The following is a 288,358-nucleotide window of genomic DNA, read 5'->3' as shown; positions in this document are numbered from 1 at the left end:
CACCTTTAAATTGGATTCAAAACTCACCTCTTCAGACTTGCCTATTCTTGACCATAAGCATCACACACCGCCCCTTTTAACTCTAATGTGTTTTATTGGCTGTCTATTACTTGCTTGTTTTACTCTTGTTTTACTCATCGTTTATTGTTGTGTCCTACTCATATGTAGGCGCTTCGAAACACAATGTATTATAATTATTATACTTTACTATACTAGTAATCGTAACTAATTACTGTTTTTCAATAACGCGCCCAAAACTGAGTTACAACCAATGCCAAGACCAAATGTATGCCTATGTATGAATGAAAACACAATAGTTCGGTCGCACACTACAAATTAGTGGTCAAGTCCAGTCATGTTTATCTGTATAGCCCTTAATCACAAAGATAGCAACAGTATAGTCTCCCAAAAAATATTCCTCCTCAAAATAAAGGCCAGATTTGGCCATGTTAAGGAGAGTTTCTCTTTACCGTCAAGTAAAAATACAGAACACAATGTTATGTACCACATACACTGTCATGGACTCTTGTTGCGTGATGTAAAGTTCCCATGCAAGCGGGAAGTCCTGCAAGCACTTCTCACTCCTGTGTTGTAAATGATGTACATTAGTGCGTGCAAGGCTCCAGTGACAGCGGTTGTGTTTCAGTGGTGCTCTCAGACGAGACCAGACATGGACTCGGTGTCATGCCACCGAGAGGCTGCCAAGTGACCTGTGTGTGTGCTTGTCCACGAGACAGAAGTGTATTAGAGGTTCCCCTTGACTGCTTCCTAATGCGCGTGCTGGTAACCAAGGGTGCTTTTGCTGGCGGTCAATGAGAGGAAGGCTGGTGTTTGATTGGCGCGTGCCGCCGAGATCTGCTCCTTCCTCTCAGTGTACGCATCACTTCTTCTCACCCTGCCCTGAGCTACTGCCTCGCCATCTCACAGTCGCTCTTGCACGATCTCCTACTCCTCCCTCTCCTTTTTTTCTCCCCAAATCCTGTCATGCTTTCCTTCTTATGTTTGCTTTTGCCTTCCACGCCTCCTTCTTTTTCTGTCTTTACCTTTTAGTTCCACTTTGGTGAGGCTTTCTCCACAGCCGACTTGCATTTGTATCTCCGCAATGTCCCTCCCAATTATCACAAGGCCACTTTGGATTTAACAGCTTGACGGCCACTTCATCATCCTCGGTGAAGAATCCTGTCACCCTTTGCTTTGGAAACGACTCCCCTTTTTTCCCAAATTTCTTTGGCTGCCAAGAGTCCTGTGTGTGTATATTAACCCCCTTCTTTTTCTTCTGTTACTCCTCCTCAGCGGTTCTCCCTGAAGACAGACGAGAAGCACCCAGGCAGAATGTACACCCCCCCACCCTCTCTCCTCGGTCATCATACTGCACTGTTACAAAATTGTTTCACAACAGCCTTTGCTTATCAACACTTGTCTGTTTAAAAGACTGCATTTGCAGGGGACTTGCTTTATTCTGTATGGTTCTTGTTGGTGTCTGAGTGCATTATGTTGATTTGGGGTGATCACAACATTTTAGTGACAACATTGTACTTGCATCTCCTTTGTCATTCGGTTTTATTTTCTCCACTTGTGCTTGTCAAATCATCGCATTTGAAATTCGATTTAGTCTGTTCCATGTCTTGTTGTCATTTGTTTGCATTTGAAGTCGCATTAATTTTTAAAAGTAATTTGTTTAACTTCATACTAAAATCGAGCACAAGAATGGAATTTTGCCAATTCAGAGATCCTACAATCTCAATTCAGAGATGGAAAAAGGGACCCAACTTCAGTGATTAGCGTCAATCTGACTTGATGGCAACAGAGACCATGAGTGGCAAAATTTACTTTTGTAGATTTTAAACAGACATTTGTTTTTATATTTATATATAGTTACTGTACAATTGATAGGTTTATAGTTTAATAGACACTCAAAATAAGGAAAGACAACATCAATGAATTTTGAACTTGCAAGAACTGGAGAGGACTGCACAAAAATTTCAATCTGTTCCGAGCCCTTTCTTTTTATTATATCTCCGAGGTTAAGAAAACAAAACAGAAGTCTCTTTTTGATTTTACCCTTACCCTGCATAACACGACTCAAGGCCCCCATTGCTTCCAACCTCCTCCAGATTTCCTCTCTACTCTCGCTCCCATTTCCAGACTCCTTCAACATCCTGCAGCGCGTCGGCAACAATCCGCCACTCGTGTGCCCTTTATTTTTACTTGGTCTTGAGTGTTTCTTTCCTTCCTCTCACGTGTAGTGTCACATATTAGCTCATGTATATGGTAATGACCTCCCTGCATCCTTACTTTGCCCATGGCCCTGTCACATCATATTCAGCAGTGTTTTAGAGCCAGTAGATGACTTGAGACACAGAAGAATAGGCAAACAAAAGCAAACACGCTTTGAATTAAAACGTGTAAGTGGGAAGCTGTTTGTGGTTCATTATTCCATCACCTCTGGTCATTATCTCAATAATAAACAACAATATGAGTTTTGATGGAATAATTGTAATTTTTTCCTTATCTTAGTTTACTAGTGGTCACATTTTATATCCCCATCTTACATTTAATGTACATGTACTAATGGATTTTATTGATTTATTCTGCACATTTCTCTTTTTAATATTGGACACCTGCAAAGGAGATGACATAAGATGCCAGCTCCCTATTTTGACTGATATTTCTCACTGTTATTCGTTATTTCGACTATTATGCACTGTTTACCTCTTTACTGCTATCGGCCAATGATGTAGCTGTTCTTTTATTTCCACACGCTTCGGTGTGGATCTGCTTTTTAAAACATAGGAAGTATAACAAAAAGAAAGGGACAAGGGGAGCGCCTTTAGAACAGGTTGAAAATCTTTTTCTGAGGGTTTTGAACAGTCATTATTATTCTGCCGTGAGGCTCATTTTATTAAAAAAATACACATTTTCAACCTACAAGTATTTAAAAACAAGGTAAATATAAATGATAATTCATGCATGTTTTTGCTAATTACTAAATTCCATATTATTTTGTAAATGATTCACATTTTATTACCAATAGGAGGCATTGAATACACACTGTGCCTTTAAGTGTAGCCCTAGCTTATCTTACACTAATTTATTACCGATTGATTAATTCAAATTTATATTTTCATGTGTATTCTTGATGTGTTTCTAGATCTTATTTTGTGTAGGAAATGAAAAAAATTAGATACGACAATAATAGAAGATTTATATACAAACCTTTTTGTGAAAAAACTCAATTTTGCCCAACTTTACTCAGACCCTAACTCCGACAGCCCTCAAGTAAATTGAGTTTGAGATGCCTGGTGTACTATAAAGAATGTAGTTCTGTTTTTACCTTTGGACATTTGTTATTTTGACTATTGTTGCTTACTGTTGTTTATAGTTTTGACTATAATGCGCTGTTTACATTATTGTCACAATTGTTCAAAATTGATGCTATTTTAGGACAGTTCTGCTTTTTGTTACACAGGAGATTTCATACATAGAAAGAGCTCGTGGAAGGACTGTTGGAACAGATTAGGATATTTGCATCATGATGGTTTTTGACCAGTCCTCTCCAGTAATCCTTGCAAGCTTGCAATTCATTAATGTCTTTCCTCCTTGGTTTTGCTGTCTGCTAAACTATAAACGTATCATGTACTCACTGATCATACTACAACATTTCACCCATACAATTACGATAACCATTTTAGAGTGATTGTCACAGCATTTGCATCATCACACTGAGAACCGTTTCAGATATATTGCATTATCTATAAAGGAAAGAAGTATTTACACAATAATATACACATTTAATTTTACCTCAAATTTCCTTGTTTCACCCCGCTCACTAAAAGCACAATTCATCTGATGTGCAACTGTGTGCAATAATTATTTTTATTCTAGAATGAAAGGACAGATTTACTGGATAAAAACAATATAAAGCTACGCTGCACAGTCTATATTTATCCCTCCAATTCTCTGCTAATTAGCCTGTTTGTGGAGACAGTGGCCTGAAATGGCTATGGCTGATTCTCTCATGGATACGGTCGATTCGTTCCACCGTTATTGTTAGAAACATTGCTGCTTCACAAACAATTCAAGTGTGAACATTTGAAAAATATTTCTGTGCAATACTTCCCACACGATGCTGCAGATGAGAAAAATCCATAACAACTGCTGAATAATGTACACAGACTATCCATAAGGAATACATAATGACTTGAGGTCTACCTATGTTGAGGTTTTTACAGGATCTTGAGCTTTTTACCTACTACACTTACACAATATTATGTAAAAATTGCGATTCACAGATGCAAGTGTCTGATCTCTCGATCAAATATTCACGAGATCAACATTCGCACACAGCAATCCTGAATAAACAACATTGCACTTGAACTGTCTACATCCTTCTTTTTTAAGATTCAGTCCATCACTAATTCATAAGGAGAAACAGAACAAAACTCTTGGTCCATAATGATACCAAAAAGGTTACTGTGTTTTGCTTTGAATATATTACCAAATAAACAATTACCGGGTACACTATACAAAATTCAATGTTCCTCACTTCTCAACATCGCACAAAAATATTTACATTATTCAATGCTTTTTAAACTGTTATATTCTAAAAATATCTTACCTTACAGGGCGTAACAGACAATAACAGGGTGGACAATTGTTGTTTCTGATTCGGAAATGTTATGATTTTCATGATAGTTCAGCATTTTGGCCAATTTGGAGTGACTGGGAATTAATGTAATACAGTATCACAGACCACATTAACATTAAATAAATATCATAACACTTTCACATGAAGCATCATTAGCTGTTCAATTAATTAGCCGTTTGTTCAGGCATGTGACTACCATAATTCTTGTTGCGTCCATTCCACTCTTGCCATCATTTTCTGTACTTTTATGTTTTTGCTTGATGTTTCTCTGTTTATTTCATATTTTATTTTACGTTGACCTTACTTTATTTGCCAGGAAAAGAAAAGAAAAACATCATAAATGACATACCCTTATAATGTATTTTCCAGTCTATACGTCTGGTATAAGTGGCACCAATAATGCATCATTAAAAGGAAAAAACATGTCCCATTCAGAGTATAGGTATCATTTTGGGAAAAGTTATTTCATGAGGTTTATCATGAATACATACGTGTCATCCTTAAAGGTAATTAAAAATACAAATAAAATAGAGTACACAGTGAACTAATGTTACGCGTATGTACATAAGTTAAACACGCCCGAATATGTCAGTTCCGACGTAACAAATTAGGATTTATTCGGATAACTCTAGCATAAAGAACATGCTTACGAAACTCTTAGTTTTACTCCAAATCACAAAATCCAATGAAATATTCGTCACTTTTACCGGTAAATAACTCCTCCAACTCGGGAGGAAGACAATAAGCCGCTTCGTTTACTCTTTCCTCTTTGAGAAAGTTGCTAACACTAAATATTTCTACAGATATGGAATCACCCGTCCACAAGAACCAGGTATTGATGGATTTTATATTCAAATATATCTTTGGTATCATCAGTCCAGAGAGGTATGGCACTGTGCCTGGTTTTAGTTTTGCATTTAATTGTAATGGTTGCGTGCTAGAATCACATCTTTATCTTCCCTCAACAAAAATATTTTACTCACCAAAAACAAGACTTTCTTCAAGAAGTAATCTACAGTTTAAAAAAAACAGTTCCTGGTGTATGACAAAATAATTAATCAAGATCACATCTCAGGGGGGCGGCAGCACAGCAGCGCAGTGTTTAGCGCGCGTGCGGAAAAGTTCTGAGGTCATGAGATCAAACCCCCTGTGTGGAGTTTGCATGTTCTCCCATGCATGCGTGGGTTTCCTCCGGTCACTCCTGTTTCCTCCCACATTCCAAAAACATGCATGTCAGGTCAATTGGCCGGTCCAAATTGTCCCTAGGTATGAATGAGCAAGCGAGTTGTCTGTCCCTGTGTGCCTTGCGATTGGTTGGCAACCAGTTCAGGGTGTCCTCTGCCCACTGCCCAAAGATAGCTGGGATGGGCTCCAGTACCCCCGCGACCCTTCTGAGGATAAGTGGTGCAGATAATGGATGGATGGATCTCAGGGGGCCGTTGAAGGCCTTATCCCAGGCCTGATGCGGCCCACAGGCCTTGACTTTGAAATTACGGGTCTTTACTCTTAGACAATCCTTGTGTGGCTGGCTGTGTTCTGGCAGTTTTGGTAGCATCTTTGCTTTTCTTGAAGGTGATACTGAATGCTTATTGTGCTTCTTTTCAGATACAGATTTTGTCATTAAGCAGACCCGGGTATTGTCCTCATGAAATTTGAATCGTTGCAATTTACCTAGGTAAGCTAAACTTAAGTATTGGGTTGGCGAGTATGGAAAGCCATTGCGGTCAAATATGTTCAAGGAGATAACTTGTGTAAAGAGTCAGCCTTTCCAGTTCAATTAAGCTGATTAAGACATTCTTGTTGACAGCCATAGTAAAACCCAAACTACTGTCTCTTACTTTCAGAGACATGCACTTGTCTATCCCCCCAAATAGGTTGGAAAGGCCCCAACTGTAATTACAGGTAACCAATACAAAAAAATGTTTCTTCCAACCTTTCTACACAAACCCTTAAACTCTAATACTCAAAGATTACCTTACCTATTTCTAAGCCATAGGGGCATTCTGATTTTGAAATTCCACTCTGAATAAAGTTAGACACTGTGAAGAGAAACTTAACTACAGCAATGTCTGATTGGCTTATTGACCCCCTTCACGGTATTCAGTCATGACTAAGGTTCTTGAGATGGCGGTAATGGATGAGATGCTGATGAGATGATAGCCTTATGCCTATCATTGATATGTATAAGTGTTCTGTGATAATGACAGGATCCTAATGTAACAAACCACACTAGCCGGTGACAGACATTTGCCTGAATAGAGTCTTAAGGTGACTTTAAACCCATAGATATAAAACGTGATCTCAAAAATGGCTTCTGTTTCTGTGTATGTGTGAGCACGTTTTGTGTGTTTTCAGGAAGTGACGCTGAGAGGTAAGCCATCTGTCAGCAGATTAATCCCGCCTGTGCTTAGAGATATTACCGGCTGGCTTATCGCCGTGGCAACGAGCCTTCAATCCCTGTCCAGCACATCCACCATGTGACCCTGCGGGGTAGGATGTGTCGGCGTAGGACCCGCCACTCACACAAATGCACTAGAGCAAGGTCAATGTAATACCGTACAAACGGTACAGTCATGTAAACATTGTGAAGTAAACATGACCAACACATACAGTGGGCTACATTTTAGTGTCATAGCGTAAAATGATCGATTTTGCTTAAAAGTTTTAGCATTAGTTGAAGAGTTTTGGGCTGTTAGGTTTACTTTTTATTGAACGGACATAAACATTTTTAAAAACGTCAATTTGAGAGACATTTGTATCCACATATTAACACACGTATGAACACATGCAGAGGCATGCACAGACTTCAAGGTGGTCTTGGAGCTTCTGTCCACGGCCCTCCCTACCTCTCAAAGTGTACCGTTTTGAATTTGAAAAAAATTGTATGGTTATGTAAGTCGTTGATTATTGACAGGTTATTTTTTTTAAAGTTGCAACTTAACCCTGAGGCAAAATGTTTGTATTACTATAACACTTTGTTGTAATATTGATGTGTGTCACTGCATATACAGTCATAATTGTGTGGGATGTACAGTTATATATTTTTCATTCTTTAAATCATCAAATCAATATTTTAATCAAGGTAATAATTTAGTGGTCAATACGCACCTTATTATTATCATCGATAAGTTTGAATTTGGTTATTCACTTACTAACTTTATCTTAATTTATCAATTCCATTTATTATACTGTCTCTACAATGTTACCAGTGGTGAATTATTTAGTGTTGGGAGGGAGGGTGGAGTCCACCTGCAGGATTTGTCTGGACATAGGACTGGTGTGAAGCTGGGATTTGGGGAATTTTCACTGACTTATATTTTGTTTTTGTCCCCCCGTGGTATACTGTATATATATATATATATATATATATATATATATATATATATATATATATATATATATATATATATATATATATATATATATATATATATATATATATATATATATATATATATATTTATATATATATGTATATGAATAAATATTCTCTTTCATTTGTTTTTATCATTTTTATTGACATAAAAACCTCAATGGAAATGCTGAGCTTGTTTTAACCATAGCATGGCCCAACCTGGATGTTAAGCCAACATGCGGAGATAGAAAAAGTCTGCTCTCTTACATTTATCATAGTTTAAGAAAAAATAAATTAGTAATGCACTGTCCATTCTAGACAATTACAGCTGATTGTAAAGTTACATCGAGCCAAAAGCTAGAAAACCAAGATTTTTTAGTTTTTCAATGCATTTTATCAAATTTATCGTTTAAAAAAGGGCCAAAATATATTTATTTGCTTTAATCTTGAGCGTTTCAAAACCCATTAGACAAAATGGTCATTCTCCTAACATAAATAAAATGAAATATAACATGTTTGTGTCTGCAAGTATATTTATTGAAAAAATGTGTACAGGTATTTTTCCCCCATGTATTGCCAAGGTATCGGATTTCAATGATTGTTTTCCGCTCCTAATTTGGTCACTCTGCCAAATATTTTAACCCAATGCGCCTCGCGATTTAAAAAGTTTGCATTACACATACATCCATTTTTTTTTAAACACTGACATACATCATGTTGTTGTTTTTTTAAAGGAACAGCACCAACCATATTGTAACATTCAAGGTTTAATTCAGTCTTTACACACAGAACATCAGTCAGAAATGTACAGTAAACCTTTAAGGTTCTTTAGGTACAGCACACCTTAGAATCTACAGTTCAAGGGATTTTTTTACCAACACCTCAAAGAATGTGTTTTGAATGTTTGAGTCATAGTCACAGTTTTCTTGAACCCTTTTATGTTTTGGAGGCTACATGTGTCACACAGACTTCACATTTCAAGGGCAGAATTTGTTTCGTTAATTCATTTATTCAGTTAAATATTGATGACCAGTGGGATGCCAAATATTGGCTAAATATACAGTTTTCACACTCTTCACTGTCAGAAAGCCACTAGTAGTGTGCACGCATGCATAGTTATGAGACAATAGTGGTCCGACTTGGGGTGTGAAGCTTGGTCCCGACATTGGAAAGACTCTAGGTCACTATCAAGCTCATGATCCTGACTGAGTGTGCCACAGTGTACTCAATCAAATCCCACTCACTGTAATTAGATCAGGTAATCTCTATTGTTACTCTAATTAATGAGTGACCAGCCAGAGCAGAAATAGATCTCCAGTTGAGACTCCAGTGCAGTGTGTTTAATTGTGTTTGCTCCTTTAAAATATTCATGATAATATATAGCTTAAGAGTTTATATGAAAATGATTGGTCTCAGCGCTCCAAAGTTGATTATATTTTCTCAAACTATGGCTTCATTAAGTTTGTATCAAAGTGTAAATCCCCTAGCGGAGCTCATGGTCCGATAATCCTCATGACTGGCAATACAATTCCTGAATTTGTCCCTAGCCACCAATCCATCAACTCATCATCATTTATTTTTGTCATATACAATTTGGTAGAAAAGGTTCTAAAAATGAAGGGAGTACTGAAATCGAACATCTTTCTCTGCATCTTTGTGGGGAGGACTCGAATGTGAGGGCTAAAAAAAAGGAGTGAGGTATGGCTTCAAAAATTTCTTGATCTTGGAAAAAAATGAGCTTCTTGGTGGACAAACGCTCTTAAGGTTCTTTTGGCAGTGCTATTGGGAATAACGTAAAGGGAGAGGAGCTACGTTTTAACGCTAAATTCCTGAGGTATCTGATTGTTAGTTGGTGTGTTATAAAACTGCTGGACAGTTTGTTGAGTTGGTTATTTGTAACAGTCAAGGGAAAGAACTCAATTTTGCACTTGTAACTAGGAAAAACAATGACTATTTTAATGTCTTTATTTTAATGAAGTTTAACTGCAGTAGCACCAGAAGATTATAAAACATCAATCTTCATTAATTTTTCCAGACTCCAAAGTACAAGATGGTAAAATTTGTTGTATTCGTACAAAACTTTTTTGTTGTTGTTGCAAAAGAGCACAACTACTCTTTTTCCTGAGTCGGTTGGACTAAAAAATGTTTTGTTTCAGCAAAAATGTAATCAATTTTAATTAATTGCAAGTATTAAAATTGTGTGGTCATTGTGCTGTCATTGCAACCCTGGAATGTTTTTGTTTAGTTTGCATGTTTTGCATGTTTTACTGGACTTTTTTAAACATCAAATCTTGTATACAAGGTGTCCACAAAGTCTGGGTGCATTGGAAATTTTCCAATTGTATTTATCAGATACATTTGGAAAAGCGCATCAAATTATTAAAATTTAGTACTGTGAACCTTCATTTATCGCAGGTTCCAAATTGAACCCGTAATAGGCAAAATAATTGGTTTACAGTTTTTAAACGATTAAATACTTTATCATACATTGATACAAAATAACAAATAAATTTTACAGGCCCATTGTATAATATACCAGTAAATATGTCTTTATTTACTAAACTCCTACTCTCTTGGGGGCTGTTTAGCCAATCAGAATGCAGAAAACCATTCATGATGAAAAAAGCGAGACCATGGAAGGTGAACCTCACTGTAGAGGGATCATTGTAAATTAGATTTGCACTGAGTACCTAGACTTTATAGACACCTCGTACTATTTTTTGGATAGTATATAAAACTAAAAGGTTGGATGTGGTGGGGTAATAAAAATATTTTGGATGTTTGTTGAACTACAATCACTGAGTTGTTATTGTGTCTGTACTTGCTGAACACCTTGGTCATTTATATACACACTTGGCATTGAGACAGAACAGCTTCCTAAAAAAATTGAAAAGTTATAGTGGAAGAAACAGAAACATGCTTAATCTATTCATAACACATGCAGTGTAAAAAAATTGCATATCACTTTGGCAAGGGAGGCAATAGAACAAATTTTCTTCTGGTGTTTTAGGGTCTCTACTGTTTTTTTTTATATCTCTTTTGATCTTTAAGTTACTGCACAAAAAGAGCAACAGACAACAACCAAAACCCACGTGTAAAAAAAAAGAAGCAAACGAAAACCAAAAGAAAACAAGTGCATCATTTCACATTGACTCATAGAAAAAGTAGACCGTGGAGAGTAGTTGAATGTCGGAAGAAGTTTGCCCGCTTTGAATACGGGTAGACCATGGATTGCTCGTGCAACAGTCTTCTGCATAAACTAAGCGCACATTTTTCCCATATGTCCTTGCACATCCACACAATGATAGCAAGTCAGGCAGCGGCGTGTAAGCTAAACGTGTGCATCTTCTAAAAATAAGTCGAACCTCAGCTTTGTTGTGATGATAAGAGCAGTTCAGGGCACCAACTGCAGAAGGAGCTGCAGATAGTACAGAACATTGACATGGCTTTAGGGCTCAAGGTCAGTGATAAGCCTTTTTCTACAAGAGCAAGCCAAGACTCAACGTCTATTATTAGCTATTCTGGAGTGTCGTGTCAGCGTAACTGCCCGGCACATTCAGTGGAACACATCAATCCAAATGAGGAGCATCCAAGATGCTAGGAAGAGTCTAAAGCTGGGGATAATCACCTGGAAGAATCAGAGAGATTATGACAGTGGGAGTGAGCAGAGAAGAGAGATTTTATGGGGATTTTGTCTGCTTCATCCTTTGTTTTTGGTGCCCCAGGACTAACTACAGCTTGTGCTTGTTAACATGAGAAGACCCTGTTGTGTTATGACACAGATTTCAACCGCTAATAGGAAGATGGGTGTTGACTTTATTGTTAGGGTCTCATAAAACTTGTGATCCAGTGAAAGCTACTGCTGGTTGATAACGAGTAATGAAATGTACGTTTAAACCATCATGGATAGGGCTACAACGATAAGTTAATGTCGACAAAAAAATCGATAACAGAAATAAACAATGAATTCCATTTTCGACTATTGTCGCCAGACATGTCTTTCCAAGTGAGGCATCTTACATGCTTATTATCTCTGCTGAAGGTAGCTCAGTATTAAGCGGTAACATAGAGAACTGACGCCATCAAGATCAAGTATGCGTACCAGAGATCCTAAAGTTTGGGAGCTTTTCAGCCTGGATACGGACAATGAAAAGACTTCTTGCAAAGTTTGCGAAGCAAACCTTGCTTATCATGGCAGTACCTCGGTAAAGCATGAACATTTTAGGAGAACAGTTGGACAATTAAACGAAACGAAGTCTGACTTGCGTCAGTAAGATTTAAGTCACTTTCATGCCAATATGGTTTTGATGACATGCATTGCACATTTTATACGCCTATAATGTATTTTGTTATAAAATAGAGGTTGAGTTTTATGCCAGACTGTGCCTATTTGAAAGGAAACACATGCAGTCCAAAGAACAAACGTCAGTTGTTAAAATGTTAAAAATGAAAGACGTCAGTTGCTAAAACTGTTTGATTTCAAACGGTTGAGAATCATTTAGTAATTTTGTTTTAGACTTTCCAGTTGACCACTGAATGTACGATATCAAATGCACATCATATTCTTTTATTTACTGTTCTACCTCTGCTAATAAGCCTGTTGTTTATTTACATGGAGAAAACATGTTTGCTTGATTTTGATTCATCATTTATTTGCCTCTCCGTAAAAAATGAACAGAGATTTACAGATATATGGTTTCGGACCCACACACGAAAACCAGCCTATTCTTAGAAATAAACCATGTTGTCAACACATAATTTTTTTATTGTTATCTCAGCCCGAAGCAAAAACCTACATAGGTAATGTATATTTGGTTAGCTTACCACTGTAGCTCTCATCCAAGCTATTTTTTCTATTAATCCCCCTGTACATTTAAATAAATCATCATACTTTACACAAGAAAGGCCAATGAAACAAACTAATTACTGTCTGAATACAACAGACGTTCTACATTATTTTTAGATGTGATATATAATTTATGTTATACTGTACAGTATTACACTGATTACATTTTCATGTCCTTGTGTAAAGTTTAGTGATTCATAAACTATATTATATTGTGCAAGCCTGCAATAAATGACCCAGTTGTAGTTTTTTGTCTGTTTTGGGGTCTTGCAAGATATGATATTTGTTTTTGCCCTTAGTGTCAGTGAATGAATGTGCCCATATTCTTTTTGAAAAATAGTTCTGAGTACTTTATATTAAAAAGGTACAAATGCTCTGAGATGCTTTGTTGACAAGAAAAATATCTTGGAAAATCAGTTCTGCTTACTTTAGTGGGTGCGTGGGTATTTGGTTGGATCCCTTAACCACTAGGGCCGTAGGGGCACCATTTCCTGTAATGGTTGTGTCTTGGGCAAGTACAGCCTGGTGCGGAAATCCCTCTCCAGGCCAACAAATGTTTCTACCCAGTCTCGAACTAAGGACATTTCGCGAGTTAGACGAATGTGATAACCACTGCACTCCGCTCTTTAAAAGTTCGCAAGGGTATCGTTAATTTACATAATTTTTTTCAATCTTCGTCAAAAAATAGCTCCCACAAAATATTCTACAAGGCGCATGACAGCATCATTCATTCATTCTAAATAATTTCATTGGATAAGACACTCGGGTAAAAAAGGTGAGGAAATAACCCAAATGATTTAGTAATGTTTCCATAACATAAACATAATGCTCTTGGCTCTAGTTTTAGAAAATTCTCCATGTGCTCCTATCCTTAATTTAACTTTAGGGAAACAGTTGTTGCGTCAAAGTTCTAATATAGAGTTGCACCACGTTAAGCTCGACACATAGGCTGCAGTTCCAGAGGTGACAGTCGAGAAGATAAGAGTGTACTTTTTACCATTGTGTAGCTAATAATGCAAATAAAACAATGTACATGTTCAAATCATTGTTGGCATTCCATGTTCCATTATGTAAAAAGAAGCACAAGGCAGTAAAAAAAAGCAACATAAGTAATGTTAGACCACTACTACAAAATCTTGGCTCACTTTAGTTCCGGTTCTGTGTTTTGATTTTTTTGCCCTAATGATTGAGGAATGTTGGGGCTTTGCATTGGAGACCTCGTCAAAACTAACGCATTCCAACCAATTTCTATCGGGTAGAAATTTAGAATCAAATACAAAACTGCATCGGTAGATTCCTCTTTGGCTTTTTAACAAAATGTTTCTCTAAAAAACATTCAGCCTCATCGGGGCGGCAGTAGCTCAGGAGGTAGAGCGATCGTTTTAGGATTAAGGGATCCCAGTTCGAATCCCGGCTTGTCCGTGTTACATGCCAAAGTGTCCTTGGGTAAAACACTTAACCCCCAATACCCCCAATAAGCAGGTTAGCGCCTTACATGGCTGCACAGATCACGGCCGCTATTGGGAAATGTGAAGCACAATGTAAAGCGCTTTGGGAAGTCATTGACTTGAAAAGCGCTATATAAATGCAGATCATTTCATTTCATTTCATTAGGCTGAAGGCTAACTTAGTCATATTTAGTGAAAAACAAGAAGACATTAGATACTTCTTAAACAAATTGTATACGAGAAGGGAAAACGAATCTGCATCCAGTAATTTCAAAAAAGTTAGTGATGCAATGATGCTTTCTCTGTGGCCTATCTGGCTTTTTTTTAAATCCGGTGCACCGGACCAAAAGTTTAAAACTACCATTACAAAAAAAAAAATTGTTCCTTTTGCTTCCATTCTTTTCCTCGATGTCCGTTTGTGTCCCCCGTCCATCAAAATATATTTTTCACAAAACATTGACGTGTACTGGGATAATATTCAAATAATGTATTTCTTTAAAAAATCTGCATTTTTTTTTTAATATATTTGTTTTATTTATTAAGATATTTATACATTTCCATGCAGACTTTTACATATTAAGTCTTTTAACTCAATTTATTTTATTTCTATTTTTAACTTTTTCAAAACCATTTTGATCAAAGGTCTATTATGGTAATAAACAGATACACAATGAATATAGTATGTATATGCAGAAGTTTTCATGTATATTTATCGATGAATAAGAATGAGAAAAATTGGATATATTTTTTTCTAATGCATGCCTAGCTATGTGATTGGGAAACTCAAATCAATGATTTCTTCTCTCTTGGCCATGCCCATCAGCCAATTTTTTAACCATGTTAGCCCAACCCTGCTAACAATAATAATAACAAATGGTAGTGTCCAAAGTATTTAATTGGAATAAAAAAAAAAACTGTAGCTAAGATATGGCATAGTTTTTCTTTCATAATTTGTAAATTTTCAATCAAGTCTCCTGTGCTGTTGTTGCATTCAAGGTAAACGTGAAGTCTAAATTTTCCCTCTTTACCGAGGAAAAAAAATATCGTATTCCCAAGCTGTGGCTTTGGGCCAAAAACAACAAAATCTTCAACATGAAATTACTTAATGATTGAACAACTATGGAGAAACAAATTATTAATGGCAAAGCGTTGATTACACCATTTTAATTGACTTTGATTCATACTTAATTATTTCTTACTTTGGTTTAATTATTTGATATAGGTTAGCATAGTAAAATGTGATTTTGAAAGGCTAAACTACAGAAAACCGTACATCCAAATCGTCCATTATTGTTGTTTACATTTCACTGTTAAACTGTGAAAATGTATTTGGGATAGATCTGATTCCCACATAACTCATATCAAGTGTTAACTTTGAAACAGTTTTTGAAATAGATGCTTTGCCAAAGTGTTTGTTTCTGGACTAAAATCAGTAAAGATGTATTTGGGTCATCTTTTTTCACCACCTGATGTCCTAAAAGCTGAAGTCAAAGAGATACTAAGCACAGTCGGTCTTAGTACAACAGATATTGGATTTTAATTGTTAACTGTGCGCCTATCCTGTGTCACCTTTTATTTAATTTCTAGTTCTCAATTCCCCTATGCTTTGGTGGCCGTAAACTACTGGTTGATAAGATTATTCTGCTTGTTTATGTTTTTGATATTGGACAGCTGCAAATGAGATTGCCTAGGATGCCAGGATTGTTAATTGTTTTAACTGCTATGCACCATTTAAATCAGGGTCACGATTGGCCAATGATGCAGCTGTTCTTAGATCTTCTGACCTTTTGGGGTATATCTGCAGTTTGTAACGTAAGAGATTTAATAAAAAGAAAGGTCTCAGGGGAGGACTTTTAGAACAGATTGGAACTCTCTTATCTTGGGAATTTGTGTACATTCCTCTCTTGTTCTCATTGCAAATTCAAAATTCATTGATGTCTTTTTTTCCTTATTTTCATCGTCTACTAAACTATAAACTTATTAATGGATCAAAGAGACACAGATCGTAGCACACAACACTGGAAGATTGAGCCAAGATTTCAAATGCAGAGACTTTTGCACAAATCCACCATGTTGCCACATATACAGTTACTCTTAATGCAAATTCCTCCAGTCTACCACTCTCCAACTTATCTTCATAAATCAAGGTGCAACACTTTTAAATTATTTTTTTTTCTATACCATCATCGCGCTCTTTTACTAGTCTCTTACATTGCATACATGCTGAAATCCGCTCGGGAGATCATCACACAAGAAAAACAAACTTAGACAATCTTGATCATTTGACAACATTGCATCATGTAAACATGCCTTTTTCACACGGCCTAAGTTGCTTAAAGCTGTGCAGCTGAATTCAAACAAGCAAATCAAGGCTCTCTCTGGAAAATGAAAAAATCTTATTTAAAGGTTTCAATGATAATAAAAAATTTAAATCAGGTGCACATCTTCAAAAACACCGAACAGTAAGCATGCTTCCCTCTCAGTTCTTTATCAGTTTAAAAAAAATGTTCAAAAAACAAAACGAAAAAATACAAATCTGTTTTTTGGAGAGAAAAAAAATCACAAATAACTCTTCCATAAAGATAAATAAATCTATTTGGATATACTCTAAATGGATAAATATCACTCATATACTCTATTCATCTTTTTAATGATAAATGGATCTTCACAATGATGGCACCTTTGCATTCTAAAAAGAAAATGATAGCAAATTGTGATCTTTTTAAAAGATTTCAAGTCCCCGGCTGTCCTTCTCTTTCTCCTGCTCATCTTTCTGTATGGGATCTTGATTTCGGTTTGTGCTTCAGGTGAAACAAAGGTTTAGACGCCGAGCTAAGTGTTGGTTAGTTCATCTCCAAAATCGACGTAGAAGGAGAGCCAGCAAGAGCTAACTACTGTCATTCGGCCCACCTTTCGTCCCCCCGGCTTCACATAGCTGCCAACTCTGTTATATGAGCAAGCGAGAGAAAACATGTTCATGGTACTAGCCATGTTTGTGTAAAGATAATGTATTGCCAAGAGACAAAACATAAACGCCATTATTCTTCTTTTCTTGGCTTTGGCTTGGACGGTGGGGTGATGGTGATCAGAAGCAGCTCCTTCTCGGTCGGCTTCACTTTCAGCCGCAAGGGAAGCGAATGAGCAATGCCTCCCCCAACCCCCTTGAATGTTTTGCCAGAGTGTCCCCCCTATCGAAAACCCCCTCTGACAGGTCTTCCGTTCCTTCTTTTTCTGCATTTGCTACTCATCCTTCCAGACCGGTCCCCTCTTTTTTTAATGGAGCTGACATAGGCCAGAAAAGCACCATGGGACCATCAAAAGACTGCCATCATCCCCCTCCGGTATCCCTAAATAACACAAAACAGCCCCGTTTGCTTGTTCCTCATCCAGCCCTGCGAGGATTTGTCTCTCCCTGTTAGGAGAGACAAGTGAGTTGAGTAGTTGGTAGTAAAAAAAAAATAGGAATAAAATAAATTGGGTTAAAAACAAAGCGGCAGTTAGAATCTCTCTTAGAATTAGATTTATTCGAGTTTTTGTCTCAGATTTTGGAATAGACTCTCAAAGTAATGCTCGGTCGGCAAGTCATTGGGTTTGACCCCCGCGGTGACTTCAGTGTACTCAAATCATCACCAGGTTCATCCTCTCACTCGCACATCCGACCCACTCCTCTTCATCATCAGACGTAGGCAGACTCACTGGACTGTGTCCGCCCCAGGTTGGGTGGTTGGGACAGATGCGCCATGTCTTTCTTCCTGATCTCACAAATGGATTTCCTGCGGGCCTGGACGCCCCTGATGGCCGCCTTAATCTTGCGCCAGCCCAGATGGTTGAGCTCGGCTAGGTTTAGAACCACGCAAATGCCGCTCACCGCAAACATGAAGACCAAAAAGACTGTTTTTTCTGTGGGCCGGGACACGTAACACTCCACCTCCTTTAGACATGGGTAGCGGTCGCATTCGAAGATCCCTGGGACGCTGAAACCGTAGAGGAAGTACTGGCCCGCCAAAAACCCGATCTCCAGCGCGTTCCGGAACACGACTTGGATGATATAAAAACGCGATATTCCTTCCTGTCGACGGACTTTCGAGCTCTTCCCATGCGTGAGGCCTCGCGGGGCGTTGGGGATCTCTTTGACTTCTAGGCAGTCGGGTTCTTCCTTACCGCCACCGCCGCCGTCGCCTCCATGCTGGACCAAAATCCCATTAATGTTTCGGAGCTTTCGGGCCCCGTCCCTTCCGCCATAGTCCCGTTCCATTATGGGATAGAGAAAAGAGTAGCGTCTGTCCCTCTGTTTAGCTGACTGGTGGACAGAGTATGTGATGAAGCAGAGGCTGGGCGTGCAGACTAGTATTATCTGGAAGACCCAGTAACGAATGTGGGAAATGGGAAAAGCCTTGTCATAGCACGCCTGGTTGCAGCCCGGTTGCAGTGTGTTGCAGATGAACATGGTCTGCTCATCTTCGTATACAGTCTCCCCAACGATAGCCACGATCAGGATGCGAAAGATCACCACCACTGTCAGCAGGATCCTAGGAAACATAAATATGAAACAAGATGAACAAACTATGAACAAAGGACTGTTTTTTTCTTTATCGGACAATTAACTGTCTGGATCAGTGTTTGCCTATTAGGAGCGTATCAATTCACTATACATTGTATGAACGGTTAAAACACGCAAGATAAGTGTATCTTTTCATGCTGCTTAAATCACACACCCAGGCTTGTCAGCATCCAAAACATACTCATTCTCGGGGACTGGACGTTCCCTTTAATGTCCCTGGTCAGGTACCAACACAGGCATACTAGTTCAGCATATTGGCGCTTACAAATATATCCGCAGGGAGACTAGGGACGAGAAAATATTTGAGATATTGCATTCCAGTTAGCATTACAGTTTTCCAGTCTTTTTTTTTTGGAGAGGGGGGTGGTGTTTCATAACATTAAATCAAATTCCAGTCTATAGGTGTTACTGCATATAAGCTCCATCCTTTATACTTTTAAAGAAAAACACATGTACTAAAGACATAAGATATAGCAGTCTATAATTTTCAGGTGCCCTCATTGTAACCAAAGATACTTGCAAGTTTGCAAAAAACGATGGTTTACAGAAATGGATTTTACGGTTTAAAATACAGACCTCTACTTTCCTCCAAAACGGCGACTGTAACATGGCAATTGCACATCTGCAACAGGACAGCAACATCACTAATAAGGCACTGAAAGCAGCGTTGTAAAAAAACCCAGTTTGAGGTTTCATTATGTAGCACCCATTGTTAGTCAATTTATTTTTGGTGATCCATTTGTAGCTGGCATGTTTCTGTTATGTTTTTCAGGACCAATGTTGGTCAATGGTGAACAAATGATATTCCTTATTGTGTGTGTGTGTGTTTGATCATGTAAGTGCCTACTTTAAAGTATTATTAGTAATTGTAAATAGTACAGGGTTCTACTCGTTTAGTTAATGTTGCTTGGTCTAACACCCTGCTGGATCCACAAATTGGTTGCATAGTTCTATAGTTCGAAACCTTGCAAAAAGTAGCAGCAGGAAAATCTTCAATGACTCCACATTTTAAACCTTATTTTAGTCTAAATTGGCATTATTTTGCTTTTCTAGTTGTAGAAAGTAAAAACTCAACAACATTTCAGTGTAGATTGAGTCAGGGCAATATATTTGCTAAAAAAAAGCCATACCACACCTATACAAATGTGGCTGCAAAAATTGGACACACAACATATATTAAATTGGCTTTATGCGTATACACTTTTGAGATTGATTTAATGAAATCAATGGAGTAAGGTAATTTCCCCGCAAACACAACTTTTCTGTTTTAATAAAGTAAAGTGGCTGAATGGAAATGAAATGTACTTGTGATGAAACCATCACATAATGACACACAGATCATTTTGGAAGGTTAGAATCCAAGAATGTCCATATTATGAAAGACAATCAGATTTATTACGAAGGCAAAAAAAAAAGATGAGCAACTTTTAACAAACATTTATCATTGTATACTTAGCTGCCACCACTGGCAGAATTGATACTTCTTTCATTGTGATTTTAGATTTACTTACAAGATTTGTGCTATGGTAACCATTAGTCAACTAGTTTGCACAATGTGTTAGGGGAGGTAACTAACGTCATAAGTCTGTTAAAAGGGAATAGATGATTGCATAAAAATAGGAGTGGGCGCATATATCCAAATATTGATATCATTGATACTAAGCAAGTAATTGGATAGGATCTATACTATTATCCTAGGATCGATACTCTACTTCTCCACCAAATTCCTCTTCTCTTTCTGGATCTTGCAGCCCTTCTTTCTCTCTCCCATTGTCCCTGGCCGCTCATAAGTTGAAGCCTCAGTTTATAAGTGACAGGCACACTTTTAACACCTCTCTCTACCTGGCTTGCTGCTGCATCCTGCCTGCCAGCCAGAACAGAGGGCCAAATGTAAGTGTCCCCCCCTGCCAGAAGCTAAAAATGACAGAGCGCAGAATGGTGTGGACTTTTTTTCAACTACAGAAAATGACAACAACAGGTGTCATTTGTATGGGTAAGTGTTCTACTACTGTGACAACACCACCAATTTACATAAGCACATGAAAAAGGCCGGGAACAAATTGTAAGCATGTTACTGTTCCTGAACAAAACATGTAAATCCATTAACACTATTGCAATGGGGCCAATAAAAATTTGACACTTTATTTGCATTACTGACTTTATTTTTAAAAAAATATTCTTGCTTATGTTAGTTCTGTAGATAACAATGATATACAATATTTGTAATTTCTTTCCATCGCTAAATTTTTTTAGATTGACCCTCTTGGCTTTTGTTCTGAAAGACTTGTAATAGAAATAGTTCAATTGTTTTAATACTTTAAATGTTTGAAATGTAGTTATTTAAAAAAAAGCGAAATTTCCAGTTCAAAAATATTTGTGCTATGTTTATTGTAGTTATATAATAACTCAATTATTCAATGATCTGTATCAGATCGCTATCGATCAATACTATGATGTATTTACTTGTATCGGATCCATACCAAAATTCTCATGATCACGCACCCCTGTTTAAAAAAAATCCCTGAATAATATCTATTAATTCATAATATCTAAAATAGCAGTGTGAAAAGTATGTCAACTTCAGTCGCTCTGCAGGGGAAGGCACTGGACTGCAGCCAACAAAGATCTTGATTGACTTGTGACCTACTCTCCAACCGCGTTGTCCAAACAATTTAGACGCAAAGTGACTTGGAAAAAATGGTTCATGCGTATTAAAAAAAAAACTGAAAAACAAAACTAATAGTGAAGGTCAGGCAATCAGAAATGCAAACCAAGGAGTTTTGTCCCTCGTCACCATTCAAGAGCAAACTCACAGAAGTAGAGAAAATGGAAAACTCAGAGTTCATGCTCAAGAGAGACACACCTTCACGTCCTGGGCGCTATTCATGCTGACAACAACCGGGGGAGAAAAAAAAAATCAATTCAACACTTGGCTGAGGAATGCCACAAAATGTCCATGCATGGGCAAACCCATGACTCACTTATGCTTTCGTTTTTCATTTTCTCTGTTTTGTTTTCAGTGCAGCTGTGCATACGTATGATGTATAACAGTGCCAAAGTAAACAGAATAAAACAAAGGGCGTGTCCAATATTCAAAAAACTGTGTTATATAAACTTTAGTCGAGTAATGTTATCGTGGTTGTTATTCAAACCTGTATTTATTTATGGCAGTGGTCCCCAATCACCGGGCGGTGGACCGTAATGGACCGTGGATCGTTTGGTACCGGGCCGCACTGGAAGAACAATAAGTTCCATTATTTTTTGCTTTTTATTGTTTTACTGACACAGCTACGGTCACACTGAACATGATCAGGGGGCTTCAGACGATGCGTTAGAGTCAACTGCAGCCCACTACCCACTAGATCAGGGGTGGGCAAACTTTTTGAGTCGCGGGCCGTATTTATTTAAAACATTTGGCAATGGAGCTGGGCCAAGAATCAAAAAAATAATTGCTTGATTGATTGACCGATTGACCGATTGACCGATTGATCGATGGACCGATGGACCAATGGACCGACGGAACGATGGATGGATGGATCGATCGATTGATTGATTCAATTTTACAGTCCCTCTAAAAAAGATAATGCAGGCATATCCATTTTTTCTCACATGCATTTACTATGTATAAATATACATGACAACCTCCAAATGTACATGTTAGGTTTCATTATATATTTGTTTGCATGTTGATTCATTTTGTAAAATTGGTTTCTAAACACTCAGAATAACCACAACATTTATTGATGTGCATTAAAGAATTAAAAAAAAGCTCAAGTTGGCTCAGAAGTGTTTTTTTTTAAAAGAAATTAAAATGTGCGAAAGATAGACCTTTTTTGTTTGCATGGTTTTTTTAATGTTTTTTTTTTTTTATTTGTTTGGGGGGTGGACATTAACTGATGGAGCTAACGTTTAAATTCTGTTCCTTCATCCGTTCACCTGAGTTGCTAAAATTGGTGAGTGGGATTCGCCGCATTGTTAATCTGTCTTTCTACGCGCATCAGATGGTGACTCGGAGCACAAGTACGTGGTTGTATGAAATTAGAAACACATTCTAAAATTGTCGTCCTTCTCATCGCTTTTACTCTTTAAGAAACAACTTTCCTTTGTTGTTTTCTTCCTCCTTTCAGCCTACTGTTATTTTTTTAGATCCAGGATGAAGAGAACGACACTTCGGCAGCAATCTTTTTTAATGTCACTGCTTGCATGTGAACCTTGGCTCTCCTTGTCTACACAAACACATTCTTATATATTTATATATACAGACGCTCCCCTACTTAGTTTCATTTGACTTATGAAAAACGGTAGATACGAACATTTTTTGGGGATGCCGATAATTATGCGGACATTGCTATAGGCAGGGTTGGGGAGGGTTACTTTAACTGGATTACTTTCAATTACTTTTGCATTACTCCAATACCAAATATGCTAATAAAAGACAAAAGAAACTAAAATAAAATTATGACTCACAACACGTGGTAAGCTTTCTCTCCTGGCTTTGATCTCTTTGATCTCCGACAAAACTAACATAAAATGCGACAGAGACAAAATGAAAATAAATCCAAACAGTTTGCCAACATCATTTTTGCCGTTCCATGTATTCCGTTACTCCCCAAGCCTGCACAAAATTTAGTAATTTTATTCATATTTAGTTTATATATATATATATATATATATATATATATATATATATATATATATATATATATATATATATATATATATATATATATATATATATATATATATATATATATATATATATATATATATATATAGTGCAATACAAAACAAGGGCTAAAAAACTGAATGAAAAAATAGCATCTACTTACACCCAAAGTGACCAAAACGAACTATTTGACTTTTCATATTTTGCCTATGCTTTTTTTTTTAGGTTTTTTTGGGTACCTGTAGCAGCAGAATAACGGACAAATGTGAGGCATTTTGTGAAATAAATGCTTATTCCTCACCCACAAGTATTTAAAAAAACATGGGCTCATGTGAAGGTTCATGTATTTTAGCTCATTTAAATAAACTTAGTTTTTTAAAATGAATTACATTTTTTAAATCAACTCTCCCTTCAACATTTTGGGGGTTTTGACCCGTTTAAGTACGAATTTAGGCAAAGGGCCCGCCCACTGAATTTAAGACTGGGCCAGATAACAGTTGGATGGAATTTATTCGGGTGAAGGAAAATCTACCAATCACAGCGGGTTTGCCAGTCTTGTGTGGCACAGATGTGGATTCACAGGGCGGAGATAATCCTTTTCGGCGCGTGAGGGCACGCACTTGACATGCGCCTCTCATCAAAAACCACAGGCCACTGACGACCTCTAAAGAGAAAAAAATACAATTTTGTTTTATCTTTTTACCTGTGATGAACTGCCAAGTCCTAGAGTAAAGGGGGCTGCAAAAAAAAAAAAGACATTTGGGGGGGTGGGGGTGGGGATCTCTTTAATTGTAGCTTATCACAAGCAACACAACATCATCTCGCCCAGTGCTTCGCATCCATTATGCTGGGGGTGGGCGGATCTAAATAAGTACTTGGTTCTGATATCATTGTTCCGGGATTAATTCTCTGCTTCTCCACCATTTTCCCTCAAAATGCCGCTTCTCAATGTAGATAGCGCAGCCTTTCTCCTCCTCACCCAGCCACTCATTAAGTTCATGCCTGACTGACATGCACACTTTTAGTACCTCTCCCTACCTGGCCTGCTGCTGCATCCTACCAGCCAGGCAAAAGAGAGGGCATAATCACTTTGCCCCCCCTACCAGAAGCTAGAATTAATAGAGGTAAGCAGAATGCGCAGCGCAGTGTGGAATTTCTTTCAACTGCAGAAAAGGAAAATTCCAGGTGTCATTTGTAATCTAAAGTGATCTGCTACTATGGCAACACCACAAGTTATAATAAACACGTGAAAAAAACTCACCCTGTGCGGTAATCAAAAATATAAACATGTTACTATTCCTGCACTAAAACCTGTAAGTCCGTTGTCACTATGGCAACAGAACACCAACAACAACCGCCTCACCCGCAAAGCCACCAGGATTGCAGGTGACCCCACCCACTCATCTCACAGCCTCTTTAATCTGCTGCTGTCAGGGAAAAGACTGCAATCCGTCAGAGCAAGAACCAGCAGGTCCTAACTGTTAAATGTAAATTGTGATTCAAGCAATGAGATTATTTCTAAATGAATGTTATAATAATGTAAGACACAATAATGAGTTTGAATGATTGATAAAAGAGGCTTCCAAACTTATTTTGGGGACATCTCTCTTATAAAACTGTTATCCTTTTCTTTTCTTTTCAGGTGATCTGTTCCGTTTGTGATGTGATGTTTGTTACTACGTTATTGAAAATAAAAAATATTTTGGAAAATAAAATAAATGAAAATAAAGATTCAGTTACTTGGCTGATCACTGAAACAAAGCAGGGATACTGAACAATGGTATGCTTTTTTGAAAACATAAAATTACGCAATTTCCTGCGGCACATTAGTGTGCCCCGGCACACTGGGTGAAAATCTGTAACGGTTGCCATGGCGCCCAATTGGCCCCACCCGTGTGGCGCCAGCTACGGCTTGACAGAGTGGCTTTCTGTCTTTTTATGCTCAGTGCTCTCATTTTTCCTTGGTCAGTCCATCAACGAACCTCTGCCCCACAAGACGTGGGTTCTGACTCGGTCCTGTTGTCCTGTTGGTATTTCCTGTCCCTTATTGTTCCCGTTTTTTCTGTCCAGTTAAATATCGGTTTCCAGTTTCGTTCCCGTCTATTTTTGTTTTGTTTATTATTCTCTCCAGTTTTCGTTCCCGTCTAGTTTGTCCTGTTTATTTCGATATCCTGTTTAATTATCATTCCTGTCTGTTCTGTCCTGTCCGGTATCGACCCCATCTGGCTGATATCTGCTCGGTCAATTGGAATAGATCTCGTCGGTCTCTGGCTTCCTGTCTTTCAATGCCAGACTGCTGCCTTACGTGCATGACTCCCCATTTCACGTAAAATAAAAGGCTTGTGTAAGAACGTTATGCGGTTGGGTCCTGATCCTGTTCCGGTTCTTGACAAAAATCACTGATCTACACCAGTGTTTCTCAACTGGTGGGTCGGGACATAAAAGTGGGTCGAGGGCCTTTGCCATGGCAAAATAATACTAAAAAAGACAAAAAAATAACTGAGGGTCATTTCAACTCCCAAACAGTAGATGGTAATAATTCCCTGCAAATGCAAGTGGACACCTACCACACCACATGAAAAGACTGATCATTTTTTTTACGCATGTTGAGCATTGCGAAATGATTTAACCCAAAAAGAATTATTGCCCATTTTAGGTACTATTTTACATGTTCAAGATTGTTTTCCAAAATGCAATTAAAATAATTTAAAAAATTCTTAACATTATCAAATTATTTTCCAAAGTGTCACATTTTTTAAAGAATTTACAAACTTTATACCAGTGTTTCTCAACTGGTGGGTCGGGACCCAATACTGAGTCACAGACCTGTTTTTAGTGGGTCACGGACAAAATAATGCTAGGAAGAAGAAAAACGGAGGGTTAATTACACTAATTAACAGTAGAAGGCGATAATGCCCTGCTCGAGCTCTTCTTCGTGTTCAGTTAGAGGGGGACCACATTTTATTTGATTGTGATTTTGTCTGTTTTATTCCCCCTTTCGGCCCAAAATAATAGGTCCCAAAAAAGTTAGTTATAAGGGGTCGGAAAAGTCAAAAACTGACAGCAAATATTGAATCCAAACGATTGCAAAATACGAAAATGGTGTATGAGAGTCTGCCGTAGAAGCACCGCTTGAAAATAAAGTAAATGTTTGAAATATTTTATATTTTTTGCCTTTTACCAGTATATTAATCTCTATTAGCTGCACAATTAAATAATTATTAATGTTCAGGTACACGCCTCATTATATTTGGAATTTCTTTCATTATGTGGCTATCTTAAAGCAGTTTTAGGGGGTAGCTTACTGGACTGTCTCAGAAAATTAGAATATTGTGATAAAGTTCTTTATTTTCTGTAATGCAATTAAAAAAACAAAAATGTCATACATTCTGGATTCATTACACATCAACTGAACTATTTCAAGCCTTTTATTATTTTAATATCGCTGAATTTGGCTTACAGCTTAAGAAAACTCAAAAATCCTATCTCAAAATATTAGAATATCATGAAAAAGTATACAAGTAGGCTATTTAGCTAATCACCTGAATCATCTAATTAACTCGAAACACCTTGCGAGGTTTCCTGAGCCTTAAAAACACTCAGCTTGGTTCAGTAAACTAAATCACAAGTATGGGAAGGACTGCTGATCTGACTGCTGTCCAGAGGACCATCATTGATACCCTCCATCAGGAGGGTAAGACACAAAAAGAAATTTCTCAAAGAGCAGGCTGTTCACAGAGTGCAGTTTCAAAGCATATCCACAAAAAGTCTGTTGGAAGGGAAAAATGTGGCCAGAAACGCTGCACAACCAAGAGAGATGACCGCAGCCTTAACAGAATTGTGAAGAAGAGCCGCTTCCAGAATTTGGGGGAGCTTCAAAGACAGTGGGCTGAAGCTGGAGTCCAGGTATCAAAAGCCACAGTTCACAGACGTGTCCGGGAAATGGGCTACAATAGCCGTATTCCCATGGTCAAGCCACTTCCGAACTCAAGACAACGGAAGAAGCGTCTGACTTGGGCTATGGAGAAGAAGCACTGGACAGTTGCAGAGTGGTCCAAAGTCCTCTTTTCAGACGAAAGCAAGTTTTGCATTTCATTTGGAAGTCAAGGCGCCAGAGTCTGGAGAAAGGCTGGAGAGGAGCAAAATCCAAGTTGCTTGAAATCCAGTGTGAAGTTCCCACAGTCTGCAATGGTTTGGGGAGCCAGGTCAGCTGCTGGTGTTGGTCCACTGTGTTTCATCAAGTCCAGAGTAAATGCAACTGTGTACCAAGAGATTTTAGAGCACTACATGCTTCCATCTGCTGAAAAGCTCTATGGAGATGAGGATTTCATTTTCCAGCATGATCTGGCACCTGCCCACAGTGCCAAAACCACCAGTAACTGGTGCACTGACCATGGCATCACTGTCCTTGATTGGCCTGCTAATTCCCCTGACCTGAACCCCATCGAGAATTTGTGGGGTATAGTTAAGAAGAAGATGAAAGACACCAGACCTGCAAATGCAAATGAGCTGAAGGCCGCTATCGAAGCATCCTGGGCATCAATAACACCTCAGCAATGCCACAGGCTGATTGCCTCCATGCCACGCCGGATTGATGCAGTAATCCGTGCAAAAGGATTCCCAACCAAGTACTGAGTGCATCAATGGACATTTTCAAATGTTTGATTTAGTTTTGCTGTTATAAAATTATTTTTTTTACTTGGTCTGAGGAAGTATTCTAATATTTTGAGATAGGATTTTTGAGTTTTTTTCAGCTGTAAGCCAAAATCAGCAATATTCAAATAATAAAAGGCTTGAAATAGTTCAGTTGATGTGTAATGAATCCAGAATGTATGACATTTTTGTTTTTTTAATTGCATTACAGAAAATAAAGAACTTTATCACAATATTCTAATTTTCTGAGACAGTCCAGTATAAGTGATGACGGCTTATATGTGAGTACATACAGTACTTGTAGTCATTTGGGTTTTTCTGGGCATTCATTTTTTGGGAAAAAACTATCCCTGCTTTACAGTGCACAATCCTTTCAGTGGATACATTTGAGAAGTTGATTTTTTTAGGGGGTCGCTGCTGGTCATTAAGGTAGGATAGTGGGTCCTAAAGTCAGACCAGTGGAGAACCAGTGGTTTAAACTCGCAAGTTTCAAGGAGAAGAGGAACTTCAAATTGTGTTTGGAATCAGTTCAAGACTTAAAAAAAAACACTGTAGCAACCAAGCCCAGGAAAAAAAACTAGGGAGGCTAAGACATCTTCTCCTTAAATTAAATGTAAAACCTGCCAGTGCCCGGCCAGTATGTGAAAGATTGAGAGGGCGGGGGGCGAGTAAGGAAACCGGCAACGGAAGAAAATCTCATCACAGAGAATGAATTATATAATAGTTTCAACACGCAAACCCACTGCATGTAATCTGTGACTGGGCCAAGGGGGAGGATTCTTGCATTAGCGTTTTTTTTATTGTTAATGCCATCAAACAGCTTTAGATTATCATAACCCGTGCAGTAAAACCCTCGCCTCCCTTGTCACCCCTTTTGTCCGAATCAACAGTTTCACCTACGCTTCAGATCAATCCTAATTGCAGTGGCGGGCTGTGCATTTCTCCCCTAGGCCTTCATATCGAGTCTGAATTAGTGATGTGCCATTCGTGAACGAACCGACAATTGGAAGTGAAATTTCTTATTGTATTTGTGACAACACAGGTGGGGGAAAGGTGATTTGGCCCAACCCAGGCCCCCGCTTCACACCCCTTTCTTTGAGCCCCAACACAATTTACTCGGGGAGGTGTGTTTTGCCGAAACGTCCTAACCTCTCGAGATATCCTACATTTGGCGAAACCTATTTTAAAGCAGTGAAAAAGTCATATTGGACTAAGAATAAGAAGTACTCACCACTATGAACTAAGTGTATCCCTTTGAAAGGATGTACGATAGGTAGAACAAAACTTGCACATTTCCTGGAAAATTGCTATGAGCCTTGTGCACATGAACACTGGGCATTGGTAGGAACTCTTTTTTTTAAACTGTACAAACAGAAAGGAGGATGAACAATGACAGTTGGATAATTACCAAAAATAAAAAGTCAATGAGAAAGAAACCCGGCCACATCCGAACATAATGATTGACATTTTAGATCTGACCTGACCAGAAATTTAGGTCAGGCTTAGTTTAAGATCTCAACTCTAGGCTGAAAGTGGCGGACAAAACCTATTTCCGCTTGCAAAAGGCTTGCTCGCTTCGGAGTTATCCGACCTTTACTATTAGATAACGAAAAATATACTGTATTTCCTTGTGCAGCTTGGTCCCTTCAACAGCTGTTGGCGCAATCACTTTGGAGGGTCACTGCGCCCGGTGACGTAACCCTACCCCAACAAGAGCGCGCTCAGTAGCCAACTTGAAGTATGATGGGCCAAACGAACAGCTTTCTCTCTGATTGATACTAGTACAAGGATTTCTTGGGAAGGCCTCTAAGTAAATTTCTAGGCCGAGCAACAACTAATGGCTGAAATGTGATTGGTTAAAATGCTTAAATGTGAAAGCACACAACTAGAAACAGCGCAAGCAGGGGAGAAGCAGCGAAAGTATTAATGAACAAAATATAATTATCATCACATGCCTCAGATATTTTTTCAGGCCAGCACAGAAGGCCTTGCAGGCCCTGACGGCCCACCCCTGCCTCAATGATACTCAGAGCACAAACTATGGAAATTTGAAAAATTCATTCCATTCTTGCTCTGACCCAAAAATAATCAAGAAATGGTCACGCTTCAGCTCCTGGCAAAGGCGCTTTTGGTCACATTTGTATTCATATTAGCATGTTTGAGCACGCTCGCACCCTCCACTCGCTCCCAGCAGATGCTGTTTGTTGTTCTCTTTGAATAATATTGTGCATGTGTAACCACACAAGCGTTGGGGATTATGCAAAAATGTTACACCAACACATGTGAACCAAGTGTCAAAATTTGGGCTTCTGAATTGCTATCTATCTATCTACCTTGGTCATATCCCTCAAGAGGGGTGACCGACAAACACAAACAATAACAAAAGAAAATAAAAAAGGGAAAAAAGAAATTGCTACTAAATTGTTACTTTGTATAATTTTTTCTTATAGGATCAATCCTATCATATGCAGAAATTAATGTGTATGTACTGTAAACAAAACCTACAAATATATGCTATTTAAATGAATGAACACAAATCCAAATCACATTTTAACTACCGTATTTTCCGCACTATAGGGCGCACCGGGTTATAGGGCGCACCCCCAAAAAATAGTTTTTGGTCCTATATCTTCCATAGATAAGGCGCACCGGATTATAAGGCGCTACAATGGGAACGTGGACAAAACAGTCAGATGATTCAGTCAAACTGATTACCCCCTTAACATTCCCAAAACTTGCAAAGAAGCAAATACGTGTCGTAGACACGTGCGGAGGCGGTGTCCGTACGATGTCACTCAAATGCATCATTTCAAATATCATTTGGAAGGTTAAAGTCTTGGGATTCAAGAAATGCCAACCATTCCTTAGTTTCTATTTTCTTTTTCGCTCGCAACTTTACTGTGCATATGACAATAAACACTTGGAATTGAGTTTAATTCACTCAACTCATCACAGCAACATCAAGATCGTTCTAAAACAAGATACCGGGAAAATATAAAGCCGCATAGCTCACCTAAGTTCTCACGTTCAATAATGATACGCAATCATGGTCTTCTTACAACCGTGAGTGTAGTAAATCCAGGAGAGTAAAATATTTACAAATACAGACTAATGAAACATGTTTCTTTATGGCGTAGTTTGGCAAGCTTGCTATTCAGTCATCTTTTTCGGCCAATTGCAGGGTTTGTTTTGGGCCTCTAGCCTATCCGAGGCTCCGAGTAACTTCAGCCAATAGCGATCGATTTAACTGATGATTGACACATCTTTTTTGGTCAATTGCAGGGTTTGTTTTGGCCCTCTAGCCTATCTGAGGCTCCGAATAACTTCAGCCAATAGCGATCGATTTAACTGATGATTGACACATCTTTTTCGGCCAATTGCAGGGTTTGTTTTGGGCCTCTAGCCTACCCGAGGCTCCGAATAACTTCAGCCAATGACGATCAATTTAACCGATGATTGACACATCTTTTTCGGCCAATTGCAGGTAGCGATTTAATTTTGAGCCATATATAAGGCGCACTGTATTATAAGGCGCATGGTCAGCTTTTGAAAAAAATTAAGACTTTTAAGTGCGCCTTATAGTGCGGAAAATATGGTAAATATAAGACATGTTTTTTTTTAATTTGTGTATTTTTAATTATTCTGTAGTTTATATACTTCTGTATTTAATTTGTCATGTATTTTTTATCTTGATGTGTCGTGTATTTCGTTGTGTATTAGTCCTGTATTTTGTTGTGCATACTGTAATATATTTTGTTGTATATTTTGTCATGTAATTTGTTATACAGTATATCGTGTCGTGTATATTGTTGTATAGTTTATCATATATTCTATTGCGGGGGTCTGGAACCTTTTTTGACCCAAGTGGTCATAATCGCAAAATTTTTGGATTTTTTCTTGAGAGAGAAACACACTATCTATTTTAAGCCAAATTCGGTAAAAACCCGTTCTCCAGACAGAGGCTAATGTTTGAGCGTGTTTTGTTTCTCTGTGTGACGCTAGATGATTTATTTAGAAAATTTATGAAATAATAATGCCAGATCCTGTGTCCTGTATCAACAAATATACAACTTTAAACTTGTTTCCTCCCATTGTTAAAGCTCATTGTTACTTTATTTTTTTGGAAGTAGTGGTTTCAAAACAAAGTGCAAGCAGAGGTCTTTTGTAAATATGTCACAAAAAAACTGCAAACAAAAACTTTATGGATGAGTTTCCCTTCAGCGCAGTGGGCGTGTGCAAGAGAGAGGGGAGCGGGCTGTGTGTGAATAGCTCCACCCACCCCTAACGCTCACCCAATCAAATTAGTCTGTGTGTTTGACCAGAGTTTGTGGGTAGTTCCAGTTTGTTGTGTGGGATTTTATCATAGTGTATCAACAGTGAAAATACATTATTTAATGAGCTTCAATATGAAGGATTCTGTAGCAATATACAGCCAAAATGGAATCTGTTGGTGTGACACCTTGACTGTAAACTGAAGGCAAAATTGGGGACCAAACTGTTTTTTTCTATTCAAATACAAAAGGTGCACTCAACCAAGTATAACAATGAGCTTAACAAAACTCTACAGTAAAATTTGCGATCGAGCCATAATGTACTAATGAAAAGAGCCATATGTGGCTCGCGAGCCACGAATTCCCAACTCTATTTTGTACACTGTCATCTATATTGTTATGTATTTTGTCGTGTACAGTATTTTGTGTTCTATTTAGTCATGTGTCTCTTTGATTCTGTAGTGTATTCTGTCATGTATTTTGTCACACTAAAAAGGTTTTTCATTACAAAATAAATATTGAAAAAATCCATGAAAAATTAAATGATAGAATGCGTTTATGTCATATATGTAGGTAACATGGGATTTATCTATTTTTGAAACTATGGAGGACCAATCCTTTTCCAATACTAATCCAAATTGCATGACAAAATACACGACAAAATAAGATAAAACCAAAATAAATAAATAACAAAATAAGTGTCAAAATGCATAAAACATCTAAATACATTTGTTTGTTTATATGGCAAAATAAATACTAAAATAAATAAATAGCAAAATAACAACATGTATAAATATAGGAATATGTTTATTTATTTACAGTATATGGCATATTTTTGTGGGTATTCTTTTATTTATTCATTTATATAATTCAAACATATTTATAAATCCCGATTTGCGTGCTTGTGTAAGGCGTGTGTGTTTTTGTGTGTGTGTGTTTGTATATGGATTATAGGCTCCGAAACGGCTGAACCGAATTTCGTAAAACTTTACACAGTTGTAGTTTAGGCGATTGGGAGTGTTTATAGTTACATTTGGTGTCAAGTCATCCCGAATAAATACCAAAAAAACTCCATAAACATCTGCGTTTGTGTTGAATCTGCTCTGGTCATACTGGCACTTCCTAGTGGTTCCGTGGCGTATCTTCAACAAACCATGGCCCCAACAACCTTGCCCTTGTAAAATTCCTGGGAAAGCCAAGCCTGTATTCTGTATTCTTGTTTTTTATATATGGCAGCATCGGTCCTCCGTGGTCTCCAAAGTCAATGTGCACATGTATTATGAATTTTAAAAATAAGGTTTATTCAGGGTTGGGTAGGGTTACTTTAACTGGATTACTTTCAATTACTTTTGGATTACTCCAATACCAAATATGCTAATAAAAGACAAAAGAAACTAAATATGAATACAATTATGACTCACAACACGTGGTAAGCTTTCTCTCCTGGCTTTGATCTCTTTGATCTCCGGTAAAACTAACATAAAATGCGACAGAAACAAAATGAAAATAAATCCAAACAGCTTGCCAACATCGTTTTTGCCGTTCCATGTATTCCGTTACTCCCCAAGCCTGCACAAAATTTAGTAATTTTATTCATATTTAGTTTCTCTTGTCTTTTATTAGCATATTTGGTATTGGAGTAATCCAAAAGTAATTGAAAGTAATCCAGTTAAAGTAACCCTACCCAACCCTGGGTTTATTTTTTTGTAGACAACTCCATACGTAAGTGCTGAACAGTGAAAGTCATTTACAATAGCAATGAGAAGCAACAGCAGGATACATCAAGTCATTGACAATGCTAGACTGAGGAGATGAAAGGCAGACGAGCAACTGAGGTTCCTTACCCAGAAACCTCATTGTAACCCCCACCTCTCTCTTTTCCCCTTAGCATCCTCTCCCTGCTCAACTTCCTTCTGCTAGTTACTACGGCAACAGGCAAAGAGTAGAACAGAGGGAGGCGGGTTCGGGCCAACCAGCAAAGTCAACTAAAACAGCACGTTTTTTTTTAACAAGGTTCTACTGGACCGGCCAATGCAGCTGCTCTTCGGCGATCTGAAGGATGCTTTGAAGATCGGAAGGGAAAAATAATCCGTGTTGCCCTCATTTCTTTCATGCATAATTTATTTGGAAAGCTTGATGGAAAGTTAATGATGAGACAATTTGAAAATAATGGTGTCTTTTTTCAAGATAATTTGACAGAAGTGTCGAAATAAGCAAGGTGGATGTGATCATATATATATATATATATATATATATATATATATATATATATATATATATATATACACAGTATATTTTTTTTCTGGAAGCAGCACTTCTTTATAATGCCGAGCTCTTTAATCGTAATGGGGAATTTGTTAAACCTTTTCAAGCTCATGTCTTTAAAGGGACATTGGCAAATAACATCCATCCATTATCTGCACCGCTTATGCTCAGTGGGGTCGCAGGGGTCCTGGAGCCCATCCCAGTTATCTTCGGGTAGTGGGCAGGGGATGCCCTGCGCCGGTTGCCAGCCAGTCGCACACAGAGACGCTCATTCACACCTAGGGACAATTTGGACCGGCCAATTAACATGATATACATGTTTTTGAAACTTTGCAGGAGACGAAGTGCCCAGAAGAAACCCACGCAAGCACAGGGAGAACATGCAATCTTTGCACAGGAAGGCAGGTAGCTGGATTTGGACCCAGGACTTCTAAACTGTTCGCTGTACGCGCTGTCCACTCTGCTGCCGTGCCGCGGGAAACAAAATGGAACCTGACAATATTCAAACCAGAAACATAGACCAAAATGGAAATTCAAGGAACAAAGTAAAAACAAAGGGGTCACAAAATAAATAACGTCCTAACAAACAAAATAAAACCTGACAACATCCAAACAAGAAGCAAAAACACACGCTGTGAAATTAATATGCATTTTTTAAATGATCGAATTTAAAGAAATCTGCATTAATTCTTCCTACCGTTAGCCTCACCCAGAGCTAACTGACATAATTGTCTGCCATTGTCTTGCCGCTACACGTAGTGCAAAAAAACCCGAAAAACTTTGCAAACAATGTCCAAAAACCGGAAAAAAAAAACACTGTAGTTTGGTCACTTTGAGTCTCCGTAATTTGTATTTTTCCTTGTGCTTTTTAGCAAGCATTTTTGGTTGAACAACATGATTCAGTGACATCTGGTGGTCAAAAATTAGACAGTGTTCCTTTAACCTTCATCATCTGCTCACACTCTCTCTGCCTTTTCCCTGCTAGGCTCCTTCGTCCATCTCTACTCATAATTAGATGTTTTTCCTGCTCTGCTCTTGTGTTAACTTCATCATACAGAATCGCAAACCACCTTTCTGTAGTCACACGTTTAATTTAAGGTTCCATCGGTTAGTTTCTTGTTTACTTAGCGGACAACTAAAGAGCAGTGAGTTCCTTGGTTTTGAGGCAGCTATAATGAGATTTAGTAGAAATTTGACACAAAAAAAGGTTGAAAACATATTTTTGAAAAAATGTTTGATGCACTACTTTAGTTTAAATGCAGCATTTTGCTTATCATTGTGTGGTAACATATATCAAGCAGAAAATTCTATATTTTTTGGCCACTTGACAAAAAAAAAGACCAAAATGTCATCACAATGTATGAGGGCACATAAGATGAGTAATAACAAATGACTTGTATTTGAGATTTGGTCGTGTGACCTGTGCAAGCTGAGCCTTTAAGCCCCGCGTATATAAAGTGCCATTAGAGAGACGTTAGCGAAATGCCGTTAGCAAGATGCCGTTAGCAAGATGCCGTTAGCAAGATGCCGTTAGCAAGATGCCCTTAGCGATGAGCGCTATTGACAGACGGCGCTATCTCACACACATGAGACGCCAATTTTCAGAGATGGTTCAAGTCGTTTTTCATGGCCAAATTCAAGCACTTTTTGAAGACTTTCAAAGCCAATTTTTAAATTTCTCCTTTATATCAGAAGAAGAAATCCAATGGGAATCAACCCATAGTCCTGTGGTTTGAGGTCACTGAGTGCCACCTTTAGGAAAAAGAACCAGAAAAATTGAACATTAAACCAGCAGCTATCATTCACTGGATGGGGCGTAGAAAAATAAATTGAGTTTCTGTGGGCCATTGCACGAGTGTTTGGTCCATGTTGTATCAAAATTTCTTTATCTTTTTCTTACTGACAGAACTCAAATACATCAAACTGTCAAGGAAGGAAAGTCAATTATGAAATAGTGATAAGTAAGGCATGTCAGCGTCATTTTTAAGCAGAGTTGTTTTATTTTTTAATGCGTGGTCTATCAAGTTAGACTGTTAAAAAACATGGCAGATATTTGGAGCATTCACAAGTGCATCACCCAAAAAAGCGTTTTCAAGGAATTCATGCGTCCATGAACCCTGTGGTATGAAAGCATCATTCATAATATAAAGAATAAAAACCGAAAAAATTAAAAAACAATAAAATCTTTATTTTCCTCCTGGCCAATTTATTTTTTAACCTTATGCGGCTCGTCACTCAAAAAGTTTACCCACCCCTGATTAGGATGTCATTTGGATCCATAGTATGGATCCAGTGTATGCATCTGATTCAAAGTAATACATTTCAAAAATTGAAATCAAAGTACAGCTTCTCTCATTATTTTCCTAGCTGCGGTTTATCAATAGCTCATAGTTCACAGCAGGTCATATGGCATCAGGCTAGATCCAAGCCCATACACGCAAACACACACATAAGCCCACAGGGATGTTCCAGGGCTTGAGGCCAGTGACAGAAGGAGAGAGGTGGCTGCACTCTCTCCTGCTATCCCGCAAGACCACTTTCTTCCTTTCATGCACAAACACATGCACTCACACACAGAGAGGAATAGAGTTCATTGAAATCAGAGATTGAATATTCATCCGTTACGAGTTAACTGGTTCACTCACATGTGCACTCAAACACAAATACTTTTTAATCACAGAAAAACAAACTCTCCCAGATGTTGCGGGGCGTCGCAAAGCCGATTGTGTCCGACATTGCCAGGTTGACCCAATCCCCTCAGAGAAGGATAAAACTAAATTCCATACCGACCAGGAACACTTATTTCAGCATTACTCTGTCTGGGATCCTAAACGTGCGCTCACGTTAATTAAAATGGGGCTCTGATCCAGAAGGATTTGATTCTCTCAGCTGACTGGATGCAAAATAAACACCTGTTGGACTTTGGACTTGGATTTTGTGCATTATTGCGTTTGTAACTTCCATAGCGAGGAACAGCATTGCATTAAACTAACATTTGAAATAATGCAGGACATTGACTTATGGAGACATTACCATTTAAGGCAATGACTCTAATGTACTTGATAAGTTTGTGATTTTGTAGACACTTAAAATGAGGAGAGAAGACATCAATACATTTTGAATTTACAATGAGAACAGGAGAAGCCTATTAACCACCCTTACAATTCCAAATTCCAAATCTGTTTATTCCCCTCTGAACCTAGTTAGTTAGTCAGTCAGTCAGTCAGTCAGTCAGTCAGTCAGTCAGTCAGTCAGTCAGTCAGTTAGTTAGTTAGTTAGTTAGTTAGTTAGTTAGTTAGTTAGTTAGTTAGGTAGTTAGGTATTTAGTTAGTTAGTTAGTTAGTTAGCTATCAAACCCTTTTTAAACCGTGTCTCCTTACTTCGGCCACTGCCTGGGACGTCTTGGCCCAAAAAAATTGGCTATGACATTTTTAAATCGAATCAACCTCCACAGTAGAATATGTTCCAAATGCATCGACACATGGTTAACTCCAAAATCCAACACAAGTCCGTGATTTCAGCATGTCAGGTTAATTGGCCGGTCTGAATTGTCCCTAGGTCTGAATGAGCGAGTGCTTGTACTGGCAAACAGGTCAGGGTGTCCCCTGCCCACTACCCGAAGATAGCTGGGATGGGCTCCAGCACCCCCGCAACCCTACTGAGGATAAGCGGTGCGGATAATGGATGGATGGAAGGATGGAAGTTTATATTTTTGTTGACACTCAAAATAAGGAGAGAAGACATCAATGAATTTTGATTTTACAATGAGAACAAGAGCCTATTAACCACCCTTACAATTCCAAATTCCAAATCTGCCCCCCCTGAAACCGAATTAGTTAGTTAGTTAGTTAGTTAGTTAGTTAGTTAGTTAGTTAGTTAGTTAGTTAGTTAGTTGGTTAGTTAGTAGTTATCTATCTATCAAACCATTTTTAAACCGTCTCTCCTTACTTCGGCCACTGCCTGGGATGTCCTGGCCCCAAAAATTGGCTATGACATTTTTTAATAGAATCAACCTGCACAATAGAATATGTGCCAAATGCACATGCTTAACTCCAAAATCTTTAACCAACACAAGTCTGTTAAAAATTTTATGTAGGAGTGTTGATCATTTTCCAGGCACATAAAGTGGTGTTTTAAAGCAAATTTGGTTTGTGGATTTATATGTTTTCTTCCGAACACTTGTTTAAAAAATGTTCAATTGGAAGATTATTTTAACGCAACACTTTGTTATATTTGACAACTACACGTTGCTGTATTGTGTAGTGCAACCAAAACCAAGTGCTCCAAATCACTAAGAAGAATATAAGCTACAGAAACTCAAAGTGACCAACTCAGGCCAATTTCATTCTCATTATTTTGCCTAGCCTCACACGATGTTTTTTCGTTTTTGGGGGTGCCCGTTGCACCAAAGCAGTGGACAATCATGTCAGCTCCCTCTAGTTGTGACTCTGTTTATTTAAAATAAATACATATACATACATTACATACATACAAATACATACATACATTAAATACTTAATATGCACATTTGTATGATAGTCATGTATATTTCTTTATGATTCAAATCACTATTGGTTTTTAGGTTATTTATTTTTTTCCAACCAATAGAAGACGCTAAACAGTACACAATGTACCTTAAAGATATTTTTTATATCAGGACTATTTTCTAGTTTGTAGTCAAATTAAAAAAAAAAAACAATTGGGCAAAATGAATTTAAATGAGCGTGTGTGGGTCGCAGCCCCACGGTGCGGAGGTTCGGGGTTCATGTCCAGCTACCGCAGCCTCCCCGCATGTAGTCTGCATGTTCACCCCCTGCCTGCGTGGGTTTCCTCGGGGCACTCTGGTTTCCTCCCAAATTTCCAAAAACATGCACATCACGTTGATTGGCCGGTCCAAATTGTCCCTAAGTGTGAATGAGCGAGTGAGTTGTCCATCTCTGTGTGCCCTGCGACTGTCTGGCAACCGGCGCAGGGCATCCCCTGCCCACTACCCGAAGATAGCTTGGATGGGCTCCCCGCGACACTACTGAGGATAATCGGTGCAGAAAATGGAAAGATGGATAACTGAAATGATGCATAGCAATAGTAGTGCGCATTTCAGTTATTATCTTTTACGATAGAGAGACAAATGGTACTTGAAATGAGAAACATTCTGATATGGGAAATCTCTTTTCTTCTTTTAGGGATGATTGCTCGCATTTTTACTTATAAATCTAAAAAAAAAATGTAAGATCAGGAAAATACTTTAGTTCTTAAAATAAGAAATATATTTTACCTGCCACTGCCTTTCTTTATGATTATATTACACATTTTTTGATGAAAACGATTTTTTTTAAAAAGGGAGAGTAAGGTAAAAAAAACATAAGAGAAGAAAAAGCTAATATTAAGTCACTTTATTCTGCCAATTTGGCGGTATTTCAAAACAGTGTGATGGTTGATATTAAATTCTGTAACAATTAATAAAGATATCAAAGGTATCGACAAAGGTAGATTACATATTACAGGAGTATGTGTTAAATGACTTAATGCCGATGAACTGATGTTGTCATTGTGATGAATGGATTGCTGAGTAAACGTGAAAAGGTCTTGGTTTTTCAGTCACACTGTACACCGGGGAAGATAAAAATGGTTGCCGTTCCTTTGGAAAAGATTAAAGAATGAACCCATGCTAAAAATAGAAATGTTGCCTCCCAAAATAGACTCCTTAAAATATACTTTCGAGAGCTCATTCAAAATAGATCAATTTCATATGCGGCGAGCACGGGAAGCGACTGTCGTCATGGAAACCCAAAAGCCATTGGCTTTTGAGTTTGAGGTTTTGCTCGTAGGGGTAAGAATGAATAAGAAGAAGCAGAAAGAGCAGCAGGAACAAGAACGAGAGCAAAAGCCTGGGAGGCAAACTGATGGGTGGGGGTGTTGCGAGTTGGAGGCTTGATGGAGGAAAACACAGATAGAATGAAATGATGGGCGTAATCCAGATTAAATTGTGGGTTTTGGACAATCCTGAATAAGGAGTGTTGCGTCCATGCCAAGTCCCCTACCCAGCATATCCTCTCCTGTGCCAAGCTTCAACCCAAATCAACTCTGGCACATGCAGGGAGCCTCCATCACACATAAAAACAAATATCCTCATCTACCAGCAGCTTTAAACACCAAACGATCAAAATCGGCATTGACTGAACAGAAATGTAAGCACAAAAATAGGTTTAGTAAATGAATTATTTTTTTAAGAAAATGTTTCATTCTGGATTCTGATTGGCTAAAACAGACAGAAAATATGTTTTCTAATTCGTATAATCGCATTACATTTCTGGGAGCTCATGAAAAGAAACAGACCATATATAGTTAGTTCATCAGTGTAAATCGAAGGTGGGCAAACTACGGCCCAGAGGCGTTTTAATCCAGCTCGCCAAGCAAAAATGGGAAACTATAATGACAATACTGCATTTGTTTGTGTATAAGGCACACTTGTGTTTAAGGCGCACCCCTAATTATTAATTAAAAGTGGGTATGTGTATATGTTTCACTTTTTCTAAGTTCAAACTAAGCAAAGTGGCAAATGTTGAATATGTGCAGCCTTGATTGAAATCCCTTATTGATAACGTATACTATGAAAACAATACAGCTTGGTGGCTTTGCGGGTAGGGCGCCCGCCCCGAGACTGGGAGGTTGCTGGTTCTAGCCTCAGCAACCTTAGACTTATAACATTGGTACCCGTTCCCTCCCTGCTTGGCGCTCGGAATTAGGGGTTGGAATTGGGGGTTTGGTCACCTAGTGATTCCCAAGACATCAGTTGGGTTCAAATTGACCCATGAGAATCTCATGGTAAGAATGTGGATAACATTAAAGCTGAAACTGAAACTGAAACTAAAATATAAAATTAACAATGTACTATTTATTTAAAGTCCAATTCATCATCAGATACACAACAGACTTGTTTCCCTTTTGCATTTTTTGTCTTTATTTATGTCTTTCAGGACAACTTTCTGTGACTCCACTCTCTAACATTAATCTCTGCTAAAAATAGTGTAATTTTGAGATAAAATGTATGACTGTATGTCATCTGTATTACTAATGGTCTGGTGGGTAGGTTTCAGCAATATCACCAGCACGACCAGGGTTTGGTTCTCATAGCATCCAATGTTTTGCGATTGTGGTCAGCAATGATTTTCGATTGCCCAATGATCACACACGTTGCCAGAACTTTTTCTTTGTAAATTTGTATTTTCTGACTGTATTTTTCTCGTCCTGTTTGATATCTGACTCCAGTCCCCAGTGTCTGGTATCAATCCCGTCTGTCTCGTCCTGTCTGATATCTGACTCCAGTCTCCAGTATCGGGTAGCGATCAGGTCTATCTCGTCCTGTTTGATATCTGACTCCGGTCTCCAGTGTCTGGTATCGATCCCATCTGTCTCGTCCCGTCCGATATCTTGCGCCAGTCTCCAGTATCCGGTATCGATCCCGTCTGCCTCGTCCTGTCTGATATCTTGCGCCAGTCTCCAGTATCCGGTATCGATCCCGTCTGTCTCATCCTGTCTGATATCTTACTCCAGTCTGCAGTATCTGGTATCGATCCTGTCTGTCCCGTCCTGTCTCGATCCCGTCCTTCCGGTGTCTGCTTGTGTATCTGGTATCAATCCTAGCTGTCCCGTCCTGTCCGGTATCGACCCCGTCTGTCAGGTATCTGCTCATGTACCTTTTATCGATCCTGTCTGTCACGTCCTGTCCGGTATAGACCCCGTCTTTTTCCAACCTGTGAGTATTTCAGAAATCCACTGTTCTCAAATATATTTTCTACACAAAATTAAAATAAAATAAAAAATAAAAAATGTATATAAAAATCAATCAGTCAGTGATAAATGAATCCGTAATCTTTCATAGTAAGCCAGGGGCATCAAACCTTAATACTGGGAGTCGCAATTGGCCCGGGGGCCCCAAGTTTGAGACTCTTAGTGTAGTCTGGTGGTCAGAAACCTGCAGCTCTAGAGCCTCATGTGGCTCTTTAGCTCCGTCCTGGTGGCTCCCTAGAGCATTTTCAAAAATGCTTGAAACGGAAAAAGAAGAGGGAAGGAAATATATATTTTCACATCTGGTTCAAGGACAAACACAGATCAAAGGCTCGTTTTTCAAGGGTCTAAACACGTTTAGAATAAATATAAGATGAGTGATTTCTACGTATGAATCACTTTTTTGGTTTAATTTTAAAAGGCGTTTTTTTTTTTTTGCAGCTTACTGACTTCTTAGTTTTCTGTATTTTAAGCTTTACTGGCTCTTTCAGGATTTTGGGTTGCTAACCCCTGGTCTAAAGTGACCAAAACTTTACAGCCTTTACAGCCTTTTTACGGACTTTGGGGTATCCATAGTAACAAGATGGCAGTCAATTATGTCACATCCTATGTAAAATAAATTGTAATTTCTTAAACTGTAAGTATTTTAAAAATGCTTGATATGCAGCTTATTACTCAAACGAATATTATTTTGTTTTGTTTTTAATAAATGAAGTTTTTTTTACCATGGAGAGGTGCTAATAATACTCAATATACCTTTAATGAGTAGAACCTGTCCAATTATCAACATTCAACTACAAAGTTTTGCAGATAAACCCAAACTTCTGAAAGCCAAAATAACAAAATCTGTTTCTCAATTGCACAGTGCCAAAGCGCTCTCCCTAATTGGCTCGAAGTGCGAATGGAACATATTGCCCGGAGTCAAACACACTCCCGCAACTCCGCTGCCTAATTGAGGAGAACTTGCAAACGGGATTTTGTGCGTGAGAGAGAAGGGAGAGTGTGTCATGGTGTGAAAGCACTCTGTGAGTGTGTTTGTGTATGAGAGAGAGACTGGGAGAGCAAAAGAGAGCATATCTTTTTTTGCCCCATAGTAATGAGTAAATATAGTAACAACGCTCCTACTTACGTGCATGACAACAACATTTGTATATTTGGATGCCATCTGCCACTTGGGTGTGTTTGTCTGTGTGTGAGAGTGAGAGACAAATAGAGAGGGCGAATGACGCAAGGGGTGATTCAGAAGGTTGGTCCCGGCTGACTTGCTGTATCTGTTTTGGCAGGGTGTAAGGTGTTCAGGGTGCACGCCACATTTCTTATTCATGTGGACTCCATCACACTGCAAGGATGACACTGACTCTGAAGACACACAGGCCAGTAAACTTAAGCACACACGAGCATGCTACTGTAGTGGAAAGGACGAGCTTGGTAGGTTTTGGGGATAATAGACCCGTGTGCGGGAAGCAGGAACTGGGCCTCAAAAAGAGGAATGGTATTTAAAAACCAAACGAGGTATAAAGTGACAAACAAATAAGGGTTAACAAAAAAGCAAGATGTCCAAACAAAACAAAACTTGACAAAGTGCAAACCAGAAACAAAGACCAAAACTGAAAAAGGAAAATATAAGGGACAAAGTAACAAACTAACAAGTGGGCACTGAACCACTAAAAAAATGTCCAAAGAAACCATAAACAAAAGAAAACAGACCTGGCAAGACATTGGAATGAAAATGACCCGACGACATCTACTGTCCAAAATATCCTTTTAATGGGTGAGGATAATTGGGGATACGTGTGTGAATATTGTACACACGTAGGCCCAGTTTCATACCCGCTCGATACACCATGGTGGAAGGAGGCACACTGGACCTTAACGTAACCTCCCCCTTAAGGACGGATACCAGACGGCCCAAAAGGAAAAATAAATTACGAAGGGTACAGCAACAATGGCCTGAAAGTCCTTGCCCCTTGCCGCAGAAAAAAGAAAAGCAGGCGCGACACAGGGGCTTTCTCCTTACAGTCAAGACAAGAAAACAGGCGCGGCCGAGGGGCAGGAAACCCAAAGTCGCCGCCGGGACAGGGATTTAGAAACCTATCCATGGGTCCTTCTGTGGTCGGGTCATTTTCATTCCACCGCCTCACGGGGTCCTTTTTTTTTTGTTTCTGGTTGCTTGTTTGGATATTTTTGTTAGTGGTTTATTGCCCTCTTGCATTTTCCATTTCAGTTTTGGTTTATGTTGCAGGTTTTGTTTTGTTTGGAGATTTCATTGTTTTGTGAACCCTTGTTTGTTTGTCGCTTTGTACCTTCTTTGATCTTTAAGATGAAAAGAAGATGATGGGGAATAAGAATGTGAAAAATAAGTTATAAGTTGCCGATGCAAAACTTGAAGACAAAACTAAACTACACTAATTGGAAGAAGCCATGCCTACTGTTCACCCCAACATGTAGAAAAAGAGTCAACCAGACATCAACAATTAGATGCAATTTTGGTTAAGACAAGCCATTTTCAACGAGAAAATAATTGTGTAAACCACAGTAAATAGATGCAGAGTTTTCAAACTCAGCCTGACCTCATCATTCTCTGACGCCAATGATTTGGAAATTGGCCCCGTCTTGCCTTTTAGAGGTAACAGTAAAGCGGGAAAGAAAATGCACCGACGTAAATATTCTAGCACAAATATACAATGGTTGCTTATCAACATAACAAAAATGTTTACATACTCTGTCGGGAAAATGAAGAGTAATCTACACAAGTTTAAAATGTCATTTCAGACTAATTAAGCCCCATTATCAACTTGATCACAAACATCCTTCATCTTATCAGGCCAGAAGACAACTTAAATTGTTTTTCATGATGGAGTGCTCTATTGATTTACGCTCAGGTCAGCACCCAAAGTCTTCATCTTGATAAGTACCAATACTTGAAGTCATCAAGCATCTTAAACCTAATATCACCAAGCCCCGGACAAATTCCATCAAAGAACCCTGACTTTCCGGTTTGTGGTTTGCTTTTAAAACATTTAAGAGAGCAAAATCCACAGTTCTACAGGAGTGGCATGCACTAGCTTGACACAGAGGACCTAGATACTCTCAAGGCCTAGGGTGGCAGTCACAATTTTAAAAAGGTAGAATCTACAACATCAGAGCTACAAATACAGTAGTTTACATTACTATACCAGTTTATAGCAAATTAAAAAAAACACATTTTGCATGAAAACTACACAAATCCCCCAAAAATGATCAAGAAATGTCTGTTTTTGTATTAAAGATGTTGAATGTTACTAATATTAAATATTATATATCCATACCAATTTGTACAATGCATGCATTGATGATCGCTAGTTCTTAGTTTGCATTTAACATTGTCCAAGAACCACTTACAAAAGCGTCTCAAATTCCTTTTACTTTAGGGCCGCATTATTTAGGGTCCCATTCTCCACAAGATAAAAGCTTTTCGGTATTCTCTGTTTTATTTCATTTTTTTAGATACAAAATAAGATCTCGAAATTAAAACAAAAAACTCTATTAAGAATCACTATAAAAACAGTTATAATTAAATAATAATAAACATACTATGAAATGAAATGATCTGCATTTATATAGCGCTTTTCAAGTCAATGACTTTCCAACTTTACAATGTGCTCCACATTTCCCAATAGCGGCCTTGCAGCCATGTAAGGCGCTAACCTGCTTATTGGGGGTATTAGGGGTTCAGTGTCTTACCCAAGGACACTTTGACATGTAACACGGACGAGCCGGGATTCGAACTGGGGTCCCTTGATCCCAAGACGAGCGCTCTACCTCCTGAGCTACTGCCGCCCCATATACTAATATAATGTATAACTATAGGGAACATAAAAAAGACTTAAAAAACCCAATACAGCGTGTGAGTATAAAAATCTAATTAGTGAGAACTCATGTACGTTCTCTCTTCCTCTCTCTCTGTCTTTCTCTCTGTCTTTATTTCCCTCTCCGTCTCTCTCTGTCTGTCTCTTCCTCTCTCGCAGTCTCTGTCTATTTCGCTCCGTCTCGTGCTTTTAATGGGATCGGCCAGCCAAGTAATCAGACTTTCAAATACCGCATTTAAAGCACACTGCAGATAGAACTCTCTTTTTGCGAGCTAATCTTCTGTTTTCATCCTGCATGCATTGTAATTGTGACTGCCTTTGTGAGTGAATAGTTCCTCATTTTAAACCCCACCTAGCTAATTTGCATAGGATAGGATTCATATCCAGCTCATGTGGGCCACACTAACATCAAACTTTCATTTTAAGGCAGGAGCCTCAAACTGTCGTCAGATGGCTTGTGGGCCACGAGTTTGAGACCCCTGACTTACAACCTTAATGTGGCACTCTCAAATGCTGCTAGAATGTTTTATTTACTAAATCTTTTTTGTTTCTGGAATATGATTTCCAATATGCATCAGCTCTGTGACACAAATCTCTAAGTTACGCGAGAAATCCAAAACACTAGGGGAAACAACACAGCACTAAATCTACATTACTACTAGATCAACAACTGTGGTGTTACTTGAATGAGACATATGCAGGTGAATCAACTTTCTGGACGTTTTGCCCCTTTAAAATGGTTGAATCCTTAATAAAAACACATTAGTGTTTTGCTCCAATCAGTATATTTTTTCTATTCCAACCTGCAACCCCTCCCATCTTGTGAAAATGCCTGGGTGCATACGTTTTTACATAAAACAGTAAGTTTTTTTTTTTTCACCCATGCTCATTGTACAGTTCGAGGATCAGCAACAAGGGGCTCAGGAGCCACAGGTGGCTCTTTGGCGCTCCCTAGTGGCTCACTGGTGCTTTCTCAAAAATCTTTGATGATGGAAAATGAAATGGTTTCTATAGGAGGCAAACATGACACAAACATTCTTAATGTTTTCCAATAAATAGAGATATATAAATTCTATATAGACAGTGTGTGTTGCCTTCCTTATAAGGCTTATGAAAATCTTTTTACTTTTGGCGGCTCCAAAGATATGGTTGTATTTTGGGTTTCTTTTTTGTCCAATATGGCTCTTTCAACATTTTGGATTGTCAACCCATGGTATAGTGGATACAATTGGCATTTATCAGATAAAACTCATATTAAAAACTTTATAAAAGTACTTAGATATTATACCTCTGAAACATAACAGGGGGGAAAACATTTGGATGCCAGAACTTTTTCTTTGGAAATTGGTATTTTCTGACTGTATTTTTAGTCTTTTATTTTACTCCAGAGCACCTACTCTTTGAGCACTGATCCAAGAAAATGATCAAGGGGGCACTTGGCAACAGTTTCTAAGATTATCAGCTAATGAGATTATGCAGTCAGGTACCTAATGTCCAGGCAACCGTTAAGCCGCATTTTATTTGAACCTCTTGGAGCAGCCGATTTATTTTGAGGTATTGTTTTGACAGAAATTTGAAAACTATTTTTCTCCAAAACATCCTATGGTTATTTTTGCGTTTGATTGAGCGTGAGTGTTATTTGAACAAGGTGCTAATGCTTAACCTGTAAGCCTGGCTGAGTCACCATCACGGAGAACGCTTTGCCTGTAAGGCAAACGTTGACCACATGCTTCTATCTGTATTTGTTTTCTACCTAAAAACACTCATTTCATCCCTTCTATGATACCTAAAACAAGAGAGGTTTTTTAAGCATAGTATGAGCTGCATCTAGATCAGGAGTTAGCAAACTTTCTTAGTTGCTAGCCGAATTGAGCTTAAATTTTTGGCAGTGGGGCCTGGTCAAGACAAAACAGGAAATTAATGACAAACATCGGCAATAAACTAGGAAAAAAAGATAATGCTGCATATTTCAAATACACATATCTCTATTTTTTTGGACATTTTCTGTAGAGATGTTTCAGTTGAAAAAAAATTCGATTTGTGCAAAAAAAAAAAAAAATAAGATACGTCTTTTAGAATCAGCCCCGATGTCCATTTATGATTAAATAAATATTCAAATATATACATGTACATGGTATATTTCAGTTTTGTTTTTTTTATAAATAGACCAAGTCATTGGTGTAATATTTAGCTAATTATTGTTTTGTTTTTTTATAAACTTTTTTCAGGATTCTGATTGGTGGAAACAGCCAGAAAATATAATTTTGTCTCATGGTGCAATCACCTTACATTTTTGGGGGCTCATGACCAAATATAGTTCATTGATGTAGATCATCGAAGGGACACTGTATAATATTCGACCACTTGACCCTGGTGCAGCACGGCCGCTGAGTGGTTAGCGCGTCTGCGGCACAGTTCTGAGGTCCTGAGATCGAACCTTCCTGTGTGGAGTTTGCATGTTCTCCCCGTGCTTGCGTGGGTTTACTTCCGGGCACTCCGTTTTCCTCCCACATTCCAAAAACATGCATTTCAGGTTAATTGGCCGGTCCAAATTGTCGCTAGATGTAATTGAGTGAGTGAGTTGTTTGTCTCTGGGTGGTGGCAACCAGTTCAGGGTTTCCCCTGCTCACTGCTCGCAGACAGCTGGGATGGGCTCCAGCACCCCCGCGACCCTACTGAGGATAAGCGGTACAAATAATGGATGGAACGATAGATGACCCTGTCTTGTGTAGTGCAGCCAAAAATGAGTGCAACAGAGTACGACGAAGATCACAAACTACGGCGACTCAAATTGACTGAAAAGCATCATATTTCGTTTTTTTTTTTGTTCAATCCCTTCACAAGATTTTTTTTTTTCTCGGCACTCTTAGCAGCAAGTAGGCGGACAATCACGTGAGCTACCCTTTAGATGAGCCTTATGTCAAGTTTCTTGACCCATCAGTATTTAAAAATTGCCTGTTTATGTGATAGGCAATGTATTGTTGCTTATTTTTCAAAACAATATTCTTTATTGTTTTGAAATTTGGCCTTGAGCACAGAACAAATTATTACTTCATTAAAAATATGGGGAGACACTCTACGGCACTATTTCTCAACTGCTGGGTCAGGACCCAAAAGTGAGTCGAGGACAAGTTTTCAGTGGGTCGCAGGTTTTTCCTTGGCGAAATAATGTTGGAAAAAGAACCGAGGGTCAATTACACTTCCTAAAAGTATATGGCGAGTAACACCCGTGCGATCTGTTCTGTTAATCAGCATAATTGAGAGGGACCACATCACATTTTTGTGTGATTTGGTTGATTTTATTTCTTTTTCTGCCCATGAAAATTGGTCCCAAGAAAGTTAGTGGTAAGGGAAGGAAAAGTGGAAAACAGTGAGAACTACCATTGAGTCAAAGAAGGAAACAATTGCGAAACACAAAAATTGTGTCTGCTATTGAAGCGCTTCTGGAACGTACAATAAATGGTTTAAAAATGTTAGATTTCTAGTTTCTCAACAGTATATCAATCGTTATTAACTATATAGTTAAATAATTATTGATGTTAAGGTACACATTTTATTAATGTTTAGAAAAAACTTTATTACGTGGTTATAATAAAGTAGTTTTAGGGGGTCGTCTATATGCAATGTAGGCTTTTAGGCGAGTATATACGGTACTTGAAGTCGTTTTGGTAAATTTTGTAAGGGGCTTTCCACCAACAACAACGACGACGACCAGATGATAAAGGTTCTGTATTTGAGTCAGATCAGCAGGCTTCTACTGCCACTGGTAACCATGGGAATCAGTTGTATCTGTTTTATGTGAGAGAGCAATACCCAACCAAAAAAAAACCCCTTTGGAAAGAGATTGGCGCAGCCAGGCTGTACTTGCCTAAGACACACCGAAGGAAGTCATGCACCGACCATTTTTGTATGGCCGGCTGGATTAAAAAGCCTGCCAGGCCGTATGCTGCCCGCGGGATGCAGATTGCCCACCCCTCTTCTAGCTCCCCATCAGTGATTCATAATCTCCCTGTAGAGCATGTTAGGTCATTTTAATAACCAGCTTCTTACATCCTCCCAGTAAAGGCAGTGACATTACACCCAAGGGCTCCCAGGGGGTTATTACATATGGAAGCAGGACGTGTGGAAGCACAAACAGTCAGGGATGAGATGAATGAAAGTGAAGGTCTCACGTGGCCCTGCTAGAAGTCTCACTTTTTTAACAATCACTCACGGGAATTGGACACGAGCGAAGCGATAGCGCAGCCTAGTTCTGGTGTCGTGCCATTCCTTTCCTTTTTTTTCCCCTTCTCAGCTCACGTTTGCCAGATCAGCTTCCCAGCGCACAAACATAATCATCCATCACCTCCACGGGGGTCGCGAACGCTCGGAAGGGATTTGCCAAACAAAAGCATGTCATGATTTAAAGGTCACGTGATGACGGGGCCATCAACAAACACGCATGGACGGAAGAGCTCATAAATACCGCTTGCTGATTAATATTGGTGTAGGTCGGTGGACCGTGTTGAAGGACGGGATGTGGCGTAAACATGCACGTGCCGAGGCCGTGCACGCATGCTTTCCTGGATGGGTTCTTTTACCTGATTGACTAAGCCCGATTCATTCATTCATGGAGACCAGTGTTTTTCAACCAGTATGCCTGAGTACACTAGTGTGCCAGGAGACCTTGTCTAAACATATCTTTGCAAAAGAGAATCATGCCATTGTTTTAGTATGGTTGGTTTATTCAGATGTGTAAATGTAACATTCATCCATATCCAGTGGCAAGCTGTGCATTTCACACCTAGGCCATGGGCTCCTGTCTGAGTTAGTGATGTGCGTATCGCAAATAAACTGGCTCTCCTACTATATGTGTGAGGACTCGTCTAGAGGAGGGGGGATTCAGGCCGATCCTGGCCGAAAATTCGGATCGGGTCGGGCTTTGGCTCGGGCTTAAGATTTTAACTTTAGGCGGAAAGTGGCGGACATAACCTTTTGCCGCTTGAGAAAAGCTTGATCGCTTAGGTGTTGTCCGACCTTTTCCCAATAAATCAACAGAACAATAAATTTCCTTGTGCAGCTAGGTTTCTTCAAGTTTAACGGCTGTTGTCGAAACCGCTTTGGTGGATCACCGCCCCTTAGCTAATCACAGTTTGTGAAACCGGTGACATTACCCCAGGCCCACTAGCAGATGCTCAGAGGCCAAATCAGAATATGATTGACTAAACCAACAGCTTTTCATGAAGACTGATATACGGCCTTCAGGGTTTTATGTGGAGGCCACAGGGTAGATTTCTAAACCTAGCAACCACTAATGGCTGAAATGTGATTGGTTAAATGCTCAAATATGAAAACACACATCTGGAAGCAGTGCAGCCAGTAAGTAGTGTAAGGAAGCTGACAGACATTTTGGAATTATTTAAGTGATAATGGATAAAAATAAAATTAAGATCACATGATTTTGATATTGTTTGGGCCAGCAGAGAAGGCCTTGCAGAACTGGATGTCCTATCACTGTCCATATCAATAGGTGGCAGCAGATAGGTGTGGACAATATTAGGAATTTGGGTATTGATTAAATAGGGGGGAAGCGTCGACAGATACTGAACTGATAGGACACTTGGAAGTGTTATGATCATCAAACAATTGAACCTCACCTATCTTGAGTTAGTTTATAATTACGATAAAATCAGTGCAAATATTCTAAGCACTTCAAATATTCTATTTTTGATTTATTAACTTCCAAAAAAACTTTAACAGTATAAAAATAAATGTAAATATTTCAACTACAACTGTTTCCAAAAAATAGTCAAGAGAGTTGAACCCAAAAATCAGAAAAGTAACAAAAATACCTTAATAAAGTCGTTCAGAATTGACACTATGAACTAAAAACTTGAAACAGAAAATGAAATATGCAGTACTAATTTTAATTTAGCTCAGAGGCAGACAAAAGTAAACATAGGCTAACTGTTAATTTTATATACTTGATTCTAGCGCTAGCAAGCAAAGCTACCCTTGGACTTGTGTTGGCAGTTTTAGCTGCACTGCCTTGATAACATTGTCAACAAGACAACTAAAACAACTTCCATTGCACACAAATTCAATTTCAAAAACAGTAATGCAAATAAAAAGTTAACACGGTTGGATTGAATTAGAAAGTTATAATGTACTGTATCTATGACCTTACGACAACATTGTTAAAGTTGTTAAAATGGGAAAGCAGGATCGAGCCCAAGACAATAGTATTGATCTGATCCAAGTACTCACTAAATATCAATAGTATCAATATTTGGATTGATAAGCCAACCCTCAGCAGCAGACGACTTTTCAAAATGTCTTTGATATCCTAATTATCTGCTCATAAACTAATACAGTATATTTAAAAATGGATTTTCTATGAAGCCCTTTAACCCTCCTGTTGTCTTCATTTTGAAGGACATGTTTGTACTTTTTTATACCGCTTACATAAAAAGGTGAATATAAAAAACACGTATTATTGCACTGCAAAAAATAATATAATATATCAAATAACATCAGGTCCAAATTGTCCCTAGGTGTGAATGAGCGAGCGAGTTGTCTGTCCCTGTGTGCCCTGCGATTGGCTGGCAACCAGTTCAGGGTGTCCCCTGCCCACTGCCCGATGATTGCTGGGATGGGCTCCAGCAACCCCGCGACCCTATTGAGGATAAGCGGTGCAACTAATGAGATGAGATGAGATGAGATGAGAAGATCAAAATGTTGCACGTTAAAGGCGATTAAAAGTGAGTGAACCGAGTGATCGTGAAACATATTATGCAATGCCTAATTTTAACATACGTGTCGAGTTTTGATTTGTTCATTTACAACTTATCTACCATAATAAATTATGGTATTATTATTATTGTTGGATACTATTCATATGTACAACTTTGGATCTATTTCATGGAAAATCAAGTGAAAGCTTTGCCTACTTTCACATTTAATGAAGAAAATCCCAAAAGGCTTAAGATCAAGGAAAATAAAGCCAAGCACTAATACCTGCTAAGTGAATATATTATATTGCTTGAGCTTCTTAAAGTTTTAAATATTCACTTAGCATTTCTTTTGAAGTGACCTGCAGTCTAGGGGATTAGTTGAAGCACAGCCTCACCAATCATTGTATAAATGTAAAATTAAACTATACGAAATTATTATATTCAATCAGTGTTATAGTTATATTTTTAATTTCAAATTTTGGGAATTTTCCTTTTTTAAAACTGCTAAAATTCCGCATTAAATCAAAAATTTCATCAGGGTAATTACTATGTAACATATTACTGTGCTGTGTGTCAGGAGATGAAGAGTTAGGCTTGCAATTCTCTCGCCTAATCGCAGAGGGCGATAGTGAGACTAATTTGGAGCTCACCTCGGTCCGAAACAATCAAATTAGTGATAGTATTAGCAAGCTAGCAGCAAGCCAAGCCATGACATATTTTATTCTTGTCAAATGAATTTTTTTTTTTTAAATGGAGGATTATCATCTATTGATGTTTTATTCAGAAGGAGCAGGGCATAGTTAAGGTAAAACAATAAAACATTTTTTTCCCTATCGTACAGTTTGTGCAGTAATCCCTTGCTGTATCACGGTTTACTTTTCACAGTTGTGATACTTCACGGATTTTCACCGGACATTGTGTTCTACAGCAAACAACACACAGCAAATGCTATCTTGGGGCAGTTTGCAGAGGGCTGTTCTGTGTGTGTGTGTGTGTGTGTGTGTGTGTGTGTGTGTGTGTGTGTGTGTGTGTGTGTGTGTGTGTGTGTGTGTGTGTGTGTGTGTGTGTGTGTGTGTGTGTGTGTGTGTGTGTGTGTGTGGGTGGGTGTGGGTGTGGGTGGGCGTGACTAATGTATGCTGTCATTTTAACAGCATGGCTGGCACACAAGTCAATGGCTGAGTCCCATTCTTCGCACTTTCACTCGCTATGTGCCCTAGTCACTCGGTTTGCGCGTTCACGTGAAAATGGGGTGTGTCCCGATACTCTCAAGACCGAGGCAGAAGTGCCCTCAAACCATGTCGTAACCACTTCAAGACCGAGGGGGCTCTCGACCTCACTTGGCGGCGAAGTGACTACCCAGAAGGCTTTACGAATTCTCAATATCAACAAACATGCCCGAAAAGGAACCGCACAAATGTAAGTAGTTTTCCACAACCACGCATGTATTTGCAACAAAATGTATTGAGATATCTTAGTTAGACGTAAATGCAATAGAAAATCGTATTTTTGCGTTAAAACACGAACATTGCAAAATCGCTACTTTACGAAGTGCACTAATCTACCAAGGGAGCTGGCAAAAAAAAATCTTCACGCTACAAACTGTAAAGTAGGATAACTGCAGAAAATCACGGTTCAGCCCATCCCTGTTTTTATCTTAAACGAGTCGTGCTTTTACATTTACATGGCCAGTCGCTAAAGGAGCATAGTCAGAATACCGTTCTGGACATAGCGCTTGTTTACTGCACACAATTTCGGGTGTCGTGTTTTATTTACAATATGATTCTTTCATGTGAGATCAGAATGCATTAGTTTTCATCATGCATTATGAGTAATGTCTCCGAATTTCTCGTGGAAATACAGTTGAAACAAACTACTATCACATAGTCCACTGCCTTCTCTGTAAACACATATTAAGTAAACTAATTACCTTCTCAAAATGTTGTCCAAATGTGGAGACAATTCTAAAGCATATGTGATGCTGGCCAATAGAAGGTTCATACAGCCATAAGAATAACATGTCATTTTTTTGTATCTATTCACTATCAAATAATTATCCAGAACACATCCTATAACTTCCTGTCTCATATCAACTTGTTGAGCATCCTATACACAGTTGTTTTTGTACAATACATAATAATAATAATAATAATAATAATAATAATACATCAGCATTAAGTAATTCTTGTTTTTTCCACCCAACCTAAAGGCCACTGTAGAACGTCCCGTGGAAGAGCTGGTCACCATCACAGCTACCACGCCATCCACACCACCGGGCACGTCGTTGGCACCTTCTAATCCGGCGCCAAACCCCAAATCACCCAGAAAAAAAAAGGAAGCACGATACACTCCTTGACTTTTTGAAAGCGGAGTCTGCCGAAACGAGGAAAAGGCTCGAAGAAACTGTGGCCAAAACTGAGCGGTTCCCGTCCTTTTTGGGAAGCTCGTGGACAAATTTCCAGAACAGTGACATCTCTGCAATGTTTCCCTTTGTTTTATAAAAGGAATTTTTTTTATTATTATTAAGAACTCAATGAAGTTCCAGTTTGTGTTTCCAGCTTTATGGAAGTATTGGTATATTTTTGTTAAAATTTGTGACACATTATTTATTTACTATTATGTATTTTGGCCCAATGTGAGTTTGTTTTTCTGAAAGTAAACTATTATTTAAGCTGGAGTGATTTGTAGTTGTTTTCTGTCCAACAGTCACATAGTTCACACACAGTATCTCACATCATTATGAAATAAACCACCAAGGTGTTACTCAAAATGAAGATGTTTATTGAATAGTAATGCAGAAAAGCACATAATGCAAATGTGGGTCTGACTTCCAGAGCCTAAAATATGTCTTTTGGGCAATTTATTCCATATTAACTGTGGACAATTCTTTGTACGGTGGACCTGGGAACCCTGAAGACCCGTGACACCACACGGTAGGACAGAGCGTGGACCAGCCAGTACACGTAGATCAAGACCTCCAGCCATGGCCCTGTTCCCTCTTTAGCAGCTCCTGCAGGGCCCACATAACCTTCTTGCTCAACCTTAAGTCCTGAATGAGTTCTGACTCCACATCCAACCATGGGAACATTCCTGTCCAACCTGTCCACGCTTATGGGACAGCCACTCTGGAACACAATAGATAACAAATCAATTTAGACATAAATGTGGGCATAGAAAAGAAAAAGACCGCTTTAACTGTGATGTAAGCATCATGAAAAAATGTTGAAATTACCTTTTTATATTCAATGACAACTCTTTTGAATTAAATTCCTTATGAACTAAGGTTTTTGGGTCGTACAGGGAAGTTTGGTGACGATATTATGTCAGCTAAAGGGTCAGGTGGACTGTTCTTGTGTTTGTTTACGTTTCGTCGTGTCACAGATTCAAGACCCCTACAATATGTCATAAAATGGCATTAAGATACTAATAAGTAGATTGCCATTTATGTCTACACAAACTAGGGTATTATGTGAACGTGCATTGTATGTTAACTTTTACTGTATTTGACCGAACGGGTCATTTTTTTTAATGAGTGTACGTACCTTGTAAAGATGAATCAGCACTACATAGCGCCGAAGCTGTCTTCAGTATAGCACATTTCTCCTCCGTTGATTGGAGACACGGAAAAGATGAAGAGCTTTCAGGCAATCGGTAATAACACAGCAGTAGCGGGCATTTTTAACGTTGCACGAACTCTCCAACTGACACACTACAGGTTGAGACTCGAGTTGTTTACATGTGACGTAGACCAATACGTCACTGAGGTCTACAGCCAATTATTATTACCGCCATCTCCTGGACAGGGGTGGAACCTTGCAAGTCTTGTCCAAACCATCTCCACTATGCACTCCACTCGCGGAGGGCACTCCTCTATCGAGGGACCTCACTGGAGGGTCCTCAGGGCCGAGTGAGAGAAATGGGATTGGGCCAATGAGTCCCCCCAAAACAAACTGCAAAGCACGGTGACAGCTAGTATTTTAGCGGCTTGTTACATTGAAAAGAAATTCATCACCTAAATCAGACCCTGAGGAAAGTCAGAAAAGCTCGTTATCGTTAAGAGATTGTCATCGGGTCTTGGAAGAGACATAAAGCAAAAGCAGGGCTGCAGGTCCGGCTGACTGCAGTGGCTACGTAACAAATCTCACAAATTGCGGAACTTGTATCTCACTATCGCCAGATCCATTATCTATGAAACAGATGACCCAGAGCTACAACTCGTGGGAAACTACAACATTTGTGACAGTTGTATTTCAATCATCACAGAGACATGGCTCAATCCAAGGATCCCTGATGCTAGCGTGCAACCAGCCAGTTGCTTTCTACAGTTTCTTACAGTGAAAAGAGAAGCCCTCCAATTTTGTTGTACGATTGCATAACACCATTAAAGACCTTTCTTTCAACTGCAATAAGGTGTTCTGTGTTCTGTTTTTATTTGTAGATCTATACTTGTCGTATATTTTATATGGTATCTAGCAACAAAAACAGAATGCTTAAACTTCACAGGTTTTGACTATTTGTGAAACACAACCCCCGCGAAAAACATGGGATTACTGTATATTGCTTTTTTTACTGCCAATCAAATGAGGAATTCGATTAGTTTTATTGTTTGTAAATCTGACTGTGCCTCACCAGAAACAAACCTCACCACATGACACATCAGCAATTTGTGATGAAAGCATCAAAACCTTAACACTATTTCATGAAGCAGCCCACGATCTGTCAAGTTCCACTTCCTATTCCATTTCCATTACTGTAGATCGATATATGTTGGGTGAGGAGACACAATTGTACATGGACCAGAAGCAGCCCACAAGAGACTTGGAAATTGTGGACGCTATCCTACAGAGATATCATGAGTGGTGTGTTGAAAAGCGGTTTGCTGGCAAAAGCTTTTCCTCAGTGGGAATGGCGTCCCACAGGGTTGTCACGTGGGTGTCAATTTACACGTGAACTGCAGCCAGTAATGGCAGAAATAAATCACAGGGGACAGGTGAATACACAAGAGCTCACACTCTCCCACAGAAAGCTATTTAAGCATTAGTAAAAGACATTAAAACCTGTTGTTTTACACAGTGGGGCCCAAGTTGTACACTCTTGATCAGAAAATGGTCTCCTTATGTTTCTCCTTATGGCTCATCATCTCCTTGTGTAAACTTGGCACCCTCGGCCTTAGAGCAAACTATGGCCCGTGGGCCACATGAGGCTTGTCAGGCTTTTTAATACGGCCCACCGAATGAAAATAGTAAAACTATCATGACAATGTACATAATAGTAAATGATTTTTGCCCCCATTGTCTCATTGTGTGTCAACTACAAAATATTAACACAGAAATATAACAAAAGAATAACTAAAATACTACAAAACTAAAAATAGAATTTAAAAAAAAACAGGGCCATATTAAATTACTTTGCTTCAATTCTCAAAAGAATAAAGAAACAAGACAGAAATACTACAAAAATACGACTACAGCCATACAATAATACAAAATCACTACTACGGAAATACTACTACATTAGTAGTACAAAAATCCTACCGCAGAAATACTACTACAAAAATACAAAATAATACAACTACAGTAATACTACGAGAGGTAGGGTTAAAATAAGCATAGTCAATCACTAAAACCAGACTGATCATGTCTTTCTCATGCCAGTCAAATTTCCCAGAAAATCACAATGACCCATCACTGGTGAGCTATTTTCAGAAGCAGTCCGCGGGCTTCTCTGGCGCTCCTATGGGGCTGCCTGCTGGAGACCCCTGCACCACACTGTACAGTGACATTTAGTGGTCAAATAATACATACTGTCCTTTTAACGTGTTTGTAGGGGGAAATAACAAAAGATAACATTTGAAAAGGCAATTACATACTATTTTTTTAAACATTTTTCTAGGAAAATACGAAAATTCATATTTTGAATCAGCAACATTTTCTCCTAGTCGTACGATTTTGCAGTGTAAATAGAAATTTATTTCTGATACATTACCATTAATTTTCAGCGCTCTGCTGGCTAAAAATGAATCTTCTAGGCCAGGGGTGTCAAATTCGATTGCACAGAGGGCCAAAACTCAAACAACATTTATTAAATACACTAAAACTTGATCCCCACGACCCTGCTGGGGATAAGCGGTGCAGATAATGGATGTTCAATATGGGAGTAAAGACTAAAACTTGATTAAAAAAAAATCATAATAATATCATATGAATAACAAACTAAGAGCAATAATTTTTCCAGAGCACGCAAACTGAAAACACTTTGCTGTCTATAAAAATATATTCTGTAAAACCTAAAAAAAATCAAACTAAAGTGAAAAATAATGGAAATATAAATGCAATTTGTGCTTTACACCAAAAATATGTGTTTTTCACATAAATATGATTTCAAAACAAAGAGGATAGTTATTCCAGAATAAACAAACTTAAACATTAAAAAAACTTTTCTCTCCATTGAATGTCTCCTGTCAAAACTATACAAATTCAAAATGTGGTAAAAAAATGGAAGTATGAATAAAATTTGTTCTTATCACTTTGGGATTTTGTGTATCCTTCTTTAATGCCTCAAACATTTCTGTATCTTCTGCTCTGCGTTCAGTTTTTTCAGCCTCTGATGTTTTGTCTTGTAGTGCCGTTTTTCATTACATTTCTAAATTACGGCCACGATAGCTACACAAAGAAGACACCTGAGTTTACCGGCAATGTCATTTAACATGTTTTCAGGCCTCTACTCAGTTCTGAAGCGCTCTGTTTTTCGAATCAACTTTTTGCTCGGCCTGTGTGAGGGTTTAGCATCCGCTGATCCACAACAACAGAAAAGTCACCCTGTTTTTCTCCATTTAGCCTTCCATTACATCGTGATAGATAAAAGTTCGTCCCTGGGCGTTACGTTTTCGCCTCCTGACACTAAAGACTCACCATTATTGCACTTGTCTGACTTTTTTTTCAACTGGCGGACATGTTGTTTGTCAGTTGATCGTTTTAAAAGTGGCTGCGCTCGTCAGGCTACAGCTACTTTGCACTAATACGATCCCAAAACTGTTTGTAAACACCCAATGTAAATATCTTCTGCCTCTACAAGCCCACACTTTCTTTTGTAAATATTGTGTCAATTATCTTTTATCTTTTATTTTTTTACTCACAGTAAAATGTGAACTGGAGTGCCACGTCCAATTTCGTTGTCACATTATGTTCAGCCCATTTTGTAACAATGGTAATAAAGGTATATTCTATTCGATTCTATTCTAGCTAACTTGATTGATGCAGGAACATTTCCAGGGAGGTCTAGTAGCAGCAGCAGAAGCGCTGCATTGTGGGATTTGTAGTTTAAGAGTTATCAGCGCTTCATAGAACCAGGCCATTATAGTAGATGTATACAAAATGATTTCACTGGGCGGATATAATTGTACGTCGGGCCTGATGAGGCCCACGGGCTGTGAGTTTGACACTTATGTTCTAGGCTCACTCGAAGGTTTTTTATAATAATAGAAAAACAAAACAATAGCGTTTTCATGACGTCAGTCTTTGCTATTTAAAGTTCCACTCTTCACGGCAACCTAGCAGATGTCTGGGCAACAAAAATAAACGGCAGGAGATTACGTGAGGATTTTTGCCTCTGGATGTTCCGGGCTCCCCGCTGAGGTCACGACACTCAGCAGCATCTCGTGACGAGACAGTCCTTTTGGCTTCTTCCCAACGCCCTGCAGACAGCCGCCATGTGTCTGTGTGCTCGTCTGCACAAACAACTTCCTTGGTTCCTTTTTCACCTTGCCTGTTTCTTCATCAGCTGTTTTCTAACTCGGTTAGACCGCGCAAACTTTATCTCGACTTTGTTTGATTTTCTGTCAACTTCTGGACCTACAGGGCCTCTGCAAGAGCCATTTGACAAACTTTTTGTCGTTCGAAAATCTCGAAGCACATCGATCAGAAATAAGTAGTTTCATGGGGGCTTTTTCTGATGTTTTTTAGAACTTCAATTATACTATTACCTATATTTACAGTTTAAAGGTTTTCTTATCATTTGTGGTCCCCGTGTCTAAAGACGTAATATATGTTAGTAATTGTGATTAATGTTTTTTAAATTGGACTATATGTTTTACCTGTTTTTTAATCATTACATTATTTTTTGTATCTGGTTAATCTAGAAATATAAATTAATTGGGAAAAATACATAAAAAGAATATGTAAAAAGAGCAAAATGAGCTGTGTAGCAATTATTTTACCACCTTCTAAACTTTAATAATAATAATAATAATAATAATAATCATAATAATAATAATAATAATAATTCAAGTCAGCCAAATTATGAGCACAATTTTTACTTTATTAGGATTACTCGATTTTCATTTTTTATTTTTGTTATCTTTTCATTCTATATTTTATTTTTTTGCAGTGCAATAATAAACTGCTTCACTATACAAAATGAGTTATAGAATATGATGGTCCACCGTTCATGGATCCCTTCACCACCTGGGTCAAAAAGGCAGGACTTCCTGTGGTGTATCTTGGGCAAGTAGTCTGGCGGCGCTCATCCCTGTCCAGAACGATATTTTTTGGGATAGTGGTTTGCTTACCCAAATGAAACCGATAGTGCTGGTTTCCATAGTTATCAGATCATAAATCACTAGGGGAAAACTATTTTGTCACTATACGTATTACATCACTTGTGGCCTTCATATTCTTTTATATACTTGATTTTACCTGCCATTAGTTTCCTTATAACAATAATTTAAGCTTAACAAAAACAACAAAAAATGATAATAAACGCATATATTTCTGTTATGGGATATAAGAGTTATTTTTAGTAAAATGCGGAAAAAAACATCCCAAATCAGCAAATATTTATCATAACTATTATACATATTATCCATCTCATTTTGACAAAAATAATGATTGAATCATAAAATCATAAAAATGATCTCAAATAATTACTTTATAATATCAACAATAATTTTCTGATTTGAATGACCTGTGCTCTCTGCATATTTTGCTAATCTTAACTATTATTTAAATATGCTACACTGTTGTAGCTCAGATAGTTAGTGTCACAGTTGCCATAGCGCCCAATTAGCCCCGCCCGTGTGGCGCCAGCAGCTGCTCGTTGACAGATTGGATTTCCTTCTATTTAAGCTCAGTGCTCTCACTCACCAGTCAACCATCAATGAACCTCTGCCCCGCAAGATGTGGGTTTTGACTCTGTCCGGTTTCCTGCCTGTGTTTCCTGTCCGGTTTCGTTCCTGTCTGTTTTTGTCGTGTTTATTATTATCTCCAGTTTTCATTCCCGTCTAGTTTGTCCTGTTTGATTTTGAAATCCTGTTTTGATATCAATTCTGTCTGTCCCGTCCTGTCCGGTATCGACCCTATCTGTCCGATATATAAATGAAATGAAATGAAATGAAATGAAATGATATCTGCTTGGGCAATTGATATCGATCTCGTCGGCCTCTGGCTTCCTGTCATTCCACGCCAGACTGCTGCCTAACGTGCATGACTCCCCATTTCCCGTAAAACAAAAGGGTTGTGTGAGAAACGTCACGCATTTGGGTCCTGATCCTGTCCCGGTTCATGACATGTTAGTATAAAAATATGTATATAAAATAGCGATCTATTGGTATGGTTGAATTTTAGTTACTTAGCTGATCACTGGAAGAAAAACAGCGATACGCACTGAACATCGGCATGCTTTTTTGCAAAGATGAAATTCGGAAAATTTCCTTCAGTATTCTGGTTGAAAAACAATGCCCTACGTCTTGTTTACCTCATAAAATGCCTTGCGTGTATTCATTCAATAAACCAATCTTTGCGCTAAACTCAATGAGTCAGTACGCTTTAGGTAGACGCTAATTCAAACTGCTAATTCATACACGCTAATAATGAACGCATGCCGCACCAGAATTTCCATTTTTCAAACATGTCCCAAGAAAACCCCCAAGTCAGGAATACCCAAAGTCCCTGACTAGTTGTAAAACGATGTTTTATAGTACTGAGCTTATGTGCCTGAGAGGCTCAAGCTCTCATAAATAATTTCCCTTGATGAGGCCAACAAGCTTGCTTTTTTTTAAAGTAAAGTACAAGACATCGCAGCGTGTAGACGAATACATAAATCATAGCCTCCATGACCTTACTCAAGTGACTTGTTTTTATTTATATTTAGGAATGACATAATCATGACTGGGAGAGGGGGACGACCAAGAGTGTCCATGTAGGGAGTCTGAAAATAGGAGAACGTGAATGAACGGAAAGGCGAGATGTCCTCGCGCTGCCCGGCTAACGGCCATAGCAAAAGCCTCTGCGTGGGCTAATAGTGTCTCTCCTGTTTGCCTAAATCTTCCATCATGTCACTCAAGGGGATTAAAGAAGCTAAAATCCCCTCACCCCCACCACCAAGCCACTGCCAGCAGCCCCTCTGGACCAGCAATCACTTAAGGGAAAGAAGGACTCGATTCCTGCTACGGACAGCAACAAGTACACGCGATGTTATGAGAATGGGAAAGAAAATGCGTGAAGTGATTTGTTTTTGATGTAGAGGCGTCTGTATTTTCAAAATTGAAAACCAGGACATGACAAATCTGCTCGCCAGCTAATAATATTTAGCTAACTGATATCATCATACCTGTCAATCAGTGTTGGGAGTAACAGTTTACAGAGCATTGTAATGAGGGCCATAACGCAAAAATGCAATTTTGGAAAAATTGTCCCTAAGTACCAAAACGTAAAAATACGTAAAGGCTTTGGCTCTTCTTATCAGGAGGGAACAGGCCTCTGGGAATGATTTCAATAGGATAAATCAACCAATAAATGGCAGGAATGACTTTGATCAGGTCTTTGTCCACACATCGAGGAGCCTCTACTCCTCTATCCAGCAATTGACCAAAATCGTTTGATCACGTCACAGGAAACATCGGGCGCTCAAAGGTTCTGGTAAAGCTCATGCATCGTTTATGCAGGCAAAGTGCCCTTGTGTTGATGGAAAGCATTGATTAGATATTGGAGGTACCACAAATGCCCCCAAAAAACATGAAAGTAAAAGTTTTGCTTGAAATGCAAAAGCTGTTTTCTTGGAATCGAGTATTTTCAAGAAAATTAGAAATGTTCAACTGTTGTTTTGTAAATATTGGTAAAAGCTAGAAACCTTTTTTTCCCCAATGAAAGATGAGGGTTAATGCTCTCTTTTTATATGTCCTATTCCTATATAGCTCCATAACAAAACCTTCTGTATGCCTTTAAAAATGAGAAAAAAAGGCAAAAATTATCTTCCCGTTTGAAAGAAACGTCAATTAAAAAAAAATTGTAACTCAAATGTTGTTACAGAATGGTGCGTTACTCCAGTACTTAGCAAAAACAGTTAGTGAATGAGTTAATAACACAATTGTAACGCAAACGATGTTACAACAATGAGTTTCCTCCCTTAGAGATAGGGTGAGAAGCTCGCTGCTTTTCCGCATTGAGAAGAGCCAGTTGAGATGGCTCGGGCATCTGATAAGGATGCCTCCTGGACACCTCCCGAGGGAGGTGTTCCGGGCATGTCCCACCGGCAGCAGGCCCCGGGGATGACCTAGATCAGGGGTCGGGAACCTATGGCTCGCGAGCCATATATGGCTCTTTCTATGAGTACCTATGGCTCAGAGACCAATTTGATTGCATGCAAAATTTCTCCATCTTGTTCAAAACCGGGTACGTCTATGCTATTCAGGTACACGTAAAGCCAAACCAAAGCTAAATGCAAAGGAAACACTTCGCAGTATATATAGGGCACGTTTTTCACTACAATTTACAGTCAAGGTGTCACACAAAAAAAGGGGGAAAAAAAACTCGTTTTGGCTGTACAACGCTAAAGAATCCTTTATTTAAAAGTTCACTATATAATCTGTGTTCAGTGTTCAGATACTTTATGATGAATCCACAGAACTGTAAATACGCCAAAACACCGGAAGACAACTTAGTCATTTGATTGAGTGAGTGGGAGGGATGGGTGGAGCTATGCAAAAAGTACAAGCATTCCCTCCCATCTCTCGCCAAAGGTAAGCACATAAGGCTCCCTATTCTCAGAATGTTGTGACGTTTTCACAAAATAAATGCTTGCATCTGGTTTTGAAACCAATATGTATGAAAAAAAGGGTCAAAAGGAGTTTAACCGATCTTGAGTAATTGCAAGAAAGAGACAAGTTTAAAGTGGTCTGTTTGTTGAATTTGGGACAGGGGCTCTGGCATTATTCTCTTTTCATAATTTTTATCAAATCATCAAAAATAAATGTGCTGAAGACTAAGCTTTTGTCTGGGGCGCGGGTTTAGCAATTTAGTAAATTTGTCTCATAATATATGGTGTGGCTCTTTCCCAAAATAAAATTAATATTTTTTGCTTTTATGGCTCTTTGAGTCAAAAAGGTTCCCGACCCCTGACCTAGATCATGCTGGAGAGACTATGTTTCTGGGCTGGCTTGGGACACCTAACGGTGAGCTGGATGAAGTGGTTGGGGATAGGGAGGTCTGGGCTACCCCTGCTGAGGCTGCTGCCCCACCCCGGATAAGCGAAAGGAATTGGATGGATGGAAGTTGTTACAACATGGTGCGTTACGCCGCTTCATATCAAAAACAGTTCATGAATTTCAAAGCCATCTAATTGTTACCTGTTCATCTCTTGCTTTGGACGGAATAAGGAACACTTACTCCGCCAGTATCACATTGCTAACCATGTTGTCTAAATGAAGTTGGCATATTTATGTGGCCGTAAAACGTACAACTCAATACAGTTACAGTGGCACCGTTTCAGGCTAAATTATTTATCCCTACTGATATTCTCCCTACCATATATACTCACATCAAAGCTGTATTTACACCTATAAATAAAACACTGAATTCCAGGGGTCAGTCTAAATGCACAAGTTTGGTTGTGTGTCAACAGTAGTAAAAGGTAGGCAGCGCGTGGGGAGTGGGACATGGATTAAACAGGAACGACAAACCAACTCAATCAATGGGGCAAATGTAAGCACAGAATTTACTGTAAAGTGCTGTGAATAATGGTCTTTTTATTTGTAAAATTAATTTTGCACGACACCATGCCTGGGGAAAAACCCACCTTGGACAGTACTCATGTTCGAGCGGTTTGAAGCCCGGGGACAAAATGGATATGGAGTTTCTCGGCTAAGCGTTCAATTGCAAGGTCTCGAAATTCTCATCTCATCTCATTAGCCAAACCGCTTATCCTCAGTAGGGTCACGGGGGTGCTGGAGCCCATCCCAGCAATCATCGGGCAGTGGGCAGGGGACACCCTGAACTGGTTGCCAGCCAATCGCAGGGCACACGGGGACAGACAGCTCACTCGCCAATTTGGACCGGCCAATTCACCTGAAATGCATGTTTTTGGAATGTGGGAGGAAACCGGAGTGCCTGGAGGAAACCCACGCAAGCACGGGGAGAACATACAAACTCCGCACAGGAAGTCTGGAGCTGGATTTGAACCCACGCAGGAGGTTCCCAAGACATGAACTGTGCCGCACATGCGCTAACCACCGCGCCGCCGTGCTGCCCGGTCTCGAAATTGATTCTTTAAATATACGGCTACTTATAATAAGCAAGACTGAATTTACTTAAGTGAATGGCACTAATTATTAAAGGGAACAATTGATGTTGGGGAAAAAACATTTGAAAAATAGTTTTGCATGTATCTCCATTCATTCCAATGACTAAAGTTATTATTATTTATTTTTTTCTACCGGAACAATTTAAGGAGCTGCTAAATCGAAAAGAAAGATACCGTTCATTCAGTGCCCTTAACGGCTACGGACGTCAAAATTCTATTTCAACTCAGCTGGCTATGTAATTAGGTTACAGTTAATAGTTACCTATTTGCTGACACCCAAAAGTAGTGCGTTACTCTGTAAGTAACTATTTAGTTACAAATTACCGTATATATTCATAAAAAAGCCGACCCCCAAAAAAGTCCTTTAAAATAGCCACATAATAAAATGATTTAAAGAAAACGTGAACACCAACCTGTGGAAGCAATAAAGCCTTCATATTTCTCAGCTTGTCCAATATTGAGACCTTGAACATTTAGCCGAGACTGCATACCCACTTTTTCTTTTGTTTTCAAACCATTGCAAAATTTCCTTATCCATGTCAGGGTACTGTCTGAGACATTTTCATTTTTCCTTCAGGTATGAAGGAATCGTAAAAATCATTTTACAAATAAAAAGACTAAATTCCAGCCATTTTTTAGCGTAAATTCTGTACCTATGCCTCATTGTTTTGTTGTTCCTGTCATGTTCCTCCCGACGTGCTGTCTACCATTTGCTACTGGTGACAGACAACTAAATATGCACTTATAAAGTGACCCCCTGCTTTCAGTATTTTATTTTATAGTTGTAAATACGAGCTTTTAGTCATCATCCTTCCGATCTCCTCTTTCTTCCACTTAGTCGCTTTACTTCCACATCCTCTCACATTTAGTGACCCTATAACTAGGGTTTGCGAAACCTTTCGGTCTCCCGCCCCCCGTTCTTTGCCTTGCTGTCTCTTAGGGAGTAGAGATAGAGAGGAGAGGATCCTCAGTCCCCTCGCTCCCTCCACTTTAGTTGCCTCTTACGACACTCAGCGGACCATGGTGGGAGAATTCTCTTACCTCTCACAAGGAGAGGACCCCTCATGTGTGTGTTTTTTTTTGCTATTTTTTCCCTTTTATTTTCTTTATTATTGTATGTGTTTGTCTTGCTGTCGGTCACCCATCTTGATGGATATGACCAAGATAGATAGATAGATAGAAATACGACCTACCTGTGAGTATATACAGTAGTGAGGATATTGAAATATCAGTAGGGCGAAATTACCCGCCCTCATATTCTCTGCTTGAGACTGAGCCACCGTAACTGTATTCAGATGTATTTTTCAGGTAAGTATTAACACGCACACCCTTTCAAGGATGTTGAAAACAGTGTTGTGTCGCTGGTGGAATGAAGAACACTTCGAGGCAAAGTTTGATTTGTTAAAGTTCTTGAAACATTGTAATTCATAGAAAGTAACGGAGTAACGCTCCATGTTGGATGTTGTGTTACAATAATAGTAATTCCGTTCCAAGAACACGTTCCTTTTTAATGCATTACCCCCAACATTGGTTATGACTGAGGTAAACTGAAGCAAATCAACAGAAAGAAAGCTACAAACAGTCCTGTTAATCTTAAAAGTGTTGCTATGCATTCGTGCAGACCCACCTCCCTATCATCGTCGAGTGCTGCTGCACGGCCGCCTCCAAGAGGCGCTCCAGAATGGTCCATTCTCCCATGGTTGCGCTTTGGAGGCATCCACCAGAGAAAGGCTGATAAGGCGGACCTCCACCAAGCTTTCAGGCAGGTGTCGGTCTTTTGGTCCGTTCTTCAAGTCCACCCAATTGCTCAGCTCTGCATAAACACAACAACTCATTCACAAAACGTCTCATTGGATATACACCGTTCGAAAGGGTTCCCTTACCTCCTGTCCGGAAAGGTCCTCACACCTGTTTGCAACCAGCTCAGCGCTAGTCCCCAGATGATTTTTAAGAAGCGGCAGCGATTAGAGCATAGGATCCATCTCGTCTGTGCTTGTCCTCCACACACCAGCCCGGGGTCAAGTCCATACTCTTGTATGAAATAAAACAGAGGTACTTCTCCCTCCTGTCCTCCTCATTTTCTTCTCCTGTCAGCAGAGCTGGAGCAAGTCCTCCGCTCGCTCCTGGTTGTGGTTCCGTAGCGTTAAAGGCAAGAACCACAACCATGCAAGAGTCCTTCGGTCGATTCCGAGCTCCTCACTTTCCTCCTCGACCACCTATGAAGAGCTTTCTCGTGCTCACCTCATCTTCTTTTCTTTCTCACTTGCACCTGGCTGTTTTTCGCTCCCACTCGCTTTCTCGCTCTCAGAGCTCGTAGGAAGCCAGACCGAGCGTGTGTCTAGAGGATTACAGAGAGGATTCATCTCTGTGCTCCTCCCCCTCCTCTCGCTCACTCCTCATCACTGTATTTATCCTCCAAGCTAGCCCCTCAACCCCAAACGTGCACACAATCACGCTCATGTATTGTATATGTATACAGTATCTCATTGAGCTCCTTCACCGAATTACACCCAAATCATTTTTTTGCTTCTGGCATGTTCTGAACACCTTGGCTCAGTGTATCACGCATCGCTTGACGGCAATCCTCGCTCACTTGCTTGCTGTTTATTCATTTCCACAGCAAGGCTTTGCAAGGATATGAGGCGGGATCAAGGGAAGTGTGTGACACATAGAAAACGTGTTGGAATGAGTGAGTAACTGACTGAATGTTTGCACTCATAAAGATTTCGGAGGAATATTTGGGAAATATGGAGGACCAATCCTGCCATATGTAGAAATACATGTATAGATAAATAGATACTTACAAATATCCATCCATCCATTATCTGCACCGCTTATCCTCAGTAGGGTCCCAGGGGGTGCTGACTTCTGGCAGTGGGCAGGGGACACCCTGAACTGGTTGCCAGCCAGTCGCAGGGCACACAGAGACACACAACTCACCTACTCATTCAAACCTAGGGACAATTTGGACTAGCCAATTAAACTTACATGCATGTTTTGGAATGTGGGAGGAAACCAAAGTGCCCAGAGGAAACCCACGCCCGCACGGGGATAACATACAAACTCCACAATGAGAGGCTGCGGTGGCTTGACTTGAACCCTGAACCTCTGCACTGTGGGGCTGTGCACCAACCACTCATCCGCCGAGCTGCCCTATTTACAAATATGTGCATTTATTTATGCATTTGTCATTTATTTTGTCATTTATTCATCACAGTGATTAGTATTTTGTTGTGTATTTTGTCATATTTTTTGTTGGGTATTTTGCCGACACAAAGTGTTATTCAAATGATGAGTTGCCGCAGCTTTGCACCCATTGGTTGATGAGTAATGAACACATTGGCTATAGGTGAATAGCTTTTCTAGTTCGACCTGTTCCCTCATTTGAGTAACATTTTGTTGACATATAATACACGACATACTACATAAGAAAATAAGTGACAAAATACCTGACAAAACGAAAAAATGCACGAGAAATACACAACAAAATGAATACCAAAATAAATACATAACAAAAATGCATAAATATATGAATACATTGCATTTATGTCATCAATTTAGGTGTTATGTGATCAATTGATGTGTTTGTTTATTTATATGGCATACACTTGTGGATATTTTTTTGATTTATACAATTATTTATACATTTTCCAGGATTGGTCCTCCATTGGAAAAGACTTTCTTAGTGTCACGACCAGAACGGAAACAGGACCCAAGTGCGTTACGTTTCTCACAAGTTTTATTAAAGGAAAGACGAAGGGATGCGCCCAGGATCCGGTGTTCGCTAGGCGCGGGAAGCAAGTCGCTCTCGTACTCGTGGTCGGGGTCAGTAACGGGTCGTAAGCCGGGACGGGAGAGCAGACGTGGTCGGGTTCAAAAACGGGTCCTAAGTCGGAACTGGAGAGCAGACGTCTGCCCCATTTTTCACAACTTGAAACACAATAACGACTCATCGCAAAAAAAAAAAAAACATTGTTCCAAAGTATCAAGGATTGATAATCAGTTTATATAACAGAACAACACTTTAAAATTAAGCTTATTATAAATATTCTTATACCATCCATTGCATGGATATGACATTGCCGTTTTCCATCTGCCATCAGTATGTATCTGTATTGACTCATCTTCTTCATTCATGCAATGTTTGCATTGCGTCGTCTGCTACAAGCCACGTGAACTCCTCTTTCCACGATGCTTTTAATGTATGTTTACGTTTTGTAGCGCCATAAATTCTTCTTTTGAATCTTTCTTCTAGGGCTGAGGTTTTGGCTTGATTTCTAACCACTTATCCATTTTTCTTGTTTTCTCTGTGCGTCTACTTTTGAAAATGATATGCAAATGCGCGAGCTTATAACACTCGTAAAAATGTCCGGAAGCACGAAGTTTTTCGATGCGTGCTTCTGATCGGCTGCCGAGTATACCTTAACTTATGAGTTGAGTCTCTGCGTGCCCCTTTTGAATAAAAGCATCAGTTTATGGGTAATCCTCCATTATAAAATAAAAGTTCATGCAACGAGAAAAATAAATACTGGATGGCTTGACTTGCCGTTAGCTTTCTAATTCAATCATTAATTAGGGGCTGAGGGGTTCAGAATCAGAATCCTTTGTCTCGGCTAATGTCCTCTGCTGTGAGGCAAGAGAATTGCGTGCCTCACTCTGCATCTGCTTTGCACAGTAAAACGTTACGAACTGATTAAATTCCTAATATTCGTAATAATGCATGAAAAATGTCTTATTTTGAAAAGTAAAATCCTAAAATTGTGAAGTTAAATGAGAAAGAACTGAACAAATATGAAAACGTAATATATAATTAATTTTATAAATATTCAACGACAGGTGAGGCACAGCCTCACATCCCTCCCCTGACTGCACGTTGCTGCTTTTATAATAGGAAATGTTATCACTCAGTCTCTCAAAGGCAAATGAGGCAGACAAAATAATTCACTGAATGGATGCAAAACAGTTACAAAAGGCCCACAATTATAAGCAGTGTGACGAATAGAGATATCAAATCCGTGTGTGGCTATTGCATATTCTTTGTGCAGAGTTTGAGTAGTGAGCTTGTTTCTGGTGTGCTTTTGACTATTTGGAAACTACGGTGTCATTGTTAGTAATCAAGATAACCATTTGAATGGACAGTTTAAAACAGGCATGTCAAACATATGTCCCACCATAAATTTCAGAGTATGTCAAAAAAAAGAAGCGAGTCTTTAGTGCATTTCTATCAAAAGATGTTTTTTTAAATAAATGCAAACCAAGTATTCTCCTGGGCCACCAGAGTTCAGTGTTGAGTTTGTATTGGATGGTGAATTGGTTCAGGTGTACAGTAAAACTGCATTCACTGAACTGTTGAAGGTAGAGTGTATAATATTTGAACTCTGGGTGTCATGTATTGAGTAGAGCAACCAAAAACGAGTGCTAAAAAGCACAGTCAGAATGCAAATTATGGAAACTCAAAGTGTAAAGCCTTTCACAAAGAAAAGAAAAAGGGAAAAAAGAAAGAAAGAAGCAGGGTAAAAAAAGGAAAAAGGAAGAAAGAAAAGTGAAAACGGGGAGAAAAAACAGACAGAAATAGAAAGAAAAATCTAGAAGAAAAAATAAAAGAACAAAGGAAAAAGGTAGAAAAAGGACAAGTAAAGGGGGAAAGGCAAAAAGGGGAAAAAGAAAGCAAAGAACAGGAGAAAAAGAAAAGCAACCAAATGAAAAATAATGAAAAATATGAAGAATGAAACAACGAAGAATAAATAGGAAGAGGAAAAAAGACAGGCAAAAATGAAAGAAAAGAAGATAAAATATAGAAAAAAGGGATAAGCCATAAAAAGGAACATTGTAACAAGATGGCCAACAAAGGTGTCATCTCCCTTTAGATATATGCAAATATCTGGACCCATGAGTATTAAATAATGCACGCTTAAATTGTAGATCATGTATTTTTACTTTTTAAACTATATCAATCCGTGTTGGGATTTTTTTTGTAATGAGTTTTTTTTTACCACTAGGGGGTGCTCAATACTACTCACAGTCCTTTTAAAATAAACACAAAATAAACACATTTAATGCCAAACATGAAAGTCTATTTCCCCATTGTTTGTGAATAAAAGTGTTGTGTTTAGATAATATCCTTTGTAATTATAATACGTAAATACTGAAAAACAAAGCAACAAATTTGGAGTTGACCGTCTTCCGTCCCACCTCAGAGCAGAAAGTCTGGATTCAGCCCCACAACCAAACTGAGTTTGACATCCTTGGTTTAAAACATTACAGCGAGAACAACTCGACATAAGATGGTTTTAAGATGGCTTGAGAATGAGAATGTCAAGTTGTCCCTGACCTAAGCTGGATCCCTCTCACATCCGGATCGAGTCAACGCGCCTCGTTGGCCAGAGGAAATGAAAAGAAAGGTCATCTTATTTGGTGATGATCACTGAGACTACTCAAAGTCAATATCCTAAAACATATATTCCGGCAATAAACGTTTTCCTGTATGAAGACAAAATAAGGTGGGTGGAAGAGAAGGTAAACCGCAGAGCGGCCCAAGGCATGAGCGAGCTCAACGGCCCTTCCAACCACTAGGGGGCCCCCAAGAGTGGTTCACTTTTTTGGTACCAGCAATGTCCCTGTTGTCACTTTTCACAGAACAAAAATACTACACAATAACTACAAAACTAAATATTAAATATAGTGCTTAAAAACAGTGACCTCATCATTTATTTTAATTTCCTTCTGAAAATACAAAAAATATATAGACTACAAAAATACTACTACCATAGCACTATATTTCAAAAAACTACTACAGATTTACTCGAAAAATACTGCAAAAAGACAACTACAGTAATGTTACAAAAATACTAAAGAAATATGACGAAATACTAGTACGTAAATATAGGAGTTCCACAAAAATACTACTAAAATACTGTTTTGGAAAGACATCAATTATACTCCTACTAAAATAATAATAAAAAATACCTACACATAACAGTATAATATAAAAAACTACCAGAGGAAATATTACAAGAAAAATACTACTACAAGATGAATACAACACTAATTGCAATTTACACCTATAGCGATACTACAAAAATTCTATTACGGAAATATCACAAAAATAAAACTACAGGAACACTGAAAAATACTACAGAAATACTCACATATACAATAAACATTCTAATATGGAAATACTACCAAATACAACAGAGATATTACAGAAAAACTGAAAAAAATACAATAATACTCCAAAAATACTAATCATAAAAACTACTGTAGTAATACAAAAATCCTACAAAAATACTAGATACACAGAAAAAATCTACTTGCGAAATACAACAAAATTACTTCAGAATTACTAAAAAAATAAGACTGCAGAAATACTACATGAAAATAACTTCCAAAATCCTACAAAATAGTACAAAATAAAACGACAGTAACACTACAAAAAACTACTGAACAATCAAAATATAACTTCAGAAATACTACAAAAAACCTGACGGTAATACTTAAAAATTAAATAACAAATGAAGAGCTTAAAACAGGGACCTAATATATTATTTCGCTCCAATTGTGGTCATTTCAAAACCAATTTGATGAAACTAATCTTTAAAAAGAAGTATCACATGCGGCCCCAACTACAGATAGTTGCCCACCTCTGGAGTAGAACAAGGAATGAGTTCTAGTAGGTATGCAAATGAAAATATGGGGCCCCAAATCTGATTTTTCTTATGGCCTCATGAAGGCTTGGGCCCTGGTAAAACACAACCAATTTAAGTGCCATCTGCTTCAGTCTGGCATGAGTAAAAAAAAAACACACATTCTTCCCTAATGATCAAACACTTCTGTAAGGTGTTGAGACATTCAGATCGTTTTTTAATTATTATTATTATTATTATGACTTTCTAAATCTTCATTTCGGTTTTGCTTTTATCACAAGCTGGTTTGGGGAACATAGCAATGGCAGAATCGATTGGTTGGCAACGCTTTGTCCCATACTAAAGCGGAATGTCTGCTGCAAAATAAGGGACAGTGTTTATTATTAAACCACTATTAGGTATGGCTCAGAGGCATGGAGTTAGAGTAAATGATAGGTTACAAATCTTTTAAATGAGAAGCGTAGGATGTGTAGAGTGACACAACTGGTTAGGTTAAGGCTAGGGAAGTAAGGAGAAGAACTTGTGTGGTGAGAGAGCGTGTTGTTCTGAGATGGTTTGGACATATGGGAAGAATGGATAGAGTTGTAGTTCAGAAGTGGTGGGAAAGAGAATGAAAGAAAAGCCGGAGTATGGTTGGATAGATCAGGTGAAACGTGCTCTGGATGTGAGGTCGGTGGATTCAATGGATGCAAGAGTGTGTGCAAGGGATAGATGTAAATGAAGGATAGTTAAGAATGACCGATTTTGACGCATATGATGTAGAGGGGGTAAACCACTGTATGCTGTTGGGCCTTTCTGTTGACCCCTAGGGCATCATGTTAATCTGTTAATAAACAACGGGGTAGACTGCTGGAAGTGTGAATTTCCCTTCGGGGATGAATAAAGTATCTATCTATGAAGGGTCGCATGGCACAGCAACTCACCCCTAATTGTGCTGTGGGGCTTAAAGTTTGGTGTCAGGTTGAGAAGAGCGAAGGGGTATGATATTTGGTGAAAGTGAATGTATTGATAGCCAACACCCACTGGGGGGATAGCAACATCTAAATTTCATATGTCTTTATATTTGTATGTAAATGAGTTTCTTCACAGGGGTTTTGAAACGCTCAGTTAAAGCAAAATAATATTTTAGGTCCTTCCTGGGCACGGTTTAGTAATGATTGATAGTCAGTGTTTTAACCTGGGGATTTTGATGAATTCATATTCCACAGATTACAGGAATGCCAGTTTAAATACTCCATGTCACAGGTGTCAAACAGGCGGCCTGCAAGCCAGATCAGGCCCGCTAGGGGATTGAATCCGGCCCGCAAGACAACACTCAGAGAAGCGCAAGAGAAAAACAAGCTGCAGGTTGAAATATGTCAACTTGATGTTGCCAAAGCCAGGTGCCTCTCACAAAGACACTGTACTTGTATTTCTCTTTTCCACTCCTTTTCTCCCACTGTCTCTTTCACTCTGTCTTTTTCTCTTTCTTTGTTGCTCTTTGTCTTTTTCTCTGTCTTTTAACCTCTTTTGCTCTAACTTCCTTTTTATTTTCTCGCTTCATACCCTTCACGCTTTTTCTCTTTTCTCTCCTTCTGTCTATTTCTCTTTGGATTTCTTTCTTCCGCTCCCTTTCTTTCCCCCTCTCACGACTTCTCTTTTTATCTTTTGTTTCTCACGCTCTCTCCCTCTTTGTCCCACCCTCCCTCTTTCTCTTATTTCTTTCCCTTTCCCAGCCCCGACAGAATGTTTGTTCAATCATGTGGCCCCAGAGTTAAAATGAGTTTGACACCCCTGCTCTATGTGCACATGCATACGAAATAGTTAGCATGAAATAAGAGCAATATTCCTTCCTTGAAGGCCTTCAGGATACACATCTTCGTTACCTGTATATTCAGATAGGCTCGTGCAGTCACCTCTAAGGACGGTAGGAAATTTATTTCTGAGAGAGAATATAATTTTCACTGCTTCACTCTGAGGAAAAAAATGCATTTGTGACTTTTTGCCTGCGCCGCAAGCAGAATCAGTTCTTCTGGGAGGAGAGGTGGTATCAAGAGTCACGTTTTTACTGGTCTTTACTTAATAACTCGGGACACTAATGAAAAACTGACTAATTTACAAGGTACAGGGAACTAAAGGGTTTTAACTTGAAAGTTACTTTTGGGCACCTAAAAATCAAGCATTTTGCTGCTTATAAGAAAAAGTATTTTGTGTCTATAGGACTCAAAAGAAAAAGTCACACAAAAACTACAAATACTTGTTTATTCGAAAACTGCTACAAAAAGAGCAATGTGTTATCCGAACAAAACTGCTGCACAATTCCAGAGCACAACTGGGATATCTGTCAGGGTGTTTGATTTGTTTATGCCAATAAATGTAGCATCATTCAAAACCATTCTCTGATCAGTAGAACAATAAAACGCCCTTTGTCGCTTGATCAGAAACAGATGTACCTTCCCAAACACAAATAATAAAGGCTTTTCTGGCTTCAATTAAAACTTGAATTTCACTTGGTCATAACATTAAATATACAGATGGGTCCATCGTATGGTATGTGTGGCTTTAGCCGGCTTCCACTCTTCTGGGGCACTGCGGTATTAAGTGATTCCTCTAAAAGCTCTCTTCTCCACATACTTCACCTTGTACCGCCTCTTCAATCTAAAGGGGGAAAGGAGACGGTCATTTAAGGCAACAGTCGTTTTGAAAAAGCTCCCCGTGACCCAAGCATGAAATATTAGGTCGAAACAGAAAAGATTCTTACTTGGTTCGCTCTCTGGGTTCAATGAGGTTCCTCTTTTGCAGACTCTTAAAGCGGTCTTTGAGGATGCTGCCCTCTGGCTGCAGCAGAACAGATTTACAACAAGTCAAAAATACCATCAGGATAAATTGCAGGGCATTTTCAATGTTCTAATAACCCATTAGTGGGATTGTTTCCAACTTTCTCATATTTCAAGAAGTTAGACACCATTTAATTCCTACGAATGTGTCACTGTTCGAGTGATATACAGCCTTTTGGGGGACTGGAAGTCAGTAATAGACAAGCTTTGACATGAAACCAGTACCTTTAGTTGACGTAGGGAACCGGTGAGCTCATTACTTAGTTTGAGTTCAAGATCCTGAGGCTCAAACCTGAAAACCAAAAAAAGGACGTAAATGACTCTTCCAAAATGACATTTTTTTTTCTGCACTGTGAGGTAACCATGAATTGGCCAGAAATTTAAAAGTGCGCTTTACAACCCGGTGTGCCTTAAACAGCGCAGAAAATGGTGGATACAATTGGAAATGCATGCAGTACATTAATAATCATTGTTGCCTGGCCCGTATCACAATACAATGAATCAAATGGGAATCAAACCAAGGTCCTAGCGGTGAGGGCGCCGACACTTTAGCACTGGACCACTAACGGTACAGAAGACAAATGAAGAGGCATTAGAGATTATCCATCACATTATTTTTACTCACAGAGCCAGAAACAGTAACTTGCATTGTACATTTTGGTCCGACAGTCTCTCAAGTCTATTTTGTGCGTCAATAACAATGCGAAAGACTGACCTAACAGAATGCAGGACAAAATGCACTGTGCAAATAATGTTTTTCATATGTCATCTGTACTGCTGGTGGTCTAGTAGCAAATTGACAAAGCCCTCACTGCCATTACCCTGGTTCAATTCCTGCTGCACATGAAATTTGAATCAATGGCACTTTTGAGTGATTGCTCACTGCACTATTATATGAGGTAAGTTTATAGAGAGCCCAATGATTATGAACAAAAAACACCGTAGGTCTTACTGTAGTCTTAAATTAATGTGCCCTATAACCCAGTGCGCCTTATAGAGTGGAAAATGCGGTAAAATTAAAAGCAATTAAAACTGAGTGGACCACAATGAGTGCCAGAATTCTTCCACTCTTTGTGAGATAACTGACAATTTGCCAGGAGCCCGATAAAGCTGCTTGAGACAGAATTCAACGGATGTCGTGTAATACAACCACTGGTCCGTGACATCCCACAAAGCTTTTAAAATTTTGAGGGAAATGCGATAACCATGTTGAGCACATACTTGAGTTTGCCAAGGCGTTTGGGTAGAGCTTTCTCCTTTTCTATCCTGGCCTTCCGTTTTTTGAGCTTTGCAGCTTTCTTCTTCTCCTGTCGTTTAATGGCAGCTTTGATAGAGCGAAGCTGGAAGAGTTGCTGGCGTTTGATGTTATGTTCCTTCTCATCCAGCTGCTGTCGCACCTGTTGGAACAAAAGATGGACACACGTCAACCTGAATTATTTGCAGGTTTTCACAACAATGTGATATTTTTTTTGCCGTAACATTCTAAGCACCTTGATTTTTTCGGCCTTTTCTTTTTTCCTTTGTCTCTCAGTCTTCTTCTCTGGCACTGCGATGGCTCCTCCCACACCACCCTGTTCTTCTTCTTCTTCTTTAGGAGGCTCTTCTACTTCTTCATCTTCTTCCACCAGGCCTTGGACTTGCTCCTGAAAGACTGTTTCCTGCAAACACAAGCGCAATCACAATCCAGGCTTGCCAAAACGGAGTGACAATCAAGCTAGAAGGACGGAGTACCTCAGTTGCTCGATCAGCTTTTTTGAAAGCAAGCTGTCTCTTGATTTTATCCTTCACCTTGTGTTTCTCAACCTCCACATCATGGGCTTTTTGCAATAAAGCCTGCATTTGAAATGGAAACACACGAGAGCACGTCAAACACACATTTGACTCTTGCATCGAAAATCGAAACTTTTTTTAACCTCTTAGTTCGTATGAGTCAAATAAACTGCCCGCAGCCCATTACAGGCCCGCCGACAGATTTAATCAATTAAAATCTTCGAGGTGGGATATTTGGCCACTAGATGTGGCTCCACTCTGTGGTGCAAGCGAAAATAAGTGTAACAAAGCACAATAAAGAATACTAACTACGGAGACTCAAAAGTGATCATAACCCACCATTTAACCTATTTTTTTGCCCAGGTAAAGCTAATGTTATGCAAAATACAAATTACTAGACCTACGGAGTTTTGAAAAAAGAGCACCTTTATAAGTATGTTTATTATTCAAATCATCTTGTTTTTATAATGAGTTTAATTTTGGACCACTAGGAGGCACTAAATATGCAATGAAACTTGCCCTGAGCCTCTTGTTTGATGTGGATTAAATTTGCGCATTCAAAAAATTTTTGAATTTTAATCCCTAAACCCCATCCAACACCATTTTTAAGTTAGTTTCATTGATTAAAAATACTGAGCATTTTTCCCACAAATAATAACACATTTAATTGTTTAACGCAAAGCTTTAAATTCAAGGCTTGTGCAAAAAAAAAAAAAAAAAACTGTTGTGCGGTTTCTTTCAGTTCTTAAATCCCTACCTTAGATTTCGCAAGTTTTGAAATTGGCGGTTGATAAAATGAAATATGATTCGATTGCTACCTCCCACAGTCCTAGTTTAACACAATTTATTACTTGCACTAGACTTCAATAGCAGTCTGTAAGTGCCTTATGTCAATTTAAAACTGAGTGATATACAATAATAGCTGCCCTTGCACAAATCCTCAGATCCCAAGATACCATTCAAACAACAGTTTTTTTTGAGCTCCTTTACTCTCTTCACATTTCCAAAAGGAAATACTGGGAGCGCAAGAATGAGATCATCACCAGACACACAACTTTCTGAGTTGCACCAGTACCAATTGAAAGTATCCTTTAGTACACATGAGAATATCAAATATTTCTCAACCGATGCCTCTTCACGGTTTCTTCATTTTCCTCATGCTGAGGTTTTGAGTTTTTCCCTGCCCTCGGGTAGGTTTTAAATTTGGAGAGTGTTGAAATAATAGTCTGTACAGCCCTTTGAGACTCCTTGCGATTAAGGGCTATGCAAACAAACATTACTTGAGTACAAATGTTACTTTCACATGCAATTTACCAATCAGATTTAACGAAAATAATATTTATTCTAGTGATTAGGCAGTAGAAAGTGAATTTACCTGATGTGAGAAAAAGTCTGGATTGTAGGAACCTCCAGGAGCTATCACCTCCACTGCAGGTAGGACAGATGGCTTCTCATTTAACACTTCAGGCCGCTACCGCAATATACATCAAATCGAGTTGAATTAAGTAAATACTGAAAATAAGGCAGCACACTGAGATCAAGTTCTCTTTACGGTTTCTGACCTTGACCCGCGTTTTGCCAGTTTGCTGAAGGTACCATGGATCAGCTGTACTCGGGGCTGCTCAAAAAGAAAAGATGAAGGTCACTACTTGATGACTTACAGTAAGTAAGATCACAGTACCTTTTATCTCTCACTGTAAGGGTGGAATGAATTATATTGCAAAAACAGCTAACGCGGTGTACAGATTTAAAAGAATAAAGAAATATCAGTCAGAAGATAACTTTCTATAACTCTGGTGTTAAATGGTTTGATAACCAGATTACAGAGGAAACAATTGAACTATGGCTTAGCCCTGCCCTTACTTACTCAAACATTCAACATTTTGGTGAAGAGCGCTATGTTGTCATGGACTTTTTGGACTCTCTGGACAAATTTCAACATATTACTACCTATTGTTTTCATTTATTGATGTTCACTATGTTTTGTGTACTGTTACCAATGCTAGATCTATTGCACCATGGTCATCCTGAAAGGGGGATTTCCACTTGTGAGGTCACTTAAGGTTTCTTATTTTCCTCGTGCCGAGGTCTTGAGATTTTCCTTGCCCGCGTTTTGGTTTAAGATCAGGGGATGGCGTAAATTCAACCTGTGCAGTCCTTAAAGACATCTTGTGATTAAGGGCTATACAAATAAATGTGACTTGACATGGCAAGTGTCACAGTGGGATAAATTTCACTGAAGGAAATGTATGCTTTTTGGGGCCTGTAAGATCACATAGCATCTCAAAGTCACCAAAAGGGCCTGAACAATACATTGGAGAATTATATTAATGATTTCACTGTTGAAAAGGTTGATGAAAAGCTTCTGGACGAAATCACATTGTAACCGTGATAAACCTCATCTCACCGTCATCACCATTTTAAACTACAAGAGGATCAGCATCGTTTATGCACTAGAGGGTAAGAATTGTGATTTACCTTCAACAAATTAACCCAACTTGACGTGACTAGTAAAATAGGTTTCGGTATTGCTACCAACTTCTATTAATCTAAACATGGCTTAAAGCTCCATGTTAGCCTAGCTATATTTTTTCATACAGGTATAATTACCAAAGTACAAAAACGAGCACATAACAGACCATTGAACTCCCAGTAAACAAAGATGTCCTGTTAAACACAGAAATTGTCATTAATTTCCATACAGATGGAACGAAACAAATTCAGATTTTTTCAAATACAACAAATGACATTTCGTCCTGAAATGCTTAATTTCCCTGTATGGATGGAACCATAATAAATTCCAAATCGCATTAAATTGAAATCCAACTTTACAAAACAGATTTTTTTACCCTATTGAAAAAATTAAAAACACTTACGCTCTTTTTCCCAGATGTCGTAATATTCTCTACTTGGATTGTTGTTGGGCTCTGCCTTTTTAGCCTGTGTGTTTGACGTTTGTATGTTGAGCACCTTTCTCTTCTTCTGCGGTACCATCCCTTTGCCTGCCAGATGCTCAACTCTCTTGGCATGATTACGAAGTTTCTTTGCATTTGGCTGTTGGTGAGAAAGCACACTGGAGAAGCAAACATAGGGGAGATTATTGCGTGGGGAAAACAAACAAAAAAAATTGCGAGCAAGCACATTAAGTTTACATTTATGTGATATTAAAAGCTGACATCAAATCCTCAGATCCCAAGTAACCGTTTACACAACAGTTTCCTGAGCTCCTATAGGTTATCTTCACATTTCCAAAAAGGAAATACTGGGAGCGCAAGGATGAAATCATCACTGGACAATGAGTAAAACCATATCAAGGTTTTAGAATAATGCATGTACTACATTATATAAAACATTGTTGGAAATATTAAAGACAGCTGGAAATTACATGTTTTAATATTTGAGAAAAAGAAATTGACACATCAGTTGAGTAAAAATTAATAAATGATGCATACTAACTCTTTGATTGGAGGGACAAGTGAGTTATGCTGGAGAATCAGGTCTATCCTGAGAGGACGTTGGAACTTCCTTTTCCTCTCTTTGCCCTGCTCCTGATCAGATGCTGTTAAGATATACATTCAATTCAGTTAAAGATTCAGCCTTGTAAAGATTTGGGGAAAAAAAAAAAGTACCGTAATTTCCGCACTGTAAGGCGCACCTAAAAGCCTTTATTTTTTTCAAAAGCTGACCATGCGCCTTATAATACAGTGCGCCTTATTTATGGATCAATATTAATTCGCAAAGTCTTGCAACTAACTTGCAGCCGTCGACTAGATTTTCCCCCGAACGCCAAGTAGTCCGCGGTGTATGCTGGGATTTATTTACCGGCGTTTCATTGGCTAACCAATGTGTCAATCATCATTTGAATGGATCACTATTGGCTAAAGTTATTCGGAGGTCAAGGGGAGGATCCTTTTTATCATTTACAGGCTGGCATTGGCTTGAACGGCAAAACAAAGCCTGCAATTGGCCAAAAAAGACGTGTCAATCATCAGTTGAATCGATCACTATTGGCTAAAGTTATTCGGAGGTCAAGGGGCGGATCCTTTTTATCATTTACAGGCTGGCATTGGCTTGAACGGCAAAACAAAGCCTGCAATTGGCCAAAAAAGACGTGTCAATCATCAGTTGAATCGATCACTATTGGCTAAAGTTATTCGGAGGTCAAGGGGCGGATCCTTTTTATCATTTACAGGCTGGCATTGGCTTAAACGGCAAAACAAAGCCTGCAATTGGCCGAAAAAGATGAATGCGTATAGCACGTGGCTGACGCCATACAGAAAGCATTTTTTTACTATTTTGTATTTGTAAATATTTTATTCTCCTGGATTTACTAAACTCACGGATATAAGAGGACCACGGCTGCACATTATTATGAACACAACGACTTCGGTGAGCTACTCCGGCTATATATAGTATCCCTGTATCTTGTTTCAGACTGAACTCGATGTTTCTGTGATAAGCGGTGCAGATAATGGATGGAATGGAGTCTATTTTTAAAATAAACTTAATTCCAAGTGTTTATTGTCATACCTAATTGGTATAATGGCGGCGCCCTCTGTTGGCTGCGGCTGCATCGACTCGCTACAACGGGTCAGGTGTATCGACATTTCGTTCTGTGTACATTGTTACAAAGAATGACAATACAAAGGAAATTATTATTATTATTATTATTATATATACAGTAAAGTTGCGAGCGAAAAAAAAAATAGAAACTAAGGAATGGTTGGCATTTCTTGAATTTCAAGACTTTAACCTTCCGAATGATGGAACGATGCATTTGAGTGACATCGTACGGACACCGCATCCGCACGTGTTCTCGACACGTCTTTGCAAGCTTTCAGAATGTTAAGGGGGTAATAAGTTTGACTGAACTATCTGACTGTTTTGTCGACGTTCCCATTGTAGGGCCTTATAATCCGCTGCGTCTTATGTATGTCAAAAATAAGACCAAAAACTATTTTTTCGGGGTGCGCCCTATAACCCGGTGCGCCTTATAGTGCGGAAAATACGGTACACATTATATAGTTTTAGGGACAGTGTATTCCTTAACGCTTGCTAGTGGTAACGAAAAAAAAAAAATCGTTATTCATTAAAAAACAATATAGATTTAAGCAGGGTTCATTCACCTTGTTCATGATCAAATCCAAGCACTCTTAAAGGACTTTCAAAGACATTTTTTCAATGTCTCCAGTACAAATAAATAAGAAATCCTGTGTGAATCATGTATTTTTAAGAACCACAAATATACCTGTAATTCAAATACTTGTTTTCTAATCTTGCATGTGCATTTACGAAGACATGATTTATAGATTTAAAGTTCCGTATTTTCCGGATTATAAGTCGCAGTTTGGCCTGGGTGTGCGGCTTGTACTCCGGAGAGACCCACCTGTCAAATTATTGACACTTTATTACCGGGTATATCATTTCACATGTTAGTTTCACACTAAACGGCAAGGGGGCGCTCTAGGTCTGTGTTGATCATTTCAACCTAGCCCCCTTGTGCCAAAAAGGCAGTTGTGAAACACAGCTGAGCAACAATATTAAGAACTTCACCCATATGTAAAGTATTTTTCAATAATTGAAAACAATGGAGTGTAGGTATTTCAAAGGAATTTAAGTAAACAACAGTTAACATAATGAGTAAAAATACACAATCAAAAAAACAAGCATTTTCTAAAATACTTGTAGGTCGAGAAATATGTATTTTGCATACCATGAGTCTAAAGGAGCAGACACAATTGTCAGTATCTTGCTACTAAGGGTACCCCAAAAATATATAAAAGGCCAAGTAAAACAAAGAATAAAATGGTGCGTTTTGGTCCCACAGTCTCAGTAGTTTGTATTTTTCTTTGTGCTTTTTAGCACTCATTTGAGATGCACTACACCAGGGGTCGGGAACCTATGGCTCGCGAGCCATATATGGCTCTTTCTATGAGTATCTGTGGCTCAGAGACCAATTTGATTGCATGCAAAATTTCTCCATCTTGTTCAAAACCGGAGTTGTCCATCCTATTCAGGTACACGTAAAGCCAAACCAAAGCTAAATTTAAAGGTAACACTTCGCAGTATATATAGGGCACGTTTTTCACTACAATTTACAGTCAAGGTGTCACACAAAAAAGGGGGAAAAAAAACTCGTTTTGGCTGTACAACGCTAAATAATCCTTTATTTAAAAGTTCACTATATAATCTGTGTTCGGTGTTCAGATACTTTATGATGAATCCACAGAACTGTAAATACGCCAAAACACCGGAAGAGAACTTAGTCATTTGATTGGGTGAGTGGGAGGGATGGGTGGAGCTATGCAAAAAGTACAAGCATTCCCTCCCATCTCTCGCCAAAGGTAAGCACATAAGGCTCCCTATTCTCAGAATGTTGTGACGTTTTTACAAAATAAATGCTTGCATCTGGTTTTGAAACCAATATGTATGAAAAAAAGGGTCAAAAGAAGTTTAACCGATCTTGAGTAATTGCAAGAAAGAGACAAGTTTAAAGTGGTATGTTTGTTGAATTTGGGACAGGGGCTCTGGCATTATTCTCTTTTCATAATTTTTATCAAATCATCAAAAATAAATGTGCTGAAGACTAAGCTTTTGTCTGGGGCGCCGGTTTAGCAATTTAGTAAATTTGTCTCATAATATATGGTGTGGCTCTTTCCCAAAATAAAATTAATATTTTTTGCTTTTATGGCTCTTTGAGTCAAAAAGCTTCCCGACCCCTGCACTACATGTTGCAGCAACATTTAGTGGTGAAATAATACGCGCTGGGCAGCATGGCGGAGCAGTGGTTAGCGCGGGTGCAGCAGTTCCGAGGTCGTGAGATCAAACCTTCTGTGTGGAGTTTGCATGTTCTCCCCGTGCTTGTGTGTGTTTCCTCCGGGCACTCCAGTTCCCTCCCACATTCCAAAAACATGCATATCAGGTTAATTGGCCGGTTCAAATTGTCCCTAGTTTTATAACTAGTGTGAATGAGTGATTGTCTGTCCCTGTGTGCCCTGCGATTGGCTGGCAATCAGTTCAGGGTGTTCCCTGCCTACTGCCCGAAGATAGCTGGGATGGGCTCCAGCACCCCCGCGACCCTACTGAGGATAAGCGGTGCAGATAATGGATCGATGGATGGATAATACACGCTGTCCCTTAACAGCTAAAAATTAAGACACGACTCAAATTTAGTTAACCATAATAATTTCTAGTTTACCTTTGATATTAACTTTTTGTGGCTGCCCAACATCCAGAACGAATAGACTGTCATCAGGCTTGTCGGCTAGGAGACCACTGAAATAAATAACAAAAATAACTATTCAGCTTAACATTTTGACAACACGCATGCAGGAGTAAATAACAACGAATCAAAGGCTTCGTTGTGCTGTTGTTTTTTGAGTTTTCTTCAGAACAATTCACTCAAGAAACACAAGCAACTTACCCGGTGGTCCTCTCCTGATGCCTAATGTCTTCTAAAAAATCTTCGACGTCTCTAACGTCACTGTGTTTGTTCCAGTTCTTTTTCTTATTTTTGTTGAACCGCTGTCTCCGACTACCAATTCCGCCAGTAGAGTCGGACTTTAAACCTAAAAAGCCTGGCTGCGATGCGGCCACGCGTTTGGCCTTCCTAGCAGCCGCCATGTTGGGTTTGAAAGGAAATTAAACTCGATTCTTCTTCTTTTGAGAACTACAGTTTATAGTGCACTTTAGCGCCACCTTTAGGAAAATGTATAAGGACTACACCGCCTTTATTTAGTGACGGGAATCATGGCTTTTTAGAGAATTGGAACGTTCGACTCGGCTCACAAAGCTCCCAACGGGTCTTCAGATTTGTTTTGTTGCTTTAATCAAATCAAGTCATGTTTATTCGTATAGCCATTGACGACAAGAAGTCTCAAAGGGCTGTGCAGGACGCAGATGACTATTACACCATCCCCTGATCTTACGTGGGCAAGGAAAAACTCAAAATCGTCAGCATGAGGAAAATGAAAAAACATTGAGAATGGACTGCAAATGAGGTAATCCATCCATCCATTATCTGCACAGTTTATCCTCAGTAGGGTCACGGGGGGTGCTGGAGCCCATCCCAGCTATCTTCGGGCAGTGGGCAGGGGACACCCTGAATGGTTGCCAGCCAGTCGCAGGGAGGTAATCCATATATGTAATTAATTATTATGTAACATTATAAAGAAATTACTTAAAAGTGTGCATCCGCGGTGAGGGGGGAATAAAGAAAAATGAATGAATGAGAAACAAAAGAAGTATGTAAAAAGTAGGAAGCTAGAGAAAAAAATAGATGAAGAAAAAAATAAAAGAAAATGGGAAAGGAGAAAAAAGGAGGAAAAAGGGAGTAATGGGTGAGGAAAAAAGAAACAAAAAAGAAAAAGTAAAAAAAAAGTGGAAAGAGAGAAAGAAGGAGAATAAAGGCATATTAAAATCAGCTGAGAAAAATAACCGAAAGAAGATAAAAAGGTAAAGACGAATAAAAGGGAGAGAAGAAAAAGGTAAATAAATGAATAAATAAAAAAGCTAGGAATAAAAGAAACAAAATATGAAAAAAAGAAAAAGGGGGAAAAATGAAAGCAAGAAAAAGCTAAGGAGAGGGATAAAAAAAGACACATTTGGATGGTCGTTTTATTCGTTGGCCTGTACTGTATAACCAATATAACATGCACAAATTGAATTAAAAATTCAAACATCTATTATACCACTGAATCATAAGCATTTTATTTTTCTCTAAAGTGAGATTTTAACAAATGTGAAAACTAAAAATATTTATACAAAGCAATTTTAAAGTCAAGCAACTCAGAATCTCATAAAGAACACAAAAAGATAAACTAAAGATATTCACTTTATTGTGTCACAAATAAACTCAGAAATACAAGAATGAAATACACTTTAAAAAATACTGAAGGACATTACCCCTGAGAAACTGCAAATATAAATTCAAATATTAAAATATCCACACACAAAAAAAAAAGACTAAAAACCAATTTCAACTTTTTATATGCTCAATAATTTCAAAGTCAGCAACACGGAATCCATGAGGAAATGCATATTGACCAATCATAAGAGGAAAAGGAGTCTCGCATGGGACCGGCTCCTGATAAGGGGAGCTGGCTTATAAAGCCGTTTTGTTCGCGAACGACACATCACTTTTGCAATAAATTGTTACCCCTGTATTGTTTTGTTGTCTTGTACGGTACTGTGTAAACGTCTCTGCCGTTAGCAATTGTTAATGAACAAAGTTCTGTCATATTATTCCTCTCGACAAAATAAGAAATCGTAATTTCCCGCAAGGAGGTAACTTGCAAAAACTAAAGTTTTTAATTGATAACTGTCAAAATATTTAAATGCAGTATGGTGTATCACAGTATAAATCATCACATATAATGCGTTTACCTGGATTATTTTTTCCACGGAAAAAAACGAAACTTTAAAACCATACTTTATAAAGTTAACCAAAATACAAATTTTATTAAACTAATACCATGTCGTTATATTATTTTTATGGCGTGTTGGTTTGATTTTTATTCTGATCAAGTTTGGACATGTTCTCCCCAAATGCATCATGGGAAACGTGCCTAGGAAAGCGCTGCTATATTCTTTTTCCTTTTTCCCCTCCCTTCATTTTGAAGCGAGAACAACGCGAAAGAGACTCAAGAAATTAAATCCAAATCCAAAGCTATATTTTCTCGATAAAATTTCACAGGTAAGTGTCGCGTTTTAGTTAATCATCCATCTATCATTCCCAGCAGTTCGGTATTGCAGGAATAAGGTTATTCCGTCGATTTATGTTTAACAACATCAAACGCAGAGCGGTCGAGCCTTTATCTGCGTCTGCGAGTCTTGCTTTCCGATCAGGCGATTTTTGTCTCGAAGTGTGCTTCACTTGAGGGGGGCGGTTGACAAAATAATGTGCACCTAGTGAAGCCTTGACATCTCTACTGTCGTCTTTGATAATAATACTCCACATTCGTGCTACTGGTTTGAAGCAAAACGAATGTTTTTTTCCTCCACCATTGCGATCACCAGAGTGAATTTTCCTTCCCGTTTAGGTTCTTCATGCTAGTAGCCAGCCATTATATGCGGTGGCGTTGCATTGTCAATACTAGACAGCCTGTGCGGGCGGTGTCACTTTGGTTTATGCTAAAATGGCTCATTTTGAATGGGGGAAAATACGCTAGTGCCACGTTGAGATTATCAGTATATCAAAACAAACGCACCTTCAACTGTGCGCAGAGGGAGGGGCTTCGGCTACTCTGTTGCAATTGGGGGACAGATTCATAACAATTCTAAAGCTCTCTCGTGATTGGGCGTCTCGGTTGTCATTTATGACGTAGACATTTCTGTTTCGATCCTGTCGAAGCGGCGAAAAAACAATCCTGAAGCGCACAAATTAAATCTGAAAAAGAATCAATAAAAACGTATATTTATGTTGCTTTACACCATTACCAACGCTAACCGTTTTATTTTTACATTTTTTAATCCCCATAACATTACTTTTATTCCTGTCAACCTCAACCAATTAAGTTAAATTGTCTATGTTGTTACCAACGTTAGGAAAAATTGTATTGACCCAGTTTAGACACAAATCAGAGTAAACATATAATAAAGTTTTTAATGCGAAAATAAGATAAGAATGTCAGAATAAATAGGCAAAAATGTTTACAACGTAAATAATTGCATTTGCCTTTATTAAGCGATAATAAACATTACAAACACAACGCGGAACCTATTAACAATCGAGACAGACTATGTGGCATAAAAACAATTTTTTTCTGAATTGTTTTTGTTTGTTTAAAATATTGTTTTTTTCGGCAACTTCATCTTCACCAACACTGCCACTTTACGTTTTCGATAACCCCTTTTTTAATCTACCCCTTTTTTCATTTAAACAACTACAACAAAATCTTGGACTAGTATTTTATTTTACAGCTGCTGTATTTTGAAGTGAGACCACGTTTTTTGTGCGTAAATAAATCACTCCGATGATCGCATTCGATTTCTGTTATGGTAAAAGTTTTTTACTAGTTATAAACATGCACATGTTTTTTTTTTTTTTTTTTTACAATAGTCTGGAGACTAATTTAGTTTTGGGCATAAAATAGAGTGTGTGATTGTAATCAATGGCTTTTTAATGTCAAAATGTAGCCATGTATGTATTGTTGCTTTACACCATTACTAAAGTTTCTATGTATATATTTAATTTCTAAATCTGTTATTTTGACAACAGAGAATACTATAGAATTGTCTTTATTGTCTTGATAACAACGTGAACTTTGTCTGCAACAAGATTAGACATGGTACCACTCTAAGATAAAAAAATAATACATAAAAGAGAAAAATAAGTCAAGTCATTTTTATTTGTATAGCCCTTAATCACAAAGAGTCTCAAATGGCTGCACAGGTTATTACACAGACTATTTTTAAGACTATTATTACATCATCCCCTGATCTGGAACCAACATGAGGGCAAGGAAAAACTCAAAAACCTCAACATGAGGAAAATGAAGAAACCTTGAGAAGGGACCGCACATGTGGCACCCCCCTTTCAGGATTACCAGACAGCAAAGGATGTTAAGATAAGATAAAAAATGTTAGGATAAAAGTTTTTTTTAAAGGTAATGCTTAGAGACTGGCCCAAGTTTTACAAGTGCATAATATCAATAGACAATTACTTTTTTCCCTTGTGGCACATTAACTTTTGGGGTGCGTTGTTTAGAGTGTCCTTAAAAAGTTGAGTTATATATTAGATAGATAGATAGATAGATACTTTGTTCATCCCCGAAGGGAAATTCACATTTCCAGCAGCGTCCCTGAGCTGAGAACAAAATAACACGGGAGCTGCTGGAGTGGCTGCCATTCGTGACGGCGCCGGAAGAAAAGATTCAATTTGAATCATGTACAAACAAACAATTGAATCATGTACAAACAAACAAACAAACAAAATATTCATGTTTCAATAAGTGGAGTGTTAATAAAATGAGGGGAAAATAATTTCTGATACTGATATAACCAGGTAAAACTAATTTTAAGTTACCTGTCCAAATGAATGTTGTGCCATCTCACCTTTCCCACTCTCTCTCCTGCAGTTGACTTGCTGCTGCTCGCTCCTGAAACTAATACTTACCTCTTTGTGTATTGTGCAGTCCCTTATGTGTTAACAATGCTTCACTGAGTTCAAAGAGCCCTAATGGTTTATATTCCACTTTGCCTATCTGCTTTAATCTTACTTTTATCAGAGCTGTTCGGGGCAGAACACATTAGGTAGGAGAAATGGGGGGACAAGGAACCCTGGAGAGAGACGACATTCTTGTTTTTTATTTGTAAGTCTAGCATGAAAATGGGGAAAAAATAAGTCTTTCTTTAAGCATAGTCCAAAGCCCAACGACAAAAATAAAGAACAGTTTGTCCGAGCGTGTTTAGGAATTGCACGTACTTGCACTTGCATCATGAACTAGCTGACAAAGGCCAGGAGATGGCGCGGGGATTAACGAGGTTCCAAATTTCGTTCAGCTCCTTTAATTTACTCTGTGTTCTCTCAGCTTTGATCCACAGAGAAAATGGCCCGTACCAAGCAAACTGCCCGTAAATCCACTGGAGGTAAAGCTCCACGCAAGCAGCTTGCCACAAAGGCTGCCCGCAAGAGCGCCCCTTCGACTGGAGGTGTGAAGAAGCCCCATCGCTACAGGTAAGGACCTACTGACTATTTCAGAAAAAATGCTTTAGAGGTATAAATGGACCACATAAGGTTGTTTTATGTACCGGTTTAACCTGTCTTGTACAGGCCTGGAACTGTGGCTCTTCGTGAGATCCGTCGTTACCAGAAGTCAACAGAGCTGCTGATCCGCAAGCTGCCCTTCCAGCGTTTGGTGAGAGAAATTGCCCAAGACTTCAAGACAGATCTGCGTTTCCAGAGTGCGGCCATTGGCGCTTTGCAGGTCTGATTCATCCCGGTTAGGTTTGGTATCTTTTCAATGGAGTGATGGCATTTATCTAATATTTCTTCTTTCATAGGAGGCCAGTGAAGCCTACTTGGTGGGTCTGTTTGAGGACACCAACTTGTGTGCTATCCATGCCAAGCGTGTCACCATCATGCCCAAAGACATCCAACTGGCACGTCGCATCCGTGGGGAGCGTGCTTAATTTTTTTCCCTCTTTCTCATGAATTACTCTTCACTTGTCCCATCACTATCCTTTCCTTTTCCCAACATACATAGTAGTATGGTTTGAGGTCCTTTATATATCATGACTGTGATAACCGTAAATGTGTGATCTTTGTGTTGGTTGGTGCTACAAGTAGAAGAGTTCCCTTAGATATATATTCATACAAGTATGTACTATTACACTCATTTAAGCTTTTGCTATTACTATGGTGTTTTTGCTAAGCCTGAAGTAGTGTGTAATCTGAAATTAGCATAGTATTTAGCGTGAGCCCAATTTGCATTTTTCATGCGGGCACATTCAATTGTTTTGGGTCTAATTATTTTCATTTTCAGGGGTGTTATTTTACAACGGACACAAGTTCTATTTTTAAAAACATTGGTGTTTAATATTGTATCAGAAGCCAAATGCTTTATCGTGGTTGTCAATTTCAAATGCGATTGAAATGACTGCATGGTTTGACACTTCTATGTGGCATATATGTAGCAAATCTAAGTTGATTTTTTTTCCCCCCACCACATTATGTCCATGCAATATTATGATTTGTTTCTCTCTCAGGTCTATAAACAATTTTTTTCTACTGTTTTATTTTTATTTGTGTTTTTGGTCATTTTGAAGGCTAAAATATTTGTACTCAAATTCACATAAACATGAATAAAACTAATTGTGGTTAAGTGTGTCGATGTTGTCATTTTTACCAGACAAAAATAAAATTGACACAATTAAAGTTGTCTTTTGGTCTGATAATAGCGTAGTGAACATTGAAATGAGATCAGACATGTCACTCCGGGATAAACGTGTAAAAATGGCAAAATAGGATGAAAAAGCCAAACTATTGGTGAAGTTCTAAGTGGATCAAAACATTAGTTTAATGACATTTAGCAGCAACATAATTTCAAACTAATCCATTGCCCTGCGACTGGCTGGCAACCAGTTCAGGGTGTACCCAACCCACTGCCCGAATATAGCTGGGATGGGCTCCAGCACCCCCGCCACCCTACTGAGGATAAGCGGTGCAGATAATCGATGTATAATTTCAAAATAAGTAAAAAACTACATAAGTACCAGTTTTTCCTCAACTCCTAGGCAAGATATTTGGTGTATATATATATATATATATATATGTGTTGTAAAATTGAAATATGTCTTGAATATATGCTTTCTTCATTCATAACGTCTTTATGTAGTCGTGATTATGTAACTTCAGTTGTTTTTTACCCATGAAATAATCTTCTTGGAATACACAATGAAAGACAGGAAACATCAATTTTAGCTCATAAAATATATAAAGCAGCACATTCCTGAGATCATACTAAGTCCAGCCTTTGTCTGGTTTTCCTCATTAAGGGTTAAGCAGTTAAGAGTAAAAATACCCCAAAGATGCTGAGGCGTTCATCAGAAGAATAGTGGTCAATTCAACTGTATGTTTAAATTATATAAGATTTTCAATCAAGTTATGGATTGCCCTTTTTGTATAAAAATTGTAAAAAATGTCACTCTTCTCACCTGTGAATTGCTAAAGGCATTATCTGTAAGTCTATTTACCGGTATGCCCAGAATACATTGTACAGTAAAAACTTCGAAGAAAATTGCTCGTCTGGTTTTAGCCTCTATTTAAAAAAAAAAAAAAATGCCGCCCGGTAACCGGAGCCAACGGACATGCTGAGTAGAAAGCCATTCTTCAACACAAGATAATCAATTTTCATTCTTGTGTACTTATTTAGGGTTGTGATGCCTTTTTGTATTATTTTGGAGGTCTTTGATATCTCAAGATAATAAAAAAATGCAACTTGAAAATGCTGTTTTGTTGTTGTATTACGTTTGGGAATGGTTGATTAATCTTAAGAAATGTCATGTGATAAATATGAAGAAAATACAATGCATATTAAGTTTTGTTGATTCTTCTTTAAAATATAATATGCATGTGTAGTAATTTAATCCTAAAATTGTACTTCGTTAATATAGAATGTTTGCAAAAGATCTTTCAATTACTTTTGTGACAAAATATTTATCATGTCACGCTGTCAGTGCTATCACTTTTCCTCCCCTTACAACTTAATTTATTACCGGAAATCACACACATGCAGGCAAAAGTTAAAAATGGGACATGTTACTAAACAGCGAGTGTTGTGATATCAAACAAATTGAAGCGGGTATATTCAAACATGTTTGGACTTGTCTGGGGAAAAAAAGTGAGAAGAAAGCAAAAACGAAACCAACAAAAAATGACTACCACACTATTGCATTTCGGGACACTTGATTGATGCGGCGGCCATTTTACCCGCCGGACGCTATACCTCTCATTGTGGATAGTACGAAGAAGAAAATAGACAAGCGAGGTTTTCTCACCACTTCGGTTCACTTTTTCTCAAGGTAATGCGGAACCCAAGCGCGGTTTGAATGTCAGTTAACTTTTAAGTCTTTTAAGTGTAACTTCCTCAATTTCTGTTTGTATTTTACGGGGATAAACGCTCGGTTTAGTCGCGTATGAAGAGAACACGCCGCGGTGGAGACGACGACAGTGAAGTCGCCGTTGTTCTACAGCCGCTCAGACCTGGCTAAATTCTCTTCCGAATTGTGTCTCGCTTCTACTCGGCTCTGCACTGATAACGCGACTGTTAGGGTCTCCTTTACACATTTTTAAAATCCTCAGAATGTCTTCTGTGTAATGCTAGAATCGTTCTACAATCTGGAACAGCTGTACTTAGTTAATTCGGAGTTGTTTACATGCTACTCCATTCGACTTAGTCTTCTTCCCGCTTGTGCATCAACCCGCCGCCATCATCAGGGCAAGAAGGCGGGCCCACCAACATTGGAAACAAGCGTAAATCCCGCCTACTTATCCAGAGGTTCTTGCTTATTGGCTAATATATTATATTTACTATTATCTTTGGGTTTTAGTCCAATAGAATTAATATTCGTCTTTGATTGACGTCTCCTTCTTTTATGACGTTTTCGTGTGTCTTTTCGAGGGAAAATTGTGACGGTTCAAATGCGCTGTCCAACTTTTGTGGTAGACACAATGCAGTAGCTTGTTAAAAGTGTCGATAAAAATTGTTCAAACCTCATATTGTTATAATATGATATAATGAAATTGTGAATGTGTTTAATTGCTGTTAAAAGTGTCAATAAAATTGTTCAAACCAAAAAACATATATGAGGTACGAACAAATAATGCTAACGCTCCATTACGGTGATCGTGTGACCTTTTCAACTTTATAGAGCATAGTTACCTGTCAACCTCGGCCAATTGCCCCCCTTATTAATGATTGCAGGCCCCCTTATTAAGCTATAATGGTAAATGGTCTGCATTTATACCGCGCTTTTCAAGTCAATGAAGACCTCCCAAAGCGCTTTACAATGTGCTTCACACTTACCCATTCACACTCACACATCAATAATAATATACTTTACAAACAAACAAAACAATATATCTATTTACTAGGGGTGGGACGATATGCGTGGTCACGATTGAATTGTATTAAGATACTAAGGTGCCGATTCGATGTATTTCACGATTCTGGATCATTTCGATTCTACATGTGTTGCGATTCAGTATAATTAATGATTGCTCTGTGATCCATCTAGGGTCCACTGACATGCTGCTGGGGGTCGTTTGGGTGGGTTAATGTTGATATTGGGGTGGTCATGTTTGTTGTGTTATCGCAGTAGAATGCGGGTCTGCGACAAAGTTTGCGGACAGTTTTGATCATGATCGTTGTCACAGTATATTCAACCCATGTTGTAACAATGACAATAAAGGTATATTTCATTCTATTCTATGTCTAGCTTCGTCTTCCCGGGAACTCTTAAAAGACCAAAAAGGCGCTGGCCTTAGTTTACGTTGTTAGCCTTCTTCCTACATTTTCTACTTCTGTTTTCTTAACGGCATTTTTACGTATTCGATATATCATCACAAAAAATGATTACGTGGAGAGACGTTGATTTTAAAAAGTGCTAAAGGTGAAATTACGCTATATACATGATTCGATTTTTTTTTTTTCCGTCCCGCCCCTACACATACCTGTGAGGATTTCACAAAGCACGTCTGTTCTACAGATGGTTTTACTTTGTAATATAATTTGTCACAATTTAGTTTAACAACAAAAACAGATGTCAGATTATTAGTTCCCATTGTATTTCTTGTACTTTTCTCACATGGCTGAAACAACAATATTAGAAATCTATGAGGACGTTGTCGTCTGCTACCAGTGACTGAGACAATCTGGATTAGAGCCAAATTAGGAATGAGCAAAACATTTATCCGTATAAAAATGGTATAAGGCGTACACAATTAGAAATGATCGAAAACGTATAAAATAAGGGGAAAACGTCTGAGAAAATAAAAAGAATAATTGAGTCATATAGAGTCCTGTATGAGAAATAGAATTAATCACGCACTAAAGGCAAGTCAAGCAAAAATCAGTTACTAAAGTTAATTACATATCACCGTCAGCGTTTTTTAGAATATTTGTTTTGCATTTTGAGATGGAGAAGGGAATGTACTACCATTTATTTCTTCTCACTCCTTTTCAAGCAGAATGTGGACTTAATTACAAACTTGATTTTGTTGTTTTCAGTATGTTGGTCTGAATATTACTTTAATAAACATAATTAAATATGAAACTCAGAAACGTTAGGGAAGCAGGGTGAGATAAACACTTTTCCTTTATCATAGTATGATTATGTATTATCCACCCAAAAGAATGTGTATTAAAACGTTTTCATGTTCTTGAAGCAACCTAAGTAGCAATGGCCCGTACCAAGCAGACTGCTCGTAAGTCTACTGGAGGAAAGGCTCCACGTAAGCAGCTGGCAACCAAAGCAGCCAGGAAGAGTGCCCCTTCCACCGGAGGTGTGAAGAAACCCCATCGCTACAGGTGCACTTTTTCTTCTTATTTTTTTTTTATATATATAAATTGCATGTTAGTTCATAGGTTCACTTGAAAGCACAAACATTCTGCTTGATTGTTTAATCAGATTAGATAATACAATTTTGTATTGAATTGCATTAAAACTGTAAATATTACATTATCATTTTTGATGGACTGGTGATTAGTTTACTTTATGTCCAATGCTCCTTCCATACATTTACATTTTACTGAATGTATTTGTAGGCCTGGAACCGTAGCTCTGCGTGAGATCCGTCGTTACCAGAAGTCCACTGAGCTCCTGATCCGTAAGCTTCCCTTCCAGCGCTTGGTGAGAGAAATTGCCCAGGACTTCAAGACAGATCTCCGATTCCAGAGTGCAGCCATTGGCGCACTGCAGGTTATGTGTCATTCTCATTAGAGTCCGTGTTTTCTCATTTTGGTGATGTAATTTCGCTAAAATTGACCCTTTGTCTTTCATCATAGGAGGCCAGTGAGGCATACCTGGTGGGTCTGTTTGAGGACACCAACCTGTGTGCTATCCATGCCAAGCGTGTCACCATTATGCCCAAAGACATCCAACTGGCACGTCGCATCCGTGGGGAGCGCGCTTAATGATTATGTTTGTCTTTCTACTTTTCACTGTCTGTTTATCCATCCCTCACTCATTCCCTGACCCACACCCCTTTCTCCTGTGTTAATAGTATGTAGGGAAAACTGTTTTTATTATCAAAAGTGTAGTCTTGTTTTTTTTCTTAGTACTCTCAGCAAAAAAATTTGACGGTACCCCTTTTTTGTGCATGTATCAATTCTTTGGTGATGAGGTTACCTAATGAACACTCACGGACTACACACCCTTTTAGAACAAGAACACGATTATATAGAAAACTTGCAGTCACGCAGTGCAAATCTGTTGCGGGACTGGGCTATGTGTTCTGGCTCTTTTTCCCAGCAGGGTGCTAAAAGATCCTCTTTGAGCTACACACCAACCTCAGCTTGCAGGTGTGTGGAGATCTAAAACGGGTTTCGCCTCGATTATCTGTATGCGTTTGTATGAGTGGTATTGTTCATCACTAAAGAGATGTCTATAGTTCATCATCTCTGAAAACACATTTTCAAATACTGCCAGTCGTTGATTTTTGTTTTCGTGTTCTTTCCCCTCCAAAAAGTTTTTTGACTAAAGTGCTGATAAATATCTGGGTTTTAGCAAACCTAAAACAAATGTATAGTTCATCATCTGTTTGAAACGCTATCTCTACAAAAAATTGACTTCAACTTCCTCTATTTTTCTTTAATGTTTGTAATCATGCCTCAGAAAATCATCCATGCTAATAATTGGATATCGTGGTCTCTTTTACTCAAAATAATTTTAGAAGGTTTTTATTATTCCAAAAAAACACGCTCAAACAGGGGAATTATTTTTAAACAATGTGAAAGGTGCTGTTTCTTCAAATCTGGATCAGGGTTTTCTCTACCTGTGATTTTGTTTCCCCCCCTCTTACTTGTTCATTTGTCATGGTAACCTTGTTATCCTGCCACATTTATTTCTTTTATTGAAACATTAGTAATGATGTTTGAATAAGCAATGTTTGTAATCTCTAAATTTGTCACATATATGCTGGTAATAAATGTTTCTCTCTATTCACTTGGTTTAACATTGTTGGCCGTGCAGTAGTGAAGCGTACCACTAGATGTCAGTAAATACTTGTGGAGCACATACTTCCCACTTCCTAGTGGGCATAGACGTTTCAAGGCCAATCTGGAGCCCTCGACTTTGAACGTGAACAGTCAAGGCTACCAACTGGTACCAAACACCATTGTCCTTTTCAAATGGCAAGACACGGGGAACATACTTAGCCAAATTAGATGAACACAATTGTTATTGTAGAAGCGGTCGAACAACGTATCCAACATTTGAAAAATGATGAAGAGGAGGTAAATAAGAAAAATATCTGCCTGCGGACAAAGTGCTGGGCTCCAACGGATGAAACTGTAAAAGACTTGGCCTGTATGTACTGAATGTGACCCTTAGGGCCACGTTTTAACCGGTGTAGTGTCTGTAAAAGAGTCCATAAAACAGGTTTGATTATGAGACTGATAACAGTTGCACTCAATCAAGAAGTAGGACTTAGAAATGTGATCCACATCTGAATGTTGTTTTTTAGGGGGGGAACTTTATTAACCGGAAAATACAAATGAAGGATAAAGAGTTAACAATGCCAAATCTGAGGGGAGCTGTGTTCATTGGTACCTTGGAACCAGATAAGCACAGACAGGAAAAAAATATCTCTGGTAAAAAAAAGTCTCACGTTAGGTTGCCAGTTCCTCAAATCATAGGTACCAAACTCATGGCTGGGGGGGAAATGTGGCCCACAAGAGCTTAAAATGTTTTTGCATCTAAAATGTATGGGAGAAATTTGTGCTTCAACTAAAAACTAAATTACCGTACCTACAATTTCTGTTGAGTATGATATACCCGGAAAGGGACGTGTCAGTGCAACTACACGGTGTTTTCACATATCTGCCAAAGAGTGGAATTGAGGAATTAATATCCATCCATCCACTGCTTATCCTCAATAGGGTCGCGGGGGTGCTGGAGCCCATCCCAGCTATCTTCGGGCAGTGTGCAAGGGACACCCTGACCTGGTTGCCAGCCAGTCGCAGGGCACACAGGGACAGACAATTCGCTCGCTCATTCACATCTAGGGACAATTTGGACCGGCCAATTAACATAACATGCATGTTTTTGGAATGTGGGAGGAAACCGGTGTGCCCGGAGGAAACCCACACAAGCACGGGGAGAACATGCAAACTCCACACAGGAGGTTCGATCTCATGACCTCAGAACTGTGCTGCACACGCGCTAACCACTGCCCCGCCGTGCTGCTTGAGGAATTAATCTTATTCTTCTTTATCATCTAAATTGATTTTTTATTGACTTATTTGTTTGAGATTTTGTTTTCAGTTCATATATAAAATTAAGTATTTTTTTTTTCCTTTTTATTGATTTATCATGTTTTTGTGTTTTTAAATATATTTTTTTCTTCGTTTTTATTCAATTATTTTTTTTCTTGACTTATTTTATTTTGATTTTTCACAGTTTTTACATTTTTAAACATTTATTTGGAATTTTGCTACATTTTCTCAAGTCATGCAGCTTCTTCTTTTCAATAAAACTGTAACGTTTGTGACTTAAATATGTCATAAATTCAGAATAATTTAACATGAAGGCGTTTTTATTGTTTTGACATACCATTCAATGACAGGTTATTACAATTCGAAGTGACATGAGGCCCATCGACGCCAGCCATTGCTCTGATGTGGCCCTCTGTGAAAATGAGCTTGGCACCTTTGCCCTAACCCAGTGTTTTTCAACCAGTGTGCTGGGGCAAACTACTGTGCTGTGAGACCTTGTCTAGTGTGCCACTGGAATTTGCCCAAGTTTATCTTTCCAAAAAATCAGGCCATTATTCAGTATTTTTGCTATCTTCCGACGAAGAACTGTAATAGTCATCCATATCAGTAGGTGGCAGTAGATTTTTATATACTTTTTATATAATAATCTGCTCATGAGGTAGCACAGTACATTTAATAACTTAATTTGTTTAACAAAGCGATTTAAGCTTGCATTGTAAAATAATAAAAAACGTAAATAAAGCACATAATTCTTTTTTATTTTAAGTATTGTTTTCTTTTTTTATATGCTAATTATCTGCTTATAAGGTAGTACAGTGAAATATTTGACATCGCTTCATTTTTAAACATTTTTGACGGACGGTGTGCCTCGGAACGTTTTTATAAATAAAAGTGTACTTTGATTCAAAAAGGGTGGAAAAACACTCCTCTAACCCATTATTTAGTGTGAAAAAATTTTATTAATACCCCCTTACAATTTTGCACTTTTTGACATGCATACAAGCAAAAATATAGTGCACATATTGCAGATTAATGCACTAATAATGTTTCAAGGGAAACATGTTTTGTCAATGTACATTATATTTATTTCATGTGTTGACACATCCCCTTCAGCGTTGTTTCGCGTCATCATTCTACTTTATTGATTAAAAGAGATAAAATTATGTAGTCGGCCATTTTCATTACAATGAAAGTCTCTGAGGCCTCGGTTATACCCATAGCAATGAAATACAACGAAACAAACATTCTAATCAAACAACATACTTTAATCCGGTTGTTTTGACTGGCCATCACTGCACGTATAAATTGCACGCATGTGCGCACCAAAGTATAACTCCAAACATAACCATTGACCCTGACCAATGTGAGTCCTCCTTTTGTTTTATAGCGCCCTCTAGAGGCGGGGAAAAACGCAAATCGATTTATATGATGGGCAAAAACACATTTACGTCACAAACATTTGCACAGTTCAGCTCCATTCTGCAAATACAGCAACCTTTAATAGTGAATTTTTGCACTGTCAGAATGATTAAAACTTGAATATGAGCATTTTTGTCATGGATTCACTGAACATCAGCACTGTAACGAGTCCAGTCCGAAATTGCTGGTGGAAATGGAGTAAAACAAGTAAAATAATCGTCTCTTAGAGTAAAATGATGTTGTTCACGGATAGATCATTTTGCATAGTTTGAACTAGAAGTCATCTCAAAGGATTTCTTAATAAAATTGTGTTGTCCAAGTTGAATGAATAAAACTTTATTTCGAACATGATTAAAACAAAACAAGTAAAAAAACAAAAACGTTAAGGTATATGTCTGAGGAATAGGAAGAAGCATATGCTTATTGAATCCTACCCCCAGATTTCCCTAATAGTTGTGTCTTACAGCTAAATCTCTTGTGCCCACGTTTGATCTACCATCGTCTAAATCTCAGGTGTCAAACAGGCCCGCTAAGGGATTGAATCCGGCCCGCGAGACAACACTCAGAGAAGCACAAGAGAAAAACAAGCTGCAGGTTGAAATATGTCAACTTGATGTTGCCAAAGCCAGGTGCCTCTCACAAAGACACTGTACTTGTATTTGTTTATCTCTCTCTTTTCTACTCTTTTTCTCCCACTCTCTATGTCTTTCTTTTTTTCTTCCTTTGTTCCTCTTGGTCTCTCTCTCTCTCCCTCTGTCTTTTTAACTTCTTTTGCCCTAACTTCCTTTTTTCCTTTTCTCTCTTTTCTCTTTCTCTTTTCCTACCCTTCACACTTTTTTTCCCTCTTTTCTCTCCTTCTGTCTTTCTATTTCTCTTTGGTTTTCTTTCTTCCTATCCATTTCTTTCTGCCTCTCTCACAACTTCTCTTTTTATCTCTTTTGTTTCTCCCTCTCTCTCCCTCTTTCTCTTTCTTTGTACTGCCCTCTCTCCTTTTCCCTCCCTCTTTCTCTTATTTGTTTATCTCTCTTTTTCTTTCTCTTTAATCTACTAGTCCGCCCCCCGACAGAATGTTTGTTCTATCGTGTGGCCCCCGAGTTAAAATGAGTTTGACACCCCTGGTCTAAATTAAGGGGCCTTGTGTATTTTATCGCCTCCTAGTGGTTAAAAAAACGTTGTTGGTTAAAGAAAACAATTTTGATTTAAATATAGAAGCACAAATTCACGAACTATCATGTAAACACGTATTTAAAAAAAAACTCATTGGTTGGAAATGTGCATTTGGACAGGTAACTTAAAATTAGTTTTACCTGGTTATATCAGTATCAGAAATTATTTTCCCCCCATTTTATTAACACTCCACTTATTGAAACATAAATATTTTGTTTGTTTCTTGTACATGATTCAATTGTTTGTTTGTTTGTACATGATTCAAATTGAATCGTTTCTCCGGCGCCGTCACGAATGGCAGCCACTCCAGCAGCTCCCGTGTTATTTTCGATTGTTCTCAGTTATTTTCGATTGTTCTCAGCTTAGGGATGCTGCTGGAAAAGTGAATTTCCCTTCGGGGATGAATAAAGTATCTATCTATCTATCTATCTATCTATCTATCTATCTATCTATCTATCTATCTATTTATTTTATATAACATGAGCCTCACCTAGAGGAAGTTAACATAATTGTCCGCTATATTGCTGGTATAGGTAGCCAAAAACCAAAATACATACCTGTCAACCTGTGCGGTTTTGCCTCACAAAGTACGTTTTTTTATGCATTTTAAGACGAGTACGACATACAAGGAAATCTGTATGGAAAAACGCAAATTTGTCAATGATGGGTACCATCCGGTATACACCGACTATCACGAAACAGCAAATCAATCAAGTCAAACGAGTTCACCGCGGTAGCCTCTATCTCGGTATCGTTTTTTCCGTTGCAAACGAAGCGAGCAGTTTGATACTACTGTGCGCATGCGTCTGCCGCCTGGGGATTTCCCATTATGCATCACTCCGAAAAAATAAATAAATGGTGTACGATTATTTAGTATTTTGTACTTGAAAATACGACAGTTTGTACGGGCATTGAACCGTGGAGGTTGACAGGTATGAAAATACCTCACTAAAGGCAGGGGGGGATGAAAATTAAAATGTTGCTTTTGGTCACTTTGAGTCTCCATAATTTGTATTCTTTCTTGTGCTTGGTAGCACTCTTTTTCGGTTGTAGTACACACACAATGGAATCTAGTGGTCAAATAATACATTCTGTCCCTTTAAGCATGGCATTCTTTCTAATTTGAAGTAGGACATGTAGCGAATTGAGGTTGTTGGGTGATGTATTTGCGTAGTTCTGATATTAATCATATAATTGACAGAATGTAGCCATACGGCCAAATCGTTGGTGTCTAACATACAGCCCGCGGGATTGGGCCTGCCAACGAATTTATTCCAGGCCGCGATACTGTGCTGAGAGAAGCACAAGGAAAAAACGGACAGCTTCAAGTAAAACAATGATCAGCAGTACGAAATATGTTCACTGGTTGTAGCCAAAGCTAGGTGCCACTCCCAAAGCAAACCACAACTGTAGCTGTATTTGCTGACTACCATTGACCAATCATAGAATATTTGAGGGAACACAATCTGATGTTATCTAGACTAATTTATAAATCCTGATGTGCGTTTGTGTGTTTTTGTATGTGACTTATAGGCTTCGAAACAGCTGAATCGATTTTCGTGAAAATTTACACAGTAGTAATTTAGGCCAAGGGGAGTGTTTTTAGCTAAGTTTCGTGTCAGGGCAACCCCAATAGATACCAACAAAATTGATAAACATCTGCGTTCGTCCACAACAGGTTCTCAACTGGCATGATGTCATACTGCTCTTTGACACCCCCTAGTGGCTCAGTGGCGATTTTTCAACATACAGCCGCCCCAACAGCCTCGCTCAAGTAGAATGCCCGGCAACACCAAGCACGTCAACGTCTAGACAGGCAACGGCGGGCCATTGTGCTTATTTTACATAAAATAGAAGTCACAGACACGCTGACAATGATTGAGCACTCACTTATGCCGCGTGGATGTCTCTCTTACTGCAAAATGTGCTAATAAACTGCACTTTTATCCCCAGTGATCAGAAATGATCAGTTAGTCAAGTCAAGTCATTTTTATTTGTATAGCCCTTAATCACAAAGAGTCTCAAAGGGCTGCACAGGTTATTAAACAGACTATTTTTCAGACTATTATTACATCATCCCCTGATCTGAAACGAACATGAGGGCAAGGAAAAACTCAAAAACCTCAACATGAGGTAAATGAAGAAACCTTGAGAAGGGACCGCACATGTAGCATCCCCCTTTCAGGATTACCAGACAGCAAAGGATGTTGCAATCACAAATGATACAGAGATATTGTCCACGAAAAGTATAGGTTATGCATATGCTATAGAGTAGAAGTGTGTTTTAAGCTTAGATTTAAACAGTTCCACTGAGTTTGCCTATCGGATCTCAATACCTGGATTAAAAATATAAAATTAAAATATAGCACCTGAGTGTCTTTGCAGACGTATGATGAAACTTTAGCTCCTTTCTTTAATAGATGTGAAATCTCATGGCAAAGTTCTCAAATTTAGGTCAACTGTTTATTAATAAATAAATGAAAAAACGAAAAATACTTTTTTTGCATTTAAATTAGTGTTAGTTTGTTATTTTTTATAAATTTCAAGTTTACTTGTGTTTCCCTGAGGTAAATAAAATAGCGGAAATTATTTCAATTTTTTTTTTGCTTTTTGTTTATAAAATGCACAGTTGCTAAACACAACAAGAAATTAGATCTTAGTAATGGAAAAATACACAATTAATCATTTTACATTTGACTCCTACATCCTTGACTCATAATCATAATTTAAGTACGAGTCTCTAAAAGATCTCTAGCCCTACCACTCGGGCAGACGTTTTACTGCATTAATTTTCTAGTCCAGCCCCCATGAGAGTAGTTTTTCTATTATGTGGCTCCTGAGCTTAAATAGGTTTGGCAACCTTGTTCTAAATGCTGGACATTCACCACCATTCAAAGGTTTGTGGTCTCTTAGAAATGTCCTTGTTTTTGAAAGAAAATCTAACTTTTTTTAATGAAGTTAACATGAAAGTAATATTTTGTACCCATACATTGTTAATGTGGTAATTTACTATTTTAGCTTCAAATGTCTGGTTTAAATGCATTATCTACAGGGGAGTATAGAGCCCCATTTCCACCAAACAGCACTCTAGTGTTCCAATAGTACATTGTGTTTGCTAATTACGATAGAAAGCAAATGGGTGATTAGAAAAGCCTTGTGCAATGAATTTAGCACAGCTGAAAACAATTTAGCTGGTAAAAAAGCTATAAATTTACCTTTCTTTGAGCAAGTCAAGTATCTGGAGCGTCACATTTGTGGGTGTGATTTAACATTCAGAATAGTGAAAAGGTAAAACTCAACAGTTTATTCTTGTCCTTGGAATTGAAGTCTATTGCATGCAAGGGATCGCGAGATCTCCTACAACAGTGTGTACTACTCCCTTGCCAGAACAGCACAAACAGACTATAAGAAGGGAATTACATTAGAGTCTCTAGTTTGAGAAAAAGACACCTTACAAGTCATGGAAAATACTAAATTGTCTTGGTGAGATCACTATTTTGAACGGTAGGGTATATATATCTCATTTTTATGAAATTATTGGTCTGTGTGTGTGCTTGTTTGTGCATGTGAGTGCAGTATAGTGCATGCACATGTACACACATGTTCACCTTCGCCAAGGTCTGCATGGTGGCCCTCCATCTGTGGCACTCAGGGGATTACAGCCAATCTGTCTGTCTGCTGCTCAAAGTGCTGACCATCAGAGCAGCACCAGATTATCGCAGCGCTCAGATTGGTAGACGGGTTGGAGTACGGTTGGTGGGGGTAGTAGGGGGGATGCTTGTAGTTCCGTGTTCGTGTTGTGAGACGGACGGATGCTGAGGAAGATGCATGATGAGTGGGGTGGTAATGAGGGGGCGGGTTGAGAGATTAGTACACAACTGGTACACAAAGAGGGAGGGGGCATGGTGTAATGGGGTACAAAGTAGGGGGTGGCTTGATTTTTCTGGGGTGGACAAGCAAACCAGATGTACAGTACAGTGTGTGTCTATTTTTCAATGCCAGCATAAATAATTACAAATTCGCCTCAGACATATCCAAGTATTAGACTGCTAAAAGTACATTTCCCCAATGGCAGAACGTTTCTTGTTTTAAGAAAAATTGTTCTTATTTTAAAGGTATAGTCCAGCGTTTGAGGTGTCTTTAAAAAGTTTAAAGTAGAAGAGTAAAGGCCCACATTAAACCACACCACCTACATTGGATATTACCGAATCATACTGCAATATGTATTCTGTGTAGCACTATTTAGTTACTCTATATAACACGCTACAGTGGGCATTTGCACGTCACACTGGGTATTTGTATATTGTATTCTTTTGGCTTTATTATTGTACTGTTCTCAGCTCAGGGATGCTGCTGGAAATGTGAATTTCCCTTCGGGGATGAATAAAGTATCTATCTATCTATCTATCTATCTATCTATCTATCTATCTATCTATCTATCTATCTATCTATCTATCTATCTATCTATCTATCTAGAATACTTTTTCTATCAAACACGTGTTAACAATACCCAACTGAGTTCATGTGGTCTATATACAATGAAAATACAGAGAAGAAAATAAGCATTTGAACACCCTGCTATATTGCTATTCCTCCCACTTAGAAATCATGGAGAGGTCTGCAATTGTCATTGTAGGTGCATGTCCACTGTGAGATAAACTAAAAAGAAAAATCCAGCTAGACTTTATGCGCACCATCGCAGTGTTATGTTAGTGTAGCATGAAAATGCAAAATGTAAGAAAAGTCCTGCTTCAAGTATAGTCCAAACGCCAATCCAAACCCCCGAAGATGAAAAAAAGAAGAGTATGTTCAAGTGTGTATAAGTAATACACGAAGTTGATGAATGAGGTGCGATCATGACTTTAAGCCAGGAGATGGCATCATGGGAATTGTGAAATATTTAGTGCGTTCTACTGGTACAAAAAAACTTTCATTCAGTAGCAAAAACATTGATTTGGATACGAGGAAAAAATATATGAACTATCATATCAATGGCAATTTTTATAAAAATCATTTGTTGAGAAATTTGTATTTCTTTTACACAGTGGAATCCCAACCAAGAGGTCGCCACCGTGTTTGTCTGGGATCTTGTGCTCCGTGGCACTGTTTTCGCATTAAACAATATGATACCTCATGGTAATACCTCAATATCTCATGGTCAAATATTATCCACCGGGGCTTTAAAATACTTTACCTTTTTTTTCAAACAGAAAAGCGTCCTTAAAACAAGAAAAAATACCCTATGACGGTAGATTATTTTGCTCACTTTAACTGGACACTGTGTAATATTTGACCACTAGGTGTCCCTGTATTGTATAGTGCAACCGAAAGGGAGTTTCCCCCTGGGTGTCACTGTATTGTATAGTGCAACCGAAAGGGAGTTTCCCCCTGGCCATTAGACTGTTAAATGGTGAATCAAACACATAGTAAATCTAACTGCTGCTAATCTGTACATCTGTTGGTTTTGTTTGACTTTTTGCACTACTGGCAGTTCTTTATAGCTAGCCACTCCTTGCACATCTGTTTCTCTGCACTATTGTACTTACAGCGTTATTGTTACAGTGTTATTGTTACTGTTTACCTGACTTGTTTACCTGACTGCCCTTTTTGCACATCTGGTTAGCTGCTCCTCTTGCACTATTTGCGCTACTGTAAAATACTATACATAGCCATAATTATTAGTATATTATTAGTACTCAATACTCCAACTCAATACAACATTTTATTTATATCTGTACATTCAAGGAAACTGTGCGGGTCAGATGTATCGACATTTCGTTCTGTATACACGTGTACTAGAATGACAATAAAGTAGATCAGAATCTGAATCTGAATCTGAGTGTTACTAAGCACAAGGAAGAAAATGACCAAACCTCACCGTTTTTGTTTAATGTTATTTTTTTGACCAGCCTTTTGTGAGGTTTTTGTTTTTTGCGGGGTACCTGTAGCAGCAAGATGCCAGGCAATCATATCAACCCCATTAGGTGAGGCTTCTGCCATGTAAGACAAATGCTAATTTCTCAGTCTACAAATATTTTTAAAAAAGGCATTTTTATATGATACAAGACAAGTTTGTTTGATTTAAGTATAAATTCTTGACTAGAAAAGTAAGTTATTTAATTCTACTGTTTTTTTCCACCTATATCTGAAAAAATAACAATACTACTGGTACTTAAATTTAGGAAAATCTACTAAATGTTAGCTAAATAAGACAAGTTTTTCTCACTTAATTATACATCTCCTTTTTTCCTGAAAAAGTAAGATAACATGTCTTAAAATAAGAAAATAAATCCCTACATTTTCTACCAGTAAGGTAACATTCTAAATGTATGTCAACTCCCTTTAGTTGAGGTCCATTCTACATTAAAAAAAGCTTATTTCTCAACCTTTGTAAAAAGGCATGATTATATGTTAGTTCATGTATTTTTGCTTCTTATTTAAGTGAATATAGCTTTTTCGTTGAATTATTTTTGGACCACGATGAGGTGCTAAATAACAAACATATTACCTTTGAAGAAGAAAGACAATATACCATCAACCAAATATGAAATATCTGTATATCTTATCTCATCTCATTAGCTGCACCGCTTATCCTCAGTAGGGTCGCGGGGGTGCTGGAGCCCATCCCAGCAATCATCGGGCAGTGGGCAGGGGACACCCTGAACTGGTTGCCAGCCAATCGCAGAATATCTGTATATATTATGTATAAATATTTTCATTTTACTGGAAAAAACAGATATATAGCAATTTAAAAAACCTACATCACCAAATCAAGTAGACCAAAATACTAAAATATAAAAAATGAAGTTGATATAAAAAAGTGGATTTCAATATCTATCTATTTATCTATCTATCTATCTGTCTGTCTGTCTATCTGTCTATCTGTCTATCTGTCTATCTGTCTATCTGTCTATCTGTCTATCTATCTGTCTATCTACTTCCACAATCATAACCATATTTTGCGCAAAAATCAGGCTATATATGTCCTTAAAGGGACACTGTAATATCTGACCACTAGATGTCACTGTATTGTTTAGTGCAACTGAAAATGAGTGCCACAAAGCACAAGGAAGAATACAAAACTACAGACACTCAAAGTGAGCAAACCGTACCATTTTTCTTGTAATACCTTTCACAAGGTTTTAGGTTTTATGGGAAACCTGTAGCAGAAAGATGACAGACAATCTTGTAAGCTCCATTTGGGTGAGGCTCATGTTTGGTAAAATAAATACACATTTCTCAAACTATGGATATTCAAAAATATACACATTTATATGGTAGTTAATGTTTTTTGCTTATTATTTAAAACAATATTGTTTTTTTAATGCTATCACCAGGAGATGCTGAATAATACACAGTGTCCCATAACAACTGTGGGCATGATCTGGAGGAAGTGCAGGTATTTGTGAGAGGAGCAGGAGGGAGCAGCAGGGGGTTAACTTGATTCGAACTACATGAAGGTCCACGGAGATTATTGTCGTGTAGTAAATTACAAAGAGAGCACGAATGGGGGGTCCTTGGGGGCATGAGACAGAAGGGCCCGGGGGGCTCTTTAGGGATTAACAGTTGTCATCATAGCACAAACTGGTAGCATGCCAGGATTTTGAGTGACACACTCATTAGCGTGACACAATTCTAGACAATGGAAGTTTATTTTAAAACAAAATTTGATGGAGGATGTATTTCTTTTGCTAATTTACCCCCTTATTGCTAAGGTCTCTCCTGGGTACTGATAAAATATTCTGACTATGTTTGGGGTGGTTAAAAAAACATGTTTCCAGGCTATACACTCATGAAATAAACATTTTTGTTTTTACTTGTTTGCTGTGTTCTGTGTAAACTAGACATATATAGTCAGATTTATCAAAACCAATAATGTAGAGCATATACTGGTATACAGCGAGTGCCTATACATTTAATCCAGAATGAAAAAAACATGTTTTGGTCGAAATCCTTTCTTGCCTGGCATTGACAGCACTGCTCAGTCATTAACAAAAGAAAAGTAGTTTTATGTGCTTTGCATGTAATCCAACAAATGAAACAAAGATGAACGAACAACATAAGAATAAAATCTGCTATAGTACTGAAGCCTTTTCCTATTACTCGGCAGAAATCACATTATACATAGAAGATATATTTCATTCAGCGCTTTTTCATTCTGTACCTCTTTTTCGGCACTGGCAAGAAGATTTAACATACACTATAAATTGTTTACTTTCTGTGTCATATACTAAATCCAATGGCAGCACTTCAAATTCGAATCATATGTTATATAGTATATGTATAATCTCAGAGTAAATGTTGGTTGGTTGGTTGGATCCCTTAAGCCACAGGTGTCAAACAGGCGGCCCGCGGGCCGGATCAGGCTCGCTAAGGGATTGAATCCGGCCCGCGAGACAACACTCAGAGAAGCGCAAGGGAAAAACAAGCTGCAGGTTGAAATATGTCAACTTGATGTTGCCAAAGCCAGGTGCCTCCAACAAAGACACTGTACTTGTATTTATTTCTCTTTCTCTTTCTCTCTCTCTCTCTCTCTCTCTCTCTCCACCCCTTTTCTCCCACTCTGTCTCTGTCTCTTTCTCTCTTTGTGTCTTTTATCTTCTTTTGCTCTAACTTCCTTTTTTCCTTTTCTCTCTTTCTCTCTTCATACCCTTCGCACTTTCTTTTGTCTTTTTTCTCCTTCCGTCTTTCTATTTCTCTTTGGATTTCTTTCTTCCTCTCCCTTTCTTTTCCCCCTCTCTCACGACTTTTTAGCTTTTGTTTCTTTCACTCTCTCCCTCTCTCTTTTTCTTTCTTTGTCCCACCCTCTCTCTTCTTTTCCCTCCCTCTTTCTCTTATTTCTTTCTCTCTCTTTTTCTTTCTCTTTAATCTACTAGTCCGGCCCTCGAAAGAATGTTTGTTCTATGGTGTGGCCCCCGAGTTCAAATGAGTTGGACACCCCTGCCTTAAGCACTTGAGTAGGGGCACCATTTCCTGTGGTGTGTCTTGGGCAAGTACAGCCTGGTGGCGTCCATCCCTCTCCTGACAGAGGGCTGTCATGAACCGGAACAGGTGGAGAACCCAAATTGCTGACGTTTTTCACACAAGCTTTTATTTTGCGGGAAATGGGGCAGTCATGCACGTTAACCCAAACTCCAGTGATTCGGCGATCGTTGGGCGGAAGACGTAAGGCAGCAGTCTGGCGTGGAATGACAGTTAGCCTGAGGCCGACAAGATTGATAAGCAGATATCGGACAGATGGAGCGATACTTGACAGGAAAAACAGGCAGGGAACCGGACAGAGTCAAAACCCACGTCTTGCAGGGCAGAGGTTCGTTGACAGACTGACAAAGGGTGAGTGAGAGCACTGAGCTTAAATAGAAGGGAAGCCAATCTGTCAACGAGCCGCAGTTAGCTCCACATGGGCCGGGACAATTGGGCGCCATGGCAACCATGACAAGGGCAGCCCTGGCGGAGTCCAGTTGCCACTGGAAACAAATCAGACTTACTGCTAGCAATGTGGACCAAACTCTTGCACCGGGCATTCAGGGACCGCACAGCCAGGCTAAGACTGTGCGGTAACCTATAGTCCCCCCACAGGGCTTCCCGAGGAACACGATCGAATGCCTTCTCCAAGACCACAAAACACATGTAGACTGAATGGGCAAACTCCCATGCACCCTCGAGGACCCTGCACCCTGCAGAGTGTGTAGAGCTGGTCCACTGTTCCACTGCCTGGACAAAAATCACACAGCTCCTCTTGAATCTGAGATTCAACTTACTGACGGACCCTCCTCTCCAGTACACTCATAAATATACGATATACAAACGAATCAAGACCTAAATAAATTAGGTAATACCGAAATATATGACATAAGCGCAATTTATGTATTTATTCATGCATTTTGTCATTTATTTTGTCGTTTATTTATTTATTTTTCATTGATTTTGTCTTTTATTTATTTTGTCGTGTATTCTGTTGGGTACTTTGTTTTGTATTTTGTCATTTTTTTCCTCATTTATTTTGTTATGCATTTTGTTGTGTATGCTACCGCAACAAAATGTTACTCAAATGGGAGGGATCAGGGACGTTACCAGGGGGAGCAGGGGGCGGATTGCCCACCCACAGACTCACTACATGGCTCTTCAGATTGTTTTTGTATGTCTAATCCATTTATTACAAATTATGATGCAACATCCTGCACAAAATCACTTAAAAAGGGGAAAACTAAAGCAAAAAAGAAAAAAGACAACAGTTCTAAAGGAAACAAAAGATGAAAAAATGAATAGGAAAAAATAAAAGAGTAAAAGTATAAAAATAAACAAAAAAACAATAAAAATGGAAAATAAAGAACAATAAATAAACACAGGAAAAGGATGTGAAAAGCTAAGAAAAAGTCAAGAAAAACAAGAAGAAAAACAAAAATGATTAAAAAGATGAAAAAACGGAAGAAATAGGGGTCCTTGTAATCAGTATATTACCAATGATAATGTAAAACTATGCAAAAAATGAATACTTTTTTCAAATATATTATTCTACTAAATTATAACAGCATTCATTTTTCATTCATTTTAAACTTCAAACCTATTTACCAACACAACAAAAGGTCAAATTAAAAATATCAACTGTTCAGTGGGGCAGCACGGCGGGGCAGTGGTTAGGGCATGTGCGGCACAGTTCTGAGGTCGTGGGAACCTCCTGGGTGGGTTCAAATCCAGCTACCAGCCTTACTGTGCGGAGTTTGTATGTTCTCCCCGTGCTTGCGTGGGTTTCCTCCGGGCACTCCGGTTTCCTCCCACATTCCAAAGACATGCATTTCAGGTGAATTGGCCGGTCCAAATTGTCCTTAGGTGTGACTGAGCAAGTGAGTTGTCTGTCCCCGTGTGCCCTGCGATTAGCTGGCAACCAGTTCAGGGTATCCCCCTTTACAAAACTGCCCGATGATTGTTGGGATGGGCTCCAGCACCCCCGCGACCCTACTGAGGATAAGCGGTGCAGCTGATGAGATGAGAACTGTTCAGTGCAACAGCAAATAAACTATAAAGTACAATAGTAAACAACATAGATTAGTGTATTGACAAATATAAAAAAAGGAACAAAACCATATTAACACGTTCAATACTCAACAAATGTTAAGTCAACAACACAGAATCCAATGGAAAATTGCATAATGACCAATCACAAAAGGCCAAAAAGTGTCTTGAATGCTGCCTACTGTTTTAAAAATGAAGCTATTGTTGTAGGTGCTTATGGTTATGTTTAACGTGCATCAATGGTCTGCGTAGATCTTTTGGGGGGTAATAAGAGTTGTGCCCCCTATGGCACAAAGACAATACAAGGAAAATCAAAATGCAGTTTTGAAATGTTGATTTTATTTATTAAGGCACGAAAAAAAAAATCAAAACCTATCTAGCCCTATGAGAAAAAGTAATTGCCCCTGAACCTAATAGCGAATTGGGCCACCTTTGGCACCAATAACAGAAATCTAACCTTTACAAAAATTGATATGAGTCTTTCAGAATGCTGTGGTGAAATTTTGGCCCACTCTTCTTTGCAAAATTGTTTCAAATCTGCCTTATTGAAGGATTTTCTACCATGAACTGCCCGTTTAAAGTCACACCACAGCATCTCAATTGTGTTTAACGTGCATCAATACTATGCGTAGATCTTTTGGGGGGAATAAGAGTTGTCTCCCCCATGCCACAAAGAAAAACCCAAGGAAAATCAAAATGCAGTGTCGAAATGTTGATTTCATTTATTAAGGCACAAAAAAAAATAAAAATCAAAACCTATCTGGCCTTATGTAAAAGGAAATTGCCGCTGAACCTTATAGCGAGTTGCACCTGCCTTGGCAGCAATAACAGAAATCAAACCTTTACAATAATTGGTAATGAGTCTTTCACAATGCTGTGGTGAAATTTTGGCCCACTCTTCTTTGCAAAATGGTTTAAATCCGGCTCATTGAAGGATTTTCTACCATGAACTGCCTGGTTTAAGATCAGGTAATTGTGTAATTTTGTAACTGTAATCCTGTGCAGTCCTTTGAGACATTTTTGTGATTAAGGGCTATATAAATAAATTTGACTTGACTTGACTTGACTTAAAGTCACACCACATCATCTCGATTGGATTTAAATCTGGACTTTGACTTGGCCACTACAGAACCATCATTTTGTTTTGTCTTTTGAGCAAATCAGAGATGGACTTCCTGGTGTGTTTCAGATCGATGTTCCGCTGCATTATCCAAGAGAGCTTGAGTTTGAGGGCATGCACTGATGGCCGGATGTTTTCCTTCGGGATCTTCTAATGAATACCAAAATTCTTTATTTTGTCAACCACAAGAAGCTGTTCTGGTCCTGAGGCAGCAAAGCAACCCAAGAAAATCCCGCTGCCACCACCATGCTTCACTGATTGCATCATGTTGTTTTGGTCAAATACTGTGCCATTTTTGTAACGGGCTGCACACCTTCCAAAAAGTTTTGACTCATCAGTCCACAGAATGCTTCTTCAAAAGTCTTAAGGATAATCAAGATGCTTTTTGGGACACATTTTGTGTTCTTTTGTAAAAGCAGTGGCTTTCACTTGGGAACCTGCAAAGTACCTTTAACATAGAGCCAGATAGGCCTACATTTTTTTTGGTGCCTTAATAAATGGAATCTGCATTTCAAAACTGCACTTATTGTTTCATTAGCTTGTCTCTGTGATATACTTGAAGGGCTTGATGATCTGAAGCCTTTGTGAGGGGTATATATGCAAAAACACAGAAATCAAGAGTGAGGCAAATACTTTTCCAAGGCACTATATTTGTAGGTGTTTTTATTCATTCATACATTTATTTCTACATATGGCAGGATTGGTAGTCCTTACCAAACAAAGCCGTTGTGTTGTTGAGAGTTAACACTCTGCAGACTTTGACAGCCTCTGAATCACACAAATGAAACAAACATGTTGACTTGTTTTCACGTCGTGTTTGTTTGTGCTCGAGCGTGTTTATGAACCAGCGAGAGTGCAAATGCAATGAAGGTACCCGCTTGCCCCCACCCCCTCACCCTCTCAGCCATCCCATCAGTTTGAGATTGGTCTCTGGCTCCAGCTCTGAGGATTATAGCATGTTTCCCCAGTTTCTGCACTGTTCCCCTCTTTCCTTATTCCGTTTCTCCCACTTTTTTTCCCCTATCACATGATCCGTTACATCACGGGATTGGGGTCAGGACTGGATTAGGGCGAGCTACACAAGCGAGAGAGGCATCGCTGGAATTATTGAAAGTGAGGGAGGAAATGCATGTGTGCTTCTGTTTGCGCATGTTTGTGTGTGTAGTAGGAGGTGTACAGCGTTCAGATGGTCCAGGGATGAAGAGAACGAGATGATGGGAGTAGAGACAAAGAAAGGAAGACTCATTGGAAGTGTGTGTGTTGGTTTACTCTAAATGGATGCTTGAACAATAACCCTTGCAAAAGGTTACATCTGGTTCTAGAAATCCAACACAATGTCCATTCGAGGAAATCAGATTGTTTCTGTCCTTGGTTAAAATTTATGGAGGAAAACCAAGAAAAAAAGTCCAGAATGCAGGGCACTAAATTAAATGTGATTACAGCGAAGTTTTCAAATAAAGTACCTTCTGTGCTTCTCACGTTTTAGAGAGAAATAATCTATCTGAAAAAAAATACTTTTCAAACCTGTTGACCCTGAGTTCTTGTCTCTTCTCACACAGTTGGCGGCTCTGATACAATGTGATTGGTCGGTTTTATTTATTTTTATTTATTTTTATTTATCTATTTATTCAGCCAGTATAAACCATAAACATGATATATACAGGAAATCATTTGACATGCGAATCACTCGACATGACGCGTCTTCTTCGATCGGCGCTGGGTTTTTAGACCCAACTGCTGTGTTGGGAGTCATTAGGTGACCAAACCCCCCCAATTCCAACCCTTAATGCTAAGCGCCAGGCAGGGAAGCAATGAGTACCAATGTTGCAAGTCTTAGGTATGACTCGGCCGAGGCTTGAACCAGCGACCTCCCGTTTCGGAGCGGGTCCTACCATCTAGGCTACCGAGCTGGTTCGTGTCACATGAGAGTCTGTTTAGCCCAGTGGGTGCTTACCCTGTTGGAGCTACTTGACCTCCGCGGCAGAGGCTCCACCGAACCCCTAGGGTTCGATCAAGCTCAGGTTAAGCCCTTAATGTCCCGCCGGCCCTTCAGCCAAAATTGGCAAACAAAGTCAGGTCTTCAGCATGTCATCAGTCACTAAAATATGTCATGCCGCATATCATTGGAATGCTTAAACTCTTAAGATTTCAAGATATTAATTAAAAAAAAAAAATAATCACAGAAACATCACAATCAATCTAAAACAAGATACCCGAAGACTACAAAGATCACCTGGGAGTCTGCTCAGGATGCGATTACCTGCAAATATGGTGTGGTTACATTCACGAAGGTCCAGGGAATCTAGCCATGGTAAATATTTACAACACACACAATAATGCAGATGGATGAGTTTAAAAAAATCCCCCTAAGGGCATTCCTGCATTGTTTGAAAAATAAGAGCTGCTCGTGTCCAAATAGCCACTTTTGGAAACGCGTAGACCAACCCTTAGAAAAATGTGCACAATATAATACAATGTTTCGTTTTTCAGATTGCGATCAAATTTGACAATGTACCGGGTAAGGCTTAAAGCTATTGTCTCACCTGTTATCCAGCTAAGATGCCCATGCCACAGTCTTTTGCAGGCATTAGATTGTAAAAATTAAAATAAAAATCAGGCGAGAATAAAATCCTATTTCTGTGTGTTCCAGCTCAGTGATAGTGGCCCTTGCAGTGATTATTTCAATGTGGGACAAAACTTCAGAGTGTTACCTTTCAAAAGAAACTTAAACCGTCCATCTTCTCCAAACGGTTCAAAACAGCATTGAATATACTTTGGGTATGTCTTGGACTGGAATTTTGGGCGAATTTTTATAAGAACGGTAAGGTGTTAAGAACCACTGGTCTTGGCCATTGCCTAGAACAAAGACTGGCACTACACAGTCAGTTCAATTGTGTAATTATTCATTGATAATAGGAAAAAGTTGATCATTGTTAGTGTTTTAAAAAATGATAATCCAGATTGTTGCCTGTAATAACCTATTTTCTTCATTGTTTGGTTCAGGCCAAGTCACATTTACTTGGATAGACCTCAATTACAAAGCATGGGGGCTTCCCAGCAATCCCTGATCAGAAACCTAAGAAAGCAAGATTTTCTATCTCTGAGTTTAATTCTTAGCAGTTGCTCCTCGTCTCTCCAAATCTGGTTCCTGTCATACTGGTTCCCTGATCCCGGCCAGCCCACTCCCTGCCTCACACTGCCAGCACTGAATAAACTTCGTAAAACTGCTTCTGTCTCATGTCTCTCCATTCAGGGTCCAGCCATTAAGAAAAAGTAACATTGATAACATCATATGTTATTTACCACTAGGAGGCAGTGATTAATACACCTTGTCTATTTAATGAAGTTCAAGTTTTTCTCTGTTCCTGTCCCCTTTCAGTCAGACTTGGGATTTCACTTCCTTGTTCTTTCAGTCAGCTAGTGAGATTTTGTATAATTTGACCTTCTGGAAATAAGTCCACTTTTTCACATAGTATTTTTCACGACCGGAACAAGCAGTGGACCCAAATGCGTTACGTTTCAAACAATGCTTTATTGAGGGATCGGGCAAGTCAGGGCAAGAGGAAAAAGGCAGCAATCTGGTGCTCGCTGGGCAGGAGGAGCAGGAAGCCCTCGCGAATGAAGCGTGGTCGGGGATCGGAAGCAAGTCGGACAGCCGGGACAGGAGAACGGAGCGTGGTCGGAGATCGTAACAAGTTGGGCAGCCGGGACAGGTGAATAGAGAGTGGTCGGAGATCGGAACAAGTTGGGTAGTTGGGACAGGAGAACAAAGCGTGGTCAGAGAACGGAACAGGAAACAGGGGACAGAATCAGGCAGGATAAATAATAATAATAATAATAATTTCCTTTGTATTGTCATTCTTTGTAACAATGTACACAGAACGAAATGTCGATACACCTGACCCGTTGTAGCGGGTCGATGCAGCCGCAGCCAGAGGGCGCCGCCATTACACCAATTAGGTATGTCTCGGTCGAGGCGCGAACCAGCGACCTCCCAGTCTCAAAGCGGGCACACTACCATCTAGGCTACTGAGCTGGTATAAGAAACAGGTCCGGAACAGCACGGGAGCCAGAGTCAAAAAGTGCTTGCTTTGCTTGTCCTGAGGTTTGCTGACGGAACGAAAATGACGTGCTTAAAAAGGAGGAGGGCTTGTTAGGGAACGAGTGGCAGCTTGGGCTGAAAGAGTGGCAATTAGTGGGCAATTAACAAACCGTGACAGTATTTTTCCTAAAGACAAGCAGAGTTTACTGCAGAGTTTGGTAGCAGGATTTGTTAACCAGCAATATGGTGTTGTAATTATCCAGTAGTTATGGTCCATCTCTCCTCCTTTCTTTCTCTTTTTCTAAGAAGCTCAGTGCTTCTAAAATGTGATTATTTCTCGTATTTTCTACTCCCACTAAACTCTTGCAGTCAGGAAATAGTAGAGGTGGAAGAAAGCTGTGGCAGTATGATTCTCCAATACTACATCCCTATCAAGTGGGCATTCTGGAAAAAAAAAGAAAGAAGATAATAATTTAAGGGGCTGGGGTGGTGGGTCCGGCAAGCATCAGGTCTTTAGGTCTTTCGGCCGATCCATGTTCCTTCACCAAAGTCAAGAGTTTCACCCAGATTAGTGACTAGATTCAGAAATTGAAAGAGAATTGAGATTGAGATTAACACAGGCAGAGTAGAAATAATAGAAATGATTGCGGTGGGGCTGACGCTGCAGAATTTTGGTAGGTGCTGGTTTGGTGGAAGACCCTTCGGATATAGAGCTGTTGACCAAGACGTGACAGGGGCAAACCTGTCAAATTTAATTCCCTTTAAAAAACAGTAGATTATCAGGGGCCCTACCTAGAGAAAGCAGATATAACTGCTGGCCATCTTGCTGTTTCGGATAAATACCCCCCCTTCCTCGAGAAAGGTCGGCTAAAAGAATGACTAGAAAAATTGTGCCGTTTGGTCACAATGAGTCTGTGTAGTTTGTATTACTCCTTGTGCTTTTAACACTCATGTTATGTTCAAATACTCAAATACTCAACACAGTGACACCTACTGGTCAAATAATACTCACTGTCCCTTCAATAAACGCAAATTAACTCACTTAAGAGGGGAAACAGGTCCACACAGTTGTTCCCAACTGTTTTCAAACTGGCTGGAGCGCACGATTGTTCCGGAATTCTCACAGATAGATCATTTGAACAAACATGACACTGACTGTGTTTTTAGTAAGAAATTGACATCTGAAAAAGGTCAAAATCTCCAAAAAGTTGATTCACCTAGATATGTCTTCTCAAATGCCTAAGATAAATATGCTCAACTCCAAAATATGACAATACAGTTTTCAACATAGAGTTCACTGGGTCTAGTGTCTTCACAGTACTTACAATATCCTAATCCTGCCGATTAATTGAGACGTGTACGGAGAAAGTTGTACATATTGACGATGAAATGAATGACAAGTGTGATGACAAGAATTGCAAAAGAATGATGGCAAAGAAGGGGCTGAGGAAGCAGTAGACAGTAATCCTGTCTAATTCACTTAGGGTTGCGCTGAGGGTGCAGGACACTAAGAGGATTTGGGACATTCTCTAAATTAGATCAGCAAGAATAACAAATTGTGAGGAGAGGTGGGGCAGAGGGCTTGAGGGGGCACGACGCGAGAGGTGGTATGACCCGACCGATGGGCATAAGGGGACAACTGGTGCCCTAAGCGAGGGGAGGAATTGTGGAGAGCAAGACGAGATTTTAGGATTTTCCTGATCAAGATAGAATCAAAAGAAAGATTCAAGCAAAATCGAATAAATGTTTTGCAAAGCCATCCGTGCACAGTGGTCAATCAGTGTCATAGTTAATAAGTAATCCAAACATTCAATCCTGATTTTTACTATTACTGTTATAACCTAGGTGTTAAATTGTAATCTGCAGCAAAGCCCCGGGCATAAGGGGATGCAGAGGGTGACAGTCGCTGGTTGATCCATTCATAGTGTAATGCTGATCCTGTTTGCCCTGCTAGCTTCCGATCGTTCAAACCGACTTATGCTACTGTAGGTATGATTTAGCGGCATTACTGCACGATTACAAATCTTCTTTAATGACTTATGCTTTTGATTATGATTAGCAACAGACATCAAAGTCACCCGGGAGTTAAAGCGTCAGTATTTCAGCTCTTGTTGAATGATGTTTATGTCAAGCTAATTTTTTCATTTGTAATTCCAAATAATACATAAATATTGTGAAATCAAATACTATTTATGGTTCATTTTACTATGAATACAATAGGACATTTTTGTCTTTGGAATTTTTCATTAATGACTTTAATGCTATGGGTATTTACTAAACCACATGTACACACACGCGTGTTCTGCCTCATGCTTGGCGCGTGTACGTCTGCATTGGGATTAGGAATCGATTAAGATGAAATTGGACTGCAGGCCAACAGGAGGTAGAAAATGGCAGGCATTGAGAGGAAGGAGGGGCTGGTCAGCTTTTTTAGCCTGCGGCATGATTACTGTGGGCCTTCAGAGCAGACTGCCCACCAGCTTGTTTCTGGAGGATTAGTGCTCGGGAAAGAAATGAATCATATTTCTAAGTCCAGAGTGTAGCCGTGTCTGTGTCTCCACACTCCCCTGTCCATATGCTGCCACCAGGAGATTATAGGAACCTCAGAGTGTATCCTTCCATCCATCCATCTATCCATCACGTATTGCGTGTGGACCTAAATGCAGGGAAGCCAGAACCGAGGCAGGTGTGCTCAAAAAGCGTATTAAAAAAAAATCGATGCAAAGCAACAAAAAAATCAAGTGTCTACAAAACAACAAAATGTGCAAACCAAACCTTTAATAATAGTGGATGACATCAGAAATGACAAGGATATGGCAACCAAGATGACAATGGCAATGACCCGACACAGTGTGCTGTTCAAGCAGTCAATATAAAGTCTTGGGATAATTAGTAACAGGTGTGGGGAGTTGGGGCACAAGTGTGTCCAATTCCACAGCCGGTTGGTGGTGGTGTGCCATACCCTGACCCTCTATCTATCTATCTATCTATACATCCATCTATCTATCGATCTAACTCTCTGTCTATCTATGTTTCTCTCCGTCTGTCCGTCTGTTCCTTTCTCCCTCCGTCTGTCTGCCAATTTCTCCCTCCGTCTGTCTGCCAATTCGTCTCTCTTTCTATTTACATCTATATCATCTCGCTATATGGCTTTCTGTTAAGCTATGTAAGTATCAATCTGTCTGTTACTCTGTATTTGCGAGTGTGATTCCATCGCAAATTTGTGAAAAACTATCGTTACAGTTCAACCTGAACCTCATGAGAGCATTTTAACTTTATGCATTTCCAAATATTTTTTTAATCAAAATTTAATTTGCCTTTTTGGCTTTGCGCAACTCACATTCTCAATGAAAAATTAATTAAAACACACTAATGAAATATAAACTGTTACTTTTTTGCATACTACTGATTTTTGACTAAACCTCCTCTATACAATATGTTCTCATCATAGAAAAGTTATAAAAATAACCCAAGGTAGACACAAAGTTTAGACAAGTTTTTTTAATATTTCAGAAACATAAAAGCTATCTCGCATGGTAATGGTGTAGAGAAGTCAAACAAACAAAACATAGAAGTCAAATAAAGAATACAAAATAATAATCGTGATTTATGTCAGAAAAATAAAGTAAACATGAAATATGCTAAAGACAAAAGCAGAGTTAAATACATTTAGAAGCATAAACAGCATTGTTCCTAAAACTGCTAATTTTATCCGATGAAACCCTGAGTGTGGAAAAAAAGAGACCAGAAAAAAAAAGGCAGTTTTCTAAGGTTTAAAAATGAAAGTTTCACATTAACATTTTTGCTGTTCCAGCGTTAAATATATACAAAAAGTCACCAGAAGCATTTTGGTAGTGGCCGTTGAATCTAAAGAAATAATAACACTGAAGTTGATAGCAGTCCTTAGACTGGTAATGACTTTAGAAAGATTACTACTTTTTCAACTTTGACAATTCTACAAAAGTGTAAAGAAACAACAATATTTATGTCTAATACAAAAAGATACATAAAATACATTAACTATTGATACCCATTCGGTTTTTACATGTTGGATAAACGGATTGAGCGCGTCCTTTGAGCCGGTGCTTCGGCTTAGCCTTTACCTGAGGCAGTCATTTTGTCCACCACTTGTTTCTCACCAATAAAAACAATAAATCCTTTTATAGATTAAAGCCCGAGTGGTTTGACTCTGCCAACTTCCTGCGAATAGAAGCACAGGAGAAGGAGTGCCGATCGCCACAATGCGCCCATTGTTGCCCAAGAGTTGATCCTATTAAACCAACAAAGCACCACTCGATCTAATGATTACAAGCATGCTCAGAGGCACCAGGTTTGTACTGCAGTCACTTCAGGGGCCCCGTCAACCCTCTTGACATGGCTGAAGAGGGTCGGTATCAAAGAAGGCTAACTGGGGGGGAAGATCATCTTTGAGGGCCTTTTGATCGCCACCTACCAAAGGGTCCTGATAGGAAAGCTGATCCGGATGATGGGAAGCAGACCCATTTGAAGAAATAACAAGTAACCGTTTTTTTTTTCAAGTATCATAGCTGAAATTATTTTGTAACGGATGGTTTGGAATTGAGCCCAGCGTTAATAGAAAATAAAAAAGGATTCCTGCTAGATTTCTATGTCGCCCTGTCAAATCAACCTTATCCATTTGCATTGGCGTGCACAGACATAGGAGAGGGCAAATGCTCAGAGGACAAAAAAGATTGCTTTATCGCATTTTATTTTGAAAATTCAAATGTAAAAATAGGTAGGAAATTTTAATAAGCACACAAGTTGACTTCGATTTGACGTTTATTCGCAGAATTCTCTAAACAAGTTTTTCAACATTTTACACATGTGGTCGACCACAAAAAGTACATTGGGAGTCTATGCTACAATACTTTTCCCACTTTGTTTCTAAAACAAAATTTGTTCCTAGGTACAATAGTTTAGAAAGGACAGCATGTCGGAATTTTAAACACAAGACTGGGAAATTTCGACTCCATTTTTTTACATGTTATTCTTTCAAGCAAACAAAATACAATAACAAAGAAAGGACACGTTTTGCACGTTTGTGCAACTATTCTAAAAAAAATCTGTCAATCATTATTGACTTTAGAAAACTTAAATACTTGTTTTTTAAAAAGGGCACTTTTTGATAGGGCCTAGAGCAGGGGTCTCCAACCTGTTTGAAGCTGAGAGAAACATTTTGTTCCTAATTAGTGCAAAAGGCTACCAGTTTGATATGCATTTTTAGATTAACATGTTATTACTATGTTATTAGTGCGTTATTACCAGGTTGTCATTATTAGTGGGCAAACCACTATTACAGCATGTCAGTAAGAAATCACATTTCCTAGAAAAAAACAATAACCAATCATATATTTTCAGAACCAGTCTACAGTCTACTCAGGTGGTCTTAGGGGGCTACCAGGTGCTTGCAGGCACCACGTCGGAGACCCCTGGCCTAGAGGGAGTAGCTCTAGCACCACCTTGTGTCTAACTGAGCACGCCACTTTTTATTTAGTGTCTTCAAACAACAGTGACTGTAATTCCAGATTTTTCCCCTTTGCCTATCGCTACCCACGCCATGCAATTTACAAGACCTGGAACTTCCAGGAGCTCTGGTCTTTGTAGTCCAGACAGTCTGTGGCATTGAAATTGAGCTTCCAGGCACCTTGGTCCTTATAGTCCAGACAATCGACAGCTCCGAAGCCAAGGGAAGCGGCCGTGTAGCCTTGGGAGGAGAGCGAGGCTGGGGACTGACTGAGGGGGCCCCCCATGGAGGAAGCAGTGATGGGGCTTAGGGCACCCCCTGTACCAGACAGCTGCGGGTGCATGGGTGATAAATAGGAGCTGCAGTCCAGGCCGGTGAAGTAAGAGGAGGAGCCACCATAGCTTTGACTGTAGGCTGGGGCCTGGCTGTAGGTCATGGGGTAGGCGCTGGCGCGTTGCATGCAAGGGGTGGTGGAAGCTGAAAGGGGATCGGGCAGGGGGGAGATGGAGGCTGGGCTCCAAATGGAAACAGTGGCGCTTGCAGAACTGGGGTTGGGGGTGATGGCGGTTCCTGGGGGAGGTGGCGGAGGACTGTAGGGCCCATTGGCGGGATTGGCGCCGGCATCGGCATTGGCATCCCGGACTGGAGAGGCCTTCTTCTTCGGGGGCCGAGGTTTAGACTGCCCTGTGCTCTGCTGCTGCTGTTGGCGGCACTTGGCACGGCGGTTCTTGAACCATACCTGAATGTCAGGAAAGCCACATTATTATTTGAGCATTCAAATCAAATTGATCATCAAAATTTTCTTTTGAATTTTTTTGTTCTTTTGGTCGGTCATTTAATACTTTCTGAGTTTTGTATATTTTCAAAGGTGCCGTATGGAATTTGGATCTTTAATACTCGCTGATGCCCTGTTTTGGTTAGTGTCATCATTGCAGCCTCTGTCAAGCTCATTGTTGTGCATGCAAGTACGTGCATTTCAATGACGCACTGAAATAAACTCTTCTTTTTTCATCGTTCTTGGGGTTTGGGTTGGCAATTGGACTGTATTGGAAACAGGTCTTTTCTTACTTTCTTTTTTTCATTATACACTAACAAAAAACTGCAGTGACGAGCATAAAGACATGCTCATAATTCTTTGACCCTGGCCCCTTTCCTGCTACCTAATGTGTACTGTGGCCTGATCAGCTCTGCTAAAAGTCAGATAAAAGCAGATATGCGCACTGAAATAAAACAACATTAGGGCTCTTCAAACTCATTTAGGCTATGTTAACACATACTTAATAAAGATAATATTTTACTTATCACTTTTTAACATCCCTTTAAACAACACACCCCTCTTAAATCTTTATCATTTTGCCATTATTTATTGTTCTTTTTACTTAACTGTAGAGCAATATTCATTCTTTTAAAGGATGTTTTAAAACAACAATGAATACTCTGCTACAAATTGTGAAGGCAAAAAGTCCTGAATGTTCCATACATTCTATTATATAAAATTATTTTCATGCATTTTGAGGAAACAGAAATGAAAGTATGCACACATGAACTATAATTAAATTGATTAATTAAATCCACTTTTTGTTTCATTGTATCAAAGAAAGATATTCATGGGATATTTGCAGAAATGTCACTGCTGTTCTGTGTTCACATTTTTACCCAAGAAATACAAGCCTTGTATAATATTTTCCGTGGTATTTGTGATAAAGTTCATAGAGCAAAAATATAATTTGGGTTCTATTTTGGACTAGTTATGAATGTTGTTTTTCTAATTTCATTTGTCTTAACCTTCTTACATATTATTTGAGAAAACTAATTTAAGATTTTAGTTTCTACAAAAATAAGAAAAAACTGGTATTTAATATTTTAGTACAACTGTTAAACATTAGGAAGAGTTCTATAATTATTTTAGTACTAAATATTTACTAAGTCTAAAATAATTGCAAATTAATTCTATATTATTCGTATTATTTTATTATTATTATTATTATTTTTATTAATATTGGGTTAAATGAAGTGTATTTTTTTAGTTAAAAGAAGTTTTAAAATTATAGTTGTTTTTAATATGAGAAAACATTTTCTTTTAATTATTAAAGTAAGGAACATAACACATAAAACAAACAAATATATCTGTAGAAAATAAGGACTTTTTACGGAAAGATTATTTGCCTTGATTTCATATTTGATTTTTCTCATCAGGCATCTTCCAACATGGATCACATAACAAAATTAACAAAATACCACTGATTATTTCACTTTTTTTTTAAATATTTTGACTGGAGTTTTTGTAGTGTTCTATGGCTTTATTTGCGCAATTAGATAATAACTTATATAATATGTGCAGACAATCATCTTTACAAAGTGGTACCTCAACTTATTGATTCAAAATGGTTGATGGATAATTAATGATATCATATTTGTTTAATTGGTTTTCGTTACCAAGAGAAAAAAAATGGAGAAGTAAACCATAACTGTCAATTCGATAGAAAGATGATTAGCCGAATAAGTTTTGAAAAAAAAACTGATTTAAAAAAACTATTGATGATGTGTCATCTTTACCTGGACTCTAGACTCGGGCAAGTTGATCTTGAGGGCGACTTCTTCTCTCATGAAGATGTCCGGGTAGCGCGTTTTGGCAAAAAGAGCTTCCAGGATGTCCAGTTGTGCACGCGTGAAGGTGGTGCGTTCACGGCGCTGCTTACGTGGGGTGCCTATAAGCGTGGAAATAAGTAAGAAAACATCAGCCTCACCGTGGGTTTCAGTTGCATACCTGTAAACTTATACTGTCCTGCTGTATTTTAGACGTTTTTTTATCGTTTCAAATTGTGTACGCCGTGTAATAATGTTTTACTGCTTCGTATAAGCTAAATATACTAAAAGTGGAGAAAGAACTAAGATATATATATATATAAATATATATATATATAACATATTTCCACAAAAACAGGTTTATTTTTATTCTACATCGAATGTGTCAAACTCATGGCCCCGGGGGGATAATGTGCCCCCCAAATGCTTAAAATGTGTCAAAATGGTCAAAAGAGTCCTTTAACATTGACCACTAACTGCCGCAAGATGCCAGTATCCTTATATCAATAGGTAGAATTGAGAAATAAATGATCCTAAAAAGAACATTAAGTTGATTTGTTATATTTAGTTTATAAAATAAACTACCGTTTAAATATTTGGGCTTGTTTAGACATTTCCCTTCTTTGACAAAGGCAAAAGTTGAAGGATACATTTTTTAAACGAAAATAATTACTTCCAACCCCCTCTTGAATTAACTTTGCATTCATTTTGCAAATACTTTGATTATAATAAAAAAAATAAGTGTGACTTTTCATAGAAAACACTAAGTTTCCTGGGTGACCCAAACCTTTTGAACGGTGGTGTAAAGGCCTGTATGCTGTGCTGTTTTTTAAATGAAAATTGAATAAATAATACATTTTACATGAAGAAGAACATTTATTTCACTTGCCATTCGTTTACATTTAGTAACGTTTAGAAGTTGCATCAGGCCCTTTAGGCAGAGCTATTACGCTGATTTGGCCCTGGGTGAAAATGAGTTTTGACACCTGTGAGTAAATAAATGCTGCCTTGTGTTTATAAGGTTTATTATCACTTAACAAAGAGAATCGCAATAAGGAGAGCAATTGGCTGAGCTTGGCTAGTATGAAATTGAATCCTGTGTCTCACTTTATTTTTATTGTTGTTATTGTTATGACGTATTTTGATTTCATTCTTCGATCTATATTTGTTGATACGTTTTTAAACTAAATGAACAAAAAAATCGTGTTTTAAAAGATAACACGTGTGATGAACGAAACAGGGTGAAAAGCAAACATTATATTCGTCAAGAATGAAAATCTCGTCCCGATTTTTCGATACTGTGGGGCCCACCTGGCATGGAGCTTGCCTTCTGTCATCTATTTATCACAGATGACAGATGTTGCAAAGCATGGCTGGCACTAAACCAAATACAAAGACGGTCCCTCATGGAATATAGGTTACTTTTTAAATGCGACAGATTGCGCTATGATTTAACGTTAAATCCTTGTGAGAACAAACAAGCTTCCATTCATACACTTTTGTGAATAATTTGGTCTTTAATCCATCTAACTTTATAGGTCAAGAAAAGACACACAGTAAAAACAGTTCGTGCGTTCCAGTCAATTTTTCCGCATTTTCGGACGGTCATAACAAGAATTATTATTATTTGTAGGGTTTACTTACTGGGGTATCCAACGGCGGTGGTGTGCAGCAGATCCATGCCCGGGCCGGACAGAGTTAACCCGTTGACGGCGTAATGGGGTTGCTTAATGTAGGACATCATGCCTCCTGTTGGCTTTAAAGCGCTCCCTCACTTGGTCCTCTTCCCCTCACGACACCGACCTCCTCCTCTGCACCTCCTCCTCTTTCTGTTTTCCTCTCCTCTCTCTCTTTCTCTCTCTCTCTCTCTCTCTTTCTCTTTCACTCACTCTGGTATCCCGTTTTATGGTTATTTCTTCCTTTTCACCCTCCTCCACTGTATCCCCTTCACAATGCCAATCCACCTGTTGCTATACTTTAAGACGCCCCTCAAGAGCGACAAAAAGCCACAAGCGAGCACCTCACTAATATAGGACAATAAAATTGTATTAATTTTACAACCTGATGAGTGTTTCGTCCAGGACAAAGCAGAGTACAACTAGAAGATACTTTCCCCCAAAAAAATGAAGTCCCAAAGGAGCGCTCGGTTTTGTGCTCTGTGGTGATGTGCGGAGGTTGCAGGCTGCAGAAGATGCGCTTGGGAGCGGAGTGGACAAGTGAGGGGAGAGAAGAAGTGGTTGGCTAATTAGAACTTACTCAAGTAGACACCCACATCCGCCTACAACTCTCCACTCCCTCCCCATTCTCTCTCTTCTCTCTCTCTACCTCCCTCTCTCTCTTTCATGCATGGTTGGTATATATTTGTTTGTGGGTTTTTTGCGCGCAGCACAAAAACAACATCAACCACTAACTACCAAATGGAAACAATAACATATTTCCACAAAAACAGATGGAAAATACAATTACATTGAACATAAACCTGTCCCCAAAGAGGCTAGACTGAAACAGAAGCTTTTAACTGCCCTCACCCATTATTTATTTTTCTTCTTGAAAGTCATATTCAGAATCGAAACAAAAAGTCTGATTCGTGCCCCACAAAAAGAGAAAAAAGGGGGGAAATTGTATAACCATCATTTTAATGACGTTTATTAGTTTTTTTTTACCTATGCATTAATTCTTCGTTTACTTCAAGTTCAATGGCGGTTGGTACATCATTTCGGTGCATTGCCGCCCCTTTACACACATTAATCAGTGAAAAAATGTTTTGTACATTAATATTTTTATACTGCATTTCGGTTATACAAAAATATTTTGATTTGATTTTAAACCTGCTATTATGCCGCTAGTGACTCTTATACATATAATACCCAAAGACAATCTTGATATTAATCTTCTTGGATATTTATCGGAAATACGTACGATAAATTAATATAAATAATACGAATTTTCCTTAAAACTTTTATACACACACTGTAGTTTATTATTGAATACATGCAATTTTAATTCACATTAGATTTTGTTTTAAGTAACCCATTAAAATATATATTTTTTCTCTACAAATTGTTCTCAAATAGACCAACGCATACTGCCCTATAAGACGGTCCTATTCACTTGGCAACGTTTGTTTTTTTAAATGATTTTTTTTCCCCTAATGGATTATTTTTATCAAAGACTGTGCATAACTCATCTTAATTCAAAGGACAATTTTAAAAAAACAACGCAGAAAGATAGTCAGTAAAAGTTAAGTACAATAAACTAAATAAGTAAATGTATGTATGTAATTCAATACGAAGTAATAAACGAAGGAAAAATACAAAATATAGCTTTGTAATGATTTTATAAAATTCGTTCATATGTTACACGAAAGTACTGTATTGTCTATGGAAATAAGGGGTTGACTCCAGCTGATTGTAGAGGGGTACAACCTGCAGGCAAGTCGGATTAAAGGCAGCACAAAAGAGCACTTGTTTCAGGATTCAATCCGCTTTGGAAACTCATGCGACATAAAAGGTCCCACTGAACCCATGAACAACAAAAAAACACTGATAATAATTATGAAAACAATAATAATTATAACGGAAAAGGCAACATTCCATCCAGCCATTATCTGCAACGCTTATCTCTATATTAATAGATCACATTTTACTTGAAATGTTTTCATTGAGTGTACAAGAGCCTTATTTACTCTTTCTTTATTTATTCTGATCAAATAATATTTGCTTTAATATAATTTAGTTACACCTTACTAAAAGAAAAACCATGACTAGAGTTTGCCTGTATTTAGTTAGTTAGTTTAATAGGTTCTATTTTTGATTTTAATATAAAGCACATTTTAAGAGTATAGTTTTGATCATGGATGGACTTTCTAAGCAAAGGAATCATAGTCAACGCAATTATAAAACTGTAGAATTGTGTTTTTCTGTGTTGTTTTTAATTTTTTTCTCCTTTATATATGTATATGGGCGGGGGGGGGGCACTCATACTTTACATAAAAAGGAGCAAAATGTTTACCAATATTAAGAGTTTTAATGATCTTCTGATTGTGTGAAAACGTTGTGGGCCAAATGTATTGTTTTACTTCAGATTGAAATATTTTTTTCTACCCGTAAATTTGCACTCGTAAAAGTAGAATTTAACTACAATGAAAATAAAATTGACAATTACGGTTTCTTTCTGCTTTAATTTGTATGTTTCGGAGTCATATATTCCAAGAAAAATATCCTCCCAAAATAGTTTGAACCAATTCTCAATCTTTTCGGCTATAAATGAAAGATTTCAGAGCAGATTTTTTCTTCACCAAGGGACAGTTGCAAAATAAATGCCTTACAATTTCAAGGTCAGCAGAACAAAATGTATAATAACTTTCCTACAAATTTTTGCGACATGCACGTCGGAGATGTACATCCTGAATCATTTTAAAAGGAAGTTTCTCACACCGTTACCGAATCTCTCCACGCCATTTCCCTGAATCCAAAAGCCGATTCTCTTTGCTTGTTAATTGAATCGGCTTTCTTATAGTTTAAAATCCACGCGTGCACGCGCGCACCCACACATACATAGACATGAAAGACAAACACGCCAGCCCATGTAACTGCAGCCCAAAGTGTATAAGGGGTTTATCTAGCTGTGTAAAGCCAAAGCAGAGATATAAAGACACACTCGGAGCTGCAGGCAGAAATTCAAGCGCTCGTTTCAATGTCCTCAAATGTGACGTGAAAAATGTCTTCACCTGCTCAATGAGGTGAGTGTATTTCGTAGACGGGCCTGTGAATGCTCCGTGGGAGTGCGAGAGCGCGCGCGTGCACGTGAGGCTTGTGGTTTGCGCACTGTCTACTGTCATGATGCTTATTTTTATTACTTTTTATGAGGTTCCATTTCCTTGCAACAGCTAAGACTAAACGAGTAAACAAAAAATAGAATAAGATAGAGGAAAATGAAGAGGGCCTGAAGGCCCACGCTTTGTGCGCGCGCAGCTGCAGCGTGCACCCGCTTTACCACGTAACAGCCGAGAAAAAAAACGAGTTGACTTTGGGGCTGCAACTAACGACTATTTTAATAATCGAGAAGGCACCAACTAGTCGAATAATCTGATGATTATTTGTATTTTTCTTGAATTTTGCATCAATTTTATGTAATTGTGTGTTATATGATAATAAACACAAGAAAAATGGGTACAATGAAAAATGTTTTTTTTTTATTCAATATATTCCAAATTGTTACGAAAATAGGCACTCTGCCCAGTCAGCAGAGACATAAACCATTGATAAACATCTGCCCATTTTCTTAGGGAAGGGCAAATGGATAACAAATTAAAATAAATTAAACGTTTTTTAACCCTATAAACCAAGAAGAGGCACATTTGCAGCAGTAGAACAGTAAACAAAACAAATAGGATATCCATTTTTGAAGTACTGTAATCCCTTGCTGGATCGCGGTTTATTTATCACGGTTTTGCTAGTTTGCGAATTTTCATCTTGCATTGCGTTCTGCATTTTGTTTGGCCAAGAAAAGTAAGATTCTTTATACCGCCAACAAAACTAAACACTAAACTGGCTATGGAGTCATATGCGGGTCTTTGGCCATGTCACTTTTAAAAAAACGTTTGATAATGGAAAAACATGTGGGTTTTTTTGTCGGATAAGCCCAGAAGGTGAATTTAGAGTTTTAATGCATCCACATGATAGCGGCAAAGTGTCATGTGAAGTAAAGTGGATAGTTTCCTGAATCCATACAGTTGTGCATTAAAAAAAGGATTTATTTTTTTACTTTATAATTTGACAGAGTACAAGTTATCAGTTAAAAGAAACATTAGAGGAATAAAGGTTTGTACTTTACGGGTTTCAACTATCGAGGGAAGTTTTTGTACCAACCCCCGTGAACTCTACGTTTAGGGGTCAACCCTAAAGTATGTAACAAAAGTGCTTGATGCGGTTTTCAAACTGCATCCATTTAATTTCCAATATGTTTGTCAGGCATAACTCTCAATTTATCATTTATAGTGAAATACGGGGATAAAAAATGTACAATGCAATATAATCAAAACCATATTGGCTTGAACGCTACTTGAATTTTGCCGATATAAGTCACTTTCCGTCTTTTTCAACTATCTGACGTGATACCTAAATATTCTTGAATCACCCATCTACCGCCATGATACGCAATGTCAGCTTTGCAAACTTTGCAACATGTTAAGGTCTGGTACGCCCCCTTCCACCAGAGGGCGCCCATCGTGTTTGAAAATGGGCAAAGCTGTGTCCAATTATCGTAACGCTTTAAAGGGACATTTTGAGTAGCACATGCGGTCGGGTCATTTTTACTTCAACTGTCATTGCGACATCAGATTTGTTTATTTTGTTTCCTGTTTCTGGTTTGGACATTTTGTTAGTTGTTTGTGCCCACTTGTATTTTTTGGGTAATTGGGTTATTTAATTTTCACTGCCATGCCAGGTTTGCTTTTCTTTTTTTTGGGTGTCATGTGTGCCCACTTGTAAGTTTGTTACTTTGTTCCTTGTATGTATCCAAATCCGGTGTTGTTCTTTCTTTGTTTGGACTTTGTCAGGGATGGTTTTGTTTAGATATATTGATGTTTTATGAACCCTTGTTTGTCACTTTGTACCTCATTTTGGTTGAAATGGCATCCCTGCCTCTGTATATTTCATCCTATATGAGTCCACCCCTAAAATCTAACGTGTAGTTTTTTTATTGGCTGTGTGTAGATGAAAGTTCTCCCAAACTTCAGAAGTTTTGGTATTCGCAGTTGACGTCGACGCCGCCATTTCTGTGTTCATGTTACCACTCCAGACGGAGACGCTAGTCTCAGCTGAGATTATATTCATGTAGAGATGCCTTTTTATGATGACATCTCTCTTATCATTTTTTGTCATCAATGTAACTAATTGTTGCAGCCCTATTTGATACAAACATTAACCTATCCTATCTTTTTTATACTTCTAACGTTCGTATTGTGATGGGAATTGGCTAACTGTTAGCGCTGGGTCAATTTTTGAGCTGGGGTCAGTCCTGACCACCAAAATGAAAGAGGTATCGGTCAATATTGTGAATAGTACATGGTAACAAACATGATATGCCTCCATAACTATAAATTCCTATTGTGAAATGATATAATGGCCCTTGAGACACATGTCTCTTATTTTTAAGAAGAAAATGAGATTGTTCAACCTCAGTATGCTAATGTGAAATCCATAAATAATTCCCGGTACTTTCTGAATAATGAAAAATCAATATTAGAATATCATTTTTAAAAAGAAGTTGAACATATAAAGTTTTATTGTAATTACATTGATTGTGTCGGAGTCAAATTTGACCCTTATAGATTTTTTTTTAGAAAGAAAGAGCCTTTGTTCTTTAGAAAACAACTTTAAGTATATTTACACTTTACAGTAATTGGTGCAATTTCCGATTGTGGATTTTTCAAAAACAGTGAACCTTTGTTTATCACGGTTACGCTCCAAATAGGTGAAATCCATTAACAAGAAACTTTAATTACAAAAATAAAAATGAAATACTTTCAAGGACAAACCTTTTTTAAAGGCCCAGGCATCCCCTCAACAAACAAAAGTTCTGTATAGTGTGCCTGTAAAAAATGTATTTATTTGTTACCAATATAGCTTAAGGGCTGTTTAGCCAATCAGAATGCAGTATTTCTTCAATATATTCTTGTATTTAACATAAGCAAAATTGTCCTATCCAGATAGTATATCATTTTTCTCTTTAAGAAATACTTTCTACCCAAAAAACAAGTGCGTTGAACAAGACAATTCTACTTTGGCAAGATGTTTTTGCAGAATTTGAAAATTGTTATATTTGACCACTAGATGTTGCTGTATTGTGTAGTGCAACCGAAAACTTGTGGTACCAAGCACGTGGAAAAATGAAAAACTATGGAGGCTCAATGAGACTAAACGGCACCATTTTTTCTCATTTTTTTTCCCAGCTTTTCACAAAGTTTTATTTTTAGGGGGGTACACTCAGCACCAAAATGGTGGATAATCATGTCAGCTCCCTCTAGGTGAGCCTCATCTTCTGTAAAAAAAAAACACAAGTTCAAGGTTTCTTCATTTTCCTCATGTTGAGGTTTTTGAGTTTTTCCTTGCCCTCATGTAGGTTTTAGATCAGGGCATAGTGTAATAATAGTCTGTGGTTTGCACTAATACGTTGTCTGTGCAGCCTTTTGAGATTCCTTGTGATTAAAGGCTATACAAATAAACATGACTTGACTTAAACCCGAAATAAAATGCAGGTTCATGTATTTTTGCTTATTTGGTTATTATTCATATCAATGCGTATTTTAAAAAGAATTGAAAATTTCACCATTGGGAGGCGCTAAATTGTATAGAGTACAAATTCCAGTATTTTTCTTAAAAAACAAGTTAAATATCTATAAAATAGAATATTGACACACAAAACCAGCTAGATTTCTTGCCAATTGGATAAGAATTGCAAATAAATCTCAGCTAAATAAAAGGTAGAACCAATATGATCCTAGTCTCTCCCTCAATTTAGCTTCAAGGTTTGACTTTATTCCTATATCAAAACAATTGCGAAATTGTTTGTGCGCTATTTTGTCGAGTCTGACTTTGTGAGTATAGTTTAGAAGCACTAGGACCCGGAGCGCAAACAAATTAAGGACAGCCTCGGCGTAAGAGGCTTAGTGCATCTAATCTATACTTACACACACACCGACACAAACGCACACAGACACACAAAGGCACACCGAGTGAGTATTTCATAAACATCCCATTTTCCTCCAAGCACGCATACACGTCCCTGCAGAGGCCCGCCATTGTATTTTCATTTGCTTTTCATTTTCCCTCAACTCTTTCATTGCCCTGCTTGACCCGCTCGTCCCTTCCACGTTGATGGAGAACATTTGCCCATATGTTGGACTATTTTTTTCTCATGCAATTTCATTAGCTGGTGCAAAACAACCTGCCCTTCAGTCAACTACAGCATGGTTTAGCAACCTGACGCATACTTTTTGTTTAATTGAAAAATCTCGAAGCACACCTTCTGTTAAAACATTAATTTTCTTCTTGCTTAAGTATAAAAGCAGGGGTTGCTAACCTTTTTCAAGCTTAGAGCTACTTTTTTGTTGAATTGCTACCAGTTTGGTGTGTATTTCTAAAACAACATGTTATTAATCTGTTTTTACCATGTATTTTTATTATATTATATTATATTATATTATATTAAATTATATTATATTATATTATATTATATTATATTATATTATATTATATTATATTATATTATATTATATTATATTATATTATATTATATTATATCATATTATATTATATTATATTATATTATATTATATTATATTATATTATATTATATTATATTATACAGTATTATATTATCTACCACCTCAGTAGCCTAGATGGTAGTGTGCCCGCTTTGAGACTGGGAGGTCGCTGGTTCGCGCCTCGACCGAGACATACCTAATTGGTATAATGGCGGCGCCCTCTGGCTGCGGCTGCATCGACTCGCTACAACGGGTCAGGTGTATCGACATTTCGTTCTGTGTACATTGTTACAAAGAATGACAATACAAAGGAAATTATTATTATTATTATTATTATATTATATTATATTATATTATATTATATTATATTATATTATATTATATTATATTATATTATATTATATACCAGCTCAGTAGCCTAGATGGTAGTGTGCCCGCTTTGAGACTGGGAGGTCGCTGGTTCGCGCCTCGACCGAGACATACCTAATTGGTATAATGGCGGCGCCCTCTGGCTGCGGCTGCATCGACTCGCTACAACGGGTCAGGTGTATCGACATTTCGTTCTGTGTACATTGTTACAAAGAATGACAATACAAAGGAAATTATTATTATTATTATTATATTATATTATATTATATTATATTATATTATATTATATTATATTATATTATATTATATTATATTATATTATATTATATTATATTATATTATATTATATTATATTATATTATATTATATTATATTATATTATATTATATTATATTATTCATTCATTCATTCATTCATTATCTGCACCGCTTATCTTCAGTAGGGTCGCGGAGGTGCTGGAGCCCATCCCAGCTATCTTTGGGCAGTGGGCAGGGGACACCCTGAACTGGTTGCCAGCCAATCGCAGGGCTATATTATATTATATCATATACTATATTATATATCATATTGTATATTATATTATATTCTCAATCGGGCCCCAGTGCTATGGAATGATCTTCCCCCTGAGATTCGATCTGCAACCTCAGTGGAACTGTTTAAATCTAGGCTTAAAACACACTTCTATTCTATAGCGTATGAATAACCAATATTCTTTGTTGACAATAGCTGCGTATTATTTGTTATTGCAACATCCGTTGCAGCCTGGTCATCCTGGAAGGTTAGTCCATTTTACTCATGTTGAGGTTCTTGAGTTTTTTCTTCCCTTCATGTAGGTTTTAGATCAGGGGATGGTGTAATAATAATCTGTGGTTTGCAATAATCTGTGGTCTGTGCAGCCCTTTAAGGCTCCTTGTGATTAAGGCTGTCACAAATAAACATGACTTGACTTGACTATTTATTAGATGTAAGAATAGGCTCATGCAACCACTAAACAGCATGCCAGTCAGATATCAAATTTCTTAGACAATTATAATGATTCATTATATATCTTAAGAACAAGTCAGCAGGCTATGCTACTCAAGCGGTCATTAGGGGCTAGCTGGTTGGAGACTCAAGATATAAAGGTGTTCTTGTCAATTGTGTTCACTGTGCCTCAGGAGGTAATACAATTCACAGTATTTATTTTGGTACTTAATCTTGTCGTAGGATTTTATGATATTTTAACCTGTTTTAGTATATCTCTTAATTTTGTTTTTCCACACAGTAATAATACTAGTTTTATTTTAACATTCTGTAGATATGGACCATATGTTCACCGAGGTAGTATTAAAAGTTAATTGTTAGTTTGATATCGTTTATATTAAAGTAGTCAGTTATAGTTAATTTAACACTACCCCAGAAAAAATATATGGCCCTTATCTACATGCGTGTTAATCCCATTTTGGGTTCTATTCATGTTGTAGCTGATTCTGCTTTACTAGGACCTTGTTGCCAAATATGTGGACATATTTTTTTTTTAATTTACAACATTTAAAAAGGCTTTTCGTTTTTATATTTGTCAAAGTCCAATAAGCCCAAACAGCAAAGCGAAACAAAGAATACACATCGAACAAGAGCTCAGGTCTCAAAAAGTTCAGAATGTGATTTTAATGTGTAGAAAAACAGGCAAAATATGACTTAAGAGAACAAAAACATTTTTTTGTTTTACCTGTTCAGCCTTTTTTGTGGGGGAGTAAAATAATAAAAGCATAAAAATCTGAAAAATTGCATGCAATACTTTTACATTATCTGATTATTTACAATATTTTTCGCGGTGCAATGTTAAATAGCTTCTTGAAAAAAAGTTATTACATACATTTCTTAGTTCTACCTCATGAGCAGATAATTAGTGTATGAAAATGGAAATAAAGTTATCTAATGCCACCTACTGATATGGATGATGTTACCAGGCTGATCACTGGAAGAGAGGCAAGATTCTGAAGAACTCATGAATATACATATTTACATTGGCTCTGTGGATACACAGTCTCTTCATTATCATCATCATCATCATCATCATCATCATCATCATCATCATCATCATCACTCCTTCCACCATTTTATTTTTACCATTATCATGATTATCATCGCAGTCTCCATACATTTTCAGCATATTATATAACTAGAGTACCTGTTATGGTAACATAGTTCTCTTGGGTGCTCATGGTGAAACTGACTGCTATCTGGTGTGTGTTGTCTGTCATACAAGTATCTTTAGACCTGCTACCTTAGGGGGTCCGCCCCAAGCCCCAAGCTTGTACTCTAACTTCAATTTTGCTTGTCGCGTCGAGCAAATACTTACCGAAATGCCAGACTATAATCTGCACCTGACTATAAACCGCACACAAGACATTTGTCACGGAATATGGTTGGAGTGGTTGAGCTAATGGAGAAAGCCTTGGGAAGAGAAGCTTGTCGTATTGGCGATTAAATGTCTTGAGCAGGAATCGAAAACGAAACAGCAATGTAAAGTGGGAGCCCTGAGTATTTAGGGTAAAGGTTGGCTAATTGCATGATTGGGAGCACCAGGGCAGAGGAATTGTGAGCAGGACTGGAAAATTGGGTAATCCTGCCATCTCTTGGAGAAGGTGAGGGACTGCAGGCTCTGAACCATGCCAACCTTTGTTGAAACGTGATATGTTTACAAAGAAAGATGGTGCACAGATAGAGTTTTCAAAGTTTTAATAACTAACAGTGGCTCAGGAGGTAGAGCGCTCATCTTGGGATCAAGAGATTGCAGTTCGAATCCCGGCTCGAATCCCTTGTTACATGTTCGAAGTGTCCTTGGGTAAGACACTGAACCCCTAATACCCCCAATATGCAGGTTAGCGCCTTACATGGCTGCACGGCCGCTATTGGGAAAATGTGAAGCACACTGTAAAGCGTTTTGGGAAGTCTTGACTTGGAAAGCGCTATATAAATGCAGATCATTTCATTTCATTTCATTTCATAAAAACAAACACACACGAGATGTAGCAACACGAAAAACATAGCAACAGTGCTAACAGAGCTGTTCAAAAAACACACACTAGTAAAAATCACCAAGCTGCAGCACACACGATTGACAAAAAAAAACGCAGTTGCTTGATGAGAGTCAATTTATGCCATTTTTATTAATATACAAAACACGTTACCGTACGTTAAACTTTGTTGTCTGTGGTGCTTATTGGCAGTTGTAACATGCGTCTTCCTCGACACCACCTGTATCACTCTCACCTTGGCGGACGTTAAAAAAATGCATACAGTAGCGGCCACAGGGTTGAAATTGTGTGACAGTTTATAGTCCAGAAATTACGGTAAGTTTTCAACAACTCGATATGTAGCCTACACTGTAAAATCATTTGGGCCGATAAACTAAAAAAAGTCATAAATATGAATTAACCTAACTTCAAACAAAACTTTTGGTTAACACGATAAGTTAAAGGGGCACTGTGTAATATTTGACCACTATATGTCGCTGTAGTGTGTAGGGCAACCAAAAATGGATGCTGCAGAGCAGAAGGAAGAATGCAAACCACAGAGACTTGCAGGGTTTTGGTGGTTACAAAAGGTTCATTTATATGATAGCCCATGTATCTTTGATAATTATTCATATCAAACTTTTTGTTTTTTAATGACTGAAGTATTTTTACCACTAGGCGGCGCTAAATAATACACTCTGTCCATGTAAGCTATTTTTTGTCCTAAAAAATATCCTTAAAAGTATCATTTATCTCTTAAATTGTTTTGCCAATCTGGTAAATTTTAGTTTTTTTGCAGTGGAAAATCAGTTTACACTACATTGGCAGACAGTTTTGCCTATTAACAGTATAGTTTTATCTTGTTACTCTAAATGGATAAGATAATATATCCTAAAATCTATCAAAAGGATATTTTCCATGGTAGATTATTTTGTTCCTATAAAGCATTTTTCTAATCCAAGTAGAATTTATTTTCTTTAGCTAAGCAAATATAATCTACCATCTGCTAGACAGTGGTTTTCAAACAGTGTGCTAAGGCACACTAGTGTGCCGTTTCAGCTTGTCTAGTGTGCAGCAGGAAATTGCTTCAATTTGTCTTTTTATTGTTCAGTATATTTGACTTCTTCAATTGATCAACTAGGTAACTAACATTCATCCATATCAAAAAGCAGATTACTTTTTAATTATTTTTGTATACTAATTATCTGTTCATGAGGTCATACAGGGAATTATATTTTATACATATTTTGTTTCAATAAATTGTTTAAGATTACAAAGCAAAATAATAGAAAGATAGATCAAAATAAAAATCTTGCACAGAATTTTGCTGATATTAATTATTTTTATTATTTCATTGAAATAAAAAGCAGGTTAGAACGACAGATAATTCTTGCTCATTTTAAACAATATTTTTTTGTTAGAAGAAATATTATAAAACAGGTAAAACCGGAAAAATGTATACTAATAGATATTCATATATTTCATGCACACCTTATCTGTGTATTATTTCATATTGCAACATTGATTGCGGGGCGGCAGTAGCTCAGGAGGTAGAGCGATCGTTTTAGGATTAAGGGATCCCAGTTCGAATCCCGGCTTGTCCGTGTTACATGCCGAAGTGTCCTTGGGTAAGACACTGAAACCCCAATACCCCCAATAAGCAGGTTAGCGCCTTACATGGCTGCACAGATCACGGCCGCTATTGGGAAATGTGAAGCACAATGTAAAGCGCTTTGGGAAGTCATTGACTTGAAAAGCGCTATATAAATGCAGATCATTTCATTTCAGATCATTTCATTGCTACCAGGTCATCCTGGAAGGGCGATTACCTCATGTGCGGTCCCTTCTCAAGCTTTCTTCATTTTCATCATGTTGAGGTTTTTGAGTTTTTCCTGTCCCTCATGTAGGTTTTAGATCAGGGGATGGTGTAATAATAGTCTGTACTTTGCTTTAATCTGTAGTCTGTGCAGCCCTTTGAGACTACTTGTCATAAAGGGCTATACAAATTAACATGACTTGACGTGACCTGCCATAATTATAGCAAGATTATTGACCAAAATTAATCACTCGTATTAGAACCTGAGCCACAAATAAGTCTTCAAAAAAAAAAAAAAAAACACAAAAATTATTTTTTTAAAGAAAAAAAAAAAAAAACTAAACTTGTGCCGATAATTCATTTTCAAACATTTTCAACAGACAGTGTGTCTCAACATTTTTAAAATAGTCCCTTGTTTCAAAAAGGGTTGGGAACAACTGTGCTAGACAATATATTTTTGATTATTTTAAGCCTAGTTTCTCTCATTTTACATGAGACGCAAAACGGTAATATCTAAAAATATGAAAAATCATGCTTGAAATGAGTGCAATTTTGAATTAAAAATGCCGCTGTGTTGTGTACTGCAACCGAAAACATGTGCTACTAAGCACGAGGAAAAATACAAACTACAGAGACCCAAGGTCACCGAACTGCAGAATTTTCTTCTCATGTTTGTGTAAGGTTTTTGGATACCCGTAGCAGCAAGCTGGCGGACAATTACGTCAGTGACCACTGGGTGAAGCTCAATAACGTAAAATACATGCAAATTTCTCTGCACTATTTAAAAAATGCATGTTTGCGAATGTATTTTTGCTTGTAATCTCAATCAATACTGTTTTTTTATTAAATTAAGTTTTTAACTACTAGGAGGCACTCAATAATACACACTGTCCCTTTAAAATGTTCTTACTTTGCAGTGTAGAAACATGAAACTGCCCTATAACTTTACTGCCATCCACATCAGTGAAGTCAGTCAGGCCGAATGAGCTCAAAGAAGCGATTGAAGCAAACCTTTCACACTCTTTCCCAGCTGTTACCTTTCCAAATGGCGTAGTTCGATACACACACTGTCCTTTTCATATTTGTCTGCGTATCGGCCGTGTGATTATAGAGCGTGTGTGAGATAGTCACACGCTCGCACATAAACACACGCACACACGCATGCACAGAGTTCAGCCGATTTATCATAATATGCTTTATCTGAAAAGTAAGTATCTTACCTCGGGATAAAGGGAGGAAAGAGGGGTTTGTGGCCAGATTGACAGAGGAAGGGTGGATGGAGAGAATGGAGCACCGGCCGAGCGTGCTGCCGAGCAGAGCGGGACATGAACTTTTTGGGGCCCCCCGATTGATAACTTCTTATAAGGTAAGTGCTGTGGTAGTCTGTGAATGAGAGGGGAGGGCCGGTGCTGCAATGAAACGGTTACTCCGGTTAGTAGTTGTGCATTTATACGTTTGTGGTTTTGGAGGATTTTTAGAAGTTGCAATGATGACTGAAAGAAAAAGAGGTAAAAGAAAAGATGAGGTAGGAAGGAAAGTTTCTAGGATGGTCGAACATGGAATAAGGGCGAGGGATGAGGAAGGGGATTTATGGGAGGGGCATCAGTGGTATGATAATGGTGCCTTTGTTATTACTGCAATGTACCGTATTTTCCAGACTATGAAACACACCTAAAACCCCCAATATGCCCAGAAATGTTAAATATTATAACCCAGTGCTAATAATATACCTCAAAATACAGCAGATACAATTAGAATTGCTTACAGATTACATAAATTTGCATTAACATGCAAGGTTTGTAGCAATTACTGTGCAATGATTGGTCAAATTGTTTGACTTCGCTGTCCTAAATTGCAAATAAGTGTTTGCATTGCATTTCTATCCCAAGTAATAATGTTGAGAAAACCTTCACTTTACCACTAATCACCCATTCGTTCTAATGACACACGACAAGGCATTACAGCTTATCTCATTATCACACTATTTTTACTCACGGTGCATTGAACACAGATTTGCATAGTTCATTCTTATAGGTTAAACAGTCTCTCCATTTCTTCACGAACAAATGTTAGAGCATGGAGAACATAGAAAGTCTTATACCATACACGCTCTTTTACGTACATATACATATTAAACTGAGAATTGATTGACGCACAGGTGAAGTAGAATGCACTATGCAAAGTAAAATTAGTGTGATAACGGGATAAGCTTTAATGCTATTTCTAATGTCATATGTACAACTGGTGGTCTGGTGGTGAAGTGTTGGCCCTCTCGCTGCTACTACTTTGGTTTGATTCTCATTGCAAACAATGTTTTGTGGTTTCACTCAGCCGAACACACTAATGCATCGCATTCACTTTTTGGGGGAGTGAGGAAAAAGAGGTAATATCATTTGATTATTTTTGTTTATATATTTTTCTCTGCATATTTTGATCTTTTAAGTTGTTTGAAACTTGTCATTACAGCAAATTTTCTGTCCATACTCTGGCCTTGTTTTGTGTTCTGTGCGTGCTTGCGTGGACAAATTTGATGACTTGGTAGAGCAGGCTGCATATTTCAGTGGTAGAAGGTTCAACTTCTATGCCAAAGCATTATCAAATTAATTTTTTGTTGTTGTTGTTACAAAGTCACAGCCCGTTTGCTGGTTTCTTTTTGTAAGGAGGATTTTTGGGTGAAGGAGTAAGGATTGCATTGTGTACTATTATTAATATGGTGTAGGGGTACTGAGTCGTTTTAAATCAATACTCATTTTTACATTGAACGAGCATTTTTATGTTTTTTGGGGGGGTATTAATTTGTTCTGTCTTGTAATTCTGAACTTTAGAGACCAGAAACCATGGTAATTCTACTTAAAGAAGAATCATTCCTTGCATAATACAGTTTTTCTCTGGTTTGGTTATGTTTTTAATTCATCATATTATTCGCTTATATTGAAAAGAATTGTCTTTATTATCATTGATGACAACATAGTGAACATTGTTTGCGATGAGATTAGAAATGGCACTCCAGGGTAAACAGGTCAGAAAGACTTAAAAGATAAAAATGAGATAAAGAAATAAATTGAGAGGTATAAAACATAAGAAGACATAAGTGGACATTGTGCAATATTTAGCACCTCCTAGTGGTGATGACAACTTCTTTCACTGAGAAAAAAAAAAACAATATAATAATAATAATAATAATAATAATTTCCTTTGTATTGTCATTCTGTGTAACAATGTACACAGAACGAAATGTCGATACACCTGACCCGTTGTAGCGAGCCGATGCAGCCGCAGCCAACAGAGGGCGCCGCCATTTTACCAATGTTATAAGTCTTTGGTATGACTCGGCCGAGGCGCGAACCAGCGACCTCCCAGTCTCAAATTGATTTGAATGATCAGCAAAATAGGTTAACTACATTCATGTCTAAACCACTCCTAGGTCAAAAAAATCTGTATTTATATTACATAACATGAGTCTCACCTAGTGAGGCATGGCATCAGCGGCATAGTTCTGAGGTCATGCGATCAAATCCAGCTACCAGCCCTCCTGTGCGGAGTTTGCATGTTCTCCCCGTGCTAGCGTAGGTTTCCTCCGGGCACTCCGGTTTCTTCCCACATCCCAAAAACATGCATGACAGGGTAATTGTCCTAAGATGTGAATGAGCAAGTGAGTTGAATGGCTGGCAACCAGTTTAGGGTGTCCCCTGCCCACTGCCCGAAGATAGCGGGGATGGACTCCAGCACCCCCGCAACCTGAGGATAAGCGGTGTAGATAATGGATGGATGGAAGGAGTCTTACCTACAGGGAGCTGGTATGACTGCTTGCATCTTGCTAAAATAACCTGGTGACGATGATGTAAACAGAGCATAATAGTCAAAACAACAACCAATAGTGAGGCATCACAGTCAAAATAACAACGTAGCATTTTATTCGGTCTCCTTTGCTGGTGCTCAATATTAAAAACAAATAAACGTACCACTGGACTGAAAATGAGAAGAAAAATTGTCCAGTTTGTTCACTTTGAGTCTATAGTTTGTAATATTCCTTATGCTTTGTAGTACTCATTTTTGATTGGACAACACAATGCAGCGACATTAGGTGGTTAAATATTACACAGTGTCTCTTTATATAAGAAACTATATACTTAAAATTTCTGTCAGTATGATAAAATTGTGTTGTTGTTTTTTTTTTTTTTTTGCAGTTTGTATTGAATAAAACAATCTAATTTCTGCCAGTATACATTTTCTTAATCGAGGAACATGATAGATAAAAAATAAATAGAAAAAATGTATACTTCAAACTATCAAAAGTCTCTCTCGATGGGGAAAGAATTTATTTTTTGCAGCGTCAAGTGACTACTAATTATAATTACTGTCCCTTTGAAAATGTGTATTCATTTATTCTGGTGACTGATTTCAGTTTCAGTTCATTTATTTTAAGAAAATCTAAAGTACTAACATGTTTTCAGTTCCCTCTTAGATTTCCAGAAAGGACAAAAAAGTATTGAAGCGTATTTAAATAAATGCTGGTGCTGGAACCAAAACCAAAATGTTGATATTGTGACAACCCTCGGAAAAGCATCAGCATGTATCACAAACGGTCTTTTTTCTATAAGTCTTCAAATTGCAGATTTATGGGAGATTTCTGTTAATCGTAGAAGCGCATGGTCAAAAGAGATAAAGGTCGGCGTGAGCTTGCTTTTTTGCAAGTGTGCGGGTGTTTTTTGTGTGCTCTGTGCAAGTGTATAGTCGCGTGTGTGTGTGTGTGTGTGTGCGTGTGTGTGTGTGTGTGTGTGTACGGTGTGCACATAGTCATAAGTGCGTAATTCCATGTAGAAGGATTAGCAAGTCCAAGCCAAGCACAAAGGAATGTTCTGAGTGAACTATACAGTAAATTAATGGCGTGCACAGAATTTATCGGGCCGCAAGTGCTCTAAGAAGGGGCAGCTGCTATCGTCCACACAGCACAATTTTAAATAGAAGTGGGAAATTAACATATAAATCAACCATTTTAATATGTGCTCATGTAGAATGCAATTTGACATTCATTTCCTAAAATTCTCTATAAAAAATTATTTTATACAGAGCAGGTTAAGAGTGGAAGAAAAATTATGCTTTGGAAATGGAGTTAAAGGTACAAATTTTGTAGTTTTCCTATTTTGATTCTCCAACAAACCTTTTTCCCAAATCCAACAGTTGATGGTGTATTTTTCCATATCCCCCAAACACCTGGAAATATGAACTCCCTATTGCAGGTGATTTTATTTGATGTAAACAAGAAATGCACAAAGTAGTTATCTCTTCTAAAATATATTTTCACTCCTTATTGACACAAATAAACTCTATGAAATGTTCAGGAAAAACCTCCACTCTGAAGTTTCCCAAAAGGGAACTCTTTTCTTTTTTTTTTAGGACAGGAGCTTTTGCACCACACAGTGTCCATCTGTGCATGCCACTGGTATGTACAGCATGCATGTTGCAGGTTTATGACTAAATCTGTAGTATGCACTGCAGAAATATAAATGATTTGCTAAGTTACAGTATTTTTTCGGGTTGTTTTAAAATACTGTATGTTTTACTTTATAAAAACATTTTACAAGAATAACACGCTCAGAATACGTAAAATTCTCGTGAATATATAATGGGAAATACTTTTGGTCATTTTAAGAAATATTTACTATTCTGCCATTTGCTAGCTAATGGTTTACACACCGCCAGTTTTCCAAAACGTTTTTTTTCCTCAAGTACAGGACCTCTTGCACCATGCAGTGTTCATCTGTGCATGCCACTGGTATGTACAGCTCGCATGTTGCAGGTTACTGGATAAATCTGCAGTATATACTGCAAACAATATGATTTGCTTTTTTTAAGAATATTTGTAATTGATTTTAATTTTTTTCTTCATGAGAAGTTTTTATCAAAAAAACAAGCTCAGAATACATAAAATCTACATATACAGCAGATGGTAGGTAGTTATGGTTATTTTAAGAAATTATTTCTGTCAAGATATGAAAAAAAAAACCTAAATGAGCAAAATATTCTACCGCATGTCAGATCATGGTTTAAACCCCTCCACTCTGAATTTCTCAAAAGAGAACTTTTTTTTAAGCACAGGAGATCTCGCACTACCCAGTGTCTATCTGTGCACGCCACTGATATGTACAACTTGCATGTTGCACGTTTATGGATAAATCTACACTGAAAACAATTATTTGCTTAATTTAAGAATATTAATTCTATACTCAAATGTATTTTTTTTTACTTTGTAGGAACATTTTATAAAAAGAGCACAGCTGGTATATATAATTTTGGTCATTTTTAGGAAATATTTTTTTCCAAATATGAGCAAAGTAATCTACCATATACTACATACGATCATTTGTTCTTATTTTATTTAAAAAAATAATCTAATTTCTGTAGAAAAAAAATAAAATATATATTGTCTATATGTAAACAATCATCAACATTTTGTGGAAATAGAATACTTGTCATTTTAAGAATTTAATTTTCTATCAAGGCCCGAAAAAATAAAAGGAAAATATTCCACCACATGCTAGATAAAATAAATCCAGTTATTTAAATAATATTTTTCTAATTCTTCTAGAAAAACAGGTTAAAATGTCTGCAACAATTCCAGAAAATGGAATATGATTTCATTTTTTTGCAGTGAATGAGTTAGATGTATTGGTCGACTTACAAAAAGAGGTGTGTTTTTAAGAAATATAAATTATGTTTTTATCTTAGTATAATTCTGATATTTTTTATGAATATTAATCAGAGCATGTACACGGAATGTATGTCTGGACCCGAATACACATGTTTATTATGTTCCCATGAGTGTGAACGCAGCATTTTGATCAATTTCGCAGACAGGACGCATGTGCGTGTCCTGCTGCCTGCTTGGGGTTGACAGACCTTTAATCCATAGCAGACAGCAGCAGGTGGGGTCGATGCGTCTCTTTGCGTGTGTCTTTGTGTGTGTCTTTGTGTGTGTTTGTGAACAATTTTTAGTCCCCTCCCCCAATCAGAGTCTGAGGCATTAGCAGGCGACACCTGTTCTCGACTTCATACTCATGCACTTGTGATAAGGATGAGTAATTGAGCGTCTCTTTAATGTAATTATTGCAAATAATTACATTAGTATGGCAGTAGGTGCTGAAAAGGGACCTGCTAGACATCAGACTGAGTGTTACTTGGGCAATATTATCCTACAAGAAAAAACTGTTAAAATTATGTCAATAATAATATACAATTGGCGATGTGTCGATTTAATTACAATATTTGATTTTTAAATGTATATTTTACAATATGTTGTGAATTGTTGCATAGAAATTAAATACTGTACTATTCTACAAGGGGGTGGGCAAACCTTTTGAGGCAGTGGCATCGGGTTCAAACATTTGGCGGAAGGGACAAAAAAAAGAAAATTGATTATTTTTGTTTGTATCTAAAGCTGCGGTCTCAAATCTAAAACCTGGATATATAAGGGAAAAATATAATAGACTTGTCCATTTTTTTTCATTTAGTGATTGTGATCCAAAAAAACGCATATCTATTATTTATGTCTTTCAATTTTGCTTTTAGTCATTGTAAACATTCTATTCAAGCAAAATCAATGGAGGTAGACCTTGAAATAACAGCAGTAACAATATGCATTTATGAGTAAATATACAAGCATGTATCGGTATGTGTATGTAATCATTTTCATTTGTCTATAAATAGAGCATTTATTCAAATAAGTTTTGAAACCCTCAGACTTAAAGCAAAGTCAGAGTTTATGTTCCTTGTTTAGCTCAAAATCTGATAACATGCATTTAAAATGCAATAGGACTAGCTCAGAAGTTTTTTTACTAAATATCTTGATAAATATAATAAACACATGATGTAAAAAAATTGGAAGTACAGAAACATGTCACCTAAACAATCAGCAACATAGAATGTTGCCTTGTATTGAGCACAATAAACATTAGTGCTTCATGAAAACTATATTTAAAATGGGTGCAAGTCTTGTCCCCAGTTTCCCTTTATACCTCATAAAGGGAAACTGGGGACAAGACTTGCACCAAACCAACACATCTTTACTAGTAGTACCTTTTTGGGACCATTTTACATATATTATCCTTTTGAAACGTTTTCGGGTGTGGCCCCCAGGCTGTAATTTGTCCATATTTGTCTTACAATGTTATTAATGTAGGCATACACGAACATAAACATCGGTGCACACATTAGCATTTATGGAATTGTTGGTTGGGCTACTATTGGAAATACATGCAAGTATACGTGGGTGCCGAATGTTGAAGCATGGCTCCCCCTTAGCATGGACCTGCATCTCCACCTGCACCCCCACCAGCCCATATGGCAGTAGACAGCAGTAGTAATCATGGAAGTGGAGCAACAGGCCTTGAGCTTCACTAATCCCCAGCCTCACTCCGACACGTGCCACACACACATACGCACACGCCGCATATACACACGGCAGACAGAGCGCCACACACATGCAAACACAATACAGTACAAACTATGTTCATCTTATTATTTGCATGACTATGCACATGCATAAAAGAGCTGCTGAACTGGCCACAGAACTGGTGCCTGCTGGATTATGATTGTGTTAAGAATACCGTGACACACACTCACAGCCATGAAACCATTCTTTGGACTGTTTGACTTGAGCGCTATGTAAAATTCAGTCCAATTACAATTTACCATTTGACCCCAAGTTGAGCCAAGATGCTTTTTGTCGACATAAGCAATGACGTGCATATGATATAGAAATTAAGATTATGAATTTTAATCAAAGCATGAAAAAAATCAATAACTGCAATACTTTGGCAAAAGCACCATGCCCACCCATGGCATTCTGTCTCACACACACACAAAGAGTCAAACACAAACTCGGTGCAACAACACGTACTCACAAAACCCTTTAACTGTGACGCAAAGGGAGACAGGGCCACAATGGCGCCCTTATTGTTAATTGGCCGTTTAATCCCGAGGAATGCGTCTGATTAGTACCCGCCGGTGGGTCGGGATCTTGCTCAACACTCACAATCACTTGACAATGGACGGGCTGTAAGGGAGCTCTGAGAGCTATGCTCTCTCACACACACACACAGACACATGGCTGCAACCACCACACAAGCGCAGGTAAAATAATCCACGAGGAAACATCATTAAAGTCATATCCAAAACATTGTTTACCACAGCATGGAAGGTTGAATTGTTTACTTTTTTCTTTTTAATATATAATCATAAAGGATTGTGCATATAGATGGTTTCTAATCATGTGTTCTGCATCCGGGCAACCCGAGTGGTGGCTACCATGTTGGAAGGGTATGTTTATGTTTGTATTGTTGTTTCATAAAGCGAACTTTCCAGGCTAAGTATTCACAATACATTTTCACAAATTGTCGTGTTTTTGAACTTCCATGTTTTGTTTCTCTTTCTCTTGAATTATGCTCTTGTCTGAAACGGAATGAAATGAAAGGATCTGCATTTATATAGCGCTTTTCAAGTCAAGACTTCCCAAAGCGCTTTACAGTGTGCTTCACATTTCCCAATAGCGGCCGTGCAGCCATGTAAGGCGCTAACCTGCTTATTGGGGGCATTAGGGGTTCAGTGTCTTGCCCAAGGACACTTTGACATGTAACACGGAGGGGCCGGGATTCGAACTGTGATCTCTTGATCCCAAGACGAGCGCTCTACCTCCTGAGCTGCCCCATTATCATTTCACAAACAGTACAAGGCAGATGGTTTGTTGCTTGTCGAATAAAAGTTTACAAAAAAGTTAGAAACAAGTCAAATAAAAGTTTTATGCTCTATAATTACATTATGTTAATTAGCATTTCTAATTTTACCTTATGTGGAGAAAATAAGAGTAAAGTATGGATCGTTGGTAGCTACCCTCAGGAAGAGACCAAGTGCTGTTAATGTTATAGCTGGCACTTGGCAGCAAAAATGAAGGTCTAGCCTGACAAGTTACATTGAGTTACAGGTTTGCCAATTGTTTATTCTAAAATTGCTTTGTGTTTGCCCTGAGAGGTAACTATAGCAGGGAGACCAAAAAAAAAAACGTACACCTTCCACTTTCATTTGATTAGCCCAGAATAAAACATTGTAGACTCATGGTAACATCTTCCACATGTATTGGACCCATCCAGTATGGCCGGCTGTCTACATATGGGTATGCGCCTGACGTCTCATGAGAGCTATCTGTTTTGCATATTTCATAAATGAATTGGCTCTTGCTCAGAGTAATCACAATGAAGGAAGGATGGATGGATGGATGGATGGATGGATGGATGGATGGATGGGTGGATGGATGGATGGATGGATGGATGGATGGATGGATGGATGGATGGATAGATGGATGGGTGGATGGATGGATGGATAGATAGATAGATGGATAGATAGATAATAGATGGTTGGACGGATGCATGGATTGATGGATGGATGGATGGATGGATGGATGGATGGATGGATGGATGGATGGATGGATGGATGGATGGATGGATGGATGGATGGATGGATGGATGGATGGATGGATGGATGGATGGATGGATGGATGGATGGATGGATGGATGGATGGATGGACAGATAGATGCATAGATAGATGGAGAGATAGATGGATGGACGGATGGATGGATGGATGGATGGATGGATGGATGGATGGATGGATGGATGGATGGATGGATGGATGGATGGGTGGATGGATGGATGGATGGATGGATGGATGGATGGATGGATGGACAGACAGGTAGATGCATAGACAGACAGATAGATGCATAGATGGATAGATGGATGGATGGATAGATGGATAAATGGATAGATGAATGGATGGATAGATGGACATGTGGCTATATGGATAGATGGTTGAATGGATGGATGAAAGGTTGGATGGATGGCATAAGTAAAATCAGTGTTTTACAGAATTTTAAAAACGTTATTGAACCAAGGTTAAAATTATTAATGAAAGATTTTTTTTTAAATTCATAAAAAGAATAATTGCAAAAATAGTGGAAGTCCACCCAACTGATTACCCAACATTATTAAGTAGGGGCAGTAATGCACCAAAGAGAGGAAGAATTCCTCTTTCTCAAGTTTAGCAGCAGTTGGCACAATGATTTTTGTACATTACTGTCAGTAAACTTGAAAAAGTAGAAGAAGAATATTCTTCTTTAAGTTTAACTGTGGTTGGCACCCCTATTTTGACCATGTGCCATAGGTTCACGAAAATAAAGTACATAAACTTTACATCTGTCTGAAATATTACGAAATATTGTTTTTTATTCATCATATAAACACTTAGAAATGTATGCCATTGCCTTGTTAATCCTTCAACATGGATGGGGATGGTTAAGACATGCAACAGTCATGTCAGCCATTGTGTGAGACTCCTGTTGACAACTAAATCGCAGAACAGGAATAGATACGGAACAGTATTATTTTACTATATGTTGTAATTTAAAGCTCAAAAAAACTATTTAGACAATTTCTTAATGAACTTACAACCATTTATAGATTTGTATTACATTTTGAAAGCAATAAGGTTCTGATAAACGAAAAACAGTAGCCGTTAGGGGCATTTTATGTTCGTATGAGTTAAAAAGCAATATCCACAAGTTTTTTGTAATTTCTTAGGGCAGCCATGTTGATATTCCAAGTGTTATCGACATCAAAATAACTCAGGTCCAAGCCAATGACCTATCATAGCTCTGCTACGTAAAGTAAGTGAACCCCGATTGTTGGTCAGCTAAAGCTTTGAGCAACACTCAAAATGGCCACCTTAAAGATGAATAAAAACTGTTAGATTTAATCCCTAACGCAAAATTTTAAAAACACAAAATCAATCAAAATTCCGTTTTGGACGAGTAGCGGACCATTAAACACCATTGATAAATCATTTCGATTGACTTCCACTTTGAATACATATCTGACAATTAAAGGATAAAAGGAAAAAGCACGGTTGAAAGCAGTCACGACACAGAAAATAACGGAGGTCACAGGTGACAAAGGGCTACGTGTGTGTGTTTTTTCTGCATGTGTGTTCCTTCGGAGGTCCCGGGCAGGCCGCATCACTGCTGACACACTGCTGCGGGCAAATCCAGCTTAGTGTGTCTAAAACGGGCCTTCCAAATCTGCCGCAGGGCCCCTAATGCTGGTGCTGCTGTCAGCCTCAATCACTCACACACATCTAATCCCCACGCCGTGACCCAACACACAAACATAGAGCTGCGTGCACAAACCACACGTACACTTGAGTGCCCGACGTTTCAGGCCTATTCAGCACCAGTACCGGGCAGTACCAGCCAGGGGGTCAACGTTTGATACTGGGAAGAGGAAGGAAAGAGTTGCTGGGGGATGTGGAACAATTTCAAGGGATCATTGTGGGTAGGGTTGTATAAATAATCAAACAGTGGGTCTAGCATAGAGCAAAAGCTCCATCCTGAATTGATTTGAATTACCTTTATTGTCATTGATAAAAACGTAATAAACATTGTTTTTTGAGGATGAACATGTAATCAAGACTTATAAGAGAAACATGTAAAACTAAGGATATCAGTATAAATTGGCAAAAATATTTACAAGGTAGTGCTTGGACACAGGCCTGAGTTGTAAATGCATCGTTACAATAGCGTAATTAAAACTAGATCAATGGTATTTAGCACCCCCCAATAAAATCCCAAATAAGTCGATAAATAAGCCTTAACTACCCATTTTTAAATATATATTGGTTATAGTTTTGTGTGCATCCTGAATTATTTTGTTTGTATCAAGACAAATATTTGCTGAATCAACTTTCCATCTATGAGGCTGACTATTATGAACTTGATTTGCAAGGAGCTGGTCTCATCAAGGGTGTTACTATAATATCTCGTTTTTCGCAGTAAATGGGAACCAGAACACCCCCCCCCCACTACGATATGCAAAAATTGCAAAATCCCACGTGAAAAAAATTGACGTCAAAGAAAACGTACATACTTGGAAATATAGCACGGTAAAAACTGTACAGTGCTAATAATATGCTATATACAGTAAGTACCATATTTTTCGGGCTATAAGGCGCACTGGAATATAAGGTAAACCCCCCAAAAGAATATTTTAAGATATTAAAAAAAAAAAATCAAATATAAGGCGCACCGGACTATGAGGCGCATTAAATTAAAACTACTGTGAAAGCTAGGGCGGCATCAAAACAAACATCATAAAATGTAACTTATTTTAATTGAACATATCCATCCATCCATTATCAGCACCGCTTATCCTCAGTAGGGTCGCGGCGGTGCTGGAGGCCCATCCCAGCTATCTTCGGGCAGTGGGCAGGGGACACCCTGAACTGGTTGCCAGCCAGTCGCAGGGCACACAGGGACAGACAATTCACTCGCTCATCCACACTTAGAGACAATTTGGACCGGCGAATTACCTGACATGCATGTTTTTGGATTGTGGGAGGAAACCCACGCAAGCACAGGGAGAACATGCAAATTCCACACAGGAGATTTGATCTCAAGGCCTCAAAACTGTGCCGCACACGTACTAACCACTGTTCCACCGTGCTGCCCTTAATTGAACATAATTATTATGAAATCTTGAATTACCACAAAAATGAACGGATTTGTTCATAATTATGCATTTTCAATTTTATGTTCCATTCCTTTTTGGTCTATAAGGTGCACTTTCGACTCTCTGGTAAATTTTAGGGTTTTGGGAGCAACTTTTATTTCAGAAAATTAGCAAAATTCATTGTCTTTATTGTCGTTGATCACAAAGTAGTGAACATTGTTTGCAATGAGATGAGACATGGCACTCCAGCATAAATATGTAACAAGCAATTCAAAAATAAAATAAGATAAAAGAATGTCAGGATAAATAAATGAAAATATTTACAAAGTAATGCTTGCAGAGTGGTATAAGTTGTAATAACCCTCCGAAAAAAAGGGCAATAACCTTAAGCAGCACCAAAAATTCCCAAACAAGTTTGTCATGATTACCGATATGCGTCGCCTGTGCCCGCTCCTTTGGCGCCAACTGCCTCGGACTCTGAATGGCTCTGTGTCCCTATTTAAACCCACTCCTATCTGTCCCCTTTTGTCAGTCTGTCTGCGAACCTCAGTTAACACTAGGCAAGCCTTTTTTCGACCCTGACACCCACCTGTTTTTTGTTCCCGTCTGTCCCCCGGCTTCGGCCCGTTTCTTGATCCTGACCACGTCTACTCTCCCGTCCTGGCTTTCGACCTCTTTTTGTCTCTGACAATGTTTACTCTCCTTTCCTGGCTTCCGACCCGCTTCCGACCCCAACCACGTTTTTCTTCTATATAACTGGATATCATACTATATATATATATATATATATATATATATATATATATATATATATATATATATATATGTATATACATATATATATATATATGTATATATATATATATATATATATATATATATGTATATATATATATATATATATATATATATATATATATATACAGTATATATATATATATATATATATATATGTATAGATATTGATATAGATATACTGTATATTTCCTCAGTATTTTTTTTTCTTTCACTGAGATTAAATCTCTTGTAGAGAGGGATGGGCACTACCAGGCTGTACTTGCTCAGGAAACGCCACAGGAAATGGTGCCCCTAAGACCATAGCAGTTAATGATCCAACCAACCACCCTACCAACAACCAATGTTTATTAACTGTGCATTAGAAAAAAGACATGGGGCGGAACGGAGGCTGATTGGTTATAGCGTCTGCGTGGCACAGTTCTGAGGTCATGGGATCAAATCCAGCTACCAGCATTCCTTTGTGAAGTTTGCATGTTCTCCCTGTGCTTACGTGGGTTTCCTCTGGGCTCTCTGGTTTCCTCTCACATTCCAAAAACATGCATGTCAGGTTAACTTTTCCGAAATGTCCCTAAGTGTGAATGAGCGAGTGAATGGTTGTATGCCTCTGTGGGCCCTGCGACTGGCTGGCAACCGGTTCAGGGTGCCCCCTGCCCTCTGCCCGAAGATGGCTGGATAGAATTGGGGATGAAAGGCGTACTTTAGTAAAAAACGTTGCATTTGAGAGATCCACATGTGAGTGACTACCTATTGCCTTAAACATTGATTTGTAATTTCAGTTTTGAGTAAAATAACATTGGGACGGGTGTTTCCTCAAAAGGTTCTCTGGTTGATAAACAGTTATCAGCAAATACAGCTATAGGGGTTGGCTTGCTAAAGGAGTGGCGCCTGTCTTTGGCGACAGCTAATGGACATATTTAAAACTGGAGGTCATTGTTTGACGTAATGCAGCTATTGCGGCTCACGGGCCATATGTTTAGGTAAACTACTGAAGTGTTTCAGGGAATTTAGCTGTAGAACAGATATTCCATTTAGGAGTAAGTATTTTGGGCATTTTCAAATATTCAGTAACATCTAATAAGGCATTTTGAAACAGCATGGTTGTTAAATGGTTAGCATGACTACCTTACAGTTTAGAATTCCAAGTTTTAGTTCCGTGCTCCATCTTTCCTGAGTGAACTTTGCGCTGATTGGGAGATTCTATTGGATATTCTCGTAACTGTCTTCGTTCTCAGAATTAGTTCACTTTGTCTTACATTATTATCAAGTAAATTATCAAATCAGTATTATAAAAATGCAGTAAATCACTTGATATAGATCTATGGCATTATCTTGGATACAATTGCAGACTTTAGAAAATTTTAGAGCTTTACTGCTTCACTGCTTCCAATAAAATACTTAATTTTTTAAAGTATTTAGTTATTTAAGGTATTTTTTATTTCTTCCCATGCTCCTTTAACATTCGGGTTGTAAGACATGGCAAGTAAAACAATCCCCTGAGTTGAGGAGTTTGGTTGAGATATTTATTATATTTATATTCCGGGCATGTGAGTACAGAACAAGCCTACATGCTTTCACAAAATGCACGATCCAAATGGCTGACAAACACTTATATACCAAACGGGCGGTCTATGACAAAAAGAAACATTAGTGGTTAATGGAAAAGACACTGCTGGACACCAGCCCTTTATCGAGACTGGGACTGGCAGGTGACTTGTAACTGCAAACAAAAAACATTTCGTGAAAAACAGGCAAAGATATTCAGGATAAGTGGTGTGAAAAAAGTATTTGCCCCCCTCCTGATTTCTGTTTTTTTTTTTGCACATTTATAACTCATAAAGGTTTCTGATCATCAAACCAATTTTAATATCACACATGGACAACCTGAGAAAATACAAAATGCTGTTTGGAAATGTTGATTCCATTTATCAAGACACACACACAAAAATAACCTATCTGGCCCTCTGTGAAAAAAATAATTGCCCATAAATCTCACAGTGAGTTGGGCCAATGAGTTTTTTACAACACTGTGAAGGAATTTTGGCCCATTCTCCCTTGCATTTAAAAACATTAAAAACTGCCATATTGGACTGCCAATTTAAGGTAACATCAAAATCATCTCAATTGGATTTATGTCTGGACTTTGATACGCCACTCCAAAACATTTTTTTTGTTTCGTTTTCTTCAGCCTTTCAGCGGCGGACTTGCTGGTGTGTTTCGGATTGTTGTCCTAATGCATGATCCAAGAGCGCTTAAGTTTGGGGGCACAAACGAATTAATGGACGATCTCCTCTCAGGATCTTCTGGTCCCGAGGATAATCAAGATGCTTTTTGGCAAATATGAGACGACTCTGTGTTCCTTTCTGACAGCAGTGTTTTTTTTGCCTGGAAACTCTCCAATGGATGCCATTTTTGGCCTTTGTCTTTCTTATAGTGGAGTCGTGAACATGGACCTTTGATGGGCTGCTTTGCTGCCTCAGGACCAGGATAAATTGCTGTTGTTGACAGAACAATTAATTCTGGTGTTTACTTGAAGATCCTGGAGGAGAATGTCAGGTCATCATTTCGTGCTCTCAAACAAAGTGCTCGTGGATCATGAGCAGGACAATGATCAAAAACACACCAGCAAGTCCACCTCTTAATTGTTCCCCACGCCCCTAGAAAATGTACACAAAATATCATTTTATATTATATATTCTTTCAGGCCTTTTCTCCAAGTAAATGGATTCCAAAGCGACTGTTGCATCCTTCCATCTTCTCTTCAATTTACTTATTTTATTTTAATAATTTTGCTCTGGGCTGTTTTAGTGCTGTGTGAGCATGCTTTTATATATTTATTTATATATATTGAATTTGGGTCAAAATCACAGTTTTTTTTCAACTCGATTAAGTAATAAATTATTTCAAATGTTTATTATTTTGTACATATTTGTAAATTCTTTTTTTTCTACTCCACAGGTTTGTCTCCTGCCCGCAGAGCCATATGAGAATGTAAAGACCACGGACAGCAGCAGTCTTCAAATCATTTCAGCCTTTTAAAATCCCTACTATTCAAGCTTTTCGGCTAGGAAATACCTTGTGCAGAATACAAAACCGAGCTAAGTTTGAATGCAGTACATTTCATGAAAACGTCTTACCACATGCGCCTGCAAGCATGAAGTAGAATCAGTGACTTAAAGCATCGCCGACTTGTAGCTTTAAGGAGGTTAGCAGCTCACTGCTCTCACTTTCTTGGTGCCTCAGACTTCTCAGCCTAAATCCCCGTTGTGTCTAAAGAGAGGATCCAACGACGTCATTTGCAAGAGTAGATCTAACTTAAGAGCTAAACTTATACATGTACTGAGTGGCATTTAGTGGGGTAAATGCTCAGAGGCTACAAATATGGCACTATTGTCTTTACACACATTGCCTTTATGATCTGTACATTTATAAATAAAGAATATACACAAAAATATGCAGTTAAAGTTTTTTTTTGTAAAAATTTTAAAGCATTTTTATTCAAATTACATACAATTGGAGTTCATTCTACAAAAAATATCAAGGTTTTCCCTATCAAAGCTCTGAAATGCCCACCCACACGGAGGTTTTATTATCGCTGGTGACAAGGAGGGCGGACCAAAAGACTGTACTCCCTAAATTCATTAAATACTTGGACTGGGCAACCAGGGAGGGTAAAATACTGGACACTACGTACAGCAATCTCAATAAACCCCCCAAGGAGGAAAATGTTAAATCAATCATTGACAATTCTAATTGTAAATTCTAACTCCAAGTTGCAATACTTGAGAAAAGACAGCTAGTGCCATTCATTTTGAACCTTAGTACATTTTATCCAACTCTAGGAAATTCAAACTTTGTTGTGTTTCCTTTTCGGACCTCCCTTTTATAATAGTAATCCAAAACATGGAAATTCTGCACAAATACTTAAATACAACATATCTAAACTCTCATTTTTTACCTCTGTATACATAAGTATGATTATAATGATAATAATAAATATAATACTGATCTCTTTCTAAAATGATCCTGACATGCTTTTTATATTATTTTCTTTTTTAAAGTACGTTTTTATCCTGGAGTCCAATGTCTAATCTTGTTGTAAATAATTTTCTCTAGGATTTTATCAATGACAATAAAGACAATTGTAATTCCAAAAGAGCACTATGTTTTAGAGAGGGCGGTTAGGCAGGAGTTGAGGCACCTCTTATTGTCTAGCCACACCCTTGTATTTGCCTTTGCATGTTAGTATAAAACCAATGATGTGTCCAATTACTACTATTATTACCCTTTTTTGTGATTTTTAAGTAAATTCCTTTGATACTTTGGCACTTTTTCAAGAGTTCGGTGAGATTTTTAATGACACAAAATATGCACACAACCCGTAATATGGTGCTTATGACAGCTCGATGTACAGTGAAGAAAATAGGTATTTGAGCACCCTGTTATTTTGCTATTTCTCCCACTTAAAAATCATGGAGAGGTCTGAAATCTTCATCTTACGTGCATGTCTACTGTGAGAGAGATAAACTAAAAAGAAAAATCCAGAAATCACAATGCATAATTTTTTAACAATTAATTTATTTGATACAGCTTTAAATACGTATTTGAACATCTGTGTATTATCTAGAATTCTGACCTTGAAAGACCTGTTAGTCCGCCCATTCGAAGTCCACCTGCACGCCATGTATCATCCTGAATCAGACACACCTGTATGAAGTCCTTAGTTGCATAAAGACACCTGTCCACCCAATACAATCAGTAAGACTTGAGCCTATAAAATGGCAAAGACCAAAGAGCTGTCCAAAGACACCAGAGACAAAGTTGCCCACCTCCACAAGGCTGGAAAGGGCTACGGAGCAATTGCCAAGCAGCTTGGTGAAAAAGGGTCCACTGTTGGAGCAATCATTAGAAAATGGAAGAAGCTTAACATGACGGTCAATCTCAATCGGCGTGGAGTCCCATGCAAGATATCACCTCGTGGGGTATCAATGATTCTAAGAAAGGTGAGGAATCAGCCTGTAACTACGAGACAGGAGTTGGTTAATGACCTGAAAAGAGCTGGGACCACCATTTCCAATGTTACTGTAGCTAAGATGTCATGGTTTGAAATCATGCAATGCAGGAAAGGTTCCCCTACTTAAACCAGCACATGTTAAGGCCCATATTAAGTTTGCATACGACCATTTGGATGATACAGAGGAGTCATGGGAGAAGGTTTTGTGGTCAGATGGGACCATAATAGAACCATTAGGTCATAACTCCCCTAAGTGTGTTTGGAGGAAGAAGAATGAGGAGTACGATCCGAAGAACACCATCCCTACTGTGAAGCATGGGGGTGGTAGCATTATGCTTTGGGGGTGATTTTCTGCACATGGGAGAAGACGAGTCCAGTGCATCAAAGAGAGGATGACTGGGGCCGTGTATTGAGATTTTGGGGAACAACCTCCTTCCCTCAGTCAGAGCATTGAAGATGGGTCGAGGCTGGGTCTTTCAACACGACAACAACCTGAAACACACAGCAAGGAAAACCAAGGAGTGGTTCTGTAAGAAGCCTATCAAGCTTCTAGCATGGCCCAGCCCGTCTCCAGACCTAAACCCAAACGAAAATCACTGGAGGGAGCTCAAACTCTGTGTTTCTCAGGGACAGCCCAGAAACCTGATTGATCTAGGGAAGATCTGTGTGGAGAAGTGTGCCAAGATCCCTCCTGCAGTGTGTGCAAACCTGGTGAAAAACTACTGGAAACGTTTGATCTCTGTAATAGTAAACAAAGGCTAACGTACCAAATATTAACACTGTCCTTAAAAAAATCATTCATTGTGATTTCTGGATTTTTCTTTTTAGTTTATCTCTCTCACAGTGGACATGCACCTATGATGAAAACTTCAGGCCTCTCCGTGATTTCTAAGTGAGAGAAATAGCAAAATAGCAGGTTGTTCAAATAGTTATTTTCTTCACTGTTTGCGTGAGTTCGAAGAAATAGATAAAGAATGTGTGTATAGTAAAACAAATTTTGAGACATAATTATCTCCATTCTGCCTTCGCAAATACTGATGATCCTTATGTTGTTCATTTGATTCAACTTTTATTGTGCCAGATGGGTAAAACACTGCTCATTAACGTTTTGCTTTCTGTTGTATTTTGTAAGTGCCACTTTTATGAATGAATTACTGTAAAGTAAATCATTTAATGTATCTTACAATAAAGAATTGATTGATATGTTTCTGTGTTGTAATATGAAAAGGGGGAATGATAAGTAACGTATATTTCAGTCACTCCGGAGATTAAGTCACACAACCCAAATAATTCCTAGGTAAGAAGGAAAACTGTATAAAAGTCACACCGGAGTATAGGTCGCATTTTTGGGGGAAATGTATTTGATAAAACCCAACACCCAAAACATATATGTCACCTTGAAAGGCAATTCAAATAAAAGAGAGCAACCCACCAAATAAATTCGTACAGCATATGAGCGTTACATAATTAACATGCCTGTTAATTTCAGTAACGACTTAACATACTAGGAGTTGTTCTGATAACTCTAGAATAAATATCACGCTTACCAAACTATTGTTTTCATTCCAAATCATGAAACCCAATGAAATTTTCATCCTAGGTGTCACTGTCACGGTTAACAATCCGGGCTCTTCAGCCTTCCACTTCTACTTCACGTACGCATTCCACTATTGAGTTGCATATTTCACTATTTGCAGCTTGTAATCTGCAGAAGACTATTTTGTTTTTAGTGTCATTCTTGTTGGGTTGTTTTTATAAGTAATCGCTGACGTGCCAAAAATGTCGCCCAGCGTTAAATAGCGCCCCCTTTCATACATCACTTACGCAAAGATCATTAAAATGACTCACTTTTTGGGGGGAAATGTAATAGAACCGTAATGCACAGAGTATTTCCACTTTGTTTAGAAATATTTTTGGGCAAGTTGAAAATGTTGACTTTGGCCAAACGACGCCTTATCTTCAGAACATTTGTGTCTGGTAAGAAAAGTTGGGTATTTTCAACTAGCTCAAAAGGGATTTCTATACAAGATGCACATTTTCTGTGTTTTACTATTCTTTTACATTTCCCCCAAAATGAGATACAAAGTAATTTTAGTGATGTATACTGGGGGGAGGGAAATATTTCACGTGGGAGGACATTACCAGCTCAGTAGCCTAGATGGTAAGGAGCCCGCTTTGAGACTGGGAGGTCGGTGGTTCGCGCCCCGGCCGAGTCATTCCTAAGACTTAAAAAGTGGTCGGCGGCGCCCTCTGTTGGCTGCGGCTGCATCGGCTCGCTACAACGGGTCAGGTGCAATCGACATTTCGTTCTGTGTACATTGTTACACAGAATGACAATACAAGGATATTATTATTATTATTATTATTTTTCAGCATATCACGGCAGGGTTGAAATGATCAAAACAGGCCTAGAGCCCCCTCTTGTGGTTTAGTGTGAAAATAACACGTGAAATGAAATACTCTGTAATTAAGTGTTAATAGTTTCACATATACCAGTATGTCTCACCGGAGTAAAAATCGCATCACAGGCCAAACTACAAATAAAGAAATAACTGATTTATAATCGGGAGAATGCAGTAAATCATTTAGTCGGTCTTTACTATCAGACACCTGAAAAGAAGTTTGCTGAGGATTCCAGATCTGTTAGGTAATTTTTCTATTATCATTGCACACAGTTGTTTTGACTGTTATTTCACACTAGAGTTTGTTTGTTTTTTTATTATGTGCTGTGTACACCATTTTCACTGTTGGCCAATCATGTGTCTGTTCTTTGATTCCCACTTTTCTTATGGATGATCTGGTTTTTGTTACTTTGAAGATATAATAAAAAGTAAGGGCTCAGGGGAGGGCATTTAAAACAGGTTGGACTTTCTTATTTGAAGGCTTCTCTCCCTGTTCTCCTTGCGATTTCAAAATCTATTGAAATATTCTCTCCTTGTTTTAAATGTCTATCAAAGTTTAAACTTAACAAGAACAAAAGCAGAGACTGTTTGAAATCTAATTTCTGTAAAGCTCGGAGAGTGCTCTGTTCATCTTCGTACAGAAATAGTGTTGATGGTCCACATTAATTGAGAAGGACAGTAATCCATAACCCCGAATCCTGACGGGTCACTGTGGAAAATGAAGAGAGGACATGCACACGGGCACACATAATAGGTCATGTTCCGGCTAACACTCACCCACACACACCGCCATAGGTGTAATTGCTTTGGGAGGCAAAATAGATCTGCTTTTTGGCACTGAGTAATTGGATTGAACGGTGTGTTATACCTGGGCCTTTCTAACTGAAGAAAAAGCATACAAACCCCAACTTACTCTGATATTAAAACATATATACTGTATAAAGTGATACATACATAAATATAAATACCAAAGTCTGTCATAGAAAGACACAGATATAGTTACAATAAAAATGTTTCTCTCAATTAAACTTTATCCGTGCAAAACTTAAAAATGACTGTTACTATGTACAATTTGCGGTGCATTTTTTGGGGTAAAATCTGTCATACTTTAAAGGCTGGGCAAATAAAAAAAAGATAATAAATCTAAGTAGCAAGGTAAATACAAAAACATATATAAAAGTGATTTTAGAATCAATAAATAGAAGAAAAATAAGTCTGCATAGATTAACAGCACAAGAGAATCCTTAGGCTCATGTTGTACCAAAGAATAAAGATACTGTTTATAGAGTGTGTATTTATAGGGAGTTTACAGCGGTGACATGGGGGAGCCAAAATCCATACAACTACCGCCACCTGATGGTCATATATCGTATCTACAGTAAATCTGGACACGAATACGTAATGGTACAAACTGGTTTATACTTGCAGGAAGTCCATAGTTGAATAAATAATAATGGCAAACAAACTTTGGGACTCCCTGGGAAATATTTTTTACTTGAATAAAAAAATAAGGGGATTTTTTTTTTAATATTTATTTAGCACCCATTGTTATTTGTCCAAAATGTGGGCATTTCTAGTAGTAGTCAGTCAAGTAAAACTTATTTGTATAGCCCTTCGTCACAAGAAGTGTCAAAGGGCTGTACAGACTACAGACTATTACAGACAGCAGACTATTATCAAACCATCCCTTGATCTAAAACCAATATGAGGACAAGGAAAAACTAAAAACATCAGGGTTGGAAAATATGTATCTATTTTGGTGTGTTTATTGTAAAAAAAAAAAAAAAATCCAATATCATAAAGCAACAAATCTGTTTCAGTGGCACTGTCTGTTGTTCAATAAAGGAAGCTTTGTCGGCACTAAAATCAAGTCATGTTTATTTGTGACGCCCTTAATCACAAGGAGTCTCAAACGGCTGCACAGAGCACAGACTATTGCATACGATTGACTATTATTACACCATCCCCTGATCTAAAACCTACATGAGGGAAAGGAAAAAAGTGACAGATTTAAATAATAAACCTGTCACGGGGCGTGGTGGCGTGGAAGGTGACCGGACCAGAACGGAGGCAGGAGGCATGAGGGGAGAACTCAAATGCGTTGACGATCCATAGGTTTTATTTAATAAAATAAAAGTCGCCCAATACTCCGAGGCAAAACAGAACAATACAGAGTTCCTCCGGCACGAACTCAACAGGACAAGGCATAACAGACTAAAACAGGACAAGGCATAACAGACCGGGATTGTGAATAATGAGTAGTAATGAACCAGCACCCGCCAAACCCAAAATCCAGCCTTAAATAGCAGAACAGCAATCAGCTGATCTGCTTCAGCTTGAGTTCGGGGGCGTGGCATACTGGTCGTCATGGCGACCGTGACAGAGCCCCCCTCTTAAGGGACAGCTCCCGAGGTCCCAAAAAAGAAAAAATTACTACCTCGCGCCCCGGAATGTTGACGATCGCGATTGGGGCAACCCTGCTCCCTCCTCCGAACACGCAGGAACGGGAGAGGCAGGCGCCATCTGCGTCGGGCGGATCGGAATCTGCGCTCGGCAGGGGGGGTCTGGTGGCCAACTGGACAGGGGATGACAGACAGGCAGAACCGACGAGAACAGGACAGATAAACAGGACAGGCAAAAACAGGACAGATAAACAGGACAGGCAAAAACAGGACAGATAAACAGGACAGGCAAAATCAAAACAGACAAGACATGAGGGAGTCAAAATCAGAACCGGCAAAACAGGAGCAGCGGAGTCGGACTGGCACGCAGGCAGCGGAGTCGGACTGGCACGCAGGCAGCGGAGTCGGACCGGCACGCAGGGGAGTCGGACCGGCACGCAGGGGAGACTGAATAGCAGGCAGTCGGCACGGGAGTCGGGCAGGCAGGCATCAGAGTCGGAGTCGGCCCGACGGGCAGCGGAGTCGGAGTCGGCCCGACGGGCAGCGGAGTCGGAGTCGGCCCGACGGGCAGCGGAGTCGGAGTCGGACTTGCACGCAGGGGAGAGGGAATAGCAGGCAATCGGCACGGGAGTCGGGCAGGCAGGCGTCAATTCTTCCTGGGACCCCATTCGAGGCACAGCAAGGGCCACGACGGGCGGGGCCGTGGTTCGAACGGGCAGGGAAGGCCAACTCAGTAGGCGCCTGCCAAACTGCGCTTTCCAGCTCTCCCCAAGTCGCGCTGGGATCGTTCGCCTAGTTCAATTGTTGGCTGGTTCATTCTGTCACGGGGCGTGGTGGCGTGGAAGGTGACCGGACCAGAACGGAGGCAGGAGGCATGAAGGGAGAACTCAAATGCGTTGACGATCCATAGGTTTTATTTAATAAAATAAAAGTCGCCCAATACTCCGAGGCAAAACAGAACAATACAGAGTTCCTCCGGCACGAACTCAACAGGACAAGGCATAACAGACTAAAACAGGACAAGGCATAACAGACCGGGATTGTGAATAATGAGTAGTAATGAACCAGCACCCGCCAAACCCAAAATCCAGCCTTAAATAGCAGAACAGCAATCAGCTGATCTGCTTCAGCTTGAGTTCGGGGGCGTGGCATACTGGTCGTCATGGCGACCGTGACAGAGCCCCCCTCTTAAGGGACAGCTCCCGAGGTCCCAAAAAAGAAAAAATTACTACCTCGCGCCCCGGAATGTTGACGATCGCGATTGGGGCAACCCTGCTCCCTCCTCCGAACACGCAGGAACGGGAGAGGCAGGCGCCATCTGCGTCGGGCGGATCGGAATCGGCGCTCGGCAGGGGGGGTCTGGTGGCCAACTGGACAGGGGATGACAGACAGGCAGAACCGACGAGAACAGGACAGATAAACAGGACAGGCAAAAACAGGACAGATAAACAGGACAGGCAAAAACAGGACAGATAAACAGGACAGGCAAAAACAGGACAGATAAACAGGACAGGCAAAAACAAAACAGACAAGACATGAGGGAGTCAAAATCAGAACCGGCAAAACAGGAGCAGCGGAGTCGGACTGGCACGCAGGCAGCGGAGTCGGACTGGCACGCAGGCAGCGGAGTCGGACTGGCACGCAGGCAGCGGAGTCGGACCGGCACGCAGGGGAGTCGGACCGGCACGCAGGGGAGACTGAATAGCAGGCAGTCGGCACGGGAGTCGGGCAGGCAGGCATCAGAGTCGGAGTCGGCCCGACGGGCAGCGGAGTCGGAGTCGGCCCGACGGGCAGCGGAGTCGGAGTCGGCCCGACGGGCAGCGGAGTCGGAGTCGGACTTGCACGCAGGGGAGAGGGAATAGCAGGCAATCGGCACGGGAGTCGGGCAGGCAGGCGTCAATTCTTCCTGGGACCCCATTCGAGGCACAGCAAGGGCCACGACGGGCGGGGCCGTGGTTCGAACGGGCAGGGAAGGCCAACTCAGTAGGCGCCTGCCAAACTGCGCTTTCCAGCTCTCCCCAAGTCGCGCTGGGATCGTTCGCTTAGTTCAATTGTTGGCTGGTTCATTCTGTCACGGGGCGTGGTGGCGTGGAAGGTGACCGGACCAGAACGGAGGCAGGAGGCATGAAGGGAGAACTCAAATGCGTTGACGATCCATAGGTTTTATTTAATAAAATAAAAGTCGCCCAATACTCCGAGGCAAAACAGAACAATACAGAGTTCCTCCGGCACGAACTCAACAGGACAAGGCATAACAGACTAAAACAGGACAAGGCATAACAGACCGGGATTGTGAATAATGAGTAGTAATGAACCAGCACCCGCCAAACCCAAAATCCAGCCTTAAATAGCAGAACAGCAATCAGCTGATCTGCTTCAGCTTGAGTTCGGGGGCGTGGCATACTGGTCGTCATGGCGACCGTGACAAAACCAAAGTCAGATACAGTCAAAAGTGCCCACTTGTAGGTAGAAAAATTGAGACATGCATGAAAGGTACCTTTATTAACACACAGTGCATCCGGAAAGTATTCACAGCGCTTCACATTTTCCACATTTTGTTATGTTACAGCTTCATTCCAAATTCTATTAATTTAATCTCTTATCTCAAAATTCTACACAAAATCCTCCATTATGACAATGTGAAAAAGTTTTTTTTTAAACTTTTTTTGAATTTATTAAAAATAGAAAACTTTGTTGATCCACCTTTGGCAGCAAATACAGCCTCAAGTCTTTTTGAATATGATCCCACAAGTTTAGCACACTTATCTTTAGGCAGTTTTGCCCACTCTTCTTTGCAATAAGTCTCAAGCTCAATCAGGTTGGATGGGAGACGTTTGTGCACAGCCATTTTCAGATCTCTCCAGAGATGTTCGATCGGATTCAAGTCTGGACTCTGGCTGGGCCACTCCAGGACATTCACGGAGTGGTTCTGAAGCCAATCTTTTGAGATCTTGGCTGTGTGCTTTGGGTCGTCCTGCTGAAAAATGAACCTTCGCCCCAGCCTGAGGTCAAGAGCGCTCTGGAGCAGGTTTTCATCCAGGATATCTCTATATATTGCTGCATTCATTTTTCCTTCTATCCTGATTAGTCTGCCAGTTCCTGCTGCTGAAAAACATCCCCACAGCATGATGCTGCCACCACCATGCTTCACTGTAGGGATGGTATTGGCCTGGTGATGAGCGGTGCCTGGTTTCCTCCAAACATGGTGCCTGGCATTCACACCAAAGAGTTCAATCTTTGTCTCATCAGACCAGAGAATTTTGTTTCTCATGGTCTGAGAGTCATTCAGGTGGTTTTTGGCAAATTTCAGACGGGCTTCCATGTTCCTTTTACTAAGGAGTGGCTTTTGTCTGGCCACTCTACCATACAGGCCTGATTGGTGGATTGCTGCTGATGGTTGTCCTTCTGGAAGGCTCTCCTCTCTCCACAGAGGAACGCTGGAGCTCTGACAGAGTGACCATCGGGTTCTTGGTCACCTCCCTGACTAAGGTCCTTCTTCCCCGATCGCTCAGTTTAGAAGACCGGCCAGCTCTGGGAAGAGTCCTGGTGGTTCCAAATGTCTTCCATTTACGGATAATGGAGGCCACTGTGCTCATTGGGACTTTCAAAGCAGCAGAAATTTTTCTGTATCCTTCCCCAGATTTGTGCCTCAAGACAATCCTGTCCCGCAGGTCTACAGACAGTTCTTTTGACTTCATGCTTGGTGTTTGTGCTCTGACATGCACACTCAACTGTGGGACCTTATATAGACAGGTGTGTGCCTTTCCAAATCATGTCCAGACAACTGAATTTACTGCAGGTGGACTCCAATTAAGCTGTAGAAAGATCTCAAGGATGATCAGTGGAAAAAAGATGCACCTGAGCTCAATTTTGAGCTTCATGGCAAAGGCATTCACTTATGTAAATGTAATTTCTTAGTTTTCTATTTTTAATAAATTCAAAAAAAGTAAAAAAAAAAAAAAGTTTTCACATTGTCATAACGGAGTAATTTGTGTAGAATTTTGAGATAAGAGATTAAATTAATACAATTTGGAATGAGGCTGTAACATAACAAAATGTGGAAAAAGTGAAGCGCTGTGAATACTTTCCGGATGCACTGTAGAATAACTGATTTGGCTTATTTTACAAAAACAATGGATAAATAGAGTAGGGAAAACTGCTTTTGTAATCTAAAGTGTATACAATCTTGCCAATTCAGTGTAAGGTTTGGGGCTGCGTGCTACCTTGAAGGCGGAACTCCCGGGAAGAGGAAGAATGCGTACACTGGTACACTTTTTCTTCCTTACTCATCCTGGAAATAATAATACATACAGTGGCTTGTGAAAATATTTGCCCCCCTTGAACTTTGTGACCTTTTGCCACATTTCAGACTTCACACAGGTGGATTCCATTCAACAACGTTAGTCATTTAGATCAATATTGAATCATTTAGCTCACTGAACTTTTGGACAATTTTGCTGCACTAAAAGTAAAGGGGCTAAATAATTTTGCACACCCACTTTTTGTTTTTTATTTGTTAAAAAAGTTTAAAATAGCCAATAAAGTGTGTTCCACCTCATGATTGTGTCCCACTTGTTGATTCTGCACAAGAAATAAGAGTTTTATATCTCATCTCATCTCATTAGCTGTACCGCTTATCCTTATTAGGGTCGCGGGGGGGCTGGAGCCCATCCCAGCCATCTCCGGGCAGTGGGCAGGGCACACCCTGAACTGGTTGCCAGCCCATCGCAGGGCACACGGTGACAGACAACTCACTCGCTCAGTCACACTTAGGGACAATTTGGACCGGCCAATTCACCTGAAATGCATGTCTTTGGAATGTGGGAGGAAACCGGAATGCCCGGAGGAAACCCATGCAAGCACGGGGAGAACATGCAAACTCCGCACAGTATGGCCGGTAGCTGGATTTGAACCCACGCAGGAGGTTCCCACAACCTCAGAACTGTGCCGCACACGCGCTAACCACTGCGCCCCTGGGCTGCCCGAGTTTTATGTCTTTATGTTTGAAGTCTGAAATGTGGCAAAAGGTCACAGAGTTCAAGGGGGTCAAATAGTTTTGCAAGCCACTGTATTTCTACAGTTGGTTGCAGTAGTCATTGTTGATGTGAAAATTATCAATTTAAAGTACTCAGTGGTCATTTCATTTCCCTTGCATAAAGAGACGTTGGTGTACGGATCCCAACCCAGCCTTCGTTATCACCACATCACCACAAGATGAGTGCGCATTGTTGACCCAAAACAGCAGGGGGAGCAGTTCGAATTTGAATGGAGTGCAAGAACAATTGCATGTTGAGTTGCGTGTTTAAAGTCGCAATTTACAAAACCAACATCCCCAGCTGGGTGCACAAATTGCAATTTTAAGGAACACAAACTTTATTCAGGTGCCGGGGTGGTTAGCACACAGCCCCACGGTGCAGAGGTTTAGGGTTTAAGTCCAGCTACCTCAGCCTCCCCATGTGGAGTTTACATGTTCTACCTGTGCCTGCAAAACATAAGAATGACTGACAGAGCAGAAGTCATCATTGAGAGTGTCCGCGTTTGTGGGGCCTATTTCATATCTGGTAAGTTTTCGTGGTTATCTGGTTTAGATTTATTTACTATGTGTAATGCCCAAGCCTGGTAAAGGTAAGTAGTCGGGGAAATGCTAAATGTCTGCTACCGTTGCCAACTTCATTATCAAATTAAGGTAAGACAAATAAATGTTTTTTCAACATCACAGTATATATATATATATATATATATATATATATATATATATATATATATATATATATAACTATATAACTTTATATATTATATTTTATATTATATATTTTATAGGAATAACTTTCCTGTGTGGAGTTTGCATGTTCTCTCCGTGCTTGCGTGGGTTTCCTCCAGGCACTCCTATTTCCTCCCACATTCCAAAGACATGCATGTCAGGTTGACTGGCTGGCAACCAGTTCAGGGTGTCCCCTGCCCATTGCCCGAAGATAGCTGGGATGGGCTCCAGCACCCCCGCAACCCTGCTGAGGATAAGTGGTGCAGATAATTGATGGATGGAAAAGACTAATGAAGTACTTTACTACATTACTTCAGCTTTTTTATGAGCATATGTAGGACCCTTACGCTTTATCTACATTTATATTACTAAACTATTGTAGCATCTATGCTGTTAGGCAGAGGGAAGACAAGCTACTGGACTAGTTCTAAGTTTGATGAGTGGTAAAAAGAAAAGAGGAGTCCTTTGGCCAGGATGATTTCGCCCAGGGAAAATTCTTTGATTCCTTGGAGAATTGGAAATCGTGTTGATCCAAGTGGCGATCCACCCCAGACCAAGAATAAAAAAAAAATATGTTTCATCGTAGAGCTCCACATTAAGTATCTGATTCATCTTAGAGCTTCACATCAAGGTCTCAGTAGGATTTGGATTATTTATTGTATCTTGACTTTGGAATACCCATGGATTTGGGATTCCCTGTATTTGATTTGTGTTGTGAATCTTTTGACGTTCATTTTAATTGTCATTGAAATTTGAAGTGTATGGGACTATGGGACTTTAAATCATGACACAAAAACAGATTCAGGTTGATTCTAAATCATCATCAGTGCGAATACTTGTAAATTTAGCGACGAATAGTTGGTTATCAACCGAAATTTAACTCAAAGAGAAATACCCTTAATGACAGTGTTGGTAAACCAAATTTAGGATTTCTTATCACACCTAAAACCAAGTAAGAATGTTATTTTACTACAGGTTATGTTAAATGTTGTCTGTTGTCTTATCCATCGTTTATTAAATTGCCTGGCTTTTGTTCAGACTAATTTGACTCTTGTGTTGCCTCAATTAATTTGACCACTCATCAAACTTAGAACTCCAATATATTTTCTCTCTAACAGCATAGCATTTTCTGTCCATTTCAAACTCAACTGTAAACAGTCCTGGTATTGGAATAAGAGTAAAGAAAACATATGTGAACCCCACTTTGAAGTATGAGTCAGACTTCTTATCCTCAACCAGGGTTGGGTAGGGTTACTTTAACTTGATTACTTTCAATTACTTTTGGATTACTCCAATACCAAATATGCTAATAAAAGACAAAAGAAACTAAATATGAATACAATTATGACTCACAACACATGGTAAGCTTTCTCTCCTGGCTTTGATCTCCTTGATCTCTGGCAAAACTAACATAAAATGCGACAGAAACAAAATGAAAATAAATCCAAAGAGCTTGCCGACATCATTTTTGCCGTTCCATGTATTCCGTTACTCCCCAAGCCTGCACAAAATTTAGTAATTGTATTCATATTTAGTTTCTTTTGTCTTTTATTAGCATATTTGGTATTGGATTAATCCAAAAGTAATTGAAAGTAATCAAGTTAAAGTAACCCTACCCAACCCTGTCCTCAACCACAGATTTGTATAGTAGTGCCTGTCATTAACCATTTTGCTAATCATAAGCAGTGAGGCTATTAAACAGGTAAACTGAGTTGCACTCTCGTTTTGTCATTCTGATGCTTTTGTTTGGAGATACTGTGGTGTGGGTGGGTGGTTGTTGGGACTGGTGGAGTGTGGAGGTTGGACCAGAGGGTTGGCATAACATTCGTCTTTGAGTGTCTTCTGTCGGTGGGTCTCAAGAAGAGCCAGCCAAATGTCGCGCCGCAAGGTGGGATTCTGCATCAGTGATAAGAAACGCAGGAGGATGAATCTGGACTCTTTTGCAGAGCTCTGTGCGTAAGTTACATGACTTTTGTCATCTTATTACCTTATGCAAATCAAGGTTTTGAGAGTGGATCCACTTAGAACAGGGCCCTTACAGCAATAATGCGTGTCATTAATAAAAAGTTCTAAAAACATTCCACTTTGAAAGCATGTTCAATAATAAAGCTAAAAATAAATCAATTGCCTATGTTCGTCCAGGGATCATGGAGTGGAGGTGGTGGAGGTAATTGTTTTTGTCTAAAGCAAATACTTTCTCAACTTGAAGATTTGTGTTCTGGTATGTGTGAATTTGTTTTCTTGCATCTAATCTGAAACGCACGTATACCGGTTTGCAGTGCAGTGTGTAAAGTTTAATGCTTGTCTTCAATGCATGGCCATGGGTGTCATTTACAGATGTCCGCATTTTTAGTAATCCGTGTCACTGCCACCTGCAGCCACCTCTTCCTATAAGCTTTTTTTAAGTTTTCCTTGAGAGGCTTTGTGACTGTGGTGCACAGTAAGGACTAATGTTTTCTTTTTCTCCGTTAGATTGATCTTACTCAACCACTTGAGCCCCAAGGACCCTTCGACGTTATTGTTCACAAACTGTCTGACGTCATCGTAAAGGCGGAACATGACATCCACTCAAAGCAGCTCCTGGTCAACTTCCAGGTGGAGCTAAAATGTCATCATTTCATACTCTGCTCCTAATCTTGTGTACTTCTCCATTAGCTTCGATGTTCTCTGGTTGATTAATGAGAGTCAGCAAATACAGCTACAAGTGTGTGCTTTGCGAGTGGCATCTGTCTTTGGCGACATCCATTGGACATATTTAAAATTGCAAGTCATTTATGCGAGGCAGCCACATTTTCTCTAGTGTTATTGTCAGCATTGTTCCGGGGGCTACCTAAAATGAAGTGGCAGGCCACATTGGGCCCACAGACCTTTAGTTTGACAGCTAACTAGGGCTGCAAGAAACAACTATTGAAACGATTCGTTGAATAATTGGATCGTCAATATGTTTTTCTTAAATTAAGTTTGAAGTTGATCTAACCATGTCGTAGATGATTACAAACACAAGTAAGAACTAAACAAATAAACATGACGTGACAAGAAAAATTGGTACAATAAAATGAATACAAATCTTATTGAAGGTCAGTAGTGACATAAATACATAAAGCCTTTGTTCTTTATTTTAGGGACACATGTGCAATTCAATAGATCCTAGGAAAAGACCAACTAATAACAGAAACACATAGTTATTTTGAACGGTGTTGGCCTTCATAATCAAGTGCCCACATATTGTTTTCAAATTAAAAAATGTCCGACTTCTTAGTTTTAGAAGTGCTTTAACTGTTGAGTTCAGGCTGCTTTAAAGGGACAGCATGTATTATTTAACGCTTTCTAGTGGATTCTCGAACATTGTTTGGTATCTGTTGATACTGACTGGAATCCAATATCTAATCACCATGTGGCCTTTAACTTCAACAAGTTTGCCGGTTCCTGCACTGGCCACACAGGCCCACAGCATGATGGAACCGCCACCAAATTTCACGGTGGGTAGCAATTGTTTGTCTTGGAATGCTGTGTTCTTCTACACCCATGCATACTGCCCATGGTTATGTACAACTAACTCAATTGAAGCTAGCTTATCCAAAATGTGCTTTGGCATTCCTCAAGCAGACTCATGAAACAAAATTTGCATTATTTGGAAATAACAAGGAATGGAGAAGCTCAGCTCGAATGCAACCTAAGTACAGGAAATGCTCAACAGGAACTTATATGCCAGCCCAATGACATGGTAGGCATCTGTGAGGTAGTTATATTGTGAGAGGACCTGTTTTTTTTCTTTTTCATTTTTTTCCCCAAGCTTCTTTTTCTACTTTTTCTAGCTTTTTTTTTAACTTTCATTTTTTCTTCTTTTCCTTCCTTTTTCTCATTGTCCTTGTATTTTTTGAGTCTGAAAGCCTCTTACTGCTTTTTAGTTCTTACATTATTGTTTCTTCTTTTTTCTTTTAGTGCCTTTGTTTTATTTTTTTCATCTGTTGTTTCTTTTTTGTTGTTGCCTTTCTTTTTTTATAAGCTTTATTTGTTCCCCCAAAGTAATTTTGTGCATAACGTTAATAAGTCCTAGTATATCATCATAGTAACATCAAAGCGGCTGCCTTTTCCAGCAGCTGCCCAACTGTTTTATTGTCTGCTCCTATCTTCGGTGTTTTTTCTTCCCGTTTTGACAACTACACTATGGATTACTTATATATCCTATGGACATGGGTTTTAACGCACAAGAAATGCGTGTATTTCAACTCCTTGCCCTGAGGAATTCTCGTGCCGGCGTGATGAAGGGGCCCATGGTGGAAGAAAAGCCGAAGCTAGCGAAGCGGCTAGCGGCGTTATAAGTCTTCGGTACCATCCGTAATCATGGTAAATGCGAACTCACGACCAAATAGGATCATCGAGTGCTTTTTGAAAACATCGAAGCGCACAGGGAGCGCAGTTGCTGTGTTTTGCGGAAACGTGGCTCACGTTTAGCATTCCGGACGCTAACGTGTAGCCACCCGGAGCCACCTGGAGAAATCCGGCTTCAACGTCGCTAAACAGAGACATGAAAGCCGGGGGGAATCGGAGAGGAGGCGGACTTGCTAACACGAGGTGGTGTATCCCTGGATTCTCACAAAGAAAAGATTTCCATCTGCCGCAGGAATGTCGAACTTTTGGACTGGCGTGACGTCATCCACTCCGCTACAAGCACCCTCGGGCATCATGTTAATCTGTTAATAAACAACGGGGTAGACTGCTGGAAGTGTGAATTTCCCTACGGGGATGAATAAAGTATATATCTATCTATCATATCTATCTATATGGATAGAAGCAACAAAAACAATTTCAAAAGGCATTTAGAAGCTGAAAGAGTCCGCTCTTTTTAGCGAGCCAGGGCAAAAGAGCCGCTTTTAGAAAATAGAGATGTGTATTCCCATCACTACGAGCTTATTTAAGTGGAAGGCATTTAACTGCTAAATTCTGAAAACACGTAGCACGGTATCACAGCCTGGGACACATACACGATAGGCAAAACGTGCAAGATGAGTGAAATTAATGATGAGTCCTTGTTTTAGTGTGTTTCTTTTCTTACTTTTTTCGTCTCCACCTAGCACCTTTTCCTCCCTCCGTCATACCTGCCTCAAATAATTCGCGCTGTTGTGTTCATTTTACCGCGAGAGAAATGAAGAGTGGTGGTGGGCCAAACCAACTTCAAATTTGGGAGGGGAGAATTTCACCAGATGTTAAAACTCACCTCATCTGTTGCGCTGAATGTGGACTTAAAGGTGGTTAGAGAATGAATGCACGCGTAGGTTCACTTAGTGCAAGTGACAGATACATGTTCAAATTATTTTTCTCCACCTTCACATGTGCTAGGTCTTTAGGGAATCTCTCGTTCTTCTCGATTGGCTACTCCGGCATTGAGTACCACTATATTTGGATTTTTGCATCACTATATCAATAATTGTGCCGGACATTATTTTAAGAATCTGTGCCGATTGTGAAGGGCCTAATCATTGCAAAGTATTAAGTCTTGGTTGAATATCAATTAAAATAGTTTCAACTCTCGATAGCTTACCTGGGGGTATACGACTTGGCGTGGAAAGCTGAGGGGCTGGAGCCCTAGCACAACTTAGTGCTTCTCTGTGTACATACTTGATTTCAGTGGAAAATAATTATCAAGCTAGCTCTTATTTAGTTTGTTAGGTGTGATTGAAAAATGTGTCTGTGTGCTGTGTTCCAGAGCTATGTGTCACTTCACAGTAGAACTGTTGTTCTGGATCCTTTACCCGCTATGACTCAAATTCTAGACCGGTTTGCCTCGTACAGAATCATGAGAAAACTGCACAATTCACTCAGAGGTCAGATACGATTCTGTTTAAGTACATTATACACCATGTTGTCCTTGAGAAACCTTCTTGTTTTTGCTTGTCAGACTGGCACGTTTGCAGTCCTCCTTACTTTGAGGTCCACAATTCAAGTGACATGCCTTCTCTTGAGGAGAAGGTGATGGCTCAGAACCTGAGCTTCCCTCTGGGTCAGTTTTCTACCTCAGCATTATTTGATGGCTTTAAAATCAGAGGTAAAATTTGTTCTACCATTGGACAGTTTGTAAAACCAGAGTGGCACATGGTTCTCTCTCCCATGAGGTGAGTGCAAGTCCAGTTGCCTTTGTTGATTGCTAACCTTTTGAATGTTCTCAGAAATTGTGCATCATTGTTTAATGGATGGATAGATGTCGCTGATCTTCAATGCAGAGAGTCTGGTGGAGATCCATCCTCCATGCGTGTTGCAGAGTTTTGTCAACCACGGAGCTGTCCTGCACAAGGTCTTTGTCATCGGGGAAAGACACTTCTGTGTGGAAAGGCCCTCACTCAAGAACTTCCCAAGTGGACCGTGTGGTAAGTCAAAAACCTCCCGTCCAAATTAACTTTTCCATTCCACAGCTGTTTGTTCTCGTTGCATACTCATTTGTGGTTTCTATTTGCCCACAGACAGGAAGACTATCTTCTTTAACAGCCAGCAAGTGTCCAAACCAGAGTCAAGCTCTGATCTCACAGCGGTGAGTTTTAGTTCCTTGCAAAAGTATTCTGCCCCTTGATCTTTTAAACCTTTTGCCACATTTCAAGCTTCAAACAAAGATACCTTACATTTTGTCAAGGATGGACAACAATAGGGACACAATCGTTTATTGTATTGCATTTGAATTTATTTTATTAGTTTTTATATATACTTTTTCTACAAATCTGAAAACTGAACTGTTTTGCTATGCAATATCATTTGGCCTCTTAAGTTTCAGTTTAAGATATCGGGATGACCCAATGTTGTCCTAAACGACTGATGATAACAAATAGAATCCACTAAGTTTCCCTATAAATCAGGGTCCCCGCAAATCTTTGAAAAGTCTTAAAAGGCATTGAATTCATTATTCTAAAAAAAAGACCTTAATTAGCATTGGAATGTCTTGCAATTTCCATCCATTGCCAAAAGACATAAAAATGTAAACACAAATATTGTCAGAACCAGAACATACGGTAGACCCAAACGCGTAACAGTTCACACAAAGCTTTATTGCGAAAGCGGAGAAGTCAGGTGCGGGAAAATAAACGGCAGCGATTTGGCGATCGCTGGGCACGAGAAACCCACGAGATCAGAGCGTGGTCGGAGGGCGGAAACGAGTCGAGCAGCCGGGACGGGAGATCGGAGCGTGGTCATTCGACAGAAACAAGTCAGGCAGCCGGAACGGGAGATTGGAGCTTGGTCGGTGGGCAGAAACAAGTCGGGGAGCCGGGATGGGAGATCAAAGCGTGGTCAAGTAAGATACAGGATAGGACGGGACAGACGAGAGCCTGAATCAAAAAGTGCTTGCCTTGCATGTGCAGAGGTTGGCTGACGGACTGACCAGGAGTAAATGAGAGTGTTTAGTTTAAATAGGAGGTGAACCAATCAGGAAACAAACAGCAGATGGAGCCAAACGAGCGAGCACAGGTAAGGGCAATGAGCAAAAGATGACAAATATTTAGTAATAATTATCGATTTTCCTCATCCAAGTATGTTTTTCTAAGCATGTTTGTTTGATACTACACCCAAAATTCGTCATGAATATCACAGTGTAATGGAGCAAAAAGTCATTTTTGTGCTTCATGATTAAAACGCTTCATGAATGTAGCAGAAGAGATTTTTCGAATCAGTTATTATCTGCCAGTTTTGACAAACGATCAATAAAGTACTGTAAGCAATTGTTTTTGTTATGCTTGTTTCAGTTGTGTGTTTTGTTTTGTTTTTGCTGACTTGGCCCAAAATTTGATTTCAAAAGGCATGAAAAAAGTCTTAAAAAGTTTTGAATTTAACTTGCCTTAAGCTGTAGGAACCCTGTAAATGCACATGCTCTGTGATAGTCTCACAGTTCTGTTCAAAGACTTAAGAAGACACCAGGCATGTCCGAGATACTGTTGTGGAGAAGAATAAAGTTGGATTCAAAAATATTTCCCTAACTTTTAACATTTCAAGGAACATTAAGCAAGAAATCATATTGAAATGTAAAAAGTATCAGACAAATGCAAATCTACAAAGACGTTTGGCCATCCTGTAAACCTTGAGAGCAGTACACTCTAATGTGCAGTTAAGATGCTTTATAAAGAATATATTGTTTTATGGGGTAAGTTCACAAGAGGACTCAGGTGATAAAATTGGCATGAAGGTCGCCAATAGGCTTGTGCTGGCTAAAATGCAAAACGATGGCTTAACATTTCATCAACAAATACAACTTATTTATGAACTTGTCGAATTCCATTGGAGACCACGCGTTTAAAACACATTTGAAGCTATGTGCTAATTACTGTCATGATTGTTTTGTCACTTCTCCAATCTTGTCGGATCACTTAATGATTCATTATATTTTCGAGTGCGTTCACTTTAATAAAGGTCTTAAATTTCACATAAAAACTAAAGTAAAAAAGAAACTTTAATGGTACTATCCATCCGATCTGCAGAAGCCAAGCTCTACAGGATGGTGTATTTCCAACAATGTTTTATGTGCTTTGAATGCCCCATCGTTTGAGGAACAATGGAGATTGCAGCAAAAAGGAAAACATATTTTTAAAGGGACTCTGTGTAAAATCTGACCACTAGATGAAGTCTTGAATGCAACCAAAAACGAGTGCAACAAAGCACAAAAAAGAATAAAAATCATTGAAACTCAAAGTGATAAAACTACATATGTTTTCTTATGATTTATAGTGTTAGCTCATGAAACTTCCAGTATTCAATCCCATTTGTTATACATTCAGTATAAATACATCCCTGGACAAATCAGAAGTCTCAATGTCTTTCATCATTCAAACCGCATTGCGACTGTTGCAAGGTGACGAGTCTTTGGGTCGCCGTATCAGCAAGACAATCTTGATGAGGGTCATGTTATATAAAATAAATATACATTACTCAACATACAACTTTTTTTTTAATGCATGGTTCATGCATTTTTGCTTATTTTTTCCCATGCATTATCTGCACCGCTTATCCTCAGTGTGGTCACAGGGGTGCTGGAGCCCATCCCAGCTACCTTCAGGCAGTGGGCAGGGGACACCCTGAAATGGTTTCCAGCCAGTTGCAAGGCACACAGAAACAGAAAACTCACTTGCTCATTCACACCTAGGGACAATTTGGACCGGTCATTTAACCTAACAAGCATGTTTTTGGAATATCGGAAACCAGAGTGCCCGGAGGAAACCCACGCAAGCACGGGGAGAACATGCACACTCTGCACAGGAATGCTGGTATGATTTGAACCCATGACCTCTGAACTGTGCCGCGAAAGCAGTAACCACTCAGCTCATGTTATATAAAAATATATAACTTTCTCAACATAATTTAACTATTTTTTTAAATGCTGTTTTATATGATGGTTCATACATTTTTGCTTATTCAAATCAACACTGGGCAGCACGGCGGCGCAGTGGTTAGCGCGTGTGCGGCACAGTTCTAAGGTCTTGGGAACCTCCTGTGTGGGTTCAAATCCAGCTACCAGCCTACCTGTGCGGAGTTTGTATGTTCTCCCCGTTCTTGCGTGGGTTTCCTCCGGGCACTCTGGTTTCCTCCCACATTCCAAAGACATTTCAGGTGGATTGGCCGGTCCAAATTGTCCCTAGGTGTGAATGAGCGAGCGAGTTGTTTGTCCCTGTGTTCCCTGCGATTAGCTGGCAACCAGTTCAGGGTGTCCTCTGCCTACTGCCCGATGATTGCTGGTATGGGCTCCAGCACCCCCGCGACCCTACTGAGGATAAGCGGTGCAGCTGATGAGATGAGATGAAATCAACACTGTTTTATTTTGTTAATATATGGAGGGAGGGACTGAAGTTGGAGACCCCAAGCAACACTTTTACACCTCGGATGCCTTTTTTCTAGTCTTGGGTATTTTTAAGCAAGAGTGGCAGTTACGAATTTGGCAACTGGATTTGTACCATCACTGAGATCGTGCAATGTCTAAAAATGTCCTCCTCCCCTCAAGCTGGATGAGCAAGAACCCAGCTTGCCTCCTCCCAGCACAGAGGCCCTGGCCGCCCTGGTCAAAGAACTGCGAGTGCAGCTCGGCATGGCCCTCTTCGGCGTTGACGTCATCATCAACATACAAACGTACACCATCACGGTCATCGACATTAACGTCTTTCCAGGTGAGCAGTGTCGTTTTCGAGACCTGACCAGTTGATCTAAAGCGGTGGTTTTCAACAGGTCAGACTGTTCACCATTCCCCCCTAATTAAAAGTCGAGACTCAAATCAAGAAAATGATTTCCACTTCTCAAATTTATTGAATGAAAAGGATTGTGCCGTTTGAACCAGAGATAGTAGAATACATTCATGCTTTTCAAAAAAACAAATCTAACAGCAAAACCAAAACAATTAACAACAATTAATTATGTTCTCTTTAACAGGGTTGGGTAGGGTTACTTTAACTGGATTACTTCCAATTACTTTTGGATTACTCCAATACCAAGTATGCTAATAAAAGACAAAAGAAACTAAATATGAATAAAATTACTAAATTTTTTGCAGGCTTGGAGAGTAACGGAATACATGGAACGGCAAAAATGATGTTGGCAAGCTGTTTGGATTTATTTTCATTTTGTTTCTGTCGCATTTTATGTTAGTTTTGCCGGAGATCAAAGAGATCAAAGCCAGGAGAGAAAGCTTACAACGTGTTGTGAGTCATAATTTTATTCATATTTAGTTTATTTTGTCTTTTATGAGCATATTTGGTATTGGAGTAATCCAAAAGTAATTGAAAGTAATCCAGTTAAAGTAACCCTACCCAACCCTGCCGGCGCCATCCCTTCTGCTCCCTCGGTCTGTTTCTCCTTTGCGCCAGTTTCCTCGACAAGTCTCCCTTTCTTGACCATATTCTATTGAAGTGTTTTTCTTTGATGCACATTACAAATTATCCCCTTTCTGTCGTTTTCCTAGTAGGTATTACATTAGTGTGTAATGGTTTTTGGCAGAGCTACTTTTCTTGCTGCCTTCTACCACATGGCCGGAAGTCTTCTTTTGATAAAGGGCTCTACAAATAATCATAACTTGATTTGTGCAACTGAAAACGATCACTACAAAGCACAAAAAGAATACAAACTACCGAGACTCACTGTGACCAAACTGCCATATTGTGCACTGCATTTTTTTGTCTTTCACAAGGTTTTTGGGGGTACCCTTCGCATTAAGGGTACAAGACTATGTGTAGTTCTGGCCTACCCCGGTCATCTCCACTTTTCCTACCAATTTAACAAGAGATCATATCACATTTTGACGAGAATTACGTAAATGCATCAAATCTTATCGTATGTACAGCAAAATATTTCATCCACAAACGAAATATTAAAAGTGTAAATCTGTTTTTCAGAATTTTGTCAGTGAATTTGTTTGATGAACACAGGGATTTATAATATACTTAAGAATCTCCCCCTGGTATTGTTTTAAACATGTCCTTATTTTTATTTATTTATTTTTTATCTGTATATCGACAACACCTTATGTTCTCTTGAAAATGTTGACTTCTTATTATTTTTTTTTACTTTTCCATACCAACTTTGTAATTGTCATGTTCAAAATTTTTTGGGAAAAAAAAACAACAACAAAAACTTAATATGGCGGACAATCAAAAAGAAAGAAAAGAAGAAATCAAGAAAACTGAAAAAAAGCAAGGAAAAAAAGAAATTAAAGGCGAAAAAAAAAGAAAACGAGAAGCCAGAAAAAGTAAAAGAAAAAAAAAAGGTTTTGTGGGACCTGTGGCAGCAGGAAGGCCAACATTCATGTTGAGTCAAATAAATACAAAATTGCTCCCAAAAATTCACATTTATGTGATAGTTTATATATTTTTACTTATTATTCAAATCAATATTGGTTTGTTTTTCTAATGAATTAGGTATTTTTTTAACCCATAGGAGACTCTAAATAATAAAAGAATGAATAAATAATGTCCCTTTAATGAAATCCAAAACGCTTTATTTATTTATTCATTCATTTACTATTCTTGCATTACAGTCACTTTCAACTGTGTTTTATCTTGTATTTATTTCATTGCCTTAACTCATTTTGAGTTAATCTCGTATTTTTATTTAATATTCGTTATATTATTTCAAGTATACATGTAAATAGTTTTTTTTACTACGCTGGCAACTGTGTGGAAAGCAAAGTAAGAATTTCATTGTGCAGGGAATCGTGTTTCTTTACTGTGCATATGACAATAAACACTTTGAATTTAATTTAGTGTCTTAGTCTTCTATATCATGAAATTAAAAAAAGACAAATCTAGTATCTGTATCTTGCTCAACATATATAAACAAACCTGTATGTTCCAAAATGAGGGGTTTCAACTGGCATTTGCATCGAATCATCGCCATCTACTGTCAAGGAGTCCAAATGACCCTCTGTCATTTTTTTCTCTTCTTTGCATCAAAATGGCTGAAAAGGAGTCTGCCAACCTCCCGATCCAACAGTTGAGAAACACTGGTCTAAAGTATTATTTTCTCTTGCCAGGTTACGAAGGCGTGCCTCAGTTCTTCTCCTCGTTGCTCAGTCACATCGAGTCCGTGTTGGATAAACAAGCGGCTTCTGAGGCAAATCAGGAAAAAGGGCCGGAGCGCGCCATATAAGCAACAATTCTTTCATGTGTGGAAAAAAAAACTTGTAGTCAAAACTATATTGTCCTTAAAGGGACACTGTGTAATATTTGATCACAAGATGTCACTGTACCGTCTAGTGCAACTCTGTTCCAAAGCACAAGAAAGATTGTAAAAACGCACCAATTTCTTATTTATTCCCAGCCTTTCATGAGGTTTTTTTTTTTTTTTAGGTATCCTTAGCATCAAAATGGCAGACAATCTTGTCAGCGCCCTCTAGGCGAGACTTATGTTATGACCAATACAATTCTCAACCTCTATGTTTATATGATGGTTCAAGTATTTTTGCTCATACCTAAGACTTATACATTGGTAAAATGGCGGCGCCCTCTGTTGGCTGCATCGGCTCGCTACAACGGGTCAGGTGTATCGACATTTCGTTCTGTGTACATTGTTACAAAGAATGACAATACAAAGGAAATTATTATTATTATTATTATTATTATTATTATTCAAACGAATATTGATTTTTTTTAAATTAACCACTAGGAGGCACTAGATAACACCCAATCTCCCTTTAAGTTAGGGGTGGGAAAACTACTAGAGAAACCCTACAAAATTACAATAAAACTAAATATCAAATTAAGTGCTTAAAACAGGGACCGAATATATTATTTTGCTTTCATTCTAAAAAGACAAAATACATAATCCAACAAAAATACTACAACAGTAATACTATAATAAACAATACTTATTATTCTATATTACACGAGAAACAATACAAAAATATCAAGACAGTAGGAATGTAATAAAAAAATACTAAAGCAATATTACAATGGAAATACTACAAAAATACAACTACGGTAATATTACCAACATTCTACATATATTACTGAAAAATCTGTGGAAATACTACAAAAATTTAAAAATAAATTTTAAAAAACTACAGCAATATTACAAAACTTAATATTGAATTTTGTGCTTAAAACAGGGACCTAATATATTATTTTACTTTCATTCTAAAAAGACAAAATACATAATAAATACCAAAAAATACTACTACAGTCATATTATAAAAAACAATACTGATTCTTCTAGATTACACCAGTGATACTACAAAAATACTGCAATATAAATACTTCCTACAGAAACACTGCCAAAATATCACAACATTAATAATGTAATAAAAATACTACTAAAGAAATACTAAGAAAAAAAAAGATAAATATTACGACAGAAATACTATAAAAATACATCTACATTAATAATACCAACATTCTTCATATATACGACAAGAATTCTATGGAAATACTGCAAAAAGACTACAAAATTACTATAGAAATAAAAAAATACAACTACAGTAATCATACAAAACTAAATACTAAATTCAGTGTTTAATATATTATTTTTCTTTAATTGTGAGTGTATCAAAATCATTGTAAATAAACAAATTCATTTGAGAAAATATCGATACCTCTTAATATTTTATCACATGTCTGCATGTATATTTATTCATAAGTGAAAAAAAAATTGATGGCTCTCTGGGATCAGCCATTAACTTTGAACCCAATGCGGACCCCGACTCCGAATACTTTCCCACCATTGCTTTAGGTCGTTCCAATCACAACACAATTGAGTTTCCATGACTTTTATTGATGAGTATCATAGAAGATGTTGCAGGCACAAAATACAGCACTCTATGCTTATCAATTTTACAAATATTTGTGGGGGCTATTTGTGTAATGTCTTCCTCCCCAGATACAGTATACCCTTACTCAAAATCACCGATTGATATAATAAAACCCCGCTGTACGGTAACACTTTATTATTTGTGAAATTAAAAATCATGTCTGGAATGAATTATACGAATAATTGTGTGTGTGTTCAATCATTAAGTCCCGACTACAGGGAAAAAAATCACAATCAATAAATGAGTATTGCATACTACATGTGCACTTTAAAGTCGTATTAAAATACCTGCTGTATTGGCTAAATTATTCATGATTCATTATTGCATTTATGTGTGCCGCAGTGTATCTTTTATTATTGCAGTTAACTGAGTCTCTTAGTAACCCTGTTAGATTTGTACCTTGTGCAATTTGACGCAGTGTCCTCCTGGGGGCGCTTTCGCCTTTTACTTTGTATGACCTTGGCGCAATGTTATTTACACAAGCACAGAGAAATCGAATGTAATGTAACAAACACCAGCGAGCGATTACAAACGGCTATTTTCAGCGTTAGCAAAAGACAAGAAAATTGCTTGAGTGTCTTCCTCAGCCCTGCCTAGTCCTTGGCTTGTTAAGAGTGCAAAACTGTCTGAACCTCAAGTGACACCTTGTAAGCTCTACGTACATCGATTCTGAAAATCCTGCCGTGTGTAGAAATAGATGTATAGATACCTACAGATATATCAATCATTTAAACGATCAAAATTGCTCTGTATAGCACGTTTCAGGCAACAAATTATGACTTAAAGTGCTGTATGAAAACATAAAATCTATGTTTATGTTCCTGCTCGGAGCATTCACTCTGAAAACGCTGCTCTATTAATGATCCCAAGAGCCAAGAAGAAATCCGCAGGTTCGAGAGTGTTCTCCATTCGGGGTCAGGTACTGAGGAATTCTCTGCTCTCTGAGATCCTATCTGCAACCTCATTGGAAGTGTTTAAATCTAGGCACAAAACACACTTATATTCAATAGCTTATGAGTGATGTTGACCTCAGGAAGCTGTCAATACGTCACGTTGTTGATGTTTATGTATTATCCGTTGATGCACTTGCAACATCACTTCCAACCTGATTATCCTGGAAGAGGGATTACCTCATGTGGGGTACCTTCTCAAGGTTTCCCCATTTTCCTCATGCTGAGGTTTTTGAGTTTTTCCTTGCCCTCATGTAGGTTTCAGATCAGAGGATGTTGTAATGGTAGTCTGTAGAGCCCTTTGAGACGTCTTATGATTAAGGGCTATACAAATAAACATGGCTTAACTTGAATTTTCCTCTTTATCCCCACCCTACAATCCGGATTGCCAACTACGCACACACACAATGGTTAGATCAAACAAAAACGAGCTAAATAATAATACATAATAATATTAATTTTGACGTTCTGTGCCTTCAAGAGAGGACTCAATGGCACAGCTAATGCACAAAAGACATGTACACTATAGTAAAGAACGCATAAATAAGTCATGAAATTACTTAAATAGGACAGAAATGTAACTATTTATGCATTTCCTTATTTGATATGTCATATATTTCGTTGTGAATTGATTGTGAATGTTTTCATGTATTTTGTCACAACAAAATGCTATTCAAATGAAAGGGCGGGTCAAATACGAGGAGCTTTTCACCTATTGGGCGATCAGAACTTATTCGTTAATCACTGATCAACCAATAGGTGAAAAGCTCATGTATCTAGGCCGCCTCTGTCATGATGACTGATTTGGATCACCTGTGCCCGCTCGATTGGCGCCAGCCGCTGCGGGCTACCTGAATGGTTCCCTGTCCTTTTTAAGCCCAGTCCTGTCACTCTCCAAGTGTCAGTCCGTCAGCGAACCTGTGTTTCTACAAGGCAAACATTTTGACCCTAACTCCCACCTGTCCTGTTTTTGCACCCGTTTTTGCACCCGTCTGTTCCTGATCTCCCCGTTTGTCTCTGGCTATGACCTGTTTTTGACCCCGACCACGTTTTCTCTCCCCGTCCCGGCTTACGACACGTTTTTTTCGTCCTTGACACCGCCATCTCCCGCTTCGGAAGATCCACTTCCGTATTCGGATCACGATCCGATTGTGTGAGCGGCTTGTTCCCCCATCCAGCGGGCATTGCCCTTCCTCTTTCTATCAATAAACTTGTGAGAAACGTTACGCGATTGGGTCTACCCTTTGTTCTGAAAATGACAGCCTCTTCATTGGAATAACATTCAGTTGCGATGAAATACACGACAAAATACATGACAAGCAAAAAGAAATAAAAAATAAGAAAATGCATAAAAAAACGAATACATTTTTATTTTGGTCACATATTTAGGTACCAGGCGATTTATCTATGTACTCATTTAATCGTATGGCATAGTTTTGTCGGTATTTAAGTATGCATTTATTTCTACACATGGCAGGATTGGGACCCCATTTGTTCGTGTCACCCTCCTTCGTCGCAACAGTCTTAATTTTAACAGTACGCGAGCCTAATAAAACAAACCTTATTTCTTACCTTGAGTAGCGATATCAGTGATACGTAACAGTCATAACAATTTACATACGGCTATCGATTGCACAAGAGCGATATTGATACACACAAATTGCTTATAGAAAAGGAGTGACGTCTGAGACAAGAGCAAAGTATGTGCGTTTGATTTGATGTCGCTACAGGGGTCCCCAACATGGTGATCGGTTCCGAAATGCGTCGCAGTGAGTCATGGTGATTTTCTGGGAAATTTCCAAATGTAAACGATAGAATAGATCGAGAGAAAGTGGTTTATATTGGTTTTCTAAATGATATATGAAAACCTTATGTTCAACTCTTTCTTTACATACATGATCCGTTCTTAAAGGGACAGTGTGTATGATTTGATATTTGGCTGTCACTGTATTGTATAGTACAACCAAAAACGAGTGCTGAAAAGCACTGTGAAAAATACAAACTACAGTCTCAAAGCATCCAAAAACGCGCATTTTAAATTTTTATATATTTTTACCCAGCTTTTTTTTTAGTTTTTTTGGTTACCCGTAGCAGCAAGATGGACGGCAATTATGTCAGCTCCCTTTAGGTGAGGCTCATGTTATGTAAAATAAATGCTAGTTTCTTGACCTGCGAGTATATTAGAAAGGCATCTTTACATGTTAGTTCATGTATTTTTGCTCATCATTTAAATCAATATTGATTTTTTTTCAAGAATGATATCAACTTTTTCTTACCACAAGGAGGCGCTAAATAGAACACACAGTCCCTTGAACTTGAACAATTTCTCTACATCCATGATGACTTCTCAAAGTGACAGTGTGCATTATTTGACCACTCAATGACGCTGTATTGTGTAGTGCGACAGAAAACGAGTGCTAAAAAGCACAAGGAAGAGTAAACACTCAAATCTATCAAACCGCACTCTTTTACTTCTCTTTTTTTGCCAAGCTCTATGCGAGTTTTTTGGGGTACCCTTAGCAGCAAGATGGTGGACAAATCTGTTAGCTAAATGCGAATGTCTTGGCCTACAAGCATTTGAAAAAAAAAATTATGAGTGAAGTTTTTTACCACTAGAAAGTGCTTAATGATACACACTGTCCCGCTAACAATCACTAAATACAAATTTTGAGAATTAACCAATCATATATGGAATCACCAAGGGTTCCATTTTCGAGAAAAATGTGTTTGAGGTTGAAAAGACATATTTTAACTCCATTCCTAATAATTACAACATAGTAATAACAAAACAATAACACAATAACATTATAACAACATAGCAGTTGCCATTTCAGAAATGCAATTCGATCTTGTTGCACTTTTTACTAATTGGTGACAAAGACGTCGCTCTTAGCTTCACAAAAGTTGGTGACCCCAGCACTCGGGAGAAATATAAACAAATGGTGAATGCCTGCATTGGTGGCAGGTAGCAACTTTTTCCACCTGTCCGCAACAATTTGTTGAATCCGCTAAGCATGAAATCTCTGAAACTAAAATGATCATTGCTTTGACAGATAGGGGGAGAAAAGATGGAACGCATCAGGATAAAAAATGGAGAACAACCAATGCTGTAAGTAGCAGAATGTGTGAGTGTGAGCAAACCCGAAAGGTGACTGCAAGTGTGTTTTAGTGTGGGTGTTCATCCTCTCCGCAGCGCTCTCAGCTCTGCCGCAACTTCACGTAACTGGGATTCGATCTCCAGTAGCTCCTGCAGACGAGAGGGAGAGGGGAATCGAAACCAGATTATGCAGACAGCAGCGTTAGGTTTCATCTGAGGTTGCTCACTTGGAGTGGAAATATTGAAAGTACACTAGACTTTCTTATGACAGTGTACACTGCAGTGCTTTTAAAATATTTTTTAAACCTCAATTTTAATTGTGTGTTTTTTTTTTACATTCAAAAAACAAAACACAAAAAAGGTACAAACAACCACAAAAAAAAAAACAAAAAAAAAACATTTCAGTGTTGGGGAATATCTATCATTCTCAAGTCATTATTGAAAGTCTCTATTGTTCGCAAGTTGGTGCTGGTTTCAACAGCATTACCACTAGTGCTGTAAGTGGCAACGAGTTATGCTAATGGTTAATGCTAACAAGTCATAATACCGGCTAAATGCTAACTGCTTCATGCTAATAGTTTATGCTAACGGCTACAAGCCATCAGTTAAATGCTAACAAATTATCCTAACAGCTACATGCTAAAAAATTATGCTAATGGTTACACGCTAACAAATTATGCTAACGGCTACGCGCTAACAAATAATGTCAACAGCTACATGCTAACAATTACATTCTAAAAAAAAGTATGCTCAATACTAACAAGTCAGCTAACTGCTACATGCTAACAAGATATGCTATCGTCTAAATCAATGGTTCCCAAACTTTTGCAAGCTGGCTCTCCAGTGTATTATTTCTTTGTGCCTTTGCGAACTTTTTTCATACGACGTCAAGGGCGCAAATGCTGCTTTGACGGGGGGGGGGGGTTTGGGGTTTTTTAAGGGTTATTGTTCTATCTTCGTTATTCATTATCCATTATCCATTATCGGTCAGTTCATAATACGCTACAAAGCCTAGGAGCCGGGACACTTACTCTCAGCCAAAAGGCCAAGCTAAGGTCCTAGCCCTAAAGCCTTGCTGCGGAAGTTTGTTTACCTCTCAGTCCACTTGTAGATGCACCTTCTTCATCTTTTACTTGTAATCCTTTTTACATGTCGTGATAATTTTTAAGGTGCTGGTACAAATTACTTGTGGTTCCACTAGACCTAGCAACTACGCGAAAGTAAATTCTGCAATGGGCGTTTTCTTCTGTCGGCCATGACACTCAATGAACTCACACGGTGTATGTGGCATAGTGTGGTGCTTGCAAACTTTGAATCACAATTATCTGCTTGTGCTATTCTTAAAACTTGCCTCTGATTGGTCGGCGCTTTTAAAACTCGAACAGTAACAATGGTGGTTGGCCAAAACTCCACCACTCACTACAGAACCTCGAAAAAAACCGCAGTGCTTTGTGGTTTCACAACCGCACTACGTTCAATCTTCTGACTTCGGACTGCCGCCCCCCTACCGCCCCCCCCTACCGTCTTCTACTTCCTCACCGCCCCCCAGATCTTTCCACCGCCCCCACTTTGGGAACCACTGGTCTAAATGGTAATGGGTAAATGCTAACAAGTCATGCTAATGGCTAAAACATAAATGCTTCAGGCTAACAAATTATGCTAATGGCTACATGTTAAGGTGTCATGCTAACACATAATAAGTCATCCACATATTAGCATCTACCATTCTCCCTCGACTAAATTTCAAATAGAACAGTGACCCACTTGGGGCACTCTTGGAAACTTCCCTGGGTACCATGGAGACCCATTGAAATGCATGGGCCCCATGCATTTTGGATGGGCCCATTTATTTTTAATGGGCACATTTAAAATGTTATTGCACAGTGTAACAACGGTGTTATTAGTATGTTATTACTAGAACCAAGTTAAAAATCACAGATACATCTGAAAGAGTTTAAATTATTTATGCTAACAGTTACATGCTAACAACTTGATGCTACCGGTTTAGGCCAACATCTTCCAGATCCAGCACCAACTCTCACAATTGCATCGGGAATTGTCTAGTTCTCTCTATAGTCTATCTATTGTTCCCATTTATCCATGAATTGGGTCTCCTATATTCTTATTTGAAATTTGGTCCTCTCCATTACAAATATTTGTTCCACGGTGCACTTGGTGGGGAGATCTTGAGTGTGCTACTTTTTGCTAGCTGTTAACTGTTAGAAGAATTTTTACCAGTTATTCTTTTTTTTTCAGCAATATTTCCTTTGTTAGATTCCCCAAATAGAGCACCTTGAATGTTTGGGGTATCCCATATCCCACAATTTTCTTTAAAACAAACAATAATTTGTTACAGTAATGTAGAATTATTTGACAAAGTCAAAATGTATGCATGTGCTCCAGTGTAGCTCTCCACATGCTCTCCAGCGTGGTTGTTAAACTTCCAAATAATCTTTTCTAATTTTGGGGGTAATGAAAATACAACCACGTTCTTCTAGTTGAATTCCCTCAGAATCCTGGGGCTAGTGGATGTGTTTTTCAAATATTCCCCCTTCTGTGGCCCGTTATTTTTTAATCCAACTCATTTTACCATTTTCTATTAATATAGCGTGATGAATGCCCATCAAAACATGCCATCAAGCATTCATAAATATTCGATCTTTCAAAAATGTTGATGACCAGATGACGGGTCACCGATTTCATCTCTTTGTCATAATATTCCTTAAATCGAAGGTACGAAAATAATCACTTATCTTTCAATTTCACAAATGTATCATCTTGCCATTTCTAATTATTTTACATATCACTGTTATGCCTTTGCACGCTCAAGGTTGACGAAGTCAAACCAACTCAGAATTCTTGCCTCCCTTTCCAAATTATTTTGGGCAAGGTTCTACTCAATAAAACAAGAAGAAAAACAATCAAAAGGGAGACATACCTCATCTTCATCATCATCCAAGTCACCTTTGTCATCATCTTCATCCTCTCTGACGTATTCATCTTCATCTTCTTCCTCGTCGCCGCGCGTATCGTCCTGCTCCTCCTCTCGGTCCTTCATCCTCTCTGTCTCAAATTGGCGAGTTGCCTCATCGCTAGCTTTCTCCATCACTCTCTTCTGCTGAGCTTCCTTCACGTCTTCACCCCCCGCATCATTGCTGCCTCCCCTGCCATCGTCTCCCTCGTGCTCGCTTCCACGCAATTTCTGTTCTCGTGCCTCGTCCTGGACTCTTTGCATCTTCTCCACCAGCTCATCCAGCTCTTCTTGCTTCTTCTTCCTGGCCATCTCCTCTTCAGGTTTGTTCTGGCTTGTCAGCTCCTTCAACTCCTTCTCCACTTTTTCTTTCTCCTCACTTAGTTCAAAGTCGTCCTTGTTCTGCTGCTGAGCTTCCTCTTTGTCCTCGGTCATCTTCTGCTTGGTGTCGTCCTCCTCCTGAGCACTTTGCCGGCTTTTGGGGCTCCCGCTTTCTTTCTTCTCGTAACGCTTTTTCTTCAAGTCCCTCAGAAGCTCCTTGAGTTCCTCGTCGTTCGTCTTCTCTTTTTCCTTCTTGCTGATCTCTTCGGCCAGTAGCTCTTCAAGCTCCTTAGCTCTCTCCTCTTCATCGTGGATCCCTGTATCGTCTACCTTTGGCTCGTCTCTCTCCGTCTTTTTAGCGTCATCTTGCTCGGCAGTATTGGCTTGATCCTCTTCATCCCTGGACTTCAAAATGGCCTCCTCGTCAGCCTGAGTGTACTCATATCGCGCTCTCTCTGCAAAGAGTAGTATCAACATACAGTATCTAAATTGAATTATCAAATACATTGTCACCTCTACGAGATATTCCATTTCCGAGAAATTCCAGATACGAGATGTCTTTAGAGCAAAAATCTGGCTCAACATAGGAGAGATAATTCAAGTTATATAAAACAATAATTTTAGGACGCTATCACTAAAGACTGCTAACCACCAGCATCGTCCCAGTTAGCATGAGAATTTCCCATTATACAGCCCTGATGTAGTACTCTTTTTTTTTTATTGTGCTCTTTCGTGGTCCATAACTCCTCCTACAGCAGACTTGTGAGCTGCAGACTTCCTCTATGGTAAGGGTTAATAATCAATTCGCATTTTATTCCGTTAATATCATCTTATAGTGTATATGTTGTTACTGTATTATTATGTTCCATTACTATTTTACTGTGTTTGAAGTGATCAGAAAGATGTGTTTTATAGCTATTTAAGGTTTTGGGAGACATGGTGGATGACTCTTTAGCATGTCTGCCTCACAGTTCTGAGTTTCCGGTTCAATTTCAGTTACCGGCCTCCCTTTGTGGAGTTTGCATGTTCTCCCTGTGCCAGAGTGGGATTTCTTCAGAAATACTGGTTTCATTCCACCTCCCAAAAACCTGGCAGGTCAATTGGCGAATCTGAATTGTCCCTAGGAATGAGTGTGTAAAGAATGGTTGTCTGACTCTGTGTGCCTGGAGATTGGCTGTGGACAAGTCCCGGGTAGCCCTCTCCCATTACCTGAAGTCAGCTGGGATGGGCTCCTATACCCCTGCGACCCTCAAGTGTTTGGAAGATGAATGGATTGATGGAATAAATGTAAATTCTCATAGCTTGTAACATCACGAGCCATTTAACTTAATGTTGACAGCGTCATTATAGCATATAAGACAGAGAAAGTAAAAAACACAAGTGTCATAATAATCAGTGCCTACCTTCATCAGCCAGCCTCTGCAGCTCCCCGAGCAAACCCTGATGTCTTTGGACGTCATCAAGTTCCGCTGCAAAAAAATGAAACACTCCACATTTATGCCCGGACAGAAAAAACATCAGCACACAAACAGCATCACCCCAAACCTGAGGTGGGTAGAAACAATTTACATTTAATCAGTTACATTTACTTGAGTAAAAAAAAGTTTTAGGATATTTTGTATATTTAGAAGTTTGTTTTAATCACTATCCTTTTTACTTTTACTTGAGTAAATTTGTGAAGAAGAAACTGTACTCTTACTCCACTACATAAGGCTCCATTGAGCGCATTACCTAAATCCCATCCACCTATTGTGGAAAAAAACTTTTTTTGATGAACTAAAACCTTTGTGAGTGCATCTGTCTGTCCTTGCTTAGGTGCATTTATTTTGTCAGAGACCTCCGCCACCTCTGTCGTTTCTTTTATCTAGATTTGACCAGTGACTCGTGCTTTTCGGGGTTCTTTCGTAACCAGTTGGATGAGCCGCCGTCACACTCTTGGAGTAATCTGAGTTGGTCGACCACTCCCGGGAAGGTTTTCCACTCTTCCCAGTTTTCTCCAGTTGTGGATAATGGCTCTGACAGTGGTTTGCTGGAGCCCTACAGGCTTTGTGACCTTTGTGACTAGTATATTTTAATCCTGTTTTTTTCTAATTCTCTGCAGAATATCCTAGGATAATGGCATGTTTATTGTGTTGTGGAGATTTTGTAGCCCACTTCGCTTTGTCCTACTGATTAAATTTAAGTGATTTCTTGATTCGACAGATGTGGTGGCAATCAATTTTGGGTGTGCTGGGTGGAATTGAACTGAGCTCAGATTTAACAAGGGGGTAGGGCAATTACTTTTTCATATAAGGCCAGGTACTTTTTTGTGTGTGTCTTAACAAATTGAATCAGCATTTCAAAACTGAATTTTGTATTTCCTTGGGTTGTCTTTGTGTGATATTATCATTGGTTTGCTTATCTGAAACCTTTGTAAGAAAAACATAGAAATTAGGAATGGGGCAGATTTTTTCGATGATGTTGTAGATGCATATTTTGATGTATTAATTCTATTTCAGGTGTTACCTGCAAGCTGAGGGCCACACCCATCTTGTGACCCATCTCCATTCAGCGTTTCTTGAATAATACATTCAACCTTGAGACAAAACAAAACAAGAATTGTCAGAGGACATATTTAATATTCAGGACGTATACTGCACCCTACAAAAGCATTGGAACAACAAAATAGAAGCGTTTGTTATGTTTGTATATGGGAGTTTCTCCTTTCACTCTATGATACAGGTTCTATTGGGTTATTATATCAATATTGACTCAGCCATTCTAAGACCTTCCACGATTCCGTCCCATAAATTGTGTTAGTAATGTGATAACAGGTCATAGTCTCGTCACATGATAATGCTGTTTAAAGTAGCCTTGATATACAGTATTTTATGTAAACAGCAATTTTATTCACTTATGTATGAATCAATCTGCTAACATTCAAGTTATGTGAGTGGTACTGAACTTTTTGGGTGAAAAATGTAAAGTGAGCATTTATTTCAAGCTAGTACACTTTCACCAGCACATCGTTTTGTTTTTTTAAATTACTAATATTGCAAAATGATAATTTTGAATACTTTGCATCCTGTGATCTATTTTTCTTATCCTAAAATGGAAGTCACGCCAAAGTATTATTTAACAACAATATATTGAAGGGGCCATAGCTAGTGTAAACACAACATTTCGATTACCGTTAAGATTGTGTTTGTAGAACAGGAGTAAAATGAACACTGTAATATTTGACCACTAAGTGTTGCTATAGTGTGTAAGGAAACAAACTACGGAAACTCGAAGCGACCAAATGATGACATTTTGCTTGCCCAGCCTTGTCTAACTTCTAAAGCACGCACGCTTAAAGGTTTCTGGCTCTTAGGGTATCCGTAGCAGCAAGATGGCGTGAATTCATATCAGCTTCCATTATATGAGGCTCAAGTTATATAAAGTAAAATAGAGCTGCAACAACTAATTGATAAGATAGATTGGTTAAAAGCGTTGGAAACGAGTAGTTTCATCGATTTGTTGTGTCGCGCAATTTATGAGTCGCTCAGCACATCTGTCAGTGATGTCACACTCGAGTCGGCGAGCATAACAACCAGAGTGCAATTTTTTTAAAGGCTACAGTAAATTCAACTCGTGAAACATGACGGACATGGAGAAAACAGTGTGACCGAAGTTTGCAAAAGTGTGGGAGCACTCCACACTTCAAAACACAAAAAAAGTGCATCACTTGCAAACTTTATGGCATGGGACCCCCAATGTGGTGAGGCAGCAATCAAAACCAAAACATGGAGTCACTGACGAAGATGAAGGGAGCTCAGTAGCAGGGTAAGCCACGATATCATTTGTTTTCATTTGTTTGTTATTTGAGTTTTTAAGTGTTTGTCTCTGGTAGCTAACTTATGTTAGCTTTTGATTGTTAGCTGATTGATGACGCGTGCATGTGTGTAAGATACTTTTTATTTCAGTTGAATCATCTCAAACAGCGTTTACCTGTGTTTAAAAAAAAATAAAACTTCACTTTCACACAATGTTGGGAAGGTTGAGCATAAAGTTTTAAATTTCAGGTAAAGTCCGAGTGACTAAGTGAGGAAACGTAACGTAACGTCTCTGGTTTGCCTGTTAGCTTATTAAAGATTGCGTGTGTGTGTGTGTGTGTGTGTGTGTGTGTGTGTGTGTGTGTGTGTGTGAGTGAGATACTTTTTATTTCAGTTAAATGAAAGAATAAAGTTTATTTGGGCACAGCACGAAAAACAGTATCAGTAAATTATTTGCACCAAACACACACACAAAAATTAGCTGAACAATACAATATTAACATAAACATGTGCCCAAAGGGAGTAGGCTGAAGCCGAGGCTTTTAGGTACCCATTCTTATAATCTTAAGCAGTGTTTGATTGTGCTTTATATAAAAAAAAAAAGCTCAACTTGCACACAACATTGTTAATAAGACTCGACATCAAGGCCGAGTCCCATTCTTCGCACTTTCACTCGCTATGTGCCCTAGTCACTCGGTTTGCGCGTTCACGTGAAAATGGAGTGTGTCCCGATACTCTCAAGTCCGAGGCAGAAGTGACCTCAAACCATGTCGTAACCACTTCAAGACCGAGGGGGCTCCCTACCTCACTTGGCGGCGAAGTGACTACCCAGAAGGCTTTGCGAATTCTCAATATCAACAAACATGCCCGGAAAGGAACCGCACAAATGTAAGTAGTTTTCCACAACCACGCATGTATTTGCAACAAAATGTATTGAGATATCTTAGTTGGACGTAAATGCAATAGAAAATCGTATTTTCGCGTTAAAACATGAACATTGCAAAATCGCTACTTTACGAAGTGCACAAATCTACCAAGGGAGCTGCCAAAAAATAATCTTCACGCTACAAACTCTAAAGTAGGATAACTGCAGAAAATCACGGTTCAGCCCATCCCTGTTTGTATCTTAAACGAGTCGTGCTTTTACATGTACATGGCCAGTCGCTAAAGGAGCATAGTCAGAATAACGTTCTGGACATACGCGCTTGTTTACTGCACACAATTTCGGGTGTCGTGTTTTATTTACAATATGATTATTTCATGTGAGATCAGAATGCATTAGTTTTCATCATGCATTATGAGTAATGTCTCCGAATTTCACGTGGAAATACAGTTGAAACAAATTACTATCACACAGTCCACTGCCTTCTCTGTAAACACATATTAAGTAAACTAATTACCTTTTCAAAATGTTGTCCAAATGTGGAGACAATTCTAAAGCATATGTGATGCTGGCCAATAGAAGGCTCTTACAGCCATAAGAATAACATGTCAATTTTGTGTATCTATTCACTATCAAATAATTATCCAGAACACATCCTATAATTTCTCACATCAACTTGTTGAGCATCCTATACACAGTTGTTTTTGTGCAATACACAAGCATTAAGTAATTCTTGTTTTTTCCACCCAACCTAAAGGCCAATGTAGAACGTCCCGTGGAAGAGCTGGCCACCATCACAGCTACCACGCCATCCACACCGACGGGCACGTCGTTGGCATCTTCTAATCCGGCGCCAAACCCCAAATCACCCAGAAAAAAAAGGAAGCACGATACACTCCTTGACTTTTTGAAAGCGGAGTCTGCCGGAGTGAGGAAAAGGCTCGAGGAAACTGTGGCCAAAACTGAGCGGTTCCCGTCCTTTTTGGGAAGCTCGTGGACAAATTTCCAGAACAGTGACATCCCTGCAATGTTTCCCTTTGTTTTATAAAAGGAAAATATTTTATTTTATTAAGAACTCAATGAAGTTCCAGTTTGTGTTTTCCAGCTTTATGGAAGTATTGGTATATTTTTGTTACAATTTGTGACATATTATTTATTTACTATTATGTATTTCGGCCCAATGTGATTTTGTTTTTCTGAAAGTAAACTATTATTTAAACTGGAGTGATTTGTAGTTGTTTTCTGTCCAACAGTCACATAGTTCACACACAGTATCTCACATCATTATGAAATAAACCACCAAGGTGTTACTCAAAATAAAGATGTTTATTGAATAGTAATGCAGAAAAGCACGGAATGCAAATGTGGGTCTGACTTCCAAAGCCTAAAACATGGCTTTTGGGCAATTTATTCCATATTAACTGTGGACAATTCTGTGTATCGTGGACCTGGGAACCCTGAAGACCCGTGACACCACACGGTAGGACAGACCGTGGGCCAGCCAGTATAGGCCCTCCAGCCATGGCCCTGTTCCCTCTTTAGCAGCTCCTGCAGGGCCCACATGACCTTCTTGCTCAACCTTAAGTCCTGAATGAGTTTTGACTTCACATCGAACCATAAGCACAGGATGGGAACATTCCTGTCCAACCTGTCCACGCTTATGGGACAGCCACTCTGGAACACAATAGATAACAGACAATTTAGACATAAATGTGGGCATAGATGATGTAAGCATCATGAAAACATGTTGAAATGAGCTTTTTTATATCCAATGACAACTCTTTTGAATTAAATTCCTTATGAACCAAGGTTTTTGGGTCGTACAGGGAAGTTTGGTGACGATATTATGTCAGCTTAAGGGTCAGGTGGACTGTTCTTGTGTTTGTTTACTTTTCATCATGTCACACACTAAAGACCCCTACTATATGTCATAAAATGGCATTAAGATACTAATAAGTAGATTGCCATTTATGTCTACACAAACATAAGGTATTATGTGAACGTGCATTGTATGTTAACTTTTACTGTATTTGACCGAACGGGTCATTTTTTTAATGAGTGTACGTACCTTGTAAAGATGAATCAGCACTACATAGCGCCGAAGCTGTCTTCAGTATAGCACATTTCTCCTCCGTTTATTGGAGACACGGAAAAGATGATGAGCTTTCAGGCAATCGGTAATAACACAGCAGTAGCGGGCATTTTTAACATTGCACGAACTCTCCAACTGACACACTACAAGTTGAGACTCGAGTTGTTTACATGTGACGTAGACCAATACGTCACTGAGGTCTACAGCCAATTAATATTACCGCCATCTCCTGGACAGGGGTGGAACCTTGCAAGTCTTGTCCAAGCCATCTCCGCTTTGCACTTCACTCGCGGAGGGCACTCCTCTTCGAGGGACCTCACTGGAGGGTCCTCAGGGCCGAGTGAGAGAAATGGGATTGGGCCCAAGTTTTACTTTTCCGGCAAAGTCTGATTAATTGTTGTGGCCTTGTAAAATGTGCCATAACAATACTCTTACTATAATTTCTCACCTCATTAGTAAACAGCAAACAGTGACAAGCTTCATGATGAGAAAGAGACATCACGCATACTAAGGCAAGCAGCTGTCATCACTGAGAGCATCCTCAACATGAATGTTATTGACATCCCCACAAATTTTTGCATTGCAATGCAAAGTTCTCAAACAAGTAAGAGTAAGTGAGCAAGGGTGATAGTGGTTACTTTTTGCTTGTTAATGTTACTGAGTTTTCACATTTGCATTTATTTCTTGTTTCAAAAGCTCATGTCCCTTAAACAACAAAGATTCTTTTATTGCACCTTATAAAATAGTAGAGATTTGAAGGTGTACAGCATACATTTGTATGTATTTTGTTTCTTATTTTACACTTATTTTTCATTGTTTGATATTGTATTCTGTTATATTCTGTTTTGTGCACTTTATCTTATTTGTCAAAAATTATTAATATTTGAATATAGAAGAGGAAAATAATGTGTTTTTTGCATTTGATTCATTAAATAGCCGAGAAAAATAATCATCAGATTAACAGATTATTAAAGTAATCGTTGGTTGTTAGCCCTAAAATAAATACACATTGCTCACCCTTTGAGTATTTAAAAAAAGTAACATATGTATTTGGTCGTGATAACTTTATTCTGTTTATACTATTGGACACATGCAAAGGAGATTGCATTAGATGCCAGTTTTTTATTTGGACTATTATGCACCATTTAGATAATTGTCACTGTCGGTCAATAACGTTGCTGTTCTTTGATATGCACACCCTTTAGGGCCATTTGCTTTTTGTGATATAGGATATTTCATATTATGAAAAGGCTCAGTAGAGGGATGTTAGAACAGGTTGGAATTTATTATCTGAAGGTTAGGTCCTCTCCTGTTCTCCTTGCAAGTTCAAAATCCTTTGATGTTTGGCTCCTTATTTTGAGGTCCAACTGAACTATAAACTTATTAGATATTCATGCATTATTGCTTATTTTTCAAATCACAATTTTTGTTGAATGAAAAGGTTTTTTTTTACGTCTAGAAGGCGCTTAATGATACACAATGTCCCTTTAAGAAGCAAAGGTTTTATTATTCCCTAGGAGAGGCCATTTTGAGAATTGGGTTGACCTCTGATTTAAAGCTTTTTTTCAAACAGTGAATTTCAATACTGACCTTGCTGTCAACTGTAATTTTGGATGGACTATATCACAGAAGATAAAAAAAAAAATTAGCATACACATTCCTGACCTTTGCATCATTGAGGGGTGAAGTTACTGGCCGACATCCAACTGGGGGGAAAAAGAAAACAATTGTAAACCATAAATGCAATTTTTAATCACCATATTAAACCGATAGAGAAAAACAAAAACAAGCATCATTGTATACAGTCCCAGAGAGGGAGAGTTGTTATCAACTAAGCTCTGTTCCCTTGGTGAAGTGACAGAGCAAAGAAGCTTACGTCTCTGGCGAGCACACACAAGCACACGAATGCACACAACCACACGTTGCACACCACCACACAAATAAACACAACCACGCTTATGCACACACGAGTCCCCAAAGCACAAGCCTACAGGTAGTTTTCCGTCCGTGGCTAAATCTGTCTCAAATCCTTTACTGCTATTATATCATTAAAAGTAACCTAAGCAGGGCAGCACTAACCAACAAAGAAGACATGCTTGGACATTGTTTTTTCCAAACATATATGGCTCAAAATTTAAACATACGGGTGGATCTACTAATCAATATGTAAAGATAAATTTGGCCAAAAAGCATTGGAAGTGAACCATTGCAGGCAACACATATTCAATAAACCCCAGTACAGGGGTACCTCTAAATGTTTCCACATACAACAGATTCAGGTTTAAAAGTACCTGAACGGTAAACTATTGCCTCTAGTTACAAAAGCGTCTCAGGATACAAAGTTAAAAATACAGTTCAGTGCTACCATTCGCTTCCAGAGTTGTACCTAGAAACCCGGTATGTATGCGTGAATCCCAACATGCCCTTTGTGTTCCCTTCCCGGAATGTTCTTCGTGTCCCCTTCCCGCTCAGTAAACAGTCTAGTGTAAGGTACCGCGACAGAGAGCTATAATTCACAATGGACCAGACGAAAGACAGAAAAGTGGACAAGGCGAAGAGAAGAGGAAAAGGCTTTGTCTGGTCATCGAAAAAAAAGCAAGAGACAATATTAAAGGTATAAAAACGCACAACGTTGTGTGGGAGGAGTTTAGAAACGACAAGGAGGAGGATTCAGCCATAATTCCATCCACCCCAATTAACGACATTTTGGCAAGATTCCATTAAGTCTCAGAATCGGGGGAAAGAAATCAAAAAATATGTTGACAGGTCGGACTATCACTCATTTTGATGACGTCTGCCTTGCACATTTTCCACAGATTGTCAAAAGCCGGCCAAAGCAGACATCTTTGCATCAGTTTTTTCAAGAAATGCGAGGCAAAAACTCACAGCCGAGGACCCGTAAAGAAAGAGGCCAGTTAAAAGATAAATAAATGTGTTTGTATCATTACCTTTAGGCTTTGTGCAGTAATCTTAGTTTAACATGTATTTGTTTCATGTTTTGATGCTCTTTTAAGATTCATTAATCATACTTTTACGGGGCTTGGAACAGATTAGTGCATTTACATTCAAAAGGTGTCCCTACTTACAAATGTTTCAGGTTAGGAAGCTACTCCCAGAACGGATTAAATTTGTAAGTAGCGGTACCACTGCACTTAAATTATAACCAATTCATTCCCCTACAATTTCATCAAGTTCCAGGCAAAATGTCATGATTACCGATGTGAATCACCTAAGCCCGCTCATTTGGCGCCAACCACTGCGGTTTCTGATTGGCTCCCTGTCCCTATTTAAACTCAGTCCTTTCACTCTCCTGTTGATACAAGGCAAGACTTTTTTGACCCTGACTCCCGCCTGTCCCGTTTTTGCTCCCGTTTGTCTCCGGCTACGACCTGTTTTGATCCTGTCCACATCTGCTCCCTCGTCCCGGCTTACGGCCCATTTTTGATCCCGACTACGTCTACTCTCCCGTCCTGGCTTACGACTCCGTCCCTGACACCGCCATCGCTGACTACGGAAGATCCAATTCCATACCCGGATCACAATCCGAGTTCGAGAGCGACTTGCTTCCCGCGTCCAGCAAACACCAAATCGTGGGCGCAGCCCTTCCTCTTTCTTTCAATAAAACTTGTGGTAAACGTTACGCAATTGGGTCCTGATTCCGTTCTGGTCCTGACACAAAATTCACGAAACAAAATTTAAAACTAACCAAATACAGTGACGTGCAGTCAGTGGAGGCTGGTGAGCCCGAGATTCTCCCTACATATTTCATACAATTAGTATATGATGAAATTTGTGTTGGAGATTCTGTAACGTATTACTGCGCTGAGCTTCTGCAGACGCAGAGTGAGGCACGTAAATTTCTTGCCTCATGGCAGAGTGCAGTATCGAAATCCTAGGATTCTGATTTGGTGCACACCTTAGCCCTGAACAACAGAACGGTTGATAGTATTAGCAAGTTTACAGCAGGTCAAGCCATCCAGTAAATGCTTTCTCCATGCCTGGACTCTTTTCATAATAGAGGATTACCAATATTTTTTTCCCAAAAGGAGTAGCACACACACTTCATTTATAAGTTATGGTATGAACATATATTTTTTGGATGCTAGAGTTCATATATCATACAGATTTCTTGCTCTGCCAATCAAATTATGAATAGGATGTAGGTTCATTTATTTGTAAATCTGACTAAGCCACACCAGACATAAAACGTCATTGCACATCACTGCAAACATACATAGGCCAGTCATGCCTAATATTGGCTAAAGAGTTCAAGTATCTGTTCTACCTAGGTTTCCATAAACTGCCAGTCACCAAAGCTCCATTTTAGCGAGGCTGGCAGAAATTCAGTTAAGCTGTTTGAATGGCCAAACAGAATTTGTGTGGCAAGAAAATGAAGCCTGACTCACACTTAATTACAACGAATATAGTGCTATATATTCTATTTACATACTCATTTGCAATTAAATCCATTTTTCCAAGCTACAACAATGAATGGTTGTCAATGTCATGTGACAGTGTGTTAAAAGCATTGAATCAGCCAAAAATGGGTACCAGTGTTACACTGTTTTGGTATCGCAACGTCAGCTTGTTCTCACAGGAGGATTAGTCCCACCAAGGAAAGCAGTTTTAGAACAAATTCCGTATCATTGGTATGCAGCTTAAGGTAAAGTACCTTGAATACAAAATCGTTCCACATACTCAACCAACCATGATTTGATTTTTTAAAATTTAGCTTGTACTGTATGTGCTATTTCTCTAAAAATGTCAGACTTTCTGTAATCGTGGCTCAACCTATTGGGATAAACTGTTGTTACTGTATAAGTAAAAATTTCAATGGATATATTTTCAGAGCTATGTAAGTATCTGTAGGTATAACAAAGTTACTCAACAAATAAGATTTTTTTTTCAGATCATAAAGAAGTAATTATTTGACTGATATTAGAATATAGTCAACCTTTAATAATTGATACCATTCAACCATATTCTTGTTTAGTTTTATGCCTTGGACATTTCGTGCCACAACTGTACTTCTAGATTTTCTGACAGATTTTCCGAACATTCAGACATATTACTTTTTTCCCAGTGGTTAGGGTGTCAGCCCCATAGTGCAGAGGTCCAGGTTACAATTTCAGTTACCAGCCTCCCCGTGCTGAGTTTGCATGTTCTCCTCATGCCGGTGTTTCTTCCAGGTACTCCAGTTTCTTTAATGTTTCAAAAACATGCATTGTCGGTCTAAATTGTCCCTAGGTATGAGTGAGTGTGTGAATGTTTTTATGTCTCTGTGAACTCTGCCCACTGGGATGACTCCAGCACTCTTATGACCCTAGTGAGGATAAGTGTTGCAGAAATGTTTTTACCCAAATACGTTGTTATGTACACTCCCAAATTCCGATAGCCGTTTCACATTTGAATTGTTTAAATATAGTATTTGAAATATTTTGTTCAATTTATAAACCTTGCAAATTATCATTAATATTTTTAAAATTTGTTGGTGTTGTAAAAGGATAGTGGGATGTTTTGACGCGTTCTAAGGGATGGGCAGGGCACCTGTATTATGCGGCAGGGGTAAACCAGTGAAAGCTGTCAGGCCCTACTGTTGATCAGAAGAGTGTTGTGTCACCCTGACCTGAGTGACATGGCCGCTTTCTTGTGTCCCATTTCATCTGAAGGGGCGAAAGTATGACCAACTTGGGTGCCGGGGTGGTTAACTTGTTTGGGTATTTGGGTTGGCCATTGTCCAAATATTTTTGTGTGTTTTTCGCTACTTTTTCCCCTTTTTTATTTTCTTTGTTTTTGTATGTGTTTGTCTTGCTGTCAGTCACCCCTCTCGAGGGATATGACAAGGCTAGATAAATGCGCGTGGATTATTGGATTTCACAAACAAGAGGGATGTTAGTGTTGTTCCTAGAAATAGATAGATGGAAAGATAGATAGATAGATAGAATTTTCAAAATGACTTATTGACCACCACCATTGTCAATTTTTTCAACATTGTACAATGCAACACAATATTTCAATTGATTTCTAGTGGCAGAATCAAGATAACAACTTCCCATGATCAAATTAACACCGTGTTTATTCAATTCAGCTTGGGGATGAGCATATCCGATACCTTAAAGAGAGGACACCTATTTTGGAAAAAAACATTTTGTACTCATTGGATTCTTAGAACCAGAACCGAGCTGAGAGGACCATGATGATGTAAAATCGATTAGATTTGGATTGTTTCATCTCTTTAACTTCTTGCATTCGTATCTTGATTCTGCTGTTTTACATTTTGCGCTGCGTACTAAAATCTTGAGTAACTATCACAGTTTCACTCGAAAATGTTGTTTCGATGAAATTACAGTGCGGTGAGTTGCTCATTAGATATGAACCCGATGATGTTGACTGACACAACTACGGTGTGGTATTTTCATCAAATGGAAGAAAACTGACTTTATAGTCATTGCCAACAACGGAATGAACATGCTTTACGACATCATTAGAAGTGGCACTCCAGGATAAACACATGATAAAGCCTTATAAGCGAAATTAAGACAAATAAGCAAAAGTATTTCCAAGGTATCGCAGCACGGCAGCTGAGTGGTCAGCGCGTCTACGGCACAGTTCTGAGGTCATGGGATCGAATCCTTCTTGGCGGAGTTTGCATGTGTTCCCCGCGCTTGCGTGGGTTTCCTTCGGGCACTCCAGTTTCCTCCCACATTCCAAAAACATGCATGTCGGGTTAATTAGCCGATCCAAATTGTCCCTAGTTGTGAATGAGCGAGTGAGTCGTCTGTTTCTATGTGCCCTGTGACTAGCTGGCAACCAGTTCAGGGTGTCCCCTGCCCACTGCCGGAAGATGGCTGAGAAGGGCTCCAGCACCCCAGTGACCCTACTGAGGATAAGTGGTGCAGATAATGGATGGATTTATAAGGTAGGGCTTGGAGACAAGCCTGAGTTATATATGTACGTCTGAACAACAAGGCAATAAAAAAGTAGTGCAATTAAATTTGGCAGCAACACAATTACAAAATTAGCTGACAAATGAATACCCATTTTTCTATACACAGGAAAGATAAATATTATTTGTGCTGGTTTAGGGTGGTGATGGCCTTATGGAAGAAACTGTCAAGCCTATTAGTCCTTGTTTTAAGGGCCCTTTAGCACCTTAAAGAAGGCAGCAGGTAAAAGACATAGTAGGGGTGAGGGGAGCCATTTACAGAGTTGTTGGCTCTGCTGGGCTGAGAGCAGCCAACGATTATCTGGGCTGTGTTGATGGCACTGTACTGTTTTTCCTGCCTGTTGCTAAAATCAGTCAAATCATTACTTCTTTATGACCTGAAAAATAAAGTGGAGCTCCAAAGGAAAGCCAATAGTGAAAAATTGAAAATAACGGATTCAAAACACAGCGCAGTCTTTTCAGTTAAAGTGGACAATATAAAACCTTGCTATTATATTTTTCCTGATGACAACTTTTTTTTTTTTTTTAATAACCAAATATGAAATAGAAAAAGCATTACTTTGGCACTGCCAGTCGGTCTAATACAGTATTTCTGGTGTAAGATCTGTTATTTTATAGCCGATACGATTAACAATGGTTTCAAACAAATTTGAAACGATGAAATGCTTGCAATATACGATGTATCTATCCATATCTATATTATATCTATATACCAATGCCATAAAAGGCTTGTGGGAGGTGGCTTAAGTCAAGAACACACTCACGTTCACCAAGCATATATTCCACTTCGCTCTTCCCAACCTGACACCAAACTTCACGCCCACAAAACAACAAGGGGCGAGTTGCTGTGCCAGGCAACCCTTCATCAGCAGAGTGGCCCGGAAGCATGCACTGGTTTACCCCATCTGCATCATATGGTCTGATCCAGCCCCGGGCCCCCACCTTCTAAATTTGTCAATCACAAGTGCAAATTCACGGATAGAAAAGCTTTTTTTTATCACCCAAAATGTGGAGTTAAACAGTGCGTTTGGTCAACAAAGATTTCCCCAAGCAGGCGGCCACTAAAACTGAAAATATTTTTAAACATTTTGGTATTTTTGTGGAACTTATCAGTTTCCCCCTGGCATGTTTGTTTAATTGCATTTATTAAGATTAAGACTATTTGTCCAGTTTGTTTCAAATGTTATTCTATCATAGCTGTGGAATATTTGAATGGAAGTGTATATGTATTCTGTTCAAGAATTTGAAAAAAAAAAAACCTACAAGAACCACATTTTGTCACAGTTTTATATAAATAATAACGGAAAATATACATAAACAATCATAGAAACATGTACTTTTTAATAGTTGTAGGTTGAGACATTTGAATTTGTTTGACATAAGATGAGGCTCACCTAAAGGGAGTTGACATCTTGCTGCTACAAGTACCCCCTTCTTTTCTTACACCACCCCCGTTTTTCCCATATTTTAGCTTCCTTTATTTGTTTCTTTTTTCATCTATCCTTTCCATTTGCCCTCATTCTTTTTATTCTTTTCTGCTTTACTTCTATTTGTCCTTTTTCTTTGTTTTTCTTTCTTCTCACTTTCTTGTTTACCTTTTTTTTGTTTTTTTCTTCTGTATCATTTCTTCCACTTTCTTGATTCCCTTTGTTTCTTTGTTTTTCTTCTATTTCTTTCTTTTCACTTTCTTTTCTTTTTTTCTTCTATGGCTCTTCCTTTTAATTTTGTTTTACTTTTTTTCGTTTGTTTTCTTCCGATGAATTTTGTTTTAATCCCACCTTTTTCCTTCGATGTTTTTTTTTTCGTTTTTGCTTCTATTTCTCTTTATTTTTACGTTCACCAAATGCTGGGCAAGAAACGAGAAAAAATGTAACTTGGAGTAAGTTTAGTACTACTGATTTAAGGTCAGGGGCTGGTGTAATTGTAAACTGTGCAGTCCTTTGAGACATGTGTTTCTGGGCTATTTAAATAAATGTGACTGGACTTGACACTGGGTTTTCAGTTGCACTATACAACACAGCGACATCTAGTGGTCAAAGATTACACATTGTCCGTTTAAAAAATAAAAAGGAGGCACAGAATTGGAAATTTTACAGGCATGCGCACGTGACCAGGTGTCCTCACGTGGCCGAAAAAACCCTCAAAAAAATTGCAGATTCACTCGAATTAGTGTATTACTTAGCATCATGGAAGCTGCGAGAACCGTGTCGCCTCTATTTCGACATTTTAAGCATTTTATCGCACCACATATGTACGACAAAGACGCAAAATAAGCACCACTGACCTCCCACGCCAGCCAAAAGACAAAGTGCAGCTATGAGAACTCCCATAGGATCCACAAACGATGTTCTTTTTAGGAGAAATCCTTCAAAACCGCGAGCTGGATGTAATGCCGCTCATCACATAGAGGCGCGCGTGCACGACACACGCGTATTCCCGTAACACCTCCGTGGGCAGAGGACAGCGGCGTGCACGCGCTTTCGTTGGGTCAAGTGACGTCGTTCTGCTCCAATCCTAAACCTTTAAGCTAAGTCACCTGCGTTTAGTGAATAAATCATGAGGAAACAATTGCCGTTTTGATTACCAATGCCAATATGCATCCAGGAAGAACAACAAAATTCACTCTTGGATATAACCGCTTTCCACAGTTTTCATTCTTTATTACATAAAAATATGCGGGCTTTACAATAATAGTGACATGCAGGTCTGGGCTCTGCCCCCTACAGGTCGAAACTATAAACAACACCTCACACGTTTTACATCGTTGTACATCTAAAAGTAATTCATGAGGAAAAAACTGTGATTTATTCTATTAAAAATGCATGAACTGTCATATAAATGAGCATTTTTTTTTAAATACTCAAAAGATTAAAAAAAATGTTTTATTTGACAGAAGATAAGGATCACCAAGAGCAGGGGCCAGTAACCCTTTTGACCCAAAGAGCCATAAAAAGCAAAATATTGTGTTTTTTTTAAGGGAGCCATACAAAAAATGTTAAGACCAAATTCAGCAAAACTGCCAAACCCACTCTCCAGACAAAATCAAAATTTTTAGCGCAGTTTGTTTTACTATGTGACAGTAAATGATTTGATAAAGTTTATTGTCAGGTTCAAAAAGATGTCCAGATCAAATGAGACTTTTAAGTTACCATAAAACTCATTTATTAAAGAAAACCAAGCACATTGAAACAGCATCATTATGGTTCCGATCCTACCTCTTAGATATGACGCACTGTGTTAAATATGGTGAAATGACATCTGAGCCCTTCAGTGTTACCTGTGGTGTTCTGCAAGGTTCAGTACTTGGCGCCCTTCTTTTCAGCATTTACATGCGTCCATTAGGTGATATTAGTCGCAAGTATAATATCACTTTCTATTGCTACGCAGATGACACTCAACTATTTCTTCCGATGGAGGAATCGGCCCACTAAACTGTGAAAATCTGGAGGCCTGCCTCACTGAGATAAAATAATGGATGTCACTCAACTTCTTGCGCCTTAACTCTGAAAAGACCGAAATGTAAGTTATTGGTCAATTTAAATGCCGTGACTTGTTCTCAAAAACTGTTCTGAACATTGACAAATGTAATATCACCTAGTGACTCAGTCAAAAATTTAGGGTTCATACTTGACCCCAAGCCGTCCTTTATAACACAAGTTAAGAATATTACTAGAACAGCTTTTTCCATCTTTGCAATATTGTTAAAATTCGCCTTGTGCCGTCTTAGCCGGAAGTGAAGATTATAATTCACGCGTTTGTTACCTCCCGTCTCGATTACTGTAATGAACTACTCTTTGGTCTCCTAAAGTCCAAAATCAAGAGCCTTCAGCTGGTACAAAATGCTGCAGCGAGGCTTTTAACTAAGACAGCCTGGATTACCTAAAGTTCTGTCCCTTCTCAAGGTTTCTTCATTTTCCTCATGTTGAGGTTTTTGAGTTTTTACTTGCCCCCATGTAAGTTTTAGATCAGGGGATGGGGTAATAATAGACTGTGGTTTGCAATAATATGCTGTCTGTGCAGCCCTTTGAGACTCTGTGATTAAGGGCTATACAAATAAACATGACTTGACTTGAAGCAACTGGAATGTGTTTTAACAGCCCAGCAGTGCTTTTTCATGAGCCCCTGCGAGTCAAATAAAATTACTACTATGGCGAGCTACGAGGTCACCACACTGATTCCCAAGCACTGCAAACCTTTTACGGAGGGTGACTTTATCAAAGACTGTTCAAAGAATGCCAGGCTGAATAGCTTACACATTTTCTGCTTACCAAATCTGGCCGGCTTTCTCAAAGGTTTGGACCCCCTGATCTAATGTAACAGTGAAATGAAATGCGCTGAAAAATTAAACATTTGTCTGAAGAGCGGGTTTGGCGATTTTGTTGAATTTTGTCTAAAAATATACAGTGTGGCTCTCTTAGGAAAAAAAAGAAAAGGGAAAAAAAGGAAATATTTTGCTATTATGGCTGTTCCCAAGCTTTAGGTGATCCTCCTTTTATGTCAAAATAAATTAAACATTCTTGACCTATGAATGTTTTAAAAACATGCTCATTCATATGGTGTATTTTTAATAATAGGAATAAATCTGTTTTTTTTCTAATGAATTAGGTTTTATTAACCAAGGGTGGCACTAAATAGTACACACAGCAACAAACCAATTATTTGTTGGTTACAGTGTTTCCATTGAGCATAATTTTGACCAATTATAAGCACCCATGTCAACTTAACCTGCTGATGGCCTATGGAATCAGTTCTGCAGGCCACCCGCTCTACAATTACGTAAAGAAATGTTATTGGTCGTTGTTACAACTAACTTGGGACACCCAAACCACATAAGCAGCATTTTGCACATATTCCCAAAACATTTTTAAGAAAATCAGATACATTACTGATATTCTCTCTTTATACATATAAGTATGATAAACATAAAAATGTAGCTATAGTTAAGATTCCAACTGCAAAACCCACCACAGCACTGTAAAAACATGTTTTCAAAATGATCATGATGAAAGTTAAAACGCTAACACAATCATCCAGTGTTGCATATTGTTCATTAATAATTGCTGTAGCTTAATAAAAAAAAAATATATCAGACCTAAAAATATGCACTTACATAATATAATCCTTGCTTTTTGTCAATCTTCACACACAAAGAATGACATCATGAGCAAACCAGGAGATGTCTAAATTGTATCATTACAGTATGGTTGTTTGTTGGATACCTTAACCACACGGTTTGTAGGGGCTGTGGTGTGTCTTGTGCTAGTACAGCCCGGTGGCATCAATTCCTCTCCAGGCCACATATGTTTCCACCTGGTCTTGAACCGGGACCTTTCGCGTGATAGGCGAATGTACTGTACACTATGTCATAACCTATAACACCGCAGCATATCACTGGGCATTTTTTTTTCCATTAAGTGTGACTGAAGATCCAGCCAGTGACAAGTAATTAGCAGGAATTCCAAACAATACCGGCATACAGGAATGCTGTATAAGGGCACATCTAAAAAAAAAGTTTGAGGTGAATTTTGAGATAGAACCTTTGTAGGACATTCATCCCCACATTGATGTCACGTAATTCTGGGAGAAGGCCTGGGTTGGCGGGTAGGCTGGTTAGGCCCAATGTATTTAAGAAGAGTCCACTTGGGCTTTTCAATTATTTCAAGACCTAAATATGGTTGCAAGGCTTTTGGCACGAGCACTGATCCCTCCTGTGGGTACAGAAATAAAGATAATGTGACAAACCATTTCATCTGTTTTTATCTTTAAAGATACAGCACTGCTCATCTGTCAAGAAAAGTTGTTGTTAACCATGGGTTGTGTATTGACCCATGTGTACCTTTTGATGTCAGACTAGAAGTCTTACCTTGGTTTGGTGAGTTTCCAGGATGGCAATGATTGTTCTGGGGATAGCGCATGCTGTAGCGTTCACCTGAAAATAAAACGCAGAAGCTTTTGCTTTATACTGAAAAAAGCAGGAAAAAAAAACACGAGAAGAGACCTCTGCAGACTTACTGTGTGGGCGTACTGCAGGCTGCCATCGTCTCTCTCATACAGGATGTTGAGGCGTCTGCTCTGGTAGTCAGTACAGTTTGAGCCGCTGGAAATCTGTAAAAGGCAGAAGCGATACACCCGTCACACTGCCGAGCGTGCTTAGAATGCTCATAAATGTAGAAATAAATAAATAAGAATAACAGTAAAGGTCCAGCTGATCTCTGAATTGCGAGAGCAAATCCGAACCCCTCCAAAAAACATCCTGGGGACAAATGTGCGCCACCAGGCTGTACTTGCCCAAGACACACCACAGGAATCGGTGCCCAATCGAAGCAGGCACAGGGTTCCAACAACTTAAGGCAAGCTAAATTCAAGACTTTTTGAATGCCTTTTGAAATCACATTTAAGACCAAGTCGGTAAAAAACCCACAATTGAAACAGACAAAACAAAAAAAAACAAAAAAATAGTTCTTGCACAAAATACAGTGAAGCCATGTACGCATTACCTGGCACAGCTTTTGGCCATGGTGAAAAACGTTCGTTGGACAGCCATTACTCATTAAATTTGCACTTTCCCATGGTCCAAAGTAAACGTCTCAATCTAGTGTTTCTATGTGTATTGTGGGTAGACATAAAACATGCGCCTGCTCTGGAAAGCCCGACTTAAACCACATCACAGTCCTTATAGCTCTGATATTGTGGTCACGCGATGTTGCTAAAACAGTAAATTGGTGAATTAAAGAAAGACAATTGATAAATGTTACTATTTTTTTAGTATAAACAAATATACATTTTAATAATGTGTTCACATGTTTAAGACTTTCGAAAATTGGATTTAAGGCATTTTAATGCAAATTAAGGCCTTATTTTAAGAATAATGATTTCAATACCTTGTTGGACTTTTCAAAGATCGTTGGAAAACCTGCAAGCGGTTAAGATTGAAATACTTTAATCCCTCACTTTTCATGGTCTAAGTGAGTAGGTAATTGTAAAAAATAAATAAATGTTTCTAGGTACAGTACACAGTACTTTTTTCAATCAAATGGTTGGTTCTGTAAAAGAGGGTTTGTCCTTTGGTGTCGATGTATAAAAGAGTATTTATTGGATAACAATTGTAAAAAATATAAAGGTGTCTAAAAAAATTACCAAAATAAATAACCTGTACGTCTTCCTGAACCACAATGACCACAAAAACATTATACTGTCAATTTAGGCAACATGATAATATCTATCCATTATCTGCACCGCTTATCCTCAGTAGGGTTGCGTGGGTGCTGGAGCCCATCCCAGCTGTCATTGAGCAGTGGGCAGGGGGTACCCTGAACTGGTTGCCAGCCAGTCGCAGGTGACAGTGAGACACACAACTCACTCATTTACATCTAGGGGCAATTTGGACCAGCCAATTAACCCGACATGCATGTTTTTTGGAATAAGGGAAGAAACCTAAATACTCAGAGGAAACCCACGCAAGCACGGGGAGAACATGCAAACTTTAGACAGGAAGGCTGTTAGCTGGATTTGATCCCATGACTTCAGAACTGTGCCACGAAAGCCCTAATAACTCAGCCGCCGAGCCGCCCACATGACAATAAAATCTTTAAAAACAACATAAAACAGCCGGGAATTATTTTTTCAAGATAATTTTGACGGACACTGCAATATGGTTTTGATTAAAAAAAAGTGTACCTTGACTCAAAATGTTGGGAAACAGTAATATAAAAGCAATAGTTCTGACCTCGCCATAGCGGTCCCTCCCAGGCATCCATGCTTCAATGTCGTACTTCCTATATGCTGGAAGACCCAACTCCTCAGTTGGCATGTCCAGCACCCTATGAAATAAAACAAACTCCAAGTTAGATTTTTTGTGATCTGTGATCCAAAGTAGGATCAGATGATTTATTCACGGTCTCTTCTGACCTGTAGTGTAGCTCCAGAGCAGAAAATATCTCTTTTTGTAAGGCAACAAACTCATTCAAGAGCTGGGTGCTCTCCTCCCCTGTCTCGTCTGCTGTCACTCCAAACATTTCCACCTAGACAGACGGCCAATTGGCATTACCATATTTCCTGGACTATAAATTTTCTAGATCTATAAATCGTACCATCCTAAAAATGCATAATTAAAAATGACCATGTATAAGTCACACTCAGGATAAAGCCACCTTTTTGGGGGTAACCAACACCCAAAAAAATACATGTCATCTCGAGAGGAAAATTAAAATTGAAATCAAATGGAGAATGCGGTATAGTAACGTTACACTTACGTGCATACCTTGGACATGGTCGTCAGTAATGATGCAACATATAAAGGTTTATTCAAATATCTCTAGCATAAAAAACATGCTTACCAAAACTATCAGCTTAACTCCAATTCACTCATTCCACTGAAATATTCACCCTTGGTGTTACTTTTACCGGTATACAACTACTCCAACTCCACAGGAAGACGCTTCAAAAAATCCCCACACACAACAGGGCAAGGTTGAAATTACCAACAGAAGCTTAGAGTGCTCTTTTACGTTTTAGTGTGCAAATAACATTTCAAGTGATATCTTTTTATTCTTTCTCCTTGCATTATCCCATCTTAACAAGAGTCGGCTGTGCGACAATAGTTCTAACCATATAATGTGTCGCAACACCATCACCAAACCCCCAATTCCAACCCCTTATGCCAAGCAGGGAGGCAAATGGTATCAATGTTGTAAGGCTCAAGTATAACTCGGCCGAGGCTCAAACAAGCGACCGCCAAGTCTCAGGGCAGACGCCCTACCCCGAGGCCACCGAGCTGGTAGCATGTGAAGTGATAAGCAGTACCGGTTATAAAAAATTAAAATTCAGTGATATAATAATATGTTAATAATTCCACAAATTAGTCTCACTGGAATATAAGTCCCACCCCAAGCCAACCTATGAAAAAAAACCTGCTACTTATAGTCCGAAAAATACGGATTTTAAAACTCAATGTTAAATCCACAATAGTAGGAAATAAGTTCTAACCAGTTCAGGTGGCCTTATTTAAAGATGAGTTGAGTTTCTTCTAACCTTATTGAAGTGATGAACTCTGTAGAGACCCCAGGTCTCCCTCCCTGTGTCTGTCTCTGCTCTGTAACATGTACTGCTGCATGCTGTCCTGTAAAAAGAGGCTCCAAGTCATATACAAATATTTCCAACATTAATTTCACTGAGTCTAAGGACAGAGTACCTACCTGACAGGCAGATCCTTAAAATTAACTGCGTGGTCCATGAAATACCCTAAGAACAAGAGGTGTCAAATATTGAGCTTGTGCAAGCTTCATTCCTTATCTCAAAACGCCGTTCTAGTGCTAAGGTCAGTCTTGATGACTGCAGTCCAATATTGCTCTGAAAGACATCTCAGACAATTAGCCACTGATGAGGGTGTTTGTATTTTCAAGCGTCATCTAAAGAAACACTGAAGAACTTGTGTGTTGGATGTTTAATGACCATGACACAGACATTTGTGTGAGGTCTGGGCAGGCTCAGTCCTGTATTGTGGCGGCTACTACAGTCCAACACAGAACTGGTTTATGACACCAAGATTTAAACCTCACATTTGAAATTGAATAATAAATTGACTAGCCTATTTTGTTTTGAACTGTATTTTACCAATGAAACTAAAATATATGTATGTTTGTTTAGCTTTGTTTTGTAGACAAAACCCAAATGAGCCATTTTTAAATTTGTTTACATTATTTCGCAAAAGGCTACTTTGAAAAAATTGTTCATTTGCATTTCGTGATATACAAAAATATTGTACAGTCTGTAAAACACATGTTTTAGAAGCAAATGCTTTGTGTATTCAGTAAACCCTTATTTATTGTGGGGAGCCCCATGCCTGAGAACGTCCACCCATCAGGCTCTTATTAAATTGTATGAGGAACATTGTACTCTATAAGAAAATGAAACCGAAGAACAAACCCTTTGTACAGACTCTAACATTTGTAAAAGTACAGTATAAACGTTTTATTTTTTTTATTTTTATTTTTTTCTGACTTCAGGACGCAATACAAATTTTTGAACTAGCGAGACTGAAAAGTGTACGTTATGGCAAGGATTTACTATATATTGCAGCCACTGAAATGTAGTAGCAGGTTGCAACGGTAGTTAAATAGTACCTCCTTTATATCAAATTGTATATTACATTATACAATATAATACTGTATTCGCAGTTTCAGATATCCAGTACAAATAACTTTGATGTTCATTAGTTTGAGTAATAGAATTAACGAATATAAACTTATGAGTATATTGTCACTGTACATTTAAGACACACGTACAGTAGGGCCCATTATAACATACCCATGAATGCTTGCCATTAAAATCCAGATTTTAAAGGTTATGTGCACGCTATCTACATGCGGGAGGGTAATCAATACTTGCCACAACATAACGTGAGTTTTGCTCCAGCTGTATTTCTAAGTACGCACACTTGTATGTTTGTGTGTGTATTGTTATAAGGCGGCTGCAGCAGAGGGCACCCGAGCCCAATAATCCGGTTTGGCGTATGCATGTTGTAAATACAGAAAGGGAACTCGCTACAGAGACTGCGCCTTTTAACACGGTGAGCCCTATGGTTGTGAAAAACAAACGATATTTTGGAGGCACTGATTGACAGAGTAATCTAAATACAGTGGAACCTCGGTTTTCGAACGCCTCTCAGTTCGAACAAATCGGAGTCCGACCAAAAATTTCGAGAAATTCTTGCTTCGCTGTTCGGTCTAAAAATCAGAGTTCGAACGCCGGTAATGCGTGAGTGGGTATGCTAGGGTGCAATGCTGAGCGGCGTACGGGTGTAGATCACTCTTTTCTTGACCAACTGTTATCGCGTGCGGACGTCCTTCGTTTTGCTTTCGCTTTTAATATAGGTGTACTAAGTGTTTTAGCCCCTAATTATGCCTCTGAAGAAAGTCAGTTCAAGTAGCAAAGTTGCTACAGGTGAAAAAAGAAAAATAGTGCGTACAACTATTGCATTTAAGAAAGAAATAATAGCAAAATATGAAGGAGGTGGAGTGTCTGATCTTGCTAGGGAATACCCCACCGTTCACCTCCGCCTTCTGCTGACCACTACAAAGGTAAGAAATCCTATTCATAATTATTTTCTTTATCCTTTTTTTATTTTTACACGTTCGTGTTAGCGTAATCTTTCGTACGGAAGATTATGATAACGCGAACGTACGATTAGCCTGGATTAGTATTATGTTTACGTAGAACATTCAGGTAAACATTCAGGGTGTTACAACGGAGCCCAACTTTCAGGGTGTTGGAACGGAGCCCCCTTTCCAATGAACCGCTCACCACTTGTTGTGGAGACCCCGGTGCTAAATGACTTGTAAACGACCTGATTTTTTTATTTTTACACGTTCATGTTAGCGTAATCTTTCATACGGAAGATTACGATAACGCGGACATACGATTATCCTGGGTTAGCTTTAGGTTTACATTAAACATTCAAGGTAAACATTCAGGGTGTTGGAACGGATTAAAACGATTTACATTATTTTTAATGGGAAAAATGATTTCGGTGATCGAACAAATCGGTTTTCGAACAGGGTTCTGGAACGGATTATGGTCGAGAACCGAGGTTCCACTGTACTGGCTCGTAAGGCAAAGAGGAAGGAGTAAAATCGGGGTTCAACACAGTACAGAAAAAACAGCTCTAGCGTGAGTCCACTCTTGAGCTATCGTTTTTCGATTAGTATTGTCTCTTCTATCGAATCAATGGCATGAATTATCTCGAGGAGGAAACTCAAAATGTACAAATGAGTAGGACGAACCTGCTATTCCAACTTCTGCAGTACCAGCAAGGTTAAGATCTGGGAAACGAGCTGGGTCCAGTGAGTAAACCTGAGAGCGATGGGCGTTTGGTTGCATGCCGCAGCCCTCCTGTAGAGATGACAAATGAATGAGACATCTTTTAAACAAATGTAACTTTGACATCATTTCTTAGAGACTAGTTACGTGTTTTTAAGTGCCATTTATTCAGATTTGTTTAAAGTTTAGTAGACACTCAAAATACGGAAAGAAGAAATCAATGGATGGGATAGCAACATGATTGCTTAAAAGTGACAATGATGTAAACAGTTTATATTAAGATAGAGATAGAGAGATAGAGAGATAGAGATAGAGAGATAGAGAGATAGATAGATAGATAGAGAGATAGATAGATAGATAGATAGATTTATTCATCCCCACAGGGAAATTCACATATTAGTCAAACAACAAACCGTGCACAATAATAGTCAAAATAAAAAACGGGAATACAGTACTATGCAGTCTCCTTTGCAGGTGTCTGATATTAAAAACACAATGAACTTATCAAATTGATTTGTAAAAAGTAACCCTGTTCCTACTTATCAGTATGTGATTGTTTTTAAAACAATAATAACAATAATACCGGAAGTCTAAAATTAAGAGCCTGCAGCTGGCTTTTAACTAAGACAAGAAAGTTTGATCACATTACCCCAATTTAAGCTAACCTGCATTGGCTCCCTGTTAGCTTAAGATGTGAATTTAAGGTTCTGTTGGTAGTATACAAAATAATGCACTGACTTGCTCCCTCATATTTTTCAGATTTAATTTCCCCCTATGTTCCGGTCCGGAGCCTTCGCTCTGAAATGCTGGTCTACTAGTGATCCCCAGAGAAAGAAGAGGACCGGATGTTCAAGAGCGTTCTCCATTCAGGCCCCAGTGATGTGGAATGCTCTTCCCCTGAGATTCGATTTGCAACCTCAGTGGAACTCTTTAAATCTAGGCTTAAAACACACTTCTATTTTATAGCTTATGGATGATTTATATTTCATGTTGACAATATCTGTGTATTATTTGTTATTGCAACATCCATTGCAACCTGGTCATCCTAGAAGGGGGATTACCTCATGTGCCGCCCCTTCTCAAAGTTTCTTCATTTTGCTCATGTTGAGGTTTTTGAGTTTTTCCTTGCCCTCATGTAGGTTTTAGATCAGGGGATGGTGTAATAATAGTCTGGTTTACAATCATCTGAGGTCTGTGCAGCCCTTTGAGACTCTGTGATTAAGGGCTATAAATTTGAACATGACTTGACTATTACCTCAGTTAAGTGCATTTTTTCAAATGATTAAACTTGTCATGCAATCGCAACAACACACAGACCAAAAAAAGGGTAATTTTATGCTTACAAAAACTGCACCCCTCAGCATGTCAGGCACAACCATGGGAATGAAGCCCTGTCAGTACAAATGCAAAACAAATACATACAAATGCACACCTTTACAAATGTATTCGACCAAAATTGGATCATCTTACTCGGCGTTGGAGTGTGTCAAGGGCAAAATTTTGGAGCGCGGTCTGAAGTCTGGCTCCCGCCCCCCTTAGATAGTAAGATCTGTGACCTGAGACATGAGCAAGATGCCTGAAGCAGAGCAGAGAATTGAACACAAGTAGATGAACGAGTCTGGGAAAACAATGAAAAAGCTACAACCAAATTAGTTCAACATGTAAACGCCATTACTGATTCAATACCAGCCAGAGAAAATGGAAAAGAAATCTCAGCGTCTTCCTCACCTCTGCCTGATGAGTTCCAATCTCTCGCCCAGCTCCACATGGCCGCGAGGCTTAAAATCAAAACCTTCAACACAGAAATAAATTGTTTTTCAAATGCACTACAGGCTATTCAAAGCCGCTCAAAATTCTCACCAGGTTTCTGACCGACCAACTCCACTACCTTTGCTTGGCTCTCATCTCCAATGGGCTGGAAAGGAAAGGTGTAAAATCTCAACAATGTCATTGTGAAATAATAGCTCTTATGCACATCATGACATTTAGAGAATCCTCACAACATCGGGATGTGTGTTGTTGGGTAGACGAAGTGCTCGATTGAAGTATTCCTTATCCAGTTGTGTTTCTCTCTGATGAAGATGGTTCAGTCGATTACGGACATCTCGACCTTTCAATAGTGCCTGGTTGTACTCTGGAATCTGTGTGATCAATACATGTACGCACATTAAGTAACAAAAAGCTAATGTTAACATCATGTCCATAATATTATCATAGTTATTCAGAGTTTATATGAATAAATGTTATCAAACACTTGACTTACATTGGTGAGGTCTTGCTTACTGTGTTTTGCCTTAGAACAGAAAGCAAATATTACTGTCTGCAAGTTTAAGAACCATCTTTTAAGCCCGACCTGAGAGGGATTACAAAAAGACCTATTTCTTTTCTCCAAGTAGGCACAGAACGTTAAGTGTTCCTCTCCACAATCTTGCAGATATATTCCTTATTAATCCATGCACCATGGATCTCGGGGAATTAACTGTTAAAGTTGACAGTTTGACCTGATATCCCCTAGAGCTGTGATGTCACCAGATGACAACAAAACTGACGGCGATTGTAGTAATTAGCGAATGCCTGGCGTTCATTTTTACTTGGAGTAAATAGAACTTTGCGTAATGTGTCGCTGAGGGACGTCTGACTGTTTTGTCCGAGTTGTGTGCTTTGAAAATCAAAAGCTGCATGGGGTATGTTTACCTGCTGTCATGTACAGCGTGCGTTCCTTTTTAGCCATCTCCTCCTTATAGGTATGTGATTGTGATTTTTCCTTTTGTGTTTTGGCCCCGTGTCTTGCAAGTAATATAACATTGTTCAGATAGCTCTCCTGATAGAGTGCGGACTCCCTAAGGCTTCCAGGTTAGCCCCATTAGCAGTCAGATAGCTGGCTAGTCTGTTGGCTCATTTGTTATATTTACTGCTGGGTTTGTGTTTGTTGCCATAATCATTTTTAATTGCTGGCTCCCAGTTATCCTGGCTGCTTAGTCCATGTTTTTGTTCAGCCAGCCTACCGTTCTTTCCACTGATTGGTCCCAGTTTGCCATCTAGTATTTGGCTAGCCTGCCATTATCGTTTGGTATATCTTCGGCTGGGTTCATGTTTGTTGCCGTAATCTTTTTTTTTTTTTTTGCAGGCTCCCCGTTATCCTGGCTGCTTACTGCAATTTTTAAGTCAGCTAGCCTACAGTGTTTACACTGATCGTCCCGATTAACCATTTTCAGCAGCCGGCTAGCCTGTTGTGTCCTGCTGGTTTAGCCTGTTAGCTCTGTGTGTGTTATTTTAGCCACTACGCCCCATGTTGTCTGCTCGCCATTTGTTGTACCATCGCTGCACCCACCTGCTACACAGAGCTGAAGCATTATCCACAAAAACTACCAAAACTTTGCTTAAAAGACTCAAAACCTTTTCGACTAATTAAGATGTAAACCAATAGGGTGACATGACATCAGAGCTCAGAAATCAAAGATGAGACAGTCTTCAAGATACATGATCTCTGTAATACGAAAACAGGTATTTTTAAAAATACTCCTAGGTTGATATATTTACTTTCATTTTACATGTGCCTCACCTAGAAGGAGTTGAAAAACTTGTTCGCCATCTTGCTGTTACAGTTACACAAAACATCAATCTTTGCAAGAGGATGGACAAGAATCAAATGAAACGGAAGATTGTGCCATTTTGGCCACTTTGAGACTTCGTAGTTGGTATTCCTCCTTGTGCTTTTTAGCACTCGTTTTCGGTTGCAAAACGCGATACATCTCTTGGTCAAATTAGATACAGTTCCTTTCAAGTACTGTAATCTAATTTGCAATTCTTATTTTATACTCTAAACATGTTACGAGTAAACAATTGAAATGCTTATAAATCATCACTGACCACTAAAGCTTTGACAGTTCCAGTAATTTGCATCCTTTGCTGCCCCAACTCAGCGATTTCCGTTCGGACAGTCTGAAGCTGCTGCCACACACGAATCTAATGGCAAAAGACACACAGGCATGGTAACAAATCTCGAAAACTGGACATGCTATTTTCTTAAAATTTCACTCACAATTTCTCTGACATCTTCACGGCGCAGCTCCCCTTTTCTGTTCTCAACATTTTCTATGACTTTGTCGGTCTCCTCACACACTGCTCTTATGTCTAGCTGGGGCTTGTCGCTGTATCCTTCACAAAAATGCTCATACAAGCTGCTCCGGTGACAAAAGCGAGAATGGGCCATGGAACAAGGTTTCGGCATTGAAACGTTTCGCACTATGGGTGAAAATACAAATTTTGCAATGCTTCTACATGAGGAAAAGCCGACCATGTAGGTTGCCATGTTGGATATGTGACATTTGACGCATTCAGGAAAGTAGGTATTTCCACAACTTCTGTGATAGGAATTGCGTGCTATGTTTTAACCATTTGGGAGACTATTCCATTTAACATGCGATAATACGAAACAAAAACCACGATATAATAAATTGCTGCAACATAAAAGCAATTCTTAGGTTACTCTTCGTTCCTACAGAATGCGACAGCAAATTTTGCAACGACACAGCCCGGGTCAAAAAGGCAGCACGACTCCGGAAGCAGAAATGGATCATCTATTTATAATTGTACAGTATTCTAAAACAACGATGCCTTACCTGTGAATGTATGTTTACCCATGTTTTGATCATTCCAAATTGTTTATCATGTACATTTTCTGTATGAGAAAAAAAAAACTTTTTTTGTTCAGATCGAAATGTTCTTTTCAACTCTCTTCTCTGCGACCCTTTCATTTGTTTGTAAACATTGTGACGTGTATAGGAGGGCGGGGCTTAGTATGGAGACAAACCAATACTTGCGCTGGTCAGAAGACAGATGAAAAGAAGGCTGTCGTTGCTAACTGTCGTCATGTTGTGTATCGGAATCGGAGAAAAAAATGATAGTGATTGTAAATGTTTTACAGTATCTCAGTGGACTCTCCTGATCAAAGAAAAGAAAGGAGTTGTGGTAAATAGATTGGACTCAGGGACTCATCAAAAATGCTTGGGTTTGCAGCACACACTTCAAATCATCTCATCTCATCTCATCAGCTACACCGCTTATCCTCAGTAGGGTCGCGGGGGTGCTGGAGCCCATCCCAGCAATCATCGGGCAGTGGGCAGAGGACACCCTGAACTGGTTGCCAGCCAATCGCAGGGCACACGGGGACAGACAACTCAATCGCTCTTTCACACCTAGGGACAATTTGGACCGGCCAATTCACCTGAAATGCATGTTTTTGGAATGTGGGAGGAAACCGGAGTGCCCGGAGGAAACCCACGCAAGCACGGGGAGAACATACAAACTCCGCACAGGAAGTCTGGAGCTGGATTTGAACCCACGCAGGAGGTTCCCAAGACATGAACTGTGCTGCACATGCGCTAACCACTGCGCCGCCGTGCTGCCCCACTTCATATCAGGTAGGAGAAATTACACGTTAATGATTGTTGCCATTGAGTCCATATTACTTATTATATCAGCAAGATATTTTGTTATTTTCTTAGAATCAACTAAATGCTGGCGTGTAGCATAACCGCCTTGTACACAGCCTGGGTTGGGGAAAAAACACAGGCACGCATTGGGCACACAATCCAAGTAATGTATTAGATTTGATTATTTATGACCTTTATTTTTATTTAGGAGAATAATCTAATTAGGCTATATGCCAACACTTACCTTAAGCTAAACAAAATAAGATACTTTGTTGATATAATAAGTAATATGGACTCGATAGCAACAATAATAAATGTAATTTCTCGTACCTGATATGAAGTGTGAGCTGCAAACCTAAGCATTTTTGACGAGTGGTCGACAAGCCTACCGTTCTTTCCACTGATCGGTCCCGTTTTGCCATCTAGTATTTGGCTAGCCTGCCATTATCTTTTGGTATATCTACAGCTGGGTTCATGTTTGTTGCCGTAATCTTAGGGGCGGCAGTGGCTCAGGAGGTAGAGTGCTTGTCTTGGGATCAAGAGATCGCAGCTCGAATCCCGGCTCCTCCGTGTTACATGTTGAAGTGTCCTTGGGTAAGACACTGAACCCCTAATACCCCCAATAAGCAGGTTAGCGCCTTACATGGCTGCACGGACGCTATTGGGAAATGTGAAGCACACTGTAAAGCGCTTTGGGAAGTCTTGACTTGAAAAGCGCTATATAAATGCAGATCTTTTCATTTTCAATCTTTTCCCTTGAATGCATTTATCACAACTCTCTTCTTTTTCATTGATTAGAAGTGACCGCTGAGATCCTGAAAATATTCAATTTACGATTACTTACGTTTTTTCACATTTTACCTCGAATTAGCAGAAATGAATGTTTTGTTACTTCAGTGTGTTGACCAGTGGGATTATTATTTTACCTCAAGCTTCGACTGTGACGTAACACGTAACGTAGGCTACGAAAGGGTAAATTGTACATTTTTGAATTCATATAAGGCTTTTCAAGTCACTTACCCATGTAATACCCATTCATCCACACACTCACTTACCAATAGCCAGAAGCAGTCATCAAGTGCTTTAGTGTATTTCCCAAGGACAATTTGACATTTGACTCAGAGGAGCGACGAATCAAACCTGCGACCTCTCAGTCCCAGGATGCCAACCCAGGGTCTGATGAGCAAAGCTAAATTTATCGCAAGTGAGGAAAGACCTGTGCTGAAAGAATTGTTCGAGTGGTTTATTTGGTAAATCAAACAAACTTATGTTTGTTTTGAGTCTACATAGTCCATTCTGCTGTGAGTAAATAGGTGTCATGATGTGTTTGTAAGGTTTATTATCGCCTACCAAGGGGAATTGTAATCATAGTAATTCTAAACTAATTCAGGGGGGAAGGTTTAACCATTAAATTGTCATCACATTTACATGCAAAAGTATCACATTGGTATTGATCAATTTTACCCTGTATTCACTTTAATCGGATCAATACCCCAATTCAGCTGCAGGTGTGGTTAGGTGGAAACTGAAAATGTATACATTGGGAGGAAAACATGTAGTGGATGACTTTCTCTTATGGCCTTAAATTTATTGGAACCATGTAATGTTAATTATATTTTGTTTATGAATACTTGTAAAATAATTTCAAATTGTTTGTCAGCTTCCTTTAATTGCTCTTCTCCTTGATGTGCTGCTTCCAGATGTGTGCTTTTGTAGTTAAGCCTTTAACCAATCACATTTCAGCCATTACTTGTTGCTTGGGCCAGAATTCAAACCTGAGGCCATCACAATCAGTTCTGCAGGAACTGAGTCATAACAACAGTATCACTAAAGCCGTTGGTTAAGCCAATCAGATATTGAGTTGGCAGAGCAGGGCCTTCTCAAAAACATAACAAAACGTCAGTGGTTTCACAAACCGATTGACTAGGACTAAAAAGTGCATCAGAAATCCCTATGTCCACAGATTCTGTCAAACTGAATTTTTCGGCATAAATCGAATAAATGTTTATGCCAGAAATACGCCAGGAGAGGTACGACTTTCAGTTTTAGCTTTACTAGCAATCGAAAAAAACTTCATGATGGAACAGAAACGCACCAGAATCTGTAAGACGGGATGATTGAAATATTTTTGAGGAAAGAATGGAGTGAGGATGCTGTGCAAATAAAAAGGATATTTGGTGAGTAAAATCTAAGTACATTCCCAAATAATAGTGGAATTTTATGAGGACATTATTGATGCTTGTAGATGTCGCAGCTGTAGCTGCAGTAGTTGTTTTGTAGCCATGAAATAGTTAAGGGTTGGATTGATTCTGAATTAGCACTACTGAAGGCCTAGGTGTGAAATGCATGGCCCACCACTGATAAAAACAGCTCCGGCTTTGATGACATTGTGTATTGCTGGAAACCCGGCTGGCGCAGCTGGGTTCAAAGACGGGACAAACTCCCTGGAGACACTGAAGGAATCCGTTGGGGAACTTTAAGTGGTGCACCCTAAGAAACACATCCTGTCCAGACTGGGGAGAGCCAAAGGCAATTGTTAGCTTCTCGAGAATTGGTTACAAGGATTGCTTGAAACCATACGTAGACTGGAGAAACATGAATCAGGGCTAAGAGGTTCAATGCACATGAATGTCCTTTCATCCACGTTTCTCACTGAACCTATTATGAAGAGGTTTTCGATTTATGCAATTTTGACATTTGTAAAATTGTATTCATTATCAAAAAAACAACGAGACTGCTTTGTAATGTACTGGGGTTTCCGATCTTTTTCGGGCTGAGAGCTATTTTTTGTTACTTATTAGTGCAAAAGGCACCCAGTTAAATAGTTTTATAAAATACCAACGTAGTTATTTCAATGTTGTTACTAGGTGAATTATTAGAACTGGATCCAGTCAACCATTATAAACTCATTTTACTAGAAAAACACATGAGCAAGCTCTGGTGAGCCTTAGCAGTACTTAGGGGGCACCCAGGCTTCCGCAAGCAGCGCTTTGGAGACCAATGTACTTATGTGTACAGTAACTACTATAGCCTCCAACACAACTTCTATTACAAGTCAGGTGATAATTTGGTATGTAAAAGATTATTCATGAGCAATTGTTTTAAACACTAGTAGCAACGACAAATTTAAGATGCAGGTAGTCACTGATTGGCAAAAGTTGGTCATGGTGTGATTTGTAAATTAAAATTAGCCAGGCTGAGGCTACACAACCAGTTGGAGAACTTCACTGTTCGAACTAAAAAAAACAAACAGACTAACCACTTAACCTGTCCTGAATACTGGCACAGTGGCAACTAAAGCCTTCAAGTCATCCAAGTAACACCTGCTTAACAAAATAGAAAATTTACAACAATCTTGAGAAAAATTAGCTATTTTATCAAACACATTTCAGCAGTGTTCTGTTTAATAAATTACCGGTATGTAAATGTAGATTATTTTTTTTTTAATTTTAGAGTTTAAAATTTTAAATTGCATGCTGAACTGGACATGTGAATGAATTTTCGTAATTTGTATAAAAAGATGTTTGTAGCACTGCACTTAATAATCAACACTTTATTTGTTTTCCCTGAAAGTGTAATATTATTTGCTGGCTTTGCAAACAGAAAATGTATTTAAGCCAAAACAAAAAAAAATTTGAATTTTCGCTATATTTTAAGTTATTTGAAGAATATTAAGATGGAAGTTTCCAGTTTTTCAGATAGTATGTTAAAAATAGTAATTGCTAAAATATTTTGAACATCTTAAATCAATTAAATTGGGATGGTAAAAGTAGATTACTCTCTTGGTGATGAAGCAAGTCTTCAGCTGCATATTGGAACCTACAGTACTGTTCAAAATAGCAGTGCAACGTGACTAACCAGAATAACCCTGTTTTTTTAGTATTTTTTACATTGATACAAGCCGGACAGGTTACCAGTAGGTGCAGTAGATTCCCAGAAAACAAACAAGATCCAGCATTCATAAGCACACTCCTTAGGCTGTGCAATTCGGCGAATAGTTCAAAGGGGTGTGTTAAAAAAAAATAGCGATGTTGCAACCAATCTCTGAGAAAGAAAACAAAAACAGGTGGGAATCAGGTGGCTCCCATTTAAGGATGATGAGGCCAGCACACGTTGAACATACATTTGAGGAAAACGGCTTGTTCAAAGCACTGTTCTGAAAAACGGCAATCTTTGATTAGGAAGTTGATTGGAGAGGTAAGAACCTACAGAGTTGTAATAAATGTCTGTTCAGATAAAATTATCTCTAATGTCTTAAAATGGATAGAAAAACCTGAGGCAAATGGAAAAAAACAAAGACAACGATTAAAATGGACCGGAAAATAAACAGAATGGCAGTCTGCAGTTACCTGTTAGTGCCGTGACAGAAGACGTCGTGTGAAGCAAACTTATTCTCAAGACTCTCGTGCAAAGTCCCTCTGTTAAAAAGGCACGTGCAGAAGAGTTCACAAAAAAGGACACACCAACTGGACTAAAGAAAATGGAGGAACATTTTGTGGACAAATGAAAGTAAAATTGCCCTTTTGGGGTCCAGGTACCACAGACCGTGTGTGAGACAACCCAAAACTGTGAATTCAAACTTCAGTACATATTAAAGACAGTGAAGCATGGGGGTGCAAGTATCCTGGTCTGGCCCCATTTATCACATATCAGGTATCATGGATAAGTTTCTGTATGTCAGGATACTTGAAGAGGTTATGTTGCCTCATGCTGAAGAGGACATGCCCTTGAAATGGGGGTGTCAACAGGACAATGGCCCCAAACACACCAGTAGACGAGCAAAGTTTTGGTTCCAAATCAATAAAATGTATGTTATGGATGGGCCAGCCCAATCCTCAGATCTCAATCCAATCTAGAACGTGTGTGGTATTATCAAAAAGGCTGTTTGTGAAGCAAAATCAAGAAATGTAAATGAATTGAACATTGTTAACCAATCATGGAGTGAAAAAACTGTAAGGTGCCACAAGTTGGTTGACTATGCCGCACAGATGTGAAGCAGTTGTAAAAAAAAAACAAACTGGACATGCAACTAAATATTAGGATTGCTTAATCCTACCTTTTTTTGGGGAAATACATAATAGTTGAGTATTTACAGTCAACAGCGGACACAGCTATTTTTTTGAGCACAACCTTCTGAACGATTTACCCAATTGCACAGCCTTTAGAGCATTCCCATTATGAATTCAAGGTTTGTTTTCTAAGAATGTACTGCACCAACTGGTAACTTGCTTGGCATGTAACAATAAAAATATACTAAAACCTAAGATATTCTGGTTAGTCATATTGTACTGCTATTATTTTGAACAGCACTGTAGGTGCCAAAACCCCAAAGTTGTGGTATATTTTGGCTCATATTCTGCGCATGCATTTTTAAGAAACGCACAATTGTTTAAAGTCACTGGAGTAAAACTGCGTTGCTCTCTTGCGTCCAAACAGACTTAGATTCTAGATATATTTCTCTCCAAAAATCATTTCCCAAATCACAAAACATTCCTGCAACCTTTTCAAACATCCTGCAAAAAATGAGTACTATATCAATGAAGCAGTGTTGTGTGGTGCATTCAAGTGTTTTTTTTTCATTATCATAGATAATAGATGCCATAAACAAAGACACAGTATTTTATTTTCTCCCTTGTAAATGTGAGCTGTGGTGTTTATCACATCCAATCTTATGTATTTCTAGACTTTTGAAAAAAACAAAAAACAAAAAAAACATCACCATTAAAGGTTGAATTTCCAGTTTTATTAATCATTTATATTTATCCCAATATTTCCCATTAAAATCTTACATATTTGGAACCTACTGGTATCTCCCAAGACTATAAACCATCATCTCACCTTCACACAGTTTCAGCATCACTATGATAATGTGCAGTCAGTCAGCTTGTTGGGATAGGGTGGCCGAAAAGCATGGGGGAAAAAACTGAAAGGAGTGTTTTTGTAAGGAAAGTCTATCAAGCCCCTTATTACAAGATTTCGGTGCAACATCAAATACTCTTTACCGCCTGTGAGGTATCTGATGCCTCAATCTCCTGCATGTGGAATAGAGGTAGGGGGAATTTAAGGCTGGAGGCTGGTGTAAAGTTTTTGCTGTCTCTGTTGGTTTGAACACTTAAAACACTGTTGCCATAGGCCAACACTAGCCTCAGTCAACTTGGAGGACGGAGGCGAAACAAGCAAGATGTAAACCGGTGATGACTTAAACCCAAAGACATTCTTGTAGCTTGGTAGAGGGACCAGTTGATAAGGAGTTATGTCCAATAATACAATAGAACAGCAAACATTCGTACACACCCCAAAAGGCCACCCCCCATAAAAAAGGCAAACAAGCAGGTCAGTCAAATCATAAAAAGCAACATTCTTTTTTTTTTATAAACCTTACTAATCATAATCTATACATTGTCTCTCCCAGGAGTATAGTACTTTGATTTTCCTGTTCATGGCTGGTCAACTAAAGCAGGGTCCAATCTTAAAAGGTTACAGTGACCGAAGTAGGTAGGACTGTATAAACCAATGGTATGGGCCATTTGTGATGACATCAGTGACACAGCCAAATGGTTTCAGCAGCATTATCAGGGGACTGGTCAACAAACAATAAATAAACACAGAAAAATAGAAATGCACGGTGCAGAAAAAAGTTCCTATGTTGGAATATCAAGTTGGCATCATACAATCGCATTTCTACAGCAACGTTGAACATTCCATATGGTTTAGCATGTTGGGTTCAGTACAGCTCATGTATTCAATTTGCTGAACTGAGCCCAATGAGCGGGTGGATGTTTTTGATGAAAAACAACGGACATAGACCAAGTCATGGGACCAGGCTCTAGGACATTACATTTCTATTCGTCACTTAATGCTAATCTCAATCAAATACACCGCAAAGCTGTCACAGGAACCATCTGAACATGACCACTGTATGGAGCTGAGCGGCAAACCTGGCACGCAAGAGGCATAAAGACAGGGCAAACAGACAGCAGTGAGAAGAGACCTCAACACTGAGAGACACACTTGTTAATGTGCTACTCTGGAGTACAGTCAGATGAACAATATTCTGTACGACTGGTAAAAAAAAAAAAAAAAAAATACAGCGTGTAACATGGCACGCTTAAATTCTTCCTAACCGCTAGACCACGGGGAAGGAAACAACGTAAAAACGCCCTGGAGTGATGATTTTTCTTTGTACATTTTTCATGCTCATTCTTTGAGAAGAAATTATGCCTGCTAGGCTAGTAGAAAAGTGAAATAATAGTTCCCTTTTCTACCTTGACTCTTCCCGTCGCACTTCCCTCTTGGACCGAATAGGCTGGGAGCCATCAGCAGGCTGTTGGACCCAGTTATTATCATGAAGCCCAACGCGGCATCCTGGTGTGTCCTTGTCCGTGCGCCGGCAACACATCCAGTAAGATCGTCCATAAGGCAGGTCATGGTGGTAAGGTTTAGAGTGCCATCGGCACAGTGAAACATCCCCGCGCTCATACTGGCGTTTGCACTGCTTGCAGGGGTCATCTCGATAAAGAGGGTCTTGGTTCCAGCGAGAGTCCACAGCTCGTACTCCGTAAGTCTCGATCAAGGCCTTGAAATAGTGGCAGGTGCACTTGAGGGCCACCAAGGAGCGAGTGGGTAGGTAGCTGAAGATATTGACCATGATGTGGTCAGGGAGCAGCAACATATACTGGCGAGGTTCAAGCAAGCGCTGAATCTGAAAGCGGATCTCAAGGAAATCATGGGATACATGACGATAGAGGCGACACAGCGACGGGTCTGCACATTCTTCCCCAGCACTAACTAACGGAGAGTCTGGTCGAGGTGCGCGCTCTCCTGAACATGAAATACCGGCTCCTTGGATGCCACTGTTGGTGCAGTCTAGAGAGCACAAACCAGATGTTCTGCCCAAATTCGATGCCTTCGAGTCCTCCTCTGCAACTCGTGAGGAAGGTACGAAAAAAAGCTGTCCAGGAGGGGGGTCATCGGATGAGTGATCAGTCGAGCTTCCAACATTTCCGCCACCACTGGGCATAGCAAAGCACACAGTCTCCTCCTGAACATTCTCTGTACTGTCCTTGCCGTAGAAAACACATTGGTCCACAGCACCCGTCACCACGACTTCCACGTGAAATCCAGTCACTCGCTCCCTTCCGACACTCACAGATATTTTGTCCCCAGAAGAAGGCTCATGGGGTATTTCTGGGCTGACACAGGTCTGTCTGTCATAGTGGTCAGCCTCTAGTTTAGGTGCAGGCGTGTTGGCACTGAGCAGCAAGCTACTAGGGTCTCTTGAAGAAGGGCTGACAAGCTGGTAGAGGTCACAGGTGATCTTCTCTTTTGATCGGGCAGTTGCCTGACTACTGCCACCTCCACAACTCATAAACATACAGCGTGAACGGCCTGCTGGCTCCAGTTGAGAGCGTGGGTCAAGATTTGAAACTCTAAAAGCAATTCTCACCTCACTTTGACTATGGTTGGGAGGCGGAGAAGGTGCTACATGACGGGATTCCGCTCCTTCTCTAAGCTCCCTGTCTTTTTCAGAAAAGTTGATAGCTGATCCAGCTCCCATATGAAGGCGGTTTTCCAGATTCTGTGACTCAAAGTGTGCAATAGCCTGTGCGACTCGGCATGACTCTTGCTGCTCATCCAGCTCCAGGTCTGCCTGAAGGGTAGCTGATAAGTCCTTTACTTCTTTGGAAGGTCGACCTTTTGATTCTTCAGACACAAAGGACATATGCAAGGGGTCTGATTCTGTTCCACGGAGTAATGTGTGCTGGTGATTGGTAAGCCCCTGTTCTTGACTGGTAATTGAGGGCTGCTGGTTTCCATGCACAGTCACAATATCCCGGAGGGCCATGGCTGTCCTCTGCTCAACTAAGGCAACCATCTCAGCCACTGACAACAGGTCAGTGTCATTCACCCCATCGATTACTGGTGGATCATGGCCAAGTAGTGCTTTGGGAAGTTCAGAGGACTCATGGCTGATTTGCGTTTCTGATGTATGCGTCCGGTTTGGTGGGTCATAAGATGAGCATCTTCTTCGCCTTTTTGCTTTAGTACAGTCAGTTGCCCAGTTACCTTTCACCTGAGGAGAAATAAAACAGCAAATTGTGAAAACTAGCACATCTTATAATTAACCAACAAACACAGACTTTCGCAGGTTACCTTCATGGCGCTGGGTCTGGGTTGGCCTGCACCGCTAAACTGGTGTGCCACAAAGAAGGCAATCTTCTCTTTAGTGTTTCCTGGTTTAATGACATACCAGGTGTCCAGTAGCACTCGGCCATCTTCCATTTTGGACCCAGAAGATGGGACTGGTGAAAGGGATGATGTGGACATGGTAGGCTGGCCTTGCATCAGGGAGTCAGAGTTAAGTTCAGGTTCCGGTGGTTTGTTCTCACAGCCAACATCCTCCACTTTCGTACTCTCTTCCTGCACGCCTCTTAGAATCCCCCCATTTTCTGCTTTATCGCTTGCCCTCCTAGTACAAGGAGGGGGCTCACCTTTGCAGAGCGCTGTGGACCCAGCACCACCTACAGCTACTACATTGCCCCCCGTGCCAGGACTCCTGGCTGTGTTCTGAGAGTAGGTGCCGAAGGGGCGAGGGCACCACAGACGAATGTGGGAAAAAGTGTCTCGGTCCATCAGGATGCGGAGCTCTGGAACATGCCAGCAGCTAAGCTGGCCTGCATGTACCCACAGCCAAGGAGCTCATGGTCAGAGTCCTATCCGACTTGGCGGGAACTGTTTTCAGCAGCTCACCTATGATGATGCATGATGAAGGAAATTAAAAGGAGGGGGCAGATGGAATTTCGAAGGAGGAAGAGACAAACAAGAGAGAACACGTAGATCAATATTTCAACAGGTGTAAACATTATTTACAACAAATTCGAGCAGGGCATTGTCATTGACAGGGCAAGATCTATCATATTAAATTATGATGGTCATAAACTATGACTGTTCAGCCTCTAACTTCAGTAAAACTCAATTAGCAATCACATCCCCTGGCTGTGTCAAACTAGCCCTTTAAATCAAATTAAACGGTTACCATTTCAATTTTAGTGTGTGCAGTAAATGAGATGCATTCATGGGGAACAAAATGACTGCACTCCTTTGAATCTATGTGGTTCAAATAGGATTGCTTAATAGAAGGCAACACAGGGAGCATGTAGGCATATGCTGAACCTATTTTTAGAAAAGATTCACAAGGGGAGAGGCAGTAGTGAAATCTCCTTGTCCCGTCCCCTTGGTTCTGACAATGCTGCAAGCTTAGTGTAACGATAATTATTTCTTTCTACAAGCACTTCCAGCTTTTAGGGCAGTTTAGAATATGGAGTTACACATAAAATAACCGGCATATCGCAGTAAAGACCAACAATTTGTTTGTCGAGGTGTGCTTTCTAGACTTTTTGACTGTCACACATGAAAGGTAAACAATTAACCAGTGCATGTTCTGCGACAAACGACCGATTTCTAACCACGCTTAACAAAATGGTTAGACCTTCTCTAGATATGATTTCTACAATAAATGTATTTTCAGGGCGGGAAGGACACGCCAAAATGTCACTTGTGCACGTTTGTTTGCATGTGTCATCAATATTTACTCAGTGCTGCTCTGATCCCTCGGCTTGCTTGTTGCTTTTCGAGTCGACAACAGAGACAGAATTTAAAACCCATTTAAACATTTTCTTTAAGATGCGCTTCATCTTTTTGAGTCAAGTCATGTTTATTTGTATAGCCCTTAATCACAGAGTCTCAAAGGGCTGCACATACCACAGATTATTGCAAACCACAGACAGTTATTACACCATCCCCTGGTCTAAAACCTACATGAGGGCAAGGAAAAACTCAAAAACCTCAACATGAGCAAAATGAAGAAACCTTGAGAAGGGACCGCACATGAGGCAATTCCCCTTCCAGGACAATGGATGGATGTTGCAATAACAAATAATAGACAGATAGTGTCAAGATAAAATATAGGTTATTCTTATGCTATAGAAGTGTGTTTTTTTGTGCAATATTGCTAGCCACGTATTGGCTAACACCTACAGGTTTTTGTTTTTAGTCATTACTTTTCTTACACATTATCGTAGTTTCTTGCATTTATGAAAAAAAAACAAAGAACTCAAAGTTTGGCAATGGGACATTTTTCTTTCCGTTTTTGATTGAATCACACAGTTTGCAGGAAGGAGGGGAGTTCAAGTGGTGTAAAGGAAAATGCCAGGAAAGACTTGTAGCTGTGTCAGGATAACTGGTAAGCACTGAATTTATTCTCTTTCAAAATTTGCTACAAGCTAGAGTACCTGTTTGTGTTTTTACAACAGATAAGGAACCAACCAAAATCTGTCAGCATCATACCTGAGACGTGACAGTTCTTACGCCACTATACTGACAGACAAAAACATCAAGGTAGAGAAAAAACTGTTATTGTCAGGGATGTGATTTGACCAAAGTGAAATTATCTGAAAATTAGCGGGGGGGGGGGGGGGGGGGGGGGGGGGGGGTGATTGCTAGCTGGGGGGGGGGGGGGGGAAACCAGGTAGGACCAGGGCAGTGCCCTGGTGGGGGGAAAAGTGGGGCGAAGCCCCCCCCCGGAGCTCATGGGTTTTTTTAAGTACTTTCAATGCACTCAGATGACAAAGAAATAGACAAGACAACAGCATAAATTTTCAATGTATATTGAACTATCCCATATAAAATTACAGTTTAAGTCAACTCAAAATCAGTCACATTAAAAAACATTTCCCCAACGCCACTATCTTAATTGTAAAGAAGATGGTTCCAGTGGCAAGGGAGACCCTAGACGACCGGCATCTTTCTACAACTGCAGGCGGCTAACGGGATCCAGGTCTGTAGGAAACCGCCTCAAAGCGTGCCGCCACCAGCTTTTGGGATCACTCTTAGTCTGGACTCTACCCTTCGACCTGTTCGGCTTGGGTAACCCTACCAGGAGTACGAGACTCCCGCCGACATAGCTCTGGGGGTCATGGAGACGCGCAAAGTGCCCCACCACGATAAGGTGGTGATCCGTCGGGACACAGCTAAATCCATTCACATGACCCAAACACTACTTCCTCCTAGACTTCATTGCTTTGGAATGGGTCTTTCTAGCCTGCTTCTGTGCAGCTTTGATGGTTCTTCTTGAGGCAGCCTTGCTCATTTGGGTGTCCTGTTTCACAGCAAGTTCTGTTCGTTTTGCAGACAACATAGCTGCTTCTGCATCCTTCTCCTCCCTGTACCTTTTGGAGGATGTCCTCAGATTTAGGCACAGTATGGACTGCACAGGATCCATCAGAATGTCTTTCCTTCCAAAATGGCTGACAGAGGTGGTATTTCTTGCTCTTAGGGCATATTTTACAGTCTGGATAGAACTGTATGTGGCTATGTCCATTCTGCATGCTTTGGGGTTCAGGACATCACCCATGACACTAAAAGCCCCCTCTACTTGCGGCCCATGGAAGCAACTCATGAGAGCCTTCACCATCTTGGCCAGGGTTGGGTATCTTCCAACAGCAAAGACTTGGGCCCACCAACGATCCAGTGCAATTGCCTTCCCCTCTGAGTCCAAAGGTGTTGGCAACTCACTGTCCAACTGGTATTCTCTCACCTCGAGATCATAGTTCCCCAGCTCTGACTCATCAAGGACATTGGTGACCAACGACGACAGCTTCTTCAGTTGGTTTAAAGTTGAGCTGTGTCCTCTGGCAAGTGGGTCAATGGCAGAGGCTGCTCTCAGAAGCTTGCTGTTCATGGGCAACTTTTTCTGAAGGTACAGACCACATGCCAGATATGCTGCCTTGGCTTTGGCTTTGAACTTGAACACAACTGACGACTTGTTAGAAGAATCCATCAGTTTGCTGGTGACACCACCATAGAAAATATCATTTTCTCGGAGTTGGTTGGCTTTGTTGTTCAGTTCAATTTCTGTCAGTTTACAGCCTTGAAGGGACTCTGGCTTTAGGAAACAGGACAAGAACTTCTTGAAGAAGGACACTTGCTTGTCGTTCAGCTTGTGGATCATTGGCGTTTTCGTCTCAAAGGTGATCACATAGTTCTTCAGCAAGGGCAGAACTGCTGTGTACAGGTTGAGGGTGAGAAGCGTATCCAATCTTGTGAAGAATATCTTCTCATAGATCCTCTGCTTCCTCTTCCTTCCTTCCTCAGTCATGTTCTTTTGGCCTAAAGCTGATTGTATGTCTTTGAGTTTGGCTTTGACTTCTCTTGAAAGATCCTTCTTGTGGTAGATGGCCATGATGGTGGGAAGATAGAGTTCTTTATCTCCTCTGCCAAGAAATGCATAGTAGAAGATGGTAAAGACATCCATGAGGCGTAAGGTGGACATTGAAACATTATAGTTTGAAAGCCATCGATGGCTGACAAATCTCTCTGGCATGGTGAAGGTGATGCCTGTCAGAAAGCAAATTTCTTGAAGAGCTTCCTTCAGATCGGTTGACCACTTGAAATCGTTGAAGAGATCATTATGGAGTCCTTCAATCTTGTACTCAAATGGCTTGCAAAAATGCTTAGAGGCGTTGTGGATGTGGTGGCAGGTATCCCCATCTATGTCAAGGAGATGTGGTGCTGGTCCCTCTCGCAAACGCGTCTCAACTCCAGATTTGGAACCCCGCATCACTGCACATGAGTCCATCAACACAGACACCAAATTGCTCCAGGGAATATTGTTCTTGGTCATGAGGGCTGAGAGTTCATCAAAGAGAGATTTGCCGTCAACTTTAACAACACTCAAAGATGCTAAATGTTCCACCACAACAGACTTTGTCGACGGGGAGAAATAGCTGACGAGAACACACAGGACACGGTGTAGATTGTTGCTGGTGGACTCATCAATGTTCATTGAAAAGTGGGAGGATCTTAAGTTTGTTAAAGTCTCATCAAGCATAGTATGGGCAAGGCCATACTTTGTTTTGTAGGATGCACTGGTTCTATCCATGGACAGTCCATTCAGAGCTTTTGGATCCCTTGCCAGTTCCTTTGACAGTGTGATGAGCTTTGGGGCCATGGTGAACGGAAGAGAATTTTCGGCCAGCACTCCCAACAGCATTGCCTGAAGAATAAAAGAAATTTAACAATAATCAGTAAACAATTAAATAATTTAAATAATTATTTGAATTATAATCCAAAATGTCATGCGACCAAAGTAAATAAAAAAGGATTTAGTCTAAACTTTCATGCACATTCACATGTCAGAGTATTTATTATGGTGACAAAAAAATGTTGAAAATTAGCTACAAACCATTGGAAATAATATTTACCATGCAATAAATCATTTAATCAATCATTCTTAATACATAATGGATAACAAAAACATAAAATACCTCATGCAGCAAGCTCTGATAAAAACACAATCATGCATTCGACTAAGATCATCTCTGTAACTGCATACATCAAGACACTCAACATCTTGAAACCTAAAAAGTGCAAACATGCAGCATTCATTTGAGTTTGTGTCAATGATTAACCATGTTATTAATATTAAGTAAATTATGTACCATAATAATATCGTGGCCATTAAGAAAATCAATGGTAGAATATCATACAAGTACTTAATTTAAAAAATATAAATACTGACAATAGTTTTGATTACTATTAGGCTTAATAATATTTTTAAATTTCCTAAATCATATTTTAAATGTATGTGTTTATTTCTTTAATAGCAGCGTATCCAAGTATTTGATAAATGAAAGTACAATAAGTATAGGCCCTACAGTAAAGTGTTGGTGTAATGTACACATGAAAATCTATTATTGTAATTGTTAAATATTTATGGCCATTTTTATTACGTTATAATATTTTCGAAAAAAATGGGAAAACTGTCAAATAAATTTGAAAAGTTTACCACCTACCTCAAAATTCACGACTCTATCAGCAACTGGTACAGGTTGTTGGGGTGGATCACGTCTCTTTATTACCGCTTCCGATTGTGATGTCAATAAGGGATGGAGGCCGTAAAGTTTTGGAGTTTTCGTTTGGGCACCGAAACTTCCAGCGATGGAATAATTTGTCGTTCTTGACTGGAGTTCTTTCACGTGTTTTTTGCTCTTTGCGTGACTTTCAAGAGCTTTGAAACCTCTCCCACCATAGTCGATGGTATCATGACACCAAATGCAAAGTGCTTTCCCGGCACGATCGATCTTCCGAATAAAGTCATTGAACAAATTCGTCACAGTCTTCTTTCCAACATTCGTAGATAATTCCTTCTCCAACCAGTCCCATCGAAACTTGTTTTTTACAATCTTATCAATTTCTTTAGCTCGCGGAGCATCTTTGCGTTCGATCACGGACATCTTTCTTTAAACACCCGGCAAAAACGTGTGAGAAATGAACAATGGCACACTCCTATAACAAGCGCGTTTATTGGTCAACACGAGACTTCAACCAATCGCAAGTACGTTTCATTTCAGTTACGGAAACACTCAAATGGCATGCTGTCGAGACGAAATCGTTTTTTTTTACCAATTAAAACACCGGAAATTTTAAAATTTTATTTTTGGAGATAAAAAAAGCGGAATTCCGCGAATTAGCGGAAAAATCACATCCCTGTATTGTTTACAACAATAGATGCTCTAAAATTAACATTAATCAAAAAAAGTTTGTTAGCAGGATAGTACACGACCAAAATACGACTTACTGATGTTCAATCTCTTTTTAAAATAGACTGAAAATATTAGTCACTTAAACTATTTTGTAAAAATCTACCCAGTTGTCTGCATGAAATACTAGTATTATGTACGGTAAATATGGCAAAACTGCGGCACAAAAAAAAAAAAAAACACTGAAACAATTAGAAAAAAATGCTCTGAAGGCTGGAAGAAAAAAAAAAATCAGCTACATGGTGCAGCAGAGTTTTTGAGCAACTGGTAACTCTTGTGTATCACTTTGATCATCTCAAGATGAAGAACACAGAAAACTCCGGGTAATAATGAGAAAAGCAAACAGATTATATGGATGATAAATTATTTTGCAACAGGTTCATTTTCAATTTACTTGTACAGCTGTAAATAAACAACTATACAATTATAGTTAAAAGTAAAAATTCTCAATAAAGTGGGGATTAAATCATATATATAGCATGGCCATCAATGTTACCATTCCATTAACTGGTAAACCACATCTGCTAAATGAGTACCAGGCTACATTAAATCAAACCATGCTTCGTTTGAAACACTTCCTGAAAAAGAAGGTTTGGAGTTAAGCCTTCAGCATCAAACTAATCCTCCAAATCCTAGCCAAGCACAGAAGCCGCCAGCAACACTTCAGAGCTGGAACCTTGGGGACATACTTTAAAGCTACACATGTGCTAGCTGACAAAACATAAATAAAAGTGTTTGGCGTCTGAAAATACCCAAGTGTAATCGTTTTCATTGTGGGCTAAAATGTAAGACAGTATATGGCTGTTAAATGCCCCCCTTTGAAGCAGCTTCGAACTGCCAAAAATGGAGCGTAAACACACAAAACCAACCAATAATGGTGCAACAGATCAGTGAGTGATCCTTTCAGATCAATGTCTATGATTTGGAACACACGTGACTCGCTTTAAGAAAAAGGCCGCATGTGCAATTCTCACGCAAACTGATCATGGAGAGTGGAATGAGGGAGTATCAGAAACCTCCCGTCGGTGAGGTTTGGCTTCTCGTCATATATGGAAAGAAGTCAGTGGATAAAAACAGTAACTCTGTCAGCACTGTCGCACAAGAAAGCTGTATGACAGTTAAGCTATGACCTTGCATTTCAAGCCACATCACCCCGGTGTTTACCTGACAGGAGGTCAAATACTTATGAATTTTAATGAGCGAGAAAAGACAAAAGCTGTAGCCGAATCATCCCGACCTTCAGTTGTTGCGTCCACAACAAACTGTTGGAAAGCTTTGTAACGATAATCCTTCATTTCAATTTAGCAGCGTGGGTGATAATGAAGTCTGCTGAGTTTTACGTTATTTTTTTAGCATGTGTAAAAAAAAGATGCTTCTGTTGATTTTTAAGGACAAGTACCACAAGTTGCAACTGTCTGGTATGTGTCCATTGCGTGGAAGTGTAAGTGAGCCACCTGGCTTATTTTTGTGGTAGCTGAAAAAAAATAATTGATCACGCAGTGTGGTCGGATTTGAAAATGCGTGTCTATGCATTGTTCTCTATTTGTTGAAATTCTAGGTTCTACCTTGTTAAGTTACCAGCTTTAACCATATTACACTGTGCCTTAGGTCTCATCATGCCACTATTGTCCGCAAGAAATTGGTTAATATGTTAAAATGTTAAAAATTCCCAGTTTAAGATGATATGTTAGTTTTAATTCAAAAGTATTTTGCATAATAAAATATATAATATTAGTGTTTTAGTCTTTTTTTTGGCCGATTGTAAAAAAATGATCTAATCTGGGAGTGATCCACGGACCGGTGGGAGCAAGATTGTTGTTGTTTCAGAGCAGTCAGGAAACCAAAAAATGTTAGCTTACACACAAACAACACTATTGTTTTTCATTACCAGGACAAAGTGTTATAATTAAAGCTGCCGTACTCAGAGCTCCAGATCTGATTCATCCTCTTCCAGATGCACGTTTTTTTTTTCGCATCGAAAACGAAAAAGGTTTAACAAAGCAACACACATTTAATGTGGAACAATGCGATGTTATGTTGCATCAAGAGCTGCATGGAAGATGACGGGGGGACACATCAACCTATAGTAAAAATTGCCAACAACTCGAAAGGTATCAAATGACAGTCAATCTATGAATTTAGCAAAAATGTATACCCCTCAAAATAGACATGGCTCAATATTTGTTTTTTAAGATGATATTTTCTGAAATCTCCTTGGCAACTAACACAACAGTAAACTCCAATACAACTATTTTAACTCGAGATGTAGAGAAGTTTTGTTACCTAAAACTTTTCGGGCAAAAGTTACCAAGAAAAGTATTTTCAGTTTTGGTAAAAAAAAATCGAACCTTACTACAGAAAAAAAAAACGGTGCGATGTCACAGTAGAGCTCAGGCAAGCTTTGCAAGGCTGGATTTGCCCCAGGTGGAGTAACAATTCACTCTCAATAAATGTTAAAATGCCCACAAATCGTGTCTTTTTTCTAATTAAATACATAGCGAGACTTCGGTGCAACAAGAAACTTAACTCAAGGTACTAAAGTAGTAAGAACTTTCTTGTGTTATTAATATGAATTTTATACCTCTCAAAGGTTTTATTTCGTCTGTCGCACTTTGCAGGCTAAAGAGATTTTTTTCAAAGCTTTTAATTGCCTTTTCTGGGCAGCATGACAGCTGAGTAGTTGGGACACAGTTCTGATGTCATGGTTCAAATGCAGCTAACAACCTGCGGAGTTTGCATGTTCTCCCCAGGCTTGCGTGAGTTTCCTCTATGCACTTTGGTTTCCTCCCACATTCCTAAAACACGTATTTCAGGTTTTTAGCCGGTCCAAAGTGTCCCTAGGTGTAAATGAGCGAGCGAGTTGTTTGTCTCTGTGTGCTCTGCGACCAGCTGCCAGTCAGTTAAGGGTGTCCCCTACCCACTGCTCGAAGATAGCTGGGATGGGCTCCAGCACCACCGCGACCCTAATGAGGATAAGCAGTGCAGATAATGGATGGATAAATGCCTTTTCTTATTCTACGAGAATTTAATAAAATGAAAATCAGCATAAAGTAATAAGCAAGTCAGTTGTGTATCAAATTCTTCCCTTTTCCGCAAACCAGTGCAAAACATATACAGTAAATATTTTTTTCTCTTTCTTCAGTTTTCCTGCCAGGCGTTTCACTTTTTTGGGGGGTACATCCCAATTTTTAACATTAACCTTTAATCAAAGTAATTAATATTCATTTTGAAATGCAGGCCAAAAGAGTATAGAATTCAAGTCAAGGAGAAAATACCTTTTAAAATACAGTCTTGAGTTATAGTCAAAAATTGGAAAAGTATCATAAAACAATGACACACCTCGAGTAGATTAGAATTGGACGTTATCTCCTTCAGAATGTCTTGACCTCTTACTTCAGCCTAATAAATACCTGCAGCATTTCTGTAACTGCTAAGCACTGTTCAGGGTTTAGGTCCAAGCTGTTCAGAAATGGATTGAACTTCACGTCCTGTCCCCGTTCCCAGTTGAAGAAACCACAAAGTTTATTGTTCTGCAATTTCCTTCATGCAAATGTGTCCAGTCCAATAAAGCCGAAACCTATGTTTCTCCAAAAAATTACCACTATCTTAAATAGATTAAAGATTTTGCAAGCCTCCCTCAAGTTCTTATTTTGTGTGAGAATCAAGAGTACTGTATTCCGCAATTCAATTAAAACAAGTGCTTGTGATGGATAGTGAGTGATGGGGGTGCAAAATGACAGTAGGTGTGAAAAAAGACAAGCAACATCTGAAGACCAAGCAACCTAAATTTGCCCGGACAACCAAGAAAAGCGTTAGTCAAACCTATATAAACTAGGGTCAAGTGGCTCACATGAGTGGCTAACATGAAAAGCTAGAGAAAATTAAAAAAGAAAACGTTGCTACTTAAATTCGATTCAACATAACTGACATAAAAGGTTAGAAGAAAATAAAAACAAAGCAACATCTGATGTAAACATGACAGAAATGCAACACACACTTCCGTGAATTGAAAGTAGACAAAAAATGACCACTATCTTGAATAGATTAAAGATTTTGCAAGCTATATCCATAGATATATTATATGTGTACTATCTAAAGCAAGATACATTTTTAGGTTGGTTTGATGGACTTGTCAAAGACAAAATGAACAAATGGAAATGTGAGCCAGAAATAAAATATCAAATGTCGTTACTCTTATTACTCTTATCATATAGTAGAAAGTAGAAATCTTTCACAACTTTAGTGAATAATGTTCTTGTTCTACTAAAAAAAGGTTGGGTAAGAAGTATACAGTACCTCGGCTCAAAGAAGGTTGAGAAATATCATATAAACGAGTCACGATACACGATATAGGTGCAAATACCAGATTTTCTTAAGGATTTGGTCTTCACAATGGTGGCCGATACCAGTTTTGAGTGCCTTCTATAGCCATTTAACAATCAAAATAGTGCAATTACAAGAAGTAATTACTTTTACTAAGATGTATTGTTAAGGAAAATGTCATGTTGGGAATAAAAGGTATTCCTTTCAAATATACAACTTTTGTGCAGTGGCAAGGAACTACCATGTACTTGTATCGAGTTTTGGGACTAACGCCGTCACAGAACGGCATTATTACTTCAGTAACGGGGAAGTTTAATTATTTTTCCTGGCTTTATCGTTACTCACGGTCAAAGGGGTTACTTACATTTTTGAGCGTGTTTTTGTACGTCTTTGTGTGTGTTTATGTACATGCTGATTGGGATTTTATGGTTAATGTTTATTTTTGTTGCACTTCAAATATATAATAAATCTGTTGCTGGTGAGGTGCAAAAAATATTACAAAGTTGTATAGCATGGCTACCTGCCTGTTCTTTTCCATTCAACTGACTCGAATACAACTCCATTTCGAATTCAATGACACACAACTACTTTTTTCAAAGTAACAGAAACAGTTACTTTTCCTGGTAATTCGTTACGTTTACAAGAGTAATTCAGTTACTAAGGGAGTAACTGAAACAAATAACTTTTTTTAAAGTAACGGGCCCAAAGTGTCGATGACGACAAAAGAGTTGAATATCTGTACGAATCAAGAAAAAATGTGAAATCGAACTCATTCTACTTATTCTTATTATTGATTAATTCATATACATGGTGCCTAACCTAAAGAGACGGTGTGTATCATTTGACAACTAGACGTCGCTGTAATGAGTAGTGCAACCAAAAAGGAGTGTGAAAAAGAACAATAAAGAATATTAACTCCAGGTACTCAAATTGGCCAGACCACACTACTTTTCTTCCAATTTTGTTAGCCAACCAATTCTTAAGCTTATCGTTTTTTTCCCCAGGTACCCGTAGCAGCAAGATGACGGACAAATATGTCTCGCGCTAGTGCAGGCTTATGTTATGTAAAACAAAAGCAAATTTCTCAACCTGTGAGAAATTTATAAAATGCACGTTTATATGATAGTTCATCTATTTTTGCTCATCATTTAAATATAGACTTCTTTAATGACTTTTTTACCACTTTGGCGCAATGTCCTTTCAAATGAAAATTTGGTCCACCGCAAGATGACATACCTGTCAAATTATACATATATTTTTTGGTATTTGATACATAATTTAATCATTTCAAAATGAGTACGCCGTATAAGTCTTTATATGGCAAAAAACGTAAACAAAATTAAATAAACTAGTTCTTTGTAAGACCCATCTCGTCTTGCCGAATTCAGCTCTATTCCGGATAGTCTCAGTCACAACAAAATTTTCGTAGATTGCTAATGTAGATTAAGTATTTCAATTCATGCAGTGCTACATATTACAAGCAACACCATATTAACTGCAACTGGGAAAATAACAAAAAATACTGTAAGAGTTATTTGTGTTTATTTGGTGAATAAAGTAAACTTGTTTACACACATAATCTTTGTTTTTATTCTATATACTCTAACTTAATGTTAGTAAATATGTGCTGCATTATGGTTGTTAGTTTTATTATATGTTGATAAAGGGAAATTCAATCATTAATAAAGGGGGCACTTAGCTAAGGTTGACTCCATTGCATATGAATAATAACCTACTCTTCTTGTCGGCTGAAAAATAGTCTGTGTAACATAGTGTACTAATCTGTGAAGCCCTTAGAGACTTATTGTGATTAAGGGCTATACAAATAAAAATGACTTGACTTGACTTGACAAGTATGAGAAATAAATACGATCATGCAAGTTTTGGCAGCTTATCTTTTCTGGAGAGTAACAGTATAAATCTACACCTTAAGTTGATTTGAGTCTCCTGATCTAGACCTTTATAAAACAAGGATTAGTGGTTGGCAAAATTCATGAAAATTAATCATATAATATTTAGTTATAAATATTGTTTAAAAATGTTAGCTTATGTCTTACCAAAATATTAGATTTCTTCCTCTGAACTCTAAATAAAACAGTTAGTTTGTTACGAATTTAAAAAATCATCTATTGTTTCCTTTATTTTTTATTTTTTTTTACAATGTTTCTTGAAAAGTTAACATTCCTGTATAGCTATTGGAGTGTCCATCTATTTGAGTGTTTGTGGGTAAGATGTCTTGTTTTTTTTTCGTTTTGTTTTTTACCCACACCCAGTGTATATGTGTGTGTATTAGAAGTACCTATATACTGGGTGGAGATTGGTGATTTTACTAAGGTATATTTAACCATGGTATGTTTACACAGGTCTTTAAGTTGAATTTCGGCATCTGAAAAGTCCAATACTGATACATTTTGATTGTCCTCCTGCCCAGCCTGGTGGACATTGCCAGGTTTCGCCACCTCAGCAGAGCTAAACACATCCAGAAAGACTTATCACACACCAGCAACTATCTTTTCGAACTGCTACCATCGGGTCGACGGTTCTGTTCCAACATGGCCCGGACAAACAGACTGAGGAATAGTGCAATGTCCCTGATCTAAGGAGCAATACTCCCATTTATAAGTGCAATATCCCGGTTATGTACATTTATGATTTTAAATGTTCTTGACTTCATTCTAAAACAGTTGTTCAGAAGTAGTATTTTTACTTAATTTTGTTTTGGCACTGTCAAACGATTTACATTGTACGGTTTACTTTGTTTACACTTGATTTGATTTCTATAATATTGTGTAAATGGAAGATGTTTGTTGTCATGTTTCGATGTGAGTATATTCTGATCGAGATGGATCACTTTACCAGGTTTGCCGGACTGGGGCTAACAAGTTGTTCAACAACTATCCTTCAGTTTGGTTAAGTGGTATGTGCAGCCCTTTGTGACTTATTGTGATTAAGGGCTAAACAAATAAACATGACTTGACTTGCTAGAGTTTTAAGTGCAATATCCCGGTTCAAAGTGCAATATCCCGGTTGTGTATATATATATATATATATATATATCCCAGATGTGAATGCTTTATTTTTTGGTTTGAACAAATTTATTGACACTAATAACAAAAAAAAAAAACAATAGCAATCAAGCACATTCACAATATTATATTCCAATATGACGTTATTAACAGCAAACACAATGTGAATGCTTTATACTAGAAGTGAACACATTATATATTTCAATTTATTAGTATTTAAATCGTATATTTTTGCCAACTGGAGTGCAACTGTAATCTCTCTGTGGCAATACAATGATCATAAAGGTGATTCAGATTTGTGTTCCAATTACGTAGGCACTGTCGACCGTCAGTGAATACTGTACATTGTTTCGAATGATGCTCTTTATCGAATGCCTTGTAGCTACGTACAGCTTTAATCATAAAATACAAAGTATATCCAATATGTTTCAGTTGGTATATAATGCTGATAAACAGGGTAGTGTGCACGATACCCAATTAGCACAGGCAAGTTGATAAAGAGTCAAGGAACTACGGTGCACATTTGTTTGTTATGATTTCACTTGTGAGAATAAATGTAATCGAAATTAAGTGATTGCAAATGGTTGTGTTTCCCGTGGTCAGTTCGGATACTGCGTCCATTATATACACTACAGAGTTGCTAACAAGATGCTAACTTGATTCATCAAATACCTGCAAAGTGGCTAGCTAGCTAACAAGGTAGGATGAAAAAAACACTGGCATCAGATTTCATTTGCCCGCTTACCTCAACAATGGCCTCAAGAAGAAACAGTTTTGTTACTTTTAAGCGTGGATTCAACGATGTTCTTCCGAGTTCTCCTTGTAGCCAAACCAGTTTTTGTGGGAAATTAAAAGTGACACGACTTAAGTGTCCGTGTCCACGTAGCTAAGCTAGCTGACGCTCAAGCTAACGTCGCCAGCAGCTAGTAGTACTTTCTATTATTAAGCTTCGTGAAGCGACGGTCGCTATCGAAGCTTGTTGTCACTACTCGTAAAGCAACCTAGCGGACTGTATCCTTGTTTAGGTCTCCCAGCAGACTGTCTCCTTCTATCTATGTAGAAATGACACAAGCTTTTACGGTATGTGCGCTGGGATACCAAAATAATCAGTGTCAAAACGGCCGAAGGAGGAAGGCCATCTTGTTGACAAGCAGCTGCACAAGGCGGCCAGCCAATCGCACACTAGAGTCGGTAGCTTGCCCATATATGGCATCTGCACGCCCCCACCCCCCGACAGTTTTCCTCCCCCCTCACTGGACTACACTGTTAAAGGGACAGTGTGTAATACCTGTCCGAAAACGAGTGCTAAAGAGCATAAAGAAGAATAGAAACTACGGAAACCTAAAGTGACCAAGTCCCATCATTTTGCTTTTCATTTAAAAGAAAGTGAAAATAAGATATGCAAAATATAAACAAAGATGAAAAAGGAAACAGAAAAGGGAAAGAGTAAAAAAGAAGAGTGAATACTAAAGGAAAGTAGAAAGTAGAAGAAACCGGGAAAGAAAGAGAAGAAAAGAAGAGGAAAGAGAGAAAAGGAAACAGAAAAATGTGAGGAGAAAAATGGGGGGGAAAGCAAAAAGAAAAGAAAAACTGTGATAGTTAAAGAAAAGGGAAGTAAAAAGACAAGTGAAATAAAAATGGGAACATTTCAAGAAAAAAGAATAAAGAAAAAGAAAAGGGAAATGATAAAGATGAACAAAAAGGAATATAGAAGGAGAAAGAAAAAGGTAATAGTTGACTAAAAAGAGAGAAAGAAAGAATATAGAATAAATAGGAAAGAACAAGGGAAATGTAAAACATGGGAAATAGAGAATGAATGATAAAAAGAGAAAAAAGACCGTTTTGTTTTTTGGGGTACCTTTAGCAGCAAGATGGCTGCCAATCACGTCAAATCCTCTAGGTGATCCACATTTGATGTAAAATGGATGCAAATGTACCCAACTACAAGTATTTGAAAAATACACGTTTATATGTTATCCATGCATTATTTTACAATAATTAAAGTAAATATGTTTTTTTTTCTAACAAATTAAGGATTTTTTTTGTTTATTTCTAAGCGGCACTTAGTAATACACACTGTCCCTTTAAAGGTGGGATGTCCAATTTGAGGTGTCCTTAAAAAGTTGCAAGTTAAATATATTCTCTTTTTAGTATGTGTTAACAATGCCCAACTGAGTTCAAAGAGCCCTTACACTTTCATTTTCACCACAGGCATTTATTTTACTTTTAGCAAAGCGGTTCGGGGTGGAACACAATAGGTAAGTAAAATGGGGGTGGTGGAGGGTGCTAGTTGACTGACGTTATGCTCGTCCCTGACACCAGACGGCGTTTATCAACTGTACATTTGTATAAAACAATAATAATAATGATGAGAAATAATAGTAATAATAATAATACAAATTGAATTTATTTCCACTACAGTTTATTAAACTCAAGTAAAATCGTGCGGACTGAAATGTGACAAAAATAGCAAACAAACAATAATTTAAACGATTGATTTAATGATATCACAGTTCATCATCTTTTTATTTTTTATGAAAATATCCTCTGAATATGGGAACACTCAGATGTTATTTTTTCTATTTTGTATTCTCCATATTAAATTAAACAGCAGATCCGTGACTTTCATTTTAAAGGTGTTGTGTGTCGATTGAGGTGTTCTTAAGAATTTGAAAGCACAATATTTTCTCCATTGAGTTTCTTGTAACAATACCCAACTGAGTTCAATGAGCCATTATAAGTATTTTCCACCTATCCTATTTTCTTATATCTTACTTTTAGCAAAGCTGTTCGGGGCGGAACACATTAGGTAGTATGAATGGGCGTTGAGTGAATTCATGTTCATAGCATGAAAATGGTGAAAGTAAGAAAAGGCCTCTTTCAAGTACAATCCAAACCCCAACCCTAATGCCAAGAAAGACGAAAAAGAATCATTTGTTCCAGTGCGTCCAAGAAATTCACGAACTTGCACTCATATCATGAACGAGCTGACGGAAGCTGCAAAGATGACACAAGACAGGTGAAGGCGACAAAATATTACACAGTTCTTCTGACTCGTCCCTGAGGACCAATTGACCTATACAGGGTTGTACAGTTGTCTTTAATTCTATAACTGACCCTAACTGGCCTATCTGTCCGTTCGTCCGGCCATTAATCTGTCTGTCTGTCTGTCTGTCTGTCTGTCTGTCTGTCTGTCTGTCTGTCTGTCTGTCTGTCTGTCTGTCTGTCTGTCTAGGAACAACACTAACATACCTCTTGTTTGCGAAATCCCAATAATGCACGCGCATTGCTGACGTCATCTAAGCGCGCAATCTGCTCGATACTAATTTCCCCGTGTAAGGTTTTCGTCCCGCCTTACAATGGATACAATTGGACAAACTCACTTGGTTAACGCCCTTCCTCAACAGTTTCATGATTTCATTGGACACCTGTTTTTTAATTGTCGCTCTGCCGTGATGTGATTGGATCAATCTGACGTCAGTTAAAACTTTACTTCCGGGATTCGGTAACATCGCAAGGTATACATTTTTTCAGTATCCTTGCATACATTCCACGACCTCAAGGATTGCAAGGTTAACTGGACGCGTTCTATCAAAAGTAAGTATCGATTTTGTTTGAATGCACTCCATATTCAAAGTTGAATATTATGCGTCAGTCGATTTTTCTCGTGTTTGCCTCTGGGTTAGACTGAGAAATTAGCTGCAGACGCTGCAAATGTTGACATTGAGTTACCCGAGGTGTTTTTCTACTTGTTATTGTTCGGTACGCATTGAGTTCATTTCGTAATCCATAGCACAAAACACAGACTATAAAAGAAGAATTTACGTAGGTAAATAGTTAACATGACTGTAGCTTGGTAAAAATATTATGCAAATCCTTACAAGAGATGGTGTCACTTCTCACCTTTCAGTGATGATATCAGAGATCCTCCAAGTGCTACGCGGGGCAAATAAAGTAGGATGTGCTTTCATCACTACACAAGGGGAGCAGCTCCAATTCATGGCTTGCAACTCCTCACTTGGAGCAGGAGTTAAAATGGCTCAGGAAGCGGTAGAAGGCCTTGTGGGCAGCTTCATGGGCAGTAGTAACACGGTAAGAATTCCCATTTATCTTCTTCATTTTCGTTGTTTACAGCAACAATGTTTGCCAAACATAATAACCACAACAAATACAAGAGAGTCATGGTGAAAAATCGTTACTCTCCCTGTAGTTAGTGACACTATTTGCTTATTGGATTGACAAAGTGCACTCATCTAAAACAGGTTAATTTTATCCATTCATTTTCAAAAGCGCTTGTTCTCCCTGAGGGCACAACGAGCTGGTCACACCCTGGACCGGGATTGGCAAATTACATTTTTAAAAGAGCTGTATTGACCAACCACCCCACCCACCCTCTCAAAAAATCATACCTTATAATTTTCCATTATCAAAGATTTTTGAAAAAGTGCCAAGGAGTCACTGAGAAGCACCAAAGAGCCACATGCGGCTCCAGACGTCCATCGTCCATCCTGGACTATTAGCCAGCCAATCACACAGCACACAAAGATATTCAACCATTCACGCACACAATACCAAGAGACAATTTAGAGTCACAAATGAACCTGCCCAGCATGTTTTGGAGAATATGGGAAGGAACTGGAGTGCCCAGAGAAAACACAGGCTCAGATTAAATATGCAAACTCCACACAGGAAGGTTGATACCTGGAATCAAATCTGCAACCTTTTTACTGTGAGGCAGATTTGATAAGCAGCCATCTACTGTGTCGCCCATATTAATTTGTTTCGGATTTCAAAAGTTATGTTGATTTTGTTCTGTAATCTTTGATCCTTTTGCTAGAAGTATGTAATCAAGAAAGCAGGGATTTTTATTTTTACCGAAAAACGAATTAACATTAATACACTGTATATTCAATTTAATTACATTTACACTATCTGATAGAATCAATTACATTCACCCAATGTTTTTTAGAGCTGCTTATAAAACATATTGTGTTGTTGGAATAACGTAATATTACAATTCTGTCCACAGCAAGAGTCAATCAAGGAAGACGTCTTTCCTGAGATTGAGGACTGGGAAAATGTGGCTGCTGATGAAGCCACCAAATGGGCTGTGGGCTCAGAGTTTCCTGCTGACTCGAATGAAAAAACACCAAACAGCGACAGTGCTAGAGGTATCTTTTGGAATTTTGGTTGTTACTGTGGAAATACTTTAGGAACTGTTATTTTGTGTATTTAAGGATATTTCCTTGAGATGCAGGATCTCATTTTTTGGTTAGGTTCTCAATTTTTATTTAATTGTACATTTCATAAGGTGACCAAACCACCTGATTTCAACCCTCAAGGCTGAGTGCCAACCAGCGAGGCATTAGGTACCATTTTGTTGTATTTTTTTAATTGCTCAACCAAGGAAACCCTAATCTCCCATGTTTGGGGCAGATACTTTACCACAAGTGCACAGAGCTGAGTGGAAAACATAGACAGGTTGATACTTAACTATGTTACCCTTTAAACTGTTTACTACATACAGTATCTTTGTAAAACTACAGCGAGCAAAGAAAAGTCTGATCTGGTTTTAAAATGAGTGAAAAAAGTAAAAACTATGCTCAGCAGGTGGCTGCCTTGTGTTTTTGGAAAGGGCTCACTATTAAAGATGAAACTGTCTGAGATTTTAAAGGGACAATGTGTATTATTTGACCAGCTGTTGCTGTATGGTGTAGTAAAACCGAAAACGAGAGCTAAAATGCAGAAGGAAAAATACAAACTACAGAAACTCAATATGACCAAACCACAGTATTTTGTTTCAATTTTTTGCCCAGCGTTTTTGAGGTTTTTGGGTACCCGTAGCAGCAAGATGGCGGACAATGATGTCAGCTCCTTTTAGGCGGGGCTCATGCCATGTAAACTAAATACAAAGTTTTCAATCCACTAGTATGCAAAAAAAATGTACATTCATGTATTTTTGCCTATTATTAATAATCAATGTTGTTTTTTTTAATGTTTTTTTAACACTAGGTGGCATTGAATAATACACAGTGTCATTTTAAGACATTTGGCAATAAACTAAAGGCTTTAAATATTTGTATCATTGACAGTCTGGCACGTGCTTTTCCTATAAAATATAACATATTTTGGTGCAGAGGATTCTCACCCTGAAATAAAATTCCTCGTTGCTGAGAACAGCAAATCTCCCAGGAAAGGCAAGCAGTCACAGTGGTGTGTTTAAAGACCAATATTCAAAGAAAAGCTTTAGCATCTGAATTTGTTTTTCGTTACGTTCCATATGTTAAACATTTTCCTTTCAATTATCATATTTATTTTGTGCTTACGCGCACACCTAAAGCTCGGTTAAAAAAAAATTTTTGTTTCCCTTTTTTTCAGCTCAAACTAAACGATGTTGGTGACAAACGTTGAATATGTGCGGCCATGATTAAAATAATTTATTGACAACGTAAACTATAAACCCAATACTAACAATGTATTCATTTAAATGTTGGGTGTGTCATTTAACATGTGCCTAAAAAGTTAGGTTACATATTTTCTATTCCTATGGAGTAACAATGCCCAACTGCGTGTAAAGAGCCCTTATGCTTTATTTTCCATTACGCCTATCTGCTTTTATCGTACTCCTTTCAGAGTTGTTCCGGGTGGAACCCATTAGGCTCAAGGAATGGGGCCTCGCCGGAGAGTGACGTCATGCACTTGGCCGCAGGGTTTTTAATATTCAATTGTCAGTGTAGCATGATGGGGTGTTAAAGTAAGAAAAGGCCTGGTCCCTAGTAAAGTCTTAAAGTCAACCCAAACCCCTAAAAAGATTTTTTTAAATTGTTTATTCGAATCCGTCAAAAAAATGCACGTACAGACGCTCCCCTACTTGCGACCATTCGACTTACAAAAAACGGTAGACACGAACATTTTTTTCGGGATGTCGAAAAATATCAGGACATTGCTGTCAGTTAGATATTGTATTGTGTGCACCTTTTTCCAAGTACAGGACAGTAATGTAGTGCTTCTTTACGCCGCTACCGGCGTGTGGCGCTGTGAGAGGTACCCAGCATCCACCCTGAAGAAGAAATCCGCTTCATCTTCCTAGTTCGTGTGTAAACATTTTATACTGTATCTTCAGCGCACTAAGAACTTTTACATTTTTATGAATATCTCTTTTATCCATTTAATATGGTTAGTGTAAAGTGTAAAGAAGAGGCCAGACGCTTCTTTTTAAATGAAAGTGGTATAAGAAAGCTTGGTGCGGTTGAGAAAAAGGTTGAATCACCTTTTTAGACCACTTTTTAGCATGAAAGAGGAAGTGCGCCTAACTCTTGAAGCTCATCTTCCAAAAGTAAGTTGCACTTAACTGTATTTATCTTTATAGACCATATTATTTTATTAAATGTTTATTTTTTAGTACAAAACAATACAGGTTACTTATATAAACCTTAAACATACTTAGATAAACTTTACACATACATTCCATACAAAATAGTGCACCGAAGAAACTTATGAACAAATTTACCTTGCGAATGATTTTCCGGAACCTATCTCGTTCGTAAGTAGGGCGTTGTCTGTACTGGCATGGCATTATGATGAGCTGACAGAAGCCAGCAGATGGTGTCAGAGAGTCGCAAAGTTCCAAATTCCGTACGGTTGCTTTAAAATTGTTTGGCAAATAAGCTTCTCCTCAAACACTTTAAAAAGTTGATCCTGACTGTTATATCTACCTTAAAGCAATATTGATAAAATACTAGCTCTATATCCTTGGTCAATTGTGTGAAAATATTTTGTAACGTTTGCTCCAATTTGGATCTTTTTTTTTCCAAATGCGTTATTTTGTCATATTTACACTCCTATTATAGGAGTGCATTCTGGTCTAGGGGCAGCTTCATCGGGTTCCGGTTGGCCAGGTCAGAACGCACGCCTAATCCACACGGCATTGGGCTGGCATACATTTTACCACCCCACCAGATGTGTCCATGATTCGGTGGTCACCAGACTCACACCAGAAGATATGAAAAAAGCCAGGGAGGCTAAGCTGGGCTCAGTTAAACCTGCTAAACAGAGGGTGCGTTAAGTGGCTTACCTTACTCTCAATTTCATAGGTTATTGTTAAATTGCAGGGGGTAATTTAACCTATAGTGTTTATAATATTTTGTGGTTTATTTTTCTCAAGCTTAATGAGCGTGCTCGGGAGAGGAAGGTGCCCGCAACAAGAATAAGTAGGCTGGTTAATTTTGGAGGTAGGAACAACACTTTTTTTGTACTTGAAACAATTTGGCAGCCAATAATCAAACTGATCTTTGCCACAGGATTGGCAGTTGGCCTTGGGATTGGTGCCATTGCAGAAGTAGCAAAGCAGTCGCTGGGAGGCAAACAAAAAGGTAATTTCTCTGTTATATTGTTCTATCATTCAGAGAGATAAAATGCTCAGAGATAAAGTTAGAATCATGTTCATACTTATAGGGACATTGTGTTATTCAGTACTTAATGGTAAAATCAACTTCACTAATTCAAGAAAAAAAACTATTGATTTGAATAAGCAAATCATTAGATAATCATTTAAACACCTAATTTTTAAAAATAGTCTGAGGTTGAGAATTCTTCATTTATTTTACACAACATGAGCCTCACCTAGAGGGATATGATTGTCTGCCAACTTGCTGCTATGGTTTCCATTTGGGTTATATTCAGACGTTACATAAAGCTTTACAGAATATATTAGAAGAGTGAGTTTACACGCTGCGTGTTATCCATATCGCCGTGCTTGAAATCGATCAATTTGATATAGGGAGAATAAAAGATGGAAAGAAAATAATACTTTCTTAACGTCCAATGAAACACAAGTGTGTCTGGATTTAGTGAAGATACTAGTTTAATTTTATTCTTCAATAGCAATAGTTTTAAAACTAAAAAGGTTTTCTCAAGTGAAGCCACTCTTTTATTTATAAAACAATGAAGAAATGTCTTCACTTGTTATATAGTCTTGCCAACTACCATAGACTGTCAAAATCTGTGCCCATATGTACAGATACAGTATGTCTTGGTGTTGATACTGTGTAAGCACACAGTAAGTTGAGGTAAAAGTATATTTAAATCTTACTCTGGTACTGTATGTTTTGAAGCCTTTTTTAATTAAAAAAATTCCGTTGACTAACGTGAGCAATTGGTAATATTTTAATGTCGTATCTTTAAACAAAAAAAAAAAACATTAAAAAAAAATACTGATTGAGAAAAAACAAACTGTTATAGTACAGACGCTCCCCTACTTACGACCATTCGACTTGCGAAAAACGGTAGATATGAACTTTTTTTTTTTTTTTTGTGATGTCGAGAAATATCCGGACAATGCTGTAAGTTAGATTTTATATTGTGTGCACCTTTTTCCGAGTAGAGGACAGTACTGTGTTGCTATTTTCCGCCGGGTGGCACTGTGAGAGGTCACCCAGCATCCACCCCAAAGAAGAAATCCGGCTTGTACTTCCTAGTTCGTGTGTAAACCTACTATGTGAACTGTATCTCTAGCGTGCCAGGAAATTTGACGTTTTTATTGTTTAATATCTCGTGCATCCATTCAATATCGTCGGTGTAAAGTAGAGGCGAGACGTTTCTTTTGAAATGAAAGTGGAATAAGAAAGATTGATGCGGTTGAGAAAATGTTTGGATCGCTTTATTTCGCCCATTTTCTACCATGGTGGAGGAAGAAGGCTAACTCTTGAAGCCCATCTTCCAAAAATAATCTAAACTTAACTTTATTTGTCTTTATAGAGCATATTATTTTATTAAATGTTTATTTTTTTAGTACAAAACAATACAGGTTACTTATATAAACCTTAAACATACATTCCATACAAAATATAGCACTGAAGCAACTTACGAACAAATTACATTTACGGACGATCGTTCGTAAGTAGGGCCGCGTCTGTATTTGGAATCAATGCATTGCTATTTTGGTAATATTTTATATGTTGTGGATTATATGTTTAATGATTCTCTACAACAGCAAATTTGAAGTGGGCCTATGCATAGTTTTGAATATCAAAATAATGTTGAGTCACATTATTATACTCAAATGTAATCTATATGCATTTTATCAAACAATCAACTAACCAATTGATTAACCAATTAATTCACCAATTTGAAAAATTACCAAATTGGCCTTTTGCTAGGAATTCTCAACTGTGTGTTACACTTCAAATGTGTTTCTTTGTCTCCCTTTTCACATATAACTCTGCAGACATAAACTCCTTGCTCGACTCTCCCTTGCTGTCTGAAGCCAATGCAGAAAGAATTGTAAACACACTTTGTAAAGTCCGTGGAGCTGCATTGAAGATAGGACAGATGCTAAGCATACAAGGTGCATGCCACACTTAGTATTGCCCTTTCATGATGTTGAGTTTTCCAAAATTAATCACACAGGCTTTGCATGTTCTTTCCTCTGCAGACAACTCCTTTATCAACCCCCAACTACAAAAGATCTTTGAGAGGGTCCGACAGAGTGCAGACTTCATGCCGATATGGCAAATGAATGTAAGCTGGACTGATGCAGGATTTACTGTACAAATGGCATTTCACCTCCTCGTCACAGTTAATTTGCCTTATTTCAAAATGGGGAAAAAAAGTAATTTGAAAATGTTACTACATTATTCCTGTGTCGCTGGATCATAGGATATTTAGTAACTCAGAGAGTAAAATATATACCGTTTTCACTCTATTATCTTTGCATTAAACCCTTATGCTCATAGAGCAGATCAAGGATTTGTTTAAATATTTATCTTTCAAATCCTTCGCTCATGCTCACTGTAAGTGAATACATAGAAATCTTACCCCAATAAAATATGATTGTATCTCATTTAAAAAAACATTTAACCAAAACAACACGTTTTCTTATTTTAGGTACTATTTTTTATTTCAATAGGAATTATTTTTAAACTGATGAATTATTTGTCATATAAAATTATTATTATTTTCTTTTGTTGAAAAAATTATCTTGCCATAAAAAGAAAGTTGTGTTTATCGGGAGATTTTGCCTATTTTAAGGAGTATTTTTATTTCATTTTAGTAGATATAGGTTTTGTCAAGGTTAACTTGAGATTGTATTAAAAAGATAGAAACACACTCTGAGTCGGATATTGAGTTGGGTAGCCCTTTCATCGGAGCAGCATCCCACCTTAGCTGTCCCTAAGATCTGCCTCCAAAATCGGCTCAGAGAGGAATCACACACATCCGATACCTAGTGACCCATTTATTCAAAACATAGGCGTAAAACAACACGTCTGATTGGCTTAAACAAGATCACATGGTTACATGAAACGATACCATGCTGGTCGCTAGGTGTCACACTATCATAATAAATGAGAAACGAAAGTTAAAGAATCGGTCAGCTGCCCAACTGACCTTGGAAGATAAAGATTAGCCCTCCTAAAGGAAGAGGAGCTAATTATTTACGGTAAGCTTAAATAATGATGCAGCGTATTTCTAAGGAAGCATAGATAGGGAGGAGAGGCACATTTTAGGGAAGCGAGACAGCTAGGCGCTATCTCTGAAGGACTTCTGCGTCATTTCGTGTCCGAAAGGGAAAAATTAACTAGCTAAAACAATTGTAATAAAAAAAAACAACAGCTGGATATAATCCGTATTTCTGATTATATTGCTATTTTTTTTTGTGTTTTAGTAGAAAATATGTTTTCCAACTCATCACACCATAAGCAAAAAATGCTGTATTTAAGCTTTTTATTAGTTGTTTTTGTAACTGATATTATAATATGTGAATGGAGCTTCTAATATTTATTTATAATAAATATTGTAATTTTTTTAAATTTATTTTTTGCTCCCAAAAATGTTTAAAAATATTATAGAACAAGTAAATTATCTTTCAAAATAGCAAAATTATTCATGGGACAATGCTTTTTTTCCTGTTCATTTTTTTAATGTGTATTATTCAACCTCTTTGAGCTTCAATTTCATCAATTTGAGACTGGATACAGTTAAGATCTCTCTTTAGTAATTGTACAGCAGGCTCATTCACATACAGTGCATCCTAAAAGTATTAACAATGCTTTACTGTAAATACATTCCAAATGCACTGTACAGGTATCATCAATACAAAGTGATATGCAAAACAACAAAAGCTAAGGCTTTAAACACTTATGTGCATTGCATGTAGTAATTCAATTCCTCCTATCCACCATACAATAGAACGTTTTAGATAAAGAGCTGGGTCCGGGCTGGAGAGAGAAGTTGTCATCCTTTGAGGACAAACCCTTCGCCGCAGCTTCCATTGGCCAGGTGCATCATGGGGTTTTAAAAGATGGCAGAGAAATCGCAATGAAAATCCAGGTAGGTTTGAAATGTCACTTTCTTGTCCTACTTATTGTTGATCTTTTGTCCATTTTCTTACTAGTATCCCGGAGTGGCAGAGAGTATCCATAGTGACATAAACAACTTGATGTCGGTATTGAAATTGAGTGTGGTTCTACCTGAAGGTAACACCATTTTCATTCAATTAAATTGTATTTATTTTTCTGATTTTCATGTGTCTCATATCAATTACGTATTTTTAAGAAAAGACTGCAAATGGACTCCATATTGTTGTACCCACTCTTTCATAGTCATACATTTTTGCACATGTTTTTATCGTATTGTATATACAGATAAATAACTTTTAGCAATTTAAAATAAAACAAGGCTAAGAAATTCAAGAATTGCAGTAACAATATTATTCCTATATGGTCAATAAAAAGATTTCAGACAGCGTAATTTTTGTTGCGTAAAATTACAGCTTCTAACCATCCCTTTAAACAATGAACACCAATTGGAGTTCAACTATCATTTGGATAAAGGAATATTTTGCTGCAAAACTTATGTTAAGTATAATGGGTATAATTCATGTAGGATCTTTTGTCGTGGGCACCACATGCTTTTTGTGTCCGTTAATAACTTGACAATAACATAATACCTTACTTAATTACTACTTAATTTCTATTTGAGCTTTTTTCTTTAAAAAAAAGGACATTAACAATAATCTGGTGGCGGTTTTACTTACTAAGCATTAAACAGAACAAAATTACCTCATGTTTCCCAATTTAATAATAATAATAATAATTTCCTTGTATTGTCATTCTGTGTAACAATGTACACAGAACGAAATGTCGATTGCACCTGACCCGTTGTAGCGAGCCGATGCAGCCGCAGCCAACAGAGGGCGCCGCCGACCACTTTTTAAGTCTTAGGAATGACTCGGCCGGGGCGCGAACCACCGACCTCCCAGTCTCAAAGCGGGCGCCTTACCATCTAGGCTAATTTGCACCCATAGTGGGTACAAACCATCTTTCGACCTATTTAAATTATCCATTCTTTGTGTTATTGCAGCCATTTGCACAGATCCAAAATCTTTATGTCAAAATGGGGTTCCGATTTTACATTACTGAAAATAAAATCAGCCGAAATTTAGAAATGTATACTGATTTATTATTAAATAGAAACTAAAATACTGCATAGTTATAAGTATTCAGACCCTGTGTAAAAACTCTTGAGACTTGTTTTTTTTTTGGGGGGGGGGATTTATGCATACCTGGATTTGGGGACTGAATGTCATCTCCAGTTATTTCAAGTTGGATGATAAATGTTGGTGGACAAACTGTTTTAGGTCTCTCAAGAGTTGCTCAAATGGGTTTAGGTCAGGCTCTCACTGAGCCAGTCAAGAAAACTTGTTGTTCTGGAGACACTCAACTGCTATTTCAGCTGTGTTCTTAGGGTCATTGTCATGTGAACAGCTGAACCTTCTGCTCAGTCTGAGGTCAGGAGTAGGTTGTCCTCCAGAATATCTTCGGGTATTAATGTAATACTCTTTTTTTCAATTGCAACCATTCGTCTTGACCCTGCCGTTGAAACACACCCCTTCAACATGATGCCACCAGCACCATGTTTTACTCTAGTGTTTGTACTGACAGGTGCTGAGCAGTGTCTGGTTTTCTCCACACATACAGCTTACTGTCTTTTTTCAGAGTCTTTGTCTTTTTCCTCTCATGAGGAAAGACTCCTCTCACATTCCGTTGTTCTCTCCATCAATTTGTATTTTTGTAAATATCAACTAACAATGGAAAATGTCCAAAGCAGGCAAATCGACATGGACTTGATACAGTCTTGGAAGGATTGAAAAGGGTGATGAATGAAATTAAAGATGGATTCAAAAAGATGGACCATAGAATGGTGAAAATGCTGAATAAAATGGCTGAAACAAAAAGAAGCTGGAAGATATGCGTAAAGAAACAACAGTTATTCATTAAAACAAAAATAAGTCTCCCACATCAAATGAAAATAACTAATCTAATCAAAAGGATTAAAGACCTGCACACATTTTAAAACAAACGAACACACACCTTTTGTTGGATTATTCCCCTTTCTTCATAAATGCGAAAATGGCACAAAGACAACATATCAAAAATAAATGTACACCTTTAAATAATTGTTAGAAGCAGTGTGCAACATTCTGGGAAAGGGTTTTTTCATAAGACTTTAGCTTCAACCCTGTCATTGTTTTTCTTTTCTGGTGATTTGGTTATTTTGTGATGTGATGTTTGTTGCAACATAATTGAAAATAAAAGTGAAAATACTAATACCAAATAACAACCAAAAGGTAGATATTAGTTTCATCAGACTAGAGAATCTTATTTTTCAGTCTTTGTGAAATGTATGAAGGCCTTCATGTGTCTTGTACTGAGAAGTGGCTTCTGTCAGGCCACTCTGATATAAAGCCACAATCACTACTACATTTCTGCCGAAGTGATCTTTGGGTTATTATTTTAGTCCTTCACTAAAGCTATTCCTTTATCATTTGTCAGTTTGGCTGGACAACCAAGTCAAGGAATAGTTTTGGTCGAGCCAAACTTGTTCCACTTGAGGATTATGTAGGAAACACTCCTGTGAACCTTACGTGCTGCAGAAATTCTTGCCACAATTTGGTTTCTGAGCTCCTTAAGGAATTCCTTCAATCTCTTCGCTCTCATTCGCTTTGACATGCTGTGTGAGCTGTAAGATTCTTTATTAATCAAGTCCAATAAGTTTAATAAACTCAGCTAGATTATAAAGAACCAGAATTATGTCAAGAAAAATCGGAATAAATGGACAGCATGTGAGTTAAATATGAATTGATCCGTATACTTGTTTTTGTTTTTTTTAAATACATTTGTAAGAATCCTACTTTTTATTTTCTGTCGAGAGGGTGAAGATCCAACTGTTATAAATAAATGACAAATTCATTTGGGCAAATTTCAAGGGGTCCAATACTTTCCATACCCGCAATATAATGTCTTTGTAAATGGAAGCATTTTAAATTTGCACCACAGGGTGGTGCTGTTGTCACTAAATGTATCGGTCACGTTATATTCTTTTGGGCGGGTGATTATCAATTTATTAATACTAACCCTTGTAATAAGGACTCAAGAATAAGGTATTTTTATTGAATCCACACCCAGATTCTTGTTTTCAACATTTTGATGTCGTTGGAATTTGTGGTTTATCTTTTACTAAAACATGAGGCTTCTTTTGAATACTATCCTGACCACTTTTCCTTGCTTTAGAACACGTAGTTTTTCTTTTCCAGGCCTTTTTGCAGACAGCAGCCTGGAAGTTCTTCAGAGAGAACTGGCTTGGGAGTGCGACTATGAGAGGGAAGCTGTGTGTGCCAAGAAATTTAGGTCAGTTAATGTCTTGCGCTTTATTTTCGTTTCCACCAGAAGTCCAGTCACCAGTTACAGAAAAGTCACAAAGATGAATGCAAACAGGGTTCGTAAGGGGGTGTTTGAAATCCTTGAAATTTCTTGAATTGTAATGTTTTCAAGGATTGAAAAGTGCTTTAATTTTGGATGAAGTGCTTGTTAATACCTGAAATTGTTGCCATGTTTCTCAACAAGTCTGCTTAAAATGATGCCAACACTCCTCTCTGGTGTCTTTGCTTGATTAACTGCAGCTGGCATTAGTTTTTTATGGGATTGTGCTATGAAGCGGCATTGCCTTCTAAAGGTCGCCCTCCAAGAGGATAACCCTATCCCATGCAAGATTAAAAAAACGCATATGTAAGTCCAGATATATTTGTGGCTCTGAATAATACAGGGTACACAACATTTTTTTTCTTCTTTGATATTACTGAAGAAATTGGAAATCTGGCTTTAAAAGTCCTTATAAAGTGATTGAGCTTGGTTGTGAAAAGGAAAATTTCTTAAAATAGGTTGAGTCATGCAGTGTCATGGATTTGCATTGTAAATTGTGTCCTCTTAAAAAATATCCGGAATAGTGGTTCTATCTTCTATATAATATATGAAAATACAACATAAAGTAAGGTACTGCATTCTTTGCTTCTGTTCTGTTAAAATGCTTGGGTAAAAAGCTTTTTGTTTGATTTTTTGGTACTGTTGAGTAATTTAAAAAGGTTATTTCTTCACAGGTTTCCCCTGTTACTTAGGGTGCAACAGATCCGAAGACTTGGTCTGCTAACCCTAACAGTGCTCTGTTTATTATGTACTACACTTTTTAAATGAAATGCACAATATATAATCAACTTAAACTGGAAACCTGTAAATAAAGTGTTAACATACACCAGGTTCAAATAGTGACCTTGTAAGATAAGCTTTTTTGTTTCATTAAAAAAAACCTCGAGGCACAAAGCCCCCTCAAAATGTTCTAAAATTGATTCGTGGCACCAGTGTCATGTTTTTTTTTTTTCCCCATTAAAGCTTAATTCATTATGTTACCTGAATTAACAGTATATAGTTTTTCTTATCAATTGTGGTTAATATAGCTCAGGAGTGATTTAATAATCTTGATGACATTTTTTATTTTTACTATATTTTTATTTTTAATCTGTTTTTCAAGTTTCACTACATTTTAATCATGTTTTTTTCTGGAAAAATAACAAGAATAATACTTAAAAAGAGCACAATTTATCTGTCAGCGGATCATTACTACTTTGACTTCTATAAAAATGCATTTAAAAAAATACTAGTAGGTTGGAAAATCTGTATTCATATCACACAAAACTCCACACAATTGTCTGCCATCTTGCTGCTCAGGGTACCCCTGAAAACCAAAAACCTTGGAAAAGGCTGAGCAGAAAAATGAGACGAAAAAGGGTGCAGTTTGGACACTTTGAGCCTCCGTAGTTTGTGTTCATCCTTGTGCTTTGTAGCACTAATTTTCTGTTACACTACCAAATACAGGGGCATCTATTGGTCAAATATTACACAGGTTTTTGAGGCTTCTCCTTTCCTCCGCTCGCCATGAATACTTTGTGCGCCATGTTTATTCTTGAAATGTAATACTAGCGAAAAAAGAGGACTTACTATATTTCATATTATTTCTGTTAATTTTAAGTTATGGTAACACTTAACTTAAGAAAATGCTACACCTTCAGCTGCACTTGATGCCAAATTATATGTACGGTAGGTGAATGAGGAGATGTCATGTTGCAAAAAACTGGTTGGTCAGGTGCCAGTCTACATTGCCTTGAGTACTTTGTATACGTATTGATGACACCTGTTTTTCTATGGCATCCAGATCATTGCTGGAGGGAGATGCATTTTTCCAGATTCCTGAGGTGATCGATGAACTATCAACACGCAGAGTGTTAGCAATGGATCTAGTGCAGGGAGTTCCCCTGGACTGTTGTGTGGACTTGGACCAGGAGACCAGGAACCAGGTATGACTTCATTTCAGATAAAAACCCAAAATAAATTACTTTTGTGATTAGGGCTGCAACAACGAATCCATACAATCGATTAAAATCGATTACTAATAGCTTTGGCAACCAATTACCTAATCGATTTGTCGTGTTGCACACTTAATGAGTCATTAAGTAAGATAATCAATGCAAATAAATGAATTACGTCTTGTGAAGTTGTAGAGTCTATTAGCACTTTAATCCGGCAGAGGGCGCTTTTAGATCGTTTTTATCAAAGTATCTTCCTTTTTTTAGAATAATTTATTATTAAACATTGCATCATCACAAACAAAATTGGCATGAAACAGTCAAACACTAAAAAGTCAACAAAGGAACAGACAGTGCTGCACAAAAACAGAGAAAACAACATATAAAACATATGAAGTTAAAAGAAAAATAATAATGATGACATGTTCATCTCTACACAAGTAGCAGCCTTTCAAGAATATTTTATATTTGGAGATTGGGAATGTTGATCATTTTCAAAGATTCAATGCAAAAAACTAAATTTTAATATGATCTTTGGATAAGGTGGTAGAAAATGAGTATCTTACATATTTGCATGTGTATAATATACATTTGTATGTATTTTTGTATATTGTTAAGTCATTTGTCAAACACTTTTTTTGTATTGTTTTATATTACAGATGAATTTGTTGTGTTGTGCATTATTTATTTCTATCCCTCCAAAACTTCAATATTTGAATAGAGGAGAAAATTGAAAATGTGTTTTTTAAAAATGTGATTCATTGATCAATTGAAAGAATAATCGGCTTATTAAAATAATAGTTAGTTGCAGCCCTACTTGTAATGTTGTCCTGGGTTGTAATTTTAACACACGCCGACTCCCACATTTTCAGATTTGCTTCAACATCCTTCAATTGTGTCTCAGAGAGCTTTTTGAGTTCAGGTTCATGCAAACAGACCCAAACTGGGCCAACTTCTTTTACAATTCAGAAACTCACAAGGTAAGAAGCACATGTTTAGTATACATATACTAATATCTTTCTGTTTATAGTTTGTTACAGCAGTTGGGAACCTATGGCTGTTTTCATGAGTACATATAATTCAAAGATAAACCAGAATTTATGTAATTACTTGATAAAAAATTACCTTATGTTAGGCCGATTGTCGTACATGCAAAGCCAACATAATACTGATGCATGAAGGGTTTGGTCCAGTATATAAAGAGCATACTTTTTACTCCAGTTTACAGTCAAAGTGTCACACCAACCGGCCCTGTTGTGGCTGTAAATCCCTAAATAATGGGGGCTGGGGGACTGAGATGAAAATTAAAACAATTAGACAAACAAACACAAAACCTAAATACATTACTTAGTTGTGAAAAGGTCAGTCAATATGTGCATTTTAAATTTCTTTAGGTGATTCTGTTGGATTTTGGAGCATGTAGAAGTTACCCGGAATCGTTTACAAATGACTACATAGAGGTAAGATTGATATAAAAATTCTATAACATTGTCATGTATGTAATCAGGATTGATTTAGTTAAGGGTTAACATTGTTTTGGATACAGGTAGTACACGCAGCTTCTGTCGGTGACCGAGAAACTGTTCTGGCTAAATCTAAAGACCTGAAGTTTCTAACAGGCTTTGAGACCAAGGTAAGATGCGATTCCGCTCTTTTATTTTTAAAAAGGTTTTGACTCCACCTTTCTCTCTTTTTTTACAACATCCACTTTCCTCTGCTTGATTCATCCATCATCTCTCAATATCTCAATTAAATTCTGAGGTTTGTTGGGGAATGGTTCTTGACGTTTTACCTCGCTTGGCAAGCATGGTTAGAAACCCAGGACATAGTGGCATTCTTAAGGCCTGTACGCACTGGGGGATCCACGTTTTGTTTCTGGGGTGTGGGGGAACCGGCACCAAAGCCATCAAGTATTAAACCTGTTTGATCATTTTTTTGCTCGGTCGCCAAATTCCCTTATTGGTGCGGGGTGCAGAGGAAAACGGCGAGCTACCCCTTTTTTACAAGACACGCGCTTTAAATACAAAACACTTCTATGATGTCTGAAAGCATTTCTGGCACCCGCCCAGAGGCGAAATTAATCAATTTTTTTTGCCATCATTATTACAGGAGGTCAGTATTTATTAAGACCTCACAATTTTTAATCTTTTTCATTAAGTGCTCAATTTATATATCCAAACAGCTGGTGAAGTTAACTATTAAACACACTGCACTTCCCTTCCCGTATCATTGGAGTCATTGTCAAGTCGCCGGGGTTTCCTTTATTCTTCTAGGAACAATGACAATAAATGCAATTTGCTCCATTATTGTGTTTACCACCAATGACAAGAACACAAAAAGACAACTTGTCACATCTGTGTTGCAATCTGGCATTATTCTCCGACAGATGGTTGCCCTGGCGCTGGTGTCCAGAAATATAGGGCAGCCCGCATTCATGTTTTGACGCAGTAGTAAATATGTGTTCATCTATCCGAACGCTATCCGAGTCTGGTAGTCGCCATCTTGAATGGTCACATGGTCTGAAAACACGTGACCTAGACAACTTAGGGTAGAGCTGAAAATGGCACAGGTGAAAACTGCTTCAGGTGTGCTGGGACGGCGCCGTTTGTGTTCTGCAGCCAAAAGCGTCGGCGCCTTTCTGGGGGCATTTATCATTCGGAGTACTTTGGTTTTAGGTTGTATGTTTTACAATGCACCTCAAGTTCATTGTCAACATGTCTCCCACCAGGCCTTCAAGGATGCTCATGTGGAGGCCGTGATGATTCTAGGCGAAGCTTTTGCATCTTCTGAGCCCTTCGATTTTGGGACCCAGGACACGACCCAACGCATCCAAAGCCTGGTGCCTGTCATGCTGAGACATCGCCTCACCCCTCCACCAGAGGAGACATACTCCCTCCATCGTAAAATGGCCGGCTCATTCCTTATCTGCTCGAAATTGAAAGCACGTATTCCTTGCAAGGATATGTTTTTGGATGTGTACAACGCTTACCATCAGAGGAGGCAGGCTGAGCAAGTAGCACGAGCAAGTACTTGACAACTCTCAGGAGTCAGAACTGCTTTGATATTGTGACAGAAGAGTACATTTTCTCGGACTATGATGTTATTCTCTTGTGAGATTTGCGGTCGGGCTTAATTCACCCACCTTTCTGATTTGCTGCTGATATTAACCTGGAGGGTCGGATAATAGGAAGTTACTCTGCGAATCCATCCACTAAGGTTCTGTGTACACACTAGACCGGGGGTCAGCAACAAACGGCTTATTGGCGCTCCCTAGTGGTTCACTGGCGCTTTTTCAAAGATGTTTGATAATAGAAAAGTGTGCGGTTTCTTTAAAACCCGACACAAACATTCTTAACGTTTTCCAATGAATATATACTGTATATGTATATACATATATATATACTATGCAGTACACACAGTATCTGTTGCCTTCCTTATAAAGATTATATAAAGCTTTGAATTTTTTGGGATCCAATATGGCTCTATCAGCATTTTGTGTTGCCAACCGGTGCGCTAGCATTCGATGTGTAAACATCAAAGGGCCTTTGGCAGCAAATTCAAAGACTTAAAAAGGACATTTGGATTGTCTCTCTAAACAGAAACGATTAAAAAAACACTAAGGTCCAGAAAACCTTTCGATAATCTAAGTGGTGCTTACACTGCATATATTGTTGTGTTTTCATTTTAAGCAATTTATGTCTGAAATGCTTGTGTGAAGGTGTGTCAAGTATAAAGCCCGCGGGCCGGATCCGGCCTATTGAATGGTTTTATTGAGCTTTACATAAATTTATAATTATGTCATTAAAGAAACTAGTCTCTAGGTCATTTCTGTCAAAATTTATTTTTTTTAAATGTATGGCAAATAATGGGCAGTGTTGGGTTTGTATAACATGGTGAGTTGGTTCAAGTGTAAAACTGCATTCACTCAACTGTTGAAATAAACCAATTACCACCTTCAATGACATATGAAAATATTTTGTTTTCTGAATTAATTTGTTGTGTTAAGAAAATACCTCTTGTCATCCTTTAATAAAACATGTAAGGAAAGCTACTAATGTGGCCTGAATAATAAAGCATCATACTGAAAAACAAAGCAAAAAATTGGACTTGGCACTGAGTTTGACATCCTTGCTTTAGTGTGTTGTATTATTATAATGAGTGAATATTTATTGAATTACTTTGCCTATCACTTTGCAGAAACCAAAACATAATGTGAAGCTTATGTTTCCATTACTGAAACACAAACAACTTTTAAATAAAATATTTGATGTCTACTTGATTGATATGCATGGAAATAAAAGCCAACATAAAATTTTCACATGCTCTGAATTTTTTTTTTTTCCCCTTTTCACGTAAAATCGAAAAATACTTTTGACGTGCATTTGTTTTGAAATCTGCAACAACGAACATTCTGTTGTCTTTTATAGTTCTCTTTAAAGAGTATAGGTTAATTTACTTACAAGATTAAATAACAATTGCTTCTATTTAAAATGCTAATTTATAGCTTTGCCAAAAATCTATAGGTTTTGTATCATATTGTAAGGTTGTTGAGGTGGGGCCTCAGGTAGCCCACAAAGAACATCTGAGTCAGCCCAGTTCTAAAAATGGCTTACAAGTCATGGGCCTGTGTGATTTTCTTGAATATTTAAATGTAAACAATAGAAAGAGGTTTGAGGTGCATGTGTCTGGGTACAAATATACACAGGGTTTGTATGGGTGCTTGAAATGCTTCAAAATGCTTGAATTTTAATGTTTTCCAGGATTGAAAAGTGGTTACATTTTGGGTGAAATGCTTGCAAAGGCTTGAGATTTTTGTCATGTTTCTCAAGAAGTCTTCTGAAAACTTGCACCAACACTGTTACCTGGTGGCTTCGCCTTGCAGGTGCATGTTTTTCCCAATGGGAATAATGACAGCTGGCATTAGTTTGTACGGCATTGTCCTATGAAGTGTCACCGCCCCCCAAGGGTAGCACCCAAGAAGACCGCTGCATGCTATACCGAAATGGGGCACTATTAAATGTGTATTACTGCAAAGATTATGTATCAAGTATGGACATTTATTATCGGCCTTGCAAAAAATTAAGGTAGCGTTTCCCGGTGGTTAGTTGTTATAGGAAGAATTTCCTGCAACTGAAAATGTAAGCTACATATTACAGTCATTTTTACCCAACACCTATATGGGGAGAGATTTGTCTTAAAAATATTTACACACAAATATATTTGCCATGTACTTATGTACTTTGTACTACTATTGTCATGATTACTCATTACACTCACCTGCGCCCGCTCGTTTGGCGCCTGATTACCCGATTGGTTCCCTGTCCTACTTAAGCTCAGTCCTTTCACTCACCTGTTGTCAGTCTGTCAGCGAACATCTGTTTTCACAAGGCAAGCATTTTTTACTCTGATTCCCGTCTGTCTGGTTTTGTCACCCGTTTTCCACTCGTCCGTTCCTGATTTCCCCGTTTGTCTCCTGATACGACCCTTTTTTTTTTACCCCGACCACGTTTTGGTCTCCCGTTTTGGCTAACGACCCGTTTTTTAACCCCGACAACGTTCTAATCTCCTGTCCCTAAGGACCTGTTTTTCCGTCTAACAACGCTACAATCTCCCGCTCCGGAAGATCCACTTACGCATTCGGAACACATTCCGATCCTGTGAGCGGCTTGCTTCCAGCGATCACCGGATCGCTGGCGCTGCCTTTCTTCTATGTTTCAATAAACTTGTGAGTAACATTACGCATTTGGGTCCTACTTCTGTTCTGGTCGTGACAACTATGTAGATAAATGCACATATGTAACTGCGGTGTACTTGTCTCACCAAAGATCCACATTCACGCTGGACTGGATCATGAGGTTTTTATTACAGTTACTGCAAATGAATGAGTCACAACATTAGCTTTTCTGCTGGCTTTGATCTCTTTGATCTCATTGCAGTTCTCTCTGGTAAGACTGCCCAACAAAGCATAACAAAGAGCTTTCTTTTCAATTTACATAAAATAGATTTTAGAATATCACAATACATTTTTACATCCATTTTAACAAGATACTTCTAACAAGAGATCGTATAGTGGATTTTTAACGTTTACAATGAATTCAACATATTTTTCTTTAGTCTGAATTTTAACCAACATCATCCTTTTTAATGTATATGAGAAAATAGAAATAAAAACAATAATGAGTATAAAAACGGGTACAATTTACCTGCAAATGAATGAGTCACAACATTAGCTTTTCTGCTGGCTTTGATCTCTTTGATCTCTACAAGGGGAATTACATTAGTAAAACAGAAACAAAACGAAAATAAATCTAACTTCTTTTGTGGAGCACCAAAAGATGTGTCTTACCATTGCAGTTCTCTCTGGTAAGACTGCCAACAAACCCCGCCTCCCGGTCACATGTCAGAAGCCAAAACCAAACCCCACCCCATACCAGCAGATGGCACTGTTGGACTCATCATTGCAGGACATTTACCAAAAACTATACACATATTTCAGCAGGAATTTCAATAAAACATAACTTATTATTACACCCGTTACACATACAAGATTAAAAATTGCATATTTTAATTGCAGATATACAGGGTTGGGTAGGGTCACTTTAACTTGATTACTTTCAATTAGTTTTGGATTTCTCCAATACCAAATATGCTAATAAAAGACAAAGAAAAATATATGAATAAAATTATGACTCACAACACGTGGTAAGCTTTCTCTCCTGGCTTTGATCTCTTTGATCTCCGGCAAAACTAACATAAAATGCGACAGAAACAAAATAAAAATAAATCCAAACAGCTTGCCAACATCATTTTTGCCGTTCCATGTATTCTGTTACTCCCCAAGCCTGCACAAAATTTAGTAATTGTATTCATATTTAGTTTCTTTTGTCTTTTATTAGCATATTTGGTATTGGAGTAATCCAAAAGTAATTGAAAGTAATCAAGTTAAAGTAACCCTACCCAACCCTGCATATATATTTGTGGATCTGCAAAAAACTTGACTCACACAGTGTTTCTTTAATGGTGCTGGAGAAATCGGAAAATTGGCTTTGAAAGTCCTTAAAAAGTGCTTGAATTTGGCTATGGAAAAGGTATACGAACCCTGTACACAGCATATGCTACAGACCTTGTTTTTATTTTTCACATGAAGATTTGTCCGTCAAAGCTTTATAATTGGCGAGCCAAGAATATCTTGCTACATCGATCTGTCCTTGTAATCTGAGAGCTCTTGGGGAAATCATCTTTGATTGGGGGCGGTGTTTGACCAGAATATTCCCCTGATACAAGTATAGATTTGGTGAAATTAGAATACAATTACACCAGCGATTGAGCTAATGCAAAAAATAAAGGCACTTTCCCCGAAATCAATCGAGCTTCAAGGGAAAGTTGGATTTCTTTTTTAATAAAAGGCAAGTGCCGCCCTGAGTTTCTTCTCCATTAGTGCTTGCAAGCTGTCATTATCTTACTGTAAAAGTACACCCCCTGAAGTGCTGCTGCAATGGGTTGGATACACTCCATTAAAATTGCAGTTTAATTTATGCGGGCCTAGCTTATGGCTGAGTCCCATTCTTCGCACTTTCACTCGCTATGTGCCCTAGTCACTCGGTTTGCGCGTTCACGTGAAAATGGGGTGTGTCCCGATACTCTCAAGACCGAGGCAGAAGTGCCCTCAAACCATGTCGTAGCCACTTCAAGACCGAGGGGGCTCTCGACCTCCCTTGGCAGCGAAGTGACTACCCAGAAGGCTTTGCGAATTCTCAATATCAACAAACATGCCCGGAAAGGAACCGCACAAATGTAAGTAGTTTTCCACAACCACGCATGTATTTGCAACAAAATGTATTGAGATATCTTAGTTGGACGTAAATGCAATAGAAAATCGTATTTTCGCGTTAAAACATGAACATTGCAAAATCGCTACTTTACGAAGTGCACAAATCTACCAAGGGAGCTGCCAAAAAATAATCTTCACGCTACAAACTCTAAAGTAGGATAACTGCAGAAAATCACGGTTCAGCCCATCCCTGTTTGTATCTTAAACGAGTCGTGCTTTTACATGTACATGGCCAGTCGCTAAAGGAGCATAGTCAGAATAACGTTCTGGACATACGCGCTTGTTTACTGCACACAATTTCGGGTGTCGTGTTTTATTTACAATATGATTATTTCATGTGAGATCAGAATGCATTAGTTTTCATCATGCATTATGAGTAATGTCTCCGAATTTCACGTGGAAATACAGTTGAAACAAATTACTATCACACAGTCCACTGCCTTCTCTGTAAACACATATTAAGTAAACTAATTACCTTTTCAAAATGTTGTCCAAATGTGGAGACAATTCTAAAGCATATGTGATGCTGGCCAATAGAAGGCTCTTACAGCCATAAGAATAACATGTCAATTTTGTGTATCTATTCACTATCAAATAATTATCCAGAACACATCCTATAATTTCTCACATCAACTTGTTGAGCATCCTATACACAGTTGTTTTTGTGCAATACACAAGCATTAAGTAATTCTTGTTTTTTCCACCCAACCTAAAGGCCAATGTAGAACGTCCCGTGGAAGAGCTGGCCACCATCACAGCTACCACGCCATCCACACCGACGGGCACGTCGTTGGCATCTTCTAATCCGGCGCCAAACCCCAAATCACCCAGAAAAAAAAGGAAGCACGATACACTCCTTGACTTTTTGAAAGCGGAGTCTGCCGGAGTGAGGAAAAGGCTCGAGGAAACTGTGGCCAAAACTGAGCGGTTCCCGTCCTTTTTGGGAAGCTCGTGGACAAATTTCCAGAACAGTGACATCCCTGCAATGTTTCCCTTTGTTTTATAAAAGGAAAATATTTTATTTTATTAAGAACTCAATGAAGTTCCAGTTTGTGTTTTCCAGCTTTATGGAAGTATTGGTATATTTTTGTTACAATTTGTGACATATTATTTATTTACTATTATGTATTTCGGCCCAATGTGATTTTGTTTTTCTGAAAGTAAACTATTATTTAAACTGGAGTGATTTGTAGTTGTTTTCTGTCCAACAGTCACATAGTTCACACACAGTATCTCACATCATTATGAAATAAACCACCAAGGTGTTACTCAAAATAAAGATGTTTATTGAATAGTAATGCAGAAAAGCACGGAATGCAAATGTGGGTCTGACTTCCAAAGCCTAAAACATGGCTTTTGGGCAATTTATTCCATATTAACTGTGGACAATTCTGTGTATCGTGGACCTGGGAACCCTGAAGACCCGTGACACCACACGGTAGGACAGACCGTGGGCCAGCCAGTATAGGCCCTCCAGCCATGGCCCTGTTCCCTCTTTAGCAGCTCCTGCAGGGCCCACATGACCTTCTTGCTCAACCTTAAGTCCTGAATGAGTTTTGACTTCACATCGAACCATAAGCACAGGATGGGAACATTCCTGTCCAACCTGTCCACGCTTATGGGACAGCCACTCTGGAACACAATAGATAACAGACAATTTAGACATAAATGTGGGCATAGATGATGTAAGCATCATGAAAACATGTTGAAATGAGCTTTTTTATATCCAATGACAACTCTTTTGAATTAAATTCCTTATGAACCAAGGTTTTTGGGTCGTACAGGGAAGTTTGGTGACGATATTATGTCAGCTTAAGGGTCAGGTGGACTGTTCTTGTGTTTGTTTACTTTTCATCATGTCACACACTAAAGACCCCTACTATATGTCATAAAATGGCATTAAGATACTAATAAGTAGATTGCCATTTATGTCTACACAAACATAAGGTATTATGTGAACGTGCATTGTATGTTAACTTTTACTGTATTTGACCGAACGGGTCATTTTTTTAATGAGTGTACGTACCTTGTAAAGATGAATCAGCACTACATAGCGCCGAAGCTGTCTTCAGTATAGCACATTTCTCCTCCGTTTATTGGAGACACGGAAAAGATGATGAGCTTTCAGGCAATCGGTAATAACACAGCAGTAGCGGGCATTTTTAACATTGCACGAACTCTCCAACTGACACACTACGAGTTGAGACTCGAGTTGTTTACATGTGACGTAGACGAATACGTCACTGAGGTCTACAGCCAATTAATATTACCGCCATCTCCTGGACAGGGGTGGAACCTTGCAAGTCTTGTCCAAACCTTTTCCGCTTTGCACTTCACTCGCGGAGGGCACTCCTCTTCGAGGGACCTCACTGGAGGGTCCTCAGGGCCGAGTGAGAGAAATGGGATTGGGCCAAAGATTCATTCCAGTTAATGGCTACGGACTAAAAAGAGCTCATGGTTGAGGAAAAAATATTTATTTTGTCACTCGTACTATTCATTTGCCAAGGTCTGTCTGGAATAGAATTTATTTTAGCTGGTTAATCCTTGATAAGTGAAAGAGGGGTTTTATTAAATGGGTGGGGGGGATATTAAGCACGTTGTAGTGGTAAAAAAATCTTAATTCATTCCAATATAAATATCTATTATATAAATCCCGATTTGTGTGTGAGTGTGTGTTTGTATGTGGCTTATAGGCTTTGAAACGGCTTAACTAATTTTCGTGAAAATTTACACAGTAGTACTTTAGGCTTGAGGGAGAGTCTTTAGCTAGGTCTTGTGTCAAGGCACCCCCAAATGAACACCAACAAAATAAGGAAGCATGTGTTTTTGTGGCCTCTGACAAAGACACTGTACTTGTATTTCTCTCTCTCTCTCTCTCTCTCTCTCTCTCTCTCTCTCTCTCTCTCTCTCTCTCTCTCTCTCTCTCTCTCTCTCTCTCTCTTTCCACCCCTTTTCTCCTACTCTGTCTCTTTCACTCTCCGTGTATCTCTTTTTCACTTATTTTGTTGCTCTTTGTCTCTTTCTCTCTCTGTGTCTTTTAACTGCTTTTGCTCTAACTTCCTTTTTCCCTTTTCTCTCTTTTCTCTCTCTCTCTTCATACCCTTCGCGCTTTCTTTTCTCTTCTCTCTCCCTCTGTCTTTCTATTTCTCTTTGGATTTCTTTCCCCCCTCTCTCACGACTTTTATCTTTTGTTTCTCACACTCTCTTCTCTCTTTTTCTTTCTTCGTCCCACCCTCTCTCCTTTTCCCTCCTTCTTTCTCTTATTTCTTTATCTCTCTTTTTCTTTCTCTTTAATCTACTAGTCCGGCCCCCGACAGGATGTTTGTTCTCTCGTGTTGGTTTGACACCCCTGTTCTCGTGGCTCCCTGGCTGGCCCCTTTTCAACAAACCCTGGCCCCAACAACCTCGGTCAAGTAGAATGCCCGGCAACACCAAGCCCAGCAAAACACTATAACTATATATATATATATATATATATATATATATATATATATATATATATATATATATATATATATATATATATATATATATATATATATATTTACTTGCTCAGCCTTGTTCGACTTCTCCAGAACGAAAGAATAAGCTTTTTAGGTCTTTAGGAACCCGTAGAAGAAAGACGGTGGACAATCGCGTTATTTTGATGTTGGTGGGTTTATGTCATCTAAACTTTCCATCTATATTACATCATGGATTTGAAGAATCAAAAAATAATTATCCATAAACCATCACATAACAGTGCTTTATTAAAAAAATATTCGTAGTTTAAGAAAATTGTGTATAGTTTACATGACATAAGCCTACCCTAGAGCTAGATGACATGATTGTCTAGCATCTTGCGGCTACAGGTACGCAAAAACCTTATGCCTGTGTGCTGGAGAAGTTGGACCACGCTGGACAAGTAATTAAAAGTAAATAGTGCAGTTTGGTCACTTTGAGTCTCCTTAGTTTGTATTATTCTTTGTGTTTTGAAGCACCCTGTCCGGCCCGGGAGCTACATGTTTGACACAGATTGTCCGGACTAAACATCAGGAAATCCACTCATGTCTAAAACCCAAGACATGAAACCGTTTTATTTTCATGTCCTCATCTTGATGTGCTTTCCACGTAAGGTGACGTCAAGAGGACGTCTCCGACGGCGAGCGGTTAACCGCACAGTGAGGCAGTGGAGCGATGAAAAGGCTTGCCTTCTCCCCACTTTTGTGGCCTTGGTAATGGGTCGCTCGTGAACGAGGCGACACTATAAGCCGGCTCTTTGAAATGAATGAAGAGAGCCGACTCGCTGTCAATAAAGAGTCACCTCTCTCTCTCTCTCTCTCTCTCTCTCTCCTCTCTCTCCCTCTCCCTCTATATGTTTTAGTTTTTTCTCCCCATTTCTCTTCTTCTCTCTTTCTCCCCTTTATCTCTCTCTCTTTCTTTTGCTGCTGTATCTCGCTTATCTCTCTTTATCCCTTTCTTTCTATTTTTTCCTCTATTTCTCCCTTCCTTTCTCTTTTTCTTGATCCTTCTCTCTTTCTCTCTCTTTCAATTGGTCTCTTTCAAACCCGCTCGTTTCTCTGTTATTCTCTCTTTTTCTCTCTCTTTATGACTTTGTCTTTCCCCCTATCTCTGTTTGTCTTCCCTTCATCTTCTCTCTCCCTCTATCTCTCTTTCTCCCTACATTCCTCTCTCTTTCTCTCCCTCTCTCAGTGTATCTCTCTCTCTCTCTCTCTCTTTCTGCTGCTCAATCTCGGTGTTTTTGCTCCGTGTAAAAAACGTTTAAATCAGGTAAAAGTTCATTGAATTTTAAAGCAATAAAGGCTATTTTAATCAAGTAACGCAATACTTTTTCAAGATCTAAGGAACCGTTTAGGAGTCGAAAGAGACGACTCCTTTCAGTGAGCTGAACTGAAAGAGCCCGTTCACTAAAGGAGTGCCGGAATTCCCATCACTACTGGAAAATATCAATGGGAAGTGTGGATTTGCATGTCCGGACGCTGTGCCAATGGGACAATTGGGAAGGCAGTCTTAGCGGGTGGAGCCGGAGGGGAGCAGTTCACTGGCTGCACAGTAAGCAGGCGAAGCATCCGAGCTTTGGATCAAAGCCGACTTTTAAAAGCATCTTTTATTCTTGATGCCTTTTTGCTTCAACGCGTGCGCGATCTTGTCTTGTAACACTGCGTGGAACGTTTGTGCGTGCACGGAGTGCGTGAGCGTGCAAGAGTGGCACCCTACTTGAGGAACGCCTTTAACATCTACACTATACATTGCCCTCCTAGAATCTCGCGGTGGACGGAAAGAAGATCTTTGGCATCTTAGGGAATAACGCTTTTTCGAAACATTCTCGCGCTGGATTTCTCGAAAGGAGCCGATCGTCCGTCGTTGTTGTGGGTGAGTTCGTTGATTGCGGTTCAGTCCTGCATTTGTATTTACTTGCACGCTTTGGTGAAACTGCACATGCCCCACATAACAATAACACGATGCACGAATGAGATCGTAAATTAAGGAGATGAAGGAGTCATAATTGGATGGCAGTTTCCCCTTTTCTCCAATGTTTCTACCGGGAACGTGAAATGAATGAAACGTGATGCTGCCTGGAAAGCACGAACCTCAAATACACTGTTTCTTAACTGGTTTGACTTCAGGACCCACCTTTCCAACCTAATGACAAGCTGGGACCCAAACAACTTCACTAATGTATACAATGAAAAGATGTTGCGGTTTACAGCAGAGATTTATATTGTGTAAAGTATCTTTTTTATTGTGTCAATTATCTTTTTTAAAATCTTTTGTTATCTAGTCAAGTCAAGTCAAGTCAAATTTATTTATATAGCCCTTAATCACAAAAATGTCTCAAAGGACTGCACAGGATTACAATGATACAATTACCTGATCTTAAACCAACATGCTGGCAAGGAACAACTCAAATTTTATCTATTTTTAATCTTTTTAAATATTTTTTTAATTGTTTTTTTATCCTTGCAGTTAAATGTGAAACTGGAGGGCCATGTCCAATTTCGTTTTCACAATATGTTCAACCCATTTTTAACAATGATAATAAAGGTATATTCTATTCCTTAGAAGAACATATAAACCTTTTCCCCCACTGAAAAGTGACAAGGAGAAACATAACATCTTCAAGTACCATACTCTCATAAAAGCCTACAATACAGATAAGCGACCCCCTCAAATTGCTTTAAAATAGCCACATACTAAAAGGAATTCAAAATAATTATGAAGCTTGTACCTAAACACTGATACATATTTAATTATGTATTTGATAAAAAATATTGATTAATATACTGCTAAAAAACAAAAATCTAATACTTTTAAACATTTCCAACAGCTCTTAAATTGCAGACACTGGTTAACTTTTTTTCTATTTTGCTTTTGTCTCCTTGCTGGACTCATTGTTGTCACTGTTTTCCACTTTTCCTCCACCTTATCACTAACACTGTTATAGACAGAAAACCGAAATAAAACCATCAAAATTACAATAAAAGGAGATGTGGTCCCTCTCAAACGCACCAACTGACTGAACAGGAACAAGATTGAGGCTGGCATTATCTCCGTCTACTGTTAAGGAGTGTAATTGACCCTCTGTTGTTTTCTTAGTAGCATTATTTTGTCAAGGCCAGCGACTCACTGAAAATAGGTCCACAACTGCTCCAATACACCAAAACAAAAACCTTCAGGTCATCATAAAACGTAGGTGTGTGTTTGTGTATTAGTTGTGCCAACTTGACAAACAGTTTTTATGGTAATGTAAATATCAAATAAAAAACAAAAATACAAAGCATAATTATTTTTAATTCCCTTCTTTGCTGTGAGTTTTCATGTACAGTACCGTATTTTCCTTTGTGTAAGGCGCACCGAAAAACCTCAAATTTACCAAAAATTTGAAAGTGTGCCGTATAAGCCTGTGCACCTTTATATATACCGGAACATACGCTGGATAAAATCGGAATTGCATGGTAAAAGTTAAATTATATTGCATATGGTAACTGCTCTACCTTTGAGAAACAAAGAGCGGTATTCGAGTGCCCTCTGTGGTTAACTTGAAATTGTTTTGTTGCTAAAATGTATTTTCATAGTGAAATCAGAGGTCATCATATTAATTTATATTATATGAAATAAATTATTTTTATTTAAATGTACTTATTTATTATGCAACCATATCTTCTAATGTTGGCAGCACGGCGGCGCAGTGGTTAGTGCGTGTGCGGCACAGTTCTAAGGTCTTGGGAACCTCCTGTGTGGGTTCAAATCCAGCTACCGGACTTACTGTGCGGTGTTTGTATGTTCTCCCCGTGCTTGCGTGGGTTTCCTTCGGGCTCTCCGGTTTCCTCCCACATTCCAAAGACATGCATTTCAGGTGGATTGGCCGGTCCAAATTGTCCCTAGGTGTGAATGAGCGAGCGAGTTGTCTGTCCCTGTGTGCCCTGCGACTGGCTGGCAACCAATTCAGGGTGTCCCCTGCCCACTGCCCGATGATTGCTGGGATGGGCTCCAGCACCCCCGCGACCCTACTGAGGATAAGCGGTGCAGTTAATGAGATGAGATGAGATGAGATCTTCTAATGTTGTTTTAATCCCATGTGCCTTATATTTAAAGAAATATATCACAAGAGACCTTTTTTGGGGGGAAATCCGATCATTTTATCCATCCATCCATTATTTGCACCGCTTATCCTCAGTAGGGTCGCGGGGGCGATCATTTTAATCGATCTTAAATTAAAAAAAAAACCAAACCCAATCACAATATAACCCAACAAACCTCACAGTTCCACAATAGGTCTACCTGTTGTAACAGGCTGTTGTTGGTTTTCTTTGAAGAAACCAATGTTGCTTCATAGTGTGAGGTCTAATATAATCGAAATAATTCCACACAGATTGCCGCTAATAATTTATTGAGGGGCAAATCACGGTGTCATCCAAAGCAGACGCCTCGAGTCCAGGGAATTTGCAAATGCATTTCCATTGTCTGTAAGAGGTCCATCTGTTACATGACATGGCTTTCTGTAGACAAGGGAGTAGTGCTGTTTTGTGTTTCTTTGGGGTGGCTTAACCATTGCCCCAGAAAGAGAAAAAGAATCACATGTTGTGCATTAAATGAGTTGATGCAGGAATTTAGGCCACTTTAGCCCACCAAGCATAGACCACCTGCGAAGGCAGTTTCTTTATCAGGGACGAAAAAAGTGAAAATAGAGAAGGAATGGTGTGATGATGGTTTTGTGTTTTTTTTTTGCTTGTAGGTCCAAATTCAGCAAAATGAGATTGAGAAGTTTGTTTTAAGGACTTGGGTGACTTTCAGTCATTGTACAAAGATAACGGGTAGGCTGTACAGAAAAGTGAATAGATTCCTATCATGTGATCTACATCCAACAACCGGAGTAGTGGCAGCCATGCTGTATGGCAGGGGTCAGGAACCTTTTTGACCCAAAGAGCCATAAAAGCAAAAAATGTTTCAAAAAGAAATTGAGAAAGCCGCACCATATATTTTCAGACAAAATTCAACAAACTGCCAAACACGCTCTGTAGACAAAAGCTTATTGTTCAGCACATTTCATTTCACTGTGTGCCATTTGATGATTTAATCAACTGTATGAAATGATAATAATGCCAAATCCTGTGTCCCAAATCAATGTAAATGTACCATTTAACCTTCAGTTAAGAGTGTTGAGGCAAATTTTTGCCGTTAAATTTGTCCTTAATAACGGTTTCAAAACAATGTGCACGCAAAGTTCTTTTGTAAAAATGTCACAAATTACTGCAAACGATAAGCATATCGTCATATTCACTTTCGGTGTAGACTGCACTGAGCGAGAGAGAGAAGGTAGTGCCTTGCGCTGTGTGCAGGGATGCGCCCACCTGTACTGCTCACCCAATCAAAGTCGTTTGCCAGCGTTTTTATTAGTTTAAATGGTTTCTTATCAAACTTCTGCATTAAATTTCTTCGGCTTTATATGGACCAAAATAGGGATGAAATCACTCGACTTTGGAACGCCACCGAGAGATGTGCAATAGTTACATTTTATTTCGGAGCCATATGTACTCATGAAAAGAGCCATATATGGCTCCCGAGCCATAGGTTCCCTAACCCTGCTGTATGGGAAGGTGTATGTTAGCATTGTTGCTTATTATTGTGATCGACCTTTGAATTTATGGCCAGCAAAGATTTGCTTGGGTATATGCTGTCGTTAGACGAATGCTCCAGCCTTGACAACAAATGTTCACCGACGGACAAACAGGACCCATATGTTCCAGAGAGAAGCGTTAGGGGTTAAAAAAGGCTCTCGGGAACTTAATTAGGCCCTTCCCTGGGGTTGTATTGCAGGTGTAGGGCTATCTTTTCCTTCCCCTAGGGGCTGACAATGGAACATTTTCAGTTGAATTTTCAGGGACACTCGGGGTTTCTCCGGAGCTTGGTTCAGCTGGGGAAAAGCAAACGATTTTTGGCTAGGCTTTATGGTGCGTGCCATCTCTGGAGGTCACATTGCACCAAGTCAGGTTCTCGCTCTGCCCTCCATCACCAGTTCAAGTCAAATCATCTTTATTTGTATAGCCCTTAATCACAAAAAGTATCAAAGGGCTGCACAGACCGCCAATACTATTACCAGGTGACAGTATTTCGGAATAAACGTTGAATTCTCCTTGAAAACAAAACCATTAAGTCACAAAAAGTGATTTGAAGCCAATACCATAACAAATTCAGCTTTGCGCACTATAGACTCCACTCTGCGCTTGACACATTTGGAACGCTACGGGTGAAATCCGCAAAAGCCATATGTACCGATACTCATGTACTCATGAAATAGGCCATAGGTTTCCGACCCCTGACCTATTCGGACATTTAATCTGGAGTTTCTCTCAATCTGAAATATTAAAAACTGTGTTTACTTTTAGTGAAGTGACAAATTATACACGCAAACCTCGGCTTACTTACTTAAAAGCCTCATGTTCATTGTTTGATTTCTCTAAGAAATTTCCATTTTACTTTCTGCCCCCACTGCGGAAATACCAAAGTGGTATCCATCTACATATAGTGTAAATCGATTCTTATTGCAAGGACCAGAGCATCTTGTAAACAGACTGGATGCAGCGATATAGTATACTTTTGGAGCGGGGAGAAAACAAACATGTTACCTTCATTGATTTTGGTGAAGTGGCATGAATGGAATTATCCTTTATTTAATTTTAAAAAGTAAATATGGAAATGGCGTCATGGACTCACGTAACTATGTCGCTCTTGCTTATCTTCCTGATCGTATTGCCTGCAAAAAGCATGTGTATGGGGTTATTAGTTTGGCTGTAGTCATGTAAATGATTTATTCAGATTGCGACAAAAATCCCAATTCTGATTCCAGTTGGACTGTTCTCTGTAAACATAGTAACTGTCATGTATATACAGGTACATTCCACACACTCTTACTTTCCACATCCGCTTAGACCATTTGCTAATGTACCGTATACCTCTTTTTCTACCTCAATCCTTGGAAGTCTTTTGTTGCCTGGCCCAATACACCGACATACAGGGGGAGAAGGGTAGGCCCAGCTGAGAGCACAATAAGACGAAGATCAAAGGTCATCCAGCTGGCCAATCGCGGGTCCTTCTTTGTTGGTTGCTAGTGGAAGAGGGCGTCAACCCCCTTTGTGCCGTTCAGGGTGGGGCTCCTAAACAAGCAGGTCCACTTCCATCCCCGGTCCCGCTACTACCGCTGACCGCATTGCACTTCCTGCAAGTGGAGTACTTGCTTTTGTCCGCATATGTGCAATTAATATGCTGGGAACATTCCAGATTACATCTAATATTTTTGCCCTCTTTTGTATAGTATATAAAAACCAAAAGCATCTAATTAATACATCCGACAGAAAGCGCTAAGCCACGCCCATCATAGTTACGGTATCCATGTATGGAACCAACAACTAGAGGTAAGATCGGGCCCAAAAAAAGCACCCGAGCCCGACGCAGGCCCGAGGGGTATTAAACCCGACCCGGACCGAGCCCGACTAATTAACTGGATTTGCTGGCCCGGCCCGAGGGGGCCCGAAATTACATATTTTATTTATAAGGAGGGGTGATTTATGATAACAAATTAAACTCTGCCTTTTGTTACAACATCTAGGCCTAAGTTAAATAAAACTGTATAAACATTTACATCTTTTATATTTCTGTGTCTGCACTGCAGATGTTACATTAAGCGACAATCTGTCATTGACGGTTTTTTTTTTTTGAGGTAGCGAAAACATTTAAGGGCGTCCGTCATTTTGACGACTTGATCATTGGGCCATAATCCACAGCAGCAGTAGTAGTACGTCCTTAAGATTTTAGCGCGGCACTATCATTGAGGGGGTGTTGACGTGTTGTGCCCTTTTCCGACTCCTATGCAAATCCCCCCCCCCCCCCTGATCCTATTCTATATAAAACGCTTATTAAAACAATAAAGCGAGCTAATTATAATAATTGGGAGATCCTAGTCTATATAACGCGTTTATTTAAACAATAAAGCGTGATTTTATTCTGCAAATTGCGTTTTTTAACGCGGATGAAAATGTCACCAACGTCAATGTACACTTCCGACAAAAGCGATCGTATTCTATATAAAACGCTTATTAAAACTCTTACCAGAGTGCGTTTTCCTCGTCAGTTCTCCTCTCTTGAGTTTATCCTTAACTTCTTGTTGGTCCGACTCCATATCGGGGATACCAGGCCAAAATCACGCGAATTTGCGGAGGGGAAGATTATTAAGAGGACAGCATTCACGTCACGTCACGTGCACAGAGCATGCTCTGGCTCCGTTAAAAGCAATTACAGCTCCTTCTCCGTTTTATCCAAATTATTTATTTTATAACAAGTATTCCTTGGTCTAGTATCCATACATAGTTTAAGTATATATTTTTAATGAACATATATTTATAATTATTAATTAATTTAAAAAAAAAAAAAAAAGCAGGACCGAACCCGACCCGACCCGACCGTATGACTGACATTTCAGGCCCGACCTGGCCCGAAATTGCCTCGGGTTCGGGTTCGGGTTCGGGCTCGGGCCATGAATCTTAGCTCTAACCAACAACAGCAGCGAGCGACTCTTTAGTCGATATTCCTGATAGCATAGCCGTATCATTTCTGCCTTGTTATGCATACGTATTTCAAAAGACAGTAGGAAAGTGTCTCAATTAGTATAAACAAAGTCATATTCATGGCATCAAGGTGTCCAAAGACACTTGTAAGCATACCTGTCAACTCCACGGCTCCATGCCCGTACAAACTGTCGTATTTTCCCGTACAAAATACAAAATAATCGTACACCATATTTTTTTTTTTTTCGGAATGATGCATGATGGGAAATCCCTAGGCGGCATACGCATGCGCGCAGTAGCATCAAACCGCTCGCTTCGCTTGCAACGGAAAAAAAATGATTCCGAGATAGAGGCTTCCGCGGCAAACTCCTTTGACTTAATTGATTTGCCGTTTCGTGATAGTCGGTGTATACCGGATGGTACCCATCATTGACAAATTTGCGTTTTTCCGTACAGATTTCCTTTTACGTCGTACTCGTCTTAAAATGCATAAAAAACGTACTTTGTATGGCAAAACAGTACAGGTTGACAGGTATGCTTGTAAGGGTGGATGCAAAATGTTAGAAATGGATTTAGATTTCTCCGCTCTGACAGACTCTTACTGCGAACGTAAAGCAGGATATGTACACTGAATTGTTTTCCCTTCTAACAGACCGGAATGACTTTTAGAAATGTCTCACTTTTATTTCTTGGCGCAGCAGTTCATAGTCTATGACAGAACAAACCCATTCTGGCATTTTTTAAGGCGTGTCCCGGTTTCCATTTCATGGTAATATACCAAATTAACATAGCAGGTAAGAGTTACTGTACACGTCACGCTGTGAGGCTGAAAGGGTACAGCAGTATAACTGACCCAACAGCAGCTTGAACTTAAATTTAACAGAAATAACAAATTTACTGTAGAACAAATAACTTTGTTCCGGTTCTTGTCAATCATCTTGACGTTGAGTTAAATCTGAGGGTGATAGCATGCCTTTATCCACTTCAAACACTTCTCCAAATTAGTTTTTGGCTTAGGAAAAGGGAAGAACCTCACCACTTCTGATCAAAGTTACAAGTGCCCTAGGCACACCATCAAACCATTTTTAATACGAAACACTCTACTTACAAAAGTTTCAGGTTACAAAGCTATTTCCAGAACGAAAAACAGTAAATGTGTATGTAGAGATACCACTGTACAAGGGTGTGGATCACATTTGATACAAAAATGGACGACCTAAACGGGCCGTCACCGGCTCTTGTCATCCTCACGTTCTGATTGGGTGAGAAAAAACGCTGTCGGATCTATCAATTAACTCAACTGAAATGATAATTGCATCTGGTGGTGAAATTAATGTACCCGATGCAAATAGGTAATGGGCTGAAGGATACTTGAAGTTTGTTCAAGAGGGTAATGGAACACTTTTAGACTGGTTGCCTGACGACAAACATGAAAGTGATGCAGATTGAGACAGACAATTTTACATCTAGTGTCTTTGCATCCAGAATGTTGGAGAACTGAATTCAGAACTCTACATATGACAATCATGCACATAGAAAGACAAGGTAATAGCAGGCTAACATTTGTTAGTGTTGGGCCATTACTAAGGGAGTCCTTGATATACTACACCTAAAACTCTCACGCCTTGTTAGATATTTGTATGTGGCACCAGTGTTTTCAGATTCACCATCTCTTCTAGCTGCAAGATTGGTTGTATGTATACCTGTGCTAAAAACAAAAGATTTTAAATATGTTTTTAATTTTTCTTTACAAACTAACGCAACATCCATATGTTAAAAAAAAACACTTATTTTACATTTCCTTTTGAAGTTAGTAAATCTAAAAGCAAAATAACCCAAGTCAAGTCACTTTTATTTGTATAGCCCTTAATCACAAAACGTCTCAAAGGAATGCACAGATTACAATGACACCATCCCCTGATCTTAAACAGACATGCAGGCAAGGAAAAACTCAAAAGGCATTGGGTAACAGTACACAAAACATAGCGAACATCAATAAAAGAAAACATTGGTAATTCTTACTCTAGTGTGTTGTGAGAGATCATCAGGTGTGCCCTGAGAAATAATCCAATGTCACCTTTTAGAATTTAAAATGTTATAAAACATTTATGAACCATTTTCTGCAAATATTATGTCATCGTCAAGTGTCTGTGCTGTAAAAATAAAACATACTGTTCAGTGTCATGTTATAACATTTTTGGTTAGTGGTGTGCCACAAAATTTTTCCAATGGAAAAAGCATGCCCTGGCTCAAAAAATGTTAAAAAACACCGGGTTAGTTGTATCCCTTAGCCACTAGGGTCGTAGGGGCACCATTTCCTGTGGTGTGTCTTGGGCAGGTACAGCCTGGTGGCGCCCATCCCTCTCCAGGCCAACATATGTTTCCATATCAAACCGGGGACCTTTTGCCTGATAGGCGAATGTGCTTACCACTGCTCATACACTTCTATAATTTGTCACACATCATACAATACTCTCACACGCATACGACTACACTCTCACACACTCCCCCCAGTAGGGCCGCAACTAAAGATTATTTTCATAATCAAGTCAAGTCAACTTACATGAGGGCTTACATCGATGAATCAATGGATTATTGTTTTTTCCAGATTAATCGATGAATAGGATTTTTTAAATACATTTCTAATTTCCTCCTCTTTATTTAAATATTAAAATTTTGGATGGAGAGAAAAACAGTGCACAAAACAACAAAATATTTTGTAACATAAAACAAAATAATCCAAGTGTTTGTCAATTGACTTGACAATAAACAAAAATACATAGGAATGTCTGCTATACACCTGCTAATATGTTACTCTTTTCCTACCACTGTATCCAAAGATCATATTATATTTGGATTTATCTTACAAAACAAAAAAAGAAAGAGCAATACATTTGGATTTGTGTGAAAAATGTTTAATACACCTTTTTTTTTTTTTATAAAAAATGTAAGCAAACCCACTTTTTAAAATGTGTTTTTTGGGGTTAAATTTTGGAATATGATAAACATACCGAATATGAAAGTGATATATCCTCAATAATTTGCCCCTTGTTTAAAGCGGGTTAAACATGTCATTTTTATTATCATTATTATTTTCTACATTATTCATTTTATTAATTTCTGATTCATTTCTGTATTTCTGAAGCACTGTCTGTTTCCTAGAAAATCATTAACTTTGTTTCAGGATGAAATGGTCAAACACTACAAAACTCTCATGCCAATTTGGTTGGTAAATGATTTTAAAAATGTCTCAATCTTTTTATAGAAACGGTCTTGGAGCTCTGTGCCGGAACAAAGTGGTACTACAAATCCCAGTGTTAGAACGGAATGGTGTGCACTCTTAATTTCATTGATTTAACGTACTTGGTGGCTCATAAATCACTCGATACAACGAATCAATGATCTAATTAGTTGCCAATGCTTTTAATCATTGATTTTAATCGATTATATCGATTAGTTAGTGCAGCCATATACCCCACTTTCTCCCCCACAGCCCCCCACACTCTACTATAAACTCACTCGCCTGAGCTATTAAACTCTTACAAATTACTATTTTTTTCTCACACTCCATTAAAATTGCTATTACTATAGGGTTTTTTCACACATAGTGCAGTGAGCACCTCACTGCAAAGTGTTGTATTACTTTGGGTACTTTTGGTAACCATGGTGATGTACACTGATATCCGTGTACATGTTATACAGTGTGAACTCACACTGTAGTTGCTCCCAGTATCGTAGTAGGCGTGAGAAGGTATAGTAGTGTATGTGTGACAACAAAGTACCGTGTGTATAAGAGTATAGTAATATATGTAAGAGAGAGTATAGTAGTGTTTGTATGAGAGTATAGTGGTATGTGTGAGAGAGTATAGGAGTGTGGATTTGAGTACATTAGTGTGAATGAGAGCGTATAGTAGTTTTTGTGCATGGGTATGATTGTGTCTGTATGAAAGTATAGTTTTGCATGTGTGAGAGTACGCTGTTAAATGTGAGAGCAAGTGTGATTTACTACTCAAATGGTCTTTCAAGGGCAATACGGCAGATGAGTGCTTAGCGCGTCAGCGGCACAGTTCTGAGGTCATTAGTCAAATCCAGCTAACAGTCTTACAGGGCGGAGTTTGCATGTTCTTTCAGTGCTTGCGCGAGTTTCCCCCGGGAACTCTGGTTTCCTCCCAAATTCCATGTCAGGTTAGACGGTTGTTCCAAATTGTCCCTAGGTGTGAATGAGTGAGTGAGTTGTCTTTCTCTGTGTGCCCTGCA

The 288,358-nt window shown here is 38.7% G+C and overlaps 11 protein-coding genes and 3 long non-coding RNA genes across 24 annotated transcripts; 7 read left to right on the top strand and 7 right to left on the bottom strand.

Annotated features, from left to right (window-relative positions):
* Window positions 1-17,519: 17,519 nt before the first annotated feature.
* On the bottom strand, window positions 17,520-68,988 carry gjd1b (gap junction protein delta 1b). The gene is made up of 3 exons (XM_088345399.1): window positions 68,515-68,988; window positions 68,259-68,444; window positions 17,520-18,826 (listed from the first exon to the last, which is right to left on the bottom strand). Exons 2-3 carry the CDS (start codon window positions 68,327-68,329, stop codon window positions 17,974-17,976), a joined length of 924 nt encoding a protein of 307 aa, XP_088201525.1. The 5' UTR covers window positions 68,330-68,444; window positions 68,515-68,988; the 3' UTR covers window positions 17,520-17,973.
* LOC148358458 (uncharacterized) lies at window positions 54,242-55,736 on the top strand. Its single transcript, XR_015851531.1, has 2 exons — window positions 54,242-54,478; window positions 55,269-55,736. It is a non-coding gene; the product is annotated as an uncharacterized LOC148358458 (long non-coding RNA).
* A 7,605-nt stretch (window positions 68,989-76,593) lies between the features above and the next one.
* Window positions 76,594-86,663, bottom strand: nop53 (NOP53 ribosome biogenesis factor). Its single transcript, XM_088345098.1, has 12 exons — window positions 86,284-86,663; window positions 86,059-86,135; window positions 82,317-82,419; window positions 81,737-81,933; window positions 80,423-80,478; window positions 80,236-80,331; window positions 78,822-78,923; window positions 78,581-78,748; window positions 78,312-78,487; window positions 77,316-77,382; window positions 77,015-77,091; window positions 76,594-76,911 (listed from the first exon to the last, which is right to left on the bottom strand). Exons 1-12 carry the CDS (start codon window positions 86,481-86,483, stop codon window positions 76,851-76,853), a joined length of 1,380 nt encoding a protein of 459 aa, XP_088201224.1. The 5' UTR covers window positions 86,484-86,663; the 3' UTR covers window positions 76,594-76,850.
* A 165-nt stretch (window positions 86,664-86,828) lies between these two features.
* Window positions 86,829-92,683, top strand: LOC148358455 (histone H3.3A). 2 transcript variants are annotated; one of them, XM_088345100.1, is made up of 4 exons: window positions 86,829-86,990; window positions 91,391-91,536; window positions 91,633-91,786; window positions 91,863-92,683. In XM_088345100.1, the coding sequence occupies exons 2-4, from the start codon at window positions 91,409-91,411 to the stop codon at window positions 91,989-91,991; spliced, it is 411 nt and encodes a 136-aa protein (XP_088201226.1). In that variant the 5' UTR covers window positions 86,829-86,990; window positions 91,391-91,408; the 3' UTR covers window positions 91,992-92,683. The 2 variants fall into 2 exon arrangements, with proteins under 2 accessions (XP_088201226.1, XP_088201225.1); XM_088345099.1 differs by lacking the exon at window positions 86,829-86,990 and adding an exon at window positions 88,397-88,554.
* A 1,557-nt stretch (window positions 92,684-94,240) lies between these two features.
* LOC148358454 (histone H3.3A) lies at window positions 94,241-98,525 on the top strand. Its single transcript, XM_088345457.1, has 4 exons — window positions 94,241-94,382; window positions 96,748-96,889; window positions 97,127-97,280; window positions 97,367-98,525. The coding sequence occupies exons 2-4, from the start codon at window positions 96,762-96,764 to the stop codon at window positions 97,493-97,495; spliced, it is 411 nt and encodes a 136-aa protein (XP_088201583.1). The 5' UTR covers window positions 94,241-94,382; window positions 96,748-96,761; the 3' UTR covers window positions 97,496-98,525.
* Window positions 98,526-122,043: 23,518 nt separating this feature from the next.
* On the bottom strand, window positions 122,044-128,860 carry LOC148358453 (homeobox protein otx5-like). The gene is made up of 3 exons (XM_088345645.1): window positions 128,273-128,860; window positions 126,599-126,750; window positions 122,044-124,781 (listed from the first exon to the last, which is right to left on the bottom strand). Exons 1-3 carry the CDS (start codon window positions 128,370-128,372, stop codon window positions 124,143-124,145), a joined length of 891 nt encoding a protein of 296 aa, XP_088201771.1. The 5' UTR covers window positions 128,373-128,860; the 3' UTR covers window positions 122,044-124,142.
* A 2,381-nt stretch (window positions 128,861-131,241) lies between these two features.
* Window positions 131,242-161,640, top strand: LOC148358452 (uncharacterized). 2 transcript variants are annotated; one of them, XR_015851580.1, is made up of 2 exons: window positions 131,242-131,369; window positions 158,382-161,640. It is a non-coding gene; the product is annotated as an uncharacterized LOC148358452 (long non-coding RNA). The 2 variants fall into 2 exon arrangements; XR_015851581.1 differs by lacking the exon at window positions 131,242-131,369 and adding an exon at window positions 142,323-142,446.
* A 707-nt stretch (window positions 161,641-162,347) lies between these two features.
* Window positions 162,348-183,919, top strand: LOC148358451 (inositol-tetrakisphosphate 1-kinase-like). 9 transcript variants are annotated; one of them, XM_088344970.1, is made up of 12 exons: window positions 162,348-162,414; window positions 171,269-171,297; window positions 172,863-172,958; window positions 173,145-173,169; window positions 173,475-173,597; window positions 176,710-176,827; window positions 176,902-177,003; window positions 177,075-177,115; window positions 177,224-177,367; window positions 177,461-177,528; window positions 180,973-181,135; window positions 183,490-183,919. In XM_088344970.1, the coding sequence occupies exons 2-12, from the start codon at window positions 171,293-171,295 to the stop codon at window positions 183,745-183,747; spliced, it is 1,143 nt and encodes a 380-aa protein (XP_088201096.1). In that variant the 5' UTR covers window positions 162,348-162,414; window positions 171,269-171,292; the 3' UTR covers window positions 183,748-183,919. The 9 variants fall into 9 exon arrangements, with proteins under 9 accessions (XP_088201096.1, XP_088201099.1, XP_088201098.1 ...); XM_088344973.1 differs by having other exon boundaries at window positions 177,202-177,367; window positions 183,490-183,750; XM_088344972.1 differs by lacking the exons at window positions 162,348-162,414; window positions 171,269-171,297 and adding an exon at window positions 162,999-163,084.
* A 3,867-nt stretch (window positions 183,920-187,786) lies between these two features.
* On the bottom strand, window positions 187,787-208,783 carry LOC148358450 (uncharacterized). Its single transcript, XM_088344980.1, has 6 exons — window positions 208,601-208,783; window positions 201,036-201,076; window positions 195,107-195,176; window positions 194,005-194,070; window positions 192,248-193,056; window positions 187,787-189,459 (listed from the first exon to the last, which is right to left on the bottom strand). The coding sequence occupies exons 1-6, from the start codon at window positions 208,644-208,646 to the stop codon at window positions 189,391-189,393; spliced, it is 1,101 nt and encodes a 366-aa protein (XP_088201106.1). The 5' UTR covers window positions 208,647-208,783; the 3' UTR covers window positions 187,787-189,390.
* Window positions 208,784-209,455: 672 nt separating this feature from the next.
* Window positions 209,456-222,633, bottom strand: sars2 (seryl-tRNA synthetase 2, mitochondrial). Its single transcript, XM_088346278.1, has 16 exons — window positions 222,176-222,633; window positions 222,004-222,099; window positions 220,397-220,426; window positions 220,134-220,274; window positions 219,994-220,048; window positions 219,862-219,925; window positions 219,604-219,709; window positions 219,477-219,524; window positions 218,097-218,205; window positions 215,511-215,556; window positions 215,347-215,434; window positions 214,225-214,337; window positions 214,043-214,136; window positions 212,329-212,421; window positions 212,180-212,245; window positions 209,456-212,024 (listed from the first exon to the last, which is right to left on the bottom strand). The coding sequence occupies exons 1-16, from the start codon at window positions 222,443-222,445 to the stop codon at window positions 211,884-211,886; spliced, it is 1,560 nt and encodes a 519-aa protein (XP_088202404.1). The 5' UTR covers window positions 222,446-222,633; the 3' UTR covers window positions 209,456-211,883.
* Window positions 222,634-227,706: 5,073 nt separating this feature from the next.
* On the top strand, window positions 227,707-228,832 carry LOC148358448 (uncharacterized). Its single transcript, XR_015851562.1, has 2 exons — window positions 227,707-227,765; window positions 227,836-228,832. It is a non-coding gene; the product is annotated as an uncharacterized LOC148358448 (long non-coding RNA).
* Window positions 228,833-229,289: 457 nt separating this feature from the next.
* fbxo46 (F-box protein 46) lies at window positions 229,290-247,677 on the bottom strand. Its single transcript, XM_088346164.1, has 3 exons — window positions 247,262-247,677; window positions 232,722-233,318; window positions 229,290-232,641 (listed from the first exon to the last, which is right to left on the bottom strand). Exons 2-3 carry the CDS (start codon window positions 233,199-233,201, stop codon window positions 230,830-230,832), a joined length of 2,292 nt encoding a protein of 763 aa, XP_088202290.1. The 5' UTR covers window positions 233,202-233,318; window positions 247,262-247,677; the 3' UTR covers window positions 229,290-230,829.
* LOC148358447 (uncharacterized) lies at window positions 235,128-239,027 on the bottom strand. Its single transcript, XM_088345861.1, has 2 exons — window positions 238,421-239,027; window positions 235,128-237,621 (listed from the first exon to the last, which is right to left on the bottom strand). The coding sequence occupies exons 1-2, from the start codon at window positions 238,859-238,861 to the stop codon at window positions 235,624-235,626; spliced, it is 2,439 nt and encodes an 812-aa protein (XP_088201987.1). The 5' UTR covers window positions 238,862-239,027; the 3' UTR covers window positions 235,128-235,623.
* Window positions 247,678-249,981: 2,304 nt separating the features above from the next.
* Window positions 249,982-268,259, top strand: coq8b (coenzyme Q8B). Its single transcript, XM_088346106.1, has 16 exons — window positions 249,982-250,113; window positions 250,427-250,608; window positions 251,546-251,687; window positions 254,367-254,572; window positions 254,681-254,747; window positions 254,817-254,888; window positions 256,742-256,861; window positions 256,949-257,034; window positions 258,703-258,843; window positions 258,908-258,989; window positions 262,109-262,202; window positions 264,058-264,199; window positions 265,081-265,188; window positions 265,603-265,668; window positions 265,755-265,841; window positions 266,937-268,259. Coding segments are annotated over exons 1-16 (1,902 nt in total). The 5' UTR covers window positions 249,982-250,112; the 3' UTR covers window positions 267,243-268,259.
* Window positions 268,260-288,358: the final 20,099 nt, after the last annotated feature.

The sequence above is a fragment of the Urocampus carinirostris genome, chromosome 10 (genome assembly GCF_059441175.1).
Source record: "Urocampus carinirostris isolate Australia breed hairy pipefish chromosome 10, RoL_Ucar_1.0, whole genome shotgun sequence".
Taxonomy (NCBI): Eukaryota; Metazoa; Chordata; class Actinopteri; order Syngnathiformes; family Syngnathidae; genus Urocampus; species Urocampus carinirostris.
Note: the sequence above shows the minus strand (reverse complement) of the source record. Positions and strands in the feature narration are given on the sequence as shown.

Excerpts from the sequence above, each read along its gene's own strand:
- gjd1b (XM_088345399.1), bottom strand. The coding sequence starts at position 68,329 with ATGGGAGAATGGACCATTCTGGAGCGCCTCTTGGAGGCGGCCGTGCAG. Across the intron at positions 18,827-68,258 it reads CACTCGACGATGATAGGGAG|GATCCTGCTGACAGTGGTGG; the intron begins GTGGGTCTGCAC and ends TATGTTTCCTAG.
- nop53 (XM_088345098.1), bottom strand. The coding sequence starts at position 86,483 with ATGGCGGCTGCTAGGAAGGCCAAACGCGTGGCCGCATCGCAGCCAGGC. Across the intron at positions 80,479-81,736 it reads CGACATCTGGGAAAAAGAGC|CCCCGAGTACAGCTGATCCA; the intron begins GTAAGTGTTTTT and ends CTTTTTGAGCAG. Across the intron at positions 78,488-78,580 it reads AAAAGGCCGAAAAAATCAAG|GTGCGACAGCAGCTGGATGA; the intron begins GTGCTTAGAATG and ends TTGTTCCAACAG.
- LOC148358455 (XM_088345100.1), top strand. The coding sequence starts at position 91,409 with ATGGCCCGTACCAAGCAAACTGCCCGTAAATCCACTGGAGGTAAAGCT. Across the intron at positions 91,537-91,632 it reads AAGAAGCCCCATCGCTACAG|GCCTGGAACTGTGGCTCTTC; the intron begins GTAAGGACCTAC and ends TGTCTTGTACAG. Across the intron at positions 91,787-91,862 it reads CGGCCATTGGCGCTTTGCAG|GAGGCCAGTGAAGCCTACTT; the intron begins GTCTGATTCATC and ends CTTCTTTCATAG.
- LOC148358454 (XM_088345457.1), top strand. The coding sequence starts at position 96,762 with ATGGCCCGTACCAAGCAGACTGCTCGTAAGTCTACTGGAGGAAAGGCT. Across the intron at positions 96,890-97,126 it reads AAGAAACCCCATCGCTACAG|GCCTGGAACCGTAGCTCTGC; the intron begins GTGCACTTTTTC and ends ATGTATTTGTAG. Across the intron at positions 97,281-97,366 it reads CAGCCATTGGCGCACTGCAG|GAGGCCAGTGAGGCATACCT; the intron begins GTTATGTGTCAT and ends CTTTCATCATAG.
- LOC148358453 (XM_088345645.1), bottom strand. The coding sequence starts at position 128,372 with ATGATGTCCTACATTAAGCAACCCCATTACGCCGTCAACGGGTTAACT. Across the intron at positions 126,751-128,272 it reads CACCGCCGTTGGATACCCCA|GCACCCCACGTAAGCAGCGC; the intron begins GTAAGTAAACCC and ends CCACGCTTATAG. Across the intron at positions 124,782-126,598 it reads TGCCCGAGTCTAGAGTCCAG|GTATGGTTCAAGAACCGCCG; the intron begins GTAAAGATGACA and ends CCTGACATTCAG.
- LOC148358451 (XM_088344970.1), top strand. Across the intron at positions 177,004-177,074 it reads GAACCTGAGCTTCCCTCTGG|TTTGTAAAACCAGAGTGGCA; the intron begins GTCAGTTTTCTA and ends ACCATTGGACAG. Across the intron at positions 177,368-177,460 it reads CTTCCCAAGTGGACCGTGTG|ACAGGAAGACTATCTTCTTT; the intron begins GTAAGTCAAAAA and ends ATTTGCCCACAG.
- LOC148358450 (XM_088344980.1), bottom strand. The coding sequence starts at position 208,646 with ATGGGAGTTCTCATAGCTGCACTTTGTCTTTTGGCTGGCGTGGGAG. Across the intron at positions 201,077-208,600 it reads TCTTTTGGCTGGCGTGGGAG|TTGGATGTCGGCCAGTAACT; the intron begins GTCAGTGGTGCT and ends TTTTCCCCCCAG. Across the intron at positions 194,071-195,106 it reads GTGTGGCCCTCAGCTTGCAG|CGGAACTTGATGACGTCCAA; the intron begins GTAACACCTGAA and ends ATTTTTTTGCAG.
- sars2 (XM_088346278.1), bottom strand. The coding sequence starts at position 222,445 with ATGGCAACCTACATGGTCGGCTTTTCCTCATGTAGAAGCATTGCAAAA. Across the intron at positions 219,525-219,603 it reads TTGACACACTCCAACGCCGA|GGCTTCATTCCCATGGTTGT; the intron begins GTAAGATGATCC and ends TTGTACTGACAG. Across the intron at positions 218,206-219,476 it reads TGCTGAGGGGTGCAGTTTTT|GAGGGCTGCGGCATGCAACC; the intron begins GTAAGCATAAAA and ends TCATCTCTACAG.
- fbxo46 (XM_088346164.1), bottom strand. The coding sequence starts at position 233,201 with ATGGACCGAGACACTTTTTCCCACATTCGTCTGTGGTGCCCTCGCCCC. Across the intron at positions 232,642-232,721 it reads CCAGACCCAGCGCCATGAAG|GTGAAAGGTAACTGGGCAAC; the intron begins GTAACCTGCGAA and ends ATTTCTCCTCAG.
- LOC148358447 (XM_088345861.1), bottom strand. The coding sequence starts at position 238,861 with ATGTCCGTGATCGAACGCAAAGATGCTCCGCGAGCTAAAGAAATTGAT. Across the intron at positions 237,622-238,420 it reads ATAGAGTCGTGAATTTTGAG|GCAATGCTGTTGGGAGTGCT; the intron begins GTAGGTGGTAAA and ends TTTATTCTTCAG.
- coq8b (XM_088346106.1), top strand. Across the intron at positions 256,862-256,948 it reads ACAGATGCTAAGCATACAAG|ACAACTCCTTTATCAACCCC; the intron begins GTGCATGCCACA and ends TTTCCTCTGCAG. Across the intron at positions 265,669-265,754 it reads TTACAAATGACTACATAGAG|GTAGTACACGCAGCTTCTGT; the intron begins GTAAGATTGATA and ends TTTTGGATACAG.